Raw genomic sequence first — 243,793 nt, 5'->3', positions numbered from 1 at the left:
TCAGATGGAGAATTCAAGTCTCTGCTTCTGCAGAGAATTGTAACAAGAGCGATCAGGAGACGCACAAAATGTGTGCTTAAAGACCCCCGTCTCAGCATGCTCTGACTTAAAATAGAAGCACAAACCATGTATTGATAGAAGTGTCTTTTATGATTGCTGTGTGGAAATATATATTTTTTTAATGTTTATTTTTATTTATTTTGAGAGAGAGAGAGAGAGAGAGAGGGCACAAGCGGGGCAGGAGGGGGTGGGAGCGAAGAGAGAGAATCCCAAGCAGGCTCTGAGCTGTCAGCACGGAGCCCGACATGGGGCTCGATTCCATGAACTGTGAGATCGTGACCTGAGCCGAAATCAAGAGCCAGAGACTTTTAACTGAATGAGTCACCCAAGCACCCCAGTGTGGAAGTGTTGATGTTGATAGTGGATAGAGTGGCGCCACCCTGTCCTGCCTTTCACGTGGAGATCCTGCCAAGCAAGTTAGCAATTGTGGGTGTGGGTTTTTCGTGGCTCCCGAGGCCCTGTTTGCTGGCAGTGTGCAAGTAACTGTGCTTTGGTGCCTCAGGAGGAAAGAGATGGGCTGGCCCCTCCCTGCCTTCAAAAAGCTCACGAGGCAGAGAGAGACATAATAGCAAGTTTAAAAAAGGGTAGAATGCAATCACAGATGAACAAGCCTTCCCAGGAGAAGGGGCAATCAAATAATGTCTGGCAGGGAGAGAGACAATCTGGGAAGGCATGGGGAGGAGGTGGCATTGAGTCCCGCACTGAAAGGCACATGTGGGACTCCAGTAGTCAGAGGTCACAGAGCAGCCCATGCCTTGGGGTTTTCCCAAAGTTTAATTATCTGGGGATCTTGTCAAACAACAACAACATTCTGACTCTGTAGGTCAAGGAGGAGAGGCAGAGATTCTGCACATCTTGGGCGCCTAGGTGGCTTAGTCAGTTAAGCGTCCGGCTTCAGCTCAGGTCATGATCTCATGGTTCCTGAGTTCTAGGCTCATGTCGGGCTCTGTGCCGACAGCTCAGAGCCTGGAGCCTGCTTCGCATTCTGTGTGTGTCTCTCTCTCTGCCTGTTGCCAGCTCTCTGTCTTTCGAAAATACATAAACATTAAAAAAAAAAAAATTCTGCACTTCTGATGGACTCTCTCGTGATGCTGCTGTTGGTGGCTCTAAGGACAAATCTGGGACCACCGAGTCGCCTGCCTGTACCTCCTGGACCTTTGAAGTGGGGGCTCACCTCAGGTTCTGGCCCAGGCTTGACATGTGGTGGTCTGAGAAGTGCTCTGTTAGAGAAGCGGTAGAGTAGAGGCTGGGAGACTAAGACTGATCTTAGGTTTTAGGTTTTAGGTAAAAGACCACCTGACCTGTCCTGATCATTGGCCCATAAATTCAGCCATTGGAACCCCTCCTCCTCCTTCCCCTGAAATTTAAAAAAAAAAAAAAAAAAAAAATTAATATTTGTTTATTTTGGAGAGAGAGAGAGAGCGCGACACACACACACACACACACACACACACACACACACACACACACACACACACACACACTCCAAAGCAGGCTCCAGGCTCTGAGCTGTCAGCACAGAGCCCGACTTGGGGATTGAAATCATCAACTGTGAAATCCTGACCTGAGCCCAAGTCGGCTGCCCAACCTACCGAGCCACCCAGGCACCTGGTCCTGAAATCTTTTTTTTTTTTTTTTTTAAGTTTTGATTTATTTATTTTGAGAGAGAGACAGAGAGAGTGAGTGACGGAGGGGCAGAGAGAGAGAGGGAGAGAGAGAATCCCAAGCAGGCTCCATGCTGTCTGCGCGAAGCCCGATTCAGGGCTCGAACACATTAACCATCCGATCATGACCTGAGCAGAGACCAAGAATCAGATGCTTCACTGAGCCACCCAGGCACTCCCCATCCTGAAATCTTTTAAAAGCTTACCTGGTAATTTCCACTGATACCTGTTTAACTATGAGCTCTGATATCCGGGGACATATTGCTGGAATATTACTTTGGTTCTTCAGAAAGAAACCGATGCCATTACTGGTAAAATTTTCAATGTTTTTATAAGCTGCCGTTCCAACTGTTTCTGACCAAGTACAGTGATAACTTTTATTTTTTTATTTTTTATTAAAAAAGTTTTTTAAAGTTCATTTATTTTGAGAGAAAAGGCAAGCAGAGAAGAGGCAGAGAGAGAAGGAGGGAGAGAGAATCCCAAGTAGGCTCTGCACTGTCAGCACGGAGCCCAGTGTGGGGTTCAAACCCGGGAACTGTGAGATCATGACCTGAGCCAAAATCCGGAGTCAGACTCTTGCCTGTCTGAGCCACCCAGGCGCCCCTCCAGTGATAACTTTTCAAAAACGTAGCTCATGAATTAATTAGGTAGGCCTCACTTTTAGGGACTTGTAACTGGGAGAAGGAGGGATTATACTCGTCCTTGTCTTAAAGCCCTCAGGGGTCCCAGTCGGCCTGCGTGACCTCCGCTTGAACCACCCGGGCAGTTGCAGATGGCATAAACGGACACCATTTGGACCCTGCCCTCTCCGTGTTTGGCATAATTGTGGTGGGGACTATAAATTGGAAACGTGTGTAGGCAGAGTCCCCTTACTGGTGGCAGAGGCAGAACTGAAAACATCACAGAGATGTTCCTTTCTGTTTCCTCACGAGGGCCACACCCGGACGGTGTCGGGGGGCTGTCGTGCGAGGTGTCCGCATCAGGAATTCTACCCTCTATACCTGTTTCGTAAGAATTTCATCAGGTTGTGTTCCTGACGGTGATGCTGTCGTCCCCAGAGGAAAACTCTGGCTGCATATGGTGGTGGTGGAGTTGTAGTTAAACGTGGCAGGCACATACGTCCACGGCCATGTACTAAATATACACATACATGTGTGTTTCCAATTTTCTTCCTAGATTTTGGCCCTGATTGCTTTCATCTGCATAGAGACCATCATGGAGTGCTCTCCGTGTGAAGGCCTCTACTTCTTTGAGTTTGTGAGCTGTAGTGCATTTGTGGTGACTGGAGTCTTGCTGATTCTGTTCAGTCTGAACCTTCACATGAGGATCCCCCAGATCAACTGGAACCTGACAGTGAGTATAGGTCACCACTCTCTGACCCTGGGTGCCGCTCGGCTCCGAGGGAAATTTGGAACCTCTCCGTGTGCTGTTTGGTTCCAGTTCATTTTGATACTTAAATATTTCATTGTAATTCAACTGTGAAATTTTAAATTTCTTTACTGGGTTGGATGAAACTATAAGGTAATTTGAATCTTCACTAATGGTAAAACCATCATAAAAATTATTTTGACCCCTTTAAAGATGTCATTTCAATTTTATGATCCCCAGAGAAGATTGGTAATGTTGATATTTACAGAATCTGGAAAGAGAAAATGGAATTAATACCTTTATTTTTTTTTCACACTGGACCCAGAAGCCATTTACAAAAGTATTGATTCAGGAAGAATTGAAATTATGAATGAAAATGACCAATGAGTTGCAAAGCCTAGGATTATCATTAAATTCAAAGCAACTGGTAGGACGCAGAGGGTTTGGTGGTTTGATCAGAGTCTTGAGTGGAAAAAGCGTGCCCTCTCGACGGTTTGGGTTCTTAATGACGGGCTCACCCTCTGATCAGCATGGGAAGCTCAGGCCTGGTCCCTCCCGGGCCCCTGTTCCTGGACTTGTGTTACTTTTCCTTACCCTGCTGAATGAGAAAGGAAACTTCATAATAGCACTTGGTTTTCTTGATGTTTCCTTGCAAACACTCATGTGCAAGAGCCCAAAGGAAATCGGTCAGAGACACAAGAAAGCACAGTCAGCTGCCTCCCCCTCTGTGCCTCCTGAGAAGCTGCAGGGTGGCAGGAGCAGGGAGGGTGCTGCAGACCGCCCACCCTTGTGTGAGCTCCTGTCTTGCTGCCTAGTGCTGGGTGTGTGCGGCAGCATGGAAAGTGTGCCCCGGGTGCAGGAGCCAGGGAGGAGGTCCCCTTGCCTGGGAAGGCCACCCCCATGGTGATCCTGTGGGGTACGGAGAGGAGCGGGTCTTCCTGGCAGAATACTCTGTGTGTTGTTCGAACTCCTGGGAGGGAATATAAAAGGAGAGCTGAACTAGAAAAGCTGATTTCAGTCGAAAACTCAGCTGGATTTGCCCTGGTTTTGTGACAGGTTTTAGCATCTCAGGTGGTTTTTATTTTTATTTTTTTAATGTTTGTTTATTTTTGAGAGAGACACAGTATGAGCAGGGGAGGGCCAGAGAGAGGGAGACACAGAATCTGAAGCAGGCTCCAGGCTCTGAGCTGTCAGCACTGAGCCCGACACGGGGATTGAACTCACAAACCTTGAGATCATGACGTGAGCCGAAGTCAGACGCCCAACCGACTGAGCCACCCAGGTGCCCCAGCATCTCAAGTATTTTTAATTTTTTTTTAATGTTTATTTATTTTTGAGACAGAGAGAGACAGAGCATGAATGGGGGAGGGTCAGAGAGAGAGGGAGACACAGAATCCGAAGCAGGCTCCAGGCTCTGAGCCGTCAGCACAGAGCCCGATGCAGGGCTCGAACCCACGGACTGTGAGATCATGACCTGAGCCGAAGTCGGACGCCCAACCGACTGAGCCACCCAGGCGCCCCTCAAGTATTTTTAAGATAAAGTTTGTGTTCTCCATTAAAAAATGTTCACAGAGTTGTGAGCATTTATCCATTTAAATTGACAGTGTAGTAGACAGAGAGCATAGGACAACCTCATTAGCCTCCTCCAACCAGAATGCAAAGTGCTGGAGGACCCGTTTGACAAAGAAGTGGCTGCCAGGAAGACCAGGGACTTTGAATTAGACATTTTTGGGTTCAAGTGCAAGGTGGTTCTTAAGGTCTGTGTGTGACTCTGGGCAGGTCACTTACAGCCGCATGTTGAAGGCCACCATTGTTAAGGTGGAGGCGATAGTATTTTACAGGCTTGTTTTTTTTTTTTTTTTTTTTTAATTTTTTTTTAACGTTTATTTATTTTTGGGACAGAGAGAGACAGAGCATGAACGGGGGAGGGGCAGAGAGAGAGGGAGACACAGAATCGGAAACAGGCTCCAGGCTCTGAGCCATCAGCCCAGAGCCTGACGCGGGGCTCGAACTCACAGACCGCGAGATCGTGACCTAGCTGAAGTCGGACGCTTAACCGACTGCGCCACCCAGGCGCCCCTACAGGCTTGTTTTAAGAAGGAAATGAAACAATGTGTATAAGGGGACCTCAAGCCAGTGTGCGCTGCTGCCTGCATAAGAAGTATTTTTTTTTTATAATTTAACTTTATTTTTTAAGATTTACATCCAAATTAGTATATAGTGAAGCAGTGACTTCAGGAGTAAATTCCTTAATTCCTTACCCATTTATCCCATCCCCCCTCCCATAACCCTGTATAAGAAGTATTAATATTATCACAAGTGAGAGTGGTTTTCTTTTTTTTTTTAACTATTAACAAAATTTTTTAAATATTTGTTTATTTTTGAGAGAGAGAGCAAGCAAGTGGGTGAGGGACAGAGAGAGGAGACACAGAATCCAAAGCAGGCTCCAGGCTCTGAGCTGTTAGCACAGAACCCAACGCGGGGCTTGAACTCACGAACTGTGAGATCATGACCTGAGCCGAAGTTGGACACTGAACTCACTGAGCCACCCAGGTGCCCCATGAGAGTTGTTTTCTATCAGCCACATCTTTCTCCTGCAGACTTCTGCCAGGATTGGCTTTACTCCCTTAATTCAGTCTTATCTTCTGATTTGACAGCTGTGAATCTGTTAAAAGACTTCACACTGCAGCTTTATAACTAATTCATATTGGTCTTTATCCCCAGAAATACCTACTTAGTGAGCTTTCTGGAATTCACATTTTTTCTATTTTTTTTAAAGTTTACTTATTTTTTGAGAGAAAGAGAGGGCGCAAGCAGGGAGAGGCAGAGAGACAGGGAGACAGAGAATCTCAAGCAGGCTCTGTGCTGTCAGCACAGAGCCCAACGCGGGGCTCGACCTCATGAACCGAGAGATCACGACCCGAGCCGAAATCAAGAGTTGGACACTTACCCAACTGAGCCACTCAGGCGTCCTGGATTTTCCTATGTTAATCATGAAGGGCTTTCTGCTTGGTGACTACCACATTATTCAGTCGTACTGAAGTGCCTCTTTTTCACTGGGAAGTTAACATACATCATTTTCTTCTGGACGGTGTTGGTGGAGCAAACACCTGAGTGAGTGATGTGGTCACTTGAGAATGCTTTCAATTTTTTGGGATCCGTTTTCCAGAATTTCCACCCCCCCCATTTTTTTTTAAGTTTATTTATTTTGAGAGAGAAAGAGAGGGAGGGAGGGAACCCCTAGCAGGCTCCCCGTCATCAGTGCAGAGCCCGATGTGGGGCTCGAACTCATGGAGCCGTGAGATCATGACCTGAACCGAAACCAAGAGTTGGATGCCCAACCACCTGAGCCACCCAGACGCGCCGAGAATTTCCATCCTTTTAGAGCAGAAGAAGGTGTTTGCTTATCCAACAGAAGAGTATGTGAGTACATGAACTTGAGGAGGTAGTACTTACTGAGGAGAGCTCAGGTCATCTATTCTTTGGGAGGGGAGAAAAAGTGAGCTCTTCAGGGCTGGACACAGCTTATTGGGATTGGGTTTCCCAGTTGGAATCCCTACAGAGGGTTGGCCTTGGCTGTGTTGTGTTTTTCTAACAAGGCGGTAGGAGTTATTGTCATCAACAGAGCTTGCTAGTGAATGAAATAGGGTGTGATTAGTATAGATTTAGCAAAACGGTCGTTCAGGAGCCTACATTGACATAAAAATATTCATGAAAAATGGCACATAAGGAGGAGGTTGCAAAGTGTGTATTTTATACAAGCATTATTTGATGCAAGCAGAAAGATTCTGTTAGCTCTGGGTTTGCTTGTTTGTTTGTTGATGAATCTATGGGACTTACCACGTGGTGTTTGTTTTTCTCTGTATATCAGGGGCTCATATGCCTGTGTGTCCTATCTGTGTTTACCTTGGTTAGTGTCCCAGGCCTCTTGCCCCACCCCTTCCTTCTCTTCTCTCATCCCTTTCCCACCACTGAAAGCCCACTAGCGGCTCCCAGTCTCCCTAGCTGGTGCTACGAGCCCGTCAGGGCCTGCTCAGCCTAACTTCGTAACCAGCAGGGAGGTCTGCACGTGCTGTCTCTCCTGCCCTACTCCCAATCTGTGTTTTCCCACCTTTCACTGTCAAATACAGATCATTCAGAAAAATTCATTAAAATGTACAGTTGAATGAAGAATGATAAAGACGGTGGAGTCACCGCTTGGGTCAAAAGGTAAATTTGACGTTCTTGAGAGTACTCTGGTCGTGATCTCTGGGGCCTCCATGTTCCTGGATCCCCAGGCTATTCCTCAGTTCTCCCCTCACTGAACATGTTTTAAATATATATTTTTTTCATTTGAGAGAGACAGAAACAGTGCCAGTGGGGGAGGGGCAGAGAGAGAAGGAGAGAAAATCCCAAGCAGGCTCCACGCTGCCAGCACAGAGGCTGATGCGCGGCTCCAACCCACGAAACCGCGAGATCATGACCGAGAGTCAGACACCTAACTGACTGAGCCACCCAGGCGCCCGCCCATCTCCTCACTGAACATTTGAGCGGAATCTGCCATGGAACGCTCTGTTCTTGCTGCTGTACTCTCCACTCTTGCCTGCCCTGATACTACCCTGTCCTGGCTTTTCTCCTTCCTCCTTGGTTTCCTTCTCAGTGCCTTAGCGGCCCTCGCTCATCCCACAGACCTCTCCGGATCAAAAACCCAGGTTGGTTGGGTGTTGAGTTGGGACAGTCTGAGTCACCCAGAGGAGCCACCTGAAGAGCCCCAAGGACTTGGTCGTGACTCATTGTGTGGGGTTTCTGACACAACTTTTTACACCAAATGTGTGTCTTTTTTTTTTTTTTTCTGACACCAAATCTGTGTAGTTTTTCCAGACCGAGCAGTTCTCTAATTCTCTGACACTAACTAGGTGTCCAAAAACTCAACTCCGTTCCGACACTAACGCCTACAGTTGACACAGATCCCCAGGCGAAGGGCTTAGTTCCTCGAGACTGCCCCCACTTCACACACCTGCCACAAATGGAGCTCCCAGGTCACCTGCACCAACTGCAGATTTGGGCGTTCTCACAGCTGCCTCCTCAGGCTCGTAGTTCTCTAGAGTAGCTTACAGAACTTGGGAAAAGTGCTTACTTATGATTACTGGTTTGTTGTAAAGGATACAACGCAGGAACAGCCACGTGGAAGAGGTGTGTTATGTGGAGGGCAGGATCCAGAAGTCTCAACGTGCTGGAGCCTCTGACCTCCTGGAGTTGGGGTGCAGCACCCTCCCGGCCTGGGTGTGTAGTCACCAGCTCGGAAGCTCCCTGAACCCCGTCATTCGGAGGTTTTTAGGGAGGTTTCATTATGTAGGCATGATTGGTTAAAATCGTTGGTCGTTTGGAGGTTGAACCCAATCTCTAGCCCTTCTCCCCTCCCTGGAGGTTGGTGCAGATGAGGCAGAAAGTTCTAACCCTCTAACAGCCTGGTTGGTTTTTCTGGTAACCACCTCCCATCCTGAAACTATCCAGGGGCTCCAGAGAGTCACCTCATTAGCACAAACTAATGGTTGTTTATGGTTGAGAGGGGCTCCTTATGAACCACAAAAGATACTCCCGTCATCCCAGAAAATGCCAAGGAACTGGGGACAAAGACCAAATACATATTTTTTTATTATCCCACACTCATCCTTTCTGGCACTCCGTTTCTTTCCCCATAAAAGCAGAACAAAATAACACGTGTCCTACTTTATACATATTTTGGGTCATAATTAGGTTAGGATCTGTGAAGTTATACACACATGTGCGCGCGCACACACACACGCACACAGAGTTGGCACAACAGGGACTCCATGGAGAGTATTTGCCACTATCATCAGTATTAGGATTGTCCCTTTGATACTGGGGCCATTCGAGCACAAGTCCGTGCGTGGTATAGACTGAGTGGCTGTGAATTTGCTCTCTCATCCTTGTGTAGAACCGATGCCAGAGCCAGCCACGGAGCCCCGTGGTTTGGGAGCAATTGCAGTGACAGGCTGGGGCCCAACCTCTTCACAACTATCTCACCTGTTACCAGTCCGGCAAACATGAACCGGATACCTACTTTGTGCCAGGACTTGGAACTGAAAGCACACGGCAGGTGGATGCAAGCTGCTTGCCTGTGGACAGGTGTGCTCCATCAGATCCAGTTTTGTGTGTGGCCTGGCAGGACACAGGCAAGGAGGTGGTGGATTCCCTGGGCAGGAGCCTGGAGTGGGTCAGTCAGGGGAAGTTCAGAGAAAACGCCAGATTCCAGCTGGGCCTTGAGAGATGAGTGGGTGACTCCTGGGCACAGAGTGTGGAAGGGTGGGGCACGTTACAGGACGGCCCGTTCTCGGGGACTGGCTTGGGCTTGTAGACTCGGGGCCTCTGGGGCTGGAGACCGGGGAGGCAGGCAGGTGGTTCTCCTACTCAGACCCCGCTGACCCTGTGGTTGCCATAGGGCACTTCTGGAACGGTTTTTCAAAGGCAGCTAGAAGGTTGTTTGTTTGTTTGTTTTTAAGAACTTAGTTTTTTTTTTTTTTTTTTTTTTTTTTTTAATGGTATTGTATTTTTTTTTTAATTTTTTTTTTTTCAACGTTTATTTATTTTTGGGACAGAGAGAGACAGAGCATGAATGGGGGAGGGGCAGAGAGAGAGGGAGACACAGAATCGGAAACAGGCTCCAGGCTCTGAGCCATCAGCCCAGAGCCCGACGCGGGGCTCGAACTCACGGACCGCGAGATCGTGACCTGGCTGAAGTCGGACGCTTAACCGACTGCGCCACCCAGGCGCCCCAGAACTTAGTTTTTTACGTACAGTCTTCTGGTGTTTAAATGTCGGCGTGTTCAAATTTGCTTTAAAAGCCGTGCAAGTCAAACCTGTCTGTGGGCCAGATATGGTCAATAGGTCTCGGGTTCGCACCCTCTAGGCCACACCCTGTTGATCTGTTCTTGGAGTTACAGGGGTTCACATCTGTACCTCCTGGTGTGTCACTGAAGAAGGGACCCAAGTGTGTGTGTATGTGAGGGTGGTTTTCATCCTTTTCATGAGCCTGCGTGGCTCATTTGGTTAAGCATCCTGACTTTGGCTCAGGTCATGATCTCGCAGTTCATGGGCTTGAGCCTGTTGTCGGGGGCTCTGTGCTGACAGCTCAGAGCTAGAGCCTGCTTCTGATTCTGTGTCTCCCTCTCTCTCTGCCCCTCCCCCACTCGTTATCTCTGTCTCTGTCTCTGTCTCTCTCTCAAAAATAAACATTAAAAAAAAAAGCATTAAAGAAAGTTAAACACCACTGTTGACTACTCCCCCCAAAGCCTGTTCTCAGGTCATGTCCATGTGCGCCCCCTAATGTGAAGGACGAACCTACAAGGCCTGATGTTTGTTTCATGGATGAGGAACTCATGTAGTTGATGCTGATGAACATGTGCAGTATTCCACTTTTAAGCCTTTTAATAAAGCCATGTAGGGGAATAAGTGTTTGTTACAGAAAAACGGGAAGATACAGATAAAGGAAAAAAAAATCATGTGATGATCCAACACAAATGAAAACATACGTCTACACAAAAGCTAGTAAGTTCATAATAGCATTGTTTAAAACAACCGGAAAGTGGAAACAACTCAGATGTCCAAAAACTGATGAAAAGGTAAATAACATGTGGGGTACCTGTACAATGGAATACTATATAGTAAGAGAAGGGAATGAAGTGTTGATCTGTGCTCCATCCTGAATGAACCTTAGAAATCTTAAACTGAGTGGGAGAAGCCAATCCAAAAGAGCACATAATATATAATTCTATTTATATGAAATGTCCAGAATAGGAAGATCCAAAGAGACAGAAAGCAGGTTAGTGGTTGCCTAGGATTAGGAGAGGGATGAAGAATTAACTGCTAATGAGTTTCTTTTTGGTGCTGAAAATGTTCTAAAATTAGATAATGGTAGGTGCGCCTGGGTGGCTCAGTTGGTTAAGTATCTGACTCTTGGTTTCAGCTCAGGTCATGATCTCATGGTTTGTGAGTTCGAGCCCCATGTCTGGCTCTGTGCTGACAGCATGGAGCCTGCTTGGGGTTCTCTCTTCTCTGTCTTTGTCCCTCCCCACCTCTCTCTCTCTCTCTCTCTCTCTCTCTCTCTCTCTCTCTTCCTCTCTCTCTCTCACCCTCTCTCAAATAAATAAATAAACATTAAAAAAATAAAATAAAATTAGATCATGGTAATTGAATTGCACATCTTAATTGGGTATATTATATGGCATATGAGTTCTATCTCAATAAAGTTATTAAAAAGTCATACGTGATACAAACCATTGGGATAACCACTTGTAAAACTTGATATAAGCTTCCAGACTACGTAGACTATCTTTCATCTAGGCATGTATGTTGTGATATGTGTGTGGGGGGTGGTGTGGAATGGAATCATTAGAATTATGCTTTTTCACTTAAACTATTTTAAGTATATTTCATGTTAAATATACAACTTCACCATTATTTTAATGACTGCATAGTGTTCCATTGTGGAGATACCATTTTATTTAACAACTCCTTTATTCTTGAGCATTTTGTTTGTTTCCAGTTTTTGAGGGTTTTTTTTGTTTTTGTTTTTTTGGTTTTTTTTTTTTTTTTTTTTGCCATGTTAAGGATTATGACGAACATCCTTATACTGAGACCTTTGCACTAGTGTGATATTTAAGATGAATTTCCAAATGTGGAAATCATAGGCAACACGAACCTTTTTAAAACCTTTGATGCATATAGGCCCTTGACCAATTTATATTTTTACACTGTCACCAATAATGTACATACTATTTGGTTTGATGTTTGGCCTCAGCATGTATCACAAAACTCCCCCCACTTCTGAATAGTGTTTGTTTTGGAAAGTACATTTTATATTCTTTATTCCTACAGCACCTTACCCAGACCTGAGCATTTTAACTGAACACTTCCTGGTTTGAATTTGTGAAAAACTTGCCCTTACTTCACATTGGTCACAGCTGAAAACTGTTGTGCTGGCAGACGGTTTCTGAACAGAGTTTTGTAGTCGGCGCTTGCTTCGCTCTGTGAGCCCCTAGGGAAGCCCGCACCAGCAGTGTGCTGGGGTTCCTGCTGCGTAGGCTCAGTACCTCTGTGATGAGAACGTTGCTTTTTTGCAACTTTGGAAAGAGATGATGGGGCACCTGGGTGGCTCATTTGGTCGAGCGTCCGACTCTTGATTTCAGCTCAGGTCATGATCCCAGGATTGTGGGATCAAGCCCCATGTTGGGCTCTGTGTTCTCATCACGGAACTTCATTGGGATTCTCTCTCTCTCTCCCTCTCTCTTCCCCTCCCCAACTCCGGCACACATACACACACGTCTGTGTGTGTGTGTGTGTGTGTGTGTGTGTGTGTGCGCGCGCGCGTTAGCACGCGCATTCTATGTCGCTCTCAAAATAAATAAACATTTTTTAAAAAAAGGAGTTGGCCCTTGAGGACCCACCTGGTGTTGATGCACAAACAGTCCAGCATTTCCCCTGGATTTTGCTTCCCTGTAGAGATTATATGGACTCTGGTATGACCCCGGCTGTCAGCATCCCATTGTCATATTGGCGATTACAGAAGCAGCAATTAATGTACAGGGAACCGTAGCTGTGAGTGTCTCCACCTGACCCCTAGAATAACTCTGTGAGGTGGGGGTACTGTCCCCACATGAGACACAAGAAGCAAAATGGCTTGTCCCAAGTCATGGTGGGTAAGGACCCACGTCAGGCTGTGACACTTAATCGATGTGCTCTGTTTGTCTTCACAGCTGAGACAGGAGTTAAATCTTGGAAGCATTGGATACCTAACCTCATTTGCTTTGCAAAAAACTTAGGAGAAAATCCTCTAGGTTTTAGCCATAGAGACCCATGAAAGACCATGCATAGTAAAGAGTGTGAGGTCTAAGTGAGTTCTCTAGGTCTAAAAACCCATGCACTTGCCAAGTCACAAATGAATGGGGGGGGTGGCGATGGAGGGCACTTGGCCAGTTACAGTACATTCTGGACTTCTGGGGAGTGCTGCCCATGCTGAGGTGATTTTAACTTAATTTGAAAAGATGACAGTAGAACTCAAAATGGTAATTAACGTGCGTGTCCTTAATGGGTTAGCAGTTTGGGTTTCTGTAATAATTCATTAAGAAATGACAACGTGGTTGATTAAAATGTGGATTTTGCTGTGGTGACGTATCAGGTAGCATCATCATAAGCTGGTGTCATCTTTGCCTTCCTTTGTGGGACCAGTACCCCTGGGCCATTGAGACTAAAATATGGTGTCATCAGAGAGGCTGGGCCTTGTGCTACTTTTAGGGCAAAGCAGGAAATCATTCTTTCCAAGTGACTTTATCTTCTTCTTTAGGATTTGGTCAACACTGGACTCAGCACTTTCTTTTTCTTTATTGCTTCGATTGTACTGGCTGCTTTAAACCACAAAACCGGAGCAGAAATTGCTGCCGTGGTAAGTGAACTCAGGCTGATTTGTGCACCCTGTGACTTGCTCTCCTCTGTCCCCTAGCCTGCGTCCTGCTCGTTCTTCCCTAGCTTTTTCTTTGCTAACGATGTTCTTACTGAGTCAGTGGAGGTCCTGGTTCCTTCAGCGCTGTGGTTCTCAAAGTGTGGTCCCCAGAAGAGCAGCCTCAGCATCACCGAGGAACTTGTTAGAAATGCCATTCCCAGGCTCCCCCAGAGCCACTCAATTAGAGATCCCCAGTAATAAGCCCTCCGCGTGATTCAGGTGCATGCTCAAATTTGAGAATCACTGCTTTAGTCTGTTTCCAGAGCCCTGCGTGTCTGTTAGTGATGTTACTTCTAAGAGCCTTATCTGTCAATGTGGGGGGGAGAATCTTAATGAAGAAGAAGTAGGCCTGACTCCATGTAGCAGTCAGGTGACATGTTTTTGTTCTTTGAGGTGGAATGCCTTCGGGGGAGGGTGGGAACCAGATAACCTTAAGACTTTCACGCTCTGTGTTTTGCATTTCTATATTGCTCTGTATTTATAATGAACATGTAGCACTTTTGCCATGGTGGGGGTCTGCTGGTTTGAAACGTTTGTAAAAAATATTAAGCCAGCTACTGTCCCTAGTGTCACTCAGTGGATTCATCATCAGTCCTTTCGAATCATTAAGATTATACTGCTTTTTACCCCGGAGCTGACCACCTGGAGCTGCCCAGGGGCGAGGCAGCTGGACAGCAGACAGAGGCTGGGGGGCTGTGATTTGGAAAGTCAGGCATTATGGCTTGATTAGGGGCTGACACCTGAGACCCTCATTTTCTGTCTATATGGTATTTTGGTCTACATTTTACTTTCTTACCTGGGACCGGTGGCCATGAAGGTGTTGTAAAAGAGGCACTTCTGTGATTGTTTGTTTTTTAACTTTTTTTAACGTTTATTTATTTTTGAGAGAGAACGTGCACAGGAGGGCCAGAAAGAGGGAGACAGAGGATCCGAAGCAGGCTCTGCGCAGTGAGCATAGAAGAGCCCGACACGGGGCTCAAACCCACAATCCCCGAGATCACGACCTGAGCCAAAACCAAGAGTTGGCCGCTTAACCGACTGAGCCACCCAGGCCACCCCTGTTTGTTTGTTTTTAATAGACTCAAAATACTTTCAAAGAAGTCTTGGGCTGTCTTCAGGTGATGCAGAACTTTATGTGGGTCATGTTCACTGCGCACTTGGCCACAGTCAGACAGCTGAATATCAGTGGGTCTGGGCATTGTGGGTACAGCTGGGACAGTTGCACACATCTCGGGTGAATGTGAGCTGCCCAGGGCAGGTCCTGCCCTCACACCCGGTACGCGGCTGACGTGTCTGAGGACTGACCGTGCCCGTGTTTTGCAGATATTTGGCTTCTTGGCAACCGCGGTATATGCAGTGAACACGTTCCTGGCGGTGCAGAAATGGAGAGTCAGCATCCACCAGCAGAGTGCCAGTGACTACATCCGAGCCCGCACGGAGTCCAGAGACGTGGACGGTCGCCCTGAGATCCAGCGCCTGGACACATGAGCACCTGCCATCCTCCTCCCTCTTGTCCCCGTGCCCATCCTTTCAGACAAGTTTTCTTTCCCTCATCATGTCAGATTTTCCCGTGATTAAGTTGAATTTTGTCCTCTTTGGTGAAAGTTCATCCTGGGAAAGGGTTTTCAGAGCCCCCGTTGGCAGGTATTTGAGGCAGGGAGCCGCCGCGCCCAGCTGTTCTGACCGAGGCGGGTGGCAGAGGCCTGCCGATCGGTCCAGCGTTGGGTGGCCGTGGTTGCCGCCGACCTTTCCGGCTGCCGCGTCTGCTTTAGGTCTTCGCTGTCCCCGAGCACAGGCTTCACATCTGACTCCGAGCCACCCTGTCATATATTTTTGTGACAGCTCAAGACTTTGGATTAATGGGGGCTGCTAGGAGGGGGTGGAAATCAAGGAATGAAGGTGTGGGGTTGGCAGCGATCGCCGGGCAGCCCCCTCGCGAGCTCCGGGGCACCATTTAGTCTTGCCGCCCGGAGCCTCCCCTGCTCCTCGTCTTCCACTCTTGGGGCGTCGACACACCCAGCACAGGCCCAGAAAGCCACGCGTGATGCTGAGGGTCTTGGTGATGGGGGCGCTGGTGGAGCTCTTTGCCGGGCCCAGACTTTACGGGGATGGGAAAAGCTGCTGCCCTCTTGGGGCCGTTCAGTGGGACTGCTGACATGCGGGAAGGTCACCTTTCGGTTCCCACCCTGCTGAGAAGTCACTCAATTAATTCTTCCTGAAATGCGTCACTTCCCTGAATCCCAGATTCTCCTCCAGGACCGTGGGGACCATCTTGTTTTCTAGTTTCAGACCCACCCTTACTACTTGGAGGCTGAATTGCAGGCTTCCTGCAATTTTGCCTTCTCAGGTAAAAGCCACAAAAAAAACAAAAAACAAAACAAAACAAAACATTCCACCAACCAGAATGCCGGCACCTTTGCTGGCTTCATGGACCACAGGTGGGGACACACCTGTTTTAGGGATGTGTGCGAATTTTTAAATGCCTGAGGACAGTTCTAAAGTGATTCTGAGTAGGTTTGTCCAGGATTTGAAAATACTTGAATTTCCAGCACGACACACCCTTTCACTGATGTTCCAGAAGGCACGGGTTGTGGCTTTTGTGCCTCAGGGTCATGACTATGAACATTGACCTCGGAAGTTGCTGGGGAAAATTCTAGTTATGTAAGGTTTTGGATGGATTCTTGATAAAGTGAAGATGATTGTGGTGAATGTGTTACATGAACCCCTTTGAGGCTGTAGGTTTTTTTGTTTGTTTTTGGTTTTGTTTTTTTTCTCGTCGGGAAACTATAATTGTATCTTTCATGGAAAAATTGCCCGTAACTTGTTGGGTTTTCACTCTCTGAACTGTTTTGAATGTTTACAAACCTCCGTGTCTCTCTACTATTCTGTGTCTGGCTGTCACCAGGGAGGAAACCCGCCCTGCCCCAGTGGGGATGGGGGTGGGGGGCGGCAGCGGGTTTGCAGCCCGCGGAGGATCCCCAGGATCTTGTCTAGTAGTGAATGACTGCAGCTTTCGCCGCGTGCTGCGTGAGGAGAGAGCGAACACAAGTGTGTGCTCGGAGGTGGGGAGCAGAGCAGGTGCGAGAGGGTGTCATCCATGCACCCGTGGCATCGCACGCCTCGCAGAAGAGCAGCATCTCATTTCCCAGCGCAGGGACCACTGCTAGGCAGGCGGTTCTAGGGCAAACGGTACCTTCCACGTCTGAAGGGTCGGGGCTAGGGGTCAGCCGCCTGAACCGACCGTCCGGAACTGGCCGAATTCTGCTGCGGTTCCTTGTCCGCGTCAGGGGCGGTGGGTTGTCGGTGCAGACCCCGCCGGCCCGGGGGTCACGCACCTCCCCTGCACCCACACGGGTCCGATCGAGCCCCCTTCCCATGTGTGTTGTGAGGCGGCACCAGTCACGCCTCACAAACTTTGAACTTCTTATGTGTAGTGACTTCTGAGGAGATGATGACATCTGGATTTTATCTGTTCATTTTTCTGTATTTATTTTGCATTTGTCGACTGTGTCTGCATAGTCTGAAACGGGCTTCTCTCCCTCTGAGATTTCCACTTAGAAACAGGGCCACAAAGACCCAGCCTCGCATTGAGTGGGGCCCACGTGGAAGGACCACCCTGAGCTTTATCAGGAATCTGCTGGGAGTCATGTTACTTGGCCTCAGTAAAAAGCCGCCTTTGAAGTGAGATCAAGAAAAAAGAATACCACTCGGGCAGGATTGTTGCCCAAGTTTTTCCAAGTGGCTGCAATAAAACCAGTTTATCACCTGGTGGAAAAGGGCCTGTTGGCCTCCCGAGGATGTGTTGAAAGCTGCAAGTAGTGGTTCTGAAGCCCATTGCAATTGTAAATGCTTATAGGTGATAAAAAGTGATGATCCCTTGTGCCACCGAGGGACGTAGTGGTCACTTTGCATCTTAGTGTTAGAATCTTCGGAATTATTTATGTCCCTGTAACTATTTAATATCCTTTGTGCCATGAGCCTCCCCCATGGTTTCTGTAAATATATTTCTTTATATTTAATTAGCTCCCACTACAGCCAGAAGCAGCCAGCTCTCTTATTGGTGTGGCGCAGAGCCCGGGAGGAGACCTCCTCGCGCAGCAGCGTGGCGGGGGCAGTTCTGAGAGGAGAGTGTGGTTGTCTAGGGCGAATGTGACGACACTTGTTTTTCTTGTTGCCTCTGTGTGCAAACAGGACAATCTAGATTTAGGGGGCGCTTAGCAGGACTTTAGTTTTGTTTTTGCAAATTGAAGGAAGCCTATTTGTGCATGTAATGGTTCCATTGTGGACCACATCCATTTGGTTTGGGGTATTTTAAGGCTGAGGCAATCTCAGTGTTTCTCAATTTTCTGGTAGGAGGATGCTGGCTTTCCTAGTTTGTGCCAAACTTGATGGGAACTGCAGTTGCTGTGTAGATTGGACTTTGTGCCTGGAGACCGTGTGGTGGCGACCTTCCAGCCTCCGGTGGAACCCCTGGTGGTTTTAGATAGATGCACACCGACGTCTTCAGAGAAAGTCGATCTTGGCACCGATTTTGGTTGATGTGGTATTTTCTCCCTCGGATTCTCCTGTATGTTTCTCTACAGGGTTGAAGGCGTGGAGGGAGGGAGAGGTCTTTTTCTTTTCATACAGAAAGATTACAGTCATGGAGGCCGAAAGTCGCTCGTTGGTCCCATATAAAGCCAGGGAAGGACAAAGGTAGTCACAGATTAAAACTCTCTAGGACAAGTTTGATTCAGAGTATTTTATTTTAGATTTTTACTCTGTGCAGAAACACTCATCCCAGAGAGGTTACCTTTGCCTACAAAAAGGCAAGGATGTAGTGGCCTGTCCAGTCCCGGTCTCGGCGGCTGGAACTGAAAAGCCAGCGGGGACAGAGCCTGGCTGGTCACATGGGAGCCAGCAGGACTCACCGGCTCTGAAGGCTTGACTCTCGGGGGCGGACTACAGCCCCGGCCCTCAGGGCACCACGACTGTCCCCTGGCAGGGAGGCGCACGCCTGTGGGTAGGCATGAAGTGTATCTGACGTGTTAGATGGTGAGAGCTTTTGACTCCATTGAAAACATGTCTCCTCTTTTAAAAAGTTTGCCACTTCCTCTGCCTTCCTTTGATGGTTTCTTAGCGATTCAGACTTGGGTTCAGCCACAGGCAGTCTCTTGAGGCGAGGAGGCACTCTTTTGTCTGCACGTGTGTATGGATTCTTGCTTGCAACGAACGAGCCTGGAATAAGGCCTCTGTGTATTATGTCCTGTGTGCGGTCCAAGCTCACCTCGTCGTGCAGACAATCATGTGCTGTTTGGAAGAAACTCCTCACCTCTCCACGTGTCTAAGAGGTGGCCCAAGTTCTAATCTCTGGCTGTGCAAGATTTTCTGTGAGTTCTCAGAACCAGCCCTAACGTAAGTAGTGTGTGGAGGCGATGTGTGGCCAATTTAGTGATTCTGGAAGGCAGTGATGACTTAAGTGGTTCCCACTGTGCCATCCGTGTTTAAAACCAGGCAACCGGGAAGTCATCCTGCTACTTCCCGACTGTCATTTTCTCCATATCTTGTTTACAGGAAAATAAGGACATTAAACAGGTAAAGGCAAAAAGCACTTTCTAGGTAAAGGCTACTGCCAATTGATTCTCTCTAGGAAAATAAAAAGTTGTTCTCTGCCCCAAGGGACTGTCATTAGCTTTTGAGGTCCCCAGACACCTTTTTGGTTCCTAGTGAACTTTGCAGAACCCAGGACTTCTGTCTGCCTCAAATTTTTCTTACCTTATCAGCACCCACTCTCAGGACCAGCTGGGCAACAGACTGGAGAGTGGAGCAGGGGCAAGAATGGGAGGTGATAGGAGAGAGGGGCCCAGCACACCCAGACTGCGTGCCTCCGGGGAACTGGCCATCACCCTGCATGTGGTCACCGACCCAGGCCATTTTGAAAAAATGTGCTCGGTTAACTACCTTCCTTTTCTCTTGTCTTTGGAAAAGTGAGGGCTGAGGTTTGCATTCAGTCTGAGAGCCAAAGCTGGATGTTGGGACCAGTATGCCTTGGAGCTCTGGGTCGGCTCTTGAGGTCTGGACAGGGGACTCAGATTCTGGTTTGGGTCCACCTTAGAGAGGACGCAGACCTAACACAGGCCTCCTTGAGCTTTGTCACCTTTCCTGGCTTTTTATAAAATCTCGTGTTTCCTCCTCTCTCAGCAGATATATTATTGAGATCATAAGAACTGTGTGGTTGAAAGGTTATTTGAAACATTTGACCCTGTCTGTTGCTTTTATTTAGAAACTGTCCCTGATAGAAAATACCCTTAATCTCTGTTAGATCTAGAAGAATTTTCTTCTGAAAATGAATGTTCCGTTTGACTTTCCTTCACACCAGTAAGTGGCATTAGTGGCATTTATACACTCTTAGGCTTGAAACAGAGGAATGGGGCCGATGTGTTCTTCCTTCTTTGGTCTAGATTATATTTCTGTCCCATTTCGGTGCAATTTCTGAACCTTGGGGATTTTTTTTCCCTCTCTGGTTTCTCTTATCCCATAAATGTAACAATAAAGAAAAAAGTTACCTACAAGCCCACTGAGGTTGAAGCAACAGCAACTTGCCCAAAATAAAGTTTAGCTTATGGATCCTTGAATAGTGCATCTTGTTCCTAGGGTCAGTTTGTTGTCCGCATTTTCATGCCAAGACTTTAATTAGGGTCACCTGCTTGCTCATCTAGACACCTTGGAGCGGCAAGTTTTCCTTGGGATGCATTGTACGCAGAGGCCAGAGAGCCTTCATTAAGGAGTTAATAGCCTGGACTCTAGTGGGCTGTCAGAACCTTTCTGGTTCCAATTTCCAGTAGGAACTGGTCTCAAATGACCTTAATCAGCTTTGTTGACGGGATTAGGGTGAGGTGAGGTTTCTTTTCATAATTGTGCCTCAGACCAGAGAAGGTAGGACACAGTTGATTCGGGTACTGGTTTGTATGGGACTCAGTCCAAAACTGTCACATCGGAGTTGTCTCTGGAGAATGCTGCTGAACCCCAGTAGAAAGCATTTCCTGTTACCAGGAAATGAGGACAGTGTGGGGACCCGGTTGGTGCCTGTATCAAGCAGGGCCAGGTCTAACTGATGCCTGCCTCCTTCAGTGGGCCATTTTGCTTTCCTGCCTTTTCCAGAATTGATTTCGCAAGTTTCCCTTTCTGCAGAAGTGAAGGAGGCAAAGAATCAGAGCTTGAAGGGAGAATTGGCTGGTCCAAAGGCTGGGGGAAGGCTGGCTCGTGGGGAAGGACGAGGGCAGGAGGCCCAGATGGACCCCCAAGCTGGCCTAGACCTGCACAGGGGCTGACTGCTTCCAGCTCCTTCACTCTGTAACCCGTTTAAAAACGAGTTTTCAAATCCTGCCTCATGATGAGACTGACACATGTGGATAAAACCAATGCTTTTGTTGACTTGATTTTGATGTGGTTCCCTCTAAGAGAATGTAGGGATCGAAACTATTTGTATATGTTGAAATCTGTAGGGGTTCGGGAACCCGTGGCAAAAACACTTAACTATTTATTACAGGTATGACTGTATTTTTTTTCCCCCGAAGTAGGTAATTCTGTCTTTGTATATTTTAAGACAAATAATAATCACTTCACCTTCGGTGCCTTCTGTGTGTCAGTCACATAAACACTTGTCAATCATGGAACTGAAAAAAAGATGTACATTTAGTTCAACCAGATGACACTATTTTTGTAGCATGATGTTAGATCGTGTCCTTTTAATATTGCTTTTAGCAATGATGGCTTTGAGGTTTAGCCATTATCCCTTTAAACTTCGTTATGTATTTTAAAAAAGAGAAAAAACCACACCCACCTTGGCTCTTGCTGTCTCCTCTCTGCTGCTTTCTCCCCAATGACTTGTTTCTGCTTATTTCAACAGTCTGAGAGTAAGCGTATATTTCTGTGAAATAATTAATCAGTATAACTGCATTTGGCATTTTTAAACCACTTGTTCAGTTAGGGAGAGCCACTGCTCGCCTCAAACGGTAAGAGGAAAGTGGTTCTGTAGAAAGGAAAAGCATGGAACATCCGTGGCGCTCTGATTTTCCCCTTTAGGTCTGACACAGTGAAGATCTCCCTTGCTGGCGGGCTGGTGAAGCAGAGGACCAGCTCAGGCCCACCTCCAGCCTTGCCTGGGAGAGAGGGGCTGCCCAAGGGGCCTCCACTGACTTTGGTTTGTGGACTCCCCGGGGTGGGCTCAGTGGCCCTTTCTGGTTTTGCACTTGGACAAAATAGACTCCCTGCTATGAGGAGCTTGCTGACATTAGATAACGCTCTAGCTGCTCTGTTGGCTTTCCCACCCCTCCCATATCTATAGGACGCGAGTTCTGTGTGAAGAAAATTCTTTGAGTGAACTAGCTGAGCCACTGCAAAATGAAGGAATAGATTTACTCAAACTGTAGCTTCTTTTTTGTCCTTTGGAAGGGCCAGAAGATGTCATTATTTTAACAAAGGAGATGAAATCAGATGGCTAATAGCTCCAATATGATTATTCATTGGTACTTGGCCGGGTGGCACTTTTGGGGGGCAATGTTAACTTAGTAACGATTACATTTTGCTTCTTAGAAGTCTTTTTCCTTTAATCGTTTAGGCACAGCTGTGGGGCATTCTGAGGTGATGACCATTTGGCAAACATTGGTTTATGCTGTTGGTGGGTTTCCTGGCTTCTCAAACCCTGGCTTGTAGGTTTGACGCTATCCATTTGGAGTGGTGTTGGGGCCCCAAAGCCTTTGCTCCTGTGGGTTTGTCCCCGACAGCAGACAGAGCCTCACGCTGCCCTCAGTTTTGCCCCTTTGTTTCTTTTGAAGGACCTATTTTTCATGGTACTCGTCCTGATTGTTTTCATAGTGTTCAAATCTGTATTTTTGTATGTAGAGGGAAATAATTTTCTCAGCACTAATCGTTAATAAATATTGTATTAAATTGTCACGAAGGAGTTCTTGTTTAATAAATGGACATGTAAAAATGGCATTGTCTCCTCGCTCCGACTTCCCTCCCGTCCCTTCAAAGGCCGCGGACCTAGTTCCCGAAACAAGCTTGTGAGGTGGTGGCTGAACACAGCCCGCCTCCGTGGCACAGGCCGGGGTATGGGTGTGGACAGGCAGCCTGGCTGGCTGAGCTGGGCAGGCAAGGTCCCACCGTGTACCCCTCTCGGTTTCTGCACATCAGCTTTCGGATGTATTTTCAGAACGTGTGTCAAAGCTGGGGCAGGATACCTGGGCCAAATGCCGACCCGGCACTCTCCCAGTCTTCAAGTGGGGTCCCTCGTGTGACCAGTTTCCAAACCACGAGAGGCCCAGGTTCTGGCTATCTCAGAGGTGCCGTGGGTGGTTATCCTGATAGATAAGTGAGAGGCCCTCCTCAAAGGGGCCATGATGATTTGGGCAAGTTCCTGAACCTTCTGTCAGTTTCCTGGACAGTGAAACAGGATCGTGTGAAGACTAGATGAGAGCACAGGCGTCCGATGCTTAGGTGTGCCTGGTGTGGAGCAAATGTGCGTGTGCTATCGAAGCCTGGCGCTGTCGGGACTCACCGTGTATGTGCCCAGTCTGTGCTGAAGCGTGACCCTGGACCGCATGCTCTGGGGAGTGTGAGGGGTTTTCAAACACATACACTCCAAGCAGGTAGTCTGGTTTAATCCATTATGGCTTTTTTCACATGCAAGAGAAGAACAAAGGTTACAAATGCCCAAGACATGGGTCCACGTCTGGCTCATTCATGAGGCCTCTTGGGTCACAGGAAAGGCCATTTAAAGAAGGTACTATTGTGTAAAAAAAAAAAAAAAAAAATACATACAGTTACAAAATCCTATTGAACATACATACACAGCACAGGTCCTCAGGCGAACACAGAAGGCACATTTCACCTCTGGAGAGGTGGTCAGGAGACCTGCTCTGGGGTCGAGAAACACGTCATGCTGAGTGCCTGGGAGCCTCTCACCTGCTGGCGGGCAAGAGGGTTTGGCTGGGCCCGCCCAGCTGCCCAGGACGCTGTCAGTTACTTCACTGTTAGGTACCCTCGCTCCTTTGGACCTAGTAAGCTAATCTACAACTGGCACGTTGCCCAGAGAAGACGTGGTTTCCGAGGGCGTGAGGTGCCCGTTAGGGACCCGCTCTCTCCCAGATGAGAGCCAAGGTCAGTTTTCTCCCTGCTTCAAGAATGAAGAGGCAGGGGCGCCTGGGTGGTTCAGTTGGTTAATGGTCCGACTTGGGCTCAGGTCACGATTTCGAGGTTCATGAATTCGAGACCCTCATCGGGCTCTATGCTGACAGCTCAGAGCCTGGAGCCTGCTTTGGATTCTGTCTCCCTCCCTCTCTCTACCCCTTCCCTGCTCATGCTCTGTCTTTCTCTCTCAAAAATAAACACTAAGAACAAAAACAAAAAGAAACGAAGAGGCAGCTGGTACTCCTTGAACAAAAGAATCTTAGAAGGATTATTCTCCACAAAGTGCCTGTTGTGAGCAAATGCAGACAAACCCCCCTGGGGCCCAGCAGGTTGGCCTTGTGGTGGTTTCTGCCCTACATCTACCCGCCCCCCCCCACCCCCTGCTGGCTTTGCAGCATGAAATGCCTCCCGTAACAAGGCTCCATCAGCTCTGTCCCCTTGTGCTGATTTTTGGCAGGGAGGTTACAAGGCTTAAGGTCTGCGGGGCAGAAATGAGAAGTGGCAGAATATTCACGAAGCCCCTGTGTATGGGGCGGTTGGACGGGGCTAAGCCAAGGGGTGCCGATTTGTATGCTGGGCTTGGGAACGTCACCTTGGGGCTGTGAGGAGGCTGGCTCCCTCAGCAACTCCCACTGCTGCTGAGGTCACAGCCTCTCTCCCAACACACACGGTCCCCTGACCACGTCCCGGCTCTCCTGGTCAGAAGGTGCAGCAGTCAAGGCCCATGAGGCTCGGGTTGCCAGGGCAGGGTAGGCCTTCAGTCAGAGTCAGAGTCGGAATTCTCTTCTGAAAGGAAAGGAAAGCAAAGAGGATGCTTGGTGGGAGCTTCCAGACCAGCGGTGCCTGGAAGCTGTTTCTGGGGAGATTGGCTGGGTTTCTGGCTGTTGGCTGGAGCTCTGGACTCAGGCCCCTCCTGCAGCTGACTGTGATGGTGGTATCTACTTGGTGTGAAGGCCGCCCTCCCCCCAATACCTGTGCCTGGGACCTGGGACAGGCGGTTGCTGTCACCTCCAGGGCATGGCCACGTGGAGGGGGTGGAGCCCGGATGCCTCTGCTCTAGGCTCTCCCCTGTCATCCTGGGCTATTCTCACTTCGGGGTGTCAGGGAGGTATGTCTGCACCCCAAACCCAACCCTACTCTGCAATTCAGCAGGGCAAGGTGGGGACAGCTATTTTCTGGCCCAAGAAACTAAAATATACTAGAAAATAAGGAAGCCTCTTTTTAGCCACCTTATAGTTTCCATCCTCCTTGCCCCAATCCTAATTTTATATAGTAATCAGACACATTTTATAACGTTAAGGGCCTATCTATGCGGTGTAACTCCAAGGTTCCTAGAATCCCAATACTGAAGAGTACTCTATAGAGCCTTCTGGAACCTTCAGGAAGGAAAAGCACCTAAGTCATAAACCTCCCGCACCTCCCCCAGCAGTGCCAATTGCTATTTTCAGGGAGGGACCAATCTCTGTCCCTTAGAACCCCAGTCAGTCCTCATACTGTTCCTGGGTCATGGACAAGCTCAGAGAGCCTCCATAAACCTTAACTCCCTGTGCCAAGGGCTGGACTGGCATGACTTTGTGGTTTTGCTGTATTCATTCTAACACATAAGCTAGGAATAATTTTATGGCAAAAAAAAAATACTATATATAACTATGTACCTTCAAATATTTAAAGCTCACAAAATATTCAAACACATGTCTCCACTGCTACTTCCTACTCGTCCACTAGAGTGGTTGTCTAGAAGCATCCATAGCAGGCAGGCAACTGGTAAGCAGGTCACAAAGACCTAAGGAAAACATCTAGGAACATTTAACCTAGCTTTAGCCTTAGTATGGGATGGGACGAGATGAGCCTCATATATTTTTAGCAGAAGGGTGGGTTCTGCTGGCTCATAAGCCTGACTGAGCTTGTTTCGGTGCTGCAGGTAAGGAGGAGAGCTTGGTTCTCTGGTCCCTGAGCCACAGGCAGGTGAGACTGGGGTGGGGGGTGGGCAGGTGCATTGGTCCGAGCCGGTGGCAGCTCTGCAGCCCAGTGACTGGCTACCCCCGGGGGCTCATCAGCAAAGGTGTCACAGAAGAGGAATGCCAGGCCTGCCCTCAGCTCACCATTGAGCAAGGGCAGGGTCCCTGGAGAGCCAGCTGCATGAAGGAGCAGGAGAACCAGGCTGTGAAGACACTCTCGGCCTGTGGGGACGCTCCTCCTGGAGCTGCAAACTGGCTGGGTATCCCTCAGGGAGAGCAGGGTCCCCGGGGGTGATAAGCCAGGTTCCCAGGTAAAAACCCACAGGGTGGCCACCCACCTTCTGCCTTGTCAGCTGTGTTCTCGTCTGCGGAGTCCCCTTGTTTGAGAAATTTGGCCACATCATTAAAGATCAGATAGAAGTCAACTGCAAACACGATGGTGGCAAAGAAGCCAAACACCTGTGGGATAGGACACAAGGTGGATGGAGTCCGTCATCGGGAGCTGGGAGTCCCTGGTCCAAAAGCCTGGGAACGGGGGGGGGGGGGCCTGAGAAGCTACCGCCTGGCTTTATCTGCTTGGAAAAGCAGCTCCGATTGGCAAGCACAGACCCCTCCCGGTACCGACAAGGAGGAAAATGAGCTGTTATCTTGGCTGGGCAAACAGCCTTCAAAACTCAGGGTGGATTAAATCTCCAATAAGAGGACTTTGGAATAGCTGAGATCCATGTGAAGCCCCGAGGGGCCTAAGCTGGGACAGACTGTGCCCCAGCCATGGAGCGTCCGAGGGGCATCTGGGGTGGGGTGAACCCAAGGGGGCGTTGCTGGGCAACCCCTTCCAGGGAGAGGGCAGCTACTCACCCCAGCTGCTTTGGAAGCCCCGTCCGAGTACTTGGCAACAGCTGTGATGGAGATGGCGAAGTAGATGAGGGCTGCTGTGACGCAGCGCAGGAAGTCCTGGGGAGCGGTGGGCACAGTCACTGCCCTGGCCTCCCAGGAGTGGAGGACAGCACTGGGGAGGGGCAGCTGGGAGCCCAGGCAGGGGACAGGGGCTCAGAAGGGCACCAGGCGGCAGGAATGGGGCTGGAACCCACTGTTGGCCAGGGGATGATGGGCCCGGCAGCCTGGAAACACAGCTGGTCCTGCAGATCTGGCATCCTCGGGCTCTCTGTTTGCACTCCCTGGTCCTCGTCCCACCCCCATTCCTGCCCCTGCCTAGGTGCCCCTGCGGGCTTCGAGCAGCTGAGGCTGCCTTGTCCCCGGTCCAGCTGGCCTTCCACTGCCCCGTGGACAACAGGCTGCACCTGCCCTGCGGCTTGGCCCACATGCAGGTCTCCCTGTTCCGCAAGAAAGGGGAAGTTGGAAACCTGCTCATCTGCTCCCTGCTTGCTCTCCAACGGGGAGAACTGGCCCTGGGCTTCACTGTGCCACATACTTGCGGCAGATCCATTTATGCATCATGGTTTCTGCTCCCCTGTCTCTACAATGGGGACACAGGTTGTAGCCCATCAGGAAGTATATGGGATACGAAGTCAAGAGACCAGGGTTGAATGAGAGCTTTTCTGCCCCTTTTCAAACAGCAAGGTTTGAGGTGGGGCTCTGAGGCCTCCCAAGGTGACAAAACGAGTTGCCAGATGGCTAAGGCCTGGGCAAGCCCCGCAAGCCCTCAGTTAACCTGCCTTGCCCTTTTGGAAATGGCTTGAATTCCTGCGGCGTAGGGTCATTCCGGCAGGCCCAGCTGGGAACACCAGCGCCACCTGGTGGCCAGGGGCCATGATGCCGGCTAAGGTTCCCTGCCTCAGGGAGAGGCACTGGAGGCCCTGGAGGTTAAGATAACCTGCTCTGGGTCACGCGGCTGTTGAGTGGTGGGGCCTGGCTCCAACCTACGGCAAACAGCCCCTCCAGCACAGTGAAAGGTGAGGGCCGAAATGCAGCCAAACCCCTCCCTCCTGGGGCCCAGCCCTCACCATCATGGGCCAGCACAATCCCTGCCACTTGTCATTCAGCTGCATGGCATCAGCAAAGAGGAAGTAGAGGGCCAGCAGGAACTCCAGCAGGGGTGCCGCGAGGAAGGCGGATGCAGAGGATGCCACATAGCAGACAAAGGTGATGAACGACAGACCCTGGAGGTGAGGCAAGGGAAAGTCAGTGCCCTTGCACAACCCCTGGCCCAGTGCTCTGCAGTCAGGAACAGGGGAGGTGACCTGCCCACAGTCCCACAGCTGCCAGGATTAGAACCCTGTCGTGGGGCGCTGGCCCATGCCCACGCTGCCCCCTAAGCCCCTGGGCATGGCTCTGCATCTGGACCCTACACCAGCTCCCTGCCAGGACCCAGTCAGGAAGCCCCAGCTTCTGATGTGTGTCCAGCGCCAGCACTCCCCACCCCCACCCGGCCAGGCTCACCCCACCCCCACCCCAGCGGGCTCTAAGGCAGAAACCACCCAACAGGGCACCCAGCTCAGACGGCGTCCAACAGGGCAAATCAAACCTAAGCAGTCGCTAAGCAGGAACCAGTTTCAAAAAATTACCCCCAACTCCCCAAAATGTAAATGTTAGCTGAAAAAATATATAAATCTGGAGCTTTAGTTAATGATATGCATGCTGAAGTGTTCAGAGGTAAAATGTACTGATGCGGGCAAAGTATATTTTTACTTTGCATCAAAAACTAAATTCGCTTGGTGGACAGGTAAATGGGTAAGATATGTGATAAAGCAAGCATGGCGGTGGGTATATGGGCATTAACAGTAAAACCGTTCGGGTTTTTTAGAGATTTGCAAATTTTCATAAGAAGAAAAAAACATCCAGGAGGGAGTGTTGACCCTGACACTTGAGGCCCTGCTGCATCACCCCTCCAGCCTTTGTGAAAAGGGCACACTGCATTAAGGAGCAAGAATTGGAGTTCTCCGCAGCCCTCCACATGTGCTGTGGGTGGGAACTGATGCGGGAAGATGCGGAGGCCCCTAGCTAGTTCTGCAGACCATGTGGTGCGCTGCAGGGCAGACCACGCTGACTGACGGGGCTGTTGTTCCTCAGGCCAGTGCCCGCTGAGGTCTGTGGGATGTTCACAACCACCTATGCACAGGTGCTTGCTCACAGCCCACTTTACAGATGAGAAAACAGGTGCAGACAGGTGAAGTGACGTTTGCTCAGTGTCATGCAATAAAAAAGGCACCAGAATTTGAACCCAGGGCTGGCTGACCGCACAGCTGTAGTTCTTGCCCCACGGTTGCTGGCCTTTATCTGTCCTGGTTTCTGTCACTATGGCTGGGCTGGGCTCAGCATGCCCATGGTTGAGTAGCTTGGAGTGGGGCCTAGGGGCCCTGGAGGGACACCCAGATGCCACACAGGAAACACTGTGGCTGCTTCAGACAAATGCACTTCAGACAAATGAAGAGATCCCGGGGAGTCCCCAGGGCACAAGTCAGCCCTGAACATGGCCATGGAAGTAGCTAAGTTCAAGTGGAACAGATGGGAAATAAAGGCATGGAGAGAGGTCTCCCAGGAAAGCAAGTCCATGGGACCCCGACCAAATTCTGTCCCCAGCTGTACTTCCTCAAGAGAGGGCTGTTCTTGTGTCTCTCCCCTTCCTGTCCACCGCCCCCAAAGCCAGATTTTGGGGATCCCCCTCTCCGTTCTTGTTTCCTCATTCCCTAATTCCTGGTGGCTACTTCCTTGCCTTTCCTGTCCATGTCAGTCTCCCTACTTGCTGGGGCCTGGAGGCAGCCGGAGGTGACCAGAGGGAGCCAAGAGGGACCAGAATGGCTCCCCTGTGTCTTCAGTGATCACCCCTAACCCTACCTCCCCACTTCTTTATCTTCCTAGGTCTGGATTCCTGACACCCAGCTATGTGCCAAGGGCTTCCTCTATGAGGTGGGCTGAGTGGGTTGGGATTGGGGCCCCTCAGTGGCCTGTGGATTAAAGGCTTCTCTGCAAAAGAGGTTCCCATCAATTTCCAGGGCTGAACTGGCATCTGTCCGCTCAAAGTCGGCCTCCTGCTTGCTGAGTCAAGTGACTGCGACGCGGGCCGGGGACATCTGCCCCGGGCAGTAGGAAGAAGTGTGGGGGCAGAAGCCTCCTTCCTCTGATCTCCACTCCCATCCTTGGTGTCACCCAGCCCTCAAGTGACCCACCTGTCAAATCCCCTATGCTCAGGCCTCAGCTTTCTTGTCTGCAAAGTGGGAGTAAGGATAGGGGCTGTCAAACTGCTGGGAAATCTAAGGTACAAGAGCTCCTCCCTACCTCGCCTCCCCTGTGCCCGGCCTCTTCCTCCCCGGTACTGCACGGAGGCCAGCACCAATCCCCCACCCCACACACTTGACTGCGCCGGAGTTTTCGGAGTGTCCCGAAGACAAAGGCCTGACGGGCAGGGGTGGGGGTTGCGAAAAGGAGGAAGGACTCGGAGGGGGCGGGGCGGCTGGATCCGAGCGAGGGAGGGGAGGAGGAGGATGAAGTCACCCCGCTGGGTTCCCGCCCCGGCCCCGTGCACCCGGGGGGAGGGGTCTGCCTGCGAGCCTTAGCCTCACCCAGTCCCGGGGGTCCCCTTCCCACTACCCGCTGTTCCCCGTCTCAGCTGGCAGGAGTCCACTCTGGCCTCTGCCCCGCAGCTCGAGGCCCGGCCGGCCCTCCCTGCGCCCAGGAAAGCGGGCGAGAGCGCAGAGAACTGACCCTGGCCCCCCACCCCAGCGTCGTGAAGCGCCGAAGGGGCCCAGTTCCTCCCGGGGCGCAGCCAGGGATGGCAGGAGGGTTTGCGGAGCGGAGCGCCCGCGACGGAGGCCAGAAGATGCAGGGACGCAACCCGTCTCGGGGGCCCAGCGAGAGCGGGGGCGCCCGGAGTCACACAGAGCTGGGTTGGGTTTCCAGTGGCCCGGCCGTCGCGTGGACGGGACCCGGCCCAGGCTTCTCGACGGCTCCCCCATGTTGGTTTAGGGAGCCGGGAGGGCCTGGATTCAGACCCCATCTCGCCTCGGTCTCGCGCGCTGAGGGTCAGCGCCACCCGACGCCTGGGGAATGCACCCAGATCCGCCCGCCTTCCTCGGCTCCGAGGGGTTGGCGGGGCCTGGAGTCTCGACGGCGCCTCCGCGGACCCGGGCCCCAGCCCCGGCCCCGCGTCGCACTCACCGACTCTGCCAGCAGGAGGCGGCCTTTGAGCGAGCAGAGGTAGGCGCGCGCCGGCAGGAGGGCGCGGAGCCCGGGCATCGCCGCGCCCGGCGGGGAGCGTCCGGCGCGCGCCGGGGCCGGGTCGGGGTCCGGGTCGGGTTCCTGGTCTGGGGGCCACATGGCGGCGGCGGCCGGGACCGAGGCGCGGCCCCGCTCCCTCACCCCGCGCCCGGGAGGGAAGCGGAAACCCAGACAGTGCGGAAGGAGAAAAAGGCGAGACCCGAGAGCGGGGGAGCATCCCCCCGCCGCCCCGCCCCCGCCCCGCCCCTCCTGCTCTGCCCCCTCCTCCCGTCCTCTCTGTCTCCCGCTCCCCCGCCGTCCCGCTCCCTTCCGCTCCGCCCCCCCTCCTCTCCTACTTCTCTTGGCTCCCGGCTGCCCTTCCTGCGGTTCTTGGTGCTGGGCTGGGGCCTCCTTAGACGCCCGCACTCTCCTCTCACCCGCGAGACCTTCTTAATTGCCGTCCCTGAACACCCCGTCGAGGATTCCATTCCCTGCTTCGGGCTGTGTACTCGCGCTGCGTCCTCGCGCTGCGTCGTCTAGCTTCCTGCTCGCGTCACTGCTTGTGTCCGGGACCCAGAAACCGAAGCGCCCAAACTCCAAGACCTCTGTCTAGTCCCCCTGCGGCTTTGATCGCGCTGTCAGCTCACCGACCTCACTCTCTCTTTCTCCCCTAGCCTGCCCTCCCATCCCTGGCCAGCCCATCTCCTGGGCCTCTGCATTGGCTGTCCTGGCCTGCCCTCTGCTCCCTCTCCCCGTTCATCCCTGGAGGACACCCAGATGGCGCCTGAGCCCCAGTGAAGGGCACTGCCATCCATCCTTCCACCCCAAGATCTGAGCCTGAGGCTGTCCTCGTTCTCCCTCACCGTCACCATCAGTCCGTGACCAGGCCTGCACATCTTCATCTTCTAAAGCTTTGTTTCTGTTCACTGCTCACCGCCACCAAGGCCTCGACTACGTCCCAGAGTACTCCTGCCTCCTCCCTGGACTCCTAGGAGGGTGTCTTTAAGAGGCCTCTCTGCCTCCTTCCTTGGCAGCCAGAAGGATGCTTAAATCTTCAATCAGGATCACCTCCATTTCCCTTACCCCCCAAATCTTGGGAGTTTCCCATCTTGCTCAGAGTCTTGGTAAAGAGCCTAAAACCATAATCTCTTGCTGTCCTCTGCTCCTTGTCTCTCCCACTCATAGACTTTCTTACAGTTTCTTGAACAAGCCATGCTCCCTCCTACCACGGGGCCTTTGTACATGCTGACCCTGCTACCTGGAATGCTCTTCTCCATCTTGTTATGTGATGAACTCTTTTTTATTCTGTGGTCATACTGTGGTTTCACTTCCTCAAAGAAGACTTTGCTGATCTCTCCCACCAGGTAAGAGGTATTCATTTGCTCATTTATTTATTAAACAGCAGTGCTAGAAAGATTTCATTTGCAGGATGCAAGGGAGCCTCAACTTATCTGCGGGGAGTGAGTGAACTAAATGTGTCCACAGATCCCTGAATAAAATAATTCCTGGTAATAGATGTCTGGCTGGCTATGGCTGATTCAGAGGGTTGCCAGGAGCCTGTGTAGAAGAAAGAACTAACAAAGGGCCAGGAGGAGGAGACAGTTTGTGGAGAACCCGGCCCTGGTGTTTGGATCTTACTCTAGATTGCCTGGAAAGAGGCCAGGTGAAGGTTAGAACAGAGGACAACCTGATATCGATCAGTGTTAATTAAATCACAGCTCAAAACTGTAACTCATTATTAAGAAGAAAACACCCCAATAACTTAAATGGGCCAAAGTTTTGAACAGATAATCCAACAAAGATATACGATGTCCAGTAAGCACAGGAAAAGATATTCGATATCATCAGACGTCTAGGAAGGCAAATTAAAGCCACAATGAGATACAATTTTATACCTATTAAAATGGCTTCGTAAAAGGGGATGCTACTATTGCAGTGCTGGGGAGGCACCGTGGAGCAGCTGGAACTCTCCTACACCCCTGATGGGGGTGGAAACGATTACCTCCACGTCGGAAGACAGTTTGACAGTTTCCTAAAATGTTAAACAGAGGCCAACCGTATGACTCAGGCATTTTACTTGTAGGTATTTAGCCAACGTCAGTGCAAAGGCTTGGACGTGAATGTTCACAGCAGCTGTCTTTTTCGTAGCTCAAACTGCACACCGCCTGGTGGTTCATTATAGCAGAGAGAATAAACTGTGGGGTATGCATACACTGGAATACTTCTCAGTGAGAAAAAAGAATAAATCATTTTTAAAAAATATTTATTTATTTGGAGAGAGACAGTGACAGCAGAGGGGCAGAGAGGGAGGGAGAGAGCAAGACTCTCAAGCAGGCTCAGTGCTGCCCACGAGGAGTCAGCTGCCAGCCAGGGGCCTAATGCAGTGTTCAAACCCACGAAGCCTCCAGATCATGACCTATGCTAAAACTAGTAAGAGACTCTAAAGTGACTGAGCCACCCAGGCACCCCAGAAGGAAGAAATCATTGACAAATGCAACAATATAGATGCATTTTGCAGATACTATGTTGAATGAAGGAAGCCAGGCTCAAAAGGGACATATTGCATGACTACATTTTTATGAATTTCTAGAACAGGTGAAACTAAGCTATCGTGACGGAAGTCACATCAGTAGGGGCAGGAGGAAGCTTTCTGGTGTGCTGGAAGTGTTTTTTATTTTGACTAGGGTGGTGACTACACAGGAACATACACTTGTCAAAGCATATCAAATGCACTTAAAATGGTTGCATTTTATGTCATGTAATTCAGATCTCACTTTACTGAAAGGGAACTCATACTCACACAAAATGTGGTGACTCACCCGGGTGGCTGAGAGAGTCCAGGGAGAGGGCAAGTAGAACCCAAGGGGTGCCCCTGCTTGAGGTGACTGGATGCCTGTGACCACTGTGCCTCCCACCATGGACTGTGAGCTCCACCGGATCCAGTCATATAGCCCAGCGCAGAACCTATCACATGGGATGGCAGCAGGAAATGTCTGCTCTGGAATGAAGGAGGGTGGCTCTCTCTATTCCTTTTACATTCCTGTGTAAGGAATATTTTCTGTTCTCCTACACTGATTTATTTTAGTCTTTGGGTTATAATTAAATACTATCATGCTTAATTTTGTTGGTTAAATTGTTTCATCTTTGGCCTTTATTAGCTCCTTCAGGTGGGCTCCTGTGTACCCATCCCTCATCTTTTTTCCCTCATTTGCTTATTTTCTGACCCTATAAGGTGCTTCAGGGTCATATTGTATTCTCCCCCATTTCAGCCCTAGAGTCAGGGTTCCTCCAGGAAACTCAGGTTCTTTTATTGGAGAATGGTATTTAGAAACAAAACCCCCTGGGCAGTGTTGATTTGCATTTCTCTAGTTATGAGTGGATCAAGGGTTTTTTTGTTTTGTTTTGTTTTTGCATATGTAACAGCCAGTTGCTTTTGCTTTTCCGAGAACTGCTTTTCACATCCTTTGTATGTTTTTCTATTAATTGTTTAAAAAAATTGATGCATAAGAACGCCTATATTCAGGAGATTATAAAAGGAGATATCCTTTTTCTGAAATGTGAGTTATGAATAGTTTTTCCTGGTTTGTCATTTGCCTTTTACTTGGCACTTTTGCCATACAGATTTTTCCTTCTAGAACCTGGTGTTTTTTTTCCTTTAATCTAGGAATGTGATGACTGACAATAGCAGTTTTTTCTTTTTTCTTAATTTTTTTTTTAATTTTCATTTTTTGAGAGAGATGAGAGCACTCAAGCAGGCCCTGTGTGAGTGTGCAGGAGGGGGGAGGGGTGGTGGTGGGGAGGGGTGTTAGTGGGGAGGGGCAAAAGGAGAGGGAGGGAAATCTCAAGCAGGCTCCGTGCCTAGCACGGAGCCTGACGGTGGGCTTGATCTTGTGACTCTGAGATCATGACCTGAGCCAAAATCAAGAGTGGGACGCTTAACCAACTGAGCCACCCAAGTGCTCCAAGAGCAGTTTTCCTGACTCACCATCCTTACATTTGTGGGATGTACCTTTAATACCCATAGTGTTTTGCTCTTTTGATAAACCTTTGGATTCATTTTGCTAGTATTTTATTTGGGATTTTTGCCTTTATTTTCATAAATAGAATTGACCACTAGTTTTTATTTCATTATATTTTATTTCTTGTGTGTTGTGTTGTGCTTTATTTAGGTCTTTTTTTTTTCCTAATGAAGGCATTTAAAGCTATAAATTTTTCTTTGAGGACCACTTAGGACACATCCCCAAAATATTGCTCTAATTTTTATTCACTTCTAATTAGCTTGTAGTTTCCATTTTAATTTCCTCTGTAATCCAAGAATAATTTAAAAGGGTATTTTAAAGTTTTTAGTTAGAGAAATGTTAGACTTTTCTGGTGAATTTCTAATTTTATTATTTATTTTATTTAGAGAATAGGTCTATATGTTCTCCTTTTTTGGAACTTGTTGAGATTTTGTGTCCTGATAGTCAAGCTTGGTAAATGTTCCATGTGTGTTTAAAAAGATTGAATACTCTCTCCTAGTTGGGTACAAAACTTACCTATGTATCTACTATGTATCTTTTTAATTATGTAATTGAAACTCTCTGTGTACTTACCCTTCTTTTGCTTGATGTGTTGATTTACTGAAACAGATATATTAAAGCTCCTCACTAAAGTTTTCCATGTATTACTTTTCTTTGGATTTCTAATGTTTTCTTGTTTTTGTTTTTAAGTTATAATGTTGGATGAACAGGAGTTAACATATGTTTTGTTCAGTAGGATAGCAATTAAGAGCATAAGCCAAGTGTTTAAATCCCGGTTGTACGACTTTCTTCTCTGTCCTCAGTTTCTCCATTCACAAAATGGTGATAGTGACATTACTTAAGTCGTATGATTACTATTAAAAAATGTTTATATATATATATATAAATTTATTATAAATTTAAAATTTATCTATTATAAATTTAAAATTTATAAATTATTAATTTATGTATTATAATTTATGTATACAATTTAGATTAATTTATATATTTATTTACTTATTTAGACAGAGAGCAGGAGTGTGTGTGTGTGAACAGGGCAGAGGGGCAGAGAAAGAATCTGAGGCAGACTCCATGCCTGATGGAGCCTGACGCAGAGCTGGATCCCACAACCCTGGGATCATGACCTGAGCCTAAATCAAGAGCTGGGACATTGAACCGACTGAACCATCCAGGCACCCCAGTCATATGATTATTGTAAGGATTAAATGAGATAATACATAAAAATACCTTAGAATAGTACCTGGCATTTATTTATTAACTATCATTTTGATATCTCTGTTTTCCCTAGTGAATGCTTTTAGCTTTTAATTCTATTTCATTTAATATTAATTTCACCACACCTACTTTCTTTTTGTTGGCATTTTTATATCTTGTCTCTGTTTTTCTCATAGAACCATTTAATGCTAAAACTATCTCTCTACTACTTTTGTTTTATGTTACCAACTTAGATATGTTGTATTTTCATTTTTGTTCACTTCAAAATATTTTCTAATTTTTCCCAAGACGTTATCTTTGAACTGCAGATTATTTGGTGGTATATTGTTCAATGTTTAAACATTTGGAGATTTTCTAGTCATCTTTCTGTTATTGATTTCCAGTTTAATTTCCATTAATTCCATTATGCCAGAGAATATACTCTGTATGATTTTAATTCTTTTAAGTTTATGGAGATTTGTCTTATAATTCAGGATATGGGCCATCTTGGTGAATGCTTGCCGTACACTTGAAAAGAATGTATTATTGAGTGAAGTGATCTATAAATGCCATTTAGATCCAGTTGATTTGTGGTATTTAGTTTTTCTGGATCCTTGCTGGTTTCCTGTGTACTTGTTCTATCAATTACTGGGAGAGAAAAGTTGACATCCTCAACAATATGTGTAGATTTGTCCATGTTTTTGTTCAGTTCTTTCAGTTTTTGCTTTATGCATTTTGAGGCTCTGTTATTAGGAAGATTTAGGATTGTTGTATTTTCATAAAGTGGATTTATCATTTTATCCTTATGTAGTGTCTCTTTTATCCCTGGTGATTTTGTTTTTTTGCTTTTTGCTTTGTATGATGTGAGTACAACCATTACAGTTTTCTTTTGATTGGTGTTCAAATGCAGTATCTATTTCCATTCTTTTATTTTTAATCTACCTATACCGTTATGTTTAAAATGAGTTTCCTGGGGCACCCGGGTGGTCAGTCGATTAAGTGTCTGACTCTTGATTTCAGTTTAGGTCAGGATCCCACAGTTTGTGAGTTCAAGCACCATGTTGGACTCTGCACCGACAGCCTAGAGCCTGCTTGGGATTCTCTCACTCCCTCTCTCTGCCCCTACCTGCCTGTCTCAAAAATAAATAAATAAGAACTTAAAAAAAGTAGAGTTTCCTGTAGATGGCATATGATTGAGTCTTTAAAAAAATTTATCTGACCATCTATTTTAATTGGTATGTTTAGACCATCTATATTTAATGTAATTATTTATATTTGGATTTAGGTCTACAATTTTGTTCCTTCTTTATTTGTCCATTCTTTCCTGCCTTCTTTTGGATTAAATATTTTTTAGTCTTCTCTTACTACATCTATTGAGCTTTTTACTCTCTTTGTACTGTTTTTTAGTGTTTTCTATAGGGATTAATATATACATGCTTAACTTTTCACAGTCTGTTTAGAATTAATATTTTACCACTTCAAATGCAATGCAGAAACTTGAACATCATATATGTCATTTTAACCTCCCCTCTTTATGTTGTGGCTGTCACATGTATTACATGTACCTATACTGGAAATCCCATCAGATGATGTTAAGATTTTTGCTTGTGGGGTTTCTTGGGTGGCCCAGTTGGTTAAGCATCCGACTTTGGCTCATGTCATGATCTCACAGTTCATGGGTTCAAGCCCTGTGTTGGCCTCTGTGCTGACAGCTCAGAGCCTGGAGCCTGCTTTGGATTCTGTGTCTCCCTCTCTCTCTCTGCCCCTCCCCTGCTTACACTCTGTCTGTCTGTCTCTCTCTCAAAAATAAATAAACATTAAGACATTTAAAGAAGAAGATTTTTGCTTTCAAACATCAAACATATTTTAAAGAACTTGAGAAGAATATTCTATTTGTCCAGATATTTACTATTTCTTTTTTACCAGTTTTATATTGATATATAACTGACATACAATAATAATTGACATATAAGTTTAAAGTGCACAGCATAAGAAGTTGATGTATGTGTATGGTTAAGTGACTAACACAATAAGTTTAGTTAACATCCATCATCAAATATAGATACAAAAAAAGAGAAAAGTGTTTTTTAACCTGTGATGAGAACTTTCAGGATTTAGTCTCTTATCAACTTTCAAATATGGCATACGGCGATATTAACTATAGTTATGTTGCACATTACATCTTTAATACTTATGTCTCTTATAACTGGAAGTTTGTACCTTTTGACTGCCTTCATCTAATTCTCTCTCCCTCCATCACTTGTCTTTGGTGACCACAAATCTGATCTCATTTTCTGAGTTTCATTTTTTCTTTTTTCTTGTTTTAAATTCTGCATATAAGTGAGATCAGTATTTGTCTTTTTCTAATTTATTTCACTTAGCATAATGTCCTCTATTTTGCCACAAATGGCACGTTTTCCTTCTTTTTAAAGGCTGAATAATATTCCATTGTGTGTGTATGTGTATATACATATATATGATATATATGTATATATATATACATATATGCCATATTTTCTTTATCCATTTATCCATTGATGGACTCTTAGATTGTTTCCACGTATAAATAATGCTGTAATAAACAGGGGGGTGCAGATATCTCTTCAACATAATTTTGTTTTCTTTGGACATATATCTAGGAGTGGGATTGTTGGATCATATGGTAGTTCTGTTTTTAATTTTTAAGATATTTACTATTTTTGTTGCTCCTTCTTTATCTTTTAAGTGCCATGTTTCCTTCCGGTATAATTTCCCTACTGTCTAAAGAACTTCCTTTGGCACTTCTTTCAGAGCAGATCTACTGGCAATGTGTTCTTTTAGTCTTCCTTTTTTTGAGAATGTCTTTTTTTTTTTGCCTTCATTGATGAAAGAAGGGTATTTTCACTGGATAAAGCATTCTGGTTTGATGGTTATTTTCCTTTAACACTTGAAAATTGTGCTACTTCTTTCTGGGCTCCACGGTCTTTGATGGCAAATCCCCAGTTATTCAAATTGTTGCATCATTTTCCTATAGGTGCTCTCAATATTTTTTTCTTCATATTCAGTATTGAGAAATTTGATTAGGATGTACCCGAGTATGATTTCTTTGCTTCTTCTGTTAGAACTTTACTGAATTTCTTGAATCTGTAAATTTGTGTCTTTTGCTTATTTGAGGAAGTTGTCGGCCATCATTTCTTCAAGAAGTTTTTGTGCCACACTCTCACTCCATACTTTGTGGGAATCCAGTGATACAAGTATTCTTTTGGTATTGTCTCTAAAGTTCTGGAAGTTTCTTCTTCTTCTTCTTCTTTTTTTTTTCAATCTTATTACTCTTTTTTTGTTGAAATTGGATACTTTCTTTTTAAATTTACTTTATTTAAACAATTATTTATATTTAAACAATTTATTTAAATTCAAGTTAATTAACATACAGTGTAGTGTTGATTTCAGGAGTAGGAACCAGTGATTCATCACGTACATATAACACCCAGTGCTCATCCCTACAAGTGCCCTCCTTAATGCCCATCACTCATTTAGTCTATCCCCCCACCCATCTCCCTGTAGCAACCCTGAGTTTGTTCTCTGTATCTAAGAGTCTGTTATGGTTTGCCTCTCTCTCTGTTTTTATCTTGTTTTCCTTTCCTTCCCCTGTGTTCATCTGTTTTGTTTCTTAAATTCCACCTATGAATGAAATCATGTATTTGTCTTTCTCTGACTTATTTTGCTTAGCATAGTATACTCTACTTCCATCCATGTCATTGCAAATGGCAAGATTTCATTCTTTTTGATCACTGAGTAGTATTCCATTGTATATATATACCACATCGTCTTTATCCATTTATCAGTTGATGGACATTTGGGCTCTTTCCATAATTTGGCTGTTGTTGATAGTGCTGCTGTAAACATTGGGGTGCATGTGCCCCTATGAATCAGCATTTTTGTATCCTTTGGGTAAATACCTAGTAGTACAATTGCTGGGTCATAGAACGGTTCTATTTTTAATTTTTTGAGGAACCACCATATTGTTTTCCAGAGTGGCTGCACCAGTTTGCATTCCTTGCAAAGGGGTTCTTGTTTCTCCACATCCTTGCCAACATCTGTTGTTTCATGAGTTGTAATTTTAGCCATTCTGACAGGTGTGAGGTGGTATCTCATTGTGGTTTTGATTTGTATTTCCCTGAGGATGAATGATGTTGAGCATCTTTTCATATGTCTGTTGGCCATTTGGATGTCTTCTTTGGAAAAGTATCTATTCATGTCTTCTGAGACTGGATAATTTCTTTTGATTTGTCTTCAAGTTCATGAACTCCTTGTTCTGTCATTTCCATTCTGTTATTAAGCACATCCAGTGAGATTTTTTATTTTGGTTATTGTATTCAGTTCTAAAATTTCCATCTGATTTTTAAAAATATTTTATATTTCTCCACTAAGACTTTTTATCATTCCAATTATTTCACTTAGCGCATGGCTATAATATTCTCTTTAAAGTTTCTGCCTAATCATCTAACATTTGTTGTTATATTTAGGGTTGTTTATTCATTGTCTTTTCTCTCATGAAATTTTGAGATTTTTCTGTTTCTTTTAACATTTTTTAAAAAATGTTTGAGAGAGTGAGAGCACATATGAGTGGGGGAGGGGCAGAGAGCAAGGGAGAGAGAGAATCCCAAGCAGATCCTGTGCTATTCAGCACAGAGCCCAACATGGGGCTTGATACCATGAACCACAAGATCATGACCTGAGCTGAAATCAAGAGTTGAATGCTTAACCAGCTGAGCCACCCAGGTGCCCCAGATTTTTCTGTCTCTTAATATGTCAAGTAATTATTGTATTTTGGACATTTTGAATATTATGCTATGAACTCTGGATTTACTTAATTCCTATAGAGAGTATTGGTTTTTAGTTGTTGTTGTTGTTTGTTTTTTTAAGCAGGCAATCAACTGGTTAGATTCAGGCCACAATATCCTACCTGCCATTGGACTGTGACTCCAGTGGCAGTTCCGTTTTCAAAAACTTTGCAGTACTATTCTGGGGTAAATACCACTTGGTCATAGTATATAATAATTTTAATATGTTGTTAGAGTTGGTTTGCTAATATTTTGTCGAGGATTTTTACATCTACAGTCAATGAATGCTGGTATATAGTTTTCTTGTGATGTCTTCATCTAGCTTTGTTATTGGGGTAATTCTGGCCCCATATAATGACTTAGGAAGTGTTCCCTTGTCTTCTGGTTTTTGGAAGAGTTTGCGAAGGGTTGGTATTCATTCTGCTTTAAGTGTTTGGTAGAGGGGTGTCTGGGTGGCTCAGTCAGTTAAGTATCTGACTTTGGCTCAGGTCATGATCTCACAGTTCGTGAGTTTGAGCCCCGCATCAGGCTCTGCACCATCAGTGGGATTCTCTCCTTCTCTCTCTGTCCCTCCCCCACTTGTATACTCTCTCAAAAAAACTTTAAAAAGTATAAATTAAAAATAAATAAATGTTTGGTGGGATTCACCAGTGAAACTCTCTGGTACTGGACTTCATTGGGAGGTTTTTGGTTACTATTTTGATCTTTTGTAGATCTGTTGAGATTTTCTGTTTCTTCTTGAATCACTTTAGGTAATTTGTATGTTTCTAGTTTGTCCATTTCATCTAGTTTGTTGGCATACAATTGTTATAATCTTGTATTCGTTTTTATTTTTCTATCATCATTAGTAATGTCTGCACTTTCAATTCTGGTTTTTGTTATGTGTTCTCTCCCTTTTTTTCTTCATCACTACCTAAAGATTTGTTGATCTTTTTTTGTTGATATTTTCAAAGAACCAACTTTTTGTTCTTGATTCTATTATTTTTCTACTCTATGTTTTATTTATCTGTACTCCAATCTCTGTTGTTTTCTTTTGCTAGTCTTTTTTTTTTTTTTTTAGAGAGAGAGTATACCAGCAGGGGAGGGGCACAGAGAAAGGGAGAGAGAGAATCTTAAGGAGCCTCCACACCCAGCACACCCAGATGCCCCTGTCCGTTCTATTATTCAACCCTTCTGTTAAATTTTAAAATCTTTCTCATAATCTACTCCCTCCCGCCTCCCAAGAACTGTTGTTAGCTTATTGTCGTCTTTACAGTCCCTTGTTTTAAGGACATGGTATCTTTACCCTGTAGTTAGGATTTTTCCGAATTTGCATTTTGACCATTTCCATGGGTGATATGCCCCAGGTCATTCCTTACTCCTGGAAGATACTCACCGGATGTAGTTTTGGTCCAAAGAGGCATCTTCCTGAAGTCTGTGGTGACCACAACCCTGTCCCAGGTTCTCCTCAGTATGACAGGTGGCTGCATCAAGTCACGCTCCACCCCACTGCATGCCTTCTCCGTCTGGACATGGAAAACCTCTGCCTGCTTCAGAGAGCTGCCTCCAGGGATTGAGAGGAATGGCCACACAAAGGAGTTCAGCAAGGTCTACCCTTTTCCATTAGATTCTGAACACAGTCATGTTTCACTTACATTTTTAGATAAAATTTACATACTATGAAATACACAGGCGTTATGTATATAGTTGAATGTTTTGACACATGTATATACCTATATGACCACTTCCCTAATGAAAATAAAGAACTTTCTCATGCCCTCATGCCCCCCCACTTTTTTTTTAAAGTTTATTTATTTTGAGAGAGCTCGAGTGTGAGCAGAGGAGGGGCAGAGAGAGAGACACAGAATCTGAAGCAGGCTCTGTGCTGTCAGGACAGAGCCAGATGCAGGGCTTGAACCCACCAACTGCGAGATCATGACCTGGGCCAAAGTCGGATGCTTAACTGACTGAGCTACCCAGGCTCCCCCTCCTTGTGCCCCTTTATAATCAGTCCCCAAACTTCACCTCCTGAGGCAACCGCTGTATTTTTCCTGTCCTTGAACTTCATAGAAATGAATCATAGGATATGTCTTTTGAGTCTGCCTTCTTTCACTCAATATGTGAGAGTCATTGTGAATCTTTTATTTTTATCATTATTACCGTGTTGTATTACTATCCTTTTTTATTGCTGAATAGATTTCTATCTTATGAAGGTAGCACAGTTGGGTTTATCTCCTTTTGAACCTGTAGGCTCTTTTTTGCCTTTTGGCTATTATGAAAATTCTAATACACCATTCCTCCTGGCTCAATACCTAGGAGAGGAATTTGGGGTCACATGGCAGGATAGGGTGCATTTTTGAGTTTTTCTTTACAATGTAACTCCCTGTAGTTGCTCCCACTCTCAGCAGGGTTGCCTCACCCTGCCTGGCCTGCAGGGGGTGCTGTGGGGGCTACAGAGGGAGTAATGACTGGAATGGTGGAGGCCCTATGGCTGGGACCATCCAAGTTTGGGCTCCGCCTGCTTCCCCACCTGAATGCCAGGCAGCAGCCTCTTTTCAGCCTCGCTTCATTCTCAGCAGCAGCCAAGTATGGGATCTGCTGGTAGAGGTGGGCTCTGCCACTTCAGAGGTTCCCTGTGGCACTTAGGACAAAGGCCCAAGCCACTAGCATGGCTCTCACGGCCCAGTTGACCCTCTCAGCCTGTCTCTCACATTGTTCCTGGCTAGGCTGGGGGGGGGGCACCCCATTACTCCCCACCCCCCATCTCTTCCAGCTCCTCATGCATCAGTGTGGGACCTTGCTTTCCTCTCATGAGGATGACCCTTCTCCTGCCTCGTGGTCGGTCTGTCCAGTGAGACTGGGGCCCTGACCGAGGCCTGTGAGTGGGAACTGTGGCTGTGGTGCCCAGCTGAGCCTAGCTCAGGGCTTATGCTCAGGTCCTTATTGAGGGAGACCCTGCAGGTCCCAGAGGGTTGGCTGGCCATCTCTGAGGGAACCTGAGTGCCCCCAGTCCCTCCTGTGCCCAGGCTGACTGGCCCAGATGCGAGCCTGACTCTGGCTGGTAGAGGCCCTGAGCCCTGAGGGGATGATACCACCCCTGTTGCCCTCTTCCTGAGTACACCTCAAATGAGAACCGATGCTAAGCTACAAAGTAAAAGTAAGAGAGGCCAGCAACCTGTTTTTCTCATAGCGACTACCTGGATGCTTTTTAAAAATGTAAATATCAATGTGGGAGCACCTGGGTGGCTCAGTCGGTTAAGCACCCGACTCTTGAATTTGGTTCAGGTCATGAGCTCTGACCAATGCAGAGCCTGCTTGGGACTCTCTCTCTTCCCTCCGCCCCTCCTCTACTCTCTCTTCCCAACCTCAAAAAAAAAAAAAAAAAAAAAATTAATGTGAATAAAATGTCCATTTTGTTTTCCAGTCTGTTGTTTTCCTCTGGCCCCTTTGGCTGGTCACTGTTGACAGCCTCTGTCACCCAAACTACGGGTACCCCAAACCTTGTGTGCCCTGTGGCCTATAGGCACCCTGAGAGGCCCATCTCTGGTCTTGCCCTCTGCACCAAAACTTTCAGTAACTTTTGTTGAATGAACAAAATAAAGTTTAGATCAACATTAAGCTTTAAAATCCATTTAAAGAGGAATTTCTTTTTCAAGCAAAGTTGGTTATTAGGATGGAAAAGAAAACCATTCTAGAGAGAAGACAATAAACTGGAAATATTTGTCGTAAAACGCACTGCCACTTTTGATAACAGGGGCCTCCTTTGCGTCATTTCTTGCCTCCCTTTACTTTATCCTTTGGCTTTTCTGCTTTTTGTGGTGCCTTTTCTGGTGCCTTTTCTGGTGGGTTTTCTGCTTCCTTTGGCTTTTCAACCTTTCGTTCATTTTTTGGAGGAAACAGCACATTGGTTTTGAGCCTCTTGCCTTTGAAATGTTTTCTTTGAAGACACATATCCATTAAAGCAAACATTCCAGCCATACCAATAAGGATCTGGGGGAAAAAAGGATGCCCATTACTTTTGCTTTTCATTCCAAAGCTGGCATATTCCCTCCTTGTTTCTAATTCGTCTGCGGGTGCTGATTAACACGTCCTTTCCTCTTCGTAGACTTCTCAACCAGAGACATTCTGAGTTTGCCCCTCCTCCAGCTTCAGCCTCCCTCTCCTCCCTGCCCCACCCCTCTCCACCTGTGCCTGTCTCTTAAAACCCATGGTTAGCGGCCTGGGTGTGACCCTTTGCCTCAGGGATTGGGGCAGCTAGGAGGAGAAAGCCATTAGATTGGCTGGCTCCCTGGACATCATCTTTATTTAAGTGGTTTTTTCATTGGAAGCATTTACCACCTTTAAGTTTTAAACTTTGCATGGGTCCCAAGATTTTGTGAAAAGAAGCCCTTTCCTTAAATCAGTGGAAAACACCCATTCTCCAAAAGAGGTGATTTCTTTTCTTTATTCCTTTCTTTCTTTTTTTTTTTTAATGTTTATTTTTGAGAGAGAGAGAGAGTGAGAGTGGGGAAGAGGCAGAGAGAGAGGGAGACAGGATCCCAAATGGCCTCCGCACTGACAGCAGAGAGCCGACCCATGGCTTGAACTCACAAACCGTAAGATCATGACCTGAGCCACTGACTGAGCCACCCAGGCGCCCCTAAAAGAGGTGATTTCTGAGCAAATAAACTGCCCAACATTAAAGACTCACCACAGCAATAAAGTAGTGCAGTGGCATGGTTTGTCGACTTTTCACAGCTATGACCACGGCCCCCACAAGGAAAATAATGGCAAACAGGTCGTTGAGAAGGTCCTAGAAGCGTGAGAGATAGGCAGGTCAGCCTCAAACAGAGCCAAGACCCCCATCAACACCCAGCCTAGCATAGCTTCCTCCAAAGGGGATGGTTTCCAAACTTCTGACTGCTTTTAAAAGTATAGGTGGAGATAAATACACATGGGCTGCATGGACGTGCTGTGGTCCGCAGGGCTGGGCTCTTTGAGTTGAGATGCAAAGCCCAGGGTGTTTAACTGCCTTCATAGGCTCCCCTGCTGCTGCCTCTCACCTGAACTCACACGGTAGCTAGTTATGTTTTGATTTTTTTTCCTTGAATACTCATTTAAGTAACTGCACAACGATACAACTTAACGGTGAGTACAACCCCCCATCATCTTTATGCTCTCAGGACCAGCTCTCCTTTCTGGATCGAGGGTGGGCTGTGTTGCTGGCAGGATGCTCTGTTGGATTCCGGCCACCCTAAGTGGCAGCCTTCCTTCCCATCCCTTGTGGCCTCAGTCTTACCCTTGCCCTGTACACTTGTTTCCCTTACCTTACCGATAAGGTCCAGATGTTCCCAGACCGCGCAGAAGGGCTACTTTCCCTGCAAGTACCACCTGCTGTCACTCCCTGGCATAGCCAGACTTAGAGTTGGGCAAAGCGTGGCCACAGAGAGCCGGCTTCCTCTCGCGTCACTCGTGGGGTGATGCTAACCCAGAGCTGGTGCACCCTCTCAATTCTGTGGGCAGCAGCCAGCTCTGCAGCACTGAGTAAGGCCCACCCTTCCCCTTGGTTTCCATGATGCTATTTTCTGCAGGTTGACCTTCCCTGGCTACTTGGGCATTTTCTTTTCCTTTTCAGTTTTTTGAATTTTAATACATTTCAAACACACAGAAAATAATAGAACACTCATCCCCACTCCCACCTCTGGTAGCCATGAACTATTGAGATTAAACAGATGTTAAGATCTTGCAAGATTTTCTTAGATCTCTTAAAAAAGAAAACAAAGCCGGAAGTAAAACTTTGTGGAGTAAGACACAGTGTCACCATTCCGGCCCTTTTATGCCTCTCACTCAGAGGCAACTACACACAGTGGAACTGATGGGTACTTTTCCCAAGAGTGTATTAGTATTTTCTTCCACATTATATGTTCATAAATAGTATATACTATTTTGTGCGTTTCACAAATTTAAATTTAAATAAAAGGTGTCTTCTATCATTGGCTTTTTAAACTTAAAGTTTGTGAGATTGATCAATTTTGAGAACACAGATTGAATTAATTAATTTTAACTGATGAAGTCTGTGAATAAACCAAACTAGAGACATTAGGCTGTTTCTACCTTTTAGGAAATTATTATTACAAAGTCTGCTACAATGAACACTCTGGTCTGTGTCTCCTATGCATATTTCCTCCTGGTGTGAATCAGTAATAGAAAATCTCCCAATGAAGAAAAGCTCAGAACCAGATGGCTTTACTGGTGATTTCTACCAAACATCTCGAGGAGAATAAACACCAATCCTCAAACTCTTCCAAAAAAATTGAAAAGGAGGGAGCCACTCCCAAACTCATTTTATGAAACCAGCATTTTCCCGATACCAAGACTAGCAAAGGACACTACTAGAAAAGAAAATTTCAGACCATCATCCCTGATGAACAAAAATGTAGAAAGCCTCAGTAAAATGCTAGCAAACTCTAAAGGCCTCATCTGTAAGCATAGTCACTTTGGGGGTTAGGATTTCAGCATATGTACTTTGGGGGTACACATTCAGTCCATAACAATTCTGTTAGTCTTTTTGTTGATCCCTGAGCTAGTACCAAAGCTTTATAGTAATTCTGATATCTTGTTGGGTGAGTCTATCCTTGTAAGAATTTTAGAATCACCTTGTAAACGTTCCTGGAGATTCCAGGAAGAACCTCTGTCAGGTTGAAGTTCCATTTGATTTATTGATTACTATGGAATTAAATTGCCATCTTTTTTTTAAGTTTATTTATTTGAGAGAGAGGGAGAGAGCACACGTATGAGTGCATGAGCCGGGGAGGGGCAGAGATAGAGGGAAAGAGAGAGAATCCCAAGCTGGCTCTGCACTGTCAGCACAGAGACTGACATGGGGCTTGATCTCACGAACTGTGAGATCATGACTTGAGCTGAGATCAAGAGTCAGATGCATAACCAATTGAGCCACCCAGGTGCCCCTTAAATTGTCATCTTTATGATAGTAACTCTTCAGACCTGTGAATATGGTGTATATTTCCACTTATGCAGACTTTTATGTCTGTTAATAAATTATAATCTCTACATAAAGTCTTATACATCTTTGAATGGGTTTATTCTAAGACACCTTGTAGTTTCTGTTCATGGCTTGAACCCATGAACCATAAGATCATGACCTGAGCCGAAGTTAGACACTCAACCGACTGAGCCACCCAGGTGCCCCTCTTTATTTTTTTTTAGAGAGATAGAGAGAGAGGCAGAGGGAGAGAGAAAATCTTAAGCAGGCTCCATGCCCAGCGCAGAGCCTGAGGTGGGGCTCGATCTCATGATGGTGAGATCATGACCTGAGCCAAAATCAAGAGTTGGACGCTTATTTGACTGAGCCACCCAGGTGCCCCTAGTTTGCTAAGAGTTTTCTTAAAATTAGTATTTTTGAAGTTCATGAGATGAACTAGTTTTTCTGAAGTTCATGAGATGATGAAATGGTTTTCTCCTTTAGATAAGAGATGGCGAATTGTACCGATAGAATGTTGAAGATTAAATCATCTTTGTATTCCTGACACGTACCCTGCTTGATCATGATGTATTGCTTGCTTATAGATTGCTTGATTCAGTTTGCCTGTATTTTATTGAGGATTTTTATAGCCATATTTAGGTAACCTAGGTGTATATACTTTACATTCCTTATAATATCTGGTTTTAATATCAAAAGCCTATTAGATAGTACAACATATTATAAAGCATTTAAAACAGAAAAGAAAAAAGGGACAGACCAATTAAACTGAATATAAAGTCTGGAAATAAACCCTGCATTTGGGATTTTAACATTTAACAGAAATGCCATTTAAAATCAGTGGGGAAAAGTTATACTATTTAATAACTGAATAAATTGAATGATAGGGTATAACAACTGGATAGCCATCAGGATATAAAATTGGAGCCATGGTTCACACCATGTACCAAAATGACTCCAAATGAATCAGAAGATTTAAATGTAAAAAGTGAAACAAGTGCCAGATGAAAACATGGATGAATTTTTTATAACCTGTTTTTCTATTTCTTTTTGAATCAATTTTTATGTGATATTTTTTGTAGGAAATTATTATCTAAATAAACTTTCCAATTTATTGGCATAAAAGTTCATATTTTCCCTGTAATCTTTAAAAATCTCCTGTTGGTGGGGCGCCTGGGTGGCGCAGTCGGTTAAGCGTCCGACTTCAGCCAGGTCACGATCTTGCAGTCCGTGAGTTCGAGCCCCGCGTCAGGCTCTGGGCTGATGGCTCAGAGCCTGGAGCCTGTTTCCGATTCTGTGTCTCTCTCTCTCTGCCCCTCCCCCATTCATGCTCTGTCTCTCTCTGTCCCAAAAAATAAATAAACGTCGAAAAAAAAAATTAAAAAAAAAAAATCTCCTGTTGGTATTTTTACTAATATTTTTCCTTATTCGTTCTCTCTTTTTTTCCTTGGAGTCTATCTGCTTTAGTAGTCTTTTTGAAGAACTAGATATTTGGTTTTATTAGTCCTCACTATGGATCTCTGTTTCCTATTTCCTTAATGTTAACTATTATCTTTGGCATTGCCTTCTTTTTAGTTCCATTTTTTTATTTTGTTTTGGTACCTTCTTGATACTGTTAATTTTCAGCCTTCTAATTATATAGATTTGAATTTGAATAGTTTAGGGACATTCTACAGGTAGTATCTGTGAATACTACATAAACATGAAATCCTCATATGTTTGGGGAACACATTAGATTTCCCCCCAAATACTTGGGGATTTAGTTAAATTTTACTGATTGATTTTTAATTATATTATATTGAAGTTAGAGAATGGTCTGTATGGATATCAATTACTTGTTATTTATTTACATTTCCTTTGTGGTCTTATTGAGGATAATTTTTATGATTGTTGCAAATGTACTTGAAAGGAATATATAGCCTGTTTATGTTGGGTATAGGGTTCAATATGTTCTGTGTATGTCATTAGATCAAGCTATCAATTGCTGAAGGAGGCATGTTAAAATCTCCCACATGGTTGCTATTTGCCAGTTCTTTCTTATAACTTCTTTTAATGCCTTATAATTCATTTCTGTTTTTTATATTTGGGGGTTATATTGTTAGGTGCATACAAGTTTAGAATTGCTGTAAGTAGTGATCTTCTTCATATAATTAAAAAACACATACAGGGATGCCTGGGTGGCTCAGTCGGTTAAGCGTCTGACTTCGGCTCAGGTCATGATCTTGCGGTCTGTGGGTTCAAGCCCCGCATCGGGTTCTGTGCTGACAACTCAGAGCCTGGAGCCTGCTTCGGATTCTGTGTCTCCCTCTCTCTCTGCCCCTCCCCTGTTCATTCTCTGCCTCTCTCTCTGTCAAAGGTAGATGAACATTAAAAAAAAAAAACAAAAAACAACATAAACCACATACAATTGGATTAATCTGGTATTAAAGCTATGCCAGCTTTCTTTTGGTTAGTATTTTCCTTTTATTATTTTTTCCATCTCTCATAACTGTTCTCCACATGTCTTGTACTTTAGTATGTAGCTGGATTTTAAAAATCGATTCTTAGAGTCCTCTGTCTTTTAAACGAAGAATATATTCCATTCATATTTGTCATCTTTTCTGATATAGTAATGGATCTATTTGTACCATTTAACTTTACTTTTTTCTATTTAACATATACCACACTTATTTCTTTTTATTTTTCCATTTTATTGAGTTAGCTCTCTTTATTCTCTTTTCACTCTTTCTCCTCAACAGGTTTGATTTTATATATCCTGGAATTGTATTCTTTAGTAGAATTCAGTATTAAGTTTTAATATGTTAGTGTTAATATTATTGCCAAATCATTCCCCCCAAATCAAGAACTTTTCATTCTTATCATATACAGTACTGTGGTCTTACATGTTATTGTGTTGTTGTACCTTTAGTTCTACCTTGTTATCGTGTTCCCTCCCTCCCCTTGCAAAAAAAAAAACCAAGAACCAAAAACTATTAATATATTTTTTAAAACCTCAATTCTGTCTTAGTGTTTATTTAGGTCAGTCCACAAGCTCACTAGGCTCTTTGCTTACTGTTCCTTTTTTACCTTGCACACTTGTTTTGTTTTGGTTTGGTTTGGTTTGGTTTTGATTTGATTTACTTCTTCCTGAAGTACATCTTTTAGTAGTTCTTTCAGTGAGGGTCAGCAAAAAGAAATTGTTTCATTCTTTGTTTAAAAGTGTCTTTAGTTTACTCTTGCCAGCTCATCCCTTTAAGGAAATTAGTCTAGTGTTTTCTGGCCACTGTCACTGCTGTTGAAAAATATGAAGTTAGTCTAGTAGTTTGAGGGTTTTTTGTTTTGTTTTTTTTTTTTTTTTTGAGGTAAATTGGCTTTTCTCTTGGTTTGATTTTAAGTTTTCCTTTGTTTCTGGTGATCAGCAGTGCCTCCATGATGACATGCCTAAGTGTGGTTTTGACACTTCATGTCTTTCATTAAATCTGATATTGATATGGCCACCTCAGCTCTTTTTTGGTGACTATTTACATGGAGTATCTTTTTCCATTTTCACTTTCAACCTATTTGTATCTTTGGACTAAAGTGAGTCTCTTGTCTTCATATTATAGGATCATTTAAAAAATCCATTCAGATCATCTCTGCCTTAATTGGAGAGTTTAATCCATGTGCACTTAAAGTAATTGCTGATAAGGACTTATTTCTGTCATTTTGCTGTTTGTTTTTTATATATCATATCTTGTTGTCCTTCAATTCCTCCATTATTACTTTCTTTTGTGTTTAATTTTTTTGTAATGTATCAATATAATTCCCTGCTCATTTCTTTTTCTATATATTATTGAGTTCATTTCTTAGTGGTTACCTTGGGGTTACAATTAATATCTTAAACTTACAATCATTCAGTTTGAATTGATACCAACTTAGTGTCAGTAGTACACAAAAACTTATTGTTTTTGTCACAAATTATATCTTTATACATACAGGCCCATTAACGTAGATTTATAATTATTGTTTTATGCATTTGTCTTTTAAATTGTATCAGAAAAAAGAAGTTACAAACTGAAAATACAATAATACCAGCTTTTTAAAAAATAATTATTTTAATGTTTATTTATTTTGGTGGCAGGGGGTGAGGGGCAGAGAGAGAAGGAGACACAGAATCCAAAGCAGGCTCCAGGCTCTGAGCTGTCAGCACAGAGTCTGATGTTAGGCTTGAACTCCCAAACTGTGAGATCATGACCTGAGCTGAAGTCAGACGCTCAACCGACTGAGCCACCCAGGTGCCCCAATAATACTGGCTTTAAAAAAAAATTTTTTTTAATATTTATTTATTATTGAGAGAGAGACAGAGCATGAGCAGGGGAGGGGCAGAGAGAAGAGGAGACACGGAATCCGAAGCAGGCTCCAGGCTCTGAGCTGTCAGCACAGAGCCCGACACGGCGCTCGAACTCACAAACCGCAAGATCATAACCTGAGCCGAAGTTGGCCGCTCAACTAACTGAGCCACCCAGGTGCCCCAATACTGGCTTTTATATTTACCTATGTAGTTACCTTTACTAGTGTTCCTTATTTCTTTTATGGCTTCAAGTTATTGTCTAGTATCCTATTGTTTGAGCCCGAAGGACTCCTTTTAGCATTTCTTGTAGGGTGGTTCTACTAGCAACAAACTCCCTCAATTTTTGTTTATCTAGGAATGTCTTAATTTCTCCTCCATTTTTGAAGGATAAATTTTGAAGGATATTGTATTCATTTCCTGGAGTTGCCATAAGACGGTACCACCAACTAAGTGGCTTAGAACAACATTAATTTATTGTCTCACAGTTCTGGGGCCAGAAGTCCAAAATCGAGGTGTTGGCAGGGTCATGCTCCCTCTGAAGATGCTAAGAAATGATCTGTTCTGGCCTCTCTTCTAGCTTCTAGTAACTTTAGGTGTTCCTTGGCTTGCCTCACCATCCTATCTTCTTTCCGTGTCACTTCACATCATCTTCCCTCTGGACGTGTTTGTCTCTGTGTCTAAATTTCTCCTTTTTGTAAAGATACTAGTCATATTGGATTAGAACCCATTCTAATATGTCATCTTAACTAGATCATCTGCAAAGGCCTTATGTACAAGTAAGGTCACATTCACAGGTACTGTGAGTTAGGACTTCAACATATTTTTAGGGGACACAATTCAACTCATAACAGATAGCAAATTTGAAAGATAGAATCTTTAGTTGACAGTTTTTATCTTCTTTCTTGCAGGACTTTAAGTACATCATTCCATTGCCTCAGGTCTCCATGGTTTCTGATGAGAAATTGACTGTTAATCTTATTAAAGGCCCCTTATATGACACTAGTTGCTTCGCCCTTGTGACTTTCAAGACTTTGTCTTTATCTTTGGACATTTTGATTATGAGTGTCTCAGTGTGGATTACTTTGACTTTATCCTACTTGGTCCTTTTTGGATGTGTAAATTTGTATTCTTTTATAAACTTTGGAAAGCTTTTGACCATTTCTTCTAATATTCTTTCTTCCTTTTTCTCTTTCTTTTTTTTGGGGGGGGGATTCAGCATATGTTAGTATGCTTGATGGGTGTCCCATAGGTTTCTCCATTTTTCTTCATTCTTTTTGTTTTTCTCTTCCTCAGGCTGGATAATCTCAATCGATCTATCTTCAAGTTCATGGATTCATTCTTCTGTCTGCTCAAATCTGCTGTTAAACCAAACTAGTCAGTTTTTCATTTCAGTTATATTACTTTTAGTTCCAGAATTTCCTTTTGGTTCCTTTTTGTAATTTCTCTTTGCTGTTATTTTCTACTTGTTCATAAATTGTTCTCCTGGTTTTAGTTCTTTAAGAATTTTTAAGACAGCTGATTGAAACTCTTTGTCTAGTAAGTCTAATATCTGGGCTTTCTCAGAGGCAGTCTCTATTAATTTTTTTCCCCGTGAATGGGCCATACTTTCTTGTTTCTTTGCATGCCTTATAATTGTGGGCATTTTGAATATTATCATATAGTTACTCTGTAAACCATGTTCTCCTTCCTTCCCAGGATTTGTTGCTGTTGATTGTTGTGAGCTGTACTCATTTGTATGTTTGATGACTTTTTCTAAACTATTTTTTTAAGACTATTCTTTCCATACTGCAACTGAAGTCCCTGTTTTGCTAGCAAATCAGGTAGGGATTTGAAGGAGATTTCCTTAAATATCTGAAAACAAACAAAAATACTCTACCAGTCTTTTCAAATTGGCTTTGTTTTGAGGTATTCCTTCAACAATTGTCCAGGATGTTTAGAACTCTCGGTTTTCCCTTGCTGCTTGTACAGAGCATAAAGGTCAGCAAGAGGCAAAAGCTTAGGGTCTTTTCTGAGCATGTGTCCAGTCCTTGGCATGTGTGTAGCCTTCTGGATTCCCTGGTATATGTGGTAGCTTTTCAGAGTTCTTATTCCCCCATGCATCTCTTTCCCCAGCCTCTTCTTTCCCAGACTTCTGGTCTGTCTATTGGTTACCTCATTTGATGTCCCTTGCCCAATCAGATATGGTTATGGTTAGTAGATAGGCCTTTAAATGCTTTTGACAAATGCTGTCCAGGAGGCCACTTCAGCCTCGAGAAAGCTCTGAGGCAGGTGAGGGCCCATCCCTCAAAGAGTCACCAGACAGGTTAAAAACACACAACCATAATTCTTTGAGAGCAAGGTCTGTGTTGTTCCTTCTGCTACCAGCAAAGAGTGTGACCAGGAATGTGGGCTGTTATCTTCATGGTAACAGAGAAGCTTGGGTATGAAGGATGGCGGGGAGGTATGTTAAAATGGCACAACACTCTCTTATCACACCCAACAGCTTCTTTCTTTATTAACCTTCCCTCGGTTGTAAGCTTCTAAAATTGGATTCCAGAGTTCTGAAAAAGTTGTTTCTGATGGTTTTTGACAGCCTAATCATCGCTTTAGTGGAGGGACAGAGTTTTGGCATTTCTGACACTGCCATATTTAGTGATGTCACTCATTAAACCTGGAGAGTTCTCAGTCATTATCACTTTGTTTCCCCTCCTCCATTCTTTTTTTAAAAAAAATTTTAATATTTATTTATTTATTTTTTGAGAGAGAGAGAGAGAGAGAGAGAGAGAGAGAGCGTGCGCGCACAAGCAGGTCAGGGGCAGAGAGAGAGGGAAACACAGAATTAGAAGCAGGCTCCAGGCTCTGAGCTGTCAGCACAGAGCCTGACATGGGGCTCAAACTCACAAACTGGGAGATCATGACCTTAGCTGAAGTTGGACGCTTAACTGACTGAGCCTCCCAGGTGCCCCTCCTCTCTTCCCTTCTTTTGAGTCTTTTCTTCTGGAATTCCTATTAGGCTTATGATGGACTTTCTCATTCTATTTTCTCTGTCTCAACTTCTCTTCTATTTTCTGTCCTTATCTCTCAGGGCTATATCCTGGGTCATTTCCCCACATCTTTCAGTTTGCTCATTCTCCAGCTTTGTCTGATATGCTTTATAACCCATCTATTGACATTTTTAATTCAAAAACTATATGTTTAATTCTAGACATTGTATTTTGTACTTAAAAAAAGATCTTTTTATTCTGTCTTTATAATGTCTTTTCCTGTTCTTAGGGCTCTGTTTATGTCTTTAATTATTTTAAGTATATTTCTTATTATTTTCAGACAGCTCTTCTGTTAATCGCATATTCTCAGGGTTCTAATCCTCCTCTTTTTTTTTTAATGTTTGCTGATTGTCAATTCTTAGACATGGGGATTTTAAAATCAGGTGTTTTGTAGTTTTGAACTGTGCATTCATTTTTGACAAGTCTCTCCCCACCCCCACCTGTACTGTGAGAATTTCTTTATGCTTTTTTAAAAAATTTATGTTTATTTATTTTTCAGAGAGAGAGAGAGAGAGAGACAGAGTGTGAATAGGGGAGGGGCAGAGAGAGGGAAACAGAATCTGAGGAAGGCTCCAGGCTCTGAGCTGTCAGCACAGAGCCTGACGTGGGGCTTGAACTCATGGACCACGAGATCATGACCTGAGCTGAAGTCAGACCCCCAACTGACTGAGCCACCCAAGCACTCCAGTCTTTATTCTTTGATTGTGACTTTGCATTTGTTTCTGTCAGGAGTCCCAAGGACATTATCAGAACGTCATTAAATTGGGATCATTTTATTCTAATTCCAAGGCACAAGTTTTCTAGGCTGCATGAAGGTTTCCAGGATGAAGGTGGTAAAAATTCAAACCAAATCTGTACAAAATGCAGGTTCAAGTCTTCTATTCCTCAAAGTGGTCTTTTTTGTTTTTTCCACTCCAAGCTCAGGCAGAGGTGAACAGGCCTCTTGTTCCTCTGTTTGGTGGGGAAAGGTGTCTTCTCTGCCTGTCTTTTCCCTAAGGGTTCAGTCTTTGCAGGGTGCTGGCTTTACATAGGGGTCTCAGTTCTAAATCCCCATTTTGCTTAGGACCAAGGCCTCATCTCCTTTAACTCAAGAGTGTATGAAAATCCATTCTCCAGGTTCCTGGGGTAATACTTCGTAGGCCATTGCTACCCACACTTCAGCAGGTTATTTGATCACTGCTCCTGTTTTTCATTTTTGGCACTTGTGTGTTTCCCTTTTTACCAGCTCAGCCATTCATTTATAGCAGTTGTGTTTGCACTTTCCGTAGTTTTAGGTAAGTGCAGCAGGAGGATTTTCAGGGTTTATTGAGTTTTCATCTTGCTGGAACTAAAAGTATCTTTCAAGTTCCTTGGCTGGGAGCTTGCCCTCTGCTTGTTCCTTTACTTTGTCCTCTGCTTACCCCTTTCCCAAGAGTCGTATTTGGTCCTCCTCTCCTTTCTCCCTATATTGGGGGTTCTCGCCTACCTCCCTGAGACCTATGAATCCCTTGGCCCTAATAACTTTTGACAAGGAAGCAGGACGGCGTGTAGTTAGGAACTCAGACTCCACTGACAAAGCTGGGTTTGAATCCTTTTTCCACCACTTACTAGCTGAGTTACCTGGGGGTAAGTTAGGTGGCCATTCTGGGACCATTTCATATGTAAAGTAAGTGAAACTCTGGAGGCTTGCTGTGAATGTGCAGTGAGGTGGGAGTTAGGTGAGTGTGCTCTACGATTCAAGTCCAGAAGTCCTCAGGCACAGCATCAAGCACTTTGTATTTATTTCTCAGGCACTATCCCATGAGAGATTATTACTGTCCTCATATTACAGATGAAGGAAACAGGCTATGAGTGATTGGGTAACTTGCCCAGCTCCTGTTCCAATGGATGCCTGCTTTGGGCTGAACATTCTTCTGGGCTTAACATCTTTTACAGGGATAGTCACTAGAGATCTAAGACTGCTTAAAAGTGATTTTTTAAAAATTCTCATTTTATTTTACTGATTTATGGGAAGATGGGTTTTCTTCTTTGAATTCTGGGGATGGGGTACCTTCTGGGGTGATCTCTCCACTCAATTGTTAGCTGGCACAGAAGTGGGGGGGGGATACAGCTAGTTGCTACGCCACCCCTCCTGAGGAGAGCAAAGCCCCGGGAAGGCAGAGACCTCTTCCTTTGACCACCAGGTAGGTAAGAGGCCTCCCCGCCCCCAAGCTGGGGTTTTTGAGAGCCTTTTGTAACCTAACTTCAGCTTCCCCTACCCTGGCCCCCCTGGAGGTGCTGAACCCAAGGCCGGGGCACAAATATGGAGGGTGCAGGGTGTTTCTCTGTTCAGTCACTGTTCAGGACACACCCATGAATGCACACCAGCCTCAGGCGGTCCCCACCTCCTCTCACTTACAGAAATGGGCCACAGGATGAAGGGTATGTATCTGTTGATGGCGAGGGTGTAGGTGATGAAGAAGAAGCAGAAGATGGACATCTCCATGGTGACGATGAGCATCAGGAGAGGGTGCACGCTGGTCCCCGTGAACAGTACCAGTGCAGCTATCAGGCAGCCCTGCCGGGAGACATACACCTGAGCTACCGCAAAGGGCTCTCCCCTACTCTAGAGCCCTTCTGGAGCCCCTCTGGAGCCTGCTCCTTCACCCTCTTTTCATGGTTGGGCCTCCGCCCTGGGTACCAGCCCAACTTACCAAGCTCAGGATCTTGACCTCGGCGTGCCCGATCACCCAGAACTCTCTATTGCCTTTCTTGAATTCCCACATGTAGCGGCGACACCCCTTCCTGGTGCCCACTTCATCCTTGGGCTGCACCGACTTTGGCTTTTTCTTGATCTCCTTGTCCTCTTGGTCTTTCTTGTCCCCTGGTTCGTCAGCTGGAGGAGGGGACGGCGGCGCAGCTGTGGGCGCCGATGCAGGTGCCGCCGCCGCCACCGCCTTCTTGCCCTTTTTGCCTTTGTCAGCCATCTTTGCATGGGAGTTCTTCTCACCTCCTGCGCGATCTCTCTCCTGCTGGCGCCGGACAGGCCTGGCCTCTGAGCGAGACTGGTGCCCACCCACCGGCTCCCAGGTCCCGCTCAACGGCCGGGACGCGCGAATGCCAACGCCCGGCGCTGCCCCGCGCGCCACGTCTCCCTGCGGTCGCACCGCGCTCACACCTAGAGGACCGGAGTGGGCGTCAAGGGCCCGGCCCTAGCCAGGGCCGCCCACCCCCACGCGGGAGCCTCGGCCCCAGCCCGGGCCCCCTGCGAGGGGGGAGGGAGGCTCCCGCCTGCGCGGGAGGTGGCCTCAGGGTTGTACCGCCGTGCTCGCGTTGGCTGGAACCCGGCTGGGGTCAAGACCCTGGCCACGGCGTCCTGGGTCGGATTCGTCCTGCGCCGCGAGGGCGCAGCGGCCGCAGGAAAATGAAACTCGACTTTTACACAAGGCGACGCGAGGCAGCAGAGATGTTCCCGATTTAGCAGCTCTGATTTTATGATCGCCTGTGGGCCAGAATGGGTGACAGCATATGCAAGCTCAGTGGTGGGATTACCGGGAGGGATGAGGCACAGACGCTTATGTCCGCGAGGGTGCCCCCTTTGAAGGTTCAGCCTTGGTCTTGAACGGTGCCCGCCGAGGATGCCCGAGGATGCCCGGGAGGATGGGCGCCCGGAGGCGGGTCCCGGCGACGGTGCGGACTGGGGTGGTTTGGCGGGCCCCTGCGCTGGCTGGGGTGGTTTGGCTGGCGCAGCCGCAGGTGCTTGTGCCGGTGCCCGTGCCCGCGCGGGTGCTTTTGCTGGTGCCCGTGCGGTGGGTTCCGCGGGCTGGAAGACATTCAAGTTCGATTCCCAGAACACTTTTCACCGTATTCCTCACCAACTTGGCAACCAGAGTCCCATCGAAGATACACACGATTGCCGATTGCCGCGGTGAGACACAGGGACTGTCAGACGCAAGACCATATACGGAAAGGAAAGGCTGCGTTACTTGGCAGCTTAACAGCAACCTGTCTTCCCTATCCCATCCCAGGCGGGGGCTGCAGGTGGCCTCCTGTCCCCCTCTGACCCTGCACTACCTTCTTGGTGTCTGCCCAGCTGGCTGCTGCGGCTCATTCTGCTATTCCCAGAGAAAAGGATTTTGGAAATGGGGGGTTTTGCTGCCGGTAATGACCTCGCCTGATGCCTGAGGCACCAGGAAAGGACCAGAGAAGATTGCTGGCCTTAGGGAGGCTCCAGACAGGGATGGGGTCCTGAGGAGGACCCTTAGTGGAAAGGACTCCTGGGCTATGTTTGTAAAGGGCAGGAAGGAATTCCCAAGGGGACCAACTGGGAGGAAGAAAACTTCAGACACTGGCCAGAGGTCTCCAAGGATTGTAGTGTACCTGAGACCTCTGGAGCTGGTGAAGGAGGTGGCAGAATTGAGGCTAGAAGTGTAGAATATGGGACTTTATCAAGAGGAAAGTTCAGGGGCGCCTGGGTGTCTCAGTCGGTTAAACAGCCGACTTCGGCTCAGGTCATGATCTCGCGGTCCATGAGTTCGAGCCACGGGTCGGGCTCTGTGCTGACAGCCCAGAGCCTGGAGCCTGTTTCAGATTCTGTGTCTCCCTCTCTCTGACCCTCCCCTGTTCATGCTCTGTCTCTCCCTGTCTCAAAAATAAATAAAACTTAAAAAAAAAAAAAAAAAAAGGAAAGTTCAGGTGCCAGAGTCAGAAAGCCCACGTGCAGTAGCCATGAGGTGAATCAGACTGGAGGCAGGGAAACCAGTGAGATGTGGTTGGGGGCTCCTGCTATTCAGGTAGAAATCGATAGAGACCAGAGTGTGGGAGCCCCTGGCAGGTAGGAGAAGGCTTGGTGGCTGAGTTAGCAGATGGGGACCAGCAGCCCATAGCAAGCACCCAAGATTCTAGGTGCTTCCCAAATCCTGCCCACTTTAGGTGTTTCTCTTTAGCGTCACTTAACATTTTCTAGGTATGTCTTGCCTCAGCTAATCTGTGGGCTCCCACAGGGATAAGGGACTTTATCCCCAGCCTGGGCCTGGCACAATCCAATGGGACTGACAAATATCTACTGATTATGGGATGAATTGAAAGAACTCAAACTTTTTTTTCTGGATTAATTTCTGTTCCCAGTGCTTAACTTCTTAAACCAAAGTCTCACCTCCCCACTTCCCACCCTCCATCTTCAAAGCATTTAATCTGCCATTTCTTGTGCTCTTCATATGATGAAGATTTGAGTCTCAGTTTGTCCCAGCCTTGTGTCCCAGGGTAAGGTATTTAACCCCAGTTCTCATATCTGTAAAAATGAGAATTGTAAAGATTAAGTCAGAACATGCCTGGCCATGTGTGGGGCACATGCTGGGAGCTAGCTTCCTTCCTTCCTGAATAGGCTGGGCCATTCACTTTTAACAATGCACTTTTTTTTTTCTATTCATGTGTTTTCCTTTTCATGTGCTTAAAAAAATATTTTTTTTAATGCTTGTTTATTTTTTTGAGAGAGAGTGAGAGGGAGTGCAAGCAGGGGAGGGGCAGAGAGAGTGGGAGAGAGAGAATCCCAAGCAGACTTGCACTGACATTGCAGAGCCTGACATGGGGCTTGATCCCACAAACTGTGAGATCATGACATGAGTAGAGATCAAGAGTCAGACACTTAACCCACTAAGCCACCCAGGCCCCCCTCATGTGCTTTTAAAATACAATTCTCTAGTCCTGAAAAGTCAAAGTCCTATTTATAGAAAAGAACACCGTGTTGCAATATTTCAAAAAATAGTGTGTATGATTCTCAAAAGGGGAGTTTGTACCTATTTGGAGAATGAGTATTAGAATGAAGATTTTCATGAGCTTAGAGTTTATGCCACTTCACACCTTCTGAAGAAGTAAGTGCAAGAAAGAGAAGGGGTGGTGGTATGGATGTTATTGCGTAAATGAAATACTTATGGTCTGTCAGTTTTCCTTTGCAAAGAGTTTTGAAATACTGGTCTTAACTGGGGTCATGAAGGCTTCAACTTACCCCTCCAACATAGAATAAATGCCTTCTTTCCATTTCTTGCATCGCCAAGATGGCAACTATTAGAAGGAACACAGCTGTAATGAAACTGTTGATAAGATCCTGTAACACAGAATTGAAAACTGTCAACTTTAGGGGTGCCTGGTTGGCTCGGTCGGTTAAGCGTCCGACTTCGGCTCAGGTCATACTCTCACAGTCCGTGAGTTTGAGCCCCACGTTGGGCTCTGTGCTGACAGCTCGGAGCCTGGAGCCTGTTTCGGATTCTGTGTCTCCCTCTCTCTCTGCCCCTCCCCCGTTCATGCTCTGTCTCTCTCTGTCTCAAAAATAAATAAACGTTAAAAAAAAAATAAAAAGGGGCGCCTGGATGGCGCAATCGGTTAAGCGTCCGACTTCAGCCAGGTCACGATCTCGCGGTCCGTGAGTTCGAGCCCCGCGTCAGGCTCTGGGCTGATGGCTCGGAGCCTGGAGCCTGTTTCCGATTCTGTGTCTCCCTCTCTCTCTGCCCCTCCCCCGTTCATGCTCTGTCTCTCTCTGTCCCAAAAATAAATAAAAAACGTTGAAAAAAAAATTAAAAAAAAATAAAAAAAACTGTCAACTTTACATGAAAATGTGATTTCACAAAATACTTAAGTTGACCAATTACCTACCTAAGGATGGATGCCTTTTTAAGACTTTACCTTTGATTACTATTAAGAGGAACCATTAGCAGCATAGTTCTTGTATCTTCCAAGACATGAGTTTATGTGATTTTAAGGTCCTTTGTCAACAAAAATGGATTTAGTTTCATTAAAGAATGCCATTAAAAAAAAAAAAGCTGACAACTTCCCCATCATTGTCTTCTTAAAGGGCACAGGAAAATGAGCATGAAAAAAACGTAGAGGTATGGGGGCCTACCCAAATTGGACTTCCATAAATGTGATTTTTAAAAAACATATATTAACCTAATGTAAATTCTGCATTTCTATTCCATAATACATTTTTAATATAAAAATTAAATTTTAGATTAGCACTTTACTGATTTAATTGCACTCCCAAATCTGCAGGTAGAATTAATACTCTGGAAGTTGGATCTTATTTATTCTGAAGGTTCACATATTCCAAAAAGGATGGAACTCGTCTGAGGAGCAGACCTGGTATTCTTGAGTGAATGCTTGTGCTGTTGACTTTTGAGCTTTTCCTAAGAAATGGCTAGAATTGAGTGTGCCCTGGCATTTATAGGCTGTCTTTGTCCTTCCTTCTGGATTTCAGTACTGAGTTCTTTCATTGCTAGCCCAGTCTACTGCTTTGTGTGCTAAATAAAGTGTGAGGATGAGTAGATGGAGGCCACTCATGAGGATAAGCAGAGGCTGGACTTTGGTATGAGAGCAATAAGAAAAGTGGGTGCACAACCTGTCAGTGGCACTAGTGTGGGGAGGGTCAAAAGCCTGGGGAGGTAGAACCGTGGCCCTGATGTCTGATTGGAACATTTTAAGTCCTTAAGTCTTGATTTCTTGACTTGGTAGCATCAGCCTGTCTGGTGCACCTGCCCAAATACATCAGGGAACCCTGCCATCCAGTGTACAGAATCATAAATGGCTCTAACGGAGCTCTTCAATGTGCCAAGTGTTTCCAAGTCATTATCTTTTTTTTCCACGTTTTTATTTATTTTTGGGACAGAGAGAGACAGAGCATGAACGGGGGAGGGGCAGAGAGAGAGGGAGACACAGAATCGGAAACAGGCTCCAGGCTCTGAGCCATCAGCCCAGAGCCTGACGCGGGGTTCGAACTCCCGGACCGCGAGATCATGACCTGGCTGAAGTCGGACGCTTAACCGACTGCGCCACCCAGGCGCCCCTCCAAGTCATTATCTTTAACCCTCACAAACACCTTCCAAAGTCAGCATTGTTATGATCTCTATTTTAAAAGGACATAGCAGAGGCTTAGAGAGGTTTATTAAATTGCCTAAGACTGGATATCTGCCAAGGAGTCAGAACTCCCTAGTGTCTCACTATTGCCTCCCACCAGAGACACTCAAATAAGGAGGAAATGAACTGTTCCCCACCCCCCCCCCACCCCAGGTTGGAAGGCAGCATCCATCTTGGGCATTTTCTGTGGATAACGGGCCACGGAGGGTGAAAATGGTGTGGGACATATAAGGTGGGAGTGTGTTTTGTTGATGAACTCTTTTGCTCTGCCAATTCCTAAATGTGTGATCTGGGGCATGTTTTATCATCCCTCTGTGTAAACATGCTCATTTTTAATATGGGGATAATGATTGGGGTTCATTGGGTTGATCTGAGGATTAAATGGTGTAATGAATCTGAAAATACCAGATGATAAATGCCTGGCATCTAGCGGGTCGTGAGAGTTCATCACAATGTGGACTTAGGATATTTGCCTTCAAAATGTACGCAGTTGGTAAACTTTCTGAAAACCTCAGGTGTTCTTCCTGTTGGGATTGCTGAGCAAGGAGCCCTACCCCATCATGGAATGTGACTTGCCTCTTGGAGAGGCACTAATTATTTGGGTACCTGGTGGGTAACACTGAAAGGGGGACAAGGTGCAGGGATGGTGAAGGTTAGAAGTAAGTTCCAGCTGGGTTCTGTGGGCTGAATGAGAGGTCTGCCCACAGTGGGGTAGGTACACTGGTTTACAGTTTTGCAAGGAGCTTAGTGCTTTAGGATTGTGTAAACCAAGATATTAAAAAATGTGAACAAGGGCTCACTCTTACAACTAAGAGGCAGAGTGTAAAATTTTTAAAACTAACTAAACTTTTTAAAATTAACTAGCTGTGGCCATAGATCATTGAGAATTTAGATGAAAGCAAATAAATAATACTACTAATGCAGACTAGGCTTTGGTAACCAATCGTTGATTATCTGTCATAATTCCAATCTCCTCATTGGAATACTAGACATTTGTTTAGTCTGTCCTTACCATAGTTTCCTCTGGTCCTTGCTTACAAGGAAGTGCTCCCCTGGACTGTCCTTTGGCGCTAATGTTTGCCTTATTTCTAACATTTCTCTCATAGCTCACATTTTCTTGTGCACTCCCTGTGTGTCACATACTGTGCCAGGGTGTTAATCTCATTTGATTCTCACAACAAACTCATTGTCCCCAGTTTACAGATGGCTAAGCAACATGCTTGGGGTTGCTCACCCAGTAAGTGGCTAGGACCCTCTGCAGCCTGACTTGAGTATCCGGGGGCCTTCTCTGGACTAACCCCCCTTCTCCCTTTTGTCTTAAGCACATCATTCTTGTTGTTGGCCTCATCTCTGATGGAGAGAGAGAGAGAGAGAGACAGAGATAGAGACAGAGACAGACAGAGACAGAGAAATGTTCTTTCTGATGGAATAAAATTGCGTCTAAGCCTTTTCATGTGCAGGAAGACTCTGGTTTCCCCATGAATGCCGTCTTTACTCATTGTCTTTTCTTTTCCTGTTGACTAAATACCCTATTGACTCAAGTAGCCTTCTCTGACTAAAATGAGAGATGGATTTGTTACTCGACTATTATTTTTCCATAAAGCTCCCAAATTGTTTCCATAAACAAAATTGTGTAGAAGTATAACTGGGCCAGAAAGAGATGCTTTTTTTTTTTTTTTTTTAATTTTTTTTCAACGTTTTATTTTATTTTTGGGACAGAGAGAAACAGAGCATGAACGGGGGAGGGGCAGAGAGAGAGGGAGACACAGAATCGGAAACAGGCTCCAGGCTCTGAGCCATCAGCCCAGAGCCCGACGCGGGGCTCAAACTCACGGACCGCGAGATCGTGACCTGGCTGAAGTCGGACGCTTAACCGACTGCGCCACCCAGGCGCCCCCAGAAAGAGATGCTTTAATGGTGAATGCTTATTTTTAAACATCACTGCATATTAGAAAAAATTTTGAACACTGACAATTTGTTTCATAAAATATGGTATTTGTAACAAGAATTTGTATATAATAAACATTATATATAGTATTCAACTATCTGCAACTTCCGTTGATTCCATTTGTGCCTGGAGTTCTCCAAACACGTGGCGTAACCTGATCAGAAATGATCAGAACTGTGCTTTGTCATTAATCTTATTTGAAGGGGACATTCTAAAGCTGATATCTCCTACTTACAAATGTAAAGATATTGCTGGTAGTTTTGGAATCGTCACTTCTACAGAGTTTTATTTATTATGCTCTTTTTTAAAAAAAATTGTTTTCTAGTGGCAAAAACATCTGCTTGACCAGAACTCAGTTTCTCTGAACGTATTGGATAATATTTTTTTGTAATGTAGAAGTGTTAAAAATACAGACAATTCAGAAGATAGTATAGTTCATACTTTTCTTGGGTACGTTGACGGATACTAGAATATAAAATTGGTGATGAAGTCTAAAAGTGAAGACAGTGACCCCACCATGGGTGGGGTGAGGAAAGCTGTATTCTCACTAGCTCTGATGAAGACCCATGATAATAAGTCAAGGAGGCTGAGAGGTGAGACCCTTGGTTGTCAGGGTCACTGTCTTCACAGAACCAAGAAGATGCAACCGTCCCCAAGCCCAGGCCACGTCGTCTCTTCAGAGAAAGAGGCATTGCCAAAATATGGCCCCAGAATCCACAGATCTCAGCCTGTATGTGAGGCCAGTACTCTTGATGCTGCCCTGCTGAGCATCCGAAGTCCTGATTTATCAAACTTTCTGTTTCCCTGCTGGGAATTTTCATCATTAGCCCCTTACCAAACAAGAATGGGAAAGAGGAATAAGGAACTCTGTATTCATGTGAGCCTTTAAGGAAATCGCCACTTAAAATCAGTACTACTTACTCTCATCCTATGCCTTGGGGGCACCAAACCGTCTTGCTAGGAAAGAAGGACTGAAAGAAGTGACAGCTATGCTTGCTGGATCCCTCCGGTGTGTGGGCCGGCCTTTGAATGTATACGGAGCCCTAAAACTGGTACAGCATGAAATAAGGCATGTGTTCTCGGGCTTCCCACACTGCCCTTTCCATAAGGTCCCAAGGGACTTCTACAGCTTGATGCTGACACATCTCCAAGTCCACCTACTCTCTGAAGTGACAAGGAGTTATCTCCTAGGCACCAAGCCAGTGTTTGGTTTGTGCTGTCCCTAAACCAGCACCATGCCTCCCGGGGCCAAGGCCTCCCTGTTACCACCCAGTGGTAACTACCTTTCTGAACAGTCTCATATGTACATGTCCTTCATCTTACAGAATCTGAAAGGGAAGATTAGAAAGGAAGGGACAGGATAGGAGAAGACAGTTTGGATCCTCCCTGTGTTGGATCCTCATGCTCCCTGTGTTGATAAGTCTTTGAAAAAAACCTTCCAAGTCAATTAGATCGCACACCATCCGACCAACTATGTTGGTTAGCACGTGGTGGCTTAGTATGTGTACTGTTAGTCAATGGAACATTAGAATAACTGAGCATCCTACTTAGTTTCCCCGACTGTGAAGCTCCTGGGAGCTTACCAGGCATGTTTATGTGCTCTTCCAGACTCTGGCCCATATATTGGAAGATAGTAGTAAGAAAAAGGCAGGGACTCTGAATCACACTTTGGGCTTCCAGAGTCATCCAAAGGAAAGAGACTGTTCTGACCCAAGGATAGAGGTAGCAAAAGGGGGCGTGGCTTTATCAAAGTTGACCAAAGGCCTGCAATTCTATAAAAGCTGACCTCAGCTATCTGTGACCACTGTAGGAACAGCTCCTCTCACAGGACCTTCTTGGCTTATTCTTAGGAGCCCCCAGTTCTTGCCTTTGCTTGAGACACTTCCTAGATACTTCCCCTGGACACTACAGCAAAGCATGGTGCCTTGAGGCTCCCTCCAGCTCTCTAGCTTTACGGCAGTGGACCTTTTCTCAGAGGGCTCTAGTCCTCCTGACCGCAGCTGCTGACCTTGGTGCTGTGGAGCCCTCAGTCACCTACCTTAAGGACCTGTACCCACCCCCCAGGATAATCAATTCACTTCTGGCTCTGCATTTTAAGGAAACCATGAGGAAACAGGAGAAGATACAGAGAACATAACATGTAGAGACTCCGAGGACGACAACCATGAAGGGGGATGGAGATAGAGAAACCTTGTAAGGCAATAGGGCAAAAAGTCTGGTTGAAAGCCAGGCCTGAGTCAGACAGGCTGGGCTCAAATCTGAGTTTCCATGTGAGTGCATATTGCCACGGGCGACTTAATCTAGTTTTCGCATCTGTTAAATAGGGAGTGGGGGCAACTACAACCTCACTGGCTTGTTGTGAGGATTAAATACGGTAACACATATGAAAAAGTATCTGGCACATGGTATGTGCTTAAAACAGTTCATTTACCTTCCCTTCTTGAAAATCTCTATGGGCAGAGATTTTAGTTTCCCTTCAGAAACCTCTTTATTGTTATGCTCTCCATAGCTAAGAGGATCTTCCGTACGTCCAGAGCTGCTCATATTTTGCTTTGTCTGCTTCCTGTTGCTCTGCACTCTGTGGGATAAAGAGAGCCCGGCAGCCTTTTCAGAAAATCCCTCACACCTTGAAGGAAATATTTTGAGTTTTAGCTCAATAGCAACCAATCCTACCTTAAGGTTAGAAAAAGGTACTATAAGGAAGTGGGATGTGGGAGAGGCCTGAACTCTGAGTTGGGATTTCACGGTGCAAGATGAAATGGTGAAAGCCATCCAACTACATTATGGGGTCTGATAGACACTTTGTAAGTGAATGTTCACTTTGTGCTGAGCATTGTGTTATTTGCTTTAAACACATTTAAGTGTTACAGAAACCCTGTCAGGGAGTTACTATGCTCACCCTTTTCCTTTGCTGAATTTCCTAGATGGGGAAACTGAGGCTAAAGTTCACACAGCTAGGAAGGGGCCCACGTCTGTATCTGGCCACAACTGTAGTTCTCTAGTCTGCGAGGATGCAGAACTTCAGGCTCCACAAGAAATAGGATTTATCAGGGCGCCTGGGTGGCTCAGTCGGTTAAGCGTCTGACTTCAGCTCAGGTCATGATCTCACACTCTGTGAGTTCGAGCCCTGTGTCGGGCTCTGTGCTGACAGCTCAGAGCCTGGAGCCCGCTTCAGATTCTGTGTGTCTCTGCCCCTTCCCTGCTCATGCTCAGTCTCTCTCTGTCTCAAAAATAATAAAAACATTAAAAAAAGTTTTTTTTAATAAATAAAAAAAGAAATAGAATTTATCTGAGACCTGAGGGGTTAGCTTCAGGAAGCTTTCAGTTGGTAAAGAATAGGAAACTCTGGAAAAAGCTACTGAAGAAGGCAACGCCATCATATGGCACCCTTTTAGGAGTGTGGACCCTTTATACCCATGAAACGATGGACTCCTGCAATCTTTCTGGGTATGTGTGACAATTTTCTACAACTTCGCTGTGCCAGCTCTTGCTTTTGCAGGGGCGAAATGTTTAATAATTTGTTAGAGTAGTTGCTGTTTGAAAAGTAGCAGCATGTACTGTTTTACGAGCAATAGATGAGAAATGTTTTTACCTACTGAATATACTAATTGAAATTTTCGTTAGGACAAGCTGCAGACTATCATGTTCAGTGCATAATGAGACAGAAGCAGGTGTATGCATTCGTTCTGCCGTAGACAGAGAGGTCCAAGGAATCTTTCTGGGTATTAGACTAGTTTCTCCCCTGGGACTAGGGCAACACCCTGTCATAGATGAGTTATGTCCTTGTCCAGAAAGATAGCTCTTTGGTTTTCACTTGAGGAGAGACACTACTCTGGGACCAAGGGCAGAGCTTATATTTGAATTACGAAAGTGAACACTTACAAGTAAGGACCAATCTAAACAAATCAGCAAGTGGTGAATGTCTAGTATATATATTATAATAAAAAAAAGAACGATGCACATTTCCAGAACTGTGATGGCTATATACAACTCATGGGCTTTGGCAGTGATGAAACAAACTAATGCTCTTATGATAAGACACTGCAATGAAAGAAACAGGATTTGTTTTAAGTCACATGGACTATTAAAAAACAAAGCTAACCCATAAACTGTTAGGAAGTAAATCTGACTATATGGCAATTGCCTGTATGATTTTGTACGTACAGTTTATGTGTAAAATTTCTCTTTTTTTCAAGAAATGAAATAATACATGGAAATAATTAAAATGGACATTTAAGTATAGAAGAATTAAAAATAATACTGATTTCTTTCTTCTTCCTCAACCCAATCCTAGTCTATTTCCTTAAAAGTAACAGCTGTTCACAGTGTTTACTTCATACTGGAAAGAAGTACATACGAGTAGAGTAAATATATGCTGATTTGATAGAGTGAGGTAGAGCTCCAGTTTTCTTTCCAAACTGTTAATTATCCCAACATCATTCATTGGGAAACACCAGTTATTTTCCCTGCTCATCTGAAATCCTACCTTTATCATGTACTAAATTCTCACATGTATTTGGGTCTATTTGAGACTATCCTCTCCTACTGAGTTGCCGATTCTTTTCTAGTACTTTTGAAATTACAGGAAATTAATTTTATATTATATTATTGTCTGACCTAGTCCCCTTTTCAGCACTCATTCTCAGATTCTTTATAAATCCCATGTTTGTCTTGGTCTAGTTCCCCAAACTAAGCCTGTTGGAATTTTTTTTTTTTTTTGGCTTTTTGTGTGTGTTTTGAGAGAGAGAGAGAGAGAGAGAGAGAGAGAAAGAGAAACATTGAGAGCAAGGGAGAGGGGCAGAGGGAGAGAGAGAGAGAGAGAGAGAGAGAGAGAGACTCTTAAGCAGGTTCCACATGGAGCTCAATTCCACAGGCTCTCAGCATGGAGCTGGATGCAAGCCTTGATCTCACAACCCTGTGATCATGATCTGAGCCAAAATTGTTGGTTGCTCAACAGACTGAGCCACTCAGGTGCCCCATAAGCCTGTTAGCATTTTTATTTTTTTGAGAGAGAGAGAAAGAGAGAGAACGACAAAGAGAGAGAGCAAGTGAGTGAGGGGTAGAGAGAGAGAATCCCATGAGGGTCAGAGAGAGAGAGAGAGATAGGGCACAAGTGAACAAGGGTCAGAGAGAGAGAGAGAGAGAGAGAGAGAGGGAAAGAGAGAGAATCCCATAAGGGGAAGAAAGAGAGAGAGAGAGAAGTGGGTATGTGTTCATTCAAACCCGGGCTCGAGCTTGTGAATCGTGAGATCATAACCTGAGCTGAAGTCAAATGCTTAACTGACTGAGCCACCCAGGCACCCAAGCCTGTTAGTATTTTCATTGGGATTTCATTTAAAAGCCTGTTGGTATTTAATTGGGATTTCATTTAACTTCTAATTTGGAAAGATTAAAAAATTTACTCAAGAATAAAGTATGTCTTCCCAGTTATTTTAGTGGTTTAAAAATATCTCTGAGTTTTTAAAGTTTTCTTCATATAGGTCTTTCAAATTTATTTAATTTAATCTTAGATATTTTATCATTTTATTGCTCTTGTAAAGAGGAATATTTTCTTCTATTTTAAGTGTTGTTCTACTAACTCCTAATGAGTTAGTAGAAAGTATCTTGTTCTAAATTGTTTCCCAGTTGATTTTGAGTTCTTTAGATATACAGTGATATCAGCTGAAAAAAATGATATATTTTGCCTCTTATTTTCAACTGTTCTTTATTTTTCCTGTCTAATTGTGATGATTAGCTGTTCCAGAAAAATATTGAATACTAGTATTGATAAGGGCATCCTCTCTGTTCTTTATTTAATGGGAATACTTCTGATATCTAATCATATATGATGCGGACTTTTGGGTTTATTTTTATAATGTCAACAAAATATCTATGTATTCCTATTTTTTATGGGTCCCTTTCTTCTCTCTCTCTTTTTTTGCTATCAGAAATAAATGTTGAATTTTGTCAAATGTGTTCTTTTCCTTATTTGATGTAATCTAATTTGTTCTTTTACCTATAATATGTTGGTTAGTTTAATAGAGTCCTAATACTGAATCATTATAGTGTATTTTTTTAAAGTACTGATGAATATTTTCTGCTAATATATTGATACTTATTGCTGTGATACAAGTGAGATTTCTAATTTCCTTTTTCTGACTTGGTCAGGTTTTTATATCAGTGTTCCATTACTTTTTTTTTCTTTTTTGAGAAAGAGAGAGAGAGAGAGAGAACAAGCAAGGGAGGGGCAGAGGGAGAGGGAGAGAGAATCTTAAGCAGGCTCCACACCAAGTGTGGAGCTCCATCTGGGGCTCGATCCCATGATCCTGGGATCGTGACCTGAGTCAAAATCAAGAGTCAGACACTTAACCGACTGAGCCACCTAGGTGCCCCAGTGTTATATACAACTTTGAAAAATAATTCAGAAGGGCTTTTTTCCTTTTCCATACTTTGAAGAAGTTTCAGTAGTATCAGAATTACATCCCATGAAAGTTTGAGTTAATTGTGTGAAAAAGTCTGGCCCTGATATACTGTGAAGGATACTCATTTGCTTAGTTCTCATTTTCTTCTGTATTTATATTGGTCTGTATTTACATTGGTTTTTCTCTATTCTGGGGTCAGTTTTGGTAATTATGTTTTCCTAGAAAATCAACTATTTCATTCAATTAGTTGTTTATTTGTTTTGCAAGGTAATCTTGGGTATCTTCTCAGTTTCTTCATCCTTTGTGATTATTTTCCCTGTCTGGTTTCTAACTTTAAATATATGTTCTCTCTTCACCCTTTTCCCCCTATTATAGGCCATTGGTTTATCAGTTTGGGTCAATTCTATTAGTTTTGTTTGCTAATTTATACATTTCTGATATTATCTTCACTGCTTCCTCATTCCCTTGGTGAGGGAAAACCTGAGGAATATAAAAGTAAGACAGGAAAAACAGCGCTGATTTAGTATTAAGGGTTGAGTGAGAGGAGGAGCGAGGGGAGAAGGGGAGGAAAGGTAGGGCAAAACAGAGGTGACTGGCAAAGGGAAGTAGGGAAGCTTTCCCGAGGTGGCACCTCCTGGGAATCACTCCCTGAGGCCGCACCCACCCTGCATCACCAGCTCTCTCTGCTCACCAGCCTCAGGATCTTCAACACTCCCGTGGGCAAGAAGAAAAACTGCTTGAAGCTGTCCCTGAATTTGAACGGGACTTTGGCCTGTTCTTCAGCACGCTTTTGGATGGCGGCCTTCTCCCCTGCGCTCTGCGTCACCTGCTGTTGCTTTCCTGGGGGCGTCTTTGAGACTGCAGGCTGCGCCCTTGCGACTGCAGGCTGCGGCGTACTGGGTGCTGGATTCGCCGGGCGTGTGGGCTGCCCTGAGCGTGAGCTCTGCCTTGATCGTGAGCCCTGCCCTGAGCGTGAGGCTTGCACCGCAGCTGCAGATTGCCCTGGGAGTCCTGTAAGCTGCTGTTGTTGCAAGTTCCCTGAGGATGCCCTGGTGTTTGGGGCATTCATGGTGGTCCCCGAGCCTGGCTTTGTCAGGCTGGCCCTGCCGCTCTGAGCCTGCATGGCGGCGGCGGCGGCGGCGGCGGCGGCCAGGCTGTCCCCTGGGAACCAGCGTCGTGCCCAACGGCCGCCGTCCGCCTATGCCTCGCGCGCACCCAGCTCTTGCTGCCCGCCGACAGACCAAGCCCTCCAGCCACCCTCCTTGCCACCTGGGACGCGATGCCGCTGCCTAGGCTGGGAACTCACTATCCCTGCAATCCCACGCCTCGGTGCTGCCAGCCAGCCAGCCAGCCAGCCAGGAAGAGGGCTCCGGAGACCATTTTGGGCGGCCTGGGCTCCTTCTTCTCTGCCACCCAGGCCCCAGAGCAGGAAAACCCAGTCCGATCAGGTCCTGGTGCTCCCAGCGCTCCCTTGGAAGTTACAGTATGGGTGAGCGCTGGGCACAGAATTCCTACATCTCTTCTTCCAGCTCCCATATTGAGATTAAAGTGAGAACAACTGCAGAAAATATGTGAAAGAATAAAGAAATATATTTAATACTTAGCATCAACTAAAAAGTAATATAAAATTACAAAACTTATATTTTGTCATGAATAGGCTTTTTTTGATAAGGACCACTTGGATTAAATAGAAGTTTCCGGTAAATAAGGGCCCCGTCGGCAATACAGCACACTGCTGCCAGGAGTCCGAACACCTGGAAACAAACACACTTTGTCATTGCTGTGACCATGGTCTGGCCTTGGGTCATTCACACAGGTTTTAAGTGTGTGCCCACTGGCTTCCTCTCCGGCTAGGGTACCAAGATTGCTCCCTCTGCTTCCACCTAATACTAAAACGGGAAGAGACTTCAGAAATCATTTTATTCTCATTTCCAAGTCTGCCTAGAGAAAGAGAAAAGATAACTTAAGTGAGCAGAAATAATATTGAGGTGGTGTAGGCTCTGAAATAAATACTTGTCTGGATGTCTTGACTTGCTCTGACATGTATTAGAGCCCTACTGAAGATCATACACTTAATGGATAGGATTCTAAATAGGCCTCAGGGGGAAAAAAAAAATTACGGTAAAGGGAATAAACTAGAACCAGGTCTTTAGGTACTCTGATGGCTATTTGAGAGCTGGCGCCTGGGCTGGAAAAGAGGGATATCATTTCTTGCATACTATTTGGTAAGTTCCATCCCATGGCCTGGAAGTTGGGCTTCTTGGCTCTAGATAACCACTCCGTTTCGCATCCTGAATCTCAAACTCAGCTTCTTAGGTTCTGACCACACTCAGTACCTCCCACCTATCCTGTGACTCTGGTACCCTGCACGTTGCCGGTTCCTCTGCCTGGAACCATTCCCCTTTCCTCCCTGTATTCCTGACAAATTGAGATTCCGCTGCCAAAGAGAGGTAGTTGCTTCCTTTTTTCTGTACCCCGCAGTACTCTGTCAATAGCTTATACACAGCTGTTTTCATTTCTCTTTCCTGTATTAGGCTCTAAGCAAGGTGAGGATAGGGTGGGCTCACATTCTAGTCCAGTGCTGTCCAAAAGAAATACAATGTGAGTCACCAATGTAAGGCACATAATTTAAAAGTTTCTAATAGCCACATTAAAAAGAAAAAACAAGTGAAATTAATTTTAAGAGAATATTTTGTTTAGCCCAGTGTATCCAAAATATAATTTTGACATGTCATCAATATAATAAAGTTATTATGAAATATTCTATGTTTTTTTCATAGTAAGTCTTTGAAATCCAGTGTATATTTTACCTGTATAGCTCATCTCAATCAGACCAGCCACATTTCCATTGCTTGGTAGCCACATGTGGCTTGTGGCTGCTGCATTGGACAGCAACAGCTCTATACTTTGTCAGCATCCACCAAAGTGCACCATTTTATTCTTTCAGTGTTTGTTTATTTTTGAGAGAGAGAGAGAGCGTGAGCTGAGGAGGGGCAGAGGGGGAGACAGAGGATTTGAAGCAGGTTCTGTGCTGGGAGTGGAGAGCCTGATGCAGGGCTCAAACTCATGAACTGTGAGATTATGACCTGAGCCAAAGTCGGTGGCTTAACTGACTGAGCCACGCAGGCACCCCCTGCAAAGTGCACCTTTTAAAAGAATGAATCAGTGAATGAATAAAATAAGTGAATGAAAGTACACTTGACCTTTGAACAACATGGGTTTGAACTGCATAGGTCACTTATGTACGGATTTTTTTTGATGTAGTAGAGTACTATAAATGTAATTTCTCCTATGATTTTCTTAAAAACATTTTCTTTTCTCTAGCTCACTTTATTGTAAGATACAGTATATAATACATATGATACAGAAAATATGTGTTAACTGTTTATGTTATCGGTACTTCTGGCAACAGTAGGCTATTAGTAGTTAAGTTCTTAAGAAGTCAAAGTTTAAAAAGTTTCAACTGTGTGGGAGGTCAACTTTGTAAGGGGTTAACTATAAATTCTATGCCCTGTCCCTCTTTCTCCATAGTAGAGGGATAAGAGTAAAGACAACTGGGGAAAATTGCTATTACAGCACTATCTCATTTCTAGAATAATTCTTATCCCTATGAAGTTGCTTAGGGCTTAGGAAGGAGATGAAAAACTATGGATTCTGACATACATGGCTGGCTGAGAATGGTTGGTTCTCCCAGTGGCCCATACCATGGAAAGACAAAGAAGTAGGATGGAGGTTTATATAAGAAGTTCCTAATTCACATCTTTAGATCAGAGTCTAGGAAAGCCAAATGATTTTGAACCTCCTATAAGAAATCTCAGAAGAGTATCAGATGGAACTAAAACCATATTATTTTACTCTTTTTTATTTTGGATTGCCTTCCAGGGTCAAGTCTGATTAAGCTGGCTTGCTTCTCTTCAAGCAATGTTCAAAATAATATAAGGCTTCTTCCAACCTTATCATGAGACATTTTGTATTACATTCCATCTGAAGAAGGATCTGGACAAAAAATAACTGAGTTCATGGGGAGCCTGGGTGGCGCAGTCGGTTAAGCGTCCGATTTCAGCCAGGTCACGATCTCGCGGTCCGGGAGTTCGAGCCCCGCGTCAGGCTCTGGGCTGATGGCTCAGAGCCTGGAGCCTGTTTCCGATTCTGTGTCTCCCTCTCTCTCTGCCCCTCCCCCGTTCATGCTCTGTCTCTCTCTGTCCCAAAAATAAATAAACGTTGAAAAAAAAAAAATGAGTTCAGAGCAGTCTGTCTCACCTTAACAAGTGGTATGTATCCTTTTCTTTAAAAGGAAGCGCCGTGAAAGTCATCCGTGGCTTTTTGCTTGACATCAGGTTTCTCAGAGCTAAGTGTAACGGATTCCAGTAGCTTTTCTCAGTCTAGTCTAGCCCTACATAGAGGTGGAATATATAGGAACTTCTATTTGGTGAATTTCAGTTTTAGGGTGAAGTCATATTCTTCCACGTTAATCAGGGCATATACTCATACAAAAAATATTAAGCCACTAGGTACTATATAATGGCCTAGGAAATCCAAGGATGATTATAATGTAGAGTTCTGTTCATATATATGTATATATATATATTTTTTTTTCAAGCAAAATTTAATTCTAATCAAACCTAAAGCAAGAAATCAGGAAGACCTCCACTTACCCCTCCAAGGACTATAAATGTTGTAGTTTCTGGTATCAGTGCCAACACAGATATGATTATCATGAATATTGCTGTTACCATTGAGTTGATAATATCCTAAAACACAGAATAGAAAGGTCAGCTCTGCATGAAGATCATCAAAAAAAAAAAAAAAAAAAAAAAAAAAGAATTAGCTGCCAACAGATTTTGAAACTTCCATTTTATTAAATAAATTTAGTGGGTTCTTTTTTTTAGGAAATCAAACTGCCACTATAGGATGACACCTATATTGAATTTGGTCTATAGTGATGCCTAGTGGTTCTCTTAACCCATGATATACCAATCATTTAACTGCTTAGGCTTATTTCTTTGTTCAAGAAACCCAGTACTCATCACAACAAGTGCCCTCCTTAATACCCATCATCCATTTAGCCCATCCTCCACCTCCCTCCCTCCATCAACCCTTAGTTTGTTCTCTAGTTGTCTCTCTTGTGGTTTGCCTCCCTCTCTTTTTCCCCCTCTTCCCCTATGTTCATCTGTTTTGTTTCTTAAATTCCACATATGAGTGAAATCATATGGTATTTGTCTGTCTCTGACTGACTTATTTTGTCTAGCATAAAACACTCTAGCCCCATCCACATCATTGCAAATGGTAAGACTTCATTCTTTTTGATGGCTGAGTAATATTCCATTATAGATCTATATATCTATATCTACATGTATCTATATCTAATCTATCTATACACACATACCACAACTTCTTTATCCATTCATCAGTTGATAGACATTTGGGTTCTTTCCATAATTTGGCTTTTGTTGATAATGCTGCTATAAACACCAGGGTGCATGTGCCCCTTTGAATCAGTATTTTTGTATCCTTTTGATAAAATACCTAGTAGTGCAACTTCTGGGTCACTGTTTTCCAGACTGGCTATACCAGTTTACATTCCCACCAACAGTATAAGAGGGTTCCCCTTTCTCCACATCCTTGCCAACATCCATTGTTCCCTGTCTTGTTAATTTTAGCCATTCTGACAGGTGTGAGGTGGTATCTCATTGTGGTTTTGATTTGTATTTCCCTGATGATGAGTGATGTTGACCATCTTTTCATGTATCTGTTAGCCATCTGGATATCTTCTTTGGAAACATGTCTATTCATGTCCTCTGCCCATTTCTTCACTGGATTATTTGTTTTTTGGGTGTTGAGTTTGGTAAGTTCTTTATAGATTTTGGATACTAACCCTTTATCTGATACGTCATTTGCAAATATCTTCTATTCTGTGTGCTGCCTTTTAATTTTTTTTAATCACTTCTTTCACTGTGTAGAGGCTTTTTATCTTGATGAAGTCCCAATAGTTCATTTTTGCTCTTGTTTCCCTTGCCTCCAGAGACGTTTCTAGTAAGAAGTTGCTCTAGCCAAGGTCAAAGAGGTTGTTGCCTGTGTTCTCCTGTAGGATTTTGATGGTTTCCTGTCTCACATTTAGGTCTTTCATCCATTTTGAATTTATTTTTGTGTATGGTGTAAGAAAGTGGTCCAGTTTCATTCTTCTGCATGTTGTTGTCCAGTTTTCCCAACACCATTTATTGAAGAGACTATCTTTTTTTCAGTTGAATGTTCTTTCCTGTTTTCCACATTGATCTATGTGTCTGTTTTTGTGCCAATACCATACTGTCTTGATGACTGCAGTTTTATAATATAGCTTGAAATCCAGCATTGTGATGGATTTTTATTTTAGTTTATTTTTTATTCTTCAGTTTTATTTTTTATTTTTCAGGATTGCTTTGGCTATTTGGGGTCTTTTGTGGTTCCATACAAATTTATGATTATTTATTCTAGCTCTCTGAAAAATGCTGGTGGTATTTTGATGGGGATTGCATTAAATGTGTAGATTGCTTTGGGTAGTATAGACGTTTTAACAATGTTTGTTCTTCCAACCCATGAGCATGGAATGCTTTTCCATTTCTTTATTTCATAAGTGTTCTATAATTTTCAGAGTACAGATCTTTTTCTTCTTTGGTTAGGTTTATTCCTAGGTATCTAATTGTTTTTGGTGCAGCTGCTAATAGGATCAATTCCTTGATTTATTTTTCTCCTGCTTCATTATTGGTTTATAGAAAGCAATAGATTTCTGCATGTTGATTTTATATCTTGCGACTTTGCTGAATATATTAGTTCTAGCAATTATTTTGGTGGAGTCTTCTGGGTTTTCTACATACAGTATTATGTCATCTGCAAATAGTGAGAGTTTGATTTCTTCCTTGCTGATTTGGATGTCTTTTATTTATTTTTGTTGTCTGATTGCTGAGGCTAAGACTTCCAGTACTATGTTAAATGGTAATGGTGAGAGTGGACATCCTTGTTTTATTCCTGACTGTAAGGGAAAGGCTTTCCATTTTTCCCCATTGAGGATACTAGTTGTGACTCTTTTATATATGGCCTTTATGATGTTGAGATATATTCCATCAATCTCTACTTTGTTGAGGGCTTTTATCATGAATGGATGCTGTATTTTGTCAGCTTTTTCTGCATCTACTGAGTGGATCATGATTTCCATCCTTTCTTTTTATTAATGTGGTGTATCATGTTGATTGATTTGCAAATATTGAACAAGGCCAAGGATAAATCCCACCTGACCATGGTGAATAATTATTTTAATGTAAGGTTGGATTCAGTTTTCTAGTATCTTGTTGAGAATTTTTGTATCCATGTTCATCAGGGATATTGGCCTGTAATTCTCCTTTTTAGTTGGGTCTTTGTCTGGCTTTGGAATCAAGGCAATTCTGGCCGTATAGAATGAGTTTGGAAGTTTTCCTTCCATTTCTATTTTGTTGGAACAGTTTGAGAAAAGGTATTAACTCTTATTTTTTATTTAAAAACTTTTTATTTTTTATTTTTATTTTTTATTTTTTTCAACGTTCATTTATTTTTGGGACAGAGCATGAACGGGGGAGGGGCAGAGAGAGAGGGAGACACAGAATCGGAAACAGGCTCCAGGCTCTGAGCCATCAGCCCAGAGCCCGACGCAGGGCTCAAACTCATGGACCGCGAGATCGTGACCTGGCTGAAGTCAGACGCTTAACTGACTGCACCACCCAGGCGCCCCTTAAAAACTTTTTAAATGTTTATTTTTGAGAGAGAGAGAGAAGGAGAGAAAGAGAGAGAGAGAGAGAGAGAGGGTGGGGAGGGGAGGGGAGAGAATGAGCAGGGGAGGGGTAGAGAGAGAGGGAGACACAGAATCCAAAGCAGGCTCCAGGCTCTGAGCTGTCAGCACAGAGTCCGATGTGGGGCTTGAACCCACAAACCACAAGATCATGACCTGAGCTAAAGTTGGATGCTCAACCAACTGAGCCACCCAGGCACCCTGTATTAACTCTTTAAATGTCTGGTAGAATTCCCCTGGGAAGCCATCTGGCCCTGGACTTTTTGTTTGTTGGGAGATGTTTTTTTAAAGTTTATTTGCGGGGCAGAGGGTGGGGGTTGGGGGGAGAGAGAGAGAGAGAGAGAGAGAGAGAGAGAGAATCCCAAGCACGTTCTGCACTGATAGTGCTCAAACTCAGGACTTGAACCCATGATCTGTGAGATCATGACATGAGTAGAAATCAAGATTCAGACACTTAACCAACTGAGCCACCCAAGCGCCCCATTTGTTGGAAGATTTTTGATTGCTATTTCAATTTCTTTGCTGGTTATGGGTGTGTTAAAATTTTTTATTTCTTCCTGTTTCAGTTTTGGTAGTTTGCATGTTTCTAGGAATTTATCCATTTCTTCCAGATTGCCCAGTTTGTTGGCATTTAATTTTTCATAGTATTCTAATTGTATTTCTGAGGTATTCGTTGTGATCTCTCTCCTTTCATTTGTGATTTTATTTATTTAGGTTCTTTCTCTTTTATTTTTGATATAAGTCTAACTAGGGGTTTATCAATTTTATTCTTTCAAAGAACCAACTCTTAACTTTCGTTGATCCATTCTACTATTGTTGTTGTTGTTTCTATATCATTTATTTCTGGTCTAGTCTTTATTATTTTTCTTCTTCTGTTGGCTTTAGGCTTTATTTGCTCTTCCTTTACCTGCTCTTTTAAGTGTAAGGATGGATTGTGTATTTGAGACCTTTCTTGCTTCTTGAAGTAGACCTGTATTGCAATGTATTTCCCTCTTAGGACTGCCTTTGCTGCATCCCAAAGATTTTGGACTGCCATGTTTTCTTTTCATTTGCTTCAATATACTTTTTAAATTTCTTCTTTAATTTTCTGGCTAACCCATTAATTCTTTAGTAGGGTGTTCTTTAACTTCCATGTATTTGTGGTCTTTCCAAATTTTTTCTTGTGGTTGTTTAAAGTCCTCTACTATTATTGTTATCATTATCGATGAGTTTATGTTTGTTAGTAATTGATTTATATATTTGGGTGTTCCAAGCTGGGGCATAAATATTTACAATGGTTAGATCTTTAATTAATTAATTAATTTTGAGACAGTGTGAGTGGGGGAGGGGCAGAAGGGAGACTCTCAAGCAGGCTGCGCGCTATCGATGCAGAGCATGTGTGGGGCTTGAAGTCACAAAACTGTGAGATCATGACCTGAGCTGAAATCAAGAGTCAGACGTTCAACCAACTAAGCCACCCAGGTACCCTGATTGTTCGATCTTGTTGATGGATATACCCCTTAATTATGATATAATGCTCTTCTTCATCTCTTGTTACAGTCTTTGGTTTAAAAATCGAGTTTGGGGGCGCCTGGGTGGCGCAGTCGGTTAAGTGTCCGACTTCAGCCAGGTCACGATCTCACGGTCCGTGAGTTTGAGCCCCGCGTCAGGCTCTGGGCTGATGGCTCAGAGCCTGGAGCCTGTTTCCGATTCTGTGTCTCCCTCTCTCTCTGCCCCTCCACCGTTCATGCTCTGTCTCTCTCTGTCCCAAAAATAAATAAACGTTGAAAAAAAAATTAAAAAAAAAATCGAGTTTGTCTGAAATAATTATGGTTACTCCAGCTTTCTTTTGGCATCCCTTAGCCAAAAGATATTAGCCAAATTAGATAGATGGTTCTCCATCTTATCACTTTCAATCTGCCTATGTCTTTAGGTCTAAAATGAGTCTACATTTAGGTCTAAATGTAGGCAGCATATAGATAGTGTTTTTTTGTTTTTTTGTTTGTTTGTTTTTTAATCCATTCTGATAGCCTGTGTCCTTTGATTTGGAGCACTTAGTCCATTTACATTCAGGGTGATTATTAAACGATAGAGGAATTTAGTGTCATTGTGTCACCTATAAAGTTGGTGTTTCTGGTGACGTTCTGTGTTCCTTTCTAGTCTTTGTTGCTTTTGGTCTCTCCTCCCCCCCCCCCCCCCCAAAGAGTCCCTGTTAGTATTTCTTATAGGGCTGGTTTAGTGATCATGAACTCCTTTAGCTTTTGTCTGGGAAACTCTTTATCTTTTTATTCTGAATGTCTTGCTGTTTAAAGTATTCTTGCCTGCATGTTTTTCCCAGTCAGCACATTGGCTATATCCTGCCATTCCCTTCTGGCCTGCCAAGTTTCCTTGGACAGATCTGCCTCAAACCTGATCCATCTTCCCCTGTAGGTTGACTTTTCCCCCCTTGTTGATTTCAGGATTCTTCTATGATACGCCTTGGCGATGGCCAGCTTTTGAATTTAATGGCAGTTCTCTGTTTCTTGGATTTTGATGTCTGTGCCCTTCTCCAGATTAGAGAAGTTTTCAGCCGTAATTTGCCCAAATAAACCTTCAGCCCCTTTTTCTCTCTATTCATTTTCTGGGACTCCTATGAATGTTATTCTATTTTAATAAGTCATTGAGTTCCCTAAGTCTACCTTCATGATCCATTATCTTTGTTTCCCTCTTCAGCTTCACTATTTTCCATAATTTTATCTTCTATATCACTCATTTTTTCCTCTGCTTTGTCCACCCTTGCTGTTATGACATCCATTCAGGTTTGCATCTTGGGGGTTATAGCATTTTTATTTTCAGCCTGAGTAGACTTTAGCTCTTTTATCTCTGAAGAAATGGATTCTCTAGAGTCTTCTATGCTTTTCCAAGCCCAGCTAGAATCCTTGTAATTGTTGTTTTAAATTCTAGTTCCAACATCTTATTTGTATCTGTATGATTAAATCCTTGGCCATTTTTTCTTCCTGTTCTTTTGGTGTGAATTCCTCCATCTCCAACAGGTTGTTTTTCCATTTGTAGATGTGCAGCTTCGTTCTCTAAAACTTCTGATTGATTTCTTAGGTGTTCAAATTGATTTCTCTAGCTGTTTGGGGGAGAAGACAAGCTTAGGGTTGCCCTACTCCTCTGCCATCCTAATCTATTTCTTTTTTATTTAAATGTAGGTGGAGGGAGAACTCATCTAGTTGGGAGTAGATGATATATTGTGTGGAAGGTTTACAATAGAATGGCACACTGGGAAGCTGAAATGCTAAGAGAAAATGTGGAATAGTTTAAACTGTAAATGAAACAACTTTATAACGTTAGTAAAATGCAATTAATAAGAAAAGCTATACACACTTGGCAGAAAGTGGTAATTTTCAGGAAAAAACTTTCACAGATTTGCATTAAATGGCTGGCTGATTATGCTATTATTTGATGATGTAGCTCATTCATTTATAATTTCTAGAAACAAAGCATTTGCCTTCTGAACAATGGCTTTAAAGGAAGCAACTTATATTTTGAATGGATGTATAGTGTGGAAAAGAAAAATGGTCTATTCTGGATGGTTTACATCTGTTTGCAGGTAACTGTAGGCAGGAAGGTATTGTTAACATAGAAATATCAGACTTTAAACCCGTGGTAACTTAGAAACATAGTTATTAAAAAGAAAATAGGAAGAGGTTCAATGGGGACAGGGCAAGATTAGATGCACAAAAGAAGAAAAAAAGTTCACATTTGCAAGAAATATTAACTGTCCTAGATTAATGCTTCTCTGTGTTGGATACTTTGCTCTGCTTCAAGGCAAGCCACACCTCTACTTCAGGTAGACAACCCTGCCTCCAGTGAGTAATTCAGGTAAGTGTATATGAATGGCCTTGGGTAAAGGTGGTATTCTAGGGAATGTAGAGAACCACAGGATAGAAAAGGATGTACCTGTCTCGAAACATCAATGATCCTTAATAGTCATTTAAAGCATTGTGTTTATAATGAAAACCAAACATCAATATACCATGGTGTAGAATGTTAATTTAATTACAAAAATGGAGATTTCACAGAAATTTTGAGCCTGCACTTGGATACCACTGCAAAGCCCTGGGCTGGTTTACTTTGTGTTTTCTGTCATTGGAACACTTAAGGTTAACAGAGAAGGCCAGCTCTACACACTGTGTCGGTTACTGCAACTTTGGGACAATGATAAACATAATAAATGTGAATGCATATGACCAAGCCCTTTCCTAAATTAGTAAAGACAGTGGTCATGAGGCAGAGGTACTTACAAGTTACAACTGCAAGATTAATTGGAATCTTCAGCCATTTTTGTCTCCTTCACTTTTGTTACAGTAAAAGAGGTCCAGGCATCTCCTCCATCTGTGCTCTGGCTCCTATTCCCATCCACCACTCTGCAGGCACCTTATTCTATTCATTACCCTTCTTTGTCCCTGGCCAGGTTTCAACTCAGTAGCCCTGAGTTACAACTCTAGTTACAATTGTAATTATAGTTGTCTCTCTTCTGCTCAATCTATTCCCTCAGCTTTACTATCACCTCTCCACTCAAGGCACACCACTCTGGTAAAGGGGCCTCTATTAACACAGTCAGTGAATATATATATTTTTCCAGGACTTATTTTTCTTTCTTTACATGTGGTAATATTCACCACTCCTTTTTGAAATGTTTTCCTCTCTTGCCTTCTGTGACACGGGCCTCCCTTGGGTTCTCTCCTGTCCTTCTCTGGCTACTCTTCCTTTTCACCCCATATGTTCATCTTTCCCAGTTTTACCTTCAGCTTGCTCTTCCCTCTGTGCCAGTTAGACCAGTCTCAGAGATCATTTACCATCACAAGGTGGTGACTTCCAGGTTTAACTCTTCTCGCTCCTGAGCTTCAGACCTGTTTTGAACATTTCCATCTGAATACCCCATAAGCAACTAGAACCTAGTATTTGTCTAACTAAACTCATTCCATTTGTCTCCCTGGCCCTTCCTTAAACCTATTCTTCTTCCTGTACTTCTTATCTCATTATCATCTCAAGATATTTAAGTGGCAGGTATTCTTAGTTTTTCTTATTTACCTATTCGTATCAATTCTACCCCATTAACGCCTTTCTCTCCAGCTACTGTCATGACCTTAGTCCAGGCCTTCATAATTTTCATGTTAGGGTTATAGAACCAAACTTTTAAGTGGTCTCTGAGACCTACCTCTAGTTTTGTTGCTCATTAAGCCATTATTGATACTGCCACCAGCAATCCCCTAAATTGTAAGCTGCTCATGTCATTCTCCTACTTAAAAAACTCTAAAAGCTTCCAATGGCCTTTGGGTTAAAACACAGGGCATATAAAGCCTTGTATGCTCTGACCTCCTCCTGCCTCCCAAGCTTCCACTCTTGTCCTCTCTTCTCCACAACTCAATATCCCAGCCATTCAGAACTATGCGCAGCTGCTCGAGGTCATGCTCTTTCCCCCCACTAGACCCTCATATGCTGCTTCTTCTACCAGGCAAGCCTATGATGATTTGGTCCCCTTCCCTGGTTTGGTGCCTCCACACTATCCTGGGTATACATCTATTGTAGCACCTGTTACACTGAATGGCTCATCTATCTTGCTTCTTGACTACATTGAAAATCTCACAGGTGTAAGATTTGTGTTTTATCAAAGAACCTGTTACAGAAGCTGGGATTAGCAGACACTTAACACTTGTTGAACAAATGATTCCATTAGATCAAGAGCAGAGAGGAATCTTTTCATAATGGAATAATAATCCCGTAGTTGACCATGCAGCACCATTTCTTTTCTTTTTTTTTAAATAGGTTTCATGCCCAGCGCAGAGCCCAACACAGGGACTGAACACATGAACCTGAGATCAAAACCCGAGATGAAATCAAGAGTCAGACACGACTGACTGAGCCACCCAGGTGCCCCAGTATAGCACCATTTCTAAGAGATTACAATATCAGCAAAGTTTGATCCTCAGATTTGGAGACTAAATTTCAGTGTGGCACACATAGGACACTCTCCCTCCCAGTGTATTCTGTTCAGCTTAGAGCTCCAAGTGTATTACTGGGACATGTAATAAGCTCAAGAGATTTATAGTTTGGAGAAAAATAAATAGTTTTATTAACCTTGGAAAGCAGACTGTGAAGAGCACCTATACCATTTTTTGAGTAAAGAGGATATGGACCATGCTGTTCATGTCCTTGCAGAAATCTCTGGAATAATTTAGCTTAGCCCTTTCTGCTACTAAATGACATTATGTACTCTGAGGGTCAACTGATGAAGGCATTGTGATCTCTTTTCCTAGACTTCCCTCCAGTCAGGTCCAGCTCTAAAGTGTGATCAAGTACTTTGGAGAGATGCTATGAAGATCTTCTCTGTTTCCCAGCTTTCCCCTTTTGGGATCTGTTCAGCTTGTGATTAGCTTGAAACATTCCTCACTGGCCTTCAAAAGTGGTTCTAGAAGGTACCACCTGAAGGCATGCTTATGGTTTGAGAATAGCTCTAAAGTCCTCCCTCCTTAACTAGGGGTTATCAGCTTGGCTATCAGCATTTTGGAACCCAGGAGGATGAGACAAGTGCAGCAGAGGAAGACTTCAGTGCAGCTACCAGTCTAAAGGTGGGAAGGGCAGCAGGAGGTCTCAGAAGGGAGACCCATAGAGACAGGATATTGAGGATAAGACTTGAAAGAGGAGAGAGAGGTAAAGACACTCTGTTTTTCCTAGAACTGGATAACAATCCAGGGACACATTCACCTTAACTAGTATCTTCAACTTGCCTATTTTGACAGTTTCTAGAATCATTTAGGCACTACACTGGGCAGTTATTCTTAATGCTATAAGTATGGCAGGTGAAGTTCATATGCTACTAAATAAGGTTGTACAATATAAGTTCATTATTTAGCATTAGTGTTTCCAGAATTAAGTAAGATAACATTGTGCTTTATTCAGTCTCCCAGATTATCTCAGTTTTCCATTTGGTGGTCAGAGATGTGCAAGACGTGGATACTTGGGTATCTGCCTCCATCTCTCCCCCCAATTTTGAGGCCATATCAACATGTATTTAAAAGGGAGGTAGAGATTAAGAATCTGCTATAATTAACTAGGATCTTAAGTTTAAATTTCTTTAGAAGATCTACAGTTCAGTGAATTCTCCTGACAGAAGGGTCAGTCACATCTAATAGATGGAGCTCAGATTTATGCTCTGTGGTTGCACCAGGGACAATACAGAACACATTAGCAGTGGATAGAATTCCTCCTTCTAAGCCTATCAGACATTACCTAAAGGCTTAAGAAAACCAAAGCATAGTTTATTAAGATGTCTCACTATGACAGGAAAAAAGTCTAATAAAACTGAACACTTACAAGCAAAGGCCAAAACAAACAGTCTATTAATCGATCCAGTCTCAGCATATATAAAATTATGAAAAAGAAAATAACAGCGACTTCAAATCCAGTGATGACAATGTACGGTTCAGGGGCTTGTGCAATGATAAAAAAAGCCATAGATGTCACAGTTAGTGCCTATAAGGATAAAAACAAACAGACAAACATGATTTATTCAATGATTATTGAATGCCAAGTTTAAATTGTAAAAATGATCATTTCTAAAGTAACTAAATAAATGGGTTTATGCCATATATACACACATCTAAAAGAGGAATGACCAAAATGTATGGATGCTGACTTCTCCTTCTGTTTTAGAGAACTAGGTGTCCCTCTCTGTTATTCCACTTGCACAACTAATACCATCACTTCCCACATTTGTTCCCTTGATCTTTCTTTACTACCTATCTTCTTTTCTGAGACCTTCAATATCTTCTCATTGGTTCCTTTCTTCATCATACTATAAACATATCCAAGTTGTCCTCTCTTAAAACACACACACACACACACACACACACACCCCTTCCATTCATCCTGCTCCCCAAATAAACTCCTGTTTTTTACTTCTCGCTGTAATGCTTTTCAAAAAAGTCTGTATACTGACTCCTAGAATTCCTTATCATCTGCTCATCACTCCTTAACTCTTAGCAGTCTGGAATCTACTATCAAATTTTAGTATATGTGCTGCCGAAGCGAGCACATCTACTATCAAATTTAAACTTAGAATGTTACCATGAAAAATACTGGGGAGAAAATTTTAAAATAAATTGTTAAGAAAAACAATTCTCCAAAGAACCCTATGGGGGGGATTAAAAAAATGCAACAATTCTGATGCTTCACTTTTTTTTTTTACATACTTTCTCTTACCTAAATAGAATGCAATCAGAATGGATGAAAATTTTAAGTGAAAAAAAACCTTGATAATTAATCTAATCCAATCACCTTATTTCCAAGTGAAGATACAGAACACAGAAATGTTAAAGTGAACTAAAAGAAAAATAAGCTGATAAGTTCCAGGGAGTCTGTCAACATCATGTTCTTAGGAGCTGTCATGTTACAGCTCTATCCAAAGTCTCTATGTTCTTGGAAAATGGTTTTGTCAAGAGTTTTCCCTGGCTAGACTTTTATGATTAGTCTGTCAGCCAGTACCATCTACATAGTCTTTTTGACCTTAAATCTATTCAGGCTACTTATTTATGATTCTTTCAATTACCGTATTCGTATACAAACAGCCTACCTTCTAAATTGGTCAGTTTGAGTATGTAGCAAATGTAACCAGTAACTAAATAAGTCATTCTTTGTAATTAACATAATTACTCTTAGCAACATGTCACCTCAAACCACTTCATTTACTCTACTGAACCGCCCCCTTGAGCTCATGGGTTATGATACGTAGGGTCACTTTTTCAGCCCTCATCCCCTTTAAACTTTCCACACCAAGGAATTTGACATTGGTGTTTAATCCATTTTCTTACAAGTTCCCATGATTTCAGTTACACTGAGTTCTCCCCCGTTCCATTATTTACAGCTCTTCTATCTTTACTAACCCTTGGCCTTTGTCTCCTGTTCTCTTTTAAATATCCCACTAATATCTCAAACATTTCTTTTACCACTCTATGGAAATTGCTTTTCCTCAGATCATCAGTGATTTCAGAAATACTAAATTTAATGAACATTTTTTACTCCTTATGCTACTGGACCCTCATGACTTGTCATTGGCTGTCTTTTCCTGTTTTTCTACTCCTTGGGCTGGCATGTCACCTCTCCTAGTTCTTATATCTCTGCAACTATTCTCCCTTGGTGGGCTTCTCTGCCTTTACCCATTCTTTTAAAATGCTGGCATTCCTTTAGATTCTGTCTATGACCCACTCAGTGAATGTGGGTCTTTCTCCCAGGTCTGTCCTCAACATCTTACATGTAACTAGCCATCTGCAATCTCTGAGTACCTGCAGGAATCTCAAATTCACCATCACCAAAATTGAACTCACCTTGCCTTTCCCTCCTATATGCACTATCTTAATTGGTGATACCACCATCTATCTTTTTTTTTAAGTGTAATTTATTTATTTTGAGAGAGAGAGAGCAAGAGAGCCAGTGAGGAAGGAGCAGAGAGAGAGGAAGAGAGAGAATCCCAAGCAGGCTCTGCACTGTGAGCACAGAGCCTGATGCAGGGCTCGATCCCATGAACTGTGAGGTCATGACCTGAGTCAAAATCAAGAGTCCGATGCCCAACCGAGCCACCCAGGTGCCCCAGATACCACCATCTATCTTATCACCCACCCTAAAATCCTAATATCAGTGTTCCTAATTACTCCTCACAACTGATCAATCATCAGTTCCTGCTGATTTGATGCCTAATGTCTTGGGAACTTACTCCCTCCTCTTCATCCCTAAACTAATGCCCTTCAATATCTTCCCTGAACTATGATGACAAAGGTAGGTATTACAGTAAAATTTCTAAAATGCAAGTGCATTTTCAAGGGCTCCCTGTGGTCTTGAGAATAGAGCCTACCTCTCACCATGGTATTCAGTCTTAAAGGATTCAGCTCCTGTCCACTTCTCTAGCAGAGTTTCTTCACAATTTATCCACATAAATTGTTTAATCCAGTGTTTAATTCTGAAATTAAACTTCTGATCCTCTGCCTACATTTGCTTCACCTACAAGCTTTCAGTGGATGGCAACTCCACCCTTCCAGTTGCTTAGGCCAAAAACTTGGGAGTTATCTTGACTCCTCTTTTTCTTACACCTCATCTGGTTCATCAGCAAATTGTGTTGGGGCTACTTTCAAAATGTATCCCAAATATGATCATTCTTGAGCTACCATCTCATTGCCCAGATTACTGCAAGAGCTCTAACTGGTCTCCTTGGTTCTACCCTTGCCCTTGCAGCAATTCCCACCCCACCCACCTCCTGTTCCCCCTGACCAATCTATTGTCAACATAGCAGCTGGCCTATTTTTTTTTTTTTTAATGTCAGCTCATGTACAACCTTACTCAAAACCTTCCTCATCTCTCACTGTGTCCCCCTACTGTGTCACTCTACTCCATCCACATTGGTTTCCTTGCTTTTTCTTGAACCTTCAGGTACATTGCTGTCACAGAGCCATGGATGTTCCTTTGCCTTAAACTCTTTTCCTCCAGATATTCTCATAGCTAACACCCTAGCCTCACTCAACTGCTCAGTTGTCATCTCAACAAGGCCTAACCTGATCACTCTATTACTGCAACCTGCAACCTTCCTCCCCTTACACTCCTTTCCCTGGCTTTACTTGTCTCTTGTTCCACAGCACGTACCACTTTTTAGAATACTGCATCATTTATTTATTTATTGTGTTTACCGTCTGTCTCCCCACCTTCCCACCCCAATATGTAAACTCTGTTAAGGGCTAGGGATCTTTGCTTTGTTCACTGATATCTCAGAGCCTGGAACATGGTAGGCTTTCAATAAATATTTGTTGAATGAAAAAAATAAAACAATGCTCAACTTGTTAAAATTTGCTGCACAGGGGCACCTGGGTGGCTCAGTCGGTTGAGTGTCTGACTTTGGCTCAGGTCATGATCTTGCGGTTTGTGAGTTTGAGCCTCACATCGGGTGGCTGCTGTCAGCGTGGAGCCTGCTTCAGATCCTCTTTCCCCCACTCTCTCTGCACTTCCCCCATATGTCCTCTCTCTCTCAAAAGTAAAAACATTACACAAGTCAAAAAAAAATTTGCTGCATAAATCATGCTGGGTTTTTTTGCCTCCATGTATTTGCTCAGGTGGCTGTCCTTCAGACCCCACCCTTTGTTCCTCTAGGAAGTTTCATGATACCTCTCTTTATCTTGTCCTTGGTTATATGTCTCACTCTCTGGCCTATCCCCATCTTCTCACATAGACCTATGGCTCTGCTCATAGGTCTGTCTCTTTGACTACACTGAAGAAATTCCGTGAGTCAGAGACTTTTGTTTTGGTTGTCTTTGTTGTTCCAGGGCCCAAGTCAGATCTTTAGAATATAACTAAATACTCCAGATGTTTGTTGCAGGAACTGATATGTCTGAAACTAAACCTTTCTCACAAGATCTTGTTTCTCCTCCAGTGTTCCAGAGCTTCCAGTAGTGGGCATAAAACTCCAGACCCTGAGGCCACTTCTTCCCTGATTATTTACTCCTAACCCAAAGTAATCTCTCTGTTCTTCGAACTCTAAAGTAATTTTCTAAACCTCTCTTACTCATTCTGACTTGTATTAAGTTATAGTTGTTTCTCAGAATCACAGACTTTTGGTGTGGGAGGGACCTTGTGTGCAATTTGTTCTACCCACTCACCTGAAGTGTGAATCTCCTTTACAGCATCCTCGCTCATCTACGCCTGTTAGCTTTGGCTGTTCAGGAATGTACTCCCTTCCCAAGTGGTGTGGCCACTTAATTTGGGCAACTTTCCCGATAGACAATTCTCCCTCGTATTAAGTAGAACTGTTTCCCTGTAACTTCTATTTCCATCCCCTCCTTTAAAGAGAGAGGTCACCGCTTTAAAATGTAAACATTATTTTTTCCTTCTCCTTTTCTTTTCTTGAGTTCCTTCAACATATTCTCCCGTGACAGTCTCTACTGCTCTAACCAGCCAGGGCACCTTCCTCCAAATCATGGCTCATTCTCTCCAGACCTCTGTTCAGAACTGAGTGCAGGGCGCTCGCCATGCCTGACGCCACGAAGCGGGCAGCCCCACTGTCCTCTGCGGGCTATAAGCACAGCTGCGTGGCCTGGTAACCTGGGTGGCTGGTGTGCAGGGCCAAGTGGAGGCCACTCGTGCAGACCTGCGCACTTTGCTTTGGGACTGTGTCCGTGAACCCCTGAAGGGCAGACAGTGCCTTCTCTCCTTCTGCCCCCGGGTGCACAATCAACTGCCTTGCCTCTCGGCAGGCCTAGGGTGAACGACAAGGCAGGGGGGGCGCCTGGGTGGCTCAGTCGGTTGAGCCTCCCACTTCGGCTCTGAGGGCTCGAGCCCCACCTCAAGCTCTGTGCTGTTCAGAGCCTGGAGCCTGCTTCAGATTCTGTGTCTCCTTCTCTCTCTGCCCCTGTCCCACTCGCGCTGTGTCTCTGTCTCTCAAAAATAAATAAACAACAACAACAAAAAAAACCCCACAAAACTTAAAAGAAAGAGAAGGCAGGGGATTCCGCTTTGTACTTGAGAGCCATCTCCCGCTGCTGCCCTTGAGCACGCTTCAACACCGCCCCCACCCGGTGGCCTGGCCTCACCAGCCGCAGCATCTTCACTTGGCCTTTCACGCTTAAGCAGAAGGGGCGATGCTTCTGCTTCAGAGTCTGCATCGCGCTCGCAGCCGACCCAGCAACAACGCGTCTTTCCTTCAGACCTTCTCCTCAGCGCACGGCTCCGCCGGTCCTCGCGCGGCGACCGCAACTGTCACAGCCACCGCCCGCGGCCCTTCTAGGATTCCCGTGCTCGCGCGCGCGCGCGCACGCGCACGTCACCGCGGTCTGCACTCGGGCGCATGCGCCCCACGGGAGCGGGTTGCTCGCGTCTCTCGCCTTCTCTCTCTCTCTCTCCCTCTTACTCCCTCTCTCTCCCTCTCTCCCCGAACTGGTGGGGTTTGCCTGCTACATTTCCACTGGCCTATGGGGAACCACGCTGGCTGGTCCCTCTTAATGCCGCCCCATCCCGCACTACCAGGCACCAATGACAACTGCTCTCCAGCAGTCCATATGGGTTTTCCTGTCTGGGAGTGCTTCCGGAGGTGGGTGCGGGATGGGGGTGGGAGGGGGGGTGGAGTTCAGGAATGCCTGCTGGGCAACCCCAGACTTTGGGAATCTCAAATAACACCCCTCAGAGAGGATTTCCCTTGGTCACTCTGTCTAGAGTAGCCACCATCACTTTCTCTTCATAGCACTTATCACTAGGTGATATATTTAAGAATATAAATTGCACAAAACCAGGGGCTTGCCTGTGTCTGTTTCTCTCCTTGCAAGGTCCCCAGGGTCTGACACATAATAGATGTAGAATATGTGTAATCTAAACTAATGGCCTGGGCCTTATACCCTGTCCTTGTCCCCAGGGGACCACAGTCTGATCTAACAGCTTCATCCCAAGTCCCAAAAATGTTGCACTTAATACTGAAGTTTGTGGAGGGCACGTTTGCCCTGTGCTAGGTCTGTGGCAGATATCACAGAAAGCACTAGATGAGGTTGTGGCTTTCGGGTAGCTGATTTAGAGACTGAGTGAAACCTCTCATAAATGACGTCCTCTTCCCTGTCCTAGAGGTGACTGCTAGCACCTTGCACTTCTGGGAGAGGTGGGAAATCCCTCCACTTAAGCACTGGAATGGGCATGCACACACAGTTCTTACTGCAGCAGCTTGGGTTTCAGGGCCTGGGCCTGTTGAATTATATATACCCATCTACCTCACACCTGGGCTGAATTTTTGCTACCTGACTATGGATGGGATTTACAGGCTTCCTTCCCACCCCCAGTTGTCTGCACAGTTGGCATATTGGTTGTGCCTTTCTTTGTTAAAAGATAAACTGAGGTATATTAAAATTTTAAGAGTTTGAGCAAAAATCGATATGATTCAGGTGGCATCCAGTCTAGCAAATAGAAAGGAGCTCCGAGGAGCTGTACAAAATAAAAAACTTTTATAGGCAAAAGGAAGTGAGAACAAGGAAGCTACACTGGCAAAAAAGCGGGTTGGTTATTTTAAGGTTACTGTGCTGTAGGGGATGGCAGGGGTCTATCGGGCAGATTACATAACTAGTGTTGATCAGGCGATTCCTGATGGACTGGCTTAAGGGTTCATTTCTGGGAAAGCCCAAACTACAATTAAATTTTGGTTTGGTCAGCTAGGGCTTAGCATAAGCAACTCCCATTTTGGACCTGTTTCCTGTTTTCTTTTTTTTTTTTTTAACACTTTCTTGAGGGATCTAGTACATTTACAGTCTAGACCCTGGACATGTCAAAGTTCAGAGGGAAGAGGCTGTGAAGCAAGAAACATGGCTTCATCCCTTTAATGAATGCTTCTGATCATTTTAATCAAGTTACCTAAGTTTTGGAGGATCATCGTTGAGAAGAATAAATGATACCCTAAGTATGTGCCAGGTGCCTGGATAGAACACGTGCTCGATTAAGTAATCTCCAATAATTTATTAACCAACCAGTCGTTGGTATTGTTGGCCATCCGTCCCTCAAGTCTTGCCAAGTCAGGGGTCCCGTTGGCGGGAAGATGTCCTGGCTGCAAACGGCTTTGCCCACACCTTGAAGTACTTTCCGGGTGGGAGAGAGGGTGAAATACGACAGGGTCTCTTTAAGAGCCCGGCGCCAGCAGGCGCCCCGGCAGCCGGCGCGGGGATGGAGGCGGCGCGCTGCGCTGGCGCTGAGTGGCGCAGGAAGGAAACGGGGCCGCCGGATCCGCCCGCCGGGCTATGCTGCTGCGGTCGCTGCGGTGCTGGGCCGCCCAGGCGCTGCGGCGCGGAGGGACTGGGAGCCCCGCCTCGGGCTCCGGGACGCGGGGGGCGCAGCGCCGGGCCTGGCCTCTGGGTAACGCGTCTTTCGGTTCCATGTCTAGCGACCAGCGCCTTGGGTCTCAGCGGCTGCCCGTCTCACTCCCCGCCCTCTGGCCTGAACCCGAAACTACTCCAAGCCTCCGGGATTTCCTGCGGGGGCGTGGAGGGGCGAGGGCAATCGTTGGCAGCTACTCCGGACCCCAGCCGGCCGCCAGTGGGTGGCCGCCAGTGGGTGGGGCCGTGGGGCCCCGGCCCCTCTCTGTTCGGAGCTGGGGAGCCCTATAGAGAGCAGAAGGATCCGCTACCCCCGCGAGTGCGCGCTGCCCCAGTCCCCGTCCCACTCCTGGTCCTGATTCTTTTGGCCTTGGGGAAGACGGAGGCTGGCAGCTGCAGTTAACAAGTTCCCGGTGGGTGGTGGGTGGTTTAGGCTCTGAGCCTTTTTTGCTTCCCCTGGGACTAGGGACTTCCCCTTTCAGAAATGGGAGTCACCATTATAGCCAAATCCTAGCGTTCTTTGGCCTTGGGTTGTTGGGTGGCGCCTGTGTGGTGGTTGGGCCAAGGTGTCAGCCCTGGGCTGAAACCCATGCCTGCTGTCCACTCTTAACCGTCGCGTCCCACTGGAGGCTACTCTGTTTGAACTTACTGGACCCATCTGTGAGGACCATAAATATGAAATATATGGAAAATGGAAAGTATGATATACTACGTGAAAAAAGCTGAGCACAGTCGGGGCCCAGAGGTGCCAACAGGATCCAGGCAGCAGCTGCACAGTGTCCACGTAGGTAGACGGCAGTGGTGGGTCTGCCTCCATCCACCCATGGAGGGACTCAGATGTCATCAGAAAACATTTTTAGGCCAGGGAGTAAGTGTAAACATGACTTTTTTGTGGTGGTTTTGAAAACTAGGACAAAGAAGAGTGAATTACTTAAAGCTGACTTTAAAAATTGATTTCCTTTCTTTTATAGATAGAGAAAATGAGAAAGAGAAAAAATCAGTGGTAAGTCCCTCTTTTATGTGCACTCCTCAGTGTAGGATTAAATACAGAGAGAGAGCGGGAGGATTGTATATGCACAGGGAGAGAGAGGGGAGAGAGAAGAGGTGAGTGAAGAAATATGTGCACATAGTAAAAAACAAAAATATAAGAGGATCTCCAGGGATGAGGAAGTCTGTCTTCACCCCTGGGCCTCAGACCCCCTTCCCAGAGGCCACCTCTTACGAGGTTCCATATCAAGAGTCTACGCAGGTAGGAGCATACATGTACTCACAGCCTTTAGGTAGATTTGGATTGTCAGCTTGATGAATGATTACAAAGGGATTTGAAAAATGCTCACTTCTGGCAAAGATTGGTTTCACTTTGGGTTAGTGGTCGGCAGCCTGGCTGTGAGGGGAGATCTGCTGACTGCTGCTCCCTGTCCTCCAGTGCTGAGATGGGTGGGTGGGGGGGGATACCAGAGAGAATCCATGTGGGTCCCCAGACATGGGTTCAGTCAGTGTAGTGACTTTGAGATGCCAGCTCTGGCATGGGACTGGGACTGGTGTGAGGTTGAAGGTCAAAGGAGGGCCAAGCTGGACATGTTCATGGGGATGTTGGAGACTTTAGCTGGCTGGGGTGAGGAACAATATTGTGGTCACCATCAATCCAGAGGCTCAGTTTCTTGAGGGAGCCAGAAGTCGGTAGCTTCTGTGGCTCAGAAGAAAGTGGCTTGGTGAATGGTGGCAGGAATACCTTGGCTGGTATCTGCAGAGGGCAGAAAAGGTGAGCAAGCGCCCTGGGTATTCGGGATGATGGAGAAGGCCAAGGATGGAATAAAGTCACGTGGAGAGGATTGGTGATTGGGAGCCTTGAGATTTACCAAAGTATGTTGAAATGAGAGGTGGGGTGGATTCTGACACCACAGAAGGAGAAGGGGGTAGAATGTTGAGCTGAATGAGAATTGATACATTATTGTGCTGTTAATTATCGAGCTAGGCACTGATGTGAGCCAGAGTTACCCTGGCTGCTTTCTGGGTATGGTTCAACATGCCCTCAGGCACACAGTAGGTCCATTAGAAGTGGTATGGAGCCTGCATTTAGGCCCATGGCTATTGTTTATCGTTCAAATCTTCTCCATTCCTGTGTGGATCTGGGGACCAAGCAGCCCCTGTCACTAGTGAGTCCCTGGTCTGATGGGAGAGACAGCAGTAAATAGGGCCATGGTGGATCTGGAACAGCAGTGATTCTGGGGGCTGTGAGTAGAGGGCAGAGCGTCCAGAGGACAGTGACTGAGGGGAGCCTTGCGGAGCCTTGAAGCCTCCTGGGAGATGAAGGAAAGGGGGAGGCTGGAGTGTTGGAGCAGAGGGAGCTGCAAGTGTGAGTCATAGAAGGAAGAGACCCCGTAGGCCCAAAGCTTTGGCCGGTCCCCTGAGAGCTGGCATGGGGGCGTGGAGACAGGTCCCAACACCTGGAGCCACTAAAAGACTTTGCCTCTCAGGAAGAGATGGTGGTGGGCCATGGGTGGAGTTGAGGGTCACTGCCGGGCCAGAGTGGAAGGCAGAGAGGCCAGTGGGGAAGCCACTCCAGCCACATAGGGTAGGGGCCAGGGAGACAGGCCCAGGTTCTGCAGATGAGTAGGAAGCAGGGTCCAGAGGAGTTGCTGAGTTACTGGGTGAGGACAGAAGACACCAGGGTGTTGGGTTGTCTGGGTGGATGGTGCGGCCTTTCCTGAGGACTGGAACAGGAAGAAGAGCCATATGTGGGTATTGGGAGGTGACAAACTGAGGTGCCCAGGGGACAAGCCACCAGACAGGACGCTTCAAGTCCTCACCTTTGCTGACCTGCAACCGTGAAGTTAGTCACCACCACGGAATAGGAACACGCCCTTTTGGAGGAAGGTCTCATCCAAGCAATCTGTTTCCTGCAGTGAACAGGAAAGAAACAGTCTGTGCAGAGCAGTGTCTAGGCTGAGCTTGTTCTCATTTTCTGGGAAGAGAATAATTTGTTTCCTTTACAGAACAGCAATAAAACATCACATCCATTAGTTGCCCTGATGGGATATGCCTTTTGTGCACTCGGTTGAGTTCATTTTGCGGTGTTTTGAGTTCTACGGGAGAGAGCTGGCATCTGTTAGAAGTGTCGTTGTCTAGCCTTCCTCGATACCCATTAGGATCAGGGCAGGAGGAAATAGTCACAGCTGACTGGCAGAATTTATAGTGAGGGAACAAGGTGAGATGGCCCACTGTGACCCCGCGTTTTATGTGGGGTGTGACTGAGGCTTCCCTGGGGTCGTGAAAAGGGGTCTGCCAGACCTAGGTGTGATTCCGTCTTTTCCCTCCGCCAGGCCTGGTGCCTTGGGCAAGTCACATACGTGGGCCACGTCTCTCTGGGTGCCTCCGGCCTGAGTTTAAAGGTCACTGTGCCCTCATGGCTGTCTGTGAGCCCTCTCTCCCACTGCAGTTAGTGTCAGCAGAGTGTGGGTTCCAGCTGTCCTTTCTGCTTTATGCCCTTCTACAAACCTCATTTTTCACTTCTGTGAAAGTGTTAGGACCCATTGCTTGGGTTCTGGCAAGGTGAAATGTGGTAACGGTGTATGTTGCCCATCTTTGGGCCTGGCCTACTGCAAGGTGCTCAACCTTCTCTCCAGTCTGAATACTTTCCAGTCCATAGCTGAGTGTGTTCTTCCATGTAAAGCAGTGAGTTAAGTTCTAGATAACAGGGGCGCCTGGGTGGCTCAGTCGGTTGAGCGTCTGACTTCAGCTCAGGTCATGATCTCCCAGTTTGTGAGTTCGAGCCCCGTGTCGGGCTCTGTGCTGACAGCTCAGAGCCTGGAGCCTGCTTCAGATTCTGTGTCTCCCTCTCTCTCTGCCCCTTCCCTGCTCATACTCTGTCTCTCTCTGCCTCTCAAAAATGAATATAAACGTTAAAAAAAATTTTTTTTTTTTAAATTTACAAAAAAGTTCTGGATAACATATACATGCTTCCCAACCTCAAAGCCATTAGGCTCTTGTTAAGGAGGCTGGACCCTTAGGCCTAAAATCTGATGGTCTGAGGGGTTGAGCAAGGGAAGGGAAGGGCAGAGCTAGGGTGGCCAGTGGCAAGCAATGTATGGCCTAGGAAGTAATGTAAGGGAGGGTCTGTCTTGGAGGGCAGTGGCCCTGTGGCCACCAGCGGCCACCAATCGTGGGCCTGGAGCTGACCACCAGGGTTGGGAATCAGTTTGTTACTACTAATGGTGGGACCTTGGGTATTTTCTGTGGAGGGAATTCTGTGTGCACATTGAACTCTTGGACTGAACCAGTTATGCTGTTCACGTGAGCCGTTCCCTAGAAATTCTTCCCTGATGCTCACCTAGATGCTCGACTTTCGGTTCTAATCTGTATTTGTCTTTTGTTAGATCTGTGTTGAGGGCAATATTGCAAGTGGGAAGACGACATGCCTCGAGTTCTTCTCCAAAACAACAGGTATTGAGGTACGGCCTCCGCACCAGCTCTGAAAGAACCTGTAAAAGCTTGATGGAGTGACTTACAGAGGGTGTATACCAGCCATATCCAATAGAAATATAATGCAGGCCACATATGTAGTGTAAAATTCTAATGGTTTTGCTAAAAAAAAAACCCCGAACAAACCCAAATATTTAATATTACATAATCTAAATGTTATCATGTCAACATGTAATCAATATAAAAATCATCAGTGAATTATTTCACGTTCTGGTTTTCATGCCAGGTCTTTGGAATATGGAACATATTTTATAGTTACAGTGTATCTCAATTTGGACTAGTCACATTTGAAGTTTGTAATAGCTCTAAGTGGCTCCTGGCCACCGTGTCAGACAGTGCAGGTATAGACTTTCCTGCATTCTGGTTAAGAGGGGTCTGCATGTGGAGAAGGAAGTCAGACTGTTGAGAGTGGGGAGCATATTATGGTGTCACATCTGTGATATCCATGTGCACGCTACAGAGTATTGCCATGGGGAGCCAGTTAACATAATCTCTAGTTCATTTACAGCCAGTCACTCAAAATAACCTCACAGATCTTGAAGAAGTGTCTCTACACTAAGACCCTGACTTTTCTTCCTCGTAGATTAAAATCTATCCGGTGTAATTACCTGCGGTGTAATTTTTTCTGTTTATGGCTCTTTTTTGTCACTATAGATCCTACAATTTTCATACCTTTGGAGTCTTTTCTTTCCTTCTTTCCCTTCTTGCTTTTTACTTCTATTAAACATATATATGATTTGGTAAAAAGAATAAACATTCTGTAGTCCTTGTCTTGCTTGTGCAGGAAAGAGTTCACAGGCCCAAGACTGCTGTCCTCGGAGAGGCTTGTTTGCGAGGTTGGCCCTTGACTGGCGTGTAGGAACTTCGATTTTGGGAGAATTCCACCATTTCCCAACTGATAGAAGTGGCTCTCTGTGCCTAAACTGTCTGTGCAAGCAATATGGTTTAGTCTGGACACCTGCTTTCTTTCTGGGAGTCTGGAATTTTTGGATGTGCCGGCCAGAGACTGCCTACATGCCTGCGCTCTGACCAAAACCCTGAACTCCCAGGCTCGGGCCAGCTTCCCTGGTGGAACACCACCTCACACATCTTGTCACAGGTTGCTACTGGGGGAGTTAAGTGCTTCCTGGGTGACTCCCCTGGAAGAGGCCCTTTGGACACTTGTGCCTGGTTTCCTTGTAGACTTTGTTCACCCTTTTTCTTTGCTGATTTTGTTTAGTACCCTTTCTCTGTAACAAATCTCAGCTGTGATTACCACTATATTCTGTGTCCTGTGAGTCCTCGTAGTGAATCATCAAACCTTGGGAGGCAGGGGTCTTAGGGACTCCTGACACACCTGAGTGGTGTAACTCCACATGGCACTTTAGGAACACTTAACGTTCTTATGTAAGACCTTGGGGCCAATGGACAACAATAATAAAAATAACAACAATGGGAGTTCACATCTAATGAGGATAATACTATATGCCAGGCACTATATGCCTGTGTTGAGGCTTCAATATATTATCTAATTGATTTCATCCTTATAAGAGTAGTCCCAGTGAGGTCGGTGCAATTATCACCTCATTTGCAGAGGAGGAAACCAAGGCTCAGTGAGGCTACATGAATGGCCAGGGTCACACTGCTAGTGTGTGGCAGAGAGCCAGGTCCCAGTCCAGGCTGTCTGGCTCCAGGGGCCACACCCTTGTTTGGTTTTTCTGTAGCGTGAAGAAGGGCTTTGGTGGCTTTAGGAAGAACTCAGCCTTCAGATATCAGCTCAGTGCTCTTTGACCTCCCCAGCTAGGCTACCCACCTTGGTGTAGATTTTTCTGGCCCCTCTGTATCTTTGTTTTATACCTCTTCTTGAAGTTTGAAAATATGTGATTTCTGTGATGATCCGATTAAGGTCTGCTTCTCCCAGTAAGTTTCAAGTTCCGTAAAAGCAGAGGCGGAGGTGGTTTTTGTTCTTGCCTAGCATGGCACCCGGCACAGTGAGTCCTCAGTAAGTATTGGATGGCAGTGCCATAGATTGAGCACAGGTCAAGGCTGCCTGTGACCAGCCTCTGGTGGGCCTGAGTGGTGCAGCATATGCTACTCAGGACAGCAATGGAGGGCTGAGGGGCAGGCAGTGATTCACAGAGGAAAGGATATTTGAGCTGGATTTTGAAGGATATGTAAGAATTTTCTATGTCATGAAAGTTGATGTGAACTGAGGTGAGATGGGCATATTGGGCAGAAGGAACAGCATGAGCAAAGGCACAGAGGTATAAAGTGTCAGAGGACGTTACTCTTCATGGGTTCCATGCATTGCTTTCCTTTGGTCTTTTGTGACCTATAGAACCTGCTTACATGCACTTTCAGGCCTCCAGATAGATCTGGGTACTCTCAAATTCTTGGCCCTGAGAGTACCATTTAAATCCTTTCCAGCACATACCTGTACCCCTAGAAAGGCTCTGGAACAGTTTAGGGAGTAAACTAATGAAACGTGACTCTTAGCTGTCAGTGGGCCCAATGCAGAGTTCAAAGGAGGAAATGGAGGCAGAGCAAATTGCTGAGGTCACACGAGAGCCCCCAAGCTGGCAAGCTGGGCCTTAAACCACAGCCGGAAGTGCCTCAAGTAGCTTCTGTCTTGGCTTCTATCCCCTGTCTGCCCAGCATGGCATGGGGACGTTAAGGGCTGGGATGGAACACTTGAAGGAGATATTGAGAGAACCTTCCTTGCCCTCAGCTCCCAGGGCACCCAGAAGGGTGGTATGTGTGTATTCAGGGATGCACAGAGTTCTCCGCTCATTTTTGGAAGTCCTGTGAGAAAGCCATGTCTAGATAGAGTTGTGGCTTCGAAGAGAGGATTGCCCCACTATTTTGGTCTACCCTGGGTGCCCAAATCGTGAGGAACAGTAGACTTCTGATATTTTCTTTCCTTACAGGTGTTACAGGAGCCAGTGCCCAAGTGGAGAAATGTCCGTGGCCATAATCCTCTGGTGGGTGTGTTGTCTTCTGCGTGAACTGCCAGCTTTGGTTTAAGTGGCTGCGGATGGTGTGCCAGTGTTTGAGTTTGCCCCCTCCCTGCCCAGGCATTTTCCTATCTCTTAGCTGGGGTGGAAGAAAAGAGGGAGGGGCAATTGGAAGATGGCAGCATATTGGTGTTCTGAGGTCAAGGAGCTCTGAGGCCTGGCTGGGCATTTGCAGATCACAGGGACCTTCTGTCAACTATCCTAAACTGTCCCAGGTGGTCAGCCTCAGCTGCCAGGGGTGTCCATTTCCTGTGGCTCATTCTACCCGTATCCTCTTCTAGAAGGAACCCAGTAGAACCTAGGTCTCCCCTAGGACCTGTCTCTAAGTAACAAAGTTGCTCGGTAAACCTCTGATTTGGGTTTGCACTGGCAATGCCCAGGGGCTGAATTCGGCTCACCCTGTAGCTACCTCTTGCTTTGCCAAGGGTGGACCTAGCAAGCAGGGGCTACAGTGTGCCTGATCTCCTTCCTTCCATCCCCATGAGGGAGGCTCTGCTCTGGCTGCTTGGAAGAGATGGGTGGAGTTTGAGTCTGGTAAGAGGGAGCTTAAGAAAGGGATGATGGTTCTGGGCTCCTGCCCCGTGTTGTAGGGATGATTAGTTTCACTTTTCAGATGAGGAAACTGCAGCTGAAATAAGTTGCCCAAGGTCATATACCTCTGGTAAATGACAGAGCTAGTAGCTCTGACCCGTGGAGCAGGGGGAGCTTGTGCTGGCTCCTCATTTCTGGCAACACAAGTGACATCTCCTTGTGTGGTTCATTAGACTCTGAGTTGCACTAGCAGCAGGGACTATGTCTAATATGGCTGACTGTGTTTGCTACAACATAGCGCTCTGTCAGGCACCTAGTAGGTGCTCATTCATTCGTTCATTCAACCAGTATTTATTGAATGCCTGCCATGTGCCAGGCACTGTTTAGACTCTGGAGCAGTGACATCTCAAAGCTCTTGCTCTCTTGGCCTTAATATTCTGGTGTGGGGAGGCAGAAGACAATTCGGTAGTGATTTGGTAGATGGTGATGGGAGCTGTGAAGATACCTGAAGCAGGCAAAAGGGTATTAATTAAATAAGGCAGAAGTTCTCAGAGCCTTTGAATAAAGAATCCCAGAGACGTGAAAATAGTTTCACCTCTGTGCATGTGGGAGAAGATAGAATGCCAGTCGTTCTCTTTGGGCATAATAAAGAAGCCTCAGAAACATTCATATTCTTTAGGAACCAGCTAAGATAGTTAGGTCATAGATGTTAGGGCTCAGAGGTGACATTGTACAGGACACAGTCCCGGTCTCAAGAGTCTGAGTCTCCTCAGGACAAAGATCATCTCCAAAGACAGTTTTATAATACAGAATATGATAGAATTAGGTATTTCTAGACACGTTTCTGCTCTGGACAGAAGGGCAAGATTGGTAGTTTTGTGAAGTGTCAATTCATCACTTTATCTGAATTGGCTTTCTGATGCAGGGAGATGTTTGTTCAGCCTTCAGATGGAGAGTGTTTCCCCTAAGCTTTCTGAGATTTTCTTTCATCTGCAGGTAGGAGTTTGCAGTTTTCTATGCGGAGCACTGGAATTTCATTAGTTAGCACCGAGAGAGAGAGAAAAAAAGGAAAAATGTGGAAACGAGCAGAATTTAAGATTATTAGCAAATGAAAAATGGAACATGGACTGTTTTATATATACTGGCAACAAAGAATGATGGGCATGGGGCTGTTCTTTTGGATAAGATAGTTGGGGAAGGCATCTCTGCCAAGGGGACACTTGAGCACAGACTTAAACATAGAGAGTGAGCAGTACAGATTTCTGGAGCAAAAGTGTTCAGTTACAAGTCATAGCAAATGCAAAGGCCCTGAGGTGGGGTCATGCTTGGGTGTTTAGGGGGAACACTCAGGAGGCTTGTGTGGTTGGAAGCGCATTGAGTCAGAGGAAGGGTCGTAGGAGACAAGGGAAGATGGAAGTGATTTTCTAGGGCCCTGTGGGCTTTGGTAAGGGGTTTGGTTTTCATTCTGAATTCAGTGGGAAGCCCCTGGAAGGTTCTGAGTGGAGGAACATCAAGAGCTGGGTGAGGTTTAACGGGCTCGTTTTGAGTGCTGGATAGAGAACTGACTGCAGGGGACTCAGTAAACACCGAATGACTGTTCCCTCCGACTTTATATAGGCTCCTATTACAGCTGTTACTTGGTTGTCCTATAATTGCTCTAGTCTGTCCACACTGTCCTGAGGGCCCTGCAACCATGTTGGCTTCATCCCTGGCCCCATCACAGCCCCATGTGGGTTTCACGAGATGGCCATCAGTGACTGAAGAGACCAGAGTTCTACAGCTCGAGGTTTTTGGGGTAAAGTGCTGCGTTCTCCCTTCTGCAGGGTCTGCTGTACCGCGATGCTTGTCGATGGGGCTTCACGCTGCAGACATATGTGCAGCTCACGATGCTGGACCACCACACTCGTCCCCAGGTACATTCAGATGCTCAGCTTTAGCCTTCTGAAAATGTTCTTGCCGTGGTGGGTATATGATTTCCAGGAAGGGGAACCTTGCAAGGAAGCCTCGCTGGACCTTCAGCACTGCTCAGCCTTCTCTGTCTTTGGGGCCAAGGCTTCCTGTTCCTGGCTCTCTGAGTTCCAGCCTCTAGTGCCCTCCCCCACCAGCCTCAGCTAGCCACTAAGTTGGTAGGGATGTCCCTGTGAGCCTGAGTGTTCACAACCTGACTCCTTCTGGGCTCAACATTATTTAACTCAGTTCTTCTCCAAGTGTGCCTAGACCTGGAGCAGCAGGAACATCTGGGAACGTGTTAGAAATTTTCTGGCCCCATCTCAGACCTGCTGAATCAGAAATTCTAGAGATGAGGCCCAGCAATCTGTGTTTTATCAAGCTCTCCAGGTGATTTTAATGCATGCTTTGTTTGTTTGCATGGTTTTTTTTTTGGTATGAAATTTACTGTCAAATTGGTTTCCATACAACACCCAGTGCTCATCCCAACAGGTGCCCTCCTCAATGCCCATCATCCACTTTCCCCTCCCCCGCCACCCGTCCACCCCCTATCAGCCCTCAGTTTGTTCTCAGTATTTAAGAGTCTCTTATGGTTTGCCTCCTTCCCTCTCTGTAACTTTTCTTTCTTTCCCCCTTCCCCTCCCCCCGGTCTTCTATTGAGTTTCTTAGGATCCAATATGAGTGAAAGCATATGGTATCTGTCTTTCTCAGCCTGACTTATTTCACTTAGCATAACACTCTCCAGTTCCATCCACGTTGCTACAAATGGCCAGATTTCATTCTTTCTCATTATCAAGTAGTGTTCCATTGTATGTATAAACCACATCTTCTTTATCCATTCGTCAGTTGATGGATATTTAGGCTCTTTCCATAATTTGGCTATTGTGGAAAGTGCTGCTATAAACATTGGGGTACAAGTGCCCCTATGCATCAGCACTCCTGTATCCCTTGGGTAAATTCCTAGCAGTGCTATTGCTGGGTCATAGAGTAGATCTATTTTTAATTTTTTGAGGAACTTCCACACTGTTTTCCAGAGCGGCTGCACCAGTTTGCATTCCCACCAACAGTGCCAGATGGTTCCCGTTTCTCTACATCCTCGCCAGCATCTATAGTCTCCTGATTTGTTCATTTTAGCCACTCTTGAGAACCACCGATCTAACCTTCACCTTTGGCTCTTGGTTCAAATTCTTGGGAGAAAGAATTTGATTGGCTCAGCTTGGTCCCTGTGTCTACCCGTAGGCCAATCAGGTGTTGGCACAGATCACAGGGCACAAACATGCCGCTTAGACCCCCTCTATTAGCTGGCATGTGAATAGGGACAGAGTCTCTTAAAAGAGAGCTGACTGAAGAGAGCCTGATCGGCACCTGTGGTTCAAAATTGTAAGCACAACCTGGAAGACCAGCATGGATGCTGTCCATGAAGGAGATGGGAGGTCCCTATAGCCTGTTATGTTGACACAGCCACTCAGCTGAGTGGTTTGATCCAGAGCTGGGCAGTTGTGACTATAGCTATCCTTCCACAAATCTGTATCTTTTAAAGATGGAAAGATATGAGCAGAACTGTATGAGTTTCTGTCTCCCCAAATACCTAAGTGATACAGGTCAGAGCATCTGCGGTTGGCACTTTTCCCCCTTTACTCACCCTATTTTTCCTGAACAGGCACTCAACCGCAAATCTAAATTGTGTCTAATATATCTGACTATAAGGGGACATATGTGTGTTTCTCCGTTTAAGGAAGTCTGCCATGGGAGAGGAAGAAAGACAGACAAGGAAGGAGGAACGGAAGGAGAGTTGGATGAGTGGGGTGCTAGCAACATATGGGTAGCAGAGGGTCATAAGTGAGGAGAGGATGGAAAAAAATGGAAAGGAAGATGGATGGACATAAACACCCAGGAAATTCCTGGGTTACGGCTTTGAATATGCCTCTGATTTGCTAGTCCAGGTCCTGTGGGTGCTGTGGGCCAGGCTGAGTGAGGCAGTGTTTGCCCACTTGGGCACAGTCCTTCCCGGTTTGCAAAGGTCTGCAGTGATCCCCAGCCAGCCCTGTGCAGAGGCACAAAGGTCTCACATCTTTGTGGGGTTCCGGAAAGCCAGGCCTTCAGTCACTGATGGCAGAGTCCCCAGCATGTCACACACACTCCAGCCCTCTCGGGAAAGCCCTCACACACTTTCCACTGGACAGCACTCTGCTGGACAGCACTTGGTGGTTTTTCTAGCATTTCCCCAAACTGATAATCCATTTGAGCCTCACCTCTCCTATGAAAGAGGCTGCTGCTGATGAGCCCTCTGTCCCTGCATTGCTGCAGCGGCCACCGAGAGCTTCAGGGCGTGGCAAGGGCGGGGGGGGGGGTGCGGAGCACAGCTGAGCCCCATGTTAGACCCACATTTCTGCTCTGGTGATTGCCTCACCATCCCATAACTTCTCTATTCTTGTGTTCAGCACAGACCGTAGGCGGGGGGAGCAACAAGCATCCTTCAAGCCCTCCTGACCTGAGTCAATGAATCACTTTGTTTTCTTTTAGACATCACCGGTACGATTGATGGAGCGGTCGATTCACAGCGCAAGATATGTTTTTGTAGAAAACCTGTATAGAAGGTACTGTAGTTTACACAGTTGATAAATTATTAAACCCTTAATTTTTTAGAAATGAAATTGGAACTTGTTTACTCCCGTGACAGATATTGAGTACCTCCTGTACGGTCTCTCGCATGTACTGCCATAGGCCTGCTGTGTAACAACCAACCACGAAGCCTCAGTGGCAGACAGCTTTCTGCATGGATTTTGCTCAGTCATCTGGGGTGGCTGGCCAGGTGGTGGCTCTGCTGTCCGTCATGTCTGGGGGTCGGCTGGTCTAGGACGGCTCCAGCCAGGGTGACTGGGGTGACTCATCTCTCCTCTTTGTGCCTCTCATCCTCCTTCTGGGACCAGCAAGCTAGTCTGGACATTCACTTCTCATGGTGATGGCGGAGAGCAGAGGCACCAGCAGAAATGCACGAGCACTTTTCAGTCCTTGGCTACAGATTTGCTGTCACCCCATTGGCCAAAACAGGTCATGCCAGCTGACCCCAGTCTGAGAGTTGTGGAGGGCCCATGTGGATCACATGGCAGAGTGGGAGGATATGGGGCAGAGTGAAGACCCAGGGCAATGGAGTGGTCAGGCTATTACCCTTTCACCCAAAACTGTCTTTTGTCCTCATGGGTGTGGACTCTGTCATATAGACATGGTTAGGGGACTTCTGGTGGCCCACAGTGCTGAGGCCTCAGAGGCTTGGGACCCTCCTGATTTCTGTGCTCAGTTTACTGATGATTTTAGGGATCTTAGGGAGATGGGCTGCAGGCTTTGGCCTGTGTGCTGGCTCTACATGCTGGCTCCCCCGTCCCTCTCCTCTGCAACTGTCCTGTCACCTCTCCCATCTCTCCCCAACAACCCTGTCTGGATGGGTCGGACTTCTTTCTTATTTTTAATTACTGCTGTTGGGCTTTCTTCATAATGTGTGAGACAACTTCTGATCAGGTTGAACTGTATGAAATTATTAATTTTGACCAAATTTGACCCACAAAATGGCAGTTACACATGGTTCAACTTTGTCTATGTTTATTTGTTCAGTTGTCTGTTGTGGTTCCCCTGCCCACCCCCGCCAGCTGGACCATAAGCTCCTTGGGCCCTGTGGCAGGTATACTTGCCTAGCATGCACACAGCGTGGGGCCAGCACCTGGGCCATATCGTGAGCTCTTGCTGGGCAGTGGGACTTGCAGCCATTCTTGGGTCTCCTGCCTGGCACATTTCCCAGGCTCTGGCCCCAGCTGTTTCACATCTTCTCCTTTGAGGGGACCACTAAAAAGGCTTCTCTGTTGGTCCCGAGCTGGTGTGTATTGTGCCCGTCTGCCTGTGTGGCCCCCAAAACAACAGCTTCTGCTCCCATCCATTCTGAGCGTTAGACTCATGCCATGAGTCAGGATAGCAGCCAGGGCAAGTCATGACTATGGCTTTGTCCCCCAGCCTTCCAGCAGGAGTGGTCCTGATGCTAGAGCCCCATCCTCCCCCAGCTGCCTGGGGTTTCAGTGGAGCCCAGGTGTCCACTACACTTTCCTTTGCTCCCTGCTCATCAGTGCCTTAGCCAGAGGGAGGACAGGCAGAGGAGAGAAGAGAAAGAATAGAGAAGCCGTGCTGGTGTTTGTTTATTGCTCTGACGTATGGACCCTGGGCAGCAGGGTGGGACTTCACCTGACGAGGCTCTCTGTTTTGTACTTGTTGTCAGCTTGGCCATTTCTGTGTGGCAGCCAGTGGCTCTTTTTGAAGTGGGTAACCTGGAATGGAATGACCGGAGGCCCAGGGGAGAGAGTGAGGTGTGGAGTTCGGGGCACCTGCATCCCATCCTGGCTCTGGAATTTGCTGTCTTTGTGCACACAGCTGAGTTCCTAAACCTCCCTGAGCCTTTCTTATCTCTAATTCCTGTTGTCCATCTAGAGAGCCTATGGAACAGTTGCCTAGTTTAGGGTTTGTGCCTCTTATGTAGGTCCTTGCCTACCCTGATCTTTGCCAAATTTGCCAGTTAACCCCCCCAGCCCCTGCCTGCAGGCTGCCCGAGGCCTAGTGAGTTTCCCCAGGAGCCATTGTCTCTGCCTGTCCCAGCAGGTGGTTTTAGCTGATGTCAAGGGCTTTGGTTACTCATGCCCTTAGTTGTTCATTCCAGCACTTCTGATGGGTGGTTCTGATTTCCTAATCTCTGCAGCTGTGGTTGAGGTCATAGGTCCAGAAAACGTGGGCCTTGCCCTGGCTGTTTTGTGGGTAATGTAGGAAAAGACCATAGCTTTTAGTTTTGTTTTTTTAAACTCTTTTCCTGCCCTGTTAGCTTCATTTTTATCCCTCCCCTGGCCCTCCCAGAATGCCTGGCATCTGTGGTTAGGATTTCGGTGGGACAGTGAACCCCAGGAGAAATTTACTGTGTCCATGTTTCTGTTCTTGGGATCTAATTGTTTCAAGTTCATACAGCCTTCAGAGAACGTGGGTTCCCCTGAAGACCTCGTTGGAACCTCAAGGCTGGTTCCTGGTATCACTTGATTCAGGCTAAAAGCTGTTGGTTGGTGCATGGCATTGGGCACTCCAGAGGCTGCTGGGAACACTGTGGCAGCCTGCGGGGGGGTCGGGGGGGGGTGAGGCCATCTGCCACTTCAGTTTCAGGGAAATCAGAGAAGGTGGTGCTCCTCAAACCCTTTGACTGAAGCCTCCCAGAGGCGAAGGAATGCTCACACAGGTGGCTGCTTCCCCACTTGCCCTCCCAGACCATATAGCCCAAAGAAGCCCACTAACAAACCGGAAGTTGCTTTGAAGTCCCCTCTTTTATCTTAAAAATTCATATGGATTTTGCATTCTGCTCTATAATGTGTTCTTCTGTTTGTATCTGTAACAAACACCAGACTGAGCATGTGGTTTGGAGTACCTCCTCCCTCAGCCACGTACCCTAGAGTCCCCAGATTCTGGAGGTGGGGAACTCAAGGAGAGGGGGTCTGAGTAGGACCTCCACAGTGCGGGTGATTCAGCTCTGACCCGGACCAGGTTATCTGTGTTCCCTGGAAATGAGGGTGTTTGCTCAAGTGGTTGAAGGGCAGGCCAGGAGCCACATTTATTGTCTGGTTCTTCATACTCCACTTTGAGTCCTCAGGGCAGCCCTGTGGTGTAGGTACTGGGGACCCTGTTTGGCAGAGTAGGAACTGAGATGGGCTCAGAAGACCCATGCTCCTTCCTGACCAGGCGGGTGACTGAGCAGGGGGAGCTGCCCTGTGCCCTGCTGTGTGGGGAGCAATTATGAGGGAGCCGTGGGAGGCATCGAGATTTTTCTCCTCAAGGCCCGAGGCTTCAGACTGGCTGGAGGCCCTGAGGAGTCTACTCAGGCGAGTCAGGCCTCTGCCTCTTTCCACCCAGGCCTTATAGTGGGCTTCTCCCAGAGATCACTGTACATCTTGTTAACATGTAGATGCTGCTTTGCTGAGTCCGGGGTGGGGCCTGAGAACCTGAATTTATAACAAGCACCCTAGGTGGCCACCATCCTGGGAGGAGCACACTTGGAGGCATAAGGCTTTAGAAGAAGCCTGCAGCCAGCCGGCAAAGAGCTCTCCGCTCTAGTGCCCAGCCCTTTTCCTCGAGAGTTTTGTTTCTGTGGCTTCCTTGGGGTCAGGAGAGTAAGAGCCCAGTCCTGTAGGCTTTCTTGGGTGCAGGCAGTCCGCCCTGGTGAAAGTTCTTCAGTGCAGGGGCTGGGGGTTCTGTTTCCTGCATTCCTTGCTGTTTGTCCATTTTACATTTGTTGTTTCAAGTTTTAGTTGTTGGGGGTTTTGTTGTGTTTTCTTTGTTTTAAGGGTCTCCAAGTTTATTCCTGGGCCAGGAAAGGTGCAGCCAGGTGCAGCCATAGGCCAAAGGTTTTCTGTGTGGGGGCACATTGGAGTGTTTGTAGCCGGAGCTAACGAGGTGATGAGAGCAAGGTAGCGTGGAATGTGGGCTTTCTTCTCGGTTGCTCTCCGTCCAACCCCAGCTTTCCTTGATGTAGTGGGTCAGCCACAGTGAAGTGTTACTGAGAAAGGAGATGTTTTGAGAGTTTTCTGCTCCCCACAAATACGGATTTCTGTGCTTTGAGCCTAAACCAAATGTATGCTACACCCGAGTTTGGCTGGATCCTTTGCCCTCGCCTATAATAGGATGTTTCAGTTCCTACCTGGGGGGAGTTCGGCTGGGTACTGGGAACCCCAGCATGGCACATGTAGAGAGTCAGCTCCTGGCTCAGCTCATGCCTCCCTCCATCCTCAGGTGCTCCAGGAAAAAGCTTCCTGATGTGTACTGATGGGGACGGGTACAAGTTGCTGCTGCCCCTTCGGTGTTGGGGTTGAACCTTTTCTCTTTCTTAAAAGCCATTGCAACCTTGGGGAGGGGGGCTGGGTGGAAGGGAGTACGCCAGGCCACATACTGGCATTCTGCATCCCCCAAAGCAAAATTTCTTGAAGGTATCCTTGCCTTTTGGACCTTGAACAAGTAAGGAGCTCTCCTAGGGAGAGACCTGCCTCTTCTGGCCCCCCCCCATTGCAGCGAGTTTGGGGCAGGCAGGATGTGAGTGCAATTATGCTGCTAGGGGTGTGAGAGCATGGTGTTAATTGCTGAAGAGGAAGATTCCAGTTACATAGCCTCCTTAACAACCAGGCACTTGTGAGGCCTGGGCACCGCGCTGAAGTGAAAAGCTGAAGGTGGTGAGAAGGACTCATGTAGCTAAAGTGGCCACGCAGGCAATTGTGTGGCCCAAACCTTGTGGGCTGAATAATTGAATGCCAAGGTTTTACTAGATTGGTTGGCATTTTCGAAGAACAGAAGTAGGGGAACTGAGTGGGGCCCAACTGGAGAAGTGACAGCTGACTCGCCTGGGGTTGCAGATCAGGGACATTGATGAAGACCCTGCATTTGGAACAGTAAGCAGGCCCTCCTACCTCCCTAGCTGGCCTAGGGGCTGGGACTCTTCCCCTGCTCTGGTCCAAAGGGGGACTTAGGCCTGGGTCTTGACCCTGAGAGCTGTGCCTTTCCTCCAGCTGCGGCCACAGAGACACAGGAGTGTCCAGAACAGCCCCCTCACTTGACAGACAGGAAGGGCAAGTGATGTAATGCAGAGCATGTGAGTTTTGGGGCCACAGAGAGCCAGGCTTTAATTCCTGCTCAGACTGAGGTGTGTTTCACTGCTCTGGGCCTCAGTTTTCCTCATCTGCAAATTTGGGACTAAAATTGATCATATAAGGTCTTGTGAAAACAAGAGACAATCATGTATACAGGGAGACTGGCATATGAATGAGAGGTTTCTGTTCCAGCCTGTGCTGTGCAAACTGGGGCCTCTGAGGGCCTCAGGAGGAGGATAGCAGCAAACTGTGCCAAGCAAAACAGCCAGCAGGATTCGTGTGGATCCAAGACCTCGGTTTTGCCACCCTGGGTAAGGGGACGGCACCACGAAATCCTCTCATTCCACCCATTCCACTGTTGGGGAGTCAAGTGGTTGAATTTTCTGTAGAGAGGCGCCGCCCACTGTATGTTCTGTGGAAATAAAAGCAGTGGCTTGGGGGCACCTGAGTGGCTTAGTCGGTTAAGTGTCTGACTTTGGCTCAGGTCATGATCTTGCAGTTCGTGAATTTGAGCCTCACCTCGTGCTCTGTGCTAACACCTCAGAACCCGGAGCCTGCTTTGGATTCTGTGTCTGCTTCTCTCTGCCCCTGCCCCACTCATGCTCTGTCTATCTGTCTCTCTCCTTCAAAAATAAATAAACATTTTTTAAAAAATTAAAAAAAAATTAAAACAGTGGCTTATTGGTGGTGCTGGGTGCCCCAATCTAGAGGCAGACACAGGAGGAGCCAGGCAGAATTTCCAGGAGGAAAACTGCGAATATGGATAAAGCAGCACCTGCTGTCTGACATTCCTCAGAGTCACAGAAACCAGGCCTCCGTTTCCTCACTCAGCTTAGCCAGTGACAGGTTGTCCTGGACCCCCTAGCACAGTGCTCCCAGCAATCTCGGAAGGGTTTCCTGGAGGTCTTCCTGCCAACCCGGCTGGCAGGGAGGCTGCCCCCACGGAGGACCTCTCCAGGAGAGCGCTGGAAAGGGATATCCTTCTTCCTGTCTGTGGGGGAAGCTGCCAGTTTGGGCTGGGTTGGGGTGGGACCAGGAGGTCCCTGTGCCCCTCAGGAAGTATCCTGAGATTATCTGGAACTGATTTCCAGGGGAATAGTGGCTCTCAGGCAGGCTCCAGAGACTCCCGCAGATGTGAGCCCCATCCCCATGTCTCTGCGTCCTTCCATGCACATCCTGACCCTTTTTTCTGGTAGTGTTGGTCTGGTTTTTCAGTTAACACTGTGCTGCATATGTTCTGCATGGTGACTCAATTCAGCAGTTCCAGCTTCCGGGATCTTCCCAGCTCTGGGATTTGGCAAAATCTGCCTTGAGCCTTGCAGACACATGTGAAGTTCTGCAGGGCAAAGTATGACACCTGACTGTCCAGCAAGCATCAGTGACTTGGGAGGCACTGGGCAGTTCTGCCTCTGGCCCCGCTCACTAGTCCACAGCCCTATGTTGCTAGTCTGTTCTGTGCCTTCAGGCTATTTGGTCTGTGTTTTAGTGGAGAAGGGGAGGGGCCGATTAGCAGCTTGCTTACGGGAAACCCTCATTCCCTCAGAGTCAATTTTGTTCTGGACAATGAAACTTTGTTTCCCAGTGAAGGAAAACACATGAAGAGAGAGTGGTTTGGTTTCCTGAAATCAGATACTCTGAGCTGCGACTAACTGAAACCCAGCTCCAAGTAACCTGAAGGATGAGGTCATTAGTGGTTATCTTAATGGCAGGCAGGGTTGGTTTCATTCAGTGGCTCCAGCCTTGTTTTCCTACTCTTGTGTCTCATTCATATCCTCAATATGATTCCTCCATGGTGACGAAATGGCTGTGGCAGAACCAGGTTTCTCACTTGCTAGCCAGAGTAGGTGTCTTGCCAGTGGCTTTCCTCTGAGTGTGAGAAAGCATGGCTTCTATCAACCCCTGCAGGCCTCCCTCATGTCTCACTGGCCCAGGCTGGGCCCGTGTGACCAGGGGATGCCTTGTACTGATTGGTGCAGCTTGTGAGAGGACAGTACTTCCCTTAGATCAACTGGGCCTCCCCAGAAGCTTGGGGTGGGGTCAGGTTTCCCTGGAACACTCAGACCTGAATAAATAATGGGCTACTTTTTTTTTTTAATGTTTTTTATTTTTAATTTTATTTTTTAATTTTATTTTTTGTTTTTTCAAATTTACGTCCAAATTAGTTAGTATATAGTGCAACAATGATTTCAGGAGTAGATTCTTTAATGCCCCTTACCCATTTAGCCCATCCCCCCTCCCACAACCCCTCCAGTAACCCTCAGTTTGTTCTCCATATTTATGAGTCTCTTCTGTTTTGTCCCCCTCCCTGTTTTGATATTATTTTTGCTTTCCGTCCCTTATGTTCATCTGTTTTGTCTCTTAAAGTCCTCATGTGAGTGAAGTCATATGATTTTTGTCTTTCTCTGACTAATTTCACTTAGCATAATACCCTCCAGTCCCATCCACATAGTTGCAAGTGGCAAGATTTCATTCTTTTTGATTGCCGAGTAATACTCCATTGTATACATGTACCGCATCTTCTTTATCAATTCATCCATCGATGGACATTTGGGCTCTTTCCATACTTTGGCTATTGTTGACAGTGCTGCTATAAACATGGGGGTGCATGTTCCCCTTTGAAACAGCACACCTGTATCCCTTGGATAAATGCCTAGTAGTGCAATTGCTGGGTCGTAGGGTAGTTCTATTTTTAATTTTTTGAGGAACCTCCATACTGTTTTCCAGAGTGGCTGCACCAGCTTGCATTCCCACCAACAGTGCAAAAGAGATCCTCTTTCTCCACATCCACGCCAACATCTGTGGTTGCCTGAGTTGTTAATGTTAGCCATTCTTTTTAAAAAAAATTTTTTTTTTCAACGCTTTTTATTTATTTTTGGGACAGAGAGAGACAGAGCATGAACGGGGGAGGGGCAGAGAGAGAGGGAGACACAGAATCGGAAACAGGCTCCAGGCTCCGAGCCATCAGCCCAGAGCCTGACGCGGGGCTCGAACCCACGGACCGCGAGATCGTGACCTGGCTGAAGTCGGACGCTTAACCGACTGCGCCACCCAGGCACCCCAATGTTAGCCATTCTGACAGGTGTGAGGTGGTATCTCATTGTGGTTTTGATTTGTATTTCCCTGATGATGAGTGATGTTAAGCATTTTCTCATGTGTTGGTTAGCCATCTGGATGTCTTCTTTGGAGAAGTGTCTACTCATGACTTTTGCTCATTTCTTCCCTGGATTATTTGTTTTTTTGGGTGCTGAGTTTGATAAGTTCTTTATAGACTTTGGATACTAACTCTTTATCTGATATGTCATTTGCAAATATCTTTTCCCATTCCATCGGTTGCCTTTTAGTTTTGCTGATTGTTTCCTTTGCTGTGCAAAAGCTTTTTATTTTGATGAGGTCCCAGTAGTTCATTTTTGTTTAATTTGTTTTTTAAATGTTTACTTAATTTTGAGAGAGACAGAGCATGAGCAGGGGAGGGGCAGAGGAAGAGGGAGACACAGAATCTGAAGCAGGCTCCAGGCTCTGAGCTGTCAGCACAGATCCTGATGTGGGACTTGAACTCACAGGTGGTGAGATCATGACCCAAGCTGAAGTCGGATGCTTAACCGACTGAGCCACCCAGGCACCCCAATAATGGGCTATAAGGACATAAGAGACAGCCACCTGTCCTCACACCATACCAGCCTGTGGTCACAAAGTCATTACCTTTAGTTCCTGGATTGCATTGGCTCGGGTCCTCTCTGCAGTGTTGTGGGACTTCTTCCAACCACCCTCCTCCACCCACTCATTCCAAGAGCCCTCGCATGTTAATCAGGTCTCCTGGCTGAGATCTGATGCCTGAAGACCTAAGGCACCGGCAGCTGCCCCTCTGCCCCCACTGTTCTCTCAGGCACCGTACACTTTCCTGCTGCTCGGCCCAGGCACAGCTAGCTGTTCTCCCCTGAGGATATCATGGTGTCTCAGGGACTAGGGGCAGTGTCCCTGTCCAGTTTGTGCCATGCCCTGTCGTTTGTGCCCTTCGTCCCCCAGAGCACCCCCCTCCAACTCTCTGAGCTCTTATCTCTGTCCGTGCCCATCCCTGCATCCCTCGTCCCCATCAGGTGGGAGTCCATTCACAGCACCTGGCAGGGGGCCAGCTCTAGACCGCCCTTCCACTGGGCTCTTCTCTTGCCCCCACCGTTCATGGGCAACGAGAAGCCCCCTGTGCACCCTGGGGCCCAGGCACGACCATTTTCCTGTAGCCGGTCCTTCCAGACCCTGTTCTGAGTGGATCCAAGATGGTAGGTGGGGTGTTACAAGGGAGAATTACCCTCCTGGGCCTTGGCAGATCACCTGGCCTTTGACAGGCCTGTGTCCTCTAGCTGCCATTCCTCTGTCTCTTCCCGTTGGTTTCCTCTTGGGGTGCGGGAAACCCGCTGGAGCCGGGGAGAGACGCCAGGCCTCGTGGGTGCTTAGACTGTTGTCTTGAATTCTTCCTTCCTTCCTTCCTTTTTCAGTTCACATTTTATTTTTATTTTTTTTAATTTTTTTTTCAACGTTTATTTATTTTTGGGACAGAGAGAGACAGAGCATGAACGGGCGAGGGGCAGAGAGAGAGGGAGACACAGAATCAGAAACAGGCTCCAGGCTCTGAGCCATCAGCCCAGAGCCCGACGCAGGGCTCGAACTCACAGACCGCGAGATCATGACCTGGCTGAAGTCGGACGCTTAACCGACTGCGCCACCCAGGCGCCCCACAGTTCACATTTTAAATATGTAGTTATTTCCCCTCCACCCAACCCTTGATTTGAGAACGAATATGTTGCTGATTTTGGAAAATACAGAAAGGTAGAAAGAAAACAAAGTCCCCTCTGGTCCCACAGCTCAGAGAAAAAAGCACTGTATGCATTTTGCTGTTTTTCTTCCCAGTCTTTTTTCATAATATGTGAACGGATTCTTGTGAAAATACAGTTGGGTCACACTATATACAGTTTTTTGTCCTGCTGTTCTCATGGAACATTCGATTGTGAGCATTTTCCATGTCATTAAGTATTATTTTACAATGTTGTCTTTCAGTCACTGCATGGTTCTTTATAGACTTTGGATACTAACTCTTTATCCAAACTGTTCTGTCAATGGGCCAAGGTTTCGCTTTTCATTGTTTTAGGGGGGGTGCTGTGGTGGACATCCATGATTATTTCCACGAAATAAACTTCTAGAGGTGGAATTGATTTGCTGCTCCACCTTCCAAACTGAGTGCTATCCCTGTTCTCTGGGGACAGGCTTCAGAGTCCCTTTCTCTGCCTGTAGTTCAGATCCCAAATGAGCTCTCCCATCGAACAGTTCCATGACTCTTGCTGCATTAGACCATAAGCTGTCCCCCAGCGGTGGAGGGTCCAAGGTGTTTCGGGCCCAATGTCACATGGATCGCGGTATACCATTGTGCCCTGGGTCATGCCCTTTATACGGAAGCCATCCACAGGTCCTTCTGATGAATAAAACCCTAATAACTCTCATTATAGTGGGAAGATGCCTGAAGTGGACTATGTGATTCTGGCAGAATGGTTTGATTGGATTGTGAGGAACATCGACGTGTCCATTGATTTGATAGGTGAGAGGCCCCTCCCGACCTTCCTCCCCCAGTGAGGACGCACTTGGCTGGACCGCCAACCAGCAGGGACAGTGGGCGGGGCCCTAACCACTGGTGATTCTTTTCCCACACCAATTCAGCCTTCTGTCCAATGGCAGACAGAATCTGGGGGCATTTTGGTTCCTCCTATAGAAGCACCCTCCCTGGGCTTTGTTACTCAAGCTGCTCTCCCCTGGTCCATTGTGATTTGATGTTGTTTTTTCTAGTTTATATGAGAAGGAGGAGGGACAGGATCTGGGCATTTACTGAGACCCACTGTGCCAGACCCTGTGCTAAGCTTTGTGTATGCATGGAAGCTCATTCAGCCTCAGAACAACCCTGTGGGGCTGGTGACATGGAAGGAAAATTAAAGTTGGGATGAGGGTCAAGATGCCTGTCAGGCCACACAGCTGGTTAGTGGTTGGGCTGTGAGCTGGCTGTGGTCTGTGTCTTCTGCTCAGAGCTGCTGGCGGATGTTTCTCTCCACGTCTTGCCCACACACCTTCCTTCCCCCTCCCCTCGGCTTTGACTTCCAAGCCATGACCAGAGTAATTAGAACCATGTATGATTTTTTTTAATTTCAGTTTATCTCCGGACCACCCCTGAGACCTGTTATCAGAGGTTACAGATGAGATGCAGGGAGGAGGAGACAGTCATTTCCTTGGTAAGAGCCCTCTTTAACCTGCTTCAAAATGACCGGGAAACCATGTCCATCGCAGCCCGGCCCTTCCCTCTGTGAGGTCACTGTGCTGTTGTCACAGAGGAAGAAACGGGAACTGAGCATGCAGGAGGGTAAACTCTGACTTCCTCTGTGGCTGGAGACCCTGTGCAGAGTCCAGATCGACCTCACTTCCTGTGGCTTGGGACTCATTGCTTGGCGCCTTCTGTGCTCAGAGGCGTCCCTTCTCCACTCCCTGTCCAGGTGCCCCCAGGGCTCGTCCTGTCCACTTCCTGAAGGTGACCTGCCTCTGGGCCCAGCTCTGGGTCCTCGCTAGAACGTGCCCTCCCACCTGCACTGCATCCCCAGTGCTTAGTGCAGTGCTGGGCTTGGCGGTGGCTTTCTCTATGACTTGCCCAGCATCTTGCCCTTCTGGGTCCTGGCTCAGGGCCACATGGACTGTAGTCAGGACTGTTGTAGCCATTGGACTGCCCTCCTTGTCCTGATCCTTCACTCCGCACGTTCCCTCCAAAATCTGGTCTCCACATTGCTGCTTGGGTGATGTGTCCAGTATAGAATGCCATTCATGCAGTTTCCCAGCCATAAGCCCTCAGTGCCTTGCCGCTGTCTAGGCTGAAGTCCCCACTGCCCGATTGGTGGGGCACACACACACAAACACACTCACCATGTAGTTACATAAATGTGCCTTTGTATGGTGGTTTCTTTTGTCTTCCAAGTTCAGCTCAGATGTCACTTTCTCCAGCAGGCCTTCCCTGACCTTCCCTCCATTGTGCTCCTCTAGCCTCTGGGTGTATTATGATCACACCCCTAAGGACAAGCATACTGAAACTATTTGTCTGTATGTTTGTTCCCCATCTATCATCAAACTGTGAGCTTTTTAAGATTAGATCTTATTGGGGCGCCTGGGTGGCGCAGTCGGTTAAGCGTCCGACTTCAGCCAGGTCATGATCTCGCGGTCCGTGAGTTCGAGCCCCGCGTCAGGCTCTGGGCTGATGGCTCGGAGCCTGGAGCCTGTTTCCGATTCTGTGTCTCCTTCTCTCGCTGCCCCTCCCCCGTTCATGCTCTGTCTCTCTCTCTCCCAAAAATAAATAAACGTTGAAAAAAAAAAATTTAAAAAAAAAGATTAGATCTTATTCCCTTTGCATCCCCAGCATGTTTCCCAGGACTTGGCACCGAGGAGTTGCTCAGTTAGTACTGAACTGAATGCCCTACACGAATGCCTCTGGCGGTACACAGACAGAGGCTGGCAGGCATTTACTGGGGTGTCATGGGGGTCTGAGCTCAGGATGGGCTGGACTTGGGGCCCTGGAAGACCTGTCCTGCTCCTGAGGCCTGCCTAGCCTTGTTTTCCTTGGGCACCAGAAAGGTTGATTCCAGCCGTGAAGGCATGGGCCTCTCTCTAGGCAGCTCCTTTGAAATCCAGAGACAGGAGTGAAGGGTGCAGTGGAGTGGGGCTGGGCCATGCCAAGGTAGGGCATGGCCACTCTGTGCAGTGACACAGATGTTCTGAAGAAATGACAAGTCTGGAGTCCCTCTAAGCCATTAGCCAAGCCATTATCCTAACATTTCTGACATGGCCTATAGGACAAACCTGTTGTTGCCAAGGGAGAACTCAGTGGTGGATGAAAAGGTGTCAGTGCGGTTTCTCTAAGAACTTCCGGGCTGGCAGTAAATTGCTGCTTGGGGAGGTGGTCACGGGCAGCCAAAGCACCTTGGCCTGTGCATGTGGAAGTGTGTGCTGTCCAGTCCTGCCTGTGCAGAGGCACTAATGGCTTAGGGGCATGTCCGGGCCTCTTTTCCCTTGGGTTCCACCTCGTGGGGCTTTCTGAAGTTGGTCTTCATGGGGCACCTGGGTGGCTCAGTTGGTTGAGCGTCTGACTTGGGCTTAGGTCATGATCTTGCAGTCTGTGAGTTCGAGCCCTGTGTTGGGCTCTGTGCTGACAGCTCAGAGCCTGGAGCCTGCTTCAGATTCTGTGTCTCCCTCTCTCTCTGCCCCTCCCCTGCTCATGCTTTGTCTCTCTCTCTCTCTCTCTCTCTGTCAAAAATAAATAAACATTAAAAAATTTTTAAATGAAGTTGGTCTTCATGGTCTAGAGGGTCCACAGGTTGTAAGTCATCTAGGGAGTAGGAGCAGCAGGAATGGGATTCCCTAGGCCAGTGAGGGTCATTGTCCTCTTGGAGGGAAGGTCAGAGGGGAGGAGTCAGAGGCTGCCCAGGGCTGGGCTGTCGAGCTGTGGGGCAGCTGTGGGCTCCACCATGAAGGAGCTGATGGCCCTGCTGCTGGAGAAGTGGCAGGAAGTGTGAGAAGCAAGGTGGGAGGGTGTGCGTAAGGCACCAGTGGAGCAGGGAGGGGTGGGGCCCACAGCCCTAGTGAAGCCTCTGACTGTTGCCCTGCCCGAGCTGGCTGGCAGAGGGAGCCGCTGCATTTACTGCTGTCCGCCTGGACCAGGTCAGCGGTTGTAGGCTCCTTTGTCCAAGCCACTGCCCTGTGGTCATCAACATTCACCCCCCTGCCTAAGACCCTTGGTGGAGAGGTTTGTCCCCCTCCCTGCTCCTGACAGCCTGTGTCTGTGTGTGTGTGTTTCCTGGCAGGAATACTTGGATGCTCTTCACCGCCTCTATGAGGAGTGGCTCTTCAAAGGAGGCCTTTTCCCTGTGGCAGCCCCTGTTCTGGTAAGTTCCCCTTCTTTTCTAGAAGGAGGAGTGACCCAGGGAATGCCAGCCACTCTGTAGTCAGGGGAAGCATGAGTTCTTTCATAGCTGGAGGATCGAGAAGGAGGAAGCAGGGAGGGTGGAAAGGGCTCTTTCTCTGGCCCGGTCCCCATTCTGGACTGAGTCTCAGAGTCAGTTGGACAGTCCTGAGAGAAGGTGACCTGTCCCAATGTCATTACACCAGTGGCCACAGTAGCATCTCACTTATCCAGCCTCACCAGGGAAGGAGTGTCCCCGATGGCTGAAGCCTCTAGGCGTGCGTTTTGGCTTTAAGCACTCGAGCTGGCTCTTTGCGATGCAGCCGTCCCTTCTTCAGTGGATAGCAGGCGCAGAGCCTCACTGCCCCCTTTCTTGGTGACCCAGGGCGTCTGGAGGAGCACCACTTGCTGTCCTGGGCTGTTACCCAGCGATGCCCTTAGGAGGTGCTGAGGTGTGTAGGACTGTTTGCCCCACACCACTCACGTGTTTGAGCTCCCGCGTTGGCTTTGTATAGCCGCCCCCTTTTCTCCTGCTGACACTCGCCACTTCTAACTGTGTCGCCGTTTCCGCTCCATCCGTGTTTCCCTGCTTCCCTGTCCCCTTGTTTTCCGATTTGCTGCTGCTGAATTTCTTGAGGCAGGCAGATGGGTGCTAAGACTGTCAGGAGTGCGTGCACAGCGTGGGATGCAAGGGAGGGCCACACACAGACTTTGGTGCATGGCCTGAGGGACATCTGTTTGGGCTTCTCAAATACTTCTACTCACGGTGCTCGCGGGCCATGAGGTTGCCGAAAAGTGAGATATTACTGTGCTGGAGTTTTGAAGAAGTAAAATCTATTTTTTCCCCCTTATGATTGGATAATATAACATGATGGGGAAAAAAAAACATCATTCGTGGGCTGGCCACAGGGACAGCTGTAGTGGATTCTTAAGTGAAAACACAGTTGAGAATATGAATTGACCTAGAACCAGGTGCTGTTTTGCTTTTATGCTTCCATTTTCTCTGCCTGTGACCTTGGGCTTCTCTGCCTCTCCCGCTTCATCCTGCCTGTCTCTACCTCTCCCCCCTTCATCGTGAAGGGAGGAGGATGTTGAGGTCAAGTGCAGCCCGGTGATCCATGTGTTTAATTTCCAGGTGATTGAGGCTGACCACGACAGGAAGAAAATGTTAGAACTCTTTGAACAAAACCGGGACCGCATACTAACTCCAGAGAATCAGAAACATGGCTCATAGAACAGGAAAGATCATGCCAGAAAAATGCCCACTGCTGCCAAGTTAGCTGTTAGGAGCAATTTGGGAAAATCAACTTTCGGGAGGGCTTTATATTTGTCCACATTGTTTTCCTGATGGTCTCTTCCTCTTTGCCAGTGTCTTCATCCTGGGTCTCTGGTCCTTGCAGGTAAATGACAAATGGGACCAGTGGGTTTGTCATGCCCTTTGGTGGTCGTAGCCTTGCATTCCCCCAGTGCCTCTCCTGGTGGTTTCCCACTGCTGGGTCCCTCTGATTAAGGGAAGAGCCTCCTGACCTCATGCTGGGTTTGGAGTCTCTAACCCTTCCCCGCCTCCCAGGAGGGTGGGGTAGTGGCCCTTACATCCCAGGGAGGAAGTTGAAGCTCAGCGAGGCCAAGGGACTCCCCAGGGTCACACAGCCAGTGACAGTGGAGTTGGCACAATTCAGACTTTTGGCGACTCTGAAACGTTCTCTGCCTCTCATCCTGAGAGCCTGTCTTCCCTTGCTAGAGATCTCACGTCTGTGTGGGGAGAGCCAGCAGTGTGTGGAGCCAGCATCCTCATTTTCTCATTATGTGAGCAGTTCTCGAGGACAGGCAGCATTCCTAGACCTTCACAAAATTGTGCTGTGTTTGGCTTGAGCCCAGCGTCCGGTGCTTTCCCAGCACGAGGCTGCTGCGGCATTTACCACCTCATCATCTGGACTTCCGTGTCCTTGAGAGAATCGTGCTTTGACTTCTGCACGGTGCTTGGTGTCCTTGGTGACAAAGGCCTGCCTGAGCTGCTGCCAATTCCATGTCAGGGACATGGCTTTTGGTGCCTGGGTGGTTTGCCCGGTGCCAAGCTGGGGCAAGGGGCACCAGTGCCCTGGCTTCTGAGGCTCTCTTACCTTGTGATGGCCTGTGTGAGGAGCTTTGCCCTTGGAATTACTGAGAGTCTGTGGGCTGTGGGAGAGGCCTGAGTGGCCTTAAGTCTTTTTGAAATGTTTTTCCATGAAGGGGACACCTTGGATCATAGAGCATGAACTCATCTTTATTGGTTCAGAATATATCTTAGCTTCTCAGCTGTAACAATACATCACAGCCATAGCTGCCTCTTGAGTCCAGTGGGAAGTAGAGAGAAATAACATTCTCTTAGGAGACAGTCTGGACAAGAAGGTCAGGGCTCGCAAGCAAAGGCTCTTGGAGCACTGGTATTCCTGATATTTTGGAGGTGGGTGGAGATCAGAAGATTGTTGTCGACACAGAGAAGGGCCAGTTGTGAGCTTTGGGGAAGCAGGCCTCAGCTCTCCTGAGCAGCGGTTGGTGTAAACGCAGGTTGGAAGGCCTCGCCACGGCCTCTGCGGGAGTGTGGCACCTGTGCGTGCAGCTGTCTGACTCTGCGTGGGTTACAGGTGCTCTGGTGGTCCAGTTCCAGAGGGAGCACTAAGGGGGCAAGACTGTGACTCCTGGACCAAATCTTGGGCTACGCGGGCAGGATGAGGGGCAGCCCCGTGGGGATGAGCCTCTCAGCCCAAACGTCAGTGATTGACTAGATGCCCAGGGGAGGCGAGAGCCTGTGCTACCGGGGATCTTGACGGGCCAGGGAAGTCTCTGGGAATTTGTAGATGAACAGTCCAGTATTTTCCCCACAGCTTAATTTGAGCATCTGTTTTGGGGGAAATGTAATTTTAAAAAATAAATAAAATCTTGCTCTGTAGTAGCCAATAAATTCTTCACTGAAAACCTGAGGTTAATTTTGGAGTGCTTCCTAGGCCAGTGATTTTAGCTCCCTGCAGCATCCTTTTGCCAGTAGGATAATGTGGTTTCATTTTCTAAACCCCATCTTTCCTAACATGGGAGGTTTGGGTCCAAAAAAGCTCGCCATCCTCTTGCTCTGACACCACGAACAGGATGCCGTGTACCTGCAGCGGCCAGTGCAGGTGGCAGAAATCTCCCAGCCTACGTATGTCACACAAAATGGCTGGTGCTCAGCTTGCATATATGAGGCTTGCCTTCCCCATGTGGCAGGCAGGGCTGGTGACATCAGGAGTCATGGAGCAGGGCAGGAAAAGGGCAGATGGCACACGGTAGGCACAACACCTAGTTTTTAGAGCTGAGGGAGGCACTCCTCAGGGACTCCCAGGAATGGCTTGGAGGGGCATGGCAGGGGCTGGCTCCTTGAATTGCTGACAGGGCAAGCCAGGGCAGTGACGTTCCAGATTTATTGGTGTTGCCCCATTCTTACCCTGAGGTGGGGTTCTGTAGAGCATTGCATGAGTATACCCCAGAGCCACCTCAGCGGCTTTGACCCTTGGTAATTAAAAAAAAAAAAATGTTTAATAGCATATACATCTTCTTGTACTCAGCATGTTTAGTGAAATAATTCTGATTTATACTTCATATTTTTAATTTTATATGCAAAATGCATGATTAGAATCATTCAGAAATAGTTCATGTACCTGGTGATTAAAAAAAAAAATGAGATAGAAGTGTATTTCTCTTGCACGTAAAAGGGCAGAGGTGGGTGATCCAGGACTAGTATGGTGGCTCCGAGGCCATGGGATCCCGGGCTCTCTCTGGCTTTCTGTTCCCAGCTCAACTTCCTGGTTTGTGGCTTCCTTCCTCCAGGGACTTCCCTGTCCAAGATGGTGCCAGAGTTCCTACGCTGGCTAATGAAGGCGTCAGGACATATTGTCTGTCCCCCATTCATACTTTAATTCTCATGTGGATGAGGACCTTTGCAAGGCACAACTAAGATAAGCCAGAAGGTTCTAACAGGATTTTTCTAGAGGCCTTAGAGGTGGGGGAAAGACAGGAAGGAAGTCAGGACCCACAGGCTGGGCCACAGATGTGGTGTCAGTGCTGTGGCACCCTCTCTCCCTCCTTTGTGCCCTCACATCACCTCACCCTCACTGCCAGGGACCACAGTGTCCTCAGCTCAACCCGCCTCCTGCGCTGGGTGTAGCCCGGAAAGGGCAGAGGCCACCAGTATAATGCACTCCCACAGCTTGGCTCTCAGGAGGCCCTCCCTAAACCGTGGTTCCTGGGAAAGAATGTCATCTTTCATTTCTCTTCCTGTCCTCTTTCATTTCCACCTGAGCTGCTTACCTAGATAAGTGTACCCGTCCCTGCCTGTGGGATATATCAGTTGGAGACCTTTAGCCGGGACTCCCCCAGGCCCCCACCATCAGACCTGGGGAAGGATTGAAGTGTGTACAACTCTGAGAAAAGGTAGAAGGCGTTTCCAGAACCTACCTACCCCGTGGGTGCTGTTGAATCTGTGCCATCTTGTTTTCCTAGAGCCCTGGGGCCGGATGGGGGCGCTCACATCAAATGCTCACATATCTGTGGAATGAGTAACACTTATCCCTGTGGCCTCTCCACCCAGAAGAATTACAGTTATTAAAGTAATTGACGAGCTCTTGGAAATGTCAGCCCTCCATTGTTGGAAATCTAATAATAATAATACCCTGCCTGGTGCCTCTGGGCTTTGGTGGTGGATTACTCACCCAGAGCCCCAGGGTCACTGGCACAGGGCTTTCTTTTCCTAATAACCCCAACCCCGCGCAGCTCCTCTAAGAAGGCGGAGTGAACTCTGTGTTCCTTTAGTTTACATAAGATAGTGAGCTTGCCAAAGGCTGTCATTAAACAGAAGCTAAGAGAGAGCTAGTCTTGCTGAATCCAGAGTGGGTATCCACTTTTGCTGCTCTCTTCCCGAATTTCTGCATTTCTTGGCTTGTTGTTCTTCAAGGCTGGGGTCCGTGGAACACAGGTGTTCTAGGAGAGAGTAACAGGTGTTCTGAGAAAAGAGGGTTCCATAGTCCAGGAAATTTGGGAAGCACCACCTGGGTATTTTCTCTAAGATGCACAAGATACATTAGTATAGATAAACTCAAGCAGTCCTGTGATAAAAACACCTTTTCACCCTTATTTAAGCCAGGGACTCTCAGACTCATTGACAGTAGAACCCCTCATTTGGGGGATATCCATTAACAATCTCCAGAAGTGCCAGTGTTCCTCGGAACACACATTGGGAAAAGCACTGTTTTAGGGAGTCTGCAGCTGCTGATGACTCTTGGCTTTTGTGCCCTTTGGGAATCTCTAGCTCTTGGTTCTCCAGGTTCAGTACATCTGAATCCCCAGAGGGCATGTTAAAACATGGATTACCAGGTCCACCCACAGAGTTTCCAATTGAGTGGAATCCAGTTCTGGGGTGGGCCTGAGACTGTTTTCTAACACCATTCCCGGGGATGATGAGTCCAGGGAACTCCCTGGGTTTAAAGTTTCTAGGACTGGACATCCCAGAGTTCCAAGAAAACTTGGCATCTTGGTGGTGGTTGAATGTCTTGTGAGTGTTGGTTATCATTATCTATCAAATGGGAGCATTGCTCATTTCTCAGGGCTGTGAGGATAACTGACCTGGCATATGGAAGGGGTCTGGACCAGGGCCTGGTAGGCAGTAAGTGTCCCATAAATGTTAGTTCATCTGATGTTTCCTGGAAAACTGACTGGAATGCAGTTCGTTGGCCGAGTAATGGCAGCAGCTGCAGTGACTGGCACTTTCCGTCAGAGCGGCATGGGCACACGCTCTCACCAATTAATTGGGACCACCTTGATGTATCTGTTCAGTAGGCACAGGTCACAGGCCTGGTTGAGGCTGACCTTCGGGACTTTACCTCTGTAAAGTGCCTCATGATGTCATCTTTCTCGAATAGCAGAGTATGGGGCAACCAACTGGCCTTTCTTTTCTTTTTATAAATGCTCCTGTTTCTCATGGGGACTCTGGGTCTGCGCCTGGCATCCTGAGGCGTGAGAGGGAGAGCTGGGAGAGACATAACTGCTCCTCAGGCCGTGAGAAATGACACTGCTTCTTGTACCAGCAAGGCCCTGGAGTTCCTTACACAATAAACGAATGGTTTTCTTGCTCATTTGCCGGCAGACCTCTTTCCCCATGGGCTCAGGTGACCTCTCACTCACCCTTTCCCTAAGGCACAGAGCAGGTTTATTTGTAGCCAGGGATGGGTAGATGTTGGCAACTCCAAGCTCATCTTAGGAAATGCCCAGGAAAATGAACAGTGACCAGTTGTTAAGTGTTCAGTGAATCTTACCTTTTGGGATCCACTTGGCTTTGTGGATGGGACTTGGGCTTTGGGGTCAGAATATGGGCTGGGATCCCAGTTTCCCCAGTTATTGGCTGCAAGACCTGGGGCAGGTCACCTTGCTTCTCTGGTTCTGTTTCTTCCTCCTTTGGACACTGGGATTCTGTTTTCTCCCTCACGAGGAGAGAGGCTGCACAGACTACAAAGGGGTGAGTTAAATGAGTGATGGACACAGAGGGTCTGGAGCGGTGCCAGACCCCAGGTGTTCTTGCTCCTTCAAACCCTTTCCACGTCTCTGTAGTTGGCTGGAGAGGAGACCAGACACTCTTGCACCTTCCTGGAGGGGGGAATGTTTATCAGGGCTATGGGGGAAATATTATTTCAGCATCTTTGCAGTCTGTCCCCAGGCAGTCTGTCAGCAGGCCTCTATTCTCTCCCTGTCTTTTGACAGCACTTCCCCTGCATCAGCCGTATGCCAGGCCCTGTGCTGGCTGACAGGTGCACACTGGTGGCCAGGACAGACACCTCCCTCCACTCATGAAGCATGTAGTTTAGCTCCTCATAGCTACCCCCCATCCTGAAATAATCCCTGAGAAAACCCACACTAAGTCAGGAAGGCACCTGCAGCCTCAGCACTCCCTTCTGTTGGGGTAGAGAATTAACACCAAAGACTCAGTGATAAAACCAACACCAACTATAGAATTTTACTGAAGTAGCAGGATACAACACTAGCATATGCAAATGATAAACAGGTTATAACGGTAATGAAAATCCCATTTACAGTGGTAACAAAGAAGATTAAATACTTTGGAATAAATTTAACAAGATACATACAAAAACATACAAGAAATATGCTAAAGCACTCCTCAAAGACACCAAATAAGACGAACAAATGTGAAGACATCCCATTCTTGGATAGGGGGACTCAATATAAAGATGTCTGTTCTCCCTTAAATTAAATTCCAAATTTAATACAATCTCAGTAGAAACACCACGGTCTATTTTATGGAATTATACACATTATTCTAAATTTTATATAGAAACACAAACATTAAGGAATAACCAGGAAACCACAGGAAAAAGAACAACTGTGATGGAGAACTAGCCTTGCTAGACAGTAAAACATACTGTAAAACCTGTATCATTAAAACAGTGTGGAACTGATGCATGAATAGATAAGTAGAAGAGTGAAATAAAATAGCCCAGAAATAGACATAAGTACATATAGAAATTTACATGATAAAAATGCCATCTCAAATCATTGGGGTAAAGATGGACTTTTTAACAAAAATGGTGGCTAAGGTCACCATTTGGAAAAAGATAAAACATCCGTATTTTAATGCCATATAAACTCCCAAGGGGTTAGGGATCTAAATGTAGAAATTGGAACCATTCAAGTACCAGAAGAAAATGTGGATGAATTCATCTCTAAAACCTTGATGTAGGGAAAGCTTCCTAATGATGATTCAAAATCCAGGGGCAACCAAATGTTAATCATTCTGGCTAAGTAAAAAATTTAAAACTTGTGTGATAAAACCTAGCATGAACAAAATCAAAAGACAGTTAACAAACTGGGAGAAAAATGCAACTTATGTAACAAAGGGCTAATATTCCTAAATATCCATGAAGAATTCTTTAAAATTGAAGGACAAAGGACCAAAAACCAAATAGAAAACTGAGGAAAAGATGTGAAAGACAGTTTACAAAAAAGATATAAAAATGGCCCTTAAACATGTGAAAAACACTCACATTCATTCAGAGAAAAGCAGATGCTATGATCTGAATATTTGTAGTCCCCCCATCCCCCATTCATATGTTGAAAACTTAATGCTTAAGGCCACGGTATTAGGAAGGGGACCTTCAAGAGGAAGAGATTAGGCGTGAGAATGGAACCTCATGAATAGATTCAGTGCTGTTGTAAAAGAACCCCACAGAGCTCCCGTGCCTCTTCCACCGTGTGGGGACACCGCAAGAAGTCGGCAGTCTGCAGTCTGCAGCCCGGCAGAGGACCTTCGCCAGAACTCCACCATACTGGCACCATGATGTTGGACTTGTAGCCTCCAGAACTGTGAGAAATAAATTTCTGTTGTGTATAAGCCACTGGTGTGTAGTATTTTGTTATAAAAGCCCAGACGGACTGAAAGAACACTGTCTCACCTACCAGACAGGGGTGTGTGGGGGGAAACAAACCACATTCTTTTGGTGAGGCTGTGGGGAACAAGTACTCATGTACATCGCTGGTGGGAGTGTAACTTTGTACAACCCTTTTGGAGAGAAGTTTGACAACATCCGACAAAGTACGTATGCACTTACACTGCGACCCAGGGATCCCACTCGTGGTATCGAATATATACTTTCTACAATATAAAAATATCTATGCACAAGGTTATTTATTGCAGCATTGGTTTTAACTGCAAAATAACTGGAAACAGCCTAAAGACCTGTACGTAACAGAGTGGTCAAATAAACTATGGCACCGCCACACAGTGGAGTGGAAAAAAGAATGAAGAAGCTCTTTCTGAACAGGTATGATTTCCAGGACATAAAGCAATCTTGAGTGAAAAACAACGTCCAAATGAGTATCTCTGGTACACTACCCTTTGTATAAGAAGAGACCCAAGAAAATACACAGATGCAGGGGCGCCTGGGTGGCTCAGTCGGTTAGGCATCTGACTCTGGCTCAGGTCACGTCTCACTGTTTGTGAGTTCGAGTTCCATGTTGGGCTCTTTGCTGACAGCTCAGAGCCTGGATCCTGCTTCGGATTCTGTGTCTCCCTCTCTCTCTGCCCGTCCTCTGCTGGTGCTCTGTTTCTCTCTCAAAAATAAATAAAAACTTAAAAAAAATACACAGATGCAAAGGAAATGAAGGATGATCCAGAAACTAAATAGGTTGGTGGGCAGAGGCTGTAGAGAGGGAAGGATGAGGTGTGGTTGCAGGGAGGAGAAGGGAATGACACTTGTGTGAATGTGTCTTTTTGTATAACTGACTCTTAGAACCATAGAAAAGTGTCCCATTACCCCCGAAATAAACAAACAAGATCAACTAGGATGTAGGGGGAATGGAAAACGGAATACAGACACAGCTGACCCTAAGAGCATCACAAGTGAAAAACGACCACACCAGAGGGGTGGGGAAGTAAGGAAGTCGCCTGAGTAACTGTGGAAAACAGTACCTTGATGCGGCGAGAGTGAAGGTGAAAATTAGTCTTCATAAATGCTATGATAGAGTTTTAAAAGTGTTTCTCACGGAGGTGTGGTCAGCAATTCTAAAACTATAGTATTGGACCTGAACAAACAAGTAGACCGTAGATTAAAAGAGCCAGGTTTCATTCTCTTCTACAGAAAGAACTTATAAGTAAAAGGGGTGAGGTAGAAGCAACCCTGTGTCATTGGCTTAAAATCAGAGGAATCCATAAACACTCATGGTTTTAAAATTCTATATAGATTTGGAAATAAACTCACATATGTATATGCCTGGGTTAGTACACATCCATATGTTTCCTGACTGCCCCCCTGAGTGGGCTTGGAAGCAATGACACCCAGTAACAGCACATCTGGCACCTGGGTCTTGGTGTCTAAACATCATTTTCCAGTAAGAGGCACCAGGGCTCCTAGGACAAGCGGTTTATTCCAGGGATGCAGCACGTTAGTATCACCAGTAATAAGATGAACCCTTTGGTAAGATGCACCGAGGACACAGCATCATTTTTAATGGTATTCTTGCCAAAAATGCATAACCTCACTTCAACTATAAAAAAAAAAAAACCAGACAAACTCAAACTGAGGGACATTCAACAAAATCAGTATTAAGTTTTGACCAAAGGCATCAAGATGAGGAAAGACAAAACTAAGGCTAAGGAACTGTAACAGACTGGGGCAGAGACCGGCAGGGATGAAGGAAAAAGGACAAATGCCCTATGGGTTCCTGGAAAGGATCCTGGAATGGAGAAAGGGTAGTCATGGGAAAACTGGTCACATTTAAAAAAGGTTTGTAGTTTAGTTAATCATACTGTCTTCGTGTTAATTGCCTGTTCTTGATCATCATACTCTAGTTCTATAAGATGTCATTTTCAGGGGACACAAGGTGAGGGTTCCAAAGGAATTCCTTGCCTTATTTCACAACTTTTCTTTAAATCTAAAGTTAGTTACAATAACTCCCTTCGTGGTAAAGAAAAGCAGAACACAACACTGTAAATACTACAATCCCAAATTTAGAAAAAAAAAAAAAGACGAGAAGGAATTGCGTTAACATCCTAACATTGGGTGTCTCCCAGTGGTGGATATTATGGTAACTGCTGCTTTTGTTTTTATGTCCATCTGTATTTTCTAAGTTTTCTACTCATTTGATGGATCCCTGGAAACAGGTGAATGAGACAAGATGAAGTTTCTCGAAGAGCTTATATTCTAGGAGGGCGGGGGTGGGGATGGAAAATGAACAAGTACATTTAAAATGTCTGTGCAGAAAATTAAGTTGATGTGATAGATGGGTGGCCATGGAAGGCCTCTCCAGGAGGTGACATTTAAGGTGAGTTGTGAATAACAGGAAAGATAGAGACGGGATTCGAAGTGGGGAAAGGGAACAGTTTGCACAGAGGCTGGGAGGTAGGGGTGGGCTTAGCTTGTTTGAGAACCCGTAAGAGGCCAGTTTGTCTTGTCTGCAGTAGGCTGGGGGGAAGGAGGCAGGAAATGAGATCAAAAGGATAGTGAGGGGCCTGTGGGGCTTGGTGTGGCCTTGGGAGCCCCTGGGGAGAATTGAGCAAGAAAGTCACAGGACTTGGTTCAGACAGGATCCTCTCTGGCTTTAGCTCACAAAGAGATGGGGTCTTTTGCTTGGAGCGAGCGGGTGGAAATACTGTGGGAAGAGCAGCACCTCTGGATGTGCCCACTTGTGAGGTGCGTGTGCACATGTGGGGGCAAGAGATGGCTGGGGGAGGGGGCGCCGCAGCCCAGATGAGTGGAGCCCCCAACCCATGGATGCAGAGCCCGCGTGTGATCCTGTGCTCCCGGGAATGGTTTTGTTCTCTATTAACCAGAAGTTAGCAGACAGAGCAGGGAGGCTGACAGAGTAGTCTAAGCGCATTAAGGGTGTAGTTATCTACACAGCTTTCTTCACCTGTCCTGTGACAGTTCCCTTGAGGATGCTGGAGGAAACTGCCCCTCAGAGATGCCCAGGGTCACACACTTAGTGGGGATGGGAAGGGACCGGAAGCACCCCCCGCCAAGGGAAGCACCGAGGGGCACTGTGCACACCTCACCTCACCTCACGGACACTTCCCAACCTCCTGTGAGCAGGTCCGACCACACAGGTGAGGAAACAAGGCTCAGAGAGCTGGAGCGAGTGGCCCAAAGTCACACAGTTAGTAGGTGGGACTTGAGACCAGATGGATTGCTTAGCAGATTGATCCCTACCCCTGACAAGCTGTGGGTTCCAGATCTGCCACCTCTCCAAGGGGTCGCTTCCCTGGTGGAAGAGCAGTCTGGGTCTCTGTCCCTGTATTATCCAGGGGTGACATTTTTTAGCTATTGCCTGGGTGGTGTTCTTGGGTCAGAACTGGCCCCTCCAGCTCCCCTGGGGGAACATAATGTCGGGGGCCCTCATACATGAGGGGGGTTCTGAGTAGGCCTCCAGAGTTGGGTGATCCTACTGTCTGGGCCCCCGGCCTCAGCGGCTGGCTCTGGCCCCGTGAGAGGTTCTGATTGTCTAGTGTCCTCAACCCCAGGGCCTGGGAGGCCTCCAGGATGGTCTGCTAGAGTTGGGGGTCCGAGGAGGTGGGAGAGGTGTTCACAGAGCTCGTCCAACTCAGAGGAAGTGTTTGGAGGAACAGTGTCTGCGTCAGGGGCGGTCGGCTCCGGCTGTGCTTCTGGCTTTGGGTCTAAGGGTTTCCCTGACAACTGGGGGCCTGGTGTTAGCCGGGGCTGCCTGGGGATGGTGACCACTCTGCTCTCAGGAGCTGCACTGGGGACCAGGGACCACTCACCGCTGCTGCCCAAGGAGGTGAGCGCTTCACCTGCAGGTGGGCTGGGAGCCAGGGCTAGGCCCTGGGCTTGGTCTCCCTTCAGGCCGCACAGGGGAAAGTCCCTGGGGAACAGGGGTGTCCGGTGCAGAACAAGGTCACTGTAGCAGGTCAAGAACTCCTCACTGTCCGAGCGTGTGCTGGCACGGCGCTGGGAGTCCAGGGGGAGCTGGGGGCTGGCACGGAGGGTGTGGGGGGATGTTGAGACCTCAGACAGGCTCGGGGCCGTTGGCACAGTGCTCTGATGGTCAGGGCCCTCAGCCAGGGCCCTCTCAGATCCCAGCCCTTCTTGGGGGCCTGGCTGGGCCCCCTCGGGGCAGTTGTGGGCCTTCGCCAGCTTTCTCTTGGAGCTGCGCCTGCGGTAGGGTTTCTCTCTGCCCAGTCCCAGGACCTGCCTGCTCGAGGTCCCCAGAATGGCCTCACATGTAACTCTCGCCAGGAAGATTTCAAACACCATCTGCTCGGCGTCCTCCTTGCTGATGGCCTGGACCAGCGAAAACTCCGCCTCAGAGGTGGCCACGTAGCCCAGCCTGCCCAGAATGGTGTGCAGTGTTTGTTCAGAAAGCACAGGCTGCACCCGGTAGGCAAAGTTTCCAGTGTATGTCTGGAACAAACAGGGATGTTTATTAGAGGTGGGACACGGCCCAGCAAAGTGGCTGTGAATGGCCAGGCAGGACCAAGGGCCAATGCCCAGGGGGGCACTGGAGGCTCCTGAGAAGCCGTTGGGCTGGGGCATTTGGCCAAAGGGACATCTGGTCCATGATCATGTTATCCTCTGTCCCATTTTATAGAAGGGCACACTGAGGCCCAGAGACAGGACAGGACCTGTCGCAAGTCACATAGCAAGAGATTGAGCTGGGGTGAGGCTCCGATATCCTGGCTCCCAACCCAGGAGTCCTGGCCTGGAGTCAGAAGAGATTAAAGCTTTCCAAAGCTAGACTCCTTCCCCTGTTTATTATGAGCTCCTTGGTTCCTTGTCTTTAGAGAGGCCGTAGAGTTTAGCGGTTGGAAGGTGTGCTGCCTGAGTTTGAGGTCTGTCTCTTCTACTTATTAGCTGGTGACCATAGGTAAGTTGCATTAACCTCTTTGGCTCTCAGTTTATCCAACTATAAAATGGGACCAAAGTCAGTGGGCATGATGGACACGCTGTTTCCCCCAGAGGCAGAGCTCCGTCTCCAACCCGAGACCCCCTTGCTCAGAGGCATGGTGGTGCCTACCTTCAGGGACCTGATTTCCTTCCTCCAGGGAAACAGAAGTAGGTTGACAGATATTAGCTCCAGGAACTCTAGTGCCTGCACCAGTTCATGGCAGACAGGCTGGGTAGGGCTGGGTGCCCCCTGGGAGTGAATGGCCCGCAGATTGGAGGCCACAAGTTCAGGCGGATAGAGCTGAAGGGGGGGCCCCATGTCGGAGAACCGCCGGGCCCTGTGGGTGAGGGCTGCTTGCCTGCAGACCCGGAGCCGGCCGGCCCATGCCTCCTCTTGGTAGTAGCTGATGAGGTCACCCAGGAGGGTCTCTGGAGCAGCCTCACCCGGCCCAGGGTGTTGGGGCTGGCTCATGGTGGCTCCAAGGGGCTGGGTGCCGAGGAGAGCTGTGTGGGCCTTTCTAGGCCAGGCCCAGGCTGGCCCGCCTCCGTCCTGCCCCACTGCTCAGTCAGGAAGCTGAAGAGGAAGTTGTGCTAGCAAAAGAGAAAGCCACACACAGCCCGGCTCTGCCTTTGCTTGTCGCTCTGAGGGGCTCAGACCCGAGGGTTGCTGGGGCTGTGCCACCTCCTTCTAGTGGAGCAGAGCTGAGATCGGGCTCGGTCCTTGCCCCGTCCCCTAAACAAATGGGGAAACAGAGACAGCGGTGCCCACAGCCGTCTACACCCCTCTGTAGCCGACACTGCGTGCCTGCCCATAACCCCCAGCCCACTTTGGATGCCACCAGCTAAGGCTCCTTATGCCTCATGCTTGAGAATGTTCTCGGGCTGCAGGTGTGTGTGGGACAGGCTCCAAGTCCCAGGGTGTTAACACCAGCCAAGGAGGGTGGGTGGATAGAACTCCCAGCTTCTTGCCCCAGGCAGGACAGTTCTGGGGTGTGTTCTCCACTCTCTTAGGGGGTCCCCAGTGGGATCATCCCCGGTTGTCCCCTGCAGTAACTTGCTCATGAGTGCACACCTCCTCATGAGTGGCTCTTCTCCCACCCTTGTTTTAATTCCCGATTCCTGTTGTGCTTCCCAGGATTGCCTCCCAGATGATCCGTACGCAAATCCTGGGACTGCTTTGGGGGAACAATCTCCCTCCCTCCCTGCTTTTTCCACCTTTTTTTTTTTTTTGTCCTTTTACAGTTCACTGGCTTATTCTCAGACCTGAGATCCCATTTATGCCCTATGGCCCTGGAGGAGTCATGATCATGCTAGAATGTCTTTCATCATACCCCAGCCTTGCCTAAGGAGGAAGCACATTAAATAAACCACAGGATTTTCCCTTTAAAACAGACCCAGGTATAAATAGGGCAGCACCCATTAGGATCCTGATTCACCCCCACTGTCTGAGCCCCTTACCACCAGGCAGGGCAAAGTGAATTTGGGGAGATAGGAGTAGGGAGCAATATTTAGAGCCAGGCTTCCTCCCTCCCCCCTCCCTACCTGCTTTCCTTCCTTCCTTCCCTTCAGCTTTCTTCCCTCCCTTCCTTCCTTCCATTCATTCACCCAATACTTAATTAAGTCATCATTCACTCACTCAGCCACTCGGTGACTCACTCCTTCCATGTGGGTCAGCATTTCTCAAAGTGTGCTCCATAAGGAGCACTTGGTGGGGTTTGTAATCAGTCTTATGGGAGTAACAGTTTCCTGTGGCCAAATAGATTCTGCTGGTTTAATTACGGTCCCTCGGCTTCTCGGCTTTAGGACTTCTCACAGAGCAGGTGTGAGTTGCTGGGAGGGAGCGGCATGCGTTCTGTCTCCCAACTTCTTAGATGCGGGGTCCCTTTCCATGTTCTCCTGTGCTATTTGGGGGAAGTGCTGTCCTTGAACAGCCAGCCCGTGTCCCCGGTCCATGCCAGCCTGGGGGCTTCAGAAGCAAAGGAGATAAAGTCCCTGCCCTTGGGTGGCTCGCAGCCTGGAGAGCCCCACTGGGGGGGCGTTATGACCTTGTAGTAACACCACCAAGCATTCTTTAAAAAATTGTTTTAATGTTCATTCATTTTTGAGAGAGAGAGACAGAATGTAAGCAGGGGTAGGTACAGAGAGAGAGGGAGACACAGAATCTGAAGCAGGCTCCAGGCTCCGAGCTGTCAGCACAGGGGCTCAAACTCATGAACTGCGTGCGAGATCATGACCTGAGCCGCAGTTGGATGTTCAACCGACTGAGCCACCCACGCTCTCTACACAGCCAAGCATTCTTGATCCAAAGGTTGCTTTGTGACTCTGCTGGCCTCCTGGCCCTCCAGTCACCGGGAAGGGCATCTGCCTTGTTCTTGGCCTTGGACCTGCCTGAGACCTGGGCTCACCACATCTGGGAGCTCTCTGCTTCCTGTCTCTAGCTCCCCTGCCTCCTGCAGTCTTTGCTGAGCTCAGTGGCCAGGGAGATTCCTGTCCCTGTGGTTGGGAAGTCATTTCCCAATTGGAGTACTGCTTGAAAATGGACCCCGCTACATTCCATTCTGGAATGTAGTGGGTGTAAATCTCTCATTTCTCTCTTCCTGCTGCTTCAGTTCATCATATCTTCTCTGACTTTGACCCTGTGGCCTCCCTCTGGTGAGGACCCTTGTGATCACATTGGGCCCACCTGGATGACCCAGGCTAATCGCCTCATTTCAAGGTCCTTAATCACACCTGCGAAGTGTCTTTGCCACGGAAGGTAACATATTCCCAGGTTCTGGGGATTCAGGCCTGGACACCTTTGGAGGACATAGTTTACCACACCCAAACTATCTGAAACCCAAGGCCATGCTTTTTCCTTGATACCAAAGATTTATAAGAGCACTGAATGGAAATGGCAGATTTGGGGGAGGGGGATATACAGAGTTGCAGGCCACCGAGTTGTGCTGAAGAGGCAGTCACCAGGCCAAGGAAGGTGGTGGTGGTGGTGGTGGTGGTGGTGGTGGTGGTGGTGGTGGTGGTGGTGGTGTGTGTATAAAACAGTTTGTATCTTTTTTCCTATTCATAGCCAAAGTGTAACAACTTGGTACACACAATTTAATCTCCGCCACCACACCCACACTGTGTGTTAGTTACTTATTGATGTAACTACTTCACACTTTCTGGACATCTTGCTCCTCGGTTCTCAGGGAACCTATCGTGCCTGTGAACTGTCTCTCCAGGGTGCACCGAGATCACGATGGGGGAAGCCGGGCAGGGTGCCTGGAACCATTCCCCTCCCTGTGCTCTCCGTGCTGGGGTCAGCTCAGCTCCTCCAGTGCCTGCTTCCTCCCCACTGGGCCTCTGTAGCCCCTTGAACTGTGGGCTTTGTGTTCACACTTTCTGGGCCCTCGGGGAGTAACTGGCTTAGTGAGAACCTGCTTTCTCTGCCTGCCAGGGTGACTAACTTTGGTGACAATGCAGGGGGCAGAGGGAGGTGAGGGGAGCACTGGGGATATGTTGGGGGGCTGGTCCTGAGGCCCAGAGAAGGAAAGGATCTGGCCGAAGGTCACACGGTGAGCTGATGACAGAAGAGGGGGCAGCCAAGCATCCTGGGTCCTAGCACCTAGCCTTCCCTCAGAGCTGTCCCTGCTGCCCAGAGCCTCCCGAATCCCCTGCCAAGCCTAGCAGCTCAGAGGCCACGGGGAGAACAGGGGTGGGTGCTGTCTGGTCTGGGGCTCCCAGGTCTGGACCGCTGTCCTTACTGTCCTCAAGGCCGTGAAACACAGGGAGGAATCTGTTTCCATCAGAATTGAACTGAATATTCTCGCTAGTTGTCCACTCCACAAACCGCCACCTCCCCCCACCCGGGGCCCACCACCACCCGGAGAAGAACCAGCTTGAATCCTGACCCTGGGCCCCCAGTCTGGCAAGGATGGTTCAGACACACAGGAACAGTCCAGCAAGGGAAGGGCTGGGGGGAGGGGGAGATGTCGGAGCCTGGCAGTAAGATAACCCTTGAGGCTGGATCATGAGCCTGCCAACATAGACTTGGGGTGCCCACAGCCACTGCTCCTGTGGGAGGATGAAGGTGGGCAGCAGAACCAAGAGAGACAAGACACCTGCCCGTATTCTTGGACTGCCTGGATCTGGCCATGCCTGAAGTCAGAATTGTCACTTAGACAATTTAGTTCTGTGAGCCAATAAATATCTTCTCTTGCTTAAGAAGTTTCAAATTGGGTTTCTGTCTCTTGCAGTGAGTCACGGGGGTGGGTGACGGTGCTCAGAGCTTGCCGGGGGGGTGGAGGGTTCCCCCAAAGCCGCCTTCTTTTACCCTGTAATCCAAGTAGTGCCAGTTTTGTGGGGGGTCATGGACCAGGCAGCCGCAAGCTAAGGAGCAGAAGGCTGGGCGGCCCCAGGACCACAGGGGTCAGGCGGGTGGGGAGTCAGTGTGGCATGGCTGGGGCTGTGACCGTTGGGCCTGGGAGCCTGGAGCCCCGGGATTCCTAGGAGAGACGCTGAGCAGGCGCAGCTGGGCTGTGACCCTGGGGGCAAGGGCGTGCCCAGCCTGCTGCAGCCCGGAAATACCGGCCTGACCCCGGTAATTGGCTCTGACTGAGAGAGTTCACCTGGCCTGAGAGGTTCAGCGTGAGGTCAAGCAGAGCAGAGCCCACGACAGAAGATTTGCCGTCTCACGCATCGAAGCTGCCTGTCCTTCCACGGTTCGTGGCCCACAACCTGGTCAGTCATCAGGTGGACGCCAGCGGTGACGCCTGAATTGAGTGGGTGGCCTTGGAGTGTGCATGTGGGACCCCGGAGGGTGTGAGCTCTGAGTGTGGGGGCACTAGTGTGTGTGCCCCAAAGCCACCTGCGCAAGCGTAGTGGGAGCTGAGTGATGCTCCCCATGGGCGTGTGTCTGAGGGTGTCGCGAGGAACTTGGTGTGAGAGAGCCTTGGGTGTATATGTGCGGGTGGGCTTGGCCAGGTGGAGCCGGTCGGTGTCCCAAGGAGCAGCTGCGGGCAGCCATACGTTGTATCAACGGTCCTTCCTCTGTCTGGTGGTTTCTGCTGCGCGCGTGAGGCAGATGTTGATGACGCCCTGTCCGAGACCCTGGAACGCACCGTGCCCATAGGTGCTGGCACAGTGGCAGACCATGCTGACCATGGAGAGGACTTTATCTGCCAGCAGCTGCAACCCCCCTGTCTGAAGACTTTCTCTGGCCAGAGAAGTCCGCTCAGCTGCACAGGGGGGCAGGGCTAATGTTCTCTGAAGGGTGGCCTCAAACAGTGACCCTTGAGAGTCTGAGAGCCAGTGGGAGAAGTCCACCCCCTCTTCCTGGCATGGGGCTGTGAGGTGTGCTCTCCACTTCGTGCCCCTCGGAAGGGGACCCGCGTGACTACAACACCCTGAATCGGCTTCCTTCCTTTCCTTGTTCCACGGCCCCCTCGCTTTTGGTGCTTCCCGGGTCACCTTCCTCATCAATCCCTTGCACCCTCCTCCTGTCCCAGGGTCTGGTCCTGCCCCCTCCTGTTCCTGCCATCCTGAGAATTGTCACCTCCGATCTCACTGGGGCCCTAATGAGCCCCAAGCTGAGCCCACTGCCTGGGGTGTGCTCTTTGGCTCTCTCAGGCCCTGGCAGAGAGAGGGGGCTAGTTTCCTTGTAGGAGTGTGCAGAAGGACATTGCATGTGGCACTGTATGTGGACATGGGCTGTGTCATGGATGGGTGGAGGCAGGAAATGCCAAGCCCACCCCATCCAGGGGGATCCTGTGTGTTGTTGGAACCGGGTGTTGGTGTGGGGTGGTTCAGGTTGGAGTCAGCACGGGACTGGACACCATCACCATGAGGGCCGCTACATTCGTTCCCAGGGAGAGGGCCCCAGAGCACGGAGGTGGCACCCGAGCCACCACAGTGGTGTTTCAGACCGAGGAATAATTATTTTGCATATGGGGAGATGGGCTTACTTAGGGCATCAGGCTGTTGTGCCCAGAGAGAGAAACTGACGAGCAGGAGGGACTCCTGAAAATGGAATGCTTGAATGGTTAAACCTCATGGAACATCGCAAAGGTAGCAGACCAGCTCAAAACCCAACCAAGTCCTGTCTCCAACTGCTAATGTCCGCGGTCAGTAGATTTGGAAGTGGGAGAAGGAAGTGCTCCTCTCCAGGGGCCCGACGTGTTTGCTTTGAGCACTGACAGCAGGCAGCCAGCAGGTGGCAGTGTGGGCTTGGACTGGATGCAGGACGGCTAGGACCTGGCCTTTCCTCAGGATCTACCCGCTTTCAGGGCGTTCAGGGGTCTAGGACTATGCTGGTGGAGGACGCTTGAGTCTGAGTGGGAGGGCAGGATGACAGTGGAAGGGAACCAGCCTCTGTCAGCCAAGGGACCAACCACCAAAGCTGAGAGCACGGGAAAGAATCTTTTCAAGGAAAAGGAAACAACTCACTTCAGTCCAATTACAAATTCTCCCACCCCCCCTTTCTCGGAGTTGAAGAAGCCATCAGGGTGCTGAGAGTCAACCGCTGTGAAAGGAAGATGTGCAGTCCCTGGAGTTCCCGGAGTCAAGTCCAAAACTTATGGCCTGTCTTGGTGATGTTTACGCTGGACAAGTCTCTGGGAGAGGATGTCGGGTTTCAGTGAGGTTAAGAAAAAAAAAGGAACTCGTGTAAGGCACCAACTTGCCAAATATCCATGTCAATAGGAAAGTGATGCTTCCAGGGCTGCCCATCTTGGGGGAAATAAGATATTTCAGTTTGCTGCTGTTTGTTTTGTCAGATGGTGCGAGCCCACCCGCTGCCCTGCACCACCCCCCCTCCTGCAGTCCATGCACTCTTTGAGAATGTTATTTCTTGCAACATTTTTATTGATACGATATATTTATTTTGAACACAGAAAAGATACATTGTTGCTTATGTAGCGCTTAATCCAGGAACAAGAAAAGCTGTTTAGCTCCACCCCTCAAACACTGATGAGTACTTAGGGATTTTAATCTTTTTTTCCCCCCAGTACTCTCTAGGGTTGCAGAAGCAGGATGCATTTCTTAAAAGTCTCATCCCTGGAGTGCATTTAAAGGCTATACAGTACAACAGACAGATATTTTTTGCCTAGAAAACAGTACACCACAGAGGCGGACAGAACTGCTTGTAAACAAGGTCCCTTTCCTGGTGGGAGTCGGGCGTGCCAGGATGCCACAGAACCTCTGGACGGATTTCTTTCAGTTCTGCACCAGAAGAAATCCTATTTCTACAGAAAATAAAATTCACGATTGCCATCCTGGATACCCTCCTTCTCAAGAAAGGGATTACTGAAATATCTTAGCCCTTCAATAGAGGAATTGGAATGTGGGTAGGGGATGGATGGGGGTGGGGGGCAGGGTGGGCTCCAGGCTCCACTTCCTGCCGTCGGCAATGCTGGCGGGACATTCCGTGAAGATGTTCGGCTGCCCCTCTCTGGCAGGCTGGGTCTTCAGAAATCAGCTCTGTTACTTGCGTGGTCTCGGATGGAATTTGCTGGGATTTGTGGGCCACTCTATGAGCAGTCATGCCCATATATCTCCTTCTGTGGAGCCCCTGGCAGTGAGGCCCAGATGCGGCCTCTCGTGGTGGCATGCTAGTATTTAGGGGGCCCGCTTCCCCTTTCTTGTACGTCTGCACACACCCTGGAGGGCAGGACCAGAACACATCGGCTCATAATTCTCAACCAGGAGCGGCCACCCAGGAGGACAGCCCACACTTGGGTCATAATGGTCAGCTGGGCATGCACACTTCGCAAGGGGCCACTTCTTTGCCTCAGAGCTGTGCCTAGGCCGCCTTCCTCTTCGAAGACCCTCAGCCCTGGGCAGTGTTTGGACTCACATGGGGACAGCTCTGACCCACCACCACCATCGTCACACGCCCACCAAGGACCCTGCTTATCACCTGCCGCTTGGGGTGGGGGCCTCCTAAATAACTCCGCCAGCACAACCAGGCTGCGGGCGCTGGGTTAGGGAGGGGGCAAGGTGGGTGGTGAGGACCTCCAGGTTGTGCCTGAGCCCCCAGACCCGTGTCCCTTGCCCCATAAGTGGCAGGGTGGTGATGTTGTGGCTGCCCTGGAATTGAGGGAGAGGTACAGTGTATAGCTGAACCTCACTGAAGCCTGTCCCACCAGCCAGGAGGGCACGCTGCCCCGCGGTGGAGGGGGCAAGCGGCTGACCTGGGATGGTCGAGCAGTTTCTGGAGGCAGAATCAGAATTTGGGCACAGCCTGCCAGGTGAGGGCAGAGGCAAACAGGCCAGGGAGAGGGAAGAGCAAGCTCTTGTCCCTTCTCCACCTGTCTTCTCCCAGCATTGTCTGCAGAGGCATGGCCAACAGGCTGGGGAGGAGACGGGAGGTCAAGAAAGCTTCATTTTTAATGAAACCTTAGCAGATGGTTTTGTGTGGATGTGGGGGGGGGGCTGTGTGTATGCACATGTCTGTACATGTGTGGTACATATCTGGATGTGTGTGTGCGCACATGGGTGTGTCAGTGTGTATGTGTGTGTACGATTGTGTATATGTGTGTGCATGTGAGAGTGCTGTGTGTGCATATCAGTGTATGTGTGTGTGTGCATGCCCTTGTGTGTGTGTGTGTGTGTGCACGCCCTTTGTGGCTCAGCCCGAGGGACCGGGAGGACCTAGCTAGCTGGGTCACTCACAGAATCCTTTCTGGGCCAGAGACCAGGGCCCAGGTTGTGATGGGTGAGCCCTGGGGGCTCCTTGGCCCTGGTTCTGGTCCTGGCAGCGGCAGCAGACCTGATGGGGGGTTGACCCCACACACAGCCTCATAAGGGGGCAGGGTATCCATGGAGACGGTGCGGAGGCCACCCTGGCCCAGGATCCTCTGTGCCTGCTGGTGACGGCCACCGCCCATATCGATGATGCCATCCAGCACGGGGTAGGAGTCGGTCAGCGAGTAGGGTGGTGGTGCATCCGTGGGGATGTACAGCTGGGTGGCACCTGGCCCCATACACTCCTCATAACTACAAGAGAAGAGGTTCCCTCAGGGCCCTGCGGAACCTGGCCTTAGGGGCAGGTGCAGATGTCTTTCCCCAAGGGCCGGGAGCCCATCAGCAGGGACAGCTGCCCTGGTGTGGACCAAGCCAGGCCTCTGCCATGCCGGCTCTAATGAAACCCTCAACTCCCCCAGGAAAGGCACCCCAGAACCACTGAGGCCGGATTCTGGTCCTGAACTTGTGTGGATATGGGGGGGGCCTGTCACCGAACCCTGGGTCTCAGACTGCTCAGAACAACCGTGCCCTGCTGATGGAGCATCTTCCAGTGTGAGCAGTGCTAGTGGGAGCAACCTCGGGCTGCCTGACCCTCTTGGGTCTCAAGTCACCCCAAAGTGGCCCTTCCAGACCCGAAGCTGCAGGGCCACAAAAGCACCCACTGCCCCCCAGGGGGTAAAGGGTGATGGGGGTATATGGCTGTTTCTGGGGCCTGAGGGGTCTCCTGGTAGGGAGGTGATGGAGGACCTGACCTCTCTTCTTTTTTCAAATACTAACCTGTGGGTGATCTGCCCGAGGGGGGCAGGGAGAATCCAAAGCTCCCCCCCCCAGAGAAGAATCCCCCAATGGGACAGTCCCACCTCATGGCCACAGGTGCAGTTTAGACATAATGACCCCTGACCCAGTGGGTGTGATTTGGGCTTTGGGTGCATAGTAAGGGGCTGGGGCCTGGACCCTCTACTCTCGACCCCAGTCTGAAGGAGCTGAACCTTTCTCTTCCTTCTCTAGTGTCTTGTGGTGACATCTGTTGAGTCTATCTGCCCCACTGGGACCTGCTTGGTCAGTAGATGGCCACACCCACTGAGAAGATATTTTCTGCATTTACACCATTTGGGGGAAGTGTTGCTATTTCCCTTGGTGGCTGGGATTCACACCCAATGGCCCTCCCTCTCATGGCCTCCTCCTTCAAGTGGCCTGCTTACCCTGGGGGAGAATCTGGGTACAGGTCTCGAAGCACTGTGACATCCACGTCCCCATCAGAGCTGAGATCTAAGGGCGGGGACCAGTCTTCGACAGGGCTGCAGCTGTAGCGAATCCTGTGGCTCGAGCGGCTGTAGGTCCCATCAGACACTGCAGAGGACAGACAGTCAGCCTGGGCTTTAGGCCGGGGCCAGGGAGGTCCTTACGTGTCTACCTGAGGCCACTGAGACTCTGTTTTCTCCAGCTCACTGCCTGGTCCCTCACCAAGCACAGCTGCCTACCATCCTCTCAGAGATAGCCCCAGAATGTGAGCACTGATGCTGCACTGGGCTTGGGGTCTCAGAGAGAAAGTGGGGCTCCCAGGGTGGTAAGCAGCCTGGCCTGGGGACAGCTCCGTACTGAGCAGTGTGTCATGAGATTTGATAGATGCAGTACCAGTCCTGTGGCAGAGATGGGCCGACCCAGCCTGGAGGTTGGGGAGGGCTTCCTGGAGGAGGGGCTCCTAAAGCTGAGTCTTATCTAGGAATTAGCCAAGAAAAGGGGGACAAGCAAGGCAGAGGGAACAGACCAGCTTGAGCCAAGGAAGGAGATTAGAAAGAAGAGTGTGGTGTGAAACGGAAGCTTTGAACTATGGAGAAAGGCTGGGCATGAAACTGGAGAGTTAGGGAGTGAGGGCTACAGAGGTCTCTGGGGTCAGGCCTCCCTACTCCCTGCACACATCATTCACTGCAATTATCCAAGAGAAAAGGTGCTTCTGTGATTTCTAATGGCTCCATATACTGCATTCTCTTCTGTGCGTGCGTGCGTGTGTGTGTACACATCACATATATCAGCACATCAAAGGCTCTGAGAAGTCCTGCAGCTGAGAAACACATTTGACTGTGCTTATGCAACATCTGACGACAGAATCTTCTTTTCTTAGATCTAGTAACACTGCTTAGGAAGTGCTGATAGAGCACAATCTTCTCATTCTACCAGTGTGGTTCAGAGAGGCTCAGTGACTTGCCAGAGGCCACAAAGCAAATTATTGGTAGGGCCAGAGGGCAGCTGGATATCCTGTCTCCTCACTCTCAGCTCTCCATCGCCCCGTTTCTGACAGTTCTAGCAGGGGCTATGGGACAGTGGGAGCTGCAAAGACGACTGAGGCATGAAGTCCCCTGCCCACAGTGGGCTCTCAGATGGCTCCTCCCCTCAGAGAGCAGGACTCAACACCAGGGGTGGGGCTTATCTGTCCGGGGTGGGGCTCATGACCTTTCTTTTGGATCAGCAGCACTGCCCGTCCCCATTCTACAGGCAGACTAAAAAGCTGAGGTTCAGGGTCATGGAGCTGGAATTCCTGCGCAGTCTGTATAACCATAAAGACTGCTCTTTCTTCCCTAATTTCTTTTTCCCACTCATGATACCATGGTGAGTAGAAAAATCTGGACGTGAAACTCTATCTGCAGATGTAATCCCAAGGTTATCTACTGACATCGAGAAAGCTCTCAGAAGAGAATATTCCAAACACATTAACAGTGGCTCTGTCTTGACGACAAGATTGTGACCCTTATTTTCTTCTTTAGATTTTATGTATTTTAAAATTTTCCATGGTGAACACATATTACTTTTGTACTAGGGAAAAGGTACCCAATAACACATGCTATAAAAAGGAGCTGAAATGAGATTTGTTTCCCTTTAGGGCAGCAGCTGAAGGGTGAGAATTTCTGGAAGAATTTGAAGAAGAAACTCGGGAAAGAAGGAAGCATGAAACAAGGTGAAGACTGAAGTGGAGCCTAGGCCTTGGGGCTCCGGTGCCGGGGAGGGCCCCCTCCACCATGCAGGGGGTTGTGGCTGTCCAAACCTAGGAAGGCAGAGGCCGGTCCCTGGAACCAAGTGGGAGTGGCCCTGGTAGGTAGGCCTAAGAGCTGATAAGGCCAAGCCACACTGCGGTTCGTTCGCCTCTCTCCTTGGCTGCTTTTCTTGGGCATCCTGGGGGCTCAGTAACTTAGGGAGACTGGGACTGCTCTGAGGCGCTCACCTAGCTCAGACCCCAAATCCCAAAATGACCCAGCTCACTCCCAACAGAGCTCCTGAGGAACAGTTGGAAAGACTCCCCTGACCCCTCATTTGAACTCCCCAAATTACTTTCTTAGTAATTTCTCCTTCCCCATCTTCCATGTCAGCACAGATCCAGATGGTCCAGGCCTCCAGAAGCCCCCCCTAACCCCCTCATGGAAAGTGACACCCCTTATCCCTTTCTTTACCAAAAGTAAGAAACACCTTGGTTCATGATTTAGCCCAAACCCCAGTGCACATCCCTTGACAAGCCTGGGAGTGGGGAGCAGGAATTTACATCCATGGGCACCTCCTGTGTGCTATCCTCATGACCACACTCACCTTCACAACCGTGGGGGCACGGTGGCCATCTCCTGCTCTCAGACGTAGAAACTGAGAGGTGGGGCCACTTTCTCCAAACCCCAGCAAGTAAGAGGAGAGCAGATCTGTCTCCTAAAACGCAAGATCTTTCCATCTTATGGAAATAGGGTTTCATTCATTCATTCATTCATTCATTCATTCATTCATTCTCAGTCATTTATTGGCTCCTCTTTCTGTGCCTGGCCAGACTGCAGGAGGGTCCTGTGGATAGGCGGAGGAGGGCCAGCTTGGTCCTGAGGGCAGTGGGGAGCCACTGAGGGGTGTCGAGCGGAGGATGGAAGTGTCCACAGTTCAGGATCCCTGTGTACCCACCCATCATATAGATGACTCACCTGTGGTGCACAGTGAGTGGTTGAACAACTTCCCCGAGGTTGTACAGTGGGATGTAGAAGTTGAAGGCCATTTTGGAATCTGGGGTCTGAGGGGCCCATAAGCCCTCAAGGAGAGATACCTGGGGGGGGGGGCCTGGCCGAGGCTGATGGGTGGTGCTAGAAGCTGGCAGGTGGCTGAGATGGAGCGGGGAGGGCCCTCTCTAGAGGGCCCAGGGCCAAGGGTTGGGCTCTGAGGGACCTTGACATTCCTCTCCTCAGAGAATGGGAATCTACAAAGAAGTCTGAGAAGGAGCAGGCAGCGTGGCAGGAGTGAGACCAGGAGAGCCTCGATCACTAGCACCAGGGGGAGGGGGTGTCTGTAGGACAGAGGGGCCCCCAGTGCCAACAGGTGGAGGCTTGTGGGTGCTCTGCTATTTTGTTCTCCCCACAGCTGCGCACCACAGCAGGCTTCCTTCTCCTCCTTGGCATCTTTCCAAGGCTCCTGGCTGCCTCTGTGTTCCCTCCAGAAGGCCGGAGGAAGCTGTGGGGGGGCATCAGTGCCTCTGGGCTCCCCACTGGGGCCCCAGGGAGGTGCCAAGGCAAGAGCTGAGAAGAGAAGTGGGGCAGGGAGGCGGGAGCCCCCAAAATGGGTACCCATCGTGACAGGGACGCTGGGCTGCTGTCTGTCAGCACACGGCAGCAGAGGCCTGTCCCCAGACTTGGCCTGGCTCTAACCTGCCGTCAACCCACCTACTCCAGAGATCAGGGCCAGGGCCTTGCTTGTGTGGCACTGGCCCTGTGACCCCCAGGGCCATTTGCCTCCTCGAGGCCAAGGTTGACCTCTCAAACTTTAGCTTGGGATCTACCGTGGGCCCCTCCCCTATGCTCTAAGTACCAGGCCCAGGCCTGGTGCTTTCAGGCTGTTCAACAAGCTGCTTTGGTTGCCCAGTCTTTAAAATGGGCTAACACAGCTCTTGCCGTGAGGAGGAAATGAGGTCGTTCTTACCCTTGCCTGTGGAGCATGTTCTCTGGGCCAGATCCTGTGTGGGGCTATGGGCCCAGCTGGGTGAGAGCTACTCACAGGCCCTGCTCTCCCTGATGTAACACAGCCCTGCTTTCCCTGTCATTCCATGACAGGAGCATTGGGAGAAGTGTGGGTAAGTCAAGGAAGTGCAGGGAAGGCTGATTCAACCCTGCCTGGAAGGGATGAGGGGGCCAGAGCAGCTCCCAAAAGGAAATGACATTTGAATTGTGTCTGGAAGGACAAGCAGGCTTTTGTCAGTGGGGGAAGTACAGGGAATGGCATTCTCGGCCTAGGAAGGGCATGTGCAAAGGAGTGGAGTTGGGAAGGAGCACAAAAGAAGTGCTTGGGGACAAGCTGGAGGAAGGGACGGCAAGAGTGGGGCCATGGGAGGCTGGCAGGGTGGCCATCCTGGGCCTGACCAGCAGCATAGTGGGAGGCTGAGAGTGGGACCTGGGCTCCTTGCCAGGGGTGGGCATTCTCTGGGCAGGAGTCCTGCCCTCCCTGAGGGTCAGGCTGGTCTGGGCCATGCTCCTGGCTTGGCTTCTTGGAGAGTCCTTGGCTTCTGGGGACTCTAGAGGACACTGGGCTGGCTGAGCTTTCGACATCTGCTTTATTAATGCTGACTTTTCTGTTTAGTCTCCATTGTTGGGCAGTGAGGGTGAACCATTGACCTGCCGCATCTTTCTTCCATTGCGCCATCCCTGCCACGGTGATGTCTCTCCGTGTCTTGTCCGGAGGCCCAGCTTCCTGCTCTTTGACTTCTCCTGACCGCATTGCCGCAGGAGCAACATCTAGGTCTGAAGGGCCCCTAGGTCTTGAGTGTGTCTGCCAGACAGTGCCCTGAGCCCATGCAGGGCCCCTGCTGGCATTGCCCCCACACCAGCAACCTCCCTCAGGGGCGTGAGCACCGGCCCCTCCAAGGCAGTGCTGTGCAGTGATTATCCTGCAGGAATCCAGATCAGGCCACCTGGGCTCAAATCTGGGGTCCACCTGGCTGTGTGACCCTAGGTAGGTTACTTAGCCACCCTGCTTTGGTCTGAATGTTTCTTTCCACCCCCTCACCCATTTGTATATTGAAATCTGAACCTCCAAGGTGCTACTAATTGGGGGTGGGGCCTTTGGGAGGTGATTACATCATGAGGGTGGACCCCTTATAGTTGGGATCAGTGTCCTGAGACCACAGAGAGCTAGCTTGTCCCTTCTACCATGTGAGGACACAGGGAGAAGGCTCCCCTATGAGTCAGAGGCAGACCCTCACAAGATACCAAATCTGCAGGTGCTTTGATCTTGGGAGTCCCCAGCCTCCAGAGCTGAGGAATAAATTTCTCTTGTTTACAAGCCTTCCAGTTTATGGTATTTTTGTTACAATAGCCTGAATACCCCAACCTCAACTTCCTTATCTGTGAGTTGGGAAGGCAATAAACAGCAGCTGCCTCCAGGACTGCTGTGAGGATTAAATGAGATTCTGCGTGAGAAGGGCCAGACCTGCAGTGAGCGCCCACCTCCCTGTTCCTACCTGCTTTAGCACACCAACTGTGGGTATCCTTAATCCCTAAAAGGTGTCACCTTCCTCAATCAGTTAACTGTGTGGAAAGGGACAGGAAGTGGCCCAAAGCTTCCGGCTAATCAGGGCGTGTTGGGAGGGGGCTGTGGATTTCAGGCCTCCCAAGGTCCAGGCTGATGAGATCCCATCTAACCTGTTTTTAAATTTTTCCTTTCTTTCTTTCTCTCAAGCTCTGTCTGCCCTGTAGGAGGGAAGGCTCTTGGGCCCTGCTACGGCTCTGGAGCCTCCAGATTGCCTACTGTATATATAGTGTGATGGTGGCCTCTGGGGATATACCACCTCCAAAGTCCGGCAGAGGTCCCATCAGGCCTCAGGGCAGGCTTTTTCCTGCCATTGACAATGGTCTGAGAATTGAATGGATTGAGTTCCTTCCTGCGGCTTTTAGATAACTGGCCCCTTCCAAGTGTAAGGCAGAGTCAGGTGGCTGTAATCTGTAAAAAGTTCAGGCCTTCTGGCCAGATGGACACTTCTGGAACGGGTCAGCCAAAGAATTGCAACCAAATCTGTGTAAGGGTAATTCCCCTAATGGAGAAACTCTCAGACCAGTTCTGTTTGCATTTTGCCAGTTCTCTGGGGATAGATTCATTCACTCGTAATTCATGCCATCATTCATCCATCCACTTATTCATGTACCCATCCAACCCCCCCACTACCCATCCCTCTACCTTCCTATCTACCCATCTTCCGTCCATCCACACCTATCGCCTCTATCCATGCACTCGCACATCCCACCCAGTCCACACCTCTGTCCACCCCCCATCCAACCATCCATCCATCTCTTCATTCGTCCACCTTTCACCCTCCCATTTAGCCATCCATCCCCCATCCCACCCACGCATCCGTCTTTCCATCCAGCTTCTGGTCCATCCACTCACTCATCCCACCCAGTGCCCCCACCTATCCATGTCCTTACCCCCTACTGATCTTTCCTGTCATCCTGCTCCCCCATCCCTCTCTCCATCTGTCTCTCCATCCAGGCACCAGCTGGACCAGCTGTCAGTAAAGCCTGGACCAACAGTGGCCAAGGCTGAGGAGTAGCACCACATCCTCTCTTTGACCTTCAGCCTCACCCTTGGCAGACTACTGGACTTCTCAGGCCCCCAAGAACATTCTGGTGAGTGCCTCTGGTCTCTTCCTGACCACCTCCTGGATGCCCTGCCAACCACCCTGCCCGCCCCCACCATGACAGGGCTGCCCCCTCCCCCACGGGTTGTCACAGCTGGATGGGAGGCTGGGCCCGGGGTGGACGGCAGCTCACCGTAGCCTTGCTCATACTCTCGATGGCGGCGGCGGCGGTGGTGATGGTGGTGGTGATGGTGGCGGCGGTGGCGGTGGCGGTGACGCTGGAGCCGGGCCTGCCGGTCCCTGCGGATGCTGCCAACGATGATGGTAATGCAGGAGAGGATGATGACCACACCTATGACTGCACTTGCCACCAGCACAGGAGACACGAGCAGGTGGCTGTGCTCCGAACTTTCTGAGAACGTGGGGTAGAAATAGCTGGTACGGTTGTAGCGAGCTACTGGGAACAAAGAGAGAGGACACTGAACTAAGGCACAGAACCTGCCACAATTTCTCTTCCATACATGCTGCCCTGTGAGTTATTTGTCCCTAAATAAATGGAGGACCGTCTGGGGTCCGCCCCATGGACTGTGTCCTAGCTGTTCTCGTGCCAGGGAGGAAGGGAGCAGCGCTGTGTCCTGTGGCCTGCGGGAGCCTCTGCCAATGGCGGCTGACCTCCCCTCCTCTCCTTTCCAGCCTCTGTCCTGAGAGCGCAGCTAACTCACAGATAGCAAAAGAGAAGCTCAGAGAGGGCAATGAACTTGCCCAAGCCACACAGCAAATGAGTGGCAGAGCTGAGGCTGGAACCCAAGACTCAGTACTAGACAGGGACTCCATTCCACCAAGACATGAGGTTGGAAGGTCAGCATAACCTTACCAAGGTCTTGGCAAGGGGTGGGGAATGCACAGAAGGTCAAAGTATGAGGACCAACTCTGTTGGCCTCTAACGCTGGCCTCCTGCTCCGGGGTGAAACCTTACCCAGGGCACTCTAGGGAGATCAAGTGGTAACTGACCCAGATGTGTCAGGGGGTCAGATCAGATCAGATCAGAGGAGGCCTCCCAGAGTGGCTATACTAATATTAGAAAAAAATAGACTTTAATCTAAAACAAAAAATGCCATTAGAGATGAGAGGGACATTTTATGACAAAGGGTCAACCCATCAGAAAGCTATAGCAATTATAAACATATATGCACCTAAGAACACAGTCCTAAGATACATGGAACAAAGGCTGAAGGGAGAAACCCACGATGCAACAGTAACAGTTGGAGACTTCAGTACCCCACTTTCAACAAGGTACAGAATTTGGTTTTGTGTCTGCTCTTGACTGGTTGTGACAGCTTAAGGTTTTGATGAAGTTCCAGCTTCTTATTTTTATTCCCTTGGCTGTCAGCTAGCTACCCTAAGCTAAAGTTTTCCATTTTTCTTCAAGACCCAGAGATGAAAGGTGGCAAAATGAGGCTCCCCGCCTTGTCCGTGTCCCAGGCAAAAGAGATCTGCTTAAGTTGTCCAGTGTGACCTCAGTTTAGGAGGAATCAGTCTTTGGCTGTGGACATGGAACAAGCCTACCACTCTTCCCTCAAGCTGGGCCAGTGGCAGAAGCTACTGACAGTGGTTCTGTTTCCTGTTTGGTCCAGGAGGCAGCCTCAGCATCTTTTTCAACACAGCACTCCACACAGTGATTATACCTGGGCATGAAATGGAGCTTTTGGCCCCACTCATCTAGTGTGACCTCAGTGCCCCATGCTACCACTCCTGAGCTGGGTGGGGGCTAGGGCTTTGGCTTGGACTAGAGCTAAGCCAGTGGCCACCTGCTACCATATTCTCTCCATTAAAGTACAGGCCAGCCAGCTGTCCAACCAATGTCACCCTCTTCCTCCTCACCATGTGGCCTCTCACATCCAAAGCCAAGAGCAGGACTTAGGAGTGTCCACAGTATCAGCTCTCCTTGGAGAAGCTAGAAGTGTATGGGGTTCACACACTGTCCTGTTCAGTGTGTCCTGTTCAGTGTGTGCATGACTTGGGACACACTGGTCACCCATGACTCAAGGCAGACATGGCACCAGAGAGCTGGCCCATCAAGGCTGCAGGTGCCCAGCGTGAACCCCTAGTGTTGGATGTGTGCACACGTGCCTGTCCTCCTCAGCATGCAGCAAGGTGCTGGCCCCTCAGGGTCACCTTGAGGATGCTCCTCTCTCCACGGCCTTGGCATCAGATGAGAGCCTCAACACCGCCCCCCCCCGGCAGTGCCTGTCTCATTACCAGTTGGGCACAGAGATGGCATCACCCGTGCCTGCAGATGGAGCCAGTTGGCACAGGTGCCTGCCTGCATGGCCAGTTGAGAAATTAATCTTCCAGTCACCGCGACCAGCAGAGGTAGGTGCTGCTTTAAATTATGAGGGAAAGTCTCCCAATTTCTAAACACAGCATCCATTTTATCAACAAGATATATATGACCTCTCTGACAGCCCCTGTGCCCCACCCCTCTGCCTCTCTGCCCACCGCACACCAGCTGCACAAGGACAGAGGATAAAGCAAGCTTTGCCTCTATCTTGAACTTTCTTCCCAAGCTCCTTCTACAAGTGCCCATGATCAAAAGGAAATTGTACCTCAAAATACCATCTCTTCCCTGAGAGGCTGCCTCCCCCCACCCCGCTCGACATACCAGCAGGAGTAGGTACTGTCTCTGGAACATTTACTGTGTGTCCCCCACCATGCTCGGTAGGTCTCACACACTAGATTACCTCAATTCTCATGATGGACTGTGATGGGATCCCCAATTTAATAGGTGCGGAAACTGAGCCCCAGGCAAGTTAAGTAACTTGCCCAAAGTCACATAGCCCACAGAGGGACCTGGGGCAGTGGGCAGCCTAGGCTCTGAGAGCTCGTTTCTTTTCTTTTCTTTCTTTCTTTTTTTTTTTTTGATCTTGATAAATGAAAATGCTCCTATCCCTAAAATGATGCTTTGCTGCTTCTGGATCACTTTATTATAGTCAAAGCAGGCTATGACCTATGGCTTATCCAGCGTGAAGGCATATCAACAGCTGAACATTGCTGATAAGACACCGGGATTCCAGAGAAGGGAGCCAGTGCGTGTTGGGAAGAGACAGATCACAGCAAGCAGGTATTCAGGAAGAGGAGCAAACAATCGAGGGCTGGGGGAGGGGCCCTCTATTCTGTATATCTTCTATCTCTGCATCTGTTCCAGAGGTGTGCTTGGGACTGCGATGAGGGGCCCTGGGGCAATTTCCCCACCAAGGAACAATGTGAATGATATGGTAGCTCTCACTGAGGATCTATCAGGACTGGTCAGGCTCTACACCCTTTATAAGCACCATTATCTCATTTACCATCACAGCAACCTGAGAGGTAGGTGTTGTCTTTTCCCCCAGTTTATAGATGGGGAAGCTGAGGCACAGATCTAGTCAAAGTGGAGCCAGAACTTAGATTCAGCCTGTTCTATGCAATCCTCAAGCCTCCACTCATACTCGCTCTGGTTCCTGGTAGGCCGAGGGCCCCTGGAGGGCAGGACGTGAGTCCTATCTGTCTTGTCACCAGGTTTCTCCAGTGCTTTGGGCAAGGCCAGCACAGAAAGGGAGCCCAGGAGCCATTTGAATGGCATGGAGGGAAGTCAGAGTTGGCTTGCTCTGTGTGCTTGAGTGTGTGGGGGTGGACCACATGAGCTGCTCTCAGTCATTCTCACTCACCCACTGGCCCTTCCTTCTTCCCATCACTCACCCAATTGTCCAGCCCAGACACGGGATCTACAGCTGTTTACAAGCACTGGAAGATTGTTGGAATGGAGGAGGTGCTATCATATAGGGGAGTAAATCAGGGCTTAACTGAGGAGTCTGGGTCTGGGGTGGGCTCCAGATCAATGGTAAGTCAGTCTGGCAAATTCCACCATAGAAGAACTGTGGGGCCCCCAAGGAGGGCTCGGTGCATTTGAGGAATCATGAGAGAGGTAGAGGCTGAGGTTAGAGGGGCTGACATTGGCCAGACCATGAGGGATCTTGAATGTCGAATCAAGAGTTATCCTTTATCCCAAGGGCAAAGAAGAGACATGGATGAAGGAGCGTGTTCAGAGTGTTTTAGGAGAGCCCTCTGGCTGCAGAAGGAGGGCAGGGTGGGAAGTGGGAGACCAGTGAGGAGGCTGCAGTCAGGGTCCATGTGAGCACAGAGCTGGGGTGGAGGAGGCTGAGGCCCGCGGCCCCATACTGTGCAGAGCTGAGCATGGAGCAGGGCTCAGTTGATCTCACTTGATGGGCATAAGGCCACTGCAGAGAGTTCCTTTGCCTCTCCGAGTTGATGTGCCCAGAGCAGGCCTCAGAGACAGGCCTGATTCTTCCCCCTCTCTGCAGATGGGGTCCCAAAGCCCTCTCTGGGGCTGGGGTGGTGCCTGGGTCCAATGGCCACTGCTGTGCCAGGCAGAAGCCTCTGCCTCCAGACTTCTGGTCCAGGGCTGGGACTGGGAACCACAACTGAGTCAGAAGGTTCTACATGACCCAGGCCTGGATGTGGAGCTGAGTCTAGGGCTTGCTTCTCCTCTGTGCAGATGCCTTTGTTCCCCTCATTTATAGAGGAGGACACTGGGTCTTGGTGAGCTGAAGATTTGCCCTAGTTTTATGGAAGATCTGGGATTTGAACCCAGGCATGTCTAATAATTCATCAAACAGTGGCACAGAGCAGGGGAAGAGAGCAGGACGTGGTAGGGGTAGAGGTGGAAGAACTGGATTCTGTTCCTGGTTCTATCACTCACTTGCTGTGTGACCTTTGGCATGACTCTGCCCTCTCTGGACTTGCTTGCCAGCTGTCCAAAGAGACACTTATTCTCAAACGGTCCTCCCTCCAGGGCGGGTGAATGGGTCTGAGAGGGGTGGGGAGGGTGGTGGCAGCCAGGTGAGCACAGAGGGTATGAGGAGGGGCAGGAAGATCCAGTCCTGTGTCAGGGGAATGGGGTCAGGGCTGGCTTCAGTCTGGGGAACATGCAGGGTAGGGAAAATGAGGCTGATGATCATTATCACGTCCTTGCTGAGTGTAGTGTACAGGCAGCTCTACAGTCCCTCTGTCTGGGGACTGTACAGGGAGGTGGTCTTTGCAGACTGAAGCCACCTAAGGAGCAGTGATAAAGAAAGGGCACTGAGACACTGGAGGTGCTAAGCTAACATCTTTGGACCTAGAGTCCTGCCCGCCCCCTCTGAGAGGCTGGCTAGAAGACAAAGGGGGGGCCACAGACTCAAATCTGACTGATGACTCCTGTCACAGAAAAGTCTGAAGACATTTGTCACAGGTCCACTTCCCTGGCAAGTCTGGCCTTGGCAGTGTACTTCTTCCTATACTGCTAACACCACCAGGGTGAGGCCGTGCGGTCACTGCACAGAATATGGAGAAGAGGATTCAGGCACTATCTTCTCTCTGCTTGCCTTTGGCTGGTCCCAGCCTCCCAGCAGGGATGTGGAGAGGGGCTGGGGCAGGAGACACGGCAAGGGAGGCCCACTTGCTTAGGCATTTCTGGGTCTCCTTCTCTGCTTTTTAGGGTGGCCTCTCAGCCCACTTCCTGATCCCTATCCTCTGGTTGCCAGGCAACTGTGATGGAGAGATGTCAGAGTGCCGGGGGCTGGTCAGGGACATCCATGCAGGGGTGCTGGGTCTTGGGGGACAAACCAGCAGGACAACATCAGAGGAGGGAGGAAGGTGCACAGAGGGGTGAGGTGCCAACAGAGCTCAGGAAAGGAGGAGGTGCTCCTGGGGCGAGGCTGTAGGATGTCATCTTGATGGCAGCTGAATGTTGGGATTATGGGGGTGAGGAAAAGGCTACTTGGTGTACAGGATTCTTCTTATAATGAGGATACATCTCTATAAGAAGTCAGCTAATGTCATGTCAGGGTCCTGAAACCTTTTATTTGGCCATTTGTGGCATTACAAGTGGGGCAGAATATAGTAGATAGAAAGATTGGAATATAAAGTCATCTACCATCAATCCTCTATAAATTCACTCAGCCAACCAATCATCCATCCTCCTATGTATTTACCTACCTAGGCATCCACTCACCATTCACTTGATCATTCATCCATCCATATATCCATCCATCCATCCATCCATCCATCCATCCATCCATTCATCCATCCATCCACTCACCAATACTAAGTGCGTAGTCCATGCCTGGACATGTTCTAGACAGTGGAGACATGATATGAGTCAGATGAAAATGAACCTCTCAAACTGTGGAAGGCAAGAGGTCCCACACAGGTGCCCCAGTGCTGAGGGGGAAAGGCTGGTACAGGATGGAGCTCACTGCTCTCCCTCCACACGGAAGAGCCCTGCTTCCATCTGATTTCCATATCAGGGGTAATAGGAGAGTGCTCCACTGCCTAGAAGATTTTCAACCACTGCATTAAAAAATAACTGGAAAATATAAGTGACTACCCACAGGCCTTTCATGGTTCCATAAATATAAGATGAAAGTGATTTATTCCACTATTAAGAGACCATGTAAGATATTATTAAGATGCCACTTAAATAAACTCACCAAAATTAACTCACATGTACTTCTACATATCTAAATTCTGCAAGTTTACTGTCTTGTCATCATTCACTAAGGTTTTATCTCTGGTTTGATGGATTATTTAATGGCTGGCAAACTCACTGTAACAGCATCACAAACCACTTTTCCCTATTTCTGCAGAGGAAATGGTGAACTGGCCTATGTTACAGAACCAAAGCCATGACAGAATTAGGCTTTCCACTTGAACCCACACCAAACTCTCATTTTCTTGCTAGAATCATCACTGGCCCTGATCTCCTCATTTTCCTTCCTCTTTTGTCCACACCTAGAGTTGGCTCTTAGGCTATTTCCCACAAAGAACACAGGGTTATATAACACCAGGTGAGTCACTGTCATACTCGATGAGTAGGAAATCGTGGAACTGTGTTGAGAAGCAGATGCTGGGGGGCTGGCTTGGCCCACTCATCAGCTTGCATTACAAGACTCAAAATCATAGCTTGGAAAAACGACCATTTACTACAACATGGACTTTCCAGGAAGTTCAATGAATAATTGATAGATAAAATGTTAAATTTATGAATGCTGCAAATTATCCTTGGCTTTCCCACCATAGCTGGGCCAGGCTAGGGCTGTGTACTTGGGCCACAGTATCATCTTCCTCAAGTTTTGCTTTGGCCTTTTGCTTTTGTGGGTTCTGATCCTGGAAAACGTTACAGGTGATGGGACTTTGTCCCCTGCTCCACAGAGGTTCCCTCACCTCCCAGAATTTACAAGGGCACCTGGGAAACCAGCACGAGGGCAGCAGCATGTGGAAAATAATATCCCAGGGGCGCCTGGGTGGCTGAATCAGTTAAGCATCTGACTCTTGATTTTGGCTCAGGTCATAATGTCGTGGTTTGTGAGATCGAGCCCCACGTCAGGCTCTGCACTCACAGTGCTGAGCCTGCTTGGGATTCTCTCTCTCTCTCTCTCTCTCTCTCTCACAAAAAAAAAAAAAAAACACCTTTAAATGAAAAAAAAATAGTATCCCATATGTAGAGAGGGCTTATTCTAGGAATGCAAGAATGGTTTAAGACCAGGAAATCTATTAATATGTCACTTCAGTAAGCAGGATGAGAAAAACTAATAGACTAGGCAAAGCCAGAGACCTCTTGGCCATGATAAATCCAGTGATCTTAATTGCATGTCAACATCACATTGAACCACAGAGCTTTGGAAGAGTTTCTCAGCAGGTGGTTCATGGAACATGAACTCCTAAGAACATTATGGGATGTTTGCCCCCCAAGATTGCTTTGCAGCCCTGAGCCGTCTTAGGAGCCAAACCAGCCCCAGTATCAGGCCCTTTATTCACCAGTATTCTGTATCCTGATGTGAGTGGCCTATGGTCCTTTGGGAGAAGGGATGACTCCTCAGCCACCTTCCTTGGGGGGAAGCCTAGAGCTCCCCTGTCAGCGCATCTTGTCCTAGGCTCTAGCTAAGTAAGACACATAGTCCTGGGTTCAAATCCTGGCCCTGCTTCTTGCAGGCAGTACCCTCTGAGCAGTTCACCCCTTGGAACCTCTATTACTTCAAGACTCAAGATTTTAAACCTTAAAATCTTAAGAATATCCCCTAGACATAGATCTAAATATGAAAGGCAAAACAGTAAAGCTTCAAGAGGAAAACACTGCAGTATATCTTCATGACCTTGTGTTTCTTAAATAGATACACAGATACTAACCATAAAAAAAAGTGGGTAAGTTGGGCTATATTAAAGATCTTTGGTAGGAGTTTGAGCTTCATGGGAGGTGGGCAGGGGGCCAAGGAGCTGCCCAGGACTGAGATGGGAACAGGATCAAGGCCATGGCTGGAGCAGGAAGAAAGTTGTGAAAGACTTTCTAAATACATTCATCATTTGCAACCTGCGCAGGACACTGGAGAATGCTTCCCATGGAGGTTCCTGTCTGTATGGATGCCTGGAAGTGGTTAATAGATGCCAAGATGCAAGAGTCCTTCTTCACATCTTTGTGGAACAATCCACTGTTTCACAATGAGCTGTTTCCCTCTAATGGGTTTGTTCTTTGCGGGATACCCAAGAGAATAGCGACACCGTCAATTACAACAGGTCAGTGTCAAACAGTGTTAACAGAGTGTAGTACGTCTTGTGGTGATACAGGAAAACTAACTTGGGAATCTAGGCTTCATGTTCAATGAAGGGACCTAAGACAGCCTTTCTCCAAACAAGTGATAAGTAAAAAGTCCTGCAGGATTGCTTTTCGGTTGGAAAAATGCAAGTCTTAGCAGCTGACCGGAAACGTGCGATATTTACCCAGGGCTGTCTTTTGATGATGCCTCACATAACCAGTGCCTTCGGTGCCTCTGATCACCTATGTTTTAGTATTAGCGTCCCTTTGGTATCTCCCTCCTGCAATGGCTTCTGCAGCAGAAGTGCAGTCCTTGGTGATTCAAACCTAGAAACAGACCCTTGTTCTGTTTTTATAATATGTTTTTGCGTTCTGTTCTAAGTCAGAGCTGCTGCTGAACAAGGGGAAAATACCGTGTGCACCTTTCCCTTCTCACGCGCCTTTTGTCAGCTGGCCGTCCCTGTGGCCCTCGTAACAAGACAATGGTGTATAGCTGGCCTCTCACTCTTGTGCACTTAAAAATAAATTCTACTGTGAGAGAAATGGGTGGATGTGCTAGGACTGAGCCAAAATTGAGACTGAAATGATGGGTAAACATTCACTGAATCATACACCAAACTTCAGCCCCTCTTGTGGTTAAGCTATTTAGTTCAGTGTTTTTAGTTAATACTCAATATAATTTATATTTGAAAAGAATTCAAAGAACACTCCACAGGTTTCTGAATATACAAATCCAGTTATAAATTACATAGTGTCTGAGAATTTGAGAGTCATGTTGTTTTAGATAATTGGATTTTATGCTTGGTAGATACGCCAGTGCACTGGTTTCGTGCAGGTATAATTGATCACCCTGCCCCATTGTGAGGGGAACACAGGAGAGTGCCACGGTGCCATGACTCCCATTGTTTAGGAAGTGTCAGTGACACGCTGCACGCACAATAGCCACATGTATGGTAAGGACAGTACTTAAACTGTTGGGATCACTGTCAATACTTTAAAATGTTGGAGGTCGCTTTTTATCTTGAAGAAATGAGATTTTTGAAAAAATTTAAACTATTTCATGAGCAATCCTTTAAATTTCATTGAATCAAAAACCTGAAATTTCAAAAATAGACAAAAACTCTTAATAAGGCTGCCATCCATCTTAAAAGGGGCCCACCTTGGCTTTTACATTGATAAAATTTTATTCTCGCTGTTTTTCTTGCAACACCCCTTCCCCAATCCTCACATTTACCCCCATTCCTAGGGGAGACAAGTATCATCCAGGGGATGAAGGGCCCGGGGATGGGCAGAGAATAGCTCTGGAATGACTGTCTCTGGCAAGGACTAGAGATTACCTACAGACATGGAGTCCAGTTGTGGCACAGGGGCAGAGGGAGCAGCCCCGAGAAGCCGACTGTCAGGGGGTTGATGGGGGACGTGGTGTTTACATGTAGAGAGAAGCGAAGAGAGAGAACTCTGGGAGGTGAAATGTACTCAAGCTCCCAGAGGGATCAGTGTGGCCAGTGCCCTGGGCTTAGATCCAGAAGCCCTGCTTTTGAATCCTATCTCCTCCCCTGGCGGGTCCCTGGGCACGTGACTTGTCTCTCTTGGGGCCTCTTTCTTCTCTCTGGAAAGCAAGCGGGCCTGCACGCTTCTGCAGTGACATCACAGAGGACAACCAGTTTTTCCCAGTCACCCTGGGCACAGTTCCAGGTGCAGGCAGAGCTGAGTTTCAGGTAGCTAATCTAGGGTAGCTCTTGGCAGAGAAATGGCAGTGTCCTTACACATTTCTATTTGCAGGAAAATCCATCTCCTCTCTCCCAGTGCACTTGGCCCTGTGATGCCACAGGTGACGACTCTGAAGATCATGCTTCCCTTGACAAGATTTCTAGATACAGAAGCCATTTTCCCCTCCACCAACCTAGGGCTCAGTTTTTAGATTTTTCCTTTTCCAATACTCCCTGGTTGTGGCAGAAGAGTCTGGACAGTGGTCCAAGTGATGGCAATGGTGCCTGGGTCCAGGAGGAAAGATGGAGTCCGATTTGAAGGTAAAACCATTAGGATCTGCAGATTAAACGGAGTGGTGGTGGATGAGAAAGAGAGCACTAAGAATTGACCAAGTTTGGAGCCTGAACACAAGAAAGGACTGAGCTGCCATTTACGGAGATGGGGAGGATGACGGGCAGGTTTGGTGGGGGACCGGGAGTCAAGATTTAAGGTTTTGACATGTTACATCTGAGATGCTCTGGAGAGACACTGAACAGACATCTGAGTGGAGATACATCTGAGTGGGCCAGACCGTCGGATATAGGAGTCTGGAGCTCAGGGAGAGTTTGGAGCCAGAGATGTAAATTTGGGGGCTGTCAGTGTATGGGTGCTGCTCAATGCCATGAGGCTGGATGATATCACCTAGGGAGCTCGCTGCCAAGGGGGGTGGGGGACAGTGAAATGCAAGAACGTTGCCAGCTGTGAGTGCCCTGCAAAGGCTGGGGGTACTGCGTCATCACAGGTTTTCCCCGCTCTCTGAAAGTAAAGGGTTCCCATGAAACCTTTCATAGCCAAAATGGCGTAAAGTGAAGAAGAAATTATCATTAATTTATTTGGAAAAAAAGGTTTTAGTGTCCCCAGACCCCCAAAATAACCTCTTTTAGGCTTTTCTGATAACTTAGGACACATCTTGCTAACGGATGCACAAAATCAAGATAGGGCACAGGTGCTCCCAGACAGAGTTCAAAGCTATGGCGGCTGGATGAGGAGATGCTGGGTGTGGTTCTGGGGAAGGAGCTTGGTGGGCCCACTCTTGCTGTTTGGGGTGTGCGCTGCTTCTATCATGGCTTGCTTTTGAAAGGAATGCTGAACAGTTTTCACTTCTCGCCTTTTTTCACAAAAGCGAAATTGTCTTCCGATTTCTTTCGGTTAGTGAAAACAGGTACTAACTTGGCTCTTTTGTAAAAGTGAAGTGGCATAACTCAAACTTTCAAACACTGGGGAATACCTGTAGTACAGAAAACATTAGGTGTTCAAGCTGAAGTTGATGCCTTCCTGCCAGGGATTCTAATATAAAATGTGCATTTCAAATTAAGATTAGCTCTCAGAGACTGAGCACTTGCTGTAGTCAGACCCTGCCAGACCAGAGAACTCTGAGGACAGGTAGCCAGGGCATTCATGGTCCTGCTGCAGAGTGGACTCTCCATCCAAGGGGTGGGGATGAAGGACTGGACTGGACTCCGCCCTTGTCCTTTTGTCCATCTGTGGTTTAGCTACAATTGAGCCCTGGAAAGACCCACCTGGGTTGTATCCCTGGCCCCATCGTTTTCTAGCTGTGTCACCTAGCATAGTCTCCCCCTGTCCTCGAGGTTCAGCTTTTTCATGTGTGGAATGAGCACACTCATCCTTCCCTTGCAGGACTGCTTCAAGGAAGCCATGTGAAGAAATGATCATAGGCCTTGTGAGCCCTTTATCTACAATATCTCATTTGATCCTTACAGCAACCCTCTGAGGTGGAGCCTTTAATTAACTTCCATCTTACAGAGGAAAAAACTGAGACTCAGAGAGAAATGTCTACCTGAAGTCACTTCTGCTATTCTCTTGCCCACTCCAAAGTCAGGCCACAGCAAGGAACGAATAGGGGTTTCATCCCACAGGCCAATGATCATTGCGTGGTGCTTGTGTGTGTTTAAGGGAGTCTCATGTTGCATCCAGGCTCAGTAGGAAGGAGTGCTGCAATTGATAGGCAATGTCTGCTCTAGGAACAGTAGTGGCAAATTGTGAACGTGTCCTGTCATTTGTGTTCCTTGTCCTCAAGTCCTTCCTTCTATTGATAGCTAAGTCTCTGCAGAGGTAACTCTTATTATAATGAGCAGAGCAGAAAATAGTAGTATCTGGTCCGAATCCCAAATTTACCTCCAAAATTCCCATGTGTCTCTGTTTTCCCTGCTCTATCACTAAAGGCGTGGGTAACACTAAGCTGTGTAGGGAGGAGGTGGTCAAAAGGACAGGACTTTCAAGCTTCTTGAGCATCTTCTCAGTGTCTGGCATCAAGCTAGATTCTCCTCGTGGAGCAGGTTAAATCTGAACATCAAACCAAAAGGCTGGTAGGACTATTTCCATGTTATAGAGGAGCAAATTGGGACTTGTAGTTGTTAAATAGCTTGCTCCAGATGTAATAGCTGGTAAGTGTCAGCACTAGGTTGTACACGAACCCAAGCACCGTCTACCACGTAACACTGATTCTGCGAGAGACCCACACCCACCCAGAGGCTCTGCCAGACTGCAGTTCCTGCCAGCCTGTCGGCAGCCCAAGAGCTTAGCAGAGACAAGTCCCAGCTGACTTCTCCGTGGATCAGTGGATGCAACCCTAACCCCCTCCTTCCTGCTTTGGTACAGGCTCAGTCTCTCCGGGGTCCCCAAAGCCCCTCCTTCCCCAGATCTATCTCCCAAGGCCAGTGGGAAGCAGGCCACCCCCATGTCACAGGGAGCTCCACAGGACTCTGCCAGGGGCTAAGAAGAGGTTGTGAAGCATCTGTTCTTGGAACCTGGGTCCCGGGTGAATCCTGGGCCACGCTGCCCAGCTGGAGGCAGATGGAGAAGACTCCCATGTCTCCAGTTTTCCTGAGGAGCCAGGCTGGTCCTCCTCTACCTCACAGAGTGGCTTAAGGCTGGAAAATGGCTCACTGGCCTGGCAGTCACAGACAGAAGACCTGACTTCTCTCTCGCAGTGGTCGAAGCCTACTGAGCTTCTCCTTCCTGTTCTTGCCTCCACCCTCTGCCTTAAGTCTTCTTACCTGCAGAACTTGGGGGAGGGGGCTGTCTCTGGAAGCCAGGGATGAGCTGCAGTGCCCACAAGGTGGGTGAGATGGGGTGGAGGGAGTGGGAAGTGTGCGGTGTGGGCAGTGCCTGGGAGGAGTTGACCCAGCCTGGTCTGGTTAACTCCTACTCATCTCCCAAGAGGCCAATGGACGGTCCTGCTTTGCCCAGTGTCTGAAGCTGTGGAAACTGGGCAGACCCATGCCTGTTGCCTGGCTCTCCCCCTACACTGGTTACCTTTCCCCGCTCACTCTCCTCAGTCTCCGGACCCCCCTGCTAGGAGTGGGGTCTTGCTTAGGAACCTTTAGGGTTTGTTTTTCCTTCTGGGGACTTTTCCCCATTGGCAAGGGATTAGGTGTAGGGAAGCCCAAATGGGAACAAGCTATGGCTCCTCCCCTAACTTTTCCAGGTTTTAATGGGCTTTGGTATCTTCACATGTACTGGGAAAGATAATTTTATGAGCTAAGAAAGTTAAATAAATTCCATTAGATGTCTAAGTTCACAGTACAGGAAAGGAGGTGTTACAAAAGAGTGTGTGTGTTCATGTCAGGGCCCTCCTGGTACTTCCGGTTCCATCCCTTAGAATGTTCCTGTGTCAAGTGTTTTTAGGATGTCTGGAGTTCTGTGGTTCTGCGTCCCTTCCAGAACTTGTGTGAGGGTCTCTTGTCTGAGCTGAGGGGGCTGCCCACAAGGCATCTGCTTCATCTTGATTCGTTTACGTGTCTGGTTGTGCGATAAACATTTACTGAGGCAGCAATTTCCAGGTTGAATCTGAAGTGTGGCCCAGACGGAGGCAGAGTCTCAATGGCAACCTGATGACCCAATTTGGACCCCCACCCCACCCCCCTCCCGGTCTCCTCAGGCAGTTGGTGCTGATGGGTGTGTTGGAGGGGAACTGAAGGTCCCTCACAGATTTCTGGCCTGAGGGACTGAGTACATGGTGGTGCCCTAAATCAACACAGTAACCAAGCCAAGCCAGTTGGAGTGAAGAACTGTGTCTGGGACAGGCTGAATCCGAGGTGTAGAGGTAGGGGCTGCCCTGGGGCGCCTGGGTGGCTCAGTCGGTTGAGCGTCTGACTTCGGCCCAGGTCATGATCTCACGGTCTGTGAGTTCGAGCCCCAAGTCAGGCTCTGTGCTGACAGCTCAGAGCCTGGAGCCTGCTTCTGATTCTGTGTCTCCCTCTCTCTCTGCCCCTCCCCAGGTCATGCTCACACTCTGTCTCTGTCAAAAATAAATTTAAAAATAAAACAAACAAACAAACAAACAAACAAACTAACTAACTAACTAACTTAAAAAAGAGGTATGGGCTGCCCAGGGGAGACAGGCAGCAAAAGGCAGAAGAAGGAATCTGAAGGTGGGCAGAAACCGGGCTGGGAAAGAGCCTTGGAAGCTGCTGGCCTAGAAGCTTCAGCTGAAAGCAGAGAGGGGATGAGAAGGTCTAGAGTGTGTGCAGGGGGAAGGCCAGGGGCGAGGCTTGGGCCCCAGCATCCCGGGGCAGGCACGGCAAGAATCCACCCTCCCCCACTGCCAAAGGACACCACCAGTGGACAGTGAGAGGAGGACCAGATGGCTAGAGGGGCCGGAAGAGAACCCAGAGGGCTCAGGGTCAGGGAATGAAAGGGAGAAGTCTTCAAGAAAGCTGAAGTGACCAACAGGGAGAACCGGAAGCTACAGAATGGGTTTAGTGACACAGAAGTCAATGGGATGTGTGGTGGGGGTGCAGAAGCCAGACTGAAGTGGGCTGGGGTTGCTGAAAGGAGGGGCAGTGAACACTTGCCAGAGGAAAGGGAAGGAGTCAGACTGGAAGACGTAAGAAAAATCTGGCAGAGAAGGAGAGGGATGATGGAGGAAGGGGTAGATCTGGACAGCCCCACAGTGCTGGGCCTGCCATTGCCAGGGACCCCTTCTCCGTAAAATCTGAACAGATCCTAACCTATATATAGATGTGAGTAGAGCTGCACTGGCTGAAGCAGTGGGGTGGGGTGGGGTGGAGGGGCGAGGGTTCTGCCCGCACATGTGCCCCTTGCTTTCTGTGGAGCCTCACAGCAGCCCCGAGCTCCCAGAGCCCACTGGCCTCAGACCACCCCTTCATCTTACAAAGGAGGACTGGCCAGCCAAAGCCATGGGGAGAATCCGATGGCACAGTCAGGAGCTTCAGCTCCTCCCCCATCCACTGCTTTCAGCTCCTCATCCAGAGTGTTTAACTATACATTTATTCATTCAACAGACATTTATTGAGTGCTTACTGCATGCCAGGCACTGGGCCTGTAGGGATGTGTAGGAACTGCTTCTGAACAGCCCCGAATATCGATGACCACACCCTGTTAACCTCAGGAGGTGAGTATGCAGAGGGCTGTCCTGTGCTGATGGCCTCTGTTTATGCAGACAGGCAGGGCTTTGCGGGGTCTGGCTTGACCCCAGAAAGTTCTGGAATGCGCTCTACACTCAGCAACCCAGTTTTACTCTTTACCAGCCTTCTCCATTCCCAGCTGCTCAAGGGGGTGAGGATGTGGCCATTCTAGCCCTCTGTGGGGCAGGTGTCCCTGGGCTCCAACGTGTCCCTGAATGGGTAGCCTTCTTACCTGGCCTGAACTTGGGCTCCGATTTCCTGATTATGCCGCAGCAGCAGTGACAACAGTAACAGTAACTTACTGAGCTTGTACTAGTACCGCCCCCCTCCCCCCCAACACCGCTCCTGGGACAATGAATCCCACCAGCCCCTTCTTCCCCAGGGCATACCTGGTGATGGCCCCACCCCAACGGGATACACCAGCTTCCTCTGCCCACCCACAGCAGCAGTCCCTTGAGGTTCAAAGGTTTCACAACTGAGGTTTCTACCATTTAGAAGAGAGGACCCCAACCCGAAGCAGTGACATGTAACCAGTGGTGCACATTAGAACAGACATTGGTGAGTGGGGGTGAGGGATTAGCTAGAGTGAGCACGGTAGAGGGGGAGATGACAAATAGATAGAGGAGGGCTAGGGCGAGGCCCTTGATTTCACACAGACTCACAGTCCTGACTCATCAAGGAGAAGGGATGGGGGGGGTGTTATGCAAGTCCTCCCAAGTGGCACCAAGTGATGACGGTTTTGGGGGGGCACAGGGGATATCACAAGAGAAAGCAGGTGGCTGCCATGGGGACAGGTAAAGGGGACGCCACAGTAAGGGTGGGAGCATGAGTCAGCGAAGGTGGGGCCGGTGGAGACTAAGGGAGCTGCAGCCTCGAGCCCCAGGGGTACACCTGACTGAGCCCATCGCCTGGACTCATGGACATCAGGGAGCCAAGACATGAATGTTATGGACAAAATCATCTCAAGGCTCCAGCAGATTAAATGAATTAATTAGTAAATGAGGGGCTTCAGGAAAGGTTTCCTTAGGACAGTGAACTCCAAGGAGTGTGTTCTGGAGCGCCCATCCTGTGAGACCCTCCTTGTGGTCAAATTTGGGAAGGCCACCGGGCTTTCGCTTTCCTATGGCAGTCTCACAACACACATCACCACATTAAAGGCTCTGAAAAGTCCTGTGGTAACAAAAGCTACTTAACTTGTCTCACTCAGCATTTCCCACATTCATTTGGCCACAAAATTAAAAAAAAAAACAAAAAACAATCCCATTAATATCCCTCAGAGGAATCCCGACCCACACTTTGTCAAGTGCTGATACAGAGGGATTGGTAAAAGTGGGATGTCTCTTCTGTGTCAGGGGTCTTCTGTGTTGCCCTCCCCCCACCCATCATATCACATCAGCCCCTGATCAGACCCTTGGGGCTCTTTGGCTAAACATCCTAGAAACATTCTCTGCAAACTTGACTCTAAGCCCGGCCCTTGCCTGGCCCCGAGCCATGAAGGATGTGAAGAGAAGACTTACAGGGGCAGGGGCGTTTGAAGGACATGTAATCCTTGGAGCAAAATAGCGGAGCCAGCCTGCCCACTTGTACAGTTCCAACTTCTTGTAGAAAAGGATCCTCCGCTCACCTGCAGAAACACAAACAGACAGGTGATGGGGCGCCCACATGGTACCCACTGACCCTGTGAGCTTGGCATTCAGGTCCGTGGGCTGTTAACCTCTGGGGAAAGGGTGGTGACTGTGACAGCATGTGCCCAGTCTGGGCAGGGGTCTGAGGGAGCTCTGGGTGGCGGAGTGTGGGGGTTCTGGGGCAGGGGTGGGGCAAATGCATGCTGGGGTGTCAGTGGTGGGTGGAGGGGGGAATATCTCCTCTGGGTGGACCCTTAAACAGGAATGAGAGATACCCTGGTGTTCTCCTGTCTCATGAACCTGCTTGGGACAATTGCAATAGATCATGGCATTCTGAGCATTTTATACCTGGAAGGACCCTTAAAGACCAGCCCAATGTCCTCATATCACAGAAGGGGAACAGACGTAGAAAGGGTAAGGTGCCGGTTCAAGGTCCTAGAGCTGGCTTTGGAAGGGTATTCAGAGTTTGCCTAACTGAAACCTTATTATTATTACTATTATCCCAACACTTTTAAGGGGATGATGCTCTTTTCATTCCCATTTTATAAATAAGGAAGTTGAAGCTCAGAGGTTATGTAGCTTGTCCAAGGTCACACAACTTCTAATTTCAGGCTGGGACTAGAACCCAGGTCTTTTTTACCCCAAAGCCTCCATCCATTGTCAGCAAGCATATCACTTGGAAGGCACCTAATAAAGGCCAAGAGAATGAAAATGTCTCTTCCCCAATCTCCCTGCCTCCCCTCCCCTTCAACCTTAAACTTGGTGTGACACCTGAATGAGCAGCAAGGGTCACTCTAACACCCATTTGCAAGAGAGGAAACATTTTCAAAAAATGCCCCAGCCTCCCGTGCTGGTTCTGTCTCTCCCAAGCTCCAAGTGACATGGGGCTGTATGAACAGCAGGGAGATACAGTTATTTTGTAGGGAGTGTGGTCACTAGACTTACAGAAACCAAACTGCACCTTTGGGGGTTGCTGAGCGGGAACTGTGGATGTGGAGTTTGGTGGGTTCCTGTTGGGGAGAGCTTGCAGCCAGGAACCAACAGGAAAACAGCCTGGCCCCTCTGGGTCCCAGGAGGCAGCTGACCTCCCTGATCCTGGGGGTGACACTGTGGACAGAGCTTTTGTCTAGGACTCAGGTCCCAAGATTCCCACCCTTGTTTCCCTCAGGAACCCTTTTCATTATATACAGTTTTTCCTCCAAATGGGTTCCATGTTTTGATGGAGACCATTGGCCAAGTTGCACTGATTAATAACACTTTTTCTATTTAATAGATGAATCCAAGACCTATCTTTGGAGAGCCTGAACTCAGAAGTCCAAGTCCTGTCACTTCCTGGAGTGTGCCTTTAGGCACAGTACTTCACCTGTCTGAGCTGCAGTGTCCTCAGGGGGAAATCAGGGTAGGGCACTTGACTGGCTTTGAGGATGGGGGGGGTACGTATGTCATGTTCATTCTGTTGTCCGAGGGGGTCAGGGGGAGGGAGCCATTGCTGCCACTGACCCTGGGATCCCTCTCTCCAGATGGCTCCTTGCAGCTCAGTCTTCTGGGTGTGAACCCCAGGTGGCCTGATGCATATTCCCCATCCCTACAGAAACCAACAAGAGTTTTGATGGGGGAATGGAGGGTAGGATGTGATCTCCCTAGGCCCAGTAGAGAAGTCTCTCTGGCATGGCAGGCTGCTTGGGGAACTGTGATTTCACACCAGAAAATTCTGAAGAGTCTCAGGGCCTGGGATCTATACTTTCTAAAATACATGTGTGTACATGTATCTGTGTTCACATTTGTGGGTATGCCCGTGTGCACTGTGGCCACGTGTGTGTCTGGAGGGAGACTTAAGCAGGCTGACAGGCCATCTTTCATGCTGCTTCCAGAGAGGTCTTTCTTAAAGGCACAATGGATCATGTCATTCTTTTGCCGAAAACCCTTCCATAAATCCTCAGTGTCCCTAGGAAAATGAACTGGCTTCTACCACTACCTCCACCGCCCTGGTGCTCTGCCTGCCTCTCTAGTGAACTGGTGTAATGTGAGTGCATAATAAAAATACGCTGCATGTACACTTCCTATAGGGTCACCGTGGTGGCTCCTGACGCTGTAGAGGGTGCTGCCCACCCTCTAAACTCCAAGGGGTTGTCTCCAAGGTCTTGCTTCTCCTAGAGGCCCCCTGTACCCCCTCTTTCCTCCTTGTGGGCCCTGTGATTCTGAGGTGAAGGTTGAGACAGCATGGGGTGTGGGGGAGGTGGGAGATGGGCTGCCTAGGGCAGGGGCCAAGAACCCTCGCATTGTATATTTTGTGGTCAGTTTGGATGTTTGGCAGACTATGTGTAAGTTTCCAAATGGCTCAAGAGGCTGGCAAGGGGCTGGGTCAGATAGACATTTGTGTATATGGAAGCATTCTGGGCACTCCAGCTTTTCAGGTGTGACCCACACTCACCAAACACCTGCTTGTGCCAGATGACATCATCAACATTATTGCAATGTTCCCTGATGTGGGTAATACCATTTTCATTTTGCAGATGAGAAAACTGAGGCTCAGTGATTTGATCCACCCATTGTCACAGAGAAAAGATGGTGGAAGGGCTATGCGGGAGGGATCTTGTCCCCCAGTGTTCCTCAGTTACAGCAGGGACACCCTACAGAGATCTGACACCCTGGGTGTCACCCCACCCAGGGCTCTGGCTGGCCAGCTTCTTGGACACACTGGGTCTCTCATGCCATTTCCTTGGCATGCCTTTCCTTTCCTCTCCTCCTGGCAAACTCCCATGTGGCTGTCATCACACGGCTGAAGAAACCTCTTCAGTGAAGCCCTCTTTGACTGCTGGAGACAGAATAGCCATTCTGGCTATGCCTCCACAGCACATGGACATCCTTCCAGGATGACTTTGGTTCTAACTTGTTCCAGATTGTTAGCTTCTTGTGGGTATGGAGGGCCAGTGTGGCCTCTGGGAACTCACTCGGGGCTGGGCACATTTAAAAGTATGTGGATTCTAGAACAAATCCACCTTGGCCTGATGTCAGCATAGGACTGCAGTGTTGAAGCTGCCTTTTAATGATGCTCAACTTCCTGAGGAAAAGGACGCCCATGTAAGGAACTGAGATGCTCCCCGACATCGTGGGTGACAATGATGCTGACGTTAGCTAGGGTACCATTCCCCGCATCATGTAACTCAGTCTGCACTTCACATACATCTTCTTGCTGCATTCTCCCAGCATTCCTGGATTGCATCAGTTTATTCAAATATTTACCAAGCACCTAGGGTGTGTCCCACAAAACCCTTGGAAAACAAAAGGAGGGGCTTTTAGGGTCCTAAAACAGCAATCTCAACCTTACTGTTTCCTCCTCCCCTCCCCCACTTGTGGATTTCAACATGAGGACCTACAGGAAAACCATTTCATGGTGGCATCAGACCCTCTGCTTGGGTGGAGCTTTGGTTGGGTTATCAAGACAAAGGAACTGGATGTCAGGTATCTATGTGTGCAAGTACCCACCCCACTCTCCCCACATGTGACCAGAGCTGCTGTGAGGACACAGTGATGGGGGTAGTGGATGGCCAGGTTCGTCACGAATGGTCTGAGATTGTGCTTTGCTGGGCGAGGTGTTCCGGAGCAGGGACTGCAGGAGTGGGGGTTGGGCTTGGACCCACTCTCAGGTCACGTCTCCCCCCTGCCCGCCTGTCTCGGAGCCCAGCATCCGAGGCGAGGCGCGTTCCTGCCTGTGACTCATCTGCGACTGTATTGTCTGGCTAGAAATCGGAGGGCGGGCGGCGGCGGCACTCCAGGCTCTGAAGTGGCTTAATGGTGTGCGGCAAGTCCACGTCACTCCCATTCCGCCTCACGTCCCCGCTCCCAGAATACCTCGTCTGGGGCCCACTGCGACACTCAGACCTGGGCAAATGCGTATGTGGTTGAGGGGGGGCGGCGCCGCGCCCCTGGCGGGCAGAGCTGGGCTGGCGGAGCCGGCTGGCGCAGTGTGCAGGGGCGGCACGGCGCATGCGCGGCAGTCGGACCCGGGAGGGTTCTGCGGCACCGCGGTAGACCGCGGACAGAGAGGGGCCGCAGGAGTGGGCTGGCCTGTGGAAGAGGCCACGTGACTCCGTGACGCTGATGCGGCACTGGCTCTACCGCAGTCACGTGTCATCAGCCCAGGGGATCTCAAAACAAACCCCCCATTTTGCAGATGTCAACACTGAGATTCAGAGAAACGAAGGGGGTTGGGTGAGATCATGAGCTCCCGGCCCCACGACTACCCTTTGTAAGATTTTAAGCAGGGGAATTGCACGGTCACCTTTTAAGAAGGTCTCCCTGGGCTCAGTGAGGAGGGGGGACCAGGGGTTGGAGGCAGGTGACAGGGGAGCAGGGAAGCTGTGGTAGGAGATGATGGGCTTAAATGAAGGCGATGGTAAATGGAGCAAAGTGAGAGGCTACATTCTTTGGTTTGACAGTATTTATTCAGAGCCCCTTGTGAACCACGTTTTGGGTGCTGAGAATAGAGAAGTGAAGCAAACACTGACTGCCTGTCCTCACCAAGCTTCCTGCTAGTGGAGGAGACACACATATAATGGTGGTGTTTGTTAGATAGCAGTAAGGGGAGGAACAGAGGCAGTGTGTACGTGGAGACTGAACATTTAGATACAGTGGCTGCAGAAGGCCTTGGTGAGAGGGTGATCTGTAAGCCAAGACTGGAGCAAGGGAGCTAGCTGGGTGAACAGCTGGGTGGGTATGTGGGAGAAGGGTATCCCATGGTAGAGGGACCAGACAGAAGGCCCCTGGGCAGGAGCATGCTGGGTGGGTTTGAGAAATAGGGCGGTTTGTGTAGGGGATATTTAAGAAGCAGGACAGATGGATCAGATGTAGAGGGTGAGGAAGAGGGAGCCTTAAAGATGGTTCCCTGTGTCTGCTTGGGTGTCTGTAGGTGTGGGGGGAGGGGAGATGGTGGAGAAATGGAGGCCCTTCCAAAGGTGGGTGAGGTGGAGACTCCAGATCTAGACAGGCCAGATAAGTACTGGTTCTTTCTGTCCTAACCACAGTACATGCTCAGGGACTGTTTAGTGAATGAATGAATGATGCCATAACAGAGATTCCATGAACCTGTGGGTGTGCAGGTGATTGCCCAGAGCCAGAAGAAAGTCAGAGATTCTGGACTGTGGTGAGACACACTGATCTTAAAAGGGTTGCATCTACCTCACCAGGCAGGGGGCTAATTTCTGGGGCTGCGGGGGGAGGGGGGTCCCCAGGTGGCAGGAAACCTTCCTCCTCTGCAGGAAGGTCTTTATATGAGGCTGGTACCCAGCTGGTGTCTTTCCCAATGGAGAAGAACATTACTTGGCAAGTAGCCTTCTGTAGAATCAACTGCTACCTCCTTCCTCACTGCCACCAAGGTACAACCTCTAAGGGTTGATGTACTGTCTACCTGCATAAACCAGTCCATCTACAAACTGGCAAATAGGTCTGGCAAGTGGGTAGAGAAGCATGATTTAAGGCTCAGGAAAAACCACACAGAGGGCACCACAAAGCATTATTTATGGCAGTGAAACACGAGGGATAACCTCACTGTCCAATAAGAGGATAGGCTGAGAAAATTATAATGGAATAATATATAGCCATGAAATAATAGTTTTAAAGACATTTTAATAACATAGGTAAAGACTTTTAGTGGAATGTTAAGAAGGAAAAAAGACCCAGGTTATATATAAAAAGGCAGGTTACAGAACTCTGCATACAACATGATCCTTATTTTGTAAAAGAAAAAAAACCTAAAGAAAATATTCATATATAGAAAAATTTGGGGAGGAAATAGATGCAAATATTCACCGTCATTGGGCTCTCTGGGCAGTGATGGGGTAGAGGATTTTTGTGTTTTACATTTTTTATGATTTTCCAAATTTTCTACAATGAACATGTATTTTATAATCTGAAAAATCATTAAAATGAAGATTTGAAAAAACCTTTCATGCTAACAAAGAATAATTAAGTGATAAGTCAGTGATAGTTAATTGAAAAATTTTAAAGCTAACTTAATTGCCTTTGACCATACCATTTGTTATTGTAAAGATTAAAAAAAATAACTTGTCTTTGAACTTACTGGTAAGGAGCTTTATTAAAATGTTAGGTAAATAATTTCCATTTTTTTAACCCTCATCAAAATTTCCCTGGCTCTTGAGCAAGTCCTATTTGCCAAATTTTTGAGGGAATGGTTTCTGCCACAAACCTTAATGTTTTATTTTCAGGCAAGCTATACACTTGGCAAAAATAATAACAATAGACCTTATGTTTGTAAAACACTTTATAATTTGCAAAGCATACTAAGTGCTGGGTACTATTCTAGGCTCTGAATATAGGAGATATCATCATGAACAAAATGGTTAAAAGTCCCTGCCTTTGGGGAATTTATATTGATGAGAGTAGACAATAAACAAATGAATATGATATAGAGGTGTTAGAGGTGATAGTGCTACAGGAAAAAAATGGAGAGGAGTGACAGGGAATAAATTAGGGGGGGGGTGCTCTTTTAAATCATTTTGATTACTGTTAGAATACAAAACATGAAGGTGTCTCTAAAAATTCTCTGGCCCGTGGACAGTTAACATGAGGTATAAAATGATTGATGATATCCCTGGAGGAAGCATTCCAATAACTAATTACACATCATCTAAGATACAATGTGCTAATTATCAATTTTATAAACTCATAAAATTATGATGAGTCATAGGGATGTTTTAAGTATTCTATACTTAGCAACGTTAGATAGCCCTTAACCTTTCCCAGCCTCAGTGTTCTCATCTATAAAATGGGGACAATTTCAGTACCTAAATCAGAGGACTGTTGTCGGAATCCAAAGAGAAGTGCTTATGCATGGAAAACAGTATGTGTTCAGGATATGTTCATAATGCAGATGCAGCAAGGCCACTGGGAATGGTCCATCTGACACTGCCACGTGTTTCCTGTATATTACTTCTTCAGTCCCCACAAATGTAATGGGAGGTACGTAATATTTGTTCCCACTTTCAAGAGGAAATTGAGGCTCTGAAAGGTAAATCTTCTGCCCAGAATCCTATGCTCTAAGCCTAGGCAGTTGGCTCCAAGTAGCCATGTTCTCAGCCATAGCTCCATTTTGTGCTCACTTGCCCAGGGGCTCCAGAAGCCCTCCTGGCCTCAGTTTCTACATTTAGGAGGCTGAGAGCAGATTTAGACTTTCCCACCCCTTACCTTGTGCTCTGAGAACTTCCAGGGCAAAGGCTTCAGCTAATAGGCCAGAATGTGTCTGTTTATTCCCAAAGACTTAAGATAATGTCCATATCTCCATCACGTTCCCTGTGGGCTGTGATCCAAAAACTGAGGTGGACCAGGAGATACTCACCTCCTAATCAGTTCCTGATTAACTCTTTTGGGAAGAAGAGGAGTGAGAATTATGGAAGATGCAGGGATGTGACACCCAAGTGGGCGAATGGGGGCGGGGTACATAGGAAGAAGAGCAAGGCGGTTTCTGTATAGAAGGAGCCCATTCTCCCTATATTACCAAGTCCCCATCAGGCAACGTGTGGACAGACTCACCCCTCCCCTGCCCTGTTCTGGGCAGATGGGCCACAGGTGGCCAGGACAAGCATGGATGTCCACAAGCTGGACCTTTGTTTTCTTCTCAACAGTGCTCCTGGCACCTACACCCTCCATGCCACCTGAAAGATCCCAGCATCCTCCCCTAGATCCTGGGCCTCGCCTGCTCTACTCTGAACCCGAGACCCCAGCTGCACAGACAGGCAGATCTCTTCCTGGGGACCTTCCAGCTCTGAAGTTCTAACCTCTTGGTCAGCCACTGGCTCCATTTCCTCCCCAAGGTTCATCATTTCTGGTGCCTCCTGGCTCAATGGGCTGGATGGTCAGCATGGAAACAGGGTTGGGACCCCTCAGACCTGCTGTCTCCTTGCCCTGGCGGCTGCTCCCCCTGCTGCTTTCTGCTGCCTGTCTGAACCATCACTACTGGAACATCCATGCCACCTGACAGCCTGATGGCTCCTCAGGGAAAGCAATCCTCCCTGCCCCACCCCCTCCCAAACCGCAGAGTGGAGAGAGGTGTGCAGAATTCCCTTGCACCCACTGTGAGAGATGCGTGAGAAGCCCTCCACCGGGGCAGCAGACATCAGCCAAGGGCAAAAGAAAAGCCAGTCAGATACAGTCTTTTCCATCCTGGATAGATATGGTGTGGTAGGGAGGAGAAAGCCCGGCCAGGCAGTAGAAAGCTTTGGGGAGGAGGGAATGTCTGAGAAAGGGCAGGCCCCAAGTTTTGCATCACAATTAGATGTCAACAAGGCCTTGAGGGGATTCAAAGCCCTCCGCAAAGGGGGGTTGGCGGGGTTCTAGTCCCCGCCATCTCAGGCGAATTCACTGTTTTCAGCATCTACTGGTGCTGGACACTTCATCAAATGACACCTGTAGCCAACCTGATTTGAGTCCTGGCTGTGTGCCAAGCACCATGGTAGCCGCCGCCCCCACCCCCACCCTCCCGCCAGCAGCATCTCATTTAATCTTTTCAACGCGCATTCCCCGTGTTTCAGATGGGGAAACTAAGGCTCAAGAGAGGTTAAGTGTCTTGTCTCAGGTCACACAGCTAGGAATAGGAAGTCAGTCAAGACCATACTGTAGTACCAAAGCCCTTAAACATTCTGCTCACAACAGAATCTTGCCTACTAGTCAGCGGAGGAAACTGAGGCACAGGAGGTGAAGTCAGGGTGTTTGAGGAGAGGGTCTAGAGGGGCATCCTCAAGACAGGTGCCCATGGGACTGTGTGGGTCTAGACCAAGGATCAGTTTCCTGGAGCCCCTGCCTGTCACACCTGTCACTTATGCCGTCGCCTTCCCTGCCACCCCCGCTTGGCCACCCCCACTGACACCCGCGTGGGATCAAGAGGGCAGCCCTAGGTCTTCTGCGCCAGCCTCCAGACCGCAGAGCCGATGGGGGGGGGGGGAGTGGGGAGGGGGGGGAGGAAAGGCTGCGCGAGCCAGCCAGGGGGTGGGGTGGGCACTACCCAGCTTCCGAGGGCTCTTGGGGAGAGGCGACTGTGGCCCTTCGAGCTGCGCAGCCAGCCAGAGCAGCCGCCTCGGACTCAGCCTCGAGTCCCATTTACCGCGCAAGCGAAAGTCTGCCCCAAAGCTAGAGAAGGTGCGGCGGGGCCGCCCCCTCTCCCACCTTTGGTGCTGAGATAGGCGTCGAAGCGGGGGCTTGGCCAGGGTGACCCGCCCGTCGGAGGGTCAAACTTCCTGGCTCAGGGGTGGGGGTTGGTTCTAGCTTCAAACTCCGCAAAGCCGGGAGCCCCTTCCCTCTTCCACCCCGTCCAAAAGTGCGTCCTAGTTTCCCCTTCTTGGGTGGGTTGCTCAGGGGTCCTGAAACCGAGGGTGCGGGACGGGGGAGGCTCTCTTGTGCCCCCCCCCCCAGGAGGTGGATGCTCCGAGAGACCCTCCCTTCCCTGTGGCTATCGGGCGTGCTCAAGGGGTAGCCTTGGCCCGGCCGGAGACGCGCGGGCCGGGGGCGGGAGTCTGGGGATCCCATTCGGAGCGCGCTGCGGTTCGTCTTCGGACCGCCGGTCCGCCCTCCTGGCGCGCCAAGGCTCCGCGCGGGGCGCCCCAGCTGTGTGAGTGCGCCGGGGCCGCCACAGAGCTCGGGGAAGGGGGCCGGGACCCCCTACCCGCCCCTCCCCAGCACCGCCCCCGGCCCAACGCCCCTTACTCGGCTTAGCCGCCTCGCTCCGCTCCACGCGCCGCAGTGCCGGCTCCAGCTTCGGCTCCAGCTCGGTTTCCCGCTCTGGCTCCGGCTCGGGCTCGGGCTCTGACTCCGGCTCCGGCTCCGGCTCCCGCTCCCGCTCCCGCTCCCGCTCCTGCTCTGGTTCCCGCTCGGATGCCTCTGCGCTCTGGCTCGGGCTCGAGCTCGGGCTCGGGCTCGGGCTCGGGCTCGAGCTCGGGCGTCGCGGGGGGCGCGCCGCTCCGCCTCTGCTTGCTCGTCGCGCAGGGGCGGGGCGGCTGGGGCGGGGCCGGGCCGAGCGGACCTGCTGCCCGCGATCCCCAGCGGAGGCGGCGGCGGCGGCTTCTCAGCCCCAGTCCCAGCCCTGCCCTGCCGCAGCCCCGCCCGCTTGCCCGTCGGCCCTGCGCCGCCGCCCAAGCCAGAGCCGTCCGCTCCCGGGACCCCTAGGCGGCGCGCCTCCCTGGCCTCAGCAGCGCTGTGTGGCGGCTTCGGGGCTTCAGCAGCTCTGGGCCGCGGCCCGGGTCATCCCTGTGATGGGGGGACGCGGGAGGGGGAAGGGCCGAGCCGCGCCCCTCTGTGCGCAGCCACCCCGACACCCACGCAGCTGCAGGCGGGACGGGCGCGGCTGGGAGACCAGCCTGTCAGACGGACAGGCGTGTGTAGAGAATGACATACAGACAGGTGGGAGCAGAGAAGGACAGACACACAGACATGTGCAGAGAAGGGTAGACAATGGCATGTGCAGGGAAGGACGGCCAGTTTGGTCAGAGGAGAAACTGGGCACTTGGTGGTGGTGGTGGGGGACCCTGTCACAGCCAGTGGGAGGGGCAGCCTAGACTGGAAGGGCCTCTGCTCCCAGTTGACGACAGATGAGTTCTGAGGCATGGCATGTTGGGATGTCAGGTAGGGCCGGCTGAAGCCTTCCTCTCCTGAGCCATCAGCTTGCCCATTTCCTTCGCCCCTCGCCCCACTCCGTGCCCTCTGTACCCTCCTCCCTGCAAACCCAGGCACAGAGCTTGGTCCTGGCAGATGGACCTGCTCTGTCCACACCGTATTCTGGGGCCTTGGACAAGTCCGGGTCATCCTCCTGATTTCATTACAATAGAGCTCCTGTTTACTGCACCCCTGCTACCTTGTGGTGCTTTCTAGTTATTTACATCTCCCCTGCTAGACTGGGAGCCCCAGGAGGGAAACCCCTGGGGTCCTTGCACAGAGCCTGCACTCTAAATTTGGTGAATGAATTAATGAAATACCTTGTTGATAACTCTCAACAAACTCCCATTTTGTTGATGGTGGCTTGAAAGTGGTTCTCAAAAGGACAACATGAGGACAAAAGAGCTATACCTGTTTATGATCAAACTTGGAGAAGTGAAGAAGCCATGGGATAGCTCTGAAGAGAAGCCAAGCCCCACTGGTACTGCAGAAGGGTGGGGACAGAGCAGGCTCTGGGGGAGAAAACAAACCTCACTCCCAGTTCTGCTACCCATCATGTCTTGCGCATCCCTGGGTGGAGGGGCAGAGGGACCTATATGATCTAGTGCCTTCCCTTATGAGGACAGTTCCCAGTCTTCTTTGGTAATTGTTTACTCTGGGCTCTGCCTACTGTACCCCTCCACCCCCGACAAGGAGAGGGTAGGACCCAGGCTGGGGGATTCCAGCTTCTCTGGGGTTGTTATGGGGGCATATGTGCCCCCATGGATGGGGGATGGATGAATAAATAAAGGACTAGAGAAAAGAGGGGACAGGCCAGGGCCGAGAGCTAGGATTGGAGGTTCTAGGACTTCCAGGCCAGGACTGTGCCCACTGCACAACCTGATAAAGGTGACCTTGACCTTCCTGAGCAGACACCTTGCAGATGATCTTTGCAGGATGGATATTCTGGTTGTTAGTGGTTTTACCTGTGAGCTGTCCAATGGCAAGACTATGTGTATGTGTCTTGTGGGGTGGCACTTTGAATTAGAACTTGTGGAAGGCTTTAACCTTTAAGAGTTCATTCCCCTCCACCCTCCATTTGAACACGTGGTCCGACAAATCTGGCTTATTCTTCACATTGGAATCCAGAACTGGTTTCCCCTGGGCTTAGTGGTGTTGAGTCTAGCTTTGCATCCGCAAATACATGTTAGTGTGGGACATTTGTGAAACATCAAAAGGCAAAGGAAGAACATAACAAGTGGTCACTGTTAATACTGAGGTTTCCTTTTCTTTCCTTGTCATTGTAGAACTCTAGAAGTGTCTTTAAATGGAGTGAGCTTGCTCACTATCTCTCCTCTCTTATCCCATGATCACACATTTAATGGCTCCTTAGCATCAGATGGTTGTATTATACCTTATTTAGCCAATCCTCTATTGCTGGGTGCTTAGTTTGTTTCTAGTTTTTTGCATGTCAAGACAATACTGCGATGAACATCCTCATGGGTAAGTTTGTGCATGTCCATGATTATTCTTTATTTCAATGGATATATCCATAGATTTTTGAGGCTTTCTCCTAGATGGGGTCAGACTTGCAAGAGGGGCATCTCCTGGGCACCAAAGAAACACAGTGGTGTTTAGAGTCTGCTTGACCAAGGGGGAGGGGTAGGGAGGCTGGAGGGAGGAAGCTTTCAGAAGTCACACAGTGACAGTGAAGTACCCAGAGAGTCCTCAAGAGCCAGGCTAAGGGGATTTGCCCTAGAGTGTGCTCTGTATTACCCCTGTCACTCATAGACTATGGTTAACTTATTGATTCTATTATTGGGGGAAATCTTTTGATACTAGTGTTGTGCAGGGGAGGGGGAAAACCTGTCAGAATGGTCTGGCTCGTGTGTGGGTATCTGTCTAAAAATCCATTACCTCTTTCGGGAAAGTTCTCTTGCTGGTGTATCCTTTATACAGAATTATGTCAAAAGCATCTTCCCAGCCTTGAATTACATTACAAAGGGCCCTGCTCCCTGGATTGCCTTGGCTATGTGGGGTGGAGAGCACACCATGCTCTAAAATGGAGAGGAGGGGGTGCTTGAGTGGCTCAGTGGGTTGGACGTCTGGCTCCGGCTCAGGTCATGATCTCGTGGTTTTTGAGTTCGAGCCCCGCGTCGGGCTCTGTGCTGACAGCTCGGAGCCTGGAGCCTGCTTCGGTTACTGTGTCTTCTTCTCTCTCTGCCCCTCCCCCACTTGTGCTCTGTCTCTCTCTGTCTATCAAAAATAAATAAATGTAAAAAAAAATTTTTTTAATAGAAAGGAGGTAAGGGAGGGAAACCTATCCCACCAGATTTTCAAAGACTTTTCCTCTTTTCCTTTGACTCTTGTTAAAGGCCCCCTTGACTGTGTCTTGCTGGTGTTAGGAGAGATGAAGGAAGAGGCTTGGGTTCCTGCTCCATGGGGGTGGGGTCCAGGAGCAGGGCCCTTTTAGGGTCCATGAGCCGACAAGTTCAGATTCAGGTGCTGAGGTAGAGGGAGGAAGCTCAGGGGTCAGAGCTATGTGCCAAAAAACCTGAAGCATGTACTTCCGGAGCTGCTCCCTGCTGGGAGCTCAGAGGAGTCTGTACTGTCACCTCACTTTACAGATGAGGAGACTGAGGTCCTCTGAATTCAACTTCCTAGAGTTGCACGGTTCTTTAAGCTGCACCCAGTAAGGTGATGCAAAAATAGGCAAAAAAGATGGATCAGGTGTCTTTTAAATTGAACATTAGGTGTTATGTCACACGTGGTTATCTGTTTCTATAGGAGTTTGTGCCTTTCACTGTCTCTGAGCTATTTTCCTATTTCTTAAGTTGAAGAAAACGGATTGTAATGCACAATATTCTTGTCTATTGAGAGGCACATGAATGTCATCAGGTAAGGTCAATTGGTATCTTAGGGGTGGGCTAAAAGCTATACATATGGCCGTGCTTTGGATTGGCCTTTGAATTGTGTATAACATCTTATTGGTTCCCTCATTAACGAATGAGTTAAAGTCTTTGATGAGTGTTCATTTATGTTGGTATAACAGTCATGATTTTATCCTTCAAAAAAATGTATCCTTTATGGATAGCGAGCTTGGAATTGCTTCCAGATGGGTCTTACACCAGAGCTTTGTCTTTAATTGGAGGCATCAGGGACTTGGGTTCTCAGAAGAGAAAGAAATTAGTGTGGGCTCAATCAATCCTAGAGGGCTTTCTGGAAGAGGGGAAAGGATTTAGAGAGGAAGGGCAGAGCCCAGGGTAAGGAAGGACTTTGTGGGCTGGTAAAGAGGCCTGTCTGAATGAAGGGTGGGCTCTGGGCGCCAGGTGCCAGCCGGGGGGGGGGGATGGCAGGGAGAGCCTAGGTAAAGGAAGCTGCACCTGATGCTGTAGGCAACAGAGCCACCATAGGCTCCTGTGGGAGGAAGGGGCTTAATGAAATGGACTGTTAAGAAGGTTGGTTTCTGGGTTCCTAAACTCTTCTGGGGATTTCATAAGCCTTGACCACCCTTTCTCCTGACTGGAGGGGCTGGGACAGGCTGTCCCTCTCTGTCTCCCCTGTAGGATGAAAGCTGCCCTTCCAGAGCCCTGAGAGAGGTCTCCAGCTGATGAAGGATAAAAGGCAGCCAGCGCCTCCTCTGGGGGACTTAATTCTAGGCTTGCCTGAAAGTTTGTATTCACGGTAGAGCTTGATAAGGGCAAACTGGCTGAGGAGCAAGCAGGATCTGCAAAGAGACCTTTCTGCTGCTGCTCCCAATACAGTCATAACATGTCCTCATAGAGACCAGAGCTTCTGTTAGCCACACTACATGCATTATTTAATTTCATCCTCCAGTGTCTTGTAGAGGGGGACAACATTTTCTGATTTTTCATGTACAGCAAAGAAGCTTATGGAGGTCAAGTAACTTGTTCAATATCACATGGCTAATTAGGGACAGAACTCAGATTTGCACCCAAGCCTGCCTGACCCCCAAAACAAGTAAAGCCAAAATTAACATGGTCCCTCCTCTGTAGGGCTCACTGCCTAGAGGGTGTGACAGAGATTAACCCCTGAGTCACAGAGATAGAGGTAAAGTTGCAATGATGGGACATGCCACAAGAAGCCCGTGAGAGAGTGTTATAGGAGGCATGACCCTGTAAGGGTGTGGGATGAGACAGAAGAAATGGGCAGGAGTCAGGATTGCTTTTGGTCCTAAGAGCAATGGAAGGCATTAGAATGTTTTAAACAATATTGGAGGAGTGGTGGTGGCATAATCAGACCTGAGTTTTGAAAAGGCAGCTTTATTGGCAGTGTGGAGATGGTTGAGGGCAAGACAGAATGGAAGCAGGAAGGCTGGTGAGGTGATGATCACCTTGGCGCAGGAGAGAAGCGATGGTGGCCCTGGAGACGGAAGGAAATGGACCAGTTGGCAAGAGTTGTCAGAGGTAAGGTCAACAGGACTTGGTGATGTCTTGAGTATGGGGGTTGAAGGAGTGGATAGAGTTAAGGATCATCCCTGGATTTCTAGTTGGTGAAGCTGGATGGATGGTGTTGGCATTCATTGAGGAGCAGAGTGCTGGAAGTTTGGGGAAGATGAATATGGATTTGATTTTATACATGTTGAATTTTAGGAATCATTGGTAGGTAGCAGAACTCTGAGAGCAGTCTAGGCCACAAAGATAACCTGAGGACCGAACCCCAGGCTTAGATACTCAGGCGTGGGATTGACTGATGTACCGTCTATTTACTCATGTATCCATCTATCTTCCCATGAATCCATGTGTCCTTTCTCCCATCTTCGATTATCTACCCATTTATCCACTCATTCACCCCTCTATGCTCTCCTTATCTACCTATCCCTTCTTCTACCTTCCCATCCACCCATCCATCCATCATCCATCTAACCTTCCTCTCATTTATCCCCCTGCCTATTCTCCCACACATCCACTTATTCTCCCTCCTATCCCTTTAACCATACGTACTTATTGATTCCTACTCTAGGTCCAGCACTCTGCTGTGTACTGGTGAAAGAAAGAAAGAAAGAAAAGAAAAGAAAAGGAAAGGAAAGGAAAGGAAAGAAAAGAAAAGAAAAGAAAAGAGAAAAGAGAAAGAAAATGATGTAGAAAACCAAATCCCTGTTCTTTTTTTTTTTTTTAATTTTTTTTTTTTCAACGTTTATTTATTTTTGGGACAGAGAGAGACAGAGCATGAACGGGGGAGGGGCAGAGAGAGAGGGAGACACAGAATCGGAAACAGGCTCCAGGCTCTGAGCCATCAGCCCAGAGCCTGACGCAGGGCTCGAACTCCCGGACCGCGAGATCGTGAGATCGTGACCTGGCTGAAGTCGGACGCTTAACCGACTGCGCCACCCAGGCGCCCCACCAAATCCCTGTTCTTAAGGAGCCTGCAATCTGTTAGGAGAGGCAGATGTGTGAACCAATGGTCACAGAGCAGTATATTTTCTGTGCCAGATGTGCACAAAGGAAGGATACTTCACCCAATGTGAGGAGGTTATAATAGGCTGTTTTGAGGTTGTACTCCTTGAGTTGAGTTTAAAGTTCCATTAAACTGTCAGGGATGGAGCAACTTGGAATATTGGGAGCAAAGTTGAGGGTGAGTGAGTGGCATGTTATGAGAGGACTGAAATGGCAGGTCCATAGTGTTTTCCAACACCAACAACTAATTCTCCAACTTCCTAGATACCAACTGGGCTAGTCCAACAATTCAGTTCAATTCTGACACTAACTACCTGGTATTAGCATAGATACTCTATAACTTAATGGCTCAGTAGCACAACACTGCTCACCACTTTAGATCCCAATCACAAGGCTATACTTCTGGCTCTAATTACAGGTTTCCTTTGATTCCCTCCTTGGGTTCAATAATTTGCTAGAATAGCTCGCAGAACTCAGGGAGACATTTTACTTATGTTTATCAGTTTATTATAAAGAATACAACTTAAGAACAGCCTGACAGGAGAGATGCAGAGGGCAAGGTATTTGGGGGATTAGTGTGTGATTTCCATGACCTCTCTGGGAACATCACCTTCCCAGCCAGGACATGTTGACATGTTGACATGTTCACCTACCAGGAAGCTCATCCAATCTCATTGTTCAAGAGTTTTTACATAGCTTAATTTCTAGGTCTTCTTCCTTCCCACCTCCCCACCCCCACCCCACTCCTATTCCCATAGGTCCTTGGTTGGAGCTCAAAGTTCCAATCCTGTAATCATTTGGTCTTTCTGGTGACCATACTCATTCTGAGGCTCTGTAGAGGCCTCATTTGAAATCACCTCATTAGCATATACTTAGGTGTGATCAAAAGGGCTTGTAATGAATACTAACAAAAGACACTCCTATCACTTAGGAAATTCCAAGAATCTTGGGAGCTCTGTACAAAACCCAGTATAACAAAAGATGCTCCTATCGCTCTTAACACCCTGAGATTACAAGGATTTTAGGAGCTTTATGCCAGGAACCCAGCCAAAGACCTAATATATTTCTCACTGTACCACAGCAGGTCGTAAAGGCCTTGAATGACAGACTGAGGGCCTTGGGGGCCACATAAGGGTTTTATGGAGGGGATGACCTGATCAGGTTGGTGTTTTAGGAGATCTTTCTGGCTATCTTGTGGAAGATGGGGTGGAATATGTGTGTGCAGAGGGGATCAGATGGTCCAGTCTCTGCAGAATGAGGACTTGGGCCAGTGATGTGCTTTTGGTTCAGCCCCTGGGGTTGGCCAGGCCCCCACATTTGGCCTGGACCCAAACCCAATTTTCACTTCACCTATTTTGCCAAAGGAGCCAGGCTGAGGGTTGTGGCATGAGGAAGATTTAGGTATTCTCTATTTTTCAGGGTGGCATACCATATCCCCACACCATGGTCTTTAGTTTTGTGGTAGTCCCTCTCCAGCTTATGGCTTCTGTGGACTTTCATCAGTTGCTCACTGGCTTATCTGTCAAGGTCATTAGGAAGTATCTCAGTTCCATGCCCCACTTTTCTGCCTCTATAATTTGTATTCACAAAATCCATTAACTTCCCATCAGTCACACCACGATGTTTCCTTTGGCCCCGTGAAATCTCCATCCTGGTGACTGGCCGATGACACCTGACAGTATTCAGTCCAGGTGGAGATGCTACAGTGAGTCAGATGTAGCCCCAGCCTTCAAAAAACTTGCAGCATGACCCCACCCTTGCAACAGGTATTAAAGATTGATCTGGAGGGTCCCAATGATCTGGACCAAGGAACACCAGTGTGTGGAAAGGGAAATAGCTCAGGTTGCAGACTTGGGCAGACCTGGGTTCAAATCTTTGCTCTCTGCTCACTGGATTGTGACTCTGGGCAAGTCACGTTACTTCCTCTGAGCTTCAGTTTATTCATATGTGGAAGGAGAAATAATATTTATCTATTTTAGTTTAGAATTTATATTTTAGTAGCAATTAATGGAAGTGAACTTGAACTATTTTAAGCAAAAAAGAGGAACATTTACTAGGATCCAAGTCTGGGCTTTTTGAGGTCCTGGAGTGGAGAATAGAGAAACAGGTGGGAACCCACCTCTCATCTCTGTACCCCTCTCCTCTTTCTCCGTTATTCCATAAAAAGTCCACACTGTGGCTTGGGGGTGAGTTCCTAGCACCTAAATTCTGGCCACAAGCAAAACTAACTGACCTTCTTTCAATCACAAGTCCGAATTCCTGAGAGAGAATCTGATTGGCTGAGCTGCATTAGGTGTCTACCTCTGGTCCAATCACCTGTGACCAAAGGGGTGGGGTCATCTAGCACAAACACCCCAGCTTATGGGTGTATGCATAAGCAGGGGGTAGTTTGCAAAGAAAATGGGGTTTTGTGAGTTGGACAAGACTTCCAAAGGTGTTGCCTATGTTATCTCGGTTTTGGGGGAAGATTTAATAGGATAATGAATGTAAGCTTTTGGCACGATTTCTGGTATAAAGTATAAGCTGTATAAATGGTAGCTGTGATTATTCATTCATTGCCTTGTGGAATAAGCACTTATTAAGTACCTGGTGTGCCCTAGACCCTCCACTAGGTGCTGAGGACAAAGCTTGAAAAATGAGAGTAATAAAAGTGAAACTATCTCACAGCATTGTCAGAATTGAAAGGAATCATACAAGAAAAATGTTTAGTACAGTTCCTGACACATAGTGAAGTCTCAATAAATGTTGCCTACAAATGCTAAATGTCTAATTGCAAAAGAGCAAAAAAAAAATTATATGGCTTTTCTATATGTTTTTTGGTTCCCTGGCCATCGGACTGAGACATCTTTGGTTACAAAAATAGAATTCAGTGATCAAAATAATGTCAGCTGCCAGACTGACAGTTTTCAGATGGTGCATTTGAGTCTAATTTAAAAGTTTAGAAAAATAACATTGGCATCTTCTGAACTCAAGTACTTAAATTATTATTAACAGAGTTAACTTAGTTAAAAATACCCATGGACAACCTGTGATTGTCTTTATTTTTCTGACCAAGAATGGATGAACCTGTCCCATCTATAGGAGAATAAATTGTGGATAGCCACATACGGACTATAGCAATGAGAATAAACATACTATAGCCACAAGAAATGTATGGGCAACTCACAAACAGGGCTGAGTGAGAGAAGCCAGACACTGAATGATTCTATTTATATAATGTTCCAAAATAAGAAAAGCACATCTACCGTGTTGGAGTCTGGGCAGTTTGCCCTTGGCGAGGTATTGGCTGGGAGGGGGCTTTAGGTGTGCTGGTAATGCTGTTTCTTGATCTGGGTGCTGGGTACACAGGTATATTTTGTTTGTGAAAATTCATGGAACAGTACACTGATGTGTGTTTCAACGTACGTATATTATGCTTTGAGAAAAAGTCTTTAAAAAAGCAAAAGAGTGCCCCATTTTTGTGCATCTGCCCATCTGAGGCGGTCTAGGCTGGTTCCCAGCTGGAAGGTGGAAAAGAAATTGGGATTCCAGGCAGAGGGGCAAAGGGAAGGAGCTAATATTTATTCAGTCCATGAGTGAACTTTCTTTCCATGCCTAGTCACAGAAGTAGTTTCACTTCTAAACGAAATTTTTTTCATTTTGTATATTTAAAAAATAATCTCTTGAATATTGTAAATCTTACAACAGAGGATGTCTCACTCTACGGTGGCTGTCACTTACAGTCAGTTTTTGGGGTCCACCTCTGGCAAGTGCAGGAATTGTCTTTCAGTGACATCCTCAGTTTTTTCTTTTATTTCTTATCCTTATTTTTCCTTTGCCCCAATTCACTCACTTATTTTAAAAAAATATATTGTAATGCGTGTGTTTCTCTTGTCCTGATTCATTTACATATTTAAAAAAATTGAGATGTGTGTATGTTTCCTTTACTCCTAGTTACTCACTTGTTAGAGAAAACATTATACGTAGTATGTGTGTGTGTGTTTTAAGTGGCTTTGATTCTCTTTGGGAGAAGATGGTGTATGAATAAACCAGTGGTGCAGAAAACATTTATAGAAAACCTGTGTACGTGTCAGGCATTTCTACCATCCTTTTTAGAGGATAGTTACAGGGAGGAGGCGTGGTTCAGGAGGGGCTGGCCTGGCACTTAGTAGGTGCCCAATGCATTTGTGAGGCATTTGCCAGTGGGAGATAGGGCTGGAACACAGGGGATTGCGTGAGGTCTTTGCTTTCTCTAAGTTCCGGAAAGCACAGAGAAGTTCACTCTGGACTGGGTTTAGAGCCAGAAAACCTGAGTTCTGTTCCTGTTCTGCCCTTTACCTGCTGTGCTTCCTGTGGCAAATCACTTGCTCTTCGGAAACTTGGTCTAGCGGAAGGGTCTTTACGCAGGCCCTGCCTGGGATCTGGGTTTCTAGCATGTTCAGCTTATGGCCCCCTCTGCTGGGGCAGCTAGCAAGTGTGAAGGGGATTCTTAACCCTGCCTCTCTTTTCTGTCCTAGTCCTCTCTCCCAGAGTTTCTGGTGACTCTTGGGGACTCAGGAACACCTCCATATCACCCACACACATCCACAAGACTCAGGGAATCCTAGAACCCAATTTGACCGCTCTGGGGTCTTTGCTGCCCCCCTGCATCTGCCCCCTCTTAAGCGGGCACAGTAGCTTGGGGACTTAGGATTGCTGAGACAGCTGGAAGCCTGGATGGGCAGAGAGAGGTAGGGCCCCTCTTTCTCCCTCCCTTGGGAGGCATTCTGGCTGCTATTCATTTTGAGCTGACTAGAACGGACTTGAAATGCTGCCGGGAGAACTTGTCCCCTAGCGGTACAGTAACCATGCCATCCGAATGCAGCACAGAGCATGAACCGTTCACACCCCAGCCTGGAGCAGCTGAGCCTTTACACATGGGGAAAGGCAGGGCAGCCTGGTGGACAGCAGAGCCTTATGAATTCAGCCCTGTGGGGGAAGGAGCTGTTTCTCAGCATCTCTGGACTCTTGCCTCGTTCATTTTCACCCTCACACAGGCATTCTGCCTCCTAAAGCAGGGCACACAGTGGCCTTGATGTAACTTCTCAATTCAGTCTTGAAGGAAGGATGCCCCTCCCCACTGCCACCATGGAGCTTCCTGAAATCAATCCATGGCCTTGCTTCAGACCTTCAATAGCTTCCTGTCATTCAGGGTCAAATCCACACTGGAAATGATGGTGAAGATTCTTTCTGATCTGGTTTCTGCCCACCTTGCTAGGTTCTGTTCCAACCACTTTTCCACCTCAACTCCTGGGCTCCAGCTGCCTCTAACATCCAAACATCCTCTTCTTCAGTGTCTTCTCTGAGGTTGAATTAATTGCTTTGTGTTAGGGATCTGGGGTTCCCTAACAGGCCCTGTTTGCGAGCCTTTGGAGGGCAGGACCCAGCTTTGTTGACTACTGTGTCCACAGCTCCGGGTCTGTCTCAGGGCTCCATACACACTTGCTGCACAAATGGAGTCAAATCATGAAGACACCAGCCACTGAACTGGGATAAGGAGCTGCCTCCAGAGGTCCTTCAGGTGCACAGGCAGATCTGCCCTGGCGCTAAATGGCTCCAAACGGCATCATTGTAGCTCTTTCTGTCTCCCTGCCTAGTCTCAGTGTGTCATTTCTAGCTTTCCTCCTCCTCCCATTTGATACTTGAAAGCTTCACAGGAGAACTGTAGGTGTCTTAAGAGAACAATATCCGTGACTGCTAAGTAAATAAGCTATATTCACAGACAATTCAGCAAAACTAGTTTTGGTGAGAATGACTTATCAGGAGATTGATGCCTGTGTACAAGTCCTTTGGAAAGCAAAACAAAGCACAGTTTTTATTTTAAGATGCTTTTAGACTTATGAAAATGTTGCAAAATAGAATTCATGTATATTCTTCATCCAGTTTCCCCTCATGATAACCATAGTCCAGTGATCAAAACCAGGAAATTAACAGTAGTACAATCCAACAATGCAATTATTGTACCTTATATGAATTGCACCCATTTTTCTCAAATGTTCTTCTGTTTCAGGATCTGCTTTAGAATCCCACCTTGCTCCTGGTTGTTGTGTCTCCTCACATTCCTCCAGTCTGTAAGAATCTCTCCTTTCTTTACTTTCATGACCTTGGCATTTCTGATGAGTACTGATCAGTTACATAGAAGCTTTTTATTTGTTTCTGGTTCCTGGTCGGTTTCCGGAAGATTTAAGTTCCTAAAGGTCTGCTTTTAGGATGAGTTCTGGATAAGTGCTGCTTTTTCTTTTTCCCCTCTCAGTCTTCTTGGTTCCCTTGGGATTCTCTGGAGCAAGAGTCAGTTAGAGGAGAGCAAGCATTATGCGGAGGTGATCAGTGTTTCCTGACCTTGGGTTTTCACCGTCATATTCAGAGTTCCCGGTCACATCTACAGTCAATCATGCAATTTGCCATGCATATTGACTTCGGAATGGATGCAGATTCCCTCTTGTTCCTCCTTTTCTGAAAATTGTTCTCCATTCCTCCCCTCTTCCATCTGTCCCCTCTTGGTGACAGATTAGAGGAGGCTCCAGGGCTGGCAGACCTGGTGCACATACTTCCCTGGAGTCACACTCTGGGACACCTCTGCCAGGTCGCAGGAGGCAGTCAGTGGTGGACTGGAAAATGGGACCGTGTGCTGATCCTTACAGTGTCCTGCACTGATGGGATCGTGTGGCCCATGGGGTTGCGGACAGGAGCAGGGGCCTGGGAGAGCAGTCAGCTAGGATAATAAAGCATCAGTTAACTTAGCCCTCATCACATTCAGAGTTCTCCTCTAATTATGAGCCTGGGCTTTCTGAGGGACAATGGGAGAACATGCCTGGACCTATTCATGTTAATTAATTAATTCACTCAAATATTCATTCATCTGTTTATCTGGCCAGAATACACCTTGGCTGGTTATCTTTATTATTGTTTTTCATGTCGCTGTCATTGTTACTAAGTCTGTGTAGGTTTGGAGACATAGGGTTGAGTCAGACCCAGGCCCTGCCCTCAGACCGCTCATAGGGACAGACAGACCGCAGGAGATCTCAGTGCCATGCGATAAGGGCTGTGTTGAAGGGATGTATTAAGTTTGTGGGAACAAGGGGGAGTGAATGACTTAACTGTGATAGGGATGTGCAATAGATGGGGCAGGTGACCCTAAAGGTTTTAGAAGGGTTAGGCTAGCAAATAGGGATGGGACTGATCTTCCAGGAAGGGTAATAGCATGTGCAAAAGTCCTGAGGTGGAGAAAGCCTGTGACTGACTGAAGGAGTAGAAAGCTCCCTACTCCTTTACTCCTTTCTTCATTCATCCACCCGTTTGCTGTGGGACAGGCTGTGTGCTGGACACAGGGCCACCAAAGTGAGGGGTATCTGGCCTTGCTTAAGGGTCTTACATCAGGGCAAGAAGACGGACAGTTATTATGAAAGCAGGAATATACACATATTTCTTAGGGAGGGGAGAGCGATGGGTAGGGAAGTCTTCTTGGAAGAGGGTGTCTTTGAGGTTTGACTTGGGGAGGAGTTGGGCAAGTGAAGAAGCAGAGGTGGTCTACTCTTTACTGAGAGAGCAACATGTGCAAAGGCCCAGAGGTCATGTGTTCATTCCTTCACTGACCATATCCATTCATTCAGCAAATATGTACCAAACGCCAGCCATGTGTCTGTACTATGCATAGGGGTTACAAAATGAACAGTTATGGAGTGCCTCAGCTTAAGTTAAGTTATGTTTTAATGAAGTGCTTTAGTCAGCTTAGGCTAAGTTATGCTGTGGTAACAAATCTCAGCAGCTTGCCAAAATGAAGGTTTATTTTTCACTGATGTTCTATGTTCATTGCTTATGGCAGAGAGAACAGAATGGTGGAACCATGAACTGGTTCTCAGAGTTGTGCTCCAAAGTGGCAAGGGTCTCTTTCACCCGTATTTTATTTAACAAATTAAGTCACCTGGCCATATGGAAACCAATTTGACAATAAATTTCATTTTTTTTTGACAATAAATTTCAAAAAAAAAAAAATCACCTGGCCAAGCTTGACATCAGTGGGTTAGGGATGTGTAATCCTCCCACAGAGGGGGGCAGTGCATATTTTGACCAATAAAACAATAAAACAGGCTCAGAGCCTGGAGCCTGCTTCAGATTCTGTGTCTCCCTCTCTCTCCTTCCCTTCCCTGATCACACTCTGATTCTCTCTCTCAATCTCATAAATAAATAAATAAATAAACAAACAAATAAATAAATAACATTATAAAAAAATGACAGTGTTTGGCATGAGGGCAGATATGACAATAAAGAGATTAAAATGTTAAGGAGAAGCTAGATCATTCAGGGCCTTGGGTACCAGGCTGAAGAGTTTGGACTCTGTGATCTGACAGCGGAGAGCCATGGAAAATTTGAAAAATTCTGTTGAGGAGTTTAAAATAAAGAAGTGCAAGATATTAGTTGCATTTTAGAAAAATAATTTCAGTGATGGCAGGAGAATGGCTGGTAGGGGCTGAGGCTAGAGATAGGGAGAGCAATTGGAAAATTTGGGAGTACTATAGTACAGAATGAAGAGGGCCCCAACTAAGCCTGGGACAGTTTAAAGGAGAGGACTTCAGGAGACATCAGGAATAGAATCAAGGGAATTTGTCCATTAGCACAGTGTTCAACAGATCTTTTGAAAGAGAGAATGAACAAGTCAGTAAGTACATGCACTTGGGCCTTGTGTACCAATGATGTGACCAATAACCAATCACTTTTAAAATGAGATCCTGATGGAAAATCTCTCCGTTTAAAAAAATTGTTAATTTTTTTAATGATTATTTATTTTTGAGAGAGAGAGAGACAGAGAGAGAGAGAGAGAGAGAGAGAGAGAGAGAGAGTAAATGGGGGAGTGGCAGAGAGAGGGAGACACAGAACTTGAAGCAGGCTCCAGGTTCTGTGTTGTCAGCACAGAGCCCAATGTGGGGCTTGAACTCACGGACTGCGAGATCGTGACCCGAGCCAAAGTTGGATGCTTAACCGACTGAGCCACCCAACCTCCCCTGTTTTGTTTTTTTTTTTAATTTCTATTTACGTACAATAACATTCACTTTTTGGGGAGAGTAGAATTCTAAGATTTTGACAGATACATAGACTTGTTTAGCCACTGCCACAAATAAGATACCATCCCATTACCCCAAAAGTGTCCCTCATACAACCTCTCTTTGTTAGTCAAATCCTCCTCCCTTGCCAACTCCTGGAAATCCTGATCTGTTCTCTCTTGCTCTAGTTTTGCCTTTGTCAGATGTCGTATAAATGAAATCATACAATATGTAGTCTTTGGAGTCTATCCTCTTCTAGTTAGCATAATGCATGAGATCTGTTCAAGTTGTTGTACGTATCAATTTTTCCTTCCTTTTTGTTACTTGGTAGTATTCGTTATATGTCTGTACCAGAATTGGTTTAAAAGAGAGAGAGAGAGAGAGAGAGAGAGAGAGAGAGAGAGAGAGAGAGAGAGAGAGAGAAAAGCCCCAGATCACTTTTCATTCTTCTGTGTGCTCTGCAAAATGTTAGCTGCTTTATATGATGCCCCAGGTGGGGCTTTTCTTTCCCCTGCAGAGCACTCTATGCCTGAAGGTCTCCTTATGCTCAGTCAGAAAAAGCCTTCCCTATTTCCTTGAATTCAAAGGTAGACTTCTGTTTTTTTCCCTTTGATAGGAAGACTCACTTCCTGCTCAGAGTCCCATCAGTAAACAAAACTCCCTTGCACAGCTTCCTGCGCAACATCATTAAACATTCCTCCAGCAACCATTACTCAGGAGCGCAATAAGTTAATTGCGCTTTAAACACCCCAAGCCAGAAAAGCACATTGCAAAGTCGTGTGAAATTCTTGGGTGTTGGTGCACACTCAGCTCTCCCAGACATGCCCAGGTGGTTTCTGGATGGGCTGTGGAAAGTTGGTCCCAACTTTTTTTCTTATATCTCTGAGAAAGAGTATTGTAGGGTATTTCTATGCATTGCAGAATCACGAGGATCACCTGACTGGAAAACCAGGTTTTCCTCATTTATGGACTGTAATTGCTCTGATCCAGAAAGTTGCTAGAAATTTGGTGTTAAAAAACTCCAAAAGCTAAGAGGTGCAGGTCCCACATGGCCAAGTTCAAATAAATGCTTCCAAAAAAAAAAAAAATCCAATAAAATTAATAAACCTTCCAGCAATAGTTTTGTCTGGTTCAAAAGCAATGGTTTTTAAAGCAGTTTGGCTAATTTAAAAAAACAAAAAGTGTTGCTTTAATAGTAGTAAACTCAAACATTTTTTTAAAACAAAAACTCAATGGTAAATAATGATATTTGGAGATAAACTGCTTATTATATCTGCAATTAGAAGAAAGTGTTTGCAAATTAACATTAAAGTAACATCTTTTCTGATTATAAGCATATTGCATGCTGATATAGAAAATTAGGAAAACAAAGAATTAAGAAGAAAAAAAATTACTCATAATTCCAAAACCTGGAGGTGAATATCTACTAGTAAAAAAAAAAAAAAATTGGGACCTGACTATAAATAATGCATTGGATTCTGCCTTTTTGCTTGACTTTGAGTTCAGCTCAAGATCACCATGTGACAACATGACTCTTAATGGCTGTCCAGTATTTTTTTTAATACTGGATCTTCCATAATTTACCTAACTAATCTCTTGTTGGATATTTCCATTGTTTCCAATTTTTTGCCTTGCATATAACCAGAAATTAACACTGTGGCACCCTATGTGTGCATCTTGGCTAATATTTGGAAGGGAGATTGCTGGGTGGACTAAGGTTTTGGCTGTGAGGATCAGAGACTCAGTTCAACACCTTGAGGACAGTAGGATTTGTTGTAAGTATTCTTGACCTGGGAGGTATCTGGAACCAGGGCACTCAGGGATGGCCGCTGTTTGTGGCCCAGAGTCTGTGCTCCAGGATTGGTTTAGTGAAAGGTCAGGGCAGAGCAGGAGGGCTGGGTGTGGACCCTGACGGAGGGGTCCCTGGTGCCCCGGAGGGATTATGCAGTGTACTGTGACCCTTACAAGCCCAAGGCTGTTTCAGCCAGGGCTAGCATCTTCCTGTGGGTTGAGATTCTCTGTGCAATAGGACTGCTGGAAGCTGTACGTGTCCTATTTCCTTGGGAAGGTGGAGAACTAGGTCCTTGACTCTCCCACATCAGAGCCTGGCTTGAGGGGAGGGACGGAGTGGGAGCCTAACATGGGTTGTGGGACTGTACTTTTTGGCTGTCTCTGTGATCCAGGTTCTCTGTCAAGGGCCAGAACTCTCAGACCCTATGGTTCACATCAGGATACCTGGGTGCGCTGTACTGGGGTTGCTGCTGAACATTTGTTTGTGTCGTGTGCCCCTAAGTGGTCATTTTTTTCCATGACCAGCTCAATAGACCTGGATAGTGCTTCCTGGTCCAGCCTTCAGCGCCCAGGACTGGGGAAGTCTGCAGGTTCACAGTTTTGGAGGAGTCAGGAGGCGGGTTCTAGCTCTAGTTTCTAACTTGCTGTGTGGCTTTGGTCACATTGCACCCCTTTCTGGGCCTCACTTTAGTCTTCTGTGAAATGAGGAAGGCCATGTCAGCCTCAGATTCGACCTGGGGTAAGGGAAGGGCTCTGAGCCTCTCTTGCTTCTGCCCACTTTTGCCAGGTCCGGGGCCTAGGGTTGGCAGGAGCAAGTATGTGTAGTGTGGTTAGCAGAATCCAGGGAGTACTGGGTTTTTGCCCTACTGTGGTGTCTACCAGAGGTTGCAAATTCAGAGGCAAGCCTCCTGCCTTCACAAAGATCACTCCTCCAACCTCAGGGTAAACAGGGACCAAAGAGAGGAGGTGGCTAGAGTGGCCGAGAGCTCAGAGCCAGGCCCCACCACTGGAGGGTTGGAGGAATAGGAACTGCCTGATCTGGAGGTAACTTGAAGCCTGGGAGTCTTCTTAGAGGAAAAGGTAGTGTACAGATCTCATGAGCTCCAGGGTTGGGCAACTGTGAGTTCAAAGGGCAGGCCCCTGAATTTGGATAGCAGACAGGTAAGAAAACTGAGCTCAAAAACCAGCCAGGGTGGTGGTGGGGTGGTTGACATCGACAGCAATGACAGAATAAGGAATCCTGTCTTCCATAAAAGTGATGAGAACACTGGAAAAAATTGCCAAAATCAACTTTTTAGGAAGTCTGAAAATTAACCAAAGTCTTTCAACAATTCTGGGAGTATTTATTCAAGAGAAGCAGCTCAGTCTTGGTAAAAACAACTATCTTTGTGGTGTTTTAACTTACCCTAGCTCCATTCCCCTCTCTTCAGCCCTATGGTAGTGTTGAAACCCAATAGCCCCACAATCAGAGTGAAAATCAGCAGCATAGCAGCTGGAAGGGGCAGAACAGTGTTAGAGCTCCTCCAAAGCCCAATTCTCAGGTAACTGTCATTATTTGACCTGTCTGGTGGTCCCTAGAAGGCCTCATTTGAAAGCTTGCTTTTATTTCACCTGACCTGAAATTTGCTCAGTGCAAACAGCTTTTTTCTTCCTGAGGGCATTTGTTGAAAACAATCAGCGATAATCTTTTAACATCACAGCTGTCTGAGGTGGTGATAACAGCTGGGACAAACAAGCAACTGACCAAAAATCTTAAAAGGAAAAGTTGGGGAATGAGCTATCCACAGAATGCTCTGAAAAACTTTGGCATGTTCCTGGAAATCTAAAAGGCCACTCACTTGTGTAGGGCTCTGCACATGCCCAGGAAAGACCGGCGGAACCCTAAGTTCTCACTTCTGGCTGACTTTAAGGCTCTGTGCAATCAGAAAGGGAAGGCTAAGGCTGAGTTGTAAACTGCCTGCCTGAACTTTGAAGGAGTTTTACAACATAAACACAGAGGCTTTTAGCAAGTGCTGAGAAATTTATTGGTTCCAGGCATTTAAGGAGGGTATCTGACCACTCACTGCCTGACTACCATTAAGCAGAGGCTTCAGTGACCACACACAACAAACAGTACAACTTTTAGAGCATTAGTTTAGGAAAGCCACTAACCAAACTGCAGCACCAACAAAAACCAAAAACAAGAAACCTTGGAGGTCAAGGGGGTGTGGTTTCCACAGTTGCCACACTGTATTATTTAAACTATCCAACTTTCTGGGGCACCTGGATGGCTCAGTCACTTAAGCATCCGACTTTGGCTCAGTTCATAATCTTGCAGTTAGTGGGTTTAAGTCCTGCATCGAGCTCTGGGATGACAGCTCAGAGCCTGGAGCCTGCTTCAAGTTCTGTCTCCCTCTCTCTCTGCCCCTCCCCATCTTGCACTCTGTCTCTCAAAAATAAATAAAATAAGTGTTAAAATTTAAAAAAAATCCAACTTTAGAAAAAAAATTATGAGACATACAAGGAAACCATAAAGTATGGCCCAGTCATAGGAAAAATAGTAATTGATAGAAACTACCCCTGAAGAAACCCAGATGTTGGACTTACTAGAGAGAGTTTAATCCAGTTATTTAAAATATATTCAAAGAACTAAAGGAAACCATGTCTAAAGACTAAAGAAAAATGTGAAGATTACGTCTCACCAAAGAGAGAATAATCAGTAAAGAGGTAGAAATTATTAAAACAAACAAACAAACAAACAAACAAACAAAAAACCAAGGGGCACCTGGGTGGCTCAGTCAGTTAAGCACCTGACTTTGGTTCAGGTCATGATCTTACCTTGGTGAGTTCAAGCCCCACATCGGGCTCTGTGCTGACAGCTCAGAGCCTGGAGCCTGCTTTGGATTCTGTCTCCCTCTCTCTCTGCCCCTCCCACCCTCTCAAAAATAAATATAAAAAAAAAAAATAGAAACTCTGGAGTTGCAAATATAATAAACAAATGAAAAATTGAGAAGAGCTCAAGAGCAGATATGAGTTAAAGAAAGATCAGTAAACTTGAATATAGGTCAATTGAGATGATCTAGTCTGAGGAACAACAACAACAAAAAGAATGAAGAAAATCAATAGAGCCTTAGATAGCTATTGGACATCAGTAAACATACTCTATATGCATAATGAGAGTCCCAGAGAAGAAAGAAAGAGGCAGAAAGAATATCTGAAGAGATAATGGCCCCAAACTTTCAAATTTGATAAAAATATTAATCTACACATCCAATAAGTTTAAGGAACTCCAAGTAAGATACAGTCCTAGGATTTATCCTACACATATCATAATGGAACTATGGAAGATTAAAGACAGAGGGACTACTGAAAGCCTTAAGTAAGAGAGAAATGATTTGATTTATCAGATGCAGAGTTTCCTTAATAAGATTAACAGCCAATTTTTCGTCAAGCCAGGGAGGCCAGAAGGCAGTGGGGTGACATTCACAGTGCTGAAAGAAAAAGGCTATCAGTCAAGAATTCTATATTTTGGAAAAATAAAGGACAAGTTAATTCCCAGATAAACAAAATAAGAGAGAATTTCTCACTACCAGACTTTCCCCACAAGAATTACTAAGGAGAGGGGCACCTAGATGACTCAGTCAGTTGAATGTCTGACTCTTGGTTTTGGCTCAGATCATGACCTTGCAGTTTGTGGGATTGAGCCTTGCTCTGAGTATGGAGCCTGCTTGGGATTCTCTCTCTCGCTCTCTCTCTGCCCCTCCCCTGCTTATGCTGTCTCTCAAAATAAATAAACATTAAAAAATTTATTAAGAAAAAAATTGTTAAGGAGAGTCATTCACACTGAAATGAAAAGACACAGACAGTAACTTGAAACCATATGAAGAAATAAAGATCACCAGTAAAGGTAACTGTATAGGTAGATATAAAAATTTAAATATATATATTTTTGTTTGTAACTTTCCCCCTCCTCTATGATCTAAAAGACAACTGCCTAAAGCAAGAACTATAAATCTATGTTGATGGGCATATGATGCATAAAAATGTAATATGTATAACAATGGACAGTGCAAAGGAGGGGAGAGGGAGCGGAGCTATATAGGAGCAAAGTTTTGTACAGTATTGAAGTTGGTAAAAATTCTAACTGAATTGTTTTAAGATTTTAAATATAATCCTCAGGGGGAGCCACTAAAGAAATTTTTAAAAAGGTAAAAAAATGACAAGAGAATTAAAATGGTACACTAGAAAATACTTCTTTAACATGACAGAAGGCAGTAATGGGGCAACAGAGAAACAAAAAACATGTAAGACATAGAAAAAAAAGGAAATAGCAGGCATATATCCTACCTTATCAGTAATTACATTAAATGTAAAGGATTAAACATGCCAACCAAAAAGCAGAGATTGGTAAGATGGATAAATTGCCATGATCCAATTATACTTTGTCCACAGAAGACACACTTTGTATTAAAAGACACATATTGGTTGAAAGTAAAAGGATGGAAAAAGATATCCTATGTAAACTAACCAAAGAGAGCTGGAGTGACTATACTAATATTAGACAAAATAGACTGATAAAAATTGTTACCAGATACAAAAGTACGTTTTACAACGCTAAATGCCGTCAATCCTTCAGGATGATATAACAACTAGAAACCTTTACATTCCTAACAATAGAGACTCAAAATACATGGAGCAAAAACTGACAGAATTGAAGGGAGAAACAGACAACTCAACAATAATAGTTGGGCGATTTCAGCACCCCACTTTCAGTAATGGATAGACTATATATAACTAGACAGAAGATCAGTGAGGGGGTAAAAGACTTGAACAACACTATAAACTGGTACATCTAACAGCTACAGAATACTCCACTACCAGCAGCAGAATACACATTCCTCTCAGGTGCACAGAATATTGCACAGGATGAAACATGTTAAGGCATAAAACAAGCCTCAATAAATTTATAAGGACTGAAATCATGAAAATTATGTTCTCTTAACATGAGGGAATGAAATTAGAAATCAATAATAGCAGGAAATTTGAAAAATTCACAAATATGTGAAAATTAAATAATGCATTCCAAATAACCAATGGATCAAAAAGGCAATCACAAAGGAAGTTAGAGCAAAATTGGAATTAGGACAACTTGACCCCTGAGAGCTCCAGGAACTAGCGTTTATCCAGAGCACAGTTTACAAAATACCATCCCTGGAAGAAATAATCCCCAGGAATCCCCGCTGGTAGGGGTCAAGGAGCAGAGGCCTTGATGAAGTGAACTTCAACCCCCACTTCCTCAATTCAAGACCTGAGTCTGACAAGGACGTTTCTTCTCATTTTGATCGTGAGGTTTTCAAGGCAGGACCCCAATATTGGGCCCAGACACCCCCAATAAAGTGCCACCTGTTCACTCCTGTCAATCAGCCAATTAGAGGTTGACTTCCTCCCTCACTGCTGATGACTCTCACTGACCCCATCATGGAAATGGTGTGGCAGCTCCAGCTTCCACAGGCCCTGCCTACTGTGTAGGGTGGAGATGGGACTGGGGGGCATGTACAGACGCCAAGTGAAGGCATTGGGCTCTGAGAGGAAAGGGGGTTGGATTAGGTGTCTGTTATTATTCTTTGCTGCAATACAGAGTGAGTGTCTCTGAAATCCTAATTGCAAATATCCCCTTGCACGCTGGGTTCCTTTTTTGATGATGGTGGTGGTGGTGATAATGTGTATGTGTGTATGTGTTTCACATGAGCTTATTCAGCTCTAGAAATAAAAGGATTTCAAGAATTTTCTTTATTTAGGTATAAAAAAATACAGTACGTCCCATGCACCAGTGTGGCCAATATATAGTTATTATCACTAGAGCAATAACTACAATGATAGGAAAAAGAAGGTTACAGGAATTTGTTCATCCAACTAAAAAATCTGAATTAAAATTGTTAACCTAAATAGCAACCCACTTATTATGCAAAAACCTTTATTCTATATGTTTGTGAGAGCTAGAAATATGTAAGTATTATTAGTAAAAAAAAAAAAAAATATATATATATATATATATATATATATATATAGTAGTTATTGGTTTAAAAAAAAAGTCAAGTGTTATCTACAGTCTCCTGAAGTGTGAGGGCCCTTGCCCTGAGGGGAACCTCAGTCCATGACCAAGCGTGAATTGGAGTTTGCCTCCTTTCCTGCCCTCTCCCGTTGAGTGATGCCACTTCCCCAGGGTGTGTTTGCAGTGGAATGTTCCAGATTTGGCTGAAAGTGGGAGATGCACAGATGACCACAGGGCATGGGCAAGGCAGGGTGTGCCCGAGGGATGAGGCCCTGCCAGGGTTTCCTGAGATGTGGCAACAAACGAGGTGCGTAAAGGCAAATGACACAGTTCTGTTGTGTATTCATGTTTGGGTTTGGACTTTGACCAGAGTTGCTGAGGGTCACATCTTGAGGGCCTTCAAGTCAAGAGATAAGGAGTAGATGGAGAGAGAGAGAGAGAGAGAGAGAGAAAGAGCATGAAGGAGTGACTGGGCAAGGAAGATAAGGGGAGAGGTCTTCTGCTCTGGGGAACATCTGCTCCACTTCCCAGGCAAAACTGATGGGGTGTCGATGAGACTCAAATTGGGGTCACAGCTACTCCAGGCCCTCTCCCGAGGGTGTGGGTGTGCAGGTGGCCCTCAGCATATGATCTGTCACACTTGGTCTCCACTGTCCCTCCAGGATGGATTCACAGTTGCTTCAAAGTTCAACAAGCCGTTTTCCTGACTTTGGTTGAATTTTCAGTGCTCAGTACAGCAGTTAACAGGTGTGGTAGGCCAGCGAGGTCACCTCAGGACCCAAGTTTGGTAGCTGTCAAGGGACCCACTCATCCTTCTTGACAGACCTGGGGAGAGGCTGGGAGTGGTGGGGACTTGGGAGAGCATGAGGAAGTTGAAGCAGGGCTGGCATGATGGATGGTTCCAGTCTCTGGTGGGACTGGGCTGCAGAAAGTCTTGCCCCACAGGCCATGCCCTTTGCTCCAGGCAGACAGGCACCAGGATCTCACCAACCTTACCGGGGGGGGGGGGGGTTGGGGAAGATCTCCCCTTGGTTTTTGAACCATAAGCTGCTTTAAGGAGCCACAGCAAGTCTTTGAGTAGGACCCGTGGTCCCAGGTGACAGGGTTATGGATGTCCAAGCCGAGACAGAACACCAACCTGGATCTTCCAGAGTTTAGGGGGTAGCTATCACTTGAAGTATGTTCCTGGACATTTCAGGGACCTGGAGTTTGCTACCCGAGGTGGTGAAGTCTCTGGGACCCACGAGGAAGGGCTGCTGGGCTAGGGTGTCAGTGCTACAATTTGCGGGCTCAGTGCCTGTTGTCCGACTGGCCCGCGCTGCAGAGGTTTGGGTCCCCAGACCTGGAGGCCCACGTCTCCCTAGTACACCAGCTCCACCTGGGGGTCTGAGCGGTACAGCTCCGCCAGCATCTTGAACCTGGGGCCCCAGTCGTTGAGGAAGTCGTAATCGACGTCCGAGTCGGATGAATCGGTGCCCAGAGAGCTGAGGGACTCGGCGATGGACTCGGAGCCCTCGTAGCCGTAGATGTGCAGCGTGTCGTAGGGCGGGCCTGCGCCGTCGTGGTCGGCCTCGTCCTTCTTCACCTCGATCATGGCGGCCATCTCCCCCGGCCCGCCGTGCACCGCGCCGTGCCGCGGAGGCTTCTGCACCTGCGCGTAGACGGACGGCCGCGCCTCCAGCGTGGGCCGCGGGGGCTTGGCCCCGCCCTGCCGCACCGAGTTGAGCACCGACACGTCGTAGCTGGTGGTGTCCATCTCGCCTCCGCCCTCCTCGTCATAGGTGACCAGCTGCTCGTGGATCTCCGGCACGCTCTTCCCGTGGGCGCGGGCCTGCTTCCGGAGCCGCCGCCGCAGGAAGATGAGGAGGGTGATCACTGCAGCGAGCCAGAGCTAGTCAGACCCGGCCCACCTGGCCCTGTGGGGCTCACCTGCGTCCTCCCCTCCTCCCTGGAAATTCCCGGGCCAGCCCAGCATCCCAGCGACACCTGGGCCAAGGCGGAGGTTGGTTTGGTCTAGACACCTTGTGGGTATCCGCCCCGCCTCCCCCCCCCCCCGCCTCCCCCCCGCAACCTCCGCCCTCCGTGGGTCAGAGTCGTGCCTCCCACCCCCTTGGGACAGACCCTCCTTCCCTGGGGATTTGGTCCTGACTGGCTGTCATAGCCACTGGTGGAGATGGGGGAAGAGGAACAGAGTGGGACTCCCTTAAGTTCATTCTCTCCTGCCAGTCTCAACCCCATCTACCTACGTCCACATTTCCTGTCTCGCCCTACCACTGTGGCAAATCCTTCTATGTTGTGTGCAAAGGTGGGGAGGCCAGAGGTTGGAGAAGAAATGGGGAAGGGAATGGAGTTGAAATTCGGAGTGCGGAGATTCCGAACCGTTTTGTTGATGGCCGTGCTGCTGCTGCTGCTGGATAACGGTGGTGCTGGCAGGCATGCTGCCCATGGCTCTCACGGCAGCTGTTGTTGGGCACCTATTGGATATGTGCTGGCTCCATACTGGACACGTTCTCGTGTTATTTCACTCAGGGCAGGTATTATTCTCCCCATTTTACCCTTAAGCAAACTGACCTCAGGGAGGCTGAGTGGCTTGCCTGGGGTCCCGTGGTTGGGCAGTGGTGTAGATATTGACCCTGCTCAGAGCTCTGAGGGGTGTGACTGTGAGAGACACCAACCCCTGAGGATAGGTGGTCCATGTGGCACAGAGAGCTCCTAAAATTAGGCCAGAGCATCCCCCAGACTCTCCTTCTGGCCTTGAGTTACTTAACAAACTGTTACGTATGTAAGAGAAGCTGGGACACCCTGTCTGAACTCTAGTTTCCTTGTCTATAAGATGAAAGTGATGACTTTCCTGCTTTGTTTATATTTGGCAAGGTAGTTGTGAGATTAAGTGTATTCTACGTGTGGTGGTGATGTCATTGTCATTATTATTACTAATTATTATTAAAAGGGGTTCTGAGTCTAGACTCTTTGCCAGAGAAGCCTCAGGAAGGTGGCACACCCAGGGGGCCTCTAAGGAGAGCCACTGGCAGGAAAAGCCTGGAGGAGATAACGTGGGAACCCCACCTCACCCCCAGGGCCTATCATTTCAGTGACAGGGAGATCTCTAACTTTCCTCTAAAGGGCCGGCCCCTGCCCCATCTCAGGGCTGGTGCAGGAGAATGTATTCCACTGGGAGGAACCCCCCACCGTCAACTGAGGGGAACTGGTGGATAAACTCTTGCTGACAGTGCCCCGCTGCTTCTCCATCCCCAGTGACAGGGAGCGCCAGTGACCCTCACTAGTAACTTGCAAGACAATGCTTCCTTCATCAGCTGCCTCCCTTCCCTGTTTCACTCCCCTCTCTTCCTTCTAGGGCTTCCTGGGAGCACTTCCCAAATAAACCACTTGTATGCCAGTCCTTGTCCCAGGGTCTGCTTCCTGAGTAACCCAAACCAAGGCAAGGCCTAAAATGCTCCTAAAATTTCTGAGGCCCAAACAAGAAAAAAAAAAAAAAGATATCAAGCCTGGAGGAATCCTAAAAAAGGAAAGGAAGCCACTAGCGGCTATCTAAGCTGGAATTTTTTAAATTTTCTATTTTTTTTCCCCCCAAAGAGGATTTTTTTTTCAAAATAGGTTTCATGGAAATAAATGCCTAGAACAGTGCCTAGAATGCTGTAAGTGCTCAAAACGTATAAATTGAATGAACAAATGAATGGATGTCATATATGAGGTATTTTAAAGTAAGTGAAAGGCCTTGAACTCTCCCTTTCCCCCCACATCTACCCCCACCTTTTGGCATCCAGGGAGCTAGAGCTTTTATTCCTCTGTCCTGCTACGGAACCCTGAGGCCCAGGGTGGGATATGGGCTGGAAGCAGGCTTGCGCCTGAATCCCCGGTCTCTTCCTCCTCCTGTGAAGCGCTCCCCACCATCGTTCCCTCCCCCATCTTAGGCACTGACCTGTGATGGTGAGGATGCAGAGGAAGATGGCTACCAGCGCCTGGATGCTGACACCTGCCTGGGCAGCCATCTCCTCACAGTAGGTGAACTCGCCATGCTCATTGCACTTGCAGACAGTCACGACCAGTGTGCTGGTGCCTGTGAGGCTCGGCCTCCCATTGTCTGAGATGAGCACAGGCAGATAGTGGACCTTGGCACGCTCCCGGTCAAACTGTCCGTACTTGACTGTGATGTTGGCCGTGTTATCTGGAAATACCGGGGCTGCAGAGTCAGGCTCTGGCTTTCAGAGTGCCTGTTCCCTCGTGCACACTGATGATGTGGCTTGCCTCCTCCAGGGGACCCTCCGTGACTGCACCAGCCCATGTGCAGTCTGCTTCTCTGCCATTTGTATCCCCTGCCTCATGTTTCAGCCATTTGAGTGCAGGTCTGTTCCTCCAGAGAGGGGATATTTTGGGCAGCTGCCTTGACATAGCCTTTAAGAATGGCTCGCCCAGGGGGCGCCTGGGTGACTCAGTTGGTAAAGCATCCGACTTTGGCTCAGGTCACGAACTCACACTTTGTGAGTTCGAGCCCTGCATCAGGCTCTGTGTTGACAGCTTGGAGCCTGCTTTGGATTCTGTGTCTCCCTCTCTCTCTGCCTCTCCCATGCTCATGCTCTGTCTCTCTCTGTGTCTCAGAAATAAATAAATGTTAAAAAAAAAATTAAAAAAAAAAAAAAAGAATGGCTTGGCCAAAATATAAAGTCCTTGCCTTCTGTTTCTGTGGGCAACTGATACGTCTGACCCCCACCTCCTCTTTCCTAACCCTACTGCAACAACAGGTGGTTCTCTTTTGGCTCAATTAATGCATTTTTGCAAGCTTTGACAATGGGGAAAAATAAAGTTTTTCAAAGTCTTTCAGCACTGGGCTAACTTTGAAGGCTGTTTCTGCTATTCCTGAAAATCCACTAGAAAGTAAAAACAATGCACATGTTCCCTGGGGCACCAAAGGAATGATGACACAGTAACTGAGGATGTCCTAGGCAGGCTGGAACTGCACATACGCTTTGGCCCAAATATTGGCTGCCCCTCCCAGCTCCGGTCAGTGGTTCCATGTACTGAAGAATCCCCCAGGGAGATTTTTAAACAGATTTTCAGAGCCCTGCTCCCCCTTCGCTGCCATTTTCCTACCCCTCCCCCCATCTCCCACACCCACATTTCATTATCAGACGCCAGATAATCTGCCTTTTGTAGGCTTCTGGGAGGTTATGATGCTGGTGGCCAGAGGGTCTAGGGATTCCCTGCTCCAGGATTTATCTAGCCCCGCAGGGTCAGTTCCCTCAGGAAGCTGACTCCCTTTGGGTCAGCTCCCAAAGCAAAGGGGTCTGTCTTTTAGATTTCAAATGAAAGCTGATTACATTTTGCTATTAAGTAACCACGTCTATTATAATTAAAAATAATAGCTATATGGCCATTGATACTTTGAGAGAAATTAGAGATTTCTCACTACATTCACTTAATATCATAACAGGACATTCATGCTATAAGTGAATCTGGCACCAACAGGCTTCCCTCCTGGTTGTACATGGGGTGTCTTTGGGGTGGCACTTAAGTTTTCTATCCCAATGCAGACCCCCTCTGAGGTGGGATTGAGGTGGAGATGGGGGGTGGGGTGACAAGTATTTTTGCCACATTGTTTACTACTAAAGACAGCTGAACGTTTGAATGGTTTGTAATTGACCGTCAACACATCGTGGCCACCTTTTCTCTAAGAGTGGCTCCTTAAGGATGAGTCTGTGGCTGATCCTCTGGGTCTGCCTTCCGCCTTCAGGGACCCTGACCTTCCTCACAGGTGGCACTGGCTCTTCTATACAGGAATGAATCCTCATACGCCACAGTTTTGCCATCAGAGAAAGGCAGGAACGCTACTCTGTGCTGGGTGAAGGATTGCTCTATTAGACCCAAGAGGGATTTTCTGTTTTCCTCAGGAAGCCACTGAGGCCACGGAAGCATGCCTACTTTTGCCTGGAATTCAGTCAGCTCAGCATCGTCACTCTTGTAAGCGTATGCTCATCAGAAGCTCTGACTGGCACTGCTGATATCACAGACTCTGGGCTGTGAGGAGTGGACCAGATCCTGTCCTGGGGCCACCTGGTGGTAAGTAGTCATTGTAGCTGAAATAAGACAAAGTTCACTGTATTCTTGGCATTTGGATTTCACGTTTCCAGTTTTGACTCTTTCGTAGTGACCTCAGAATTCATAGAGAATTTGCAGCTGTGCTGAGCATAGCGATCCAGTGTGGGAAGGACTCCACTGGCTAGTTCGTGAACTGAGCAAGCGTCTGCACCCCATATCTATTCTATATTCCTTGCTGACCTGAGCATCTTATGGAGAATGTGGACTTGGCAGTTTGGCCAGATTAGCTCTGATCATTGCACAGCCCCGTAAGGAGTTGTACAAAATATCCTGTAACTTGAAGACCCCAGTGAGGGCTTGCCCCCACTTGGTTGGCTTGGTTCTTGACCCTGGTGCTTCAAGACTCAAATAACTGTGCCCCTGCCCTTGCCAGTAGCCAAGCTGACTACTTTGACGCATACCGTGATTATCTGTCAGGGTGAAGTTGCTGTCCTCAGTGCTCAGAGAGAATTTGAATTTCACATCTCGTGGCGTTATGTCCTTATCTATTGCCGAGATTTGCACGACCAGCTGGAATGTGGAAAATGGGGGACAGTCAGTGGTGGTGTTGGGGTGGCTGGGGGATCAGTGATGGTGACTTTGGTATCAGATCTGACCGTGGCTGCATCTTTTCTGCAACACTAACCTAAATAGTCTCCACAAAGCCACCCTTTGGACCAACCTCCCCACCAGTGTATTCTTCATACGTTCTCCCTGAGCCTCAGTTTCTCCGTCTATAAAGTGGGGATAACATCACCTTTCCTCAAGGCTGTTGTGCAGGTTACATTAAGCTCAGTGAAATGCCAGCTGACCCTGGGTGGGAGGTGCTGCCTCTCAGCCCATCTTCAGTGAGTGTGCCTCGCCCTCCCAGCTGAGCCGGACTCACCTTGCCCTGGGCAGCATTCTCACACACTCTGGGCTCGTAGGGCTGGGCGAACTCTGGAGCGTTGTCATTTTCATCCATAACTTCAATGTGGACTTGGACAATGGATTCTTTGCCTGTGGAGTACCCTGCAGGGAGAAAGGGCTCCTGACTGCCATTGACTCAGATTGATGCCAGTCCCAGGGGTAGAAAGTATGTGGATGGGGAGTCCTGGAGGGGTGCCCTTTTTGCAGGAAGAGGGGGTTATGGACCTTTGGAAGAGAGGCCAGGGTTGGTGTTCTGGATGAAAGGGCTGGGAGAGGAAGGGAAGGGCATCAAGCTTCATGCACAGGGATGTTTACTAAACAGTTACTTGTAAGAATCAAGAAGGTAAACAATGCAAGCAAATTAAAGAAAGTTTTAATTAAATTAAATTAAACAAATATAATTTATTTAAATAAATAAAATTAATTTATTACAAAATAATTAAAGGGTAAACAACCTAAGTGAGTTGGGGTTAACATATTAAACCACTTTCAAAGAATGGAACATGTGGCTATTTACAATGCCCATGTAAATTACATTTAAAAATGTAATAAAGATATTTTAGTATTATATGAAAATGGCTGTGAAATAAGGCTAAGTAAAAATGCAGGATATGTTTTTTATATAAATATTATGGTCTCACTTACATGAAAATATGTATAGAAAATAAAAGACCAGAAAAAGTGCACTGAAGTGTCAACAGTAATTATCTCTGTATGGTGGGGTTATAGGGGAATGAGTTTCTTCTTTTCAGTTTTTCCCATATTTAAAACATTTTTTAACGTTTATTTATTTTTTAAGGGAGAGAGAGGCAGAATGCGAGTGGTGGGGTGGGGGGTGCAGAGAGAGAGGGAGACACAGAATCCGAAGCAGGCTCTAGGATCTGAACTGTCAGCATAGAGCCTGACATGGGGCTTGAACTCACCAACCGCGAGATCATGACCTGAGCCGAAGTCAGACGCTTAACTGACTGAGCCATCCAGGCGCCCCATCCCATATTTTTTTTTTTTAATTTTTTTTTTCAACGTTTATTTATTTTTGGGACAGAGAGAAACAGAGCATGAACGGGGGAGGGGCAGAGAGAGAGGGAGACACAGAATCGGAAACAGGCTCCAGGCTCTGAGCCATCAGCCCAGAGCCTGACGCGGGGCTCGAACTCACGGACCGCGAGATCGTGACCTGGCTGAAGTCGGACACTTAACCGACTGCGCCACCCAGGCGCCCCCCCATCCCATATTTTAAAATGAACAACAAACCATTACTTTAACGTTTAAAAATGTGCGAATGAGATTAGATGGGGAAGAAAGGGGTAAAGACTGATCTGGAAAACCCGCAAGAGTCCATCACAGTTGGAGCTTGTGTGCCATGGCAGGGGTGATGACCAAGTCTGGGAAGCCCAGAAGGAGGCGGGGGACACTCTAGGGTAGCACCAGTGGGGCCTTGGTCAAGTCACCGCCCCCGCCCAGGCCCTGGTGGTTTCCTGGGTAAGGCGAGGATATTAATCTATCTCCTGGAGCTGTGATTTTTCTCATGTAAGTAAAGGATATAAAATCCCAACACTTGGGGTGGCTGGGTGGCTCAGTTGGTTGAGCTTCCAACTTCGGCTCAGGTCATGACCTCACGGTCTGTGAATTCGAGCCCCGTGTCGGGCTCTATGCTGACAGCTCAGAGCCTGGACCCTGCTTCAGATTCTGTGTCTCCCTCTCTCTCTGACCTTCCCCCATCCATTCTCTGTCTCTCTCTGTCTCAAAAATAAAATAAAACATTAAAAAAAATTTTTAAATCCCAACACTTGCCTTTCCCTCTGGCAAAAGTTACACTAATCTGGAGAACCCAATAATCTTGAAGTTGGAAGCTGCTTCAGATTTTGAATTCAACCCACTGACTGGCATATAAATTGTCCCCCTCCTTTCCCCCCAAACAGTCTTTTCCAAATATCCATGATAATAAGAATCATGTGGTACTTGTTCGATACACATTCCTTGGCCCCATTTCTGGATCACTGGACCAGTGATCCTCTAGGAAAGGCTCTGTGTTTAAAAGGTGCCTTAGGTGATTCTCATCACAGGGACATCTAGCAGGCTCTTTTATGACAGTGCTTCTTCAGCTGTAATGTGCAAGAGGTTCTGATTCGGTCTGGGGGTTGCCCAAGATTCTACCCTTCCAACCAGGTTGCAGGGGATGTGGGTGCTGCTGGTCCATCCACGCCTTGGGGATAGAGGCTCTATAGTATCCCAGCCAAGTAGTGCTTCAGCGGGAGCTTATGATACCCCCAGAGCCCCAAAATGACAGATTATGCCTATTTTGAAGGAATGAGGGAAAGGAGAAAAGCCCAGGTCCCCTAGCATCTGGGACCACTCACCGCTGGAATCCAGTTCTTTGGCCTCCACTGTCAGGTTATACCAGGGGTAGACTTCTCTGTCCAGCTCTTTCTCATTGTAAATGTCCCCTTGTTTGGTTATTCGGAAGAACTGGCCCTTGTCACTGGTCGTGCGGATGGAGTATCTGCCAGGGGAGAGAAATTCATGACTTTCTGTTGTTCTTTGCTGGGGAGACCCCTCATGGTCTAACCCTTGTGTCCTCTCCATCCTCCTCTCACTGCGCATTGTGTTCTACCACCTAGAGGGAATCAGGGAGGTGAGATAACCCCTTCGATTTTAGCAGTGCTGCCCTGACTGGGCTGGAGGTGGTGCCTCGAGACTCCATCAGTGGCACTCTGAGAGCTGTGGCAGGAGGAGTTTTAATCAGGTGCACCAGAGCTGGGGTTGGTTTTTGTCATTAGTGAAAAGGTGGTTGGGCAAGAGCCAGGAAGAAGTAAAAAAGGAGCTGGAATAGATAGAAAATGATTGAAAAGAAATTAAATTTATGAAGTAAAAAATTGAAAAGTTCTTCCAGAAATCAATAAAAAGGTATGAAAAAATGAGATATATATATATATGTATATATATATATATATATATATGAGATATATAGTATATATGTGCTACTACTTAGGAAAATTCTAGAACAAATAGAATAGAAGTAGTAACAAAAGATATAATAAGAGAAAACTTTCCTGATCTAAAGAAAGACACAAGTCTAAGATTAAAAGATTAAAAGAGGTCATTAATATGAGGCATAATTTCTAAAAGAGATCAATGTTTATGTATATCCTGATGACACTTTTGAGTTTTAAGGCTATATGAAGGAACTAAACAGAGTTCAGACAGAAAAATATGTTCTTGTGAAGAAAATCAGACTTATCTCAGATATCCCCACAAAATTAAATTCTAGAACACATTGATAGTATTTTTAAAGGAAGTGTCTATAGACTGAAAATTATAGGAGCATATCTGGTATTATTAACATAAGGCAAAAGAACTAAGGTATTTGTAAGTATACAAGAACTCAGGAAGTATATCATGCACAGAAATAGGGTCTTGAAAAATTTTTATGAAAACTTAATTTCATCTAAGAAATGTCTCATTATAAAATAAAAGCCTGATGGGGTACCCGGGTAGCTCAGTCAGTTAAGTGTCTGACTCTTGATTTTGGCTCAGGTCATGATCTCATGGTTTGTGGGTTTGAGCCCTGCATCAGTCTCTGTGCTGACAGTGCTGAGCCTGCTTGAGATTCTCTTTCTCCCTCTCTCTCTGCTAATCCCCGCCGTCCCCCACTAAAAAAAGCCTGCTTTCAGAAGAATTAAATGAAATGATTGATTTCTTTATGGTACATAGGAAAGCAATCATGTGTGTGTGTGTGTGTGTGTGTGTGTGTGTGTGTGTGTGAGTGAGAGAGAGAGAGAGAGAGATTGATTTCAAAGTAGAAAATGTCCAGGAAAACACTTTTAATTTTACAGGTAGAAGTAAGTTTCACTGGGAGAAGTAAAAATGGATGTATCACATTCCAATCTCTAGGAGAAAAAAAAGGAAAAAAAAAGACTGTAGCATATATGGGAGGAAAGGAAAAAGCCATTAAGTTTGAGAAATGAGAAATGTGTAACAAGGTTTAAAACAGGAAGCTCAAACCTATCATTTTTTAAAACTGTTTATTTTATTTTGAGGGAGAATATGAGTGAGGGAGGGGCAGAGAGAGAGGGAGACACAGAGTCTGAAGCAGGCTCCAGGCTCTGAGCTCTCAGCACAGAACCCGATGTGGGGTTTGAACCCAGGAACCACAAGGTAATGGCCGGAGCCAAAGTCAGGCGATTAACCAACTGAGCCACCCACGCGTCCCCAAACCTATGATTTTTGATGACAAATGTAAATAAGTTAAACCCAAAGCATCTCAGTTTAGATTAAAAAGCAAAGCCAATTACATTCTAATTTTGAGAGACAATTTAATGCCAAATGAAAAGCAGAAGTTAGAAAAGTTAAAAGTAAAGGTTGGAAGACTTCTATCAGGCAAAGACTAATATGAAAACAGGACTGGCAAACTTAACATCAGGCAACGTGGAACCGAAGGCAAAGTATTTAGCAGAACAAGTTGGGTAATTTCATAAGGATAAAAGTTATAAGTTGTAATGAAGGTAAAATAGTTATGAACTTTTATAAACAGAAAAATTGAAATATATAAAGCAAAATCTTAAATATTCTAGAAAAAATGGATGCAAATACAGTTGCATTATATCACAGAGCAAGTTAAAGCAAAAACAAAAAATACCCTACCACTTGTAAATGAAAAGAAAAAAATCAAATCTCTTAAATAAATTCTTGGATCAGAGTGCCTGGGTGGCTCATTCGGTTCAGTGTCCAGCTCTTGATCTTGGCTCAGGTCATGATCTCACAGGTTCGTGAGTTTGAGCCCCACATTGGGCTATGCACTGTCAGTGCAGAGCCTACTTGAGATTCTCTCTCTCTCTTTCTCTCTCTCTCTCTCTCTTTCTCTGTCCCTCCCCTGCTTGTGCTCTCCCTCTCTCTCAGAATAAATAAATACACTTAAAAAAAATCAATTCTTGGCTCAATAAATAAATAAAAACTATCATTATAGCTTATTTAGAATAGTGTGGCTATGAAAACAGTAGTCCCAAAACTTGTGCAGTGTGGCCCAAATCTTCATTTTTGGGGACATATTTTTTTTATCTTAGTAAGAAGACCTGATTTCTTAGAAACATTAATTCTCCCAAAATTGATATAGAACAATTCTCCTTAGAATTCCAATGTTTTTGGGGTGCCTGGGTGGCTCAGTCGGTTAAGTGTCTGATTTTGGCTCAGGTCATCATCTCACTGTTTGTGGGTTCAAGCTCCATGTCAGGCTCTGTCTCATGACAGCTCAGAGCCTGGAGCCTGCTTCAGATTCTGTGTCTCCCTCTCTCTCTGCTCCTCCCCCACGTCTGTCTGTCTCTCTCTCAAAAATAAATAAACATTAAAACAATTAAAAAAAAAGAATTCCAATGTTTTTTAAACAACAGATAAATTAATTTTATAGTTCATGTGAAAGAGTGAATGTTTGAGAACACATAAAAGTTACAGGAAGTAAAAAAGCAATGAGGGAGGGACTTGGCTTGTATCTACTAGGTTTTTGTAAAGCTGCTACAAGAAAACAGAATGGCTTTGCCACAGAACAGTGGCTAGAACAGAGGATTCAGAAATGGGTTCAGGTGCATAACAAAGGTGGGAAAGTGATGACTTATTTAATAAATGGTGCTGCCACAATTGGCTAGCCCTCTGGAATAAAATGAGACTGTGTTAAAATAAAATGTTACATGGCTGTAGAATGCATGGGTTAGAACCATATTTTTGGTCCCAGAGGGTAGAGGCTGGGAGTCTAGTGGAGATGAAGAACAGGTGGTGATGAAATGGGCATGGTGTGACCCCCAAAATTTTGAAAACAATCAAAACCCCCGAACAAAGAGACAGACAGACAGACAGACAGGCAACCATCAAATCTACTGTAAACGTAAGTGGATGTTTGTGTGGGCATGAAGAAGAGGGGTGACGGAACAGCATCAAGCCACAAACATGAGTGTTACCTGGAAGTGGGGGTTACTGATGTTTTCTTTGCAGATCTTTGTGTTGTTTTACTGTGTGAAATGAACACTTTTCCCTTTTTGGTTTTGGGAAGACAAACTTCATAAAACGTGTTCACAGATGTCATCTAGTTGGTTACCCTCTTGACCATCAGATCTCCCTAGATGGACCTGTGAGAGCCAGTTATTCCAAAGAATAGCCCCTCCAAGGTAGCGCAGCCAGCAGACAGCTCTGATGGCCAGGACTGAGCTGGGCAGAGGTGCCTGGGCAAGACAGGGTCCCGCCTGGTCATGGGGGTCAGTGGAAGAGCTCGGGCTTCTAGTCCTGCCCCTGTCACAGCCCGTGTGTGTGCCAGGAGAAGCCATTCTCCCCATCCGGGCCCTATTGTCAATCCCGCAGATGCCAGGATCATCGTGATCATCATTTTCCTTACACCCTCTACCCCCTTACCCAATGCTCCGCCGAGCTGCGTCGGGGTCTTTGGCCCTCACTGAGCCGATCAGAGGTTTCTTCTGGTTCTCCCACAGCTGGAAGTGGTAGAAGGGCTGCTGGAAGGTGGGGGGTTCATCCACATCTGTGACGTTGATGATGACTCGGGCAGTTTTTCTGGTGGAGGCACTGCTTAGGTGGTGGAGGTTGATGGTGGGATCCGTGGCCTCGATGGTGAAGATGTATTGCTGAATGTATTCATAGTCCAGGGGCTGTGGAAGGGAGAAGTGCAGTGAATGCCTGCTCTGAGCCAAGCACGTGACATGTGGTCTTCACGGCAACCTTGCAAGGTTGCACTGGGATGACACCAGTTTCACGGATGGGGGAAGTGATGTTTCCATGGTCATCAAGAGAGTGGCTAGGGCTCTCTGTCTGTCCTCAGCTTCCCTCCACTGCATCTCGACAACCTTAGGGCACCCCAGCCCTAACTCTGTGACTGGCCCTGTTCTGAGCATTGAGGCCACACAGTGGGCGAGCCACAGTCCTGCTCTCTAGGAGATCACAACTACTAGTTCTAGCCACAGGTCCTTAAGTATGTGCCTTTTCTTTGTGGTTTCGCTCAAGATGCTTCTCCTGCCTTTGCCCACTTCACAATCCCTACTCAAGAGGCCAAATGTCTTCTCAGAACCCATCTTGCCTCCCTGACACAGGTAATTGCTCCTTGCGTGGGTTGCTGTAGCACTTACATGCGGCTACCCTGTTCATCTATGCTTGTCTGCCCCGCTCTTTGACAGCTTTGGTGCCGTGGAGGCCATGGGGCTCACCTAGGTGCCTCTGGTCCCCAGTGCGGGGCCAGACTGGGGATAGCCTCAGGAGAGTTCTGCTGCAGGAATGGCCCAGCTCAGGCAGAGGGGTTCTAGAATGTCCCATTTGAGGTGGGTCATCCCTGGCCCAGGGCTCCCAGTCCTCTGCATGACCATTCTAGAGGCATTTTATGTCTCTTGCCTCCTCTTCCAGATTCAGTTGGCCTGACTGCTCTGTCTGTATGCAGCAGCCACTGCCAGTAGCCACTCCCACCCCCACCCCTGTAGTACTCCCTGCTTCCTTACATGCTGTGGTTGTCTGCTCCAAGTGCCTGTATCACTACCAGGACTCTACTTTGGTGGGTGCCCAGGGCAGGCCAGAAAGTGTGAGAGTGAATGCCCTCTGGGGCCCTCAGACGACCCTGCAGCTCCCTCACCCTCAGCCCCTGCAACTCTGAGGCGTATTTCACACTGTGCCCTGGGTGTTACCAGTGGGACTGTGCCCCACTTGCCTGCACTATGAACCTGACAGTTAAGGAACCTGTATCATTCCCTTTTTTTTTTTTTTAAAGCTTATTTATTTATTTTGAGAGAGAGAACGAATAGGGGAGGGACAGAGAGGAGAGCAAAAGTGAGAGTGAGAATCCCAAGCAGGCTCTGCACTGCGAGTATAGAGCCCCATGTGGGGCTTGATCTCATGAGTGATGAGATCATGACCTGAGCAGAAATTAAGAGTCAGGTGCTCAACCAACTGAGCCATCCAGGCGCCCCTGTATTCTTTTTCTTATGTGTCACTGCTCCTGAGACTTCCTGGGATCGCTTTCCAAGTAAATTATTTACACTCAAATCCTTGCTTTAAGGTCTGCTTCTGGGATAACTCAGCCTAAGGCACTGACCCTTCTCTCCTGGCTTCCCTTTCCCAGCTCCAGGGTCACAAGCTCATGAGCACTTGGCCAGCTCTAAGCTGACCCAGATTGTGCACCTTCAATGGCTTCTGACCTTGGAGCAGCCCCTGGGTGAGTCCTGAAAATGCCAGGAGCCCTAAGCCCCACATCTGATGTCGTTGCTGCATGCCTACAAACCTTCATGGGCTTGATGATTCCCTCGTTGTGGTTGGGGTCCGTCTCGATGGTGAAGGTGTCCCTGTATTCGCCTTGCACGATGCTGTACTTGGTCATCCGGTTCTGGGGCTCATCTGGGTCCTCAACAAACAGAGAGCCCAAGGAGCTGCCCACACGGATGTCTTCAGGCACCGCAAATGTGTACTTGGCTAATGCAAATAAGGTGCCCCCAAGGGCATTGGATTAATGAGATAGACAAGGTGATTGTCCCTCATGCTATCCTAATGCATTTTTATACAGGAAATCAGCATGACAAAATAATAATAATAATAATAATAATAATAATAATAATAATAGTAGTAGTAATACCACCACAGGAATTTTGGGTCTCAAGGCAAAGAGATTCTGCTCCATCTATCCTTCCATCCCTCCGTCCATTTAACAAATAGTTATTGAACACCTACTGTATGCTGGGTCTTTTGCTAGGGAACCTATCATTTGACAAGAGAGTCAAGTCCTGCTGTGAGGGAGCTTCTGCCACAAAGAGTGAGGCCACCGTCATTGGGATGGCTGAGCCTCTGAATTACACCTCAGCATCAGAGGGTACAAGTGATGAACCGTCTGACTTTCCTTCCCACCCTTAACCGGGGCGTGTGAAAAACTCTTGTCAGACATTTTTTTGTGGGGAGAGAAGCAGTCTGTGTGGGCTCAGGGCTCAGCCTCAGCCCTGGATATGGAACTTTGCTGTATCCCTGTTCACCAGCTCACAGGGATTTTCTAGCTAGGGCCTGTATTTTTCCGAGCCCATAGAAACTGGGTGAAACTGTTCCTATCTGGTAGTGGGACTCTGGGCAAAGTGGTGGCACACAGCAGGGAGTGCGATTTCCCTGTGGCCTGTGAAGGCACCATGGCAGGTGGTATTTGGAAAGCCTTGGGAATGTGTGCAGGGATGGGGAGAAGACCCCCTCCTTGCACCAAAATGACTTTTCTGGGCTTTAGGGAGAGGTAGAGGGACTCTGGGCTTCTCCACAAGATCCCCCAGGCCACTGAGTCTGGAGTATCCCAACCCCCATCCTCCCCAGGCCCTGGAGGAGGAGCTCACTTTGGGTGAAGATGGGGAAATTGTCATTGACGTCCTGCAGAGTGACCAGCACCGTAGCTGTGCCTGAGTCCCCTCGGAGTCCCTGGGCATCTCGTGCTTCCACCACGATCTCATACTTGGCCTGCGTCTCTCGGTCCAAGTTTTTGGTTGTAGTGAAAATGAGTCCTGCAAAAAGTGTCCAGCAGCAGCCATGTTACTTGGAGGGCTTTTAGAACATACTGGTGCCTGGGCCCTATCCAGAGTTAACGTAAAAGCTGATGCAAATAAGGTGACTTAACATGTGACTTAAAGGCTCCCCAGGTGATTCCACTGTGCAACCAGAGCTGAGAACCACCGGCCAGCCACCACCCACCTTCACACCCTGCACTGCTAGACCAAAGCTTCCCAAACGGTTTGGTCCAAGATTGGTCCTGGCTGCTGGGAGCATGGTGTTGAGAAAGAGTGCGAGGCCACATCCGGGCTCAGCGTGGAGAGAGTGCTGTGACTCATTAGTGATGCCTGCCTTGGCACATCATTGGTTGTGGTGGTACCTGTACTTTGCACCTGCCACCCCCCTGAAAGACAGTGTGTCCCAGGTCTGACCACCTGGACTTCTGTCTTGCTCCCCAGACTCTGTCCTTACAGTTTTTGTGAAGTCACACTGAGTGGATAATTACTGCGGGCCATGTATTCTCTATACATTATGTAATTCAAACTTCACAGCTGCTATGCAAAACGAACATACATTTTCCTGTTTTCAGGGTGAGAGAACTAAGGCTCGCAGAGGCTAGTTGACTTGCCTCAGGTTGTTAGAGGGAGTGAGTAGCAGAACTGGGTTTGGAGACTAGATCTGTCTGACTCTACACTCAGAGCTGCTAACCAGCATTCTCTTCTGCCTCTTGGGTCACTGCGTGGGTCCTGATTTTGTTCCCTGGACTGGAGTCCATGTCTTGGCAGCTGTCTGCTTCCTTCTCCCCTCGCCGGCCACCTTGTTTTCATGTGTATAAGAACCATTTCCATGGGATCGTGTGGTTGGATGGTAGCTGACACCTGTCAGACTGGACTTCCCTCAGTGCCTGCACCTTGAATATCTGTCCCTACCCGGCTCCAAGCCAGCACCTGCCCAAGAGGGTTAGTGACACACACCAGAACCATCAATAGCAAAATATTCTTCTCCCTTCAGGATTTGGTACATGACACTGGCGTGGTCTGCCACGGTGGGGTCATCTGCATCAACGGCTGTCACACGGATGACTGAGGTCCCTGAGGAGAGAGAATCCAGGGTTACTGCCTTGTGACTGTCAGCCCTGTGCCCCATTTCCAGATGAAGACAGATGGGGCTCAGGCTGTTCCCTCAACCCACTTTCCTTAGGCCCTGGGGGAGAAAAGACTGCTTTGTTTTCTGAGGAGCCTGCAAGGGGGCAAAGTGCTGAAGGTTCAGCCTGATCTTGGAAGGAGGCAAAGAGAACAGGTGGTTTTTAGTCACAGGAGAAGTGAGGCAGGAGGCAGAAGGCTAGGGTCATGAGGAGAGAGAGAGAGGAGAGGAAAGGCTGCTTCTTCCTTCTTCTGGAAGATGAGAACAAAAGAATGGGAAGGTGCCCCACAGGGGTGAGTGTCACATCTCTGTTTCTCTTGAACTCTGGGACCCCCATCCCCATACTTAACAGGGAGGTATGTTAAGATCTCCCAGGTTCTTAGCCAGGAACCCTGGACCAAGGGGTGGGGAAGGGAATCCTTTTCTGTTACCTCCTAGAGGCTGGGGGTAGAATTGAGGAAGTAGTAATTTCAAGAAGCCTGGGGTTCAGGCTGGTGTCACATCTTGGGGTGAGGGCTCTAGTCTCCTCCCTCCACTCCTGCATGGGTCCTAGAGAGGAGTCTTTTTGCTGTGGTGACAGAGTTGGTATTCTTCGTGTGCAAAGGCACTCTTAGAGTGCCAGTCCTGAGTCAGAGAAGTGGGTGGGGTTTGCTCCGAAGGATAATGAGAACATTATTATGTATATGTTTCTGATGGTTAGTGCTCAGTCCATGATCAGGGTCAGGGCTCAGTCCATGATGAGCATCAGGGCTCAGTCCATGATTGCGGTCAGAACTCAGTCCATGATGAGGATCAGGATTCAGTCCATGACTGGGGTCAGGGCTTAGTCTATGACTAAGTCAGGGCTTGGTGTGGGGCCAGGTCAGAGTTTAGTCTTTAGGGATCAGAGTTTCTTTCAAGCGCCCTGAACTCACTGAATCCTGATCCCCGACAGTGAAGCTGCTGATAGGAGAGGCACCTTCAGGCTGGAGATGAGCAGGGGAGGAGTGAGAGGGACAAGCAGGGCACATACCCACGGCCGACATCTCTGGCACAGAGGCGTTGAACAACCGGTGCGTGAACACAGGCCAGTTGTCATTCACATCATGAACTTTGATGGTGAAGCTGGAAGGAGACTCTAAGTCATTATTGGTGTCCTTGTCTACCACGAGGGCAGTAAGGTGGTACTCGGGGATCTTCTCCCTGTCCAGCCTCTCAAAGGCATACACGTCCCCTGAGTCCTCATTGACCCGGAAGACCTTGCCGGCAGACTCTCCTCTGAGCAGGTACTTGGCGTTCTTGCGGTTCACACTTGATTTGATCTAGGAAAGAAGAGGTGCCATGAGCTGCGGATGGGCAGGGGTGGCTGTGTGCGTGTGTGAATGTGTGCACACACATGTGAGCATGCAAGCGTGTAGGTTATGTCGGTGTGTATGTACACGTGTGTGTGTGTATGTGCACTTATGTGCGGTGCTGGCCAGGGGTCCTGAACGCGACACTGCAGTTTTTACAGGAATCTCTGACTGGTCATTAGCACGTTGTTCTCAGCCAGGTTGCTGCGAACACCACACCAATATGACTTGCTCGGCGCACTGCCCTAATATGCCTCCACCAGTGCTTGGGACATTGTAGGTGCTTATAAAACGTTTTTTTGTGTGTGAAGGAGTGTACTTGGTGCCAGTGGAAGGCAAGGGGCATTTTGCCCCTGGGAAGTCTCTTAACCTCTCTGAGTTGTGGTAACCTCATCTGTAAAATGGAGATAATATTGCTTTGGATGTTGAGCTGCTCTCATGAGCAGAACGGCGCTTCTGAAAGTGAATTCCAGGACACGCTAGTCTCTTCTGCTGCTCCACATGAAAATCGGGTCCCAGGGAACTGGGAGTTGGCTTCCACTGGCTTGGATCTCTAGAACCAACTTACATGTTTAGGGATGTTTGTGAGCTGGTTGTTAAACACAGCCATTATTAAAAATCCAATTATGTAAACTTATAAATTAAATGAATTCTATAAAAAACAGAGGTAGCATACCCAAAATTCATTGCTTCCTCGTTATCATACTGCATTTTTCTGTGTTCTTGAGGTTATGTTTACTGTGTTGAATGATGGAAATACCACACAGTGCTGGGTTAATGCATATCTTTTCACAACTCTGCCTTCATTGACATCAAATTGGGAGCTTAAAACAGACACGGCGAAAGTATTTACACCATGGAAATGAGCAAATGCTATGAATCAGGAGTTTTTCTCCTGGAGAACTGGTTGATAAATATTTATCAGCACACCACTGGTTCTGGTCAATTTAGTTTTGGAATGACACGTAAAATGTTCTCTTCTTGGAGATTTATAGTGTATAGTCCTGTAGAAAAAAACTCTAATGAGCTTTAACTCAGGATTTCCCATGCTTTTTAGAACACTGACCCCATTTTCTTTGTAACACATACTATTAGTGCCCTAAGGAACAAGATTTAGAAAAAGATTTGGAAACTAATATACATAAAGCAGCTTGCACAGGCTATTATGATAGATCCATGTTAAAAGATATTAGGTTAAAAGTGCTGAACATTTCATTTATAGAATCTTAGAAGCAGAGACTCTTAGGAACTTCAGAGAATCATATTTCATGCAGTGGTACACTCACAGATGGTTAGAATGCTCAAAAAATGTAGTTCAATTCAATTAAAAATATATAAATTGGACACCTATAAGGTGCCAAGCAGCACCCTGGAAGCACAGAGGTAACCCAGACCCCATTCTTGCTCTCAGGGCTTGGGCCCAAGCCCCAGAAGCTGAGACTCTTAGGATGGGCAGTATTTAAGGGTTCAGGGATAAGAGCCTTGAGTGAAGGTATCCGATGAGGAGAATCAAGAGAGAGCGGGTCTCAAGACAGGAGAGGGAGCAGCAAGAAGGGTGTGGTCAAATCCCGTGAGTCTGGGGGTGCCTGGGTGGCTCAGTCAGTTCGGTGTCTGACTCTTGATTTCAACTCATGATCTCATGGTTCATGGGTTTGAGCCCTGCGTTGGGCTCTGTGCTGACAGCGAGGAGCCTGCTTGGGATTCTCTGTCTCCCTCTCTCTCTGCCCCTCCCCTGCTTGCTGTCTATCTCTCTCTCTCTCTCTCTCAAAAATAAATAAATAAACATTAAAAAAAATCCCGTGAGTCTGGAAAACATCCCTAGGGTTTAGCGGTAGTGTAGACATTGGAGCCCTTGGTGGGAGCAGCATCCGGGCCAGGGTGGGGGAGTAGGGTGAGAAGCCAGATGACAGAGCTTGGAGAAGAGGCCACAAGGTGAGGAAGTAGAGACAAGGAGTGAGGACCCTCTGCCTTGGGTGGAGCAGAGGTGTGGTGTGCAGGGGCCAGGTGGTTTCATAAGGAGTTCCCAGGACCCATGGGCCAGGATGTATGACGAATAGTGGGTCAGGAGGTGAGAAGCAAATGCCCGAGCTCTGCAGCCTGCGGTGTGGGGGGACAGTGGGGGTTTAAGGAGAAGGGACAGTCTGGGACTCTGTGTGAGTCGCTCAGGGTTAGATGGTAGTTCCAAACTTGGTTCTGGGTGGGTGTGTTAGGACCCACATGGGCAAGGGTAGTGATGGGGACCAATGGAGCTTTGATCTATTGTATTGGAATTCTGTATACGATTCCATTTGAGTATAAGCTCCTTCCCTCCAACTTACGTTTTTTAGAATAGTTTTAGATTTATAGACAAATTGAGAAGATAGTACCGAGAGTTCTCATATATCCTGTCCCAGTTTCCACTGTTATCACCATCTTATGTTAATGTTATGTTAGTATGGTGCCTTTATTACAATTAGTGGACCAATACTGATACATTAGTAGTCACTGGGGGCCATAGTTCATACCGATGTCCTCAGTGTTTGCTTCATTTCCTTCTTCTGCTCTCGGAGCCTGGCCAGGACACCGTATTACATCTAGTCACCACGTTTCTTTGGCTCCTCTTGGCTGTCACAATTTCTCAGACTTTCAATGTTTCTCAGACTTGATGACCTTGGCCATTTTGACAAGTACTGGTCAGGTATTTTGTAGGATGCTTCTCTACTGAAATTTGTCTGATCAGACTGAGATTATGGGTTTTGGGGAGCAGTGTTTTTTTAAATTATCACTATATTTGGGCATAACGTCTTAATGCCGCAAACCATGGTGACCCATATTTGTGGATTCAAAAGGCTACAGGGGCTCCCTCCCATTGTCCAACCAGTCTGTAAACAAAGGCTCCGGACTGCGGCCTTGATAAACAGGGATTTCCTTCCCTCAGATTACGTCTTTGGGAGTGAGGAGGTAATCCTTAGAGCCCTGTCCTTGGCTCTCCCCAGCACTCTGTTCCTTCTCGGGGTGGGGACTGCGTGTAGCTCCTCTGTCCCCTGGCCCCATGCCAGTTGCAAAGTAAATGCTGTTGGCAGATGATGGCAGGCCTGACGCTCTTCCTGCTGCTCCAAGACCCTTGGGAGAGCCCTCTAAAGGTTTCCGTGTCGGGGCTGCGCATGATGCAGGTGGCCTCTGCTTTCTGCTGACTCTTCCTGACTCACCCTGCAGATTTTTCTCGGGGCCGGCCATTCTCATCAGTGGCTGATTCATGGCACAGTTATCCCATTGGGAAAGATGTAGGTGGATTGACGACATTTTGCTCTCTGACACAGTTCACATTTGTGTTGGGAGTCAGGAACCCTATGCCTTCCTAGGACTAGGTTCTCCTCGGGCTCTGTCCCGGTCTCCCTGTGTGACCCTGGTCAAACATCTTTCTCTCTGAGCGGCCATAGTGAGGCATTTAAAGTTCCCAGCCATTCTAGGGAGCTGGAAGAGCCTGTGGGCACAGTCGGTTGTGGGCAGTCTGTGAGTGGAGATTCCCCAGCTGGCCCTGCCCCCAGCTGCTGTGGCTTTTCTGGTGCCAAGGCCAGGCTGCACCCTCCCCCATCAAAGGGTATTTCCAGCCTGTTTCTCTGTGACCAGAGGGATCCCCCAACCCTACTTTTTGTGGGGTTCTTTGTCTGACGTATGCTGCCCCTATAGATTAGGGCCAGGAAGTAAACACTTCCAGCTTTGTGGGTCATGTGGTGTTTGTCGCAGCTGTTCAACTCTGCCATCAGAGCAGCTTTGGCGATTTGTTGTACATGGCCTTGCCTCTGTTCCAGTGAAACTTTACAAAACCAGGCAGTGAACTGGTTCTGCCAGTTTTGCTTTTAGACCATGAGCTCCACAAAGGTAGGGACCCTATCTGTCTTTGCCCACTGCTGTCTTTCCCATGCTTGACACCATGCTTCCTCTTACTGGCACATTGATCTATTTTTTTCTTTAGTGGATCGCGTTCAGATTCCAAGAAACTGACACGGTGAGAGTTTATACACCTGTAAGGAGTTTTTCTCCATGTCAAAAACTCTCAAAATACCTGGGCCAGCCGTTTGCCACTGTGTGTGGAACTCCTCCAGTAGAGCCACTGGTTTGAATCAGAATGGATGGATTTGACATCAGTAGTACTTTGACCCAGTAAGACCGTTCAGTGGCCACTCACATTAGCTCCAAGCCCTAGAACAGTGGCTGGAGATGAACAGGTTTTGAAGGGGGAGGAAGTGAGGGTTAGAGCCTTAGGTGCTGCCTTGGAGGGCAGGCTTGGGTCAGGCACCATGTTATGGGTATCCTAGAATCTGAGGACTTGTGTGGGGTGACAGGGAGCCAGGGAGGGATAGTCGGAGAGAAGGGGGTTTTTCGGGTTTAAAGAGCTAGACCAGGCTGGCAACCTGCGGCCTGGATGATGAATTCTGTCACCAGCACATTTTTGTAGAAGGCTTCTCAGGGCTTCCGGACTTCTCGGATGGGAGAATTTAATGGCAGTCTTGGCTGCTTCTGCCCTAAGCCCTGAACCTCCAGGCCAGGTGGGCCCCCTGTGTGCAGGTGGGCCCTTCCCCTGGTGATTTTTAGTCCACAGACCAAGGCCCAGGAGAAAATGAACCAGGGCATTCACCACCGCCAACACCTTCCCCTTCCCCTTCCCCTTCGCCATCATGATTGCCCTAATCGTCATGACCTCTACTGCCATCACCACCACGGCCCCCTCACCTTTCCCTTTACTTTCCCACCGCCTCTCCCTTCATCGTTGTGACCATGACCACCGCCACCGCCTCTCCCGCCTCTCCCAGCTCTGCCACCATTCCCCCTCACAGCCGTCGTCCCCACCCCTGCACCCACTGCAATATCTGCCACCGCCTTTACCACCACTGTCACCGCTGATGCCACTCCTGCTCGGGGGCCTGAGCCTTACCTTGCCCACATAATGGGGCAGCGAGGTGTTTTTCTCTTCATCGATGTGCATCTGGTTCCAAATCCAGTCCCTCTTCTGGCGCCGGGGGGCGGCCGGTTGGGCAAGGTCAGTGCCTTCCGCGGGTGCCACCAGCAGGCCCAGGCACACGCCTGCCGAGGTGAGCAGCACCGTCAGCACCTGCATCTTCCCGAGAGGCACCAATCTGGGCAAAGAGAGGGGACACCGTGAGGGCATGGTAGTCACCACCCTGGGGTCTGAGCAGCTCCCAGGGACAACTGAACTTCCTCCTGTCATCCTTCCCTCTCTGCTGATACCAGCAGAACCAGATACTCTTCCTGCCCCCAGATTGCTTCGGTCTGGAAGAGGAAGGCAGACGCAGAAACTCCTCCCGAAGTGTCGTATGTGCTGGCGTGGAAGCCCCAAGGAGGGCTCCCGACGGGGAAGGTTTTCTAGAGGAGAGGGTGAGGCTGATGCTGATGGTGGCTCCCGGAGTCCTGCGCAGCGGGGACCCCAGTTATCCCCATGTTACACATGAGGTTAAGTTCACGTTGGAGCGAGTGGTGGGGCTGGGAATGGAGCCTTGGTGTCTGACCTCAACAGCTATCACTTATCAAGTACTTATGACAAGCATGACACCATTCCAAGCACTTCACGTGTGTTATCTCATTTAATTTTCCTAGTAACCCTTCAGGTGGATATAATTATTATGCTCCTTTTGCCAAGAAGCCGAGGAACAGAAGAGTTCAGTTCACATTCCTGAGATCACCTAGGCAGGGAGCGGCAGAGCCAGACTTGAACCCAGTCTGCCTGGCCCCAAAGTTCAAGCTTTTTCCCACTGGCCTCTCTTGTCCTCGAAGCTGCTGTGGGGTGGGACTTCAAGACGCCTCTGAACAAACATGTCCCCTGGCCAGCACGAGAGCCCCTGTGGCAAGATGCTTTGATGCTGTCTTCAGAAAGTGTTTGGGAAACCCAAATGTCTTAACCCAGAGGGTCAGGCCCTCACTAGGCCCAGAGCTCACAGTTGGTGATCAGCTGAGGAACTATCACAAGAGCAGGGGTGGGGGAGGGTGGAGGATTGAAAGGCTGGTCTCACGAGACTGGCTTCATAAATGAAGGGTCCCAGTGCAAAATGGAAATGTGGGGCCCTCTGTTCAAAGAGTATTAAGAATTTCGAGATGGGGGCGCCCGGGTGGCTCAATTGGTTAAGCGTCCGACTTCAGCTCAGGTCATGATCTTGTGGTTTGTGAGTTTGAGCCCTGCATCGGGTTCTGCGCTGACAGCTCAGAGCTTGGAGCCTGCTTGGGATTCAGTGTCTCCCTCTCTCTCTGCCTCTCCCCTGCCCACACTCTGTCTCCCTCTCTCTCAAAAATAAATAAACGTTAAAAAACTTAAAAAAAAAAAAAAGAATTTCAATCAAGGTGGAGACAGAAGACCATGAAAGCAGGTATCATGCGCCAGGCCCAGTGTGCTTGCTCGCTCTGGAAGGGAGCTCTTAGGACAGGGATCAGCCTGAACCAGGATCTTGGGTCACCCAGAAATGAGGGCCTGGCTTCATCCTGAATTCCAGGAAGAGGGATTTTCCCCACTGCCCCATGGTGGGTGCAGGCTGTGACCTTGCTGGCCCTGTGCCCTCTCAACCCTGACCCCATCAGTCTACTCATGCTGGGTCCCTGTGTCACTGATCTGTGGCTCCTGGGATGGTTCAGGGGCAAAGGGCAGGTGGATGGGAATGGGAACCCGGGCGCCTGCCTAGAGAGAGACAAGGACCACGAGATGCTGGATGGGAGGCCACCACCCTGGTCATCCCCCACCTTGGCCCATGGGAGAGCCTGGATTCTGCACATTACAGGAGGTCTCTAAACTCTAGTAACATTTCCTCTGAGACGTTGGCGCCAGGCTGTCCTCAGTGAGGGCCCAGGGTGTCTGCGCTGGGCTAGCCTGGCCTGTGGGTCTGCTGATCTTAGCGTTTGAGATCCCCACCCTGTGGGCCCTGCTGCTGGTGCTGGAGGAAGTGGGCTCCCAGGGTTGGGTGGGACAGGGCTCCGAGGAAGTCCCCACAATGCACGTGCCATGTGTCTGGAGAGAGGCTCTGGGTCTCAGTTTCCTCAGTTGTGAGGTGGTGGAACTGGAGGAGGCTTGGTGTCCTTTGAGGTAGGACGTGGAGAGGGTGGCCACTGCAGGAGGGAAGGAAGGCAGTGAACAAAGGCTTTGGGGAGGTTGGGCATCCTGGCCGGGAAGCTGCTCCTGACTCAGGGGAGGTGGCCGGCATGCCTCTGCTCTAGCCTTGCAGGGCCCAGGCCTGGCGGGTCATTTCCTTCTTTGCCTACAAAGGAACTGCGAATCTTGGTTCTTTCTTCCTCCCAAGTGAGAAGTGACTCAAAAATGAAAAAGTAATACAAACAGAAGTGAAACCAAGAAATAGGGAGAGAGAGAGAGTTCTCAGGCTTTTTGGCAGGATGGAGTGAGAGCCCATGCACTGAGCTAACAGGCACATGGGGCCTGTCCTCAGGGAGTGCACACTGTGGTGGGAACACCATGAAAATAAGTGAATTGGGAAAGTACCAGTTAGTGATACATTGGGTGCGACAGAGGGAGGGTGTTGCTGACTGAGACTGTGAGGTCAGGGAGGCCTTTCAGATAGAGGAGATTTCAACCAGCATCTGAATGTTAGTCGTAGGAATGCCAGGGGAAAGAAGGGCGTTCCAGGCAGAAGGACCAGCATGTGCAAAGGCCCTGGGGTGGAGAAGTGGTTGGTGTGCCCCCGGGTCAGGTAGAAATGAGCATTAGGGGGCGGGGGACAGGAAGAGGTGACCAGGTCAGTGTGGTAGGCTGAGTGATGCCCGCCCCCTGCCAAAGATGTCCATGTCTGAATCCCTGGAATGTGCGAACATTTTACTCTTTATGGCAAAAGGACTTTTAGCAGATAGGATGTCTCCATGTGTGACCCTGGAGTGCCGTCTCAAGACGTTCCTTCTTGCCTGGGGTGGCAGAGAGGGGCTGACATCCCTGAGCACCTCCTCAGTGGCATATGTTATCTCGTTTAAACCTTGCAAACTGCAAGGTAGTTGGCAGTAACCCCACTCTACAGGTGAGACTCAGAGAGGTGGAGTGAGTCATCTCAGGTCATATAGCGGCAAGAGACGGAGCCAGCATTTGAACTCAGTCTGCCTTTCACCCCAAATACTGCTTTTCCCTACCATGCCTCCCCTCTCTGTCTCTGTGGGGACATTCACATGCATGATAATAAATTTTTTTTTTTTTCAACGTTTATTTATTTTTGGGACAGAGAGAGACAGAGCATGAACGGGGGAGGGGCAGAGAGAGAGGGAGACACAGAATTGGAAACAGGCTCCAGGCTCCGAGCCATCAGCCCAGAGCCCGACGCGGGGCTCGAACTCCCGGACCGCGAGATCGTGACCTGGCTGAAGTCGGACGCTTAACCGACTGCGCCACCCAGGCGCCCCTCACATGCATGATAATAAAATACTGTTCTCCACGCTTGGCTGTCATGTTACCCCAGGCTATAGGAATTATCGCCCCCATTTCACAGAGGGAGAAACTGAGGCACAGACCCAAACAATTGATGGATCTAGAACCCTCACCCAGCTCTTTCTCTGAGTCCTGGGCTCCTTCTACACCCAAACTCAGAGGGACCTGAGGGACTTTTCCAACTGAAAAGCCACATTTATTTATGTCTTTTGCATTTTGTGTTAGGAATTTGGCCTCCAAAATGGGGGCTGAGAAGAAGGGTTTTATCAGACAATTGTTTCTCTTCCCGCTGCTCATGGAGAGGAAGTCAGTTGGCAGGATTTGTCATGCCCACAGCTGGAAACAGAATTTCCCTTGGCCGCACCTCTGGAGGTGTGGTCAGAGCCACAACTGGGGGCAGGTTTATTTTAGCCCTTTACCTCCCCACAAGCCCTTTACCTTCACTAAGTTTTTGGAGTGGTCGTAATGCTGCCAGGTGGATTTGGGGTATGACAGATGAGCAGAGGGTCTGAGGATTTTGGAGGTGATTTCTGTGCTCAGAAATTCCCAGCTGAGCAGCCCCAGGAACTTGCCTGACGACAGCCTTGAGGGGAAAGGGGATCTACTTGGCAGCTCAGATGTGTGTGGTGGGCACATGGAGGCCAGGTGCCTGCCCATGTCCCTGTCATCCAAGATTTGTGACCATGCCCCATCCCTGGAGCTTTTCTAGAGGCTTTTGGGGGCAGCTCCAAATGCACTCCTGGGTATGAGTGGGCCCACTGGACTCTCACTTGGTCTGGGAAGGTCTTAGAGACCCAAAATGAGAGGACAGAGTGTGTGGTCCAAGGTGAACAGTCATGGAACCCAGGAGAAGGGGCAGAGGAGCCTCGGAGAATCTGGGGGGACAGCCGGCTCACCTATGCCCGGATGGGAGGTTGGGGCCTCAGAGAGCTCTCGGATCCCGCTTTTTGTCCACAGTGGGTGGGACTGCTGATGTCAGAACCTTGATGCCTGGGCTGAGTCTGAGGACTGAGGGGTGGCTCTGAAGGTTGAGCCAAGTGCGGGTGCCTGTGCCTCTGTCTGCTCCTCTCCAGTTACCTGTCTGGGTCTTGAGGGTACTTGGTGAGCTTCTAGTAGCAGCCCCAGCCTGTAGGACATTAACACCCACCAGGTTTGGGGCACCTGGGTGGGTCAGTCGGTTGGATGTCCAACTTTGGCCAGGTCACGATCACGTGGTTTGCAAGTTTGAGCCCTGCTTCAGGCTCACTGCTGTCAGCTCAGAGCCTGCTTCAGATCCTCTGTCCATCTCCCCACCCCCCTCTCTTTCTCTCTCTCAAAAATAAATAAACATTTAAAATAACAAACACCCACTGGGCTTGGTCACACCCTTCCAGCCTCTGCACTTGACATTCTGTCTCCTCTGCCTGGATTTAGTTACATGTCACTGCTTCTCTGAAGCTTTCTCTGGAGCCCTGGGCATACATAGCCACACAACAAACATTTATTGAACACCTACTGTGTGCCAGGCACTGAACTACATGCGGGGAGCAAACACAGGCTGTACTCCCATAGGGGAGTATACTAACCGCTTGATAAAAAACATACAGTTTAAAATTGTGAGGTGTGCTGATGGAGAAGAGTAGGAAGCTGGAGGTGGGGGCCAGCAGGGTCCAGACTGGGCTGAGTGTCTCAGTCCAAGAGTGAGTCCTACCTCTCTCTGAGCTGCTGTGAGACATTAGGCAAACATCCCTTTGGTCCCTTTCTGTTTGTGGGCCCATCTGTCGCTGGGATTTGGTCTTGAAGGGGCTGTGAAGTCCGCTCAGCTCTGTGATTTTGAAAAGGGCTAGGGGGACACAGAGGGGCTGGAGCTGGTCCTTTTTAAGCGCAATAGATCTTAGGAAGCCTGGATCTAGCTGGGAGCCCCTCAGTGAGCCAGCCTGGCAGGTGTCCCTGGGCTCGTCTTGCCCCCAACCAGTGGCAGACCCCTGCTTCTTGACCTGACCAGAGCTCTGCTCAAGCTTGAGGCTCAGGGGCTGAGTCTGGGCTTGAGGGGGTAATCAGGCAAGCTGGAGGGCCCTTTGGAGTGGGGTAGAGGAAGCTTGCAGGTCAGGGATACACACATGACATCCTCACGCTGCATGGACACACAACACCCTGACCTACGTCCACATAAGTACACACCCTGTGTCCACTCATCTGCCCACGCCGGCTCCTGAAGAGTCTCTGCTATGCAGAGCCGCCCCTCTGTACCCGTGCAGTATACCCCCATCAGCTGGGACAAGATCTGGCAGCTGAACCCAGCCCCAGGCAAAGCCTCAGGGTGGACAGGACGATCAGTTCCAGCCCAACCTCCCACAGGCTCTGGACTCTAGCCCAGAGGCCCGGGGTCAGGGGTCAGGGGCTGGACTTTGGGAGGAAGGCCCAGAACACGTGGGGGCTGTGCCTGTGGGAGGGGCAAGTGCTGGACCCCCCCCCCCCCCCCGCTCCCTGTGTGGCCGTGGATGGCTCTCCTCATTGCCTTCCTACGCCACCACCTTGAGCCTCAGTCTAGAACAGACTCCTTCGGGGACCCCCTCATTGTCTGCCTGATCCTCAGCATTTACAGCTGGGTCTTCGCAGCCACGGGCACTGGGAGGATGAAGGGTGAGGCCCTGTGAGCCTTGGGCATGGGGTGTATTGGGGCAATTAGGCAGCTATGAGCTGGCCTCTTGGGGCTTTCTCCTGGTTTGCAGCCCAATTCGGCCTAGGGACCTGCTCCTGTGGGTCCCAGACCTGAGCCCCTTCCCTGGGGTCCTGCCAATAGCTTCCCTGTCTCTACTTCCCTTCGAGGTGACCATGCTGCTCCCCTGCTGACCTTTCCTCCCTGGCTCCCCATCCTTGTAGGATGAAGCCTAGCTCCTGAGCCTGTGTTCAAGGCCCAGCATAGCATGTCCCCTGCCCACCTCTCTGGCTTTTCTCTCCCTCATCTCCCTGCTCCTTCCAACCATGAGGAGAGCAGACATTTCTGGAAGGCACATTGCTCTTCCTCTCTCCAGCAGGCTTTTTGCACAGGCTGTTCCCCTGCATGGGGACACATGAACACACACCTATCTCTGAGCAGAGGACCTCTTACATATGGCTGGCAAGACAAACTCATCAGTTGCCACTCACCCCTTTCCATACCTGTGAGACATCACTGCTCACAGTATTACAGTATTCATCCCCACTGAACTTGAACTCAGCCCCTGAATTCTCAATACAATCTTTCAAGTAGATACTAGCGATTCACCAAATGTTGAAATTGAAACAATTTCCTACTGGGTTTCTGAGTTCTAGGGCCATCCAGTCTATACCCCTGTCTTCTAATGGGGCAGCTTCAAGCTTCAAGTATAGAACACCCCTTACCCACACCAGGGAGACTTTTCCAGCCTTCTGTGGGCTTTGTGACTTTGACTGGGGCTCTGAGGCTGTCAATGGGAGCAACAGAATAAGGCCCACACACCTGCCTGTTTGTAATGGCCCAGCTTCTCAAAAGCTGCGTGGCCTCAGGCCCATTCCTTGCCCTCTCTGAGCCTCAGCTCACTCAGCTATAATGGAGGCAACAATAGCTGCCTATTGAGGAGGATTAAATGAGGTCATGGGTGAGAAATTGGTATACAGTAGGTGCTCAGTAAGTATGCAGGTGTCTTGACCTTTATGTGCCCACCCACTCCAGCCTGGTGACTGTGGGCTTGACTGGCCAACTCATACCTGACTGCATTTCCTCTTTGTGCCCTGGGCCCACCTCCTACACCCCTCTGTTCTCCAGAAGGAAATCTTTTTCTCTGCCTACCTGTCCCTGGGGTCCCTTTTTTTCCTTCCTGCCAGGATCTGACTGTTACTGTGTCCCAAGACAGATAATCTGGAGGTTTCTGAATGAGTTTAGGGACCATTTGATCCATCCCCTGCCCAGAGAGATTAGAAGACTGAAGCCCAGAAATACCTCTCAATATCCTCTGGGCTCCTGCTCTTCCTCCAGGAAGCCTGCTGGGATTTTTCCACCCAGTATCTGCTTGGGCTTGTGTCAGGATGGGCTTTTTAGTATTTCTAGCCAGAAACCAAGCTCCTCAGGGTAGGACCTGTCTCCTACAATATTCCTCCCAGGATCATTGGGTTCCTAGCTTGTCCTCGTGCCTGCTTCTGTGGCTTGAACTGTCAGGTTCAATCCTCTCTGACTTTTCTCCTCTCTAAGCTTCACGGTGGAGTGTGGTGGGGCTGTGGGGTCAGAAGGGGCTGGCCTCACTCATATTTTTGCTTCCATCTCATGCTTGCTGTGTAGCCTGGGACTGGCTGCTTGGTCTCTCTCAGCATCTATGGTCTCCTCTGTCAAATGGGATTTCTTTTAGTAGCTTCAAGGATGCCGAGGGGGTGCAGAGACGGCCAGAAGTAGCAGGGATGGATCCCCATAGGGGAGGGGCCCAAGATTTTTCCAGAGCGAGTGGCCACTGTGTTCACCTCTTGTCCCCGGGCAGCAGCAGAACTGTGAGTCAGCCAACTTTGGAAGAATATAAGTGTGGCCCCTCTGGTTTCCTGCCCTCATGTCCGGCCCTTGTTTAGCAGCACAATTGGTCAGGTTGAGACTGCAGGGTGGGCAGCTTAACCCCTGCGAGGCCAGTGCACGCCTTCCCTACTGCCTTGCAACAGTCAGTGGGAATTGGTAGGGCTGCCTGGGGGCTCAGCAGCTCCTGGGCCCCTTGGAGGCCACCTGCTGCCCTCTGGGCTGGGCTCCCAAGGTGGCCGGACTCTGCTGCTCCCTACCACCTAACGGGCAGCCAGAGCTCCTGGTCCTGGCATTCATGGCCTCCAGTGTCACTAGCCTTTCTGGCACTGCCTGCTCTAAAAAACCCTGTGGCCAGCCAGCCTCCCCAAATCCTCCAAGCTGCCTAGGCTTCCTGCCTCCCCCAGCAGACCCTTCACATCTTGGGGGATCCTGTCTGCCCCCTTCACACAGCAGCACCGTCCTTGGGGTGGGGAGTGAGCCCGGGGCCCAGAGTGCTTGCCAGAGGAATTGCTGAGTCAACATCCTCTCACCTGCGCCCTCTTCACTCCCACCTGCCATGGAATGGCTGACCTTGGGGGGTCAAAACCTTGAGGACATTCACAGCTCTGGTGTGGCGGGTAAATTCAGCTGTGATTTCTTGAAGGCACCCCTCCCCTGAGCCGTTCCTGGAGCCAGTGCTGGGTGTGTACATTGCCTTCTTCACTAGGCTCACCAGAAGACTGCTTCCTCCATTGTACAGATGAGAAAGCTGAGGCATGGTGCTGGAAAGAGTCTGGGCTTTGGGGTGCAGATCCTGCTTCTCATCCCCACTCCCGCTCTTACTTTGCCCAGTCTCACCCATCTCAGTCGCACCCCCTGTGGAATGGAGAAAGGACTCATCTAACTCTCGCAGTAGTAGAATTGAGAGCTCCGTCAGTTAGAACTTTTTATCCTGGGGCATGTGGCTGGCTCATTTGCTTGAGCATCTGACTTTTGATCTCAGCTCAGGACATGATCTCATGGTTTGTGAGATTGGGCCCTGTGTCAGCGCGGAGCCTGCTTGGGATTCTCCCTCTCCCTCTCTTCCTGTCCCTCCCCCACTCACTCTCTCTCTCTCTCAAAATAAAAATAAACATAAAAAAAGAGAACCTTTTGTCTGTATCACCTGCAGTTCCCACAACGGCTTGTAGAGTCACTGTCTCTTGTTCAGACAAATACACAGAGGTTTGGAGAACATGGAGGTTTGGAGGTGCTGAGTAATTTTCCCGGAGTAACATGGGAAGGAGTGATAGAGCTGGGCATCCCACCCTAAACTGCCTGCCTTCGATTCGTTTTGGGGGAACTTCCGCAAAACATGAGGGCTGTGGGGTCCCAAACTTGGGGCGTCTGGGGAGAAAGGGTGGGCCGCTTTGCCAACCACAGCTCCCGTGGCTTGTACCTGGTCCCTGCAGTGTCCGGGGCCGGGAGGGGAGGGATCCATAGGCAGGGCCTCAGGTGCCCAGAGCCAAGCCTCAGCTTGCCTTTTCTAAAAATGGCGGTGCTGGCTGACAGAGTGGGGCCGCGGCTCAGAGCTCCCCTTCCAGGGCTCCTCTCCCAATGCCATAACAGAACATTGGTAGGAGGGATGATGTGAGGCTTTGGTAAATCCTCTCCCGTGGGGGAGGGCCACCCAAGAGGAGACTAGGCCCGGGTGCCACTCTTCTGCCTCTGAGTGCTGGCAACTCAGACCCCTGTGCTCTCTGAAACGTGGCGTGGATGGAAGCCAGTGGGCCTTCAAGGCTCATGGAGTTGGAGGATCTACACGTGGAAGAACTTCCCCCACCAAGTCCTGAGAATGCCCGCTTGTGCCCACGACACCACCACTAGCTCACCGCTCTGAGCCAGGAGGAGACTTGGTCTGCCCCCAAGGAATGGCTCTTCCCCGGGACCCCAACAACGACCGCTCTACAGATGGGGCAGCCAAGTGCCCTCTCAGCTCGGGTGCTTGGCGAGGCGTCTGGGGTGGAGTAGGGGCGGGGATTCCTCACTCACCGAGCTCGCGGACCGAGAGGTGTCTTGGTTCCGTCTGTCCGTTTGGCTGAGCTGCTGTGGAGCTCCGTGGAGCTCAGCCGATAGCCTCTCGAGGGGAGCCACACCCGGTCAATGAGGGAGGCCTGGCTGCCGCCCCTTCAGGTTTTCCAGCTGGCCCTGGCCCACTTCCCCCTGGGATGGTTTCCTGTTATTGTTCCTTTGTGAGGGCCGGGCTGGCTGCAGATAGGCAGGCTCTGTGGTGGGCGGCTGCCTCGGCCCAGCTGGGCTGTGCTCGTAGAGGCCTGGGCCTGGATCGGACCTGGCACGCTCAGGTCAGATCCCAGTCCCAGGCCTCAGCTCTGCTCCTGATGGGACCTGGAGCCAGACACATCTCCCTCCCTGGCTCGATGCTCAGTTTCCTCATCTGTAAATGGGGATAATCAGACCTCAAACTCACATGGGTGTTGGGATCAGCGAGAGTCAAAATGAAACTGAAGGCGGGATCCGGTCCTTCAGAACCAAGCAGCTGGGGGCGGGAGGGGCACAGATTCTGTGAACCTGGAGAGTCCTAGGAGGAGCTTTTATAAACTGAACAGACCTGATCAGCTCAACTGACTGGGAATCTCCCAGGGTGGTGGGAGTGTGTCCTTTGAATGGTTGCTCTCGTTTTCTCCTGAGCGAGTGGTTGGGAAGTCCCAAATGTGCTCCTTTACGGGACTGGGCAGACAGAGACCTGAGAGGGAGAACATCTTGCCCAGAAGCACTCAGTAAGTCTGAGGACATGGGTATGGAGCTGGGGAACGGGGTGGGAAAATGATTTTTGGGAAGGTGAGATAAAGATCTGTCTCTTTGGGGCATGTTGAGTTGGAGATGGCTTTTGGACACCCAGGTGGTGATGCCAGGTTTGCAGTTGGAGACAGGTGCATACAGGTGGCTTAGAGATGAGGTTTAGAAGCTCCGATCTTATGGCTTATTTCCGTGAGGCTGTGGGAGTGGATGAACTTAGAGGGAGGGAGGCCCCTGGCATCTGAGATTTGTATATCTTCTAGGAGAGCCTGGCGGGGAAAAGGGAAAGCCGGGAGAGGGCAGGGCTGTGGAGGACAGGGTGTCAGCTGGGTAAGGGGAGGGCAGATTTGGAAGCTGGAAGTCACAGACAGCTGTGGACAGAGCAGGTTAAGTGGAATGGGGTAGACAAGGCAGATTAGAGGGGCTGGTGAACAGGGATGAAGAGGGGGAGATGAGTGTGATCACAGCTTCGCAGTGAACAAGGAGCAAGAAATGGGAGAGAGATTCTGTGTGTGTGTGTGTGTGTGTGTGTGTGTGTGTGTGTGTGTGTGTTTAAAGTTATGTTTGTGTGGAGGGGACTTCTAGATGATGCTGGAGGGAGAAGAGCGACCTGTGGAGGGAGGACGGTCCTGAGGCGGGCCTCTGCACAGGATCCAGCACATTCCATCACTTTTGGTGGAATGAACAAACAAAGGCGCAGCGTTTTCTTATTTTCTTCCCCAACAGGCTTAACTCTGTCTTCCCCAGCCAGAGGGTGGATGTGGCCCCAGGCCAGCTGGTCCCTCAGCCCCATGCTCCTGGCTCTGCACGCCCCAGCCTGGGCTCTCTGCCTGCTCTGTGGTGTACGTGCCTGTGGGACCGGGCTGGGCCTGGCCTCACTTCCCGTGGGGTCTCAGACTTGTCGCTGGTGGCAGATGGGGACAGGGTCTGTGTTGGCACCATCTGCTGATTCCCTTTGTACTCCCAGTCCACAGGAAAGTTGACTCTGCCCCGAAGCCTGCTGTTCCTGTCATCTGTAAACAAAGGGATGGCTATCCAGGCATGTGCCCTGGGGCAGGGATGTGGTCACCCCGAAGAGGTAGTCCAGGCCATGGGAGGAAGGCTAGTGCCCTTGGGGCTCCTGGGGAGCTCATGTCCGATTTCTGCCACCACCCAGCCCCTGCTCCAACCCCTCTGGAGGCACAAGAGGCACTGGGAAGGCACGAGGCCGGGAAGTGCCATCAGGAGCAAAGGAGGCAGCCGGTGGGCCGGCAGGAAACGGGATGGTCTGTGAGACCTGATTAGCAGTGGAGGAGGAAGCGACAATCAGGATGGTGGGGTGGACTGGGAGTGTGGCAGTGAGGCCTGGGGACACCCACCTAGCCTCTGCCAGGACGAAAGCTGACTGGAGACTCGGCCCTGTGGTGTCCTGCTTGGAGAGGTTCAGACTTGGGTGTTGGCTGACCTGGTTCAGATCCTACCCTGGCCTCTCACTGGCTGTGTGACCCAGGGTGGTTGACATGCCGCTCTGAGCCTGTTTCTTTACCTGTGAAATGGGTTGCAGTCCACACTTGGCAGGGCCGTCCAGAGGATCAAATAAGACAGCATAAATAAATGACTGCAGGGACAAGCATTTTACCAAGCAGGTAAAATTTCTTACAGTGTGGTCCTCAGGCCAGCTGCCTCCCAGCCACCTGGGGGGGGGGGGCGGCGCTTGTTGAAAATGCAGATTCCTGGCCCTCACATTCAGACTGATGGAGTCAGAATGGCTGGCAGCGGAGCCCTGAGGACTGCGATGCATTTGTAGCTCTCCGGATGCTCAGGTTTGGGAGTCACGGCATGCGTGTCCTCAGAGCCCTGAGCTCTCTTTCCAGGGACTCCTCTTTCAGTCCTCAGAGCAACCCTGAGGGGCAGGACTGTCGTCATCCCCGTTATGCGGAGGGGGAAACAGAGACTGGGAATGAACTGCTTTCCACGATCAGAGCTTGTCAGTGGTAGAATGGAAATTCTGACCCAGGGCCTCTGTTTCCGGAGGTCATGCCCTCGCTGCCCACCCCTCCCCCATGCCCAGGCTTTCCTGCCCATTTCATTGAATGAAAGAATGCATGAGTGAGGGACGGAATGGGTCAACGACCACTGGCATGTTGAGGCAGACACAAGGCGCGGGGTTGGGTATACACCTGTGTTCTGTGGTATATCCCGGCACACGGTGGGGCCTCTTCTTGAAGCCTTCAAAGAGGCACTGACTCAATCCATCCATCCAATTCTCAGCCCCGCTGGGCGCACAGCTCTGTGTCTGGCTCCGGGTGGGCGCCCAGGGAAGAAAAGAGGCCGGCCCGTGATAAACTCTGAGTCTGGGGTGGAGCCGTTGCAGTCACCGACACTGCTGTGAACTCAGCACCAGTTATGTGCCACCTCCGCTCCAGGGCCTGTGCTTTCTTTTCAGTATTCCCGGTGGCCCTGTGAGGGGGGTATGGCTCTGCCCCTGCTGCAGCATCATGTACGTGGCCCAGCATGGCAGCGCCTGGCTCAGACCAGGGCTCCCGTGAGCGTGCCAGCCCTGCCCCACTGCCTCCATCCCATCGCAGGCTGAGCTGCTGCAGCCACTGCCTCTGAGGATGCTCTTCGCTTCCCAGCTCTGCCTGCCCAAACCTCCCGCCCAGCGCTTCAGTGCCCAGCTCAGACATACTGCCCCTCCATCCAGCCTGCCCAGATTCCCATTCTGGGAGCGTCATGCCCCCTGGGAAGCTTCCACTCCACCTGCCCCCCACTTGTTCCGTTCCAAAACCTATAGGGCCCCTTGCCTGTTTTCTTGTGTAATGATTCCTCACTATAGCCCTGAGAAGTGTCAATGCTGTTCATATGCCCATTTTTCTTAAGAGGGAGCCAAGGCTCAGAGAGGCTGAGGAACTTGCCCAAGGTCACACAGCTCTCAAGTAGCAGAGCCAGGATTCCAGTGCTCATCTTCTGGTTCCCAGTTTAGTGCTCACTTTACACCATCCTACTCCTGATGAATTGTCATTGGGTAACAATGTTTTATGCTCATCTATTATTAAAATATACTGTTAATGGTGTCCAGTCTTTGCCTAGCTTTGTGCTGGGCATGGGGGATGCAGACATGACCCAGGCTTGGTCCCTGCCTTTGATGTTTCACATTAGTGTGAGCTGCATTGGGTGGGGCCGGGGTGGGAACAGAGGTGTGTGCCCCATGCCGAGGGTGCCTGGAGGTGGCCCTGGGGATCTGCGGAGGATGGGAGTCCCAAAGATGTTGAAAGGATAGGCACGAGCTGCCCAAGCACAGAGCAGGAGGAAGGACTGGCCAGGCAGAGGGCATGGTTAAGGCCGAAGGTGCAGAGGCCTCCTTGGCAAGAAGCCATCCCGTGGAGGGAAGCACTGAGGTTCTGTGAGGGTGAATCGGGGACTGGCTGGATGAGGCCAGTGGCGGAGAGCCGCTCCTGCCTCCTTGAGGAGCTTGGGCAGGGGCACACCTGAGGCCTCTCACTTGTCAGGGACCTGCAGAGCCCTGAATTTTAGGAGAATTGCCCGGTCCAGGGTAGCATCCTGCGGTCAGGCCAGGGAGAGGCTGCAGGCTGGGGAACCTCAGGCCACCGCTGCTGGGCAGGTGCTGTTGCTGGAGCCCGACTGAGGCCTCTCCTCAGCCAGGAAAGGACTAGCTGAGCAGGAATTGAATTCCCGACAGTGAGAACAATACCTTATCCGCCGAGCACTTTCCCAGATGTTTCTCACTTTTCTCCCACAACATCCGGGGGACGCTGGTAGGAAGCCACGCTCCAGTGCTTTGGGGCTGAGGGGACCAAGGAGCAGTCGGTGAGGGTTCCGAAGGGTCCCCGTGGTTATGTCCTGAGAATGCCTGCCACTTACCGTCCTGCCGATCCCGGCTGAGCCATACAGCCTTTGGTGCCTCAGTTTCTCCTTCTGTAAAATGAGGGTGATCGCATGCGTTTCACATGGGGTTGGTGGAAAGTGCATGGAGCAGTCCCTGGCATCAGTAAGTGCTTGATAAACATTAGTCGTGACAATGATGTCCATAGAAGTTGATAGTGGGACACACTTGAGGGTGTGGGCGGGGCACCACATGAGCATAGCGTTTGCTGGGCAGCCGGGTGGCTGCATGTGTATGTGTAAGAGCGCACATAGAGCATGTAAGGCACCCATCTGGATTGACTGTGTACGTGTTGATAGGTGCGTGAGTGGGTACAGCTGCCCAAGGGAGGGCCAGGCCTTGGGGCAGCACCTTCCTCCCCCATCATCTGGAATCATCTGCCACATTATCCCATTGACCAGTCCTTCTGCACCCTTCTCTCCTGCGGAGGCCAGAGAAGTCAAAGCCTGGCTCAAAGGTGGAGACTAAAGCCCCCGCTTCCCTGTCTGGGGGGCAGGCCTGAGTCTGGCAGAGCACTGGCCCCTTGAAAGCCAGGACTTCCTGTCTCCAGGCCGCACATTCCTTGTGTCCTCCGTCAAAGTGTCTTGGAGAACAATGGGTCAGAGTCTTTGCCATCTGTGGGGCAGGAAGGTGGGTCAGGGGCAGGTCAGTCTTGCCTCTCGATGGGGCCAACAGGGCTCCGGCCCCAGTTCTGGGCCCAGCAGTGTGACAGCGGAGCCGGAACCTGGCCGACCTGGGACGTCTGCCTCCTGCCCGTGCAGGTCCATCCCTTATTCAGGCCACCTCCACACCCCTCAGCACACACTGCCCCCTGCTCCCCTCCCCATCCCCTATGGCCCGAGTCAGGTCTTCTGGGCACAGTCCAGCTCGTCCTGGAGAAGGAGGCTGCTGGAGAGAACTCAGGGCGGATTGGACGGGACTAATCACTCAGGCTGGCAGAGATCTTGGAGATCCCCTGGCTTCACCCACCTGTCATGAGAACCAGGAGGGAAACAAGAGAGACTAACCAGCCGAAAGAAATCCTCCCCAGCCCCTGCGCTGAAGCTCATACTCACAGGGTGTCTCTGACCTATTGCCTCTGTGTTTATGTACTGTTTTCACAAGCCTGGTGGCATGGAAGGGACCGGATGGGGCTGTGGCACTCAAACTGGGCCTCTCTGGGGGGCGGGGGCAGCCAAACCTATGGAGATGAGGAACCTGGGGGTCTTTTGTCTATGTGGACAGCTCTTCAAAACCTTTGGCTGTTTTTGCACCTCCTTGTGTCTGAGAATCTGGTCGCCGTTAGGGGTTCCTCTGCCTCTGCCTCGGGCTGAGGGATCATCCTGGGAACAGCTCCCTCCGGACTGTTTGTGCTTCTGGGAAAGTTTCTTTCTAGTTCTGAGTCCTGGCTGGGGGCACTTGTGGGGAAACATGGTGGTCCTTAGCCTGGGTGAGGGAGGCTGGGGTCAGGGCAGTGGGTTGGGGGGGCAGTGTCTAGACTCCTGGGGACTAGGAAGGCTTGATGGGGGATGGTTTGTCTCCACTTCTGCCCCAAAGACCAGCCCTGAAATGCCTTCATATCTGGGACCCCTACTGTCCCTCACCCTATCCCTCTAACCCATTCCCCCTCTATTCCCATTGGTCTGCTGTTTGGTGCCAGTTCCTGCATGACAGCCACCATCTTTTACTCCTCGGGACAAAGTCCAAGCTCCTGGGCCTGGCATTCAGTACCCTGATGCCCGTGTAGCCCCACTCCCTACTTCTCAGCTCCAACCATGCTGGAGGATTGAGTTCTCTACAAGCACAGTGCTCTGTTGGGCCACAGGACCTTTGCACATGACATCTCCACTGCCTGAATTCCATCTCCCCAAGAACCTCCAGGCCCTCCCAACTCCCTGAAATTCAATCCAAATGTCATTCTCTCCATGACAAACAATACCAATAAAGAATATAGATACTTCCCATTTTATTTATTTATTTATTTATTTATTTATTTATTTATTTATTTATTTATTATTTTAGAGAGAGAGAGTGTGTGAGTGCATGAGTGGGGGAAAGGGACAGTGGGAGAGAGAGAGGATCTTAAGCAGGCTCCATGGTCAGTTCAGAGCTCAGTGTGGAGCTTGATCTCACAACTCTGGGATCGTGACCTGAGCTGAAATCAAGAGTAGGATGCTCAACGAACTTAGCACCTAGGTACCCATAGATACTTCCCTTTTAAAAATAAGAGCTTTAGGGGCACGTAGGTGGCTCAGTCGGTTGGGCAACTGACAACCGACTTCAGCTCAGGTCACGATCTTGTGGTCTGTGGGTTCAAGCCCTGTGTCGGGCTCTGTGCTGGCAGCTTAGAGCCTGGAGCCTGCTTCTGATTCTGTGTCTCCCCCTCTCTCTACCCCTCTCCTGCTTGCTCTCTGTCTCTCTCTCAAATAATAAAAACATTTAAAATAATAAAAAAAATAAGAGCTTTATTGAGATATAATTAATATATCATAAAGTTCATCTTGTAAATTGAACTGTAAACAGTTCAGTGTGGTTTTTTTGGTCTTTTTTGTATATTCACAGAGTTGTACATCAGTCACTATCGTCTAATTCTAGAACATTTGCATCACCCCAGAAGAAACCTGGTACCCATTAGCAGTGTCTCCCCATTCCTCTTCCCCACAGCCTCTGGCCACCACTAATCTACTTTTCTGTCTCTGTGGATTTGCCTATTCTGGACATTTCATACAGATGGAATCATACAACATGTGACCTTTTGTGACTGGCTTCTTTCACTTAACATGTATCAGAACTGCCATTTCTTTTCACGGCTGAATCATATTCTCATGTGTGGATAGACCATGTCTGTTTATTCTTTCATCACTTAGTGGACATCTGGGATGCTGCCCCTTTTTGGTTGTTATGAACTGCTATGAACACTTGTGTACAGGTTTTGGAATGAGGATGTTTTTTTAATTCTCTTGGAGCATATATTTAAGAGTGGGATTGCTGGGTCATATGGTAACCTCTAAATTTAATCGTTTAGTCTGCTTTACACTTGCACCAGAAATATATAGGGTCTCCAGTTTCTCCACACCCTCACCAACATTTGTTAATATCTGTCCCGGTGGGTATGAAGTGCTATCTCAACACGATTTTAATTCACATTTCCCAAATGACTAATGCCGTTAAGCATCTTTTCATACTTATTGCTGTTTGTGTATCTTTTGTTCTTGACGAATGTCTGTTCAAGTCACTTGCCCATTTTTAATTGGGTTGTCTTTTTTTGTTGTTGTATTGGAAGTTTTTTTCCATGTCAAGAAATAAGTCCCTTAGCAAATATGTGGCTTGCAAATGTTTCCTCCTATTCTTTGAGTTGTCGTTACTTTCTTGATTGTGTGCTTTGAAACACAAAAGCTTTTTATTTTAGTGAAGTCCAGTTTATATACGTTTTTTTCTTTTGTCTTTTGTACCTGTGGTATCAAACTGAAGAAACTATTCCCTAATCCATGATCATGAAGATTAGCTATCACTTCTTGAGACCTATCCTGTGTCAGGTACTTTACATATATTATTTCCTCACATCACATCCTGACAAGATAGTTTTCACTCCCATTTTACAGATGTGAAATTGAGGCATATAGCTAGTGTATGGCAGAGTGTCTAGTGTCAGGCTGGGCTTAGGTGGGTGCCAAGGTGACCCACAGACACCATTGGAACCCCAGCAGTGGGTTAAGGAAAAGAGTAAACTGACATTCATGGAGGACTTGCTTTGTGCCAGGTGCAGGGCTCATTGCTGTATGTGCATTATCTCACTTTCTCCCTCCGTGGCCGTGGTTCTCAAAGGGTGGCCCTGACCAGCAGCATCGGCCAGTTCTTGAGCCCTACCCTATTCCTGCTACATCAGAAACTTGGGTGGGGCCAGCAATCTGTGTTATTTAAGAGCTTCAAGTGATTTTGATGTGCTCAAGCTTAGAGAACTACTGCCCTAAAGGCCCTCACTGCATTTGTCTGGGGAGGCTTTTCTTGTTTGTCTTTCTAAGTACCACATGGGGGTGGGGGGAGGCACACCTAGAGATTCTGATTTAAATGGACTTGGTAGAGGCTGGACTTCACAGTTTTTAAAAGTTCCCCAGAAGGTCCTAAGATGCACCTAAAGGGGCATTAATCACTTCCTTAGGAGTAGGTGCCCCCACAACTCCATTTTATAGGTGCAGAAGCTCTGGGAGGATAAAGGACATGTCCAACGTTACATAGCCATGGAGAAGGAGGGGGAGCCGGAATTTAAAGTCCCTGTTTTCCACTTCCCCTTCTAACTCCCATTCATTACTTTTTGCTGAATTTAGAGCCTCTGTTGGTTTCTCTAGCTGTGCGCTTTGGGAAATTTTAACTGGTGCATAATGTTGCCATCTAGTGGCCATTGATGAGAACTAGTGAGCATCTTCAGGACTTCTAACAGTTCTCAGGGGACACATAGGGAGGAGGAAAGGCAGCCATTTACAGTTACTTAAGACAGATGTGTTTGGGAGACTTGGGCCCATCTTTCTAAAAGACATCTTTTGAGAAAAGAATAGTGGAATGATGGCAGGCTTCGTGTTTAAACACTGTTGATGAAAGTCTATTCACAAAGCCGGAGAGAGGCTGGGGAGGA

General features: G+C 48.0%; 8 protein-coding genes and 1 long non-coding RNA gene across 15 annotated transcripts; 2 read left to right on the top strand and 7 right to left on the bottom strand.

Annotated features, from left to right (window-relative positions):
• The first annotated feature begins 2,904 nt into the window (after positions 1 to 2,904).
• On the top strand, positions 2,905 to 22,202 carry LOC124511364 (uncharacterized). The gene is made up of 3 exons (XR_006961873.1): positions 2,905 to 3,077; positions 13,435 to 13,533; positions 14,914 to 22,202. It is a non-coding gene; the product is annotated as an uncharacterized LOC124511364 (long non-coding RNA).
• Positions 22,203 to 23,213: 1,011 nt separating this feature from the next.
• Positions 23,214 to 31,090, bottom strand: CMTM3 (CKLF like MARVEL transmembrane domain containing 3). Of its 2 annotated transcripts, XR_006961872.1 has the most exons (6): positions 30,837 to 31,090; positions 27,686 to 27,841; positions 26,580 to 26,675; positions 26,060 to 26,180; positions 24,356 to 24,549; positions 23,214 to 23,359 (listed from the first exon to the last, which is right to left on the bottom strand). XR_006961872.1 is itself a non-coding variant. In XM_047078520.1 (5 exons), the coding sequence occupies exons 1-5, from the start codon at positions 30,993 to 30,995 to the stop codon at positions 24,521 to 24,523; spliced, it is 561 nt and encodes a 186-aa protein (XP_046934476.1). In that variant the 5' UTR covers positions 30,996 to 31,090; the 3' UTR covers positions 24,002 to 24,520. The 2 variants fall into 2 exon arrangements, 1 of the variants encoding a protein (XP_046934476.1); XM_047078520.1 differs by lacking the exon at positions 23,214 to 23,359 and having other exon boundaries at positions 24,002 to 24,549.
• Positions 31,091 to 31,175: 85 nt separating this feature from the next.
• TK2 (thymidine kinase 2) lies at positions 31,176 to 129,035 on the top strand. Of its 5 annotated transcripts, XM_047078517.1 has the most exons (11): positions 93,916 to 94,091; positions 95,023 to 95,054; positions 98,428 to 98,502; positions 101,440 to 101,493; positions 103,881 to 103,970; positions 106,528 to 106,601; positions 117,149 to 117,237; positions 117,840 to 117,919; positions 120,527 to 120,607; positions 121,010 to 121,076; positions 121,760 to 121,847. In XM_047078517.1, exons 1-10 carry the CDS (start codon positions 93,977 to 93,979, stop codon positions 121,073 to 121,075), a joined length of 756 nt encoding a protein of 251 aa, XP_046934473.1. In that variant the 5' UTR covers positions 93,916 to 93,976; the 3' UTR covers position 121,076; positions 121,760 to 121,847. The 5 variants fall into 5 exon arrangements, with proteins under 5 accessions (XP_046934472.1, XP_046934473.1, XP_046934471.1 ...); XM_047078515.1 differs by lacking the exon at positions 121,010 to 121,076 and having other exon boundaries at positions 93,925 to 94,091; positions 121,760 to 129,035; XM_047078519.1 differs by lacking the exons at positions 93,916 to 94,091; positions 121,010 to 121,076 and adding an exon at positions 94,102 to 94,289 and having other exon boundaries at positions 121,760 to 129,035.
• Positions 44,659 to 58,217, bottom strand: CMTM2 (CKLF like MARVEL transmembrane domain containing 2). The gene is made up of 4 exons (XM_047079040.1): positions 57,874 to 58,217; positions 57,579 to 57,737; positions 45,581 to 45,682; positions 44,659 to 44,880 (listed from the first exon to the last, which is right to left on the bottom strand). The coding sequence occupies exons 1-4, from the start codon at positions 58,144 to 58,146 to the stop codon at positions 44,659 to 44,661; spliced, it is 756 nt and encodes a 251-aa protein (XP_046934996.1). The 5' UTR covers positions 58,147 to 58,217.
• Positions 58,332 to 72,616, bottom strand: LOC124511642 (uncharacterized). The gene is made up of 4 exons (XM_047079039.1): positions 72,105 to 72,616; positions 68,895 to 69,053; positions 61,164 to 61,262; positions 58,332 to 58,337 (listed from the first exon to the last, which is right to left on the bottom strand). The coding sequence occupies exons 1-4, from the start codon at positions 72,534 to 72,536 to the stop codon at positions 58,332 to 58,334; spliced, it is 696 nt and encodes a 231-aa protein (XP_046934995.1). The 5' UTR covers positions 72,537 to 72,616.
• LOC124511363 (chemokine-like factor) lies at positions 73,023 to 92,014 on the bottom strand. The gene is made up of 4 exons (XM_047078522.1): positions 91,802 to 92,014; positions 86,550 to 86,708; positions 76,069 to 76,164; positions 73,023 to 73,167 (listed from the first exon to the last, which is right to left on the bottom strand). The coding sequence occupies exons 1-4, from the start codon at positions 91,871 to 91,873 to the stop codon at positions 73,051 to 73,053; spliced, it is 444 nt and encodes a 147-aa protein (XP_046934478.1). The 5' UTR covers positions 91,874 to 92,014; the 3' UTR covers positions 73,023 to 73,050.
• Positions 127,615 to 134,589, bottom strand: LOC124511359 (spermatogenesis-associated protein 2-like). 2 transcript variants are annotated; one of them, XM_047078514.1, is made up of 3 exons: positions 134,167 to 134,589; positions 132,914 to 133,553; positions 127,615 to 129,001 (listed from the first exon to the last, which is right to left on the bottom strand). In XM_047078514.1, exons 1-3 carry the CDS (start codon positions 134,506 to 134,508, stop codon positions 128,796 to 128,798), a joined length of 1,188 nt encoding a protein of 395 aa, XP_046934470.1. In that variant the 5' UTR covers positions 134,509 to 134,589; the 3' UTR covers positions 127,615 to 128,795. The 2 variants fall into 2 exon arrangements, with proteins under 2 accessions (XP_046934470.1, XP_046934469.1); XM_047078513.1 differs by lacking the exon at positions 127,615 to 129,001 and having other exon boundaries at positions 129,727 to 133,553.
• An 8,089-nt stretch (positions 134,590 to 142,678) lies between these two features.
• On the bottom strand, positions 142,679 to 156,491 carry BEAN1 (brain expressed associated with NEDD4 1). Its single transcript, XM_047077402.1, has 4 exons — positions 156,470 to 156,491; positions 150,527 to 150,790; positions 143,957 to 144,104; positions 142,679 to 143,006 (listed from the first exon to the last, which is right to left on the bottom strand). The coding sequence occupies exons 1-4, from the start codon at positions 156,489 to 156,491 to the stop codon at positions 142,679 to 142,681; spliced, it is 762 nt and encodes a 253-aa protein (XP_046933358.1).
• A 45,358-nt stretch (positions 156,492 to 201,849) lies between these two features.
• Positions 201,850 to 224,737, bottom strand: CDH5 (cadherin 5). The gene is made up of 11 exons (XM_047079234.1): positions 224,540 to 224,737; positions 219,306 to 219,594; positions 218,125 to 218,241; positions 217,000 to 217,164; positions 215,919 to 216,106; positions 214,055 to 214,305; positions 210,019 to 210,161; positions 207,636 to 207,760; positions 207,172 to 207,280; positions 204,597 to 204,842; positions 201,850 to 202,531 (listed from the first exon to the last, which is right to left on the bottom strand). The coding sequence occupies exons 1-11, from the start codon at positions 224,720 to 224,722 to the stop codon at positions 202,017 to 202,019; spliced, it is 2,331 nt and encodes a 776-aa protein (XP_046935190.1). The 5' UTR covers positions 224,723 to 224,737; the 3' UTR covers positions 201,850 to 202,016.
• Between the last annotated feature and the right edge of the window lie 19,056 nt (positions 224,738 to 243,793).

This window comes from Lynx rufus, unplaced genomic scaffold (assembly GCF_022079265.1).
Source record: "Lynx rufus isolate CCGP_SWC_20201006 ecotype Redwood Valley unplaced genomic scaffold, mLynRuf1.p SCAF_16, whole genome shotgun sequence".
In the NCBI taxonomy this organism is placed as follows: Eukaryota; Metazoa; Chordata; class Mammalia; order Carnivora; family Felidae; genus Lynx; species Lynx rufus.
The sequence above is the reverse complement of the archived record's forward strand: the minus strand, read 5'-3'. Positions and strand labels throughout refer to the sequence as shown.

What these genes read in the sequence shown, in the direction of transcription:
- CMTM3 (XM_047078520.1), bottom strand. Translation starts at nt 30,995, where the DNA reads ATGTGGCCCCCAGACCAGGAACCCGACCCGGACCCCGACCCGGCCCCG. An exon ending in GCCTCCTGCTGGCAGAGTCG is followed by an intron (nt 27,842 to 30,836) that starts GTGAGTGCGACG and finishes CCTCACCTCCAG; the next exon opens with GGTCTGTCGTTCATCACCTT. An exon ending in CACAGCTGACAAGGCAGAAG is followed by an intron (nt 24,550 to 26,059) that starts GTGGGTGGCCAC and finishes CTTTCCTTTCAG; the next exon opens with AAGAGAATTCCGACTCTGAC.
- CMTM2 (XM_047079040.1), bottom strand. Translation starts at nt 58,146, where the DNA reads ATGGCTGACAAAGGCAAAAAGGGCAAGAAGGCGGTGGCGGCGGCGGCA. An exon ending in TCATCCTGTGGCCCATTTCT is followed by an intron (nt 45,683 to 57,578) that starts GTAAGTGAGAGG and finishes TCACGCTTCTAG; the next exon opens with GACCTTCTCAACGACCTGTT. An exon ending in TGCACTACTTTATTGCTGTG is followed by an intron (nt 44,881 to 45,580) that starts GTGAGTCTTTAA and finishes TTTTTCCCCCAG; the next exon opens with ATCCTTATTGGTATGGCTGG.
- LOC124511642 (XM_047079039.1), bottom strand. Translation starts at nt 72,536, where the DNA reads ATGCAGGCTCAGAGCGGCAGGGCCAGCCTGACAAAGCCAGGCTCGGGG. An exon ending in TGTTGAAGATCCTGAGGCTG is followed by an intron (nt 69,054 to 72,104) that starts GTGAGCAGAGAG and finishes CTTTCATTGCAG; the next exon opens with TGTCTTATCATAAGAGCATT. An exon ending in GTTTAGATTGGTCCTTACTT is followed by an intron (nt 61,263 to 68,894) that starts GTAAGTGTTCAC and finishes TCTGTGTTACAG; the next exon opens with GATCTTATCAACAGTTTCAT.
- LOC124511363 (XM_047078522.1), bottom strand. Translation starts at nt 91,873, where the DNA reads ATGCAGACTCTGAAGCAGAAGCATCGCCCCTTCTGCTTAAGCGTGAAA. An exon ending in GTTTGTTTTGGCCTTTGCTT is followed by an intron (nt 76,165 to 86,549) that starts GTAAGTGTTCAG and finishes TCTGTGTTTTAG; the next exon opens with GATATTATCAACTCAATGGT. An exon ending in CATTTATAGTCCTTGGAGGG is followed by an intron (nt 73,168 to 76,068) that starts GTAAGTGGAGGT and finishes GTTTGTTTCCAG; the next exon opens with GTGTTCGGACTCCTGGCAGC.
- TK2 (XM_047078519.1), top strand. Translation starts at nt 94,112, where the DNA reads ATGTCTAGCGACCAGCGCCTTGGGTCTCAGCGGCTGCCCGTCTCACTC. An exon ending in CAGTGGGTGGCCGCCAGTGG is followed by an intron (nt 94,290 to 95,022) that starts GTGGGGCCGTGG and finishes TTTCTTTTATAG; the next exon opens with ATAGAGAAAATGAGAAAGAG. An exon ending in GTAGAAAACCTGTATAGAAG is followed by an intron (nt 106,602 to 117,148) that starts GTACTGTAGTTT and finishes CTCTCATTATAG; the next exon opens with TGGGAAGATGCCTGAAGTGG.
- LOC124511359 (XM_047078513.1), bottom strand. Translation starts at nt 134,508, where the DNA reads ATGAGCCAGCCCCAACACCCTGGGCCGGGTGAGGCTGCTCCAGAGACC. An exon ending in AGGAAATCAGGTCCCTGAAG is followed by an intron (nt 133,554 to 134,166) that starts GTAGGCACCACC and finishes TGTTTGTTCCAG; the next exon opens with ACATACACTGGAAACTTTGC.
- BEAN1 (XM_047077402.1), bottom strand. Translation starts at nt 156,491, where the DNA reads ATGGACTACGCACTTAGTATTG. An exon ending in AGAGTATGAGCAAGGCTACG is followed by an intron (nt 144,105 to 150,526) that starts GTGAGCTGCCGT and finishes TGTCCTCTGCAG; the next exon opens with TGTCTGATGGGACCTACAGC. An exon ending in TACCCAGATTCTCCCCCAGG is followed by an intron (nt 143,007 to 143,956) that starts GTAAGCAGGCCA and finishes CTTCTCTTGTAG; the next exon opens with TTATGAGGAGTGTATGGGGC.
- CDH5 (XM_047079234.1), bottom strand. Translation starts at nt 224,722, where the DNA reads ATGCAGGTGCTGACGGTGCTGCTCACCTCGGCAGGCGTGTGCCTGGGC. An exon ending in GAATCATCAAGCCCATGAAG is followed by an intron (nt 214,306 to 215,918) that starts GTTTGTAGGCAT and finishes TCCCTTCCACAG; the next exon opens with CCCCTGGACTATGAATACAT. An exon ending in CTGCATCCTCACCATCACAG is followed by an intron (nt 202,532 to 204,596) that starts GTCAGTGCCTAA and finishes GGCTCGCTGCAG; the next exon opens with TGATCACCCTCCTCATCTTC.